Source organism: Myotis yumanensis, unplaced genomic scaffold (assembly GCF_028538775.1).
Source record: "Myotis yumanensis isolate MYYU_CA2020_CCGP unplaced genomic scaffold, mMyoYum1.0.hap1 SCAF_8, whole genome shotgun sequence".
NCBI classification, from domain to species: domain Eukaryota; kingdom Metazoa; phylum Chordata; class Mammalia; order Chiroptera; family Vespertilionidae; genus Myotis; species Myotis yumanensis.
Genome location: NW_027223759.1, coordinates 54,232,060 through 54,520,417, shown reverse-complemented (window position 1 = coordinate 54,520,417; position 288,358 = coordinate 54,232,060). Strand labels below are relative to the sequence as shown.

At 41.0% G+C, this 288,358-nt stretch overlaps 1 protein-coding gene and 1 non-coding gene across 9 annotated transcripts; one reads left to right on the top strand and one right to left on the bottom strand.

Annotated features, from left to right (window-relative positions):
• Positions 1–48,647: 48,647 nt before the first annotated feature.
• RBMS1 (RNA binding motif single stranded interacting protein 1) lies at positions 48,648–274,025 on the bottom strand. Of its 8 annotated transcripts, none has more exons than XM_070422885.1 (15): positions 273,524–274,025; positions 143,802–143,977; positions 95,423–95,481; positions 88,224–88,315; positions 78,144–78,301; positions 76,070–76,149; positions 62,761–62,867; positions 61,875–61,924; positions 61,655–61,748; positions 59,108–59,155; positions 58,143–58,193; positions 54,705–54,815; positions 53,485–53,565; positions 52,042–52,126; positions 48,648–51,306 (listed from the first exon to the last, which is right to left on the bottom strand). In XM_070422885.1, the coding sequence occupies exons 1-14, from the start codon at positions 273,596–273,598 to the stop codon at positions 52,049–52,051; spliced, it is 1,260 nt and encodes a 419-aa protein (XP_070278986.1). In that variant the 5' UTR covers positions 273,599–274,025; the 3' UTR covers positions 48,648–51,306; positions 52,042–52,048. The 8 variants fall into 8 exon arrangements, with proteins under 8 accessions (XP_070278986.1, XP_070278983.1, XP_070278984.1 ...); XM_070422882.1 differs by having other exon boundaries at positions 62,752–62,867; positions 273,524–273,991; XM_070422883.1 differs by having other exon boundaries at positions 62,752–62,867; positions 143,802–143,974; positions 273,524–273,991.
• On the top strand, positions 98,196–98,303 carry LOC139015875 (U6 spliceosomal RNA). Its single transcript, XR_011472525.1, has one exon. It is a non-coding gene; the product is annotated as a U6 spliceosomal RNA (small nuclear RNA).
• Positions 274,026–288,358: the final 14,333 nt, after the last annotated feature.

Below are 288,358 nucleotides of genomic sequence, written 5' to 3'. Positions count from 1 at the left end.
CATCCTGCCCACTGAAGAGCTTTTATTCTAATTGGTTGGCAGGGGCGTCTGCAGTGCTCACTGCGATGGCTGTGGCTGGGCACTGGGATGATCTCTGTCCTTTTGTTCACACAGCACACAACACACATGGGTGCACACACCGCCAGTCTGTGTCCATATGTACACACATAGGGCTTTCCAAACAACAGGACGAAACCAAATGTGTAGACTTTTTCTAGAGTGGGCGTGGCTAGACAGCCGTAAAAGGTAAGATTGTTTCATTAACTTCTTGTTTTGCCCTGCATGCAGCTCTGTTTAAGTGGAATTGTTTTATTTTTCCTGGGAGCATTCATGGGAAAAGACCTGGTTCTCTCCTGTCCGTACGGTATGCCTTCTTCACAACACACTTGAGTCTCACTGCGAAAGACAAGCTCCCAAGTCAGAAAGGACAGTTACCCCTTTGGAGTGTGACCCCTTCATGCAACAGATTTTGCACTAAGTACCTACTATGTGCAAAATCCCAGTGAAACTTCTGAGGATGTAAGAATGCATAAGATATGGTCTCTGCCCCTGATAAAAAAAGATAAATTTCTTTGTTAGTGATATGGAAGATAATGATAGATATTTATATTTCACTTCTTAATAGATAACTTCACAGACCCAATCTGAATGGGACCCCTTTCCATAGACCTTTTTATAATCTGGGGCTCCTTTCTGTTGGGGTTACGGTGCCATTGCAGAGCAGGAAACTCTTTTCCATATTTTGTAAACTTATGCAGAATATGGCCCTGGGGCAGAAGTGATTACAATTAGCTCCTATTAATTAATTAAGCCAATTGAAGTGCAGAAGCAGTGGGGCCGGCTGGCTTGGAACACCACCCAGAAGCCCACGAGGCCTGGGTGCCACAGCAGGGCCATTGTTCTGCCCAGTGTTGCCTTTGGCTCCCCCTTGGCATCGGTACTTAATTGCCTCCCAACTGAGTAGGTCTGAACCTGTTTACCGAGCCTCCTTGGCAGGGATGTAACCAAATGTCTCCAGGCCTCCCCAGCCTGTGGGGGCCAATTAGATCACGTTTTCACTCAAATTGTTTGCTAGCTGATTGCTCCACCTGCATAACTCTGGCCCTCCATGCCTCCCTTTTCTCAAAGCCTCTCTCCTTATTTGGGGTGAGTCCACAGGATGTCTCAAGTATGTTCAGAAACTGTTTGCAGCTCTCAGAGAGTGCTGGCTTGTTGGTCATTTGAAGCTGCCAGTCTGCTGATGCCCTGTGTGAGCACACCTCTGTGTCACTTGGGACTTTCCTTCTAGTGCTGCAAAGTTGTCCCTTTGCCCCTGCCCCACCTGCAAAGTGTCACAGAGCTCTGTGTTTCCTGCCATTCCTCCTCTACACCACATTCCTTGTACATGAAGGACAACACCCTCACCCCACCTTGTGCCGTTTTTCATATTCTGAGTTCCAAAGCTGTGTTTGAGGACCCAACATTCTCTTGTGCAAACAGCTCCTCAGCTTCTGGCTCTGGTTTCGCTCCCCTAGAGGATCAAGCCTTGCTAGGCCTATGTTCATGGTCTTGAACAACATCCTTCCTTTTCCCTTTTCCCTATGTCCCCACCCCCATTCATAAAACTCTTCCTAGCTCCTTCAGCTGAAAGACATGATTATGCAGATACACCATGTTAATAAACACTCAGAATCTGTGGGTGGGTCTCAGGTGTCTGACCTCTGCTTGGGCTCCTCTGGCCTTGCTACAAGAAAAGCATAGAACCTCTAACATGCATATTCATTTCTTTTTTTTATCCTGATCTGAGGATATGTTTGTTTGTTTGTTTGTTTTCATTGATTTTAGAGAGAGAGGAAGAGAGAGGGAGAGCAACATCAATGTGAGAGAGAAACCTCAATCACTTGCCTCCTGTATGCTCCATGGCTGGTGGGATCAAATCTGCAATCTAGGTATGTGCCCTGACTGGAATCGAACCTGTGGTCATACTAGCCAGGGCCCATGCATATTCTTTTTTTTCTGGCATCCAACAGAAAGCAGCTTATAGCTTCTTGGCAGCCAGATCCTTCAATTCCTTCTCCTTGATTTCCCCATAGTTTCCCACAAAGATCATATGAGATAGTGTGGAGCAAGTATACTTAAATTGAAACTGGTCATGTCAGTGTAATAAAAGGTTAAACCATTACTGAATGGCTATTGGCCATGACATTTACTAGCATTTATCTAGGCATCCATTCAAGCATATTTATTAAGCACCTACTCTTTGCCGGGCTCTGTTCTGGACACTGGAGAGAGAGTAAAAATAACAAGAAAATCTCAGACCTCAGACGGTGACAAGTGCTCTGCAGAGAGCTGAGTTAGGGTGATGAGGTAGAGGGTGGCTAGGAGTCAGCCTCCTTTGGGCTGGCACAGCAAGGAAGGGCTCCCTGAGGTGGTGATCTCAGATTTAGAATGAAGAAGGGATCAGCCCATGAAGATCAGAGGAAAGGGGATTCCTGGCAGAGGGACAACAAGGGCGAGGGGGTGGGGCACGGTCCATGAGCTGGGATGATGGAAAGAACGTAGGTCTCCTAGGGAAGGGGAGGTGGTGCCAGATGACGGAGGGCTGTGCAGGGCAGGAGAGGCATTAGTGCTTTGCTTTAAGCATAATGGGAAGCAATTAGAGTTTGAAGCAGGGGAGCCACATAATCTGATTTATGTTCTAAAAAGATAGCTTAGGCTGCTGTGGGAGGAACAGACTCTAGTGGAGCAAGAGAGGCAGCAGGAAGATCAGGCAAAAGCCTGATGCGGTAGGACGGGCGAGAGAGGATGGTGATCAGGTGACTGTGTCACACCTGGAGAGCACAGACGCAGAGACAGACTGGGGGTCTTCGGAAGCAGAGCTGAGGGGACTTGCTGATTGATTGCATGTGGAGAATGAGGAAGTGATGGGTGCCAGAAGGATTTACAGACTGGCAGCGGAAGAAACCAGAAGCCCCTCACCAGCTCAGAATGTGGGTGGCTCAACTAGGGTGGTTGTCAAAATGTCTGGAGGGTGGTTTATTCTACATGTGCAAGTACTGAAGAAACATGGAGAAAACCTGCTAGACTAGAGGAATCGACTGGTTTCAGTTAAACACACACACACACACACACACACACACACACACACACACCAGTTTTGAAAGCAAACCACAGCCAATTGCACGGCTTAGAAAGTCAAATAACTTTAAAATAAGCTAGGCCAGGTAGAGTGCATAAAAGTGGCCAGCATGTTTACCCAATAAAATACCCGCTGCAGTGGGAGGCAGAGTTCAGGAGCTGGGCTGGTCTTGGTGATTTCTGATAACAGTCTTCACGTTGGAATTCAATTTGTTTTACTTAAAGGTAAACCTGAGTGCCTGTTCTCATGAAGACTGCCTGCCCAGTCTATTCTCCAAGGACCTGAAAACCCAGACCCCAGAGGAACATTCTGCATTGCCAAATCCATTATGCCCGGTGTTTGCTGACTGCACGAACACACCTTGGTGGAAATATGCAAAACCTCGCAACATAAAGACCCTTTGGAGCTCAGGGAATTTACAGCTCCCTGGATTGTATCACTGTACTTACTCTTTTTTTAAAAAAAAATATTTTATTGATTTTTTTACAGAAAGGGAGAGGGATAGAGAGTTAGAAACATCGATCAGCTGCCCCCTGCACGCCCCCTACTGGGAATGTGCCCGCAACCCAGGTACATGTCCTTGATCAGAATCGAACCTGGGACCCTACAGTCCACAGGCCGACACTCTATCCACTGAGCCCAACAGGTCAGGGCAGTGTACTTATTCTTTAATTAAAGACAATAACTACTCCTTACAGGTTCTTATTGACAAATAAAACACAGATGTCGCTCAAGTCTATGAAGTGATCATCTTTTCCAGACTGGGAGTATCCAGCACTAGCTGGTTATGGGAACGTTTTCCCGAAGGTCTGAGCCATTCTTCTAATTCTGTCTTAGTCACACACAGTTACTCATTACCTGAAGGGCATGAAGAGTTTATCCCTGGCTATCGTACATTTTGTGTTGCTTTGTTAAACCAGGAAAAACGCAGACGGTTGAGTCATCGTTTTCAATTAGTTTTTCAATTTCACCTGGAGCAAAGTTTTATTATATCCATACTAATTTTATTGCTTCCCATGTTACTCTGATTATATACTTTGCAAGATAATTCAGTCTTTTGCTTGAGGATATCAATAGTACATATTGTAAGTGGGGAGTAGCATTATCAAAGTACTCTTAAACAGATGTGAAAATGGAAATACAGCAGGAGTTAGTCACTCACATTTGAGGTCTATAGAGATGTGACAGAGGAAAGGAGAATGAGACAATTAAGAACCTTGAAATAATGGCAGAGCTTTGTTGCCTCTGAAGAACTACTCTATACAATTTTCAAATCTAAGGTTTATTTAGTTCAACAAATATTACATATCTATTGTAAACCCAGCCCCATTAGACAGAATAAGTACATTCAAGCAGTGAGTAAAAGAAATATCTTAAGTACCGCTGAAGTGTAGAACACTGTAGATACCAGGGCCCTGTCTCCGAGGAACCTTTATCTCATTGGGTAAAAACAAACACACGAACTAGTTTCAGGACAAAACAAGGTGGAGTGTGAGGTGGGATAAAATGAGAAGCACAGACAATATGTGCTTGGAAGTCAAAGATGTAGAAAGAGTGCAGCTGAAGTCATCAGATTCCTGACCTCTGCTGATGATCCTTGTAGGGCAAGCATGCTTTGGATGGGAAAGACGGAGGGACAAGGCACTCCAGGCAGTAGGAGCAGCACATGCAAAGGGACTACCTTGGGAAGGATTAGGGTGTGCATGCCCAGAGAGGGGCTCACCTGATGAGAAGGTTTGGTGGGGACACATTGATAAAAATGGAGCCTGACACAAATCATGTCACTTGCTATGATATAAACGATATCCTTTCAGAGGCAGTAATGCTTCAGCTCACACTGAGTCCATGTGCAAGTGTGAAGGAACTTGGTAACAAATAATCTTTCTTATCTATACTGTATTGGCAAAAGTCAGGCTGGAGCTAGACAAGTTCATAATAAATCATCTCATTAAAGGAACTTGCTTCCCAGGAAGTAAGAAGAATTAGGTTGGACTAATACATATTGAAGTCATCTGAGCAGAGAAGAGGCAGAAACCATCAAATGGTAACAGATTTCCCTACCAGTCCTATACATTCATTTCCTGCATTGATGAGACCTGACCTCAAAGGGATTAGCTCTTCATTTTTGGAATTAAAAAAATAATCTCAATAATCAGGAAATTCCTTCGGCTCAGAGGGTTCAATTGGCTTAAAACCAGAAAAACATCTCTTGAGATTGTCGACTTCTAAAATTACCAGGGTCATTAATTTGCCATGTGTGAGATCTTGGACATAATTATAAAGCTCCAATTTCTTCATCTTTAAAACACTCAAGTGTCTCAGAAAGTGAAAGATAAGATTCATTCTCTCATTACTTGCTCTCTCCAACTAGAATAATGCAATGAATATAATCCAACATAGTTTCAAATCTGTGGTTGGCTCTGCCACTTGCTACCTGTGTGACTTTGCACAGATATTTAACTTCTATAAGCTTTGGTCCCTTCCTTTTAAAATCTTCATAATAATACCATTAGATGGATGTATTATAAAGATTAAGACAACACATGCAAAAACCTAGCACAGAGGCTAATATTCAATAAAATACAGCTATTTTTCTTAAAGTCATAGTTAATTTTGTGAAGCATTTTTATGAATTTTACACTAACCTTTTAAGGTAAATACAATCATTACCAGTTTTAGAGATGAGAAAACTTTAGAGATAAAGCTAAAATATACTAAATCTAGGGACATGCAATAGTAGAAGACATAGTTGAGGTGCCCGTTGAAGGACCATTTCAAGGGTATTTAACCTCTGCTCTAGCTGTCTTTGTTAGTGAGACACACAAACTAAAAAAAAAACAAATTATAATTGTATTTCATATAGTGCCTAGTGAGGCCTCAATAAATGTGGTTCCTTTCTGAATCTCGTTAGGTATCTGGCAAGAGCTCTAGGTAACACTGGAAAGGCGATTCTCTACCTCGGTGCCATCCCCTCTGGCAGCCACTACACGTGACTATTAAGCACTTGAAATGTGGTAAGCCTGATCAGAGAAGTGCTGCAAGTATAAAATACACACTGGATTTCAGCAACTTAGTGGAAAAATATGTAAAATAGCTCATTGATAATTTCAATTAATTACATGATGCAATGAAAATATTGTGGGTTGACCTAGCTGGTTTGGCTTAGTGGATAGAGCGTCAGCCTGCGGACTGAAGGGTCCCGTGTTCGATTCCAATCAAGGACACATGCCGAGGTTGTAGGCTCGATCTCCAGTGCCGGGGGGCGGGGAGGGGGCACGTTCAGAAGGCAGTGAATCAATGATTCTCTCTCAACATTGATGTTTCTATCTCTCCCTCTGCCTTCCTCTTTGAAATAAATAAATAAATATTTTTTTAAAAAAAATATTTTGGGTATGTTCAATTAAATATTTCATCTAGTTCTCATTACTTCTTTTTAATGTGGCTACTAAAAAATTTTCAGTTGAATATATGGCTCACATTTGTGGCTACAATATATTTCTACGGTACAGAGAAGCTCTACCTGATCCTTTGCCCTTCCTCTCCGCCCTCCTACCTCCTCACCAGGACTCTCAGATCCTCCTGTCTGATAAGCCGGGATCTGCTCAGTTATGTCAGGCCAGGGTGTTAATGATCTCTCTCTCCAAAACGTCTACTTTTAGAAAAGGTACTGGGAGTGGAAGTTCATGCTCTGGGTTAGGGAGAGATACTAGGGCAAGGGTCACAATTTTAAATACTTAACAGGGGTCAGGAGGGTACCATAAAGTAGACCAGAGAGTGGTGAGAACTGTGCCAAATCGAAGAGCATATGTCTGTCCAAAGGAATCAGCAACCATCCAGCTCTAGCTAATTGTTGCCATATTGGATTTGGGCCCAATGTGTCCAGATCTTTTGATTTTTCAAGAGCAGCCATAAATCTAGATTCTTATGTAATATCTCCCAATTTTTGAAGATTTGCAATGAAATAAAAACTTTTAACAAGCATTATAAAGGGCCTATAATACCTGTTTTAGGGCTCTGGCCGGTGTGGCTCAGGTTGCAGGCTCCATCCCTGGTAGGGGCCATGCAGGAGATAGCCAAAGGATGTTATGCCTCAATGTTTCTTTCTCTTTCTCCCTCTTTTTTCCTCTCTCTCTAAGAATTAATAAATTATTCTTTATAAAATAAATCTGCCTGAGGGCTCTATTTGGTCCATTTGGCCTCAGTTTTTTACCTCTTTGTTTACCTATATATAAGGCCCACCTGATGTGGTAAACTGGACAGATAGCGCTTATAACATTGGCTTTGCCTCTTGACATTTGTAGAGTTGGAAGAGTCTCTCCCTTTACAGATGAGATACTGAGGTCCAGAGAGTCTAAGTGGTTCACCTACAGTCACATTGTCACTTATTCAGGGCAAGAATGTGAGGTTCCTGATTCTCTGTCCACTGAACCCTCAAAACAGCAGACAATATCTTCTGTCTGCCCAAAGTTTGCCTTTGAGAAAGAATCTTGAACTGAAACATTCTACCAGGCATATAAGTGAATCATAGAGCAAAAGATGCTGTGCCCATACTAGCCTCTGACTGGCAAGGGGAATGGGACAAATGGTAGGTATCCTTTGTGAATCGCTCTCACACATCATAGCATTTATTCTACCCCAGGGTGAATTGAAATCCCCAAACAACCCAGGTGGAGAAAAACAATCACAATGCTGAATACTCCTGTGATTTATGAGCAAGTATACATTCTAGACACCTGAGTCAGGCCCCAGGGGGAGGAAGGTTCCTCATTCTGCCGTTGATATGGAAAGATTCCCATCTGGGACATTCTCTATAGTAAATGTGTGAGCCCTCTTTCCAGTTCTGAAGGGCGAATGGCCCAACTTAGGAGAAACAAATGCAGGAATAAAATCTAGCACTCACTCAACACAGCATTTGTTCTTTCTGGCTTTCATTGTGCAAATACATTTTATAGTACTTAAGACTAAACTTCCTGCTTATTGGTAATAGTTCCAAAACAAATATGAGATTATGAGTAATTTCAACCCTTCTTTCTTAAAACCTGGGACTTTCCTGGGTGAGATAAGAGGACCGAACTTTTCAAATTATCCAGGTTATAATACGAATGCAGAGATGACTGGAGTTAACTTTTTGATAAGTTTTAATACATAGCTTCCAGGGCTTTTAGGTCTTGAGAGCAATTTCATTTCTACTGTGCTCTTTATTTCTGTCTATAGTGTAATGATACTGGAAGAACAGATTTGGTGTCCATATGTTAAAGCTGAGGAAATGGAGTCCTGGGGGACTGACTCTGACTCACCTAGATACTGACAGGGCCAGGTGTCTCCTGGCCCCAGTTAGGTTTCTTTCTATTAGATCTGAAGCAATGAGGAGTGAAGCCATGTGTAGCTTTCCTTCCTGGCACTGTGAGAGTGAGTTGCAGATGTAGGGTAAGCATCTTAGAATTGCTTCAAGAAAGTGCAGAGGACACCTGGAATTCAGTGTTTTACCAAATTCACTCAACACCACACCCTGGTGCCCAGAACAATATGGGCTACTGCCAATTTCTATAGAAACATTTGTCAAACGAAGTCTCACATTCTCATGTGGACTAACATACCCCTTTTTAGCCTCTATTTTTTGTGTTTTTAATAAGGAATAAAGTACTTATTTTCACACCATCACATGAGCCACTATACATGTGCTTTGCTGCTTTAAAAAATAAATGTAACAAATCCTCTGTAATAAATTATTTAACTTTTACTAAACCCTGTGACAGTTGCTTATACCAGGGAAAATCCTTTCTGCATTCCATAAATCTCTACAGACCTCACATTATGCCAAGCACTATTGCAGGTCTTGGAGATATGAAGCAGTTAGAAGTCCCTACTCTCATAGAGCTTATGTACTGTAGGGGAGAAGAGAGGTAATAAGCAATATTTTAAAAGTACAATATATAGTACATTAGACAGAAAATAGAACTAAGAAGAAAAGAGAACAGCAGGGAGGGGAGCAAGTAGCATAGCTACAGAATCCTCATTTCGGTAGGATTTGAGTGGTAGCATTTGAGCAAAGACCTGAAGGCAGTGAAGAATCAGCCATGTGGCAGAAGGAACAACAGGTGCAAAGGGCCTGAGGCAGGAGCACTTTCAGCACAATCAAGGAAAATGGAGGAGACTAAAGAGGCTGGCAGAGTGAGGAGAAGATGGTGGTTATGAAGAGGTAACGTTTAATGTGGGCCTTTTGTGGAGAGAGGGAATAAAATCTATTCCAACCTCCTGATAATATTCTCCCATTGGGTAGAAATTACTCTTTAGCTTTCTTCATCTCTATACAGACTACACATCAGAAAAGACCACCCCCAAATCCCAAACGTGGTCATCTCTTTGGCACATTCCATGGCAAATTCTTACTTCTTAGTGGCTGTGCACAACATAGGCATACACTAGCTCAGAAGGATAAGCAGAACAGACTAGATTTGTTTAATCAATTCTGCTCCATTTGCACTCCCCGCTTACCACAGCCTAAGACCCCAGTATTCCCCTCTGGGTTACTGGGGAAGCCTTGATTGAGCTCTTGTCCTGCCTCCAATCTTTGTAGCTTGTAGCCATCCTACACACCTGGCCCAGACACCTTCCTAGTACCAGGAGTTCTGGGGGTCCCACAGGTTCCTGGGGAAGGCAAGAGAAGGAGGCAATGGTTGGGGCTCTGAACTCCCATCCCCACTTCAGCCAGAGCATCCCTTGTTTATCAGAATTAAGTATGATATTTCTATGTAAGACTTGGTTTGTGCTGTCAAAATTGCAACACCCCTGATCTAAAACGCAGCTTACATACTAGTAATACCACTCTGTCACCTTCTTGCTCCAAAACCTTCAACACCCCTTTGCCTCTGAAATAAAGCCCAAGCTCCCATTACATCTCGAAATAAAGTGCAAGGTTCTTACAGTGGCCCATAGGCGTGGCACAGTCTGGCCTCTCATGGCCTCTCTGACTTCTTTCCGTCCTCTGTCCCCCTCACACAGGACCCTCCAAGTACACTACCAGCTCAGCCTTTTGTGCTGACTGTTCCTTCTGCTAGGAACGTAATTCTTCTGCATATTTGCCTGGCTGAGCCCTTCACTTCATTCAGGAATTCAGTCTGTCCTGCTCAAGTGCCATCTCCTTTTAGCCAGCCCTGGCCTGCCCATCTAAAATAGCACCCGATTTACTCTCTATTTTCCAACCCCAATTCATTTTGCTTTATAGCACCTATTGTTACCTGACATTGTATTATATATTTATTTGTTTACTATTACTATAAGCGGATTATAAACTCTATGAAAACTGGAGCTTTGTTTTGTCACTATTCTATACCCAAGCATTTAGTATAGTGTCTGGTGCATAATAGGTACTCACTATTTTTTTTCCACAAAGCACCTACTAACACCCTCAAAAATGATAATTTCGCATAGCATAATTGTACAATGTTATTCTAGATGACATCGGTGTGAAAGAATATTTGTATAGTAAAGTAAGGAATGAACTAAGGATGACATTGCAACTCATACATATGCAGAAATAAAATAATAGTCAGAAGCATATGATATAATATAATAACAGCTAACATAAGTATATGTTTCTTACGTACCTTCTTTGCTATGCACTTAATCCTCACAAAAACTCCCATGAGAAAAGCACTATTACCATCAGTCCCATTTTACAGGTGGGGAACAAGACACAGAGAAGTTAAGAGACCTTATAAACTCACTCACAGAGCTATTAAGTAGTAAGTGATTCAAGCCCAGCTTCCTGTTCCAGGAGCCTGCTCTTAGCCACCCACTCTAGTGATGTATATCACATGGGCCTCTCTGTAACTCAGGTTTACATGAAACTTTTCTAAGAGCAGAAAACCAGTAGTCATTTTGTACCCACTGTGCACTAAGCTCTTTGTGTACATCATTTAAAGAACCCGTGGGACACTCAGAACTCTTTGTATTAGGAAGGTGTTTGGGCCAGGTGTGTAGGATGGCTACCCGCCCTAGCCGTTTGGCTCACTGGATAGTGTCTGCCAGTGCACTGAAGAGTACCTGGTCGGGGTGCTTGCAGGAGGCAACCGATTGATGCGTCTCTCTCACATGGATGTTTCTCTCTGTTTCTCCTCCTCCTTTCCTCTCTCTCTAAAGATCAAGAGAAAAATATCCTCGGGTGAGGATTAAGGGGGGAAAAAAGTTCTCAGTAACCTTATGAATCAGGAATTATGATCAATATCTCAAACCACTCAATTAGGGAGTGATTCACCTTCATGGTGCCTTTCCATTGGTGGCGCTGCTCAAAAACCGTGCTGAGACCCATTTTTGAGCACTCTCCCAAACACTTGTTGGCTTCCATCTGGCTATTTCTTTGCAGCCATTCTTTCCAGAGCCTGGGGAAGGGCTGAGGGAAAAGTGCATCCTGGGAACGGGTTGTAGGCACCGATAATGGCGTTGTTTACTTACATATTTTCAACAAAGACTTACAAACATCAGGATAACATATTCCTTTACAATTTAATTGAAAAGTTGCCACTTTCAGAGACTGCAAAGAGCCAAGGCTCCTTCTGCTCTTCCCATCAGCCCGTCTTCTGGGCCAAACTATTCAAGGTGCAATGACAGAGCTCAAGGCAGCCCTTCCCCGGAGCTTCTGGGCTGATAAGAAATCCCCAGGGCTCTTGGAAAGGGAGTGAGGTCATAATGAGGTCATCCCATCACGTTTGGAAGGGGAATTCTTAGGAACCGGTGCCTGCCAGGAGGAAAGTTTTTTTCATCCGGGGGGAAGGGGGCGGGGGGGACCATGCCACCTTGTCTCTCTCTACCCAAAGCTTTGTGTCCCTTTTTTTTTGGCACCAAGAAGCCTGGGTGTCCTGGACGTCTGAGCAAATGCGTTTTATTCCCTCTTGGCTCTGTGCCAGTCCTGGCTGCTCATTCTCCAACCAAGGCAGCTGCAGGTGACTCACCGTCTGAGTCTAGTTCCTGCAGATTCACTGCTCTGAACTTGCCTTAAATGAAATCACTCTTTGAGAGCAGGGACTGTCTCCTCCTATCATTATTTCTAGCACTAGCACAAAACCTGGCACATGGTAGACACTCAAAAATATTTGTTAAGCCCTGGCTGGTGTGGCTCAGTTTGTTGCGCAGCATCCATTGCACTGAGGAGTTGCTGGTTCGATTCTAGGTCAGGGCACATGCCTGGGTTGCAGGCTTGATCCCCGTAGGGTCGTGCAGGGGAAGCAGGTGGATGTTCTTCTCTCACATCAATGTTTCTCTCTCCCCTTCTTCTTTCTCTAAAATTCAATAAAAAATATTTAAATATAGAAATATATATGTTGAGTTAACCAACTGAATGAATGAATGAATGGTGTGTTTCACATGGATTTAAGTACATCAGTGTGGGTTTACCAGAGAAGCAGAACAAATAGAAGGATATGTGTGTGTGTATATATATATATATATATATATATATTTTTTAAGGAATTGGCTCATACAATTGTGGAGCTGGCAAATCCATACGGTTGGCTGGCAGCCTGGAAACAGGCAGGAGTTGATGCTGCAGTCTTAAGTCAGAGTTTCTTCTTCTCCAGAAAACCTCAGCTTTTATCTGAAGGCCTTCAACTAATTGGATGATAAACAATCACATCTTCAAAATATCTTCACAGAAACACCTACTGTTTGATTAAATAACTGGGTACTGCACATGACATAAAGCTAACCATCACATACTGTATCAGATTATGTTAATAGAAACAAACAACTACCCTACACACACACACACACACACACACACACACACACACACCCCTGCCACCAAACAAACCAATACTACATAATAAAAGCACAGTAAAACAGAGTTGGCCTAAGACCTGTTCCCAGTTCCATCCAGGTGCTGGCAGCACCAAGATACTAAACATTTTCACTTCCCTCAAAGAGATGGTAACTCTTTAGTAGGGAGATAGTCTGGTAGACAGATAATTACAAGTGGGTGTAAAAAACACATGCTATTGTCAAGATGTGGACAAAACTTGCTTACTGTTGTTTAGAGTTGGGTAACCTCTAAGTCAGCAGTTCTCAACCTGTAGATTGCCAACCTGAGGGTCACGACCCCTTTGGGGGTCAAATGACCCTTTCACAGGGGTCGCCTAAGACCATCGGAAAACACATATATAATTACATATTGTTTTTGTGATTAATCACTATGCTTTAATTATGTTCGATTTGTAACAATGAAAATACATCCTGCATATCAGATATTTACATTACGATTCATAACAGTAGCAAAATTGCAGTTGTGAAGTAGCAATGAAAATAATTTTATGGTTAGGGGTCACTACAACATGAGGAACTTTATTAAAGGGTCGCGGCATTAAGAAGGTTGAGAACCACTGCTCTAAGTGGTCAGAATGACCTTGGTAACCGGAGAGAGATCTGATGCCAGCCAGGCTAATATTACAACCTTAGCTGCTCTGTAGAGAGAGAGTTTCAAGTGCCTTAAATGCATGGACTGTGAAATGGCCAAAGGGTCTTAATGCCAGCAAATGTCTAAACACCCAAGGTAATGTGGGTATTTGGGGAAAGCTGGGCCAGGCAGCCATTCTCATCCCACTGCCAGCAGCTTTTCCTGAATGCCAATCAGGTGCCCTCAGCTCTAGATCTGAAGTCATCTGGAGAAATCTCCCAAGAAATAGATGCCTGGGGGAGAGGGGGCAGGTCAGAGATGGGACTCTGCCCACTGCCTTACCCATGGGAAATGAGGCCCTGGGCTCACTTGGGCAACATTGATATTTCTGGAAGACATGTGTCCTGTTCCCCTGTCCCTGGTAGATGAGAGCTGACCACAGGCATCTGTTTACTTCAACAGCCCCGATGGTTTTCATATTGTGCACGTTCGTCTCCTTTCCAACGTTATCTGTTGCCAAATTAAAGGACGGGGTTTAACGTGGTTAGTTGCAGATGCACTGCTAACACCACGACAGGGTTCTCAGAGTTACCTCTGGTCTCCTGCATGCAAACGTGAAGATTGTACAATTAGGTATCAGTGTCATCCTGTGTTCTCACGCCAGCCCTGCCATTAAGTCCAGGGTAATGGCAAGACACCCTGTGTTGAATCTGCCACCGAGGCTTGTGCAAGCAGAGAAGCGGGGAGTAGAGGACCTCGTGGGTACCGAATCAGCAGGGACGCTAAGCTGTCATGCTGAGCCATCAGGCTCCAGCTGGTCAGAGAAATGTTTGACGACTACAGTCTGAAGGCAGCTGCGGTCTGCAGGGAAAGGCTCAGACCTCATCATGGTTCTCTCAGGAGGGGGATGGGAAGGGGGCACGGAAGAGCCCTCATTTTTTACTTTATACATTTTTCCATGGCTTACAATTGATACAAAGGATGTGTATTACTTTTGTCATTAAAAGTTTAAAGCCCAGCTGGCGTAGCTCAGTGGTTGAGTGTTGACCTAAGCATCAGGAGATCCCAGTTCAATTCCTGGTCAAGGCAGATGCCCGGGGTGTGGGGCGTGCAAGGGGCAGCCAATCAATGATTCTCTCTCATCATTAATGTTTCTATCTCTCTCTCCCTCTCCCTTCCTCTCTGAAATAAGAAAAATATTCTTTAAAATTTTTAAAATAAAGTTGTTTTTAAGAGAGCTGATTACTTAACCCTGTGATAACAACAGCAGCAACAACACAAGAATACTGACTGTACCTTCGTGAAATACTCTGAACCCCTCCAAACTTATACTGTGTAAGGGTGGATTGTAGGTGACTTTGATCTTATGTTTCTTGATGTGGACTTTTAAAGCCCTGCCTATTCAGTGTAATCCATGGGGTCCCTGTGCAAGGAAGTCTCATGATCTTGCCCAAACCCAAGGGGTGGTGGGTGGCAGTGGCCATCTGAGTGTTTGTTTGCCAACCCAGATCGAGCTTAGGACTGACACACAGATTAATTATCATGCAGAGCTGCAGCTGGAGGGGGCTGGAGTGAGCTGGCAGCTGCTTTTGCAGAGCACAATTTCTGCAAATAATTAACCACCAGAACTCTTGATTCTCTCTAATTAATGAAGAGGAGGCCTGGAATCTTCTAAGTCCACGAATGTCATGCTGCCACTGTGTTGGGATTGATCTCCTTTGTTCTAAACCGAAGAGCATGCCTCTCCTGCCTCTCCTAATGCTTTATAAATTGAATTTTTCTATTACTAGTTGTGACAGCTAAGTAACATGACTTCAGAAATTCACCCGCCGTTCATGCCAGTAGTAGAAGCCTGAATAATAATAATTTTTTAAAAGAACCATAATGGAATGAGCTTTCTGTCTCTGCCCCAGAATTAATCATTGTGAAGAGACACCTTCTGAAAGGAGGGCTGTTAATTAGCTCTAATGGATCTTGCTAGGTGGAGTCAGAGTTATGGGGAAGTCTGCAAACAGAGGGAAACGCGAGATTCTTCCCTTTCTCGGTCCATCTCCACGTGGTGCTGGCGTGGAAGATGATGCGACTTTGGAGAGCGGGGAGGGAGGCATAATGGAGGCCACAGAAGAATTCAGTTCAATGGGGGACACTGATGTGCTAGCCTGGAAGCCCACCAACCCTGAATGTCTTGGAGGAAATAAGTGGCAGTAGGTATATGGCCTATCCCTGTGGCCTTATTTGAGCATATAGTGAAACCACCACACAGAAACCAGAGTGCAATCCAATTAAAACCCAAGTCAGATCATGTCGCTCGTCTGCTCCGATGGCTCCATCTCTCTAAAGGAAAGCAGTTTATACATTAGCCTACAGGGTCCTACCCATCAGGACACTGTTTCTTCTATGACCTCATTTCCTCTACTTTTCTCCTCACCACTGCATTCCAGATACATTGGCTTCCTGGATGTTTCACCAGCACTCTAGGCATGTTCCTACCTCAGGACATTTGCACTGGCTATTCTGTCTATAGCACCACTTTTCAGATATCCATTTGGTTCCTTTCTTATTTTCCTTCAGGACTTTGCTAAAATGTCACTTTCTTAATGAGGCTGACATTGATTATACCATCTAAAACGAGACACCGCCTCTACCCCATTCCTCTTACCCTATCATACCTTCTAACCTTCCATATACTTTCCTTATTTATTATGTTTATTTGTTATGTTTATTTTTAAATATTTGCCTCTTCTACCTCCCACTAGACTCTAACCTCCATAGGAACAGAGATTCTTGTCTGTTTGCTGGTATATTCCCTGCACCTACAACAGTGCCAGTTCAATAAATATTTGCAGAATAAATGAATCGGTCATTACACTCTGGAGTGTTTGCTAGTATGTGTGAAGAGTGAGTGTACCCATCCAAAATGATTGCTCAAACATCTTATGAAGGTTGGGGTGTGAGCTGTTCCAAGTATCTGGATGAAGTACCGTTGTTGCCTTTGGCTGCCAAATGTTAATAATTAAAGCAGTGTGATCAGAGTTAATATTACTTAAGGTGTTTCTTTCTTCCCAAATGACTTCTGATAGAAGAAGCTAGTGTGGGACTGTCCAAAAACGATGCTTTTAAGAGAGAAGGAGTGTGGGGTTTTATCTCCAGGGGTCTCTGTTCTTCCTCTTTAAGTCCACAGAGTGTGGGAGGTCTTCAGAGATATTGTGCAGCAGAAATCATGGCTGGGGAGAGAGGTACCCTTGCTGTAATCCAACAGTGACCCTACTGAGGGGAAGCATTCATAGGCACCGAAGGAAGAGGCACATCTGCTGAGGATGCAGGGCCAGGGACAGAGCAGAGAGCTTCAGGCAAGGACTGTAGCGAAGTCCACAGCTATGGATCGCTGCCATCTCTACGGATTGTTTCCAAAGTCTCGTGTCCTTCTCACTCATGCTTCCCAGCAATGGGGCCACAATAGATTCCTGCACTAGATTCTTTCCACCAAAGAATGCCAACTGAGTCCTGTTTGTGTCTGACTTGCTGGGGGTTAAGTAAATCTGGCAGGAGTTGCGGTGTAGATAGATCAGAGCCCTGGGAAGGGATAGATCCAACCTTTCACAGTCTACTTAATTTTATCTCATATCAGTGCAGTCCTAGCCCAGAGGTGCTGATCTCAGAGGAAAACGGGTATGCTTTTAGTTCACAAGCCAGCTGGTGCGGGACTAAGTGCTGAGTCATGAAACACAGGTTCTAGCTCTGATGGTGCAGTTGCTGATTGAGTCTCTTTGGCCATTTATCTCCCTGCCCCACGGTTTCTAACTCAACCTTCTTATTACTTTACAAAATTCTTTCTCATTTATTCCTCTGAATAACCTTGTCTCTTAGTTTTAGAGATGAAGAAGGAAAGGCCCAAGGAGGCCAAGGTACTTGCCTAAGGTCACACTGTCATTAAGAGGTAGGACCAAAAATACTTAAAAATAGAACTACTATATGATCCAGCAATCCCACTTCTGGGCATTTAGCCAAAGGAAATAAAAACAGGATATCAAAGAGATACATGCACCCCCATATTTATTGCAGCATTATTCACAATAGCCAAAATATGGAAACAACCTACATCTCTGTTGAAGAATGAATGGTAAAGAAGATGCAGCATATACATACAAAGGGATATTATTTAGCCATGAGAAGGAAGGACATCCTGTCATTGGCAACAACATGGATGGGACTGGAGGGCATTATGCTAAGTGAAATAAGCCAGACAGAGAAAAATAAATACTGCATGGTATCACTTATATGTGGAATCTTAAAAAAAAAAAAGTCAAACTTATACAAGCAGAATAAAAAAGTGGTTGCCAGGGGCTGAAAGGTGGGTATAATAGGGAGAAGTTGATAAAATATAAAAAATAGGACCAAGACCTGAACTTTCCCTGCAAATCCAGCTTCTGTCCATAATGTCCTTCTGGTCAGAACAACACCCTCCCTATTTACCTCTCGGAGCTACAAATAAAACTGCTCTTATGAGTAAAAAGGGATTTTACCAATCCAAAGTGGACTGTTAGTAAAGTGGTCTCCCCAGTTTAGAGGATGGTGAGAGGTCAGAGCCAAAAACCTGAACTAGGTCTCATGGGGGTCAAAGTATGAATTATTGCGTTTTTAGATATTTTAATTCAAATTCTAAGCCCGACATTTAGAACATCCCTTCAAAGCCCAGCCTGGCACAGTGTTGGGATTCTAAAGAGAAAAATTGACCTTCCCTCTCAGACTCATATTCTAAATTATTCTGAAGATTCTTCCCCCTAGACACTCCCGACAAGCAACCTGAAGCAGCCGCCAGGACACTCCGCTGATTTACAGCTGCAATCTTGCTAAAAGGAATGGAAAAAAGCCAGATGACTTTCTGTTAGACAGGATTACTGGCATGAAATACTAACATCGCTCTGACTTGGCATATAACTGACTGACTGACTGCATGATCGCCCTCCCGTTCTTATTTCACTGAAATAGGTCATTCGTTAGGAAACCGAGGAAGCCTTGTTCCTCCGCCCCCTCCCCCAAAGGAAGAAGGAAGAAGGCTGCTCACTGTGCTACTTGGTGTGTGCCTGCATGAGGCTCCCAAAAGCCAACGCTGGGCCCGCAAGCCTTTTCTGGTTAGGTTCCCATGTCAGCGGTTTGTCTTTGATGAGGTTTTGTGACTGCTGTGTGTGGAGCCCTTCTGTTTCCTGCCTGTATTGAAGGAATAAAGACTAGGCAGGATGCAAGCAGTGAACTCCAGCTGTCCCTGCTTAAAATACAATGATTAGATGTGAATCAACCATTTGGGTTTGGCAAAATATTAACTAAACGAGGAAGGAGGTCCCTTTCCCTCATATTTATTCTCTTCCAGGCACTTGACCCAGGCTACCCATTAGTCAATCAAATATTTGTTGACAACTCTCCCCACCCCATTTTTCACAAAGCACAGGGTGCAGAGAGAAGGGAAGCCTTAGTTTGAACAATGAGGTGAGTATTTGTACATCAAGAGCGGAAGACTCAAATGGCTACACAGACCAGGTGAGCAACATGAATGAATTGAGTGAATAAATGAAGCCATTTCATAACAGCATTTTGGGGTACACTTTTTTTTGACACTGATGCATTTTCCTTGTACAGGAAGTCCTCACTTAATGTCATCAATAGGTTTGTGGAACTTGGCAAAACGATATATAATGAAGCCAATTTTACTATAGGCTAATTGATGTAATCAAGAGTTAAGTAGCTACAGCATTTCATCAACATTATAACAGAAGGAAATGATGTTATTTGAGGACCTGCCATATAGTTAATATGCAGTAATATTCTTTTCTCTACAAAATCATAGCCCTGCTGGTCTATCTTCAGTTTTCACATTTTTAATAAAGACTAGGGTATCTTCTTAAACTATTCAAAAAGACAACAATAGGGTAAGTGTTGATTCAAACAGCAACTGACAGCAGGGTTCAGTGCTAAGAGACAGTGGAAATGTGACAAGGAAGTGGTGGGGACTGCCCTGTAAGAGAGCTTGTGGGTTGTCACAGGGAGCAGCTGCTTACTAATTGCCATGTTACCTTATTGCTGAGTGAAAATGGGGGCCCAGAATATATCTTTGAATTCTCCTAAAATACTATTCTTCCCCAAACATGCCATGGAGTTTGTTGCCATTTCTGTCCCTTATTTATCTTAGGTTTGTCTTGTCCTGTTTCCCCGAAGTGGATGGGAGGCTCCTCAGTGAAGGCTGAGAGTTTGTCCCTTTGTCTGCTCACAGAGATAGTCTGAGCACTTTGCACATGGCAGCTGGCCAGTGATTGCTTCACATCATCATTGGGCTCACCATGACACAGAGGATACTCTCACTGTGGTCTGGTCAAAATTATGCAGAGCAATGCTGGAGGGATCTTCAAAGTGACATCCAGGTGTAATTCAGGTAACTTTGAAAAAGTCTCTGTGGTAGTTTGCAAAATGGCCATAAATACCTTCCTTCCTTGTGTATTGGCCTTTGCCACTCTCCCCATTGAGAAGTCTATTTTTTTACTTCTTGATTCTGGGTTTGACTATGTAACTTGTTTTGACCATTGCAATATTAGCAAACATGATACAAGTAGAGACTTGAAAAGCACTGGCACATTGAGGTATACGTACCAACTCCTGCTGCACTGGATTCATGAGAATACCATGAAAAAAGCCCAAAACCAGACAACCTGTTAATCACCAGACATATGATTGAGGCTCATCCTAGACCAACCACCAGCCCAGATGAGACCTGGAGAAGAACCAACCAACTGAGCCCAGCCCAAATCTCTAACCACAGAAATGTGAACTTGTAAATGATCATGCCGTTCTGGCCAATAGAACTAAAGACTAGATTCTGCCCACTGCTATCAATTTCCTCCACTGGTGACTACTCAACCACACGGGAAAAGTGTGTGTGAGATAAGTTCACAGAAACTCTGTACAAAGCTACCATACCAGTTCCCTCCTCCTACACCTTAAGTCAGCCCTCTGACAGAGAGGCCTCTGATAATAAGAGTGGCCTCTGAAGTCAGCTGCTTTCATATGAGGTCAGCTTGACTCTTAGAACTGTCTTCTTTACATTGATCCAAAGTGTTTCCCCCATGACTTCAACCCATTGGTTCTGAATGCAGCACAAGAAAAGCAGAACAAGTCTATCTCTGTAAGTGAATATCCTTCACATTCTTGAAGATATTGGCCACAGCATCCCTAAGTCTTCTCTGACCTAAAAGTCTCTTTTTCCTTCAATAATCTTTTATGGGACATCATCGCAAATTTCTTGACCACCCTGTTTGCTGTCCTCTACATAGGCCCCAGTGTGTCCCTCCATGTGGTGTTCCAAACTGAATAAAGCTCTCTACTGTGGTCTGACCCTGACACAGAAAAACAGACATGACTCACTTCCTCATCCCAGATGACACCTGGTTCTTCATGTAGCATAGGATCATGTTGACTTTGGGAGCAGGCCCACCACATTGAACTCTGTTGACTGAAACTCCTAAGAATTTTTATTCAGACTGCTGCAAAATTAGATCTTTCACATCATGGATTGAGGACACAGCTCCAATTTTCAAGCAGCTTCAGTGGTTATATTAAAATATGTTCACAAAAATGTTTAAACTCCTCTCTTTAACAGATGAAGCCTAATTATCCTCTTTAAACTATAGACTGGAAACAAGTTAGTGACTTGTTTCTAACAAATAGAAAAAAGTAGAGACTAGGTCATATGAGGGACTGTGACCTTCTTCTCTATCTTGGATTACTCTTTCTGTGGAAAGGTTGCTGCCATGTCTTGATAGGCTCACATGGTGAGGAACTGAGCCCTTCTGCCCACAGAGTAGTGACTGAGCCAGGTGGGATGTGGATCCACCAGCCCCAGTCAAGCCTTCGAATGACTGCAGCCTTGACTCACATCCAAACTGCAACTACATGAGTCTCTGAGCCAGAAACACCCAACTAAGCTGCTTCTAAATTTATGAACCAGAGAAATGATGAGATAATAAGTGTTTGTTGTTTTAAGCCACTCAGTTTTGGTATGATTTGTTATGCAGCAAGAGATAACTAGCACATCTTCATTCTGTGGTTGGAGACCTTTCTTACACATCCAGCTTCATGTTGTTCACACAAGGAGTAAGCATGCCCTTTCTACTAGTATGTTTATTAAAGCCCCTAAATGATACAAATTATAGGATGACAGAGCCTTTGGAGATACTACCAGAAGTCTTCTTAAGATCAGCATTGGATCAATGCAGCACATTTAGGTATGATCCTTTAGCTGCTTCATAACCCAGCCTGCTATAAATGGGACACCACCAGACATAGGTAAGAAGACTTACATGAAGTATATGAATTCAGAAAGGCCCAGAGGAATAGCAGGTGGAAGCATATTTGACACGTACAGACAGATCCTTATATATTGGTAAGATTCAAGGGACAACTGAAAAACTAGACTGCCAGTTTTGGGTGGAAGGACTTCATTTGTCTTATTCACTGCCTCTATCCAATGTGTAGCACATAAACGCTCAGCAACTTCTTTTTCAAATAAGATAATGAAAAAAATGGAGAGTTTGTATAGATGAAGAGTAAGAGAAGTTTAGATATGGAGGCTAGCCAGACTTGAGAAGAGTTTTATGGTCAAAATATTTTCCTGGGAGTCAATTTTTCACAGCTGGTGAGTGATCCACATGTGTCCGAGCTTTGAGCAGAATTTAAGCAGGGTTGATACTTGGTTTGATAAGGAGATGCCAGAGAAGACTGTGTGTCATGAACTTTAGCTCCCAAATGTCACCAAGGGCAAGCATAGATTAGTTAAACCTCAGCAGCCTCTTAAAGAAGTATTTGTTTCAAGGGGAAACTCCATAGGGGAAATATCTAAACTGGAAAAAGGCCAATGTGGGGACTGTGCTGATAAATGAGTGTGAAGTCAAGTTTACTAAGTGAATCCTAGATCCAAGCTGGGAATTTACAAGGATGAGCAGAGAGTATCTATACTAATAATAGAGGAATATGCAAATTATCTGGGACTCTGTCACAGTAATGACCGAACAGCAGGCCGTGTGGGGCGACAAGGCCAGCAAGGGGGTTAGTGAGGGATAACCAAATGACTGAACAGCAGGCTGCAGTGACCAGGCCAGCAGGGGGGGGGGGGGGTAGTTGTGGGCAACCAGGCCAGCGGGGATGGGAGGGCAATTGGGAGCAGCTAGGCCAGCCAGGGGGGCGGGGGGAGGACAGGGGGGCTGCGGGCAGTTAGGGATGATCAGGCTGGCAGGCAGAGGCAGTTAGGAGCAATCAGGCAAGCAGGCAGGTAATCAGTTAGGAACCAGTAGTCTAGGATTGTGAGAGGGATGTCCCAGATTGGGGAAGGTGCAGGAGGCTGGGCTGAGGGGACACCCCCTCACACACATGCATGAATTTCGTGCACTGGGCCTCTAGTTGGGATATAATTGAGAGAAGAAATAGCCTAAAGGCATACAATGTATATGAGCCATGCATAATGTCTGTCTCAATTTTAACAGCCCCTTTTGTTCTAAGTATTCCAGAGTTGGACTCTGCTTATCGGTCAGCAAGCCCCAGCCCCACATGTACTTGCTCCTGACTCTTTTTCTCTGCCTGAATTCCCTGGTCGTCAAGACTTTTCTAGTTCATCTCTTGGCAGAAGCATCAGTTTTCCTGAAAACTGATTTTAAGTATGGCTTATGTGGGGAACACAAAATCAATAATATAAATTTCCTACATAAAGAGTCTCACACTGTGGGGAGAGGTGTCAATTTGGGAAAAAGGAGACACATGTAAAACTTTAGACAATAAAAAAAAAGTCTCACACTGAACAGGAGAGTCCAAAATGTGCTCTCTCTCTCTCTCTCTCTCTCTCTCTCTCTCTTTCTCTCTGTGTGTGTGTGTGTGTGTGTGCGTGTGTGCGTGTGTGCGCGCGCACAAGCTGCTTGTGGAGCCTCAGAAGAGTCCATTCAGATGCCTAAGAACCTGCTGTTGATCCTCTCCTCTTCTATGTCTACTGTCATTACATTTCACCCACTTTTGCCTGGACTGCTGCCATAACTTCCAAGCCAATCTCCCTGCCTCCAATTCACCAACATTGCAAAGACTGGAGGTTGGTGGATGGCAGTAATGAGGTAGGAAGCTAACTAAGCCTGAACTTTCCTGCTCAGGTATTAATTGAAGTAATTCGATGTAGTAGAGCCATGTATATGGGTGAGCTTTGTGTCGTTAAGTAAAAGGTCAGTTTTAATATTATAATTTGACATCTTTGAACCTCCTATAGGGCTCTCAAAAAGGTAAGATGTGGTAAAAAAGAGAAGTCAGAGTACAGAGAAAATTATAGTTCGGAATGGTTTCATGTAACACTGAATGCCAGCAGCATGAAGGACAGTCCCAGAGCCTTCTTGTGGGAACTCCAGCTGAAAATAGCTCTCTGGGCTGGGCTGGCTGGGCTGGCAGGCCCATGTGCTCTGGCAAGGTGTGGGTGCCATTTCTGTGAGCTGGCTGCACGGGTCCCCAGATGACCTTGGCCTATAGTTAGCTCTTACATTCAGCTGTGGCTGGTTTCCAAGGTAGCAGCAATGGCAGCTGACAACTCTAGAAGTATATTTTCTTCTCTATAAAGAAGTTTCCATAAGCAATGCATTTCCCAAGAAGCTACTCTTCCTGGTTTGACTAAGGAATTCTGTGGTGGAAAATAAGCCAGGAGTTTTTGTAAACCTATTAAAAAAATTAATTGCCTCTCTCTTGAGTCAAAATATCATGAACCTGTTGTGTAACTTAGAAGAATCAAAGTATACGTTTGAAACTATGTCAAAGAATTGTCTGCTTGCAGGCTTTAGTCATTAGAGAATCTTTGCTCCTGCTGCATATCACAATCAAAGCAAGTAGAATACAAGGGTTCAAGGGCAGAGGAGGAACCTATCCCTAACAGGGTAGAAGCCAATGACCCCTCTTGGGATCTGAAGTTGGAATACAAAAATCTAACTTTGAGACTCTCAGATAAAAGATGATTGTGGTCACTTAGAATTCATGTCAAAACATCCGGTGGTAAGTTTGCTTTTAGTACATGGTAACTGGGGAAAATATCGAGAAATTGTAATAATGGTTTTCATTTGTACATTGAGCTTTGGTTTCTGTGCTTTACCCAGTAAACACTAGAGGGAGTACGTCAGATAGAGGAAAAAGAACAGCAATGAAGGGAGAAAAGCATTTCTGCCTTTCGGTAAGACACAGCATTTTACTTAAGTAGACACTAATCTTTATACTATGACCAAGTGACTTGATGTCCGAAACCCAACAAACTTTAACTGTGACCTGCTGAGCCTGTTCAGAATCTGAAACCTTACTCGCTGACCATTTTTAGGCAGCTATATTCTGTCCATTTTAGGCAATTTGAGAGCCAATGCAATACATCTCTATATGTGGGTCTTTAATTTTAGAGGACACAGTATTTGAATTAGTAATCTTTTACAGATATTGGGTTGTTGTTTTTTTTTTTACAGCACTTATGGTCATACTTCCAGGGCTCAGAGTGAACAGTAATGATACCAAGCATTCTCAGACACTTGCAGGAATAAAATGTACTATTAGAAGAAATGTTAGATTGGAAGCCTTCCCCTCTCCACTTTCTCCATAGTTCTCATGAATTAGCGAGCTCTACATTAAAACACCGTTTTACAGTTCAGAAGCACTGAAGTTAACTGGCCCAATGTCATGCACATGTCCATGAGGACTGATATTTATTTTTCTTGTTTAAATTCCCAATTCCTTAGTTGCTTTATGCCTCTTGAAAATGCCCAAGGAGCTAGTGAAGGCTACAGTCAAATCACCTACCTAAAAAAAAATTAACAACTAATCACTATAATCAGAAACAAATATCTTAAAAAGCTTCCTCAGAGACTATCCAACTGAATGTTAAAATATTTCACTGAATGAGGGGAGGGGGTCGATTGGGGAAAAAGGAGACATATGTAAAACTTCAAACACTAAAAAAAATATTTCACTGAAAGATGAACTAATAATTCTCTGAAATAGTATCCTTAAACCATAGCAGACATTTAAAGTACAACTGTTAAAGCGTGTGTGAATTCAAATGTAAGAAAAGTCAGATTAAAACATGCTAAGTTAGTAAGGACCTGCCCTTTTACACACGGCGGGGTCAGCCTCACCTGCACGTTAATACCGAGAGAGTAGAAATAATATTAGGAACTTCCTAAAGCAGTGTCTGTCGGACACGATCAATTACACTGACAAGGAGAGCTTAGCTCCGAAATTTGGGTTTGCGTTTTGTTAGTCATGCATTATACCACTTACCTCTCAGGGCAGACCTTTAATTTCAGAGAGTGCTGAGATTCATTACTGTACCGGCTATCAAAAGTCTTTGGCAGAAATACCATTTATCCTTGTTGTGGTAATGAACAGATTTATAACATTCTGGTGTCACCATTCCTGAAAAAGCACGTTCATTGGGATAGTTCTTCCACAAACATAGTGAAATATTTCATGAAGGCACATGGGTGTAGAATACTATAGAGAGATATTGCTGGTGAATGACAGAACGTCTGGTTGATTTACACGAAACCCCAAGTGCTCATATGAGAATAGGTTAGGTTTAGATTGACGAGCAAATGTGTAACCAGACTTCTGGCTGACAAATGGCAGAACTATGCCAGCGCATTAGCTTCTCTGGAGAGAGACCAAAAGTAAGGCGGGAGGATCAAGTTCATTCCATAAAGGACATTCAAACCTAATGGATGGCAGAGTCGCTGGGATATTAAGCACGTATAGATTTTAATACCCTCAAAACCATACAGGGCCAGTTTAAAGTTGAGCTGGCATCCAAGTCAATAACCAAACTCCTATTAAATTTTCCTGTAACATGTGTGTTTATAGTTACATTCCTTCAGAAAGATCCTGGTGTTTTCAAGATAAGTCTATTTTATTGGCAGCTTTGGTCTAAAGTCATCAGCCTGTAAAAATGGTTTGTTTGGGTAACTAGAAAATGAAAATAAAAACTGATGAGATTAGTGTTAAAAATAGTGCCAAGCACAAAATGGTCCAGATCGGATTTGATTGGGCACAGCTGAGGAAGAGACATCCACACAGCTTCTGTGAAGAAGGATGACGTGTTTGGATCATACTCGTCTCTCCAGGCTGACAATGAAAGTTCAGGAATTTTGGCCTGCCATCAAGGAAGTGGCATGATAGTAACGGGAGATGCTATCCCTGGAATTTTCCGTGGTGCGCCAGGACCGCTGCTCAGCACGGAGGGGCATCGTCTCATTTAATTCTTCCCACCATGTTACGGGGTTTATTATCTTGCTTTATAGATGAGGGTGAGGTTCAGAGAGATTAGTTGACCTGTCCAACATCATGCTACACTGCTTCTTGAACGTCTGATGAACAGTACTGGGGGAGGTTAAAAGGCCTGTGACATTTGAGTAGTATAGAAGCAAGAACAAAAAGCCAGGAGGCCTGGGACTGAATCCTGTCTCAACCATTTACTGGCTGTGTGATATCAGAAAAATCCCTAACCTCTCTGAACTGTCTCCTTATCTATAAAGAATGTGTATGTGATCTGGCTGGTATGGCTCAGTTGGTTGGGCATTGTCCTGTGCACTTGAAAGGTTGCAGGTTTGATTCCTGGTCAGGGTACATGCCCATGGTTTGGGCTCAGTCGCCAAGAGGGGGTGTGCAAGAGGCAGCTGATCAATATTTCTCTCTCACACTGATGTTTCTCTCTTTCTCTCTCTCCATCTCCCTTCCTCTGTCTTTAAAAAAAAAATCAATAAAATATCTTTAAAAAAAAAAAGGAATGTGTGTCTTGTGTGTGGTGAAGTATTAGAAGATTTTAAAACCACCTTTCATTTCTAACCTGTAATTACATAAGCCCTCAAGGGGCTTTTAATTCCCTGCCATTGTGGTACATGGTTGGTCTTTTGCTCTTTAAGTGAACTCAGATGTGAGGAAACGCTTCTATTTGAAATTCAAAAACTGACTTAATTTCTGCCATAGAGATATTATTCCTTTCCTGCAAAATCCATTTCCTCTGCGGGTTACCATAACACAGACTATCTTCTATTTCCCTGGTGGACCACTCCATTGTGTGCTGAGAGTGGTGCTCTGCTCCTAAGTGAGCTGTAGCGAGCCCTGTAGGACATGCAAGGAACACAAAATGATATTTTCTATCATCACAAAAGGAGGCCAAGAAAGTCAGCTTTCGTCTGAAGGCAATACAAGTTACTTCTGGTGGGTGAGAGAAGCAAATATCCATGTACTTGCCTATTTTGGATGCTTTGTTCTATTTCTGTACATTAATGGGTTTCTATTCTTTGTATCCCCTTCCTTATGTACAATTCACTATGATATGCTGGCAAGTTTTCCCTCAAAACTGCTGTCTACACTTAAAACGTGCCACCCTCGCTGGTTTGGCTCGTACCTATTCTCCTGCTGATGGAAATGTATACATTGGCTCCCCTGCCATGGGCATTCACCTCCCTCCCCCGCTGCTGCTCACCCTTCAGCATTCTTGAGGATCAAATGACATGGGCCAGGCTGCATTCAGGGAGCAACATTGGAAAATTCCTTTGATGTTGGGCCTTATGACACTCAGTGGCTAAATCCAAGCTTTTGCTATTTGACCAAATGCCAAATGCACTAGTTCCTGAATGTTTATGATCTTACAGATAGTTGGATGGAACAATAAGAATAAACCACTGGAAAAAGTATCTCAGAACTATTTTGTAGGGCTAATTAAGGTAAAACTTTGATTAGTTGGAAAGTTAGTTGAAAAGAATGTTCTAGTTAATCAGGAACTAAGGTCTAACCCTTAAAAATATTCTTTTACTACATGCTAACTATCGTCTGCGTATAGCGTATTAGGAATGCAAAGAGGGGCAAAAGTTCATATAGTGCTTTTATCCAAAGTATCTTCCAGGTTTCTTCTACCCATTATTGTTGTAAATTTTGTTCTATTTTTTCCAATTCTTTTTAATGCTTATGGTTTGTGGGGTTGGTTTTTTTTTGGTTTGTTTTTGGGAGGGTGTACAAAGATGTGATCATATAGAATATGTATTTTGAACCCATTTTTATTTATTTAATATTATAAGAATGTTATCTAAGCATCACCTCAGCATGTAGTAATGTGCTTAAACATTCCCTTATTTGCTTAAAATTTAGGTTGTTTCACTTGTTTTTCCATGATAAAAAAATGCAATGAAGGAAATAGCTATTCAAAGAGATTTCCCCTTACTATTTTTTTAATTTCCTATGACAAATTCTCATATGTGGAATTATGAAATCAAAGAAGACATTTTAAATACTCATTGTTATCAATATGCATTGCAACTGCTTTCCAAAGGAGTTATACAATTTATACTCAAACTAACATTGTTCTCCATCTTTTTTTTTTTTTTTTTTTTTTTTTTTTTTTTTAAATATATTTTATTGATTTTTTACAGAGAGGAAGGGAGAGAGAGAGAGAGTTAGAAACATCGATGAGAGAGAAACATCGACCAGCTGCCTCCTGCACATCTCCCACTGGGGATGTGCCCGCAACCCAGGTACATGCCCTTGACCGGAATCGAACCTGGAACCTTTCAGTCCGCAGGCCGACGCTCTATCCACTGAGCCAAGCCGGTTTCGGCTGTTCTCCATCTTTATTGGGCTTTTGTTTGTTTAGATTTTTGGCTTGAATAACGGGTAAAAATACAAAATTAACACCTGTTATCTATTGAATTCACATAGTACCCTTGCCAAGTCGACCGTTTACAGATGAGTTGATATGGGGAAAAATTAAGTGACTTGCCCAAGTCAATACAACTATTATCAGAGCTGGAACGTGATCTTGCTTCTTGGGTCCAGGCCTGCTGTGGACTCCGCTCTACCACACCTGCCCCTTAAATAACCAGGTGGGACTCAGCTAATGAGGCCTCCAAGGTAGGCTTGGAGCAGCTCGGTTGGTATGAGCAGGACTGTCCAAATGGCTTTCTGCCCTTAAACATGAAACATCTCCTCAAACAGAGTGAATTTTGGATTAATTTACACATGCTGTTTCACCCTCCCACATGCACATTTAAAAGATTTTTAAAAAATGAATGTTACTTAATAGTGCCTGAGTATTGGGGTATTTTAACTCAACGCAGATATACATGAGTCATTCCAGTGGAAGCTGTTCATGTAAATCTGATGTAGCATGTGATGTGGCCTTTTGACTTTAGCCTGTTAAACACAAGGAGAGTCATAGTTAAAATTCCACTCTTAGCTCTCCAGCCAAGATGGAAATGGCCCCGACACAAAACATTAAGTACAAGGCTGCCACAATAATGTGCTGGCATGCGAGAGGAGGGTAGGCAAACCTCAGTAAATCAAGGCCTCACCTTCATTTTTCAAAAAGCCGAATGGATTAAAGTGTGTGCGTTAGTTTTACAGGGAGAAGTCGGGTTTTGCTGGAGTGTGGTGTGTGGTGTAAATGACAAATGCTGTGCTGTTCCCGGACCACAGCCTGTGCACCTGATGCTGTGAAAGGCCAAAACTCAAAACATCAGCGTTTGGAGTACAGCCAAGGGTTTTTAAAGGGCTAGAGCAGTGGTTCTCCACCTTGGCTGCACATTAGAATCACCTGGGAATCTTCTTAAAATCCTGATTTCTGGGCCTCATCCTCCGGAAATTCTGTTTCTTTGTTATGGGGTGGGGCCACAACATTAGTAACAAAGAAACAGAATTTCTGGAGGATGAGGCCCAGAAATCAGGATTTTAAAAAGATTCCCAGGTGATTCTAATGAGCAGCCAAGGTGGAGAACCACTGGGCTAGAGGGAACAGGTATTCGAAAGTGCTGGTGGGACAAGTTTTAATTGGAACTTGGCCATTTATGGTTGGATCTTCCTGAACAATGGGCCCTTGGCTTCTGAAAGGTTTCCAGCATTGAAGTTCCAGTATGTCCAGGTCCTTTGGTTTGGTTCCTCGGTGGTGGTGGTGGTGGTGAGGAGGCGAGACTTTGGTTCTGGGTGCAGCTGGAGGCCAAGATTCTCTCCTCTGCTCACACCCCAGCTGCATAACTTTCAGTCTTGGTCTGTTGTCTCTGCAAAACAACCCAGGATCTTATTAAACATTTGCCTGGCCAGCTGGCGTGGCTCAGTGGTTAAGCGGCAACCTATGAACCAGGAGGTCATGATTCGATTCCTGGTCAGGGCACATGTCCGGATTGCAGGCTCGATCCCCAGTGGGGGGCCTGCAGGAGGCAGCTAATCAATGATTCTCTCTCATCATTGATGTTTCTAATTCTCTCTCCCTCTCCCTTCCTCTCTGAAATCAATAAAAATATATTAAAAACAACAACAATACAGGACTGTTTTGACCTGTTTCTTCAGTTACAATTCCTCCCCGTTGGAGGGAGTTTGGATGCCCCAGGTATCCATTTGGAAGGTCACCTTGGGAACATGCTTTGGGAGCACGTGATCTTATTCTTTGTAGGAGTAAAGAGAAGGAAAACCCAGTTTGGAGGTCACAGTCCTGTGAGATGGCAGCATCTGCCAGCATTGGCTCTACTGAGTGTGGCTTGAGGCAGGGAAGTCATGCTTCCATTCAGCCGGATGTTCTTGGAGTTTAGAAGGTCCCCTATTATCTGAGCGGGAGGCTGAATGATGGGGTTCAGCAAAATTTAGGGATGGGCTTACCTTACCTAGATTACAAAATCCTGTTAATTTCTAATCAGACCACCATTTAATGGACAATACCCCTATGTTCATAGCAGCACAATTTACAATAGCTAAGATTTGGAATCAGTCTAAGTGCCCATCAGCAGATGAGTGGATTAAAAACCTTTGGCACATCTATGCAATGGAATACTATGCCGCAGTAAAAAGGAAGGAACTCCTACCATTTGCAACAGCATGGATGGAGCTGGAGAGCATTATGCAAAGTGAAATAAGTCAGTCAGAGAAAGATAAATATCACATGATCTCACTCATTTGTGGACTATAATGAACAACATAAACCCATGAACAAAAACAGATCTAGAGACAGAGAAGCATCGATCAGATGCTCAAATCTCAGAGGGAAGATAGGGGAGGGTGGGGGTAAGGGGAAGAGATCAACCAAAGGACTTGTATGCATGCATATAAGCATAAGCGATGGATGAGGGGGTGAGGGTGAGGGCAAGACTGGGGGGATGAGGGGACAATGGGGGGATAAAGACACATTTGTAATACCGTAATAAAAAAATTTAAAAATAAATAAATAAGTACATACATACATACATAAATAAAAATACATTAAACATTTTAAATTAAAAAAAAAGAACAAAGCAACAACAAATCACTGATATTTATTTCACAAAGAAAACGACTGTGAATGTGGGTAGCAGAAAGGATGTCTTGTTAACATCAGCCGATGATTCCTTTTAGATAATTGCAAGGGAGGTTGGCTTCTTAAGCCTTTCAGGGGATTTCCTCTGGAGACTTCTGTAGGGAGATGAGGCAGCTTTGGTGCTGAGAAGGCAGTTTCGATTCACCCTGCCTTTAAGGCATGAAAGAGAAAAACACAGACCCAAAATGGCACCACTTGTGCTAAAGCCCATACCAAATCTACTAGTAGACTTAATTCCTGACCTAATCGCAGTTTCAGCCTTCATCACCAGAAATGTAATCTTAATCAACCAGTCGGTGATTTTCTGGTTAACACCATGAGGCAATGTGTCACGTGGGCCCTATCCATCGCCCAGGTTACCACTACCACCAATGGGAAGGAGAGGCAACATGTATGACCCACCCCCACCCCCACCAAAAAAAGATGTCCTGGTGTGAAAATAATTATTTTTTCTTTTGCTAAACTCTCCCCTACCGCACACACCCTTCTTCCTATAAAAACCTTCCCTTTTGTATAACCCTCCGGAGTGCCCTTCTAGTTGCTAGATGGAATGCTGCCCGATTCACGAATCACTGAATACAGCCAATTAGATCTTCAGCTTTACTCGATTGAATTTTGTTTTCTTGACAAAGGAGAAAAGCTGGGAGCAGCAGGATGCATCTGTGGAGACGTAGAGGAGTGAATGTCTCACCGGGTCCCCTGTTTTGTGACCAGATTTTAATTTTAATCAGTGAGGCATCCTGAAAAAAACAACAACAATAACTGGAAACCGATTGGAAGAAGCAGCTTTGATTTCAAAATCCACCCTGCCGTCTGCACTCCACCAATGTATTTTTATAGCCTTTTGCCTGAAAGGCCAAGCAATAACTATCCATCCAGAGCTCTGCCTGGAGCAGGGTTCCGGCTTGGCTGGCGGCATTAGACAGAAGGCCTGCTGGGTTACGCTCCAGGGCATTTCCCCCTCGTCTATAGTCTAAATGGCTATTCTCTCTGACATGACTAGAGTGTTTTCTGTCACCTCCAATCATCACACACTGTGATAACATGATTTCCAAGGCTCATAACCTCTGTGACTCTCAGGAATGCATGTGAGATGCAGGCAGTTAGACAAGTTGGCTGACCCCCTTGCCCGGCCCTGGCCAGCTGGGGAGGAGTTGACCCTCATTTTGTCCCCTGTTGTTTTGGGGAGGTTTTCATTTGGGTTTTTACTACTGGGTGGTCCTTTGGGCCTCCCACTGCATTCCAAATATTTCCAAAACTTCCTAAGATGTGGCGGTTCAACCAAATGAGCCTGCCTACTCTCCTGGCTCATATGGGCAGGCTGTGAGGCGCAGGCCATCCCTCGGTCACGGCATTCCTTCATGTCTCACATTTTGTTTCCTTTAAAGCCACTTTGAAGGAGAAGGAATTGTGTGACTCTGAAGTTCTAAGAATCTGGATACAGTGTTTTTGGGGTTTTTTTGCAGCCCTTATGCTTTAATGCTCAGTGGTCTCCTGGCTTTTTGTATGTCTCACCAGAATCAGTAAAAGATTTTAAGCAGATGCTTTCCATACTTGTTATTTATTTATAAATATACACGAACTATTGAAGTATAAAGATAACATTTTAAAGATGAAAATATCAAGTTGTTTATTTTCTCAATGGTACAAAAAACCCTTTTTGCTTGTCTGTGCTATTAATGTTGTATGCTCATTTTATATTTTTACTAGAGGCCCGCCGGTGGGGTCCCTCAGTCTGGCCTGTGCCCTCTAGAAATCTGGGACCCCTCCTGGAATGTCGGACTGCTGGTTTCGGCCCAATCCCCGTGAGCCCAGTGTCTGGCACCTGTTGGTCAGCTGAGCAGCGCTCCCACTGTGAGAGCGCACTGATCACTAGGAGGCAGCTCCTGCATTGAGCATCTGCCTCCTGGTGGTCAGTGCATGTCATAGCGACCAGTTGAATGGTCGACCAGTCGCTTAGGGTTTTTTATATATAGATATATAAATAGATGTGACTGAACTAAAGATGCTTCACTTGAAAAGCTTGCTTTACCACTTTGTGATGGGATTCTAGAGTCTGATTCTGCAGGAGGTAGCCAAACCATGATTTTCTCTCATCATTTCTATCTCTCTCTCCCTCTCCCTTTCTCTCTGAAATCAATAAAATTATATTGATTTTATTTATCTGGAGTTCCAGATCCAGGGGCTTACAGGATTGGTTTCTTCTGAAGTCTCTCTAGAGCTCATTTTGATACCTGGTTTTAGTGATTATTGTGGTACAAAGATCATGCAAGAAGGGCATTGTTGTCTCTCATTACTCCATTGTGACTCATGTTTTTGGCCACATCCACCAGCTATGAAAAGATTCTGTTGAAAGTTTACTAATAAATTTCCATCTTTCTTATAATCAGTCAATTGTTCTTAGAATCAAATCGAAAAGTGCTTCCCTTTGGCTAAACCCAGAGAAAGCCAAAAGCTAGGAAGCCTGGTTGAGGCACCATTTTTACAGATAAGTGTATAGTATACAGGTAGATAAATAGATAGATGATAGATGTTCCTAGAAATTGCACACTTGAAAGATTTTTTAAAATAATTTAGAAAAATCCCACTTCTCAATTTAAAAATGTGTACATATCAGAATTTTTAACAGAGAAAACATTGTTTTCAGAAACAAATTTACACAATGGTGGAAACAACTCTAAATTTCCATTTTCCAAGTGTTTTCTCGATAGCCATGAAATTCTTTTCAAAGCAGTAATTTTCTCACTCATTAGCACAATGTCAGTGTGACTTTGGCTGGAGAGGCTCTGTGTCTTTATTTCTGCAGACCTCACTGCTATTGCATATTCCAATAGCTTCTTGTCACCATAAGGAATTTCAGAATTTTTTTCCCCCCAGTAAGATGATAGAAGGATTTATCTCACCCAATGAACCATTCTGGTTTGTTTCTGCTAAAGAGGATTACATTTGAGGAACAAGTCAGGCACATTGGGAGGGAAACCAGTGGATCAGTCCAAGTTACTGCAAGTAACTCCTGGTGCACTCAAAATGGGTAACTGAATAGAGTTTAATAAAGGCAGTTAGCAAACGGAAACCAGCCATAATAATGCAGCAATAGCAGGAAGCCCTTCCTTCTTTTCCTGAAGTCTGGGGTCAAGGGTGGGGGCGGGGGGAGCAGTGACCCAAGCCCAGGGTGAGAACATGGCTCTAGGAGAGGGCGCACGGTCAGCACCTGTGATTTTTGGTAGAGGGGCTGTGTTAAGTTTGCTCGGGATGCCCTAACAAAGTGCCACGACTGGGTGGCTTAAACAACAGAAATTTATTTTCTTGCAATTTTAGAGGCTAGAAGTTCCAGATCTAGGGGCTGACAGGATTGGTTTCTTCTGAAGTCTCTCTCCTTGGCTTGTGTCTTCACATGGTCTTTTTATGCATGTATCTTTGTCCAAATGTCCTCTTCTTTTAAAAAAAAAATGATTTTATTGATTTTATTTCAGAGAGAAAGGGAGAGGGAGAGAGAGATAGAAATGATGAGAGAAAATCATTGATTGGCTGCCTCCTGCAAGCCCCCTACTGGGGATGGAGCTCACTACCCAAGCATGTGCCCTGACCTGGAATCAAACCATGACCCACTGATTCATAGATTGATGTTCAACCACTGAGCCGCAGCAGCTGAGCCAAATTTCCTTTTCTTATGAGGACAACAGTCATGTTGGGCTAGGGTCCATTCTAATAACCTCATTTTAACTTAATTACCTCTTTAAAGGCTCTATTTCCAAACACAGTCACATGCTGAGGTACTGGGAATGAGTACTTTAACATATGGATACTATGGGGACACAATATTAAACTCATGACTGGGACACTGCCGTTCTGTAGCATGCATAGTAAGTCCTCTTTGCTCATCCCTCCAGCCTGCCAAGGTGCCTCACATTGGCCAAACCCAGGTGGAAACCAGAGCCAAGGAAGCCTGTTTGATGCCGTCCCCAAAGTTCAATCTCCTGGGACACTGAACAGAGCGCTAAAAAGAGCAATCTGGAGGAGCAACAGAAAATAGCCAGCTCACAAAGTCACTGAGCTGAGCTTGGGACACAGAGGTTTCATGGAGCTATGGGGGTTATAAATAATTTAACGTAGAAATAATGATCAGGTAAGTCAGGGTGTTTGTCCTTGCAGATTGTACATTAGATGCTACTTTCAGAGAAGTGCTGCTATGAGGTTCAGCTTTGGGGAAACAGTCTGAGTACCTTGCACAGGACTAGTTCTTATGAGAATTGGAACAAGACATGCTCCGTGGGAAGACAAATTAGAAAAAGGAGCCCTCCACTGGACCCAGCTGTCCTTTTGGTGCCTTGCTTTTGGTGCCCTCCTCAGCCCAACACACCCTGCATGACTCTTATCATGGTGTCAGGTCCATGGTCAACACACCGTCAGTACCCCCTTCCCAGCCCCTCACCATGAACAGCCAGAAGGATACATTTTGATGTTGTGTCTATTATTCTCTGCAAACTGGCAGCTTTCTAGTTCCACCAGGAAAAAATTATTAAGCTATGGCAAATTTCAAATCTATTTTTAAAAAATCAACGGGCTCTTTTATTAAATCAATCAAGATACATTTGCTGGCAGATTCGGGCTGACGTGAACTTAAATAACTATTTTGTGGCTCTTCCATTTAAAGGGAGTAATTAATGTTCATTTAGATATTTGTTCCTCCTTAGCACTTCTGGTAAACCCACTTATTGGCAAACATGACATTTGAGGATAAGCATCAGATTTTATTTATCCATCAGACAGATTACAGCTTACAGTGGGAAAGCTATGCTCTGCACAACTGCAGGGGTGTCATTGCAGATTTGTATGGTCATTCTGACCTTCTTGGCAGATGGCACTATAGAGTTCTAAGAACAGTAAGTGGCAGGTTAGGTACCCATGTTTGTGAGGAACTCTGCTGGGCACTGGCGTGGGGCTGGGAAAAGGGAAGGATCCAATAAAGACATGGTCCCAACTTCTCCATATGGTCAAGTGGAGGACACATAGGTAATCCCTCACCCTCAACTTCAGAATAATGCAGATATACTACCTTCACCTGCCCCACCCTCTCAGGTTATGAGGATGAATGAGGAATAAAAGACTCAGAAGGACAACATTCCACACTGCACACAGGTGGTGACAACATAAGGCTACTGTAGCTATTCTTTGGGAGGGTCAAGATTGTGCAAGATCCATGGTAACCACTGCCAGGCGAGGAGTGGAGGAGAATTGCTGAGTCTGAGGGATGGAAGCCAGGGGGGCCTGGGTTGGCCGGAAGGAAGGCTAGCCCAGGAGCAGCCTGGTCAGCTCCACAGCTGCCGTGGCTGTCCTCAGAAGCCATCAAACCAACATCCGAGACACCAGACACTCAATGATGAACTGCATTCTTGATTAGACAAGCTCAGTTCCTTCTTTTCAGGAGAAAAGAGGGGAGCTCTTTTTCAGTGTTCACAGTGGGAAGCCATACAAGTCTACATGGAAGCCATTTATAGTGGCACCTCTGGTAACCCCATTTATTGGCAAACATGAGATTTGAGGATAAGTATTAGTACCGTCTCCTTAAAATTAACACCCAGACATCAATGACATTTTTATTATTTTATTTGTTAATCCTTACCTGAGGATATTTTCCCATTGAAATGGGTCTGGGGAGGAGACTGCAACCAAGGTACATACCCTTGACCAGAATAAAACCTGGGACACTTTGGTCTGCAGGCCCACACTCTATCCACTGAGCAAAACCGGCTAGGGCAATGCAATCCCTATTACCAGTAAAATACCAATGACATATTTTACAGATCTAGATCAAATACTCCAAAAATTTATACGGAACCAAAAAAGACCCCAAATAGCCACAGCAATGTTGAGAAAGAAGAACAAACTTGGAGGGATCATAATACCAGATATCAAGTTATACTACGAAGCCACTGTAATCAAAGCACCCTGATACTGGCACAAGAACAGGCATATCAATCAATGAAACAGAACAGAGACCCCAGAAATCAGCCCAAGCTATTATGTTCAATTAATATTTGACAAAGAAGGCAAGAGCATACAATGGAGTCAAGACAGTCTCTTCAATAAATGGAATTGGAGAAATTAAACAGATGTAGGCAAAAAAAATGAAACCAGATCACCAACTTACAACACACACAAAAATAAACTCAAAATGGATAAAAGACTTAAATATAAGATGGGAAACCATAAAAATCCTAGCAGAAACCATAGACTTAAATGTAAGTTGTGAAACCATAAAAATCCTAGAAGAAACCATCAGATATCTCTCATAGCAATATGTTTGCAGATATATCTCCAAGAGCAAGGGAAACTAAGGAGAAAATAAACAATGGAACTACATCAAAATAAAAAGCTTCTGCACAGCAAAAACAAAGAAACAAAAAAACAACAACAAAAGCATCAACAAAATGAAAGGGAGCACCCTGTATGGGAGAACATATTGGCATTGATACATCCAATAAAGGGTTAATATCCAAGATATATAAGGAACTCAGACAACGTAAGGCAGAAAAACAATATAATTTAAAAATGAGCCAAGGACCTAAATAGACACTTCTCCAAAGTAGACATACAGATGGCCAAGAGACATATGAAAAAATGCTCAGTCACTAATCATCAGAGATATGCAAATTAAAAGGACAATGAGGTATTACCTCACACCTGTCAGAATGGCTACCATCAACATATCAACAAATGACAAGTTCTGGTGAGGATGTGGAGAAAAAGGAACCCTAGTACACTGCTGGTGGGAATACAGACTGGTGCAGCCACTATGGAAAACAGTATGGAGTTTCCTAAAAAAAAAATTAAATATGGAATTGCCATTTTACTCAGTGATCCCACCTCTAGGAATATATCCTAAGAGTCCAGAAACAGCAATCAGAAAGAATGTATGTACCCTTATGTTCATAGCAGTGCAATTTATAATAGCTAAGATCTGGAAACAGCCATGGTGCCCATCAGTATATGAGAGAATAAAAATGCTGTGGTACATTTATACCATGGAATACTATGCAGCAGTAAAAAAGAAGGATCTTTTACCCGTTGAGACAGCATGGAGGGACCTGGAGAATATTATGCTAAATGAAATAAGCCAGTCAGAGAAAGACAAGTATCACATGATATAACTCATGTATGGAATTTAATGAACAAAATAAACTGATGAACAAAATAGATTCAGGCACATAGAAGCATAGAACAGACCATGGAATCTCAGAGAGAAGGTGGGGGTGAGTGGATGGTTGGGAAAAGATCAACCAAAGAACTTGTATGCATATATGCATAACCCATGAACACAGACAATAGTGCGGTGAAGGCCTGAGGCATGGGGCAGGGATGGGCCAAAAGGGGTCAATGGGGAAAGAAAGGGGACATATGTAATACTTTCAACAATGAAGATTTTAAAAAAGAAAGAAAGAAGAAACCAATTGCCATGAAAAAGCTTTAGGCTACCATGGAAGAGATCACCTTGCAGTGAGTAACTGGGCACATGGAGAGGCCACATGGACCATACAGTTGAGTGAATCCTTGTAAACGGCCATAGTTAATCTCACACAAAGCAAAAGAACCACCTGGATGAACCTACCCAACTCACAGAATCAATAATAAATTGCTGTGGTTTTCAAAAAAGAAAAAGAAAAAGAAAAAGAAAATAAATACAGGCAAAAGTAAACTCTAGATTTTAGGAATGCATAGTTAGGTGGTAAAATCATAGAGAAAAGCAAGGAAGTGAACACTATAATGTCTGTGTAGTGTTACCTGCTGATCCTAAGAAGGGGTTTATGATTGTGAGGAGACTGTGCGGGGGGTCTCGCGAGGGAGCTCTGTTCTATTTCTCAGCTTGGGTAGAAAGCACAGCGTGCCCATTTTGCAACAATATTTTGAGCTGCACATTTATCTTTCATTCACTTTTCTAAGCTCATTTGACAGTTTTAAAGGGCTAAAAAGAAAGTAGTTATTTATTGCCTAAAATTCTCAGAAAGATGAGGTACTGAGTTGAATCTTCAAGAATAAATAGGAGTTATCAAGGGAGAGGAGGACATTCTAGGAATAATACAAGAAGGGGCAAAGGTGCAGAGTACAGAATTCTTCTGAGGTTTTAAAGTTTCAGATGGGGTGTGGCTGGACGTGAGGCCCCCAAAACAGTGGAAATGAGGCCATGGGGGAGACAGGCATTTAGTCTTGGAGGGCTTGTGAAAGGATTTTAAGCAGGGGAATGAAATTTCAAGATGAGGAGGGCTGTCAACCGCAGCAACAAATGCTGCAGAGAAGCCATTCAGTTAAGGATCAAGGGTTCCTTGACTTGGGAAGAGGAGGTCCCTGTCCCCGATGAGTTGAACCATGCAGTGGAGAGCTGTCAGCAGACACCAGCCTGCAGCAGAAGGAGGTGGGATGGGACGTAGGGGAGTGGAGACAAGCGCATTTGGCAGCACTGACCAATGCTGCAGAGAGGGCTAACCAGATGAAAGACAGATAAGATCATTTAGATTAGTGAATCCACTGTTTTCCCACAATCATAAAAGGTTATAGCTCCTTTCCTTCTCAAAAACTCAAAGGCCTTTATCTCAGAGACTTCAGAATTAACTGGGGTGGGGTGGGGCATTAAGATATGGTTTAACTGGTAAGGAAGCACCCCCCTCCTCTGCAAGGCTGGACTAGATCCACTTGGGAGGAGGCCCTGGAGAAATACCTGGGAATATCAGAAGGCTGTGCATGCAGTTGCTGCAGGATGTTGCATTTGTTGCCTCAGAGATGGCAATTCACTGCTGACACCTTAGAAACATCTCTGTTCCCTTAATTGAACACACATCAAAGTTGGTGCTGAGAGCTTGGAGACCAGCATGCTCAGCTGATGCTCAGGGGCCAGTGTTAGGAGGGTGATGCCAGTCAACAGAGTTCGTTTCATCTTCTTTTCCTCCTCTGCTCAATCTTTCTTATATTCATTTTCCTACCCGTCTTCATTTCAAAGTCTCTTTTCTACTTCCTTTCTCTTCTTCTTCCATACACTCATGTTCTTTCTTTACATCTCCTTTCTGGATTTCCTACTTCCACATCATTTCTGCTCTTCAGTTCTGTTTCGAATCTTTTACCTTGTTCCATCTGAAAGTGAGAGGTAACAGACATCATGGGGCAAATCTATGACGTCACAAAAGGCCCTTCCTTTGGAGAACACTTACCCTGTTATGGCAGAATCACTCCTGTTCCTTGATACATGGTTCCTGTGTCCTTGCGGGCAGAGTAGAAGGAGGATGAACTTCCTCACCACCCCTGACTCACACACATATGAGAGCCTGAGCAGGGGGAGCGAGGCGAAGGCATCTGTATGGCCAAGATGGCGATGTCAGAGATGGGAGGTTGGTTACATGCAAGGGAACTGATCAAAGGGCTAAGTTTATCAAGGATATTGGGAGCCAGGTTTCTTGCTGTTAGAAAAGAGAGTTACAGATGTGGAAAGGGAAAATGGACCCTGTGGTGATGGACTGGAATCGGAGGTATGGCTGTGCAAACATGTGTTTTTCAATATTTATAGAAAATGTAGAAAATAGAGATGTAAGTTTGTGTGCACACCTGCACCCTCCCCTTACCCCTCCCACACACACATTCCCTAACCCTGTTCACTAACAGGGCTTGGAAACAGTGACATGTCAATATAAAAAGTACACTTAGTGACCAAATATTACCTTCTACATGCCATTCTTCAGTAAAAGGAACCAGGACTCTGGTGAAATGGCTGAATCCAGGACTAGAAAGGGAAAGTACAAGATGAGCTTGGGGCATCTGGTGGTGCCAGAAAGCAAGGACGTGCTTAAAGAAGAATGGAAACATGTCTTAAAATTACACAGAAGTGCCCTGGCTGGGTGGCTCAATTGGTTAGAGTATCATCCCATACACCAAAAGGTCTCATGTTTGATTCCGGTCAGGACACATGCCTGGGTTGTGGGTTCAATCCCTGGCCAGGGCATGTATGGGAAGCAACTAATCAATGTTTCTCACATTGATGTTTCTTTTTCTCTCTCCCTTCCTCTCGCTCTAAAAATCAATAAAAACATATCCGCAGTGAGGATTAAAAAAGTACACAGAAGCTGTCTTGTAAGGGGCCCCCTGGCCAAATTGGGGGCAATTGGAACATCAACTAATAATTGTAACAGATTAGACCCCATTAACTAAAATAGGAAATCCTGAGCCCATTCTTATATAAAAAAGTAAATGAATCTATTCAAAGTGTGAGGAAGTTCACGGTACTTATGTGGTTACAAAGCCCCTCCCCACAAAATATTTAACTGCAAAGTGGGAAAGAGTGACTTTAGAGTGGAAATGCCAGGCAGGCACCACTTTAATTAAGTGATCAAAGGGAACCCCATCGGTGGGGAGACAAATAGAAACCCTTTGTCACAGGGTGGAATGCAGCAAGGAGAACAAGCCCCACTTTGGCGATATTCCTGCCAAAGGTGCAGGGCCAACGGAAACTTCCAACGAACTGATCTAAGCACTCTGCTAAATACCTGGCCAGGAATCTTCCATTGTGTCCAAGTAATGACCATCAAATAAAGACTGAGGAGCTATTTCAGAATGAGGGAAAGTAAAGACACACGACAAGTAAATGCAACGCATGATTTTGAACTAGAGCTTTTTACTACGAAGGACATTCCTGGAATAACTGATGAGAATTGACTGGTGTCTGAGGATTAGATGACAGTAATGCATCAGCATTTTCCTTTTCTGGTTTTGATGGTTGTGTTGTGGCCATGTAGGAGAAGGTCCTTGTTTGAAGGGGATAATGGAGCACTGGGGTCAATAATTTGCTCTCAAACATATCAGGATAAAAGTTCTTTCTATTGTCTTGTACTTGCAACTTTTGTTTGGATTTTTTTTTTTTTTAATATTAGGAAATAAATAAAATGGCACAAGCATCTTGGGGGAAAAAAGAGAAAGAGATGTTATAATGTTAAACATCAAATTGCCATTCACTGAGGAGAAAATAAGAGAAATTTTGTGTTTATGGTGAGCCTCAACATCCCTAGAGTTCCCTAAGACTTCTCCTCAGCTCTTAAGAATCCGTTGATGGAAAAGCAAAGATGCAATGGTAGGTAATGGAAAGTGCCATGATCCTCCCTTAACGCACAGACCTCGCCCGGGGGAGTGCATGCCTGCCCAGATCAGCCAGCCATGGACTTGACTGCACGCTGCTGCTTCCAGAGAGACGGGAGACTGGACAGTGTCTTCGGTGTCATCTGAAGTGCTCAGGAAGCAGCGGATGACTTGTGGGGTGCATTTCTCTTCTTATTCGGGGGGCTGGATGTGGAAGAGAAAGGAGCATCTAGAATGTTTGTAATGTGTCAAAACAGATCTTGTCCTTCAGAGTCAGAGCAATGGGCTTGGTGACAGGAGTAAAATACATCACGTAGGAACATTTGAGAAGAGACTTAACTGAAAGTGTCCATGATGAGCCTATCACCTCACAGAGTCACTGCGTGGGGGCTTTGGTGAGCTGTCCTTGGCTTTCATTGAAACGCCCATGGGAAAGCATCATTGTATTGGCAGGAAATGTGGTAGACACTGCCCGTGCCTCCTTTAGGGGTCCCTGTACAGAACTAGTAAATGCCATCTTTCTCCAGAGGATCTGGGAGGCTTTGCTCCCTTTTGGTGAGAAGAGCTATAGAAGAGCTATAGATGGATGTACCTGTCTCCCCTTTCACCTTGGCTGCCAGAAAACTCAAAATTATTGAGGTTCGACTAGAGAGATGGTGGAGGCCTTTTGGTTTGCAAACTATATTCTGTGCTCTTCTTACCTCTCTTTACTGTTAACCTCCCAAGCCCTCATTTTTAAATGTTTTATTGTGTTTCCTGTAAATTGCTTCAAAACATTGTAAAATAAAAGTTTGTGAAATAAATAGAAAGAGAAAGTTATTGGACGAGTGAAAGTTGAGAGAAACAGCACCTCCTCTATAAAACTAAACTAAATGTTAGGAAGAAGATCATGTATATAACAAGGATGTCAAGAAAGCTCCCTCAGTACATACAAGAAAATAAGAGACAAATCGGTAGGAACAATATTCATGGTCTTGAGCATGTGTCAAAGCATAACATGTAACGAAGAGAATATGATAGGATTCCTACTGAAGCTTTTGGGAAGAAAGTAGTAACTGTGGGTTTTTAAGATATAGTGGAGGGTGTCAGAAAACTACACAGGTGTTTACAAATCCACAACCTGGCATGTGGAGAACATCTGACCAAGGGTAAAATAAGTCAAAATGACATTATTTGGAAAGTATCCTACACCCCGCTGGACCGAAACAAAACATGATACATAATCCATTATTTTCAGAGCAGTAGTGACAAAGGAACATCAACTCCTTGGACATCTGGCCCAAGTCTCATCTGGCAAGACCAGACCTACCAGAGACTTCATGTGCCTGCCTGACAATTTCACCTCTCAGAAGGCAGAGCAACCAGTGAGCAAAAAGGGCTGCTTTGGAGTGATTTCTGATCAGTAAAAAGGAGCTGATTAGTAATGTGGAAATGAGGAGACCCTCAGGAGAGTGTCAACGTCGTCTCGGCCCCTTCACATAAGTTCCAAAGCTCTTTATTTAGATCATACTTCTGTTACTTTTCTTTACAATATTGTCACTTATATATTGTGTCTCCTCACAGAATCTTCCTTGAGGACTGGAACCACATTCTGTCATTTTTGTGTCTTCTGGTGCATGATGTTTTAAAAACAAACAAATAATCAAATATGCCAGATGAGAATATAATACACCAACTTGCATAATTCCAGGATGATCTGACAACAATTTTTGTTAAAACTTCCTTTTCCCAATTATAAAATGTCATTATAGAAAAATGAAAAAAATTGAAAAAGTATTAATGAGAAAACACAAACTTCCCACAATCTTCCCACCTATAAAGCTAAGCATTTTTTTAAAAAAAATCCTCACTTGAGGATATGTTTTTATTGATTTTGAGAGAGAGAGAGAGAGAAACATCGATGTGAGAGACAAACATTGATTGGTTGCCTTCCATACTTGTCCTGACTGGGAATCGAACCTGAAACCTTTTGGTATATGAGAGAATGCTCCAACTGAGCTGCACTGGCCAGGGCTACAGCCTAGCATTTTGAAGTACCATTCATATTTAAATATTGCTTCATAGTTATGAGCATACTGTATCTACTATTATGTACCTAACACTTTCCCTTCACTTTATATCCTGAGCATTTTTCATGCCATTAAGATGTCTTTATTTTTTTAAAATATATTTTTATTGATTTCAGAGAGGAAGAGAGAGACCTAGAAACATCAATAATGAGAGAGAATAATTGATTGGGTGCCTCCTGTACACCCCACACTGGGGACTGAGCCCACAACCTGAGCATGTGCCCTCACTGGAAATTGAACCTTCTGGTTCATAGGTCGACGCTCAACCACAGAGCCACACTGGCTGGGCAAGTCTTTATTTTAAATGACTACATATTTAATTGCGTGCTTGTTATAATTAATCATGACAAAAGATAAAACAACATAGAGATTTTAATTGGCTGCAAGTTTTAAGAATTGTGGTGTGCCTGAGAAGTCAAAAAGGAAACCACTGTGCCTGTAAGAGGATGGGCTGAGCTGCGAGGTAAGTGAAGGCTCGGGATCCCTTCTGCGAGTTCTGGGTTTTACCCCGAGCCACCTGTGGTGCACTTGGGGTGTGAGCTGGGGGAGTGTGGAGCCAGAGGAAGTTACAGCCATAAGCAATGTTCAACCCAGAGATCTGTGGAGCTTGCAGTTTTCCACATTTGAGGAATGACCTACTTATCTGATTTAAAAAAAATTATTTTATAAGTGGTCATACATTAAAATAGACTTTTGGTGTACAGGTCCATGGATTTTAGCACATAAATTGTGTAACCACAATTAGAATATAGAAGTTTCATATAGTTTCATGGCCACTCACCCCCCCCCCCCCCAAAAAAAACCAAAAACTAAAACCACACACACAAACCAACCAACAAAACCACCCTGTGCCATACCCCTATAGTCACATCCTCCCATCCCTTCCACTCCTGGCAATCACTGATATGTTTCTTGTTATTATACTTTTGTCTTTTAAAGAATGGGAATGACCGACTTACTCCACAGCATCTCAGTTGGCAAACGTAAGGATGCTAAGTAGAAATTACATAGACACAATTTTGACTCCTTCCTTAAGCAAGTTTGAGAGCTGTTCCAAAAAGAATGCCAGGTGAGGTGGGAAGTGCCCACTCACTAGAGGTATTCAAGCAGAGAAAGTGGCTTCAGGGATGCTGGAAGGTAGGAGATACCTGCAGCGTATGGTTTATGATCTGTATCATCTATAAATGAACAACTGAGTAACTAGATGAAATCTCAGTCTCTCAGAGTCACATTTTAAAAAGATGAGTAATAGCATTAAAGTCTGTTTAATGCCACCTGTTTTCAATTCTGAGCAACTCTAAAACCTGCCAGCGCTTTCATGGGTCTTCGAGTCACGAGGTCTGGTAAGGTTTTTTGGTGTCCTTGTGCCTTAAAATCACATTTAAGTTACTCCCCAGTATGGGCAACAATGGTCTTGATGAGAAAGCTGCCTGCATTGGGCAATGGTGATTATCTGTGCATCAGTTCTTACAACTAGCCCCCAATTCAAGAACCCTGTGATCCCAGGGGTAGATGGAAGAGCACTGGGACTGTGAGGCTGGGACAGAAGAGGAGGCACACTTCCCTCCTGCCCCATTTCTCTCCCTCGGAAGCTTGCAGATTGAATATCCACCAGCAGCCCCCGCTCCAAGGCCATAACCCAGGGCTGCCTGGGTGGCTGCCTTAGAGCTCACAGTTGAAGAAGAAAACAAAATCCTCCCTCTAGTGGCTCAAGTGAAAACACCCTCTGGCCCCACAAAGACCCAGGAGACACTCTGGAGCCATTTCACAGGGTTGAAATTCCATTGCCTGGTGGTTTATCCCACACAGAGGGATGGGCACAGGGCACTGCCATTCAGCTGTGCCAGGAATCCTCGCCGGGGCTCTGGGCACTCACCTTGCAGCCCCCACGCCCCGCTGCCATCTGGCATGGCCACCAGTGGGGGCATCAGCGTGCTCCTTGATGGCTGAGTAGTGGTGACCTCATCACATTGCTATTTGAAGGGAAGAAACTGCCAGGCTTTTCTTAAACCCTGAGCTCAGAGTTTTCCTCCCTCCTCCCTCGTTTTCCCTTTTCTGAAGCTTTTTGGTGGTTGGGGAAAGTGGTGCTGCTGACATGCCCATAACCTCTCCCCATGAGGGAGCGGGATCTCTTCCTTTTTGGCTGTTCTAGTGCAGTGACAATATCATCAATCAGACCTGAACCTATTTGGAGCCTCCCTCAGCCGGGGAGGCAATGCCTCTCTCCTAGTGGACATTTAATCAGTATTTGTGAAATTCAAAAGGGGGCACTCAGGCTCCAGTGGATTTACCTGGCGCCAATGCCCATGAAGGGTATGGATGGTGGGGGTGGGGGTGGGGGAGGTAACCTGGATGCCAGGGACCAACTGCCAGAGCTTCCTCCCTCCCTTCCAAGCTGACTCAATTGGAGGCTGATCCCAGCCCATCTTAGACAACGGGGAAATCCTGGCTCCTGACGATGACCAAGTAGCCATGGCCTTTTAGCAGGTGTTTATCCCCAAAGGCTCTGCACTGCCTCTTTCTATGGGAGGAGTAGCTCTTTCTGAACCATCATCACTTTGATTTGGTCCATCTCTTTGGCACAGAAAGGTGATCTTGAGAAAGTGCTACTAGTTTCTGTGTAAAGGCAGCCACTGGATGTCCCAGGACTCCAGCTACAGAAAGCCTTCTTAAAAAATATGAGAACAAAAATAAGGCCAATAAAATGGAAGGTGCTTCAGTTGTTGGTCATACAGAGGAGGCTGGAACAGAAAGTGAGGCAAACTTCCCTCCTGCCCGACATTCTCCCTCAGAAGCACTGGGTATCATCAGAGGACCCTGTGTCCTTTTCTGAGCCAGCCACTGAGTTCCAGGCTTTCTTGGCTCGAGCAAGGGAGGTGCTCTAAGCCCCACAATTCTAGTTCATATTCAACATCACCCACATTGCAGGGGGGTGTGTACAGGAATAGAGGGGATGGATATTTTTCTCGCTCACTCCTTTCACCACCAGGACAGAGAAAATGAATACTGTACAGCTCTGCTAAAACACTTAATCTGCCTTGGGTAGAAGGAATCAATTTCCTGTATTAAGTGCTTCCCATAAAACAAGGGTTATGGGAACGAGTTCTCTCTCCCCCATGAATGCTGCACCACAGACTCCTGCTGGGAACCACCAAGGTCACTCAGGAGGCCCACGGCCATCAAGGCAGGATAAGATCGTCTTAAAATCATCTTGAAATCCTTACCTGGGTGCTTGCTTGATGGGACTCAGTTTTTATTCTGTCCTCCTTTCTGGGCAATGCCAAGCAGTGCCACAGTCAGAGGGCAGCAGGAAGGAGGAGGGACAGAAGACCAAAGGTGCACTTTTGCTGAGATGAAATGTGGGGAGCTAATGGTTAATGTCTCTGGTCCCTGGACACAGATTTAAATAACCCCAAAGAGGGGCATGAGAAGGTTTTTATAATTCTTTGGGAGAAAATATATTTCAAGTACACATTGAATCTAAAATAATTTTCAAGTCACTTTCAAACCAACCTACTGAGCTCAAGGAAGGTCATCTAAAACTCTGACACACTTTCAATCTACTTAAAAAAAATTGACAGGAAAAAGAAAATTTCAGATGTTTTTTATTCAAAGGTTCTCAAAAGAAATAAAACAGAAAAAGCTAACAATCTGATCAAATGTACAGTTCAAAAATGTCTTTTGGCGTTTTTAACAACAAGTCCTAGGAAAGAAAACTACAGAGTTATCTTGAACCGGACAAATAAGTTACCACTGGCAAGTTTGTGGCACTAGTAAAACAAAATAAAAAATTAACTCTCTTGATCATATAGATATCTCTATGAAAATCTTTTTTTTTTCAATCTGTACAAAAGGTCTTTCTTCATAAATTAATTTTTTTTTATAATTTAATGGCTGTCTACTATGTGATGTTTAACTGACTTTTTTTTTTTTTTATGTACAGAGGTTATGTTTCCCAAATCTTACCCAGACGAGTATGGCACTTAGTTCAGACATTTCTAGCAGCAGATTTGCCCTCCCCTCTAACTGAACTATCAAATTTCTGTCTTAACTAATGCAAAAATATCAAGTAGTGAGAGACCCGGGTTTATAAATGTACTAGGTACATGGAGGGCACTGCGTTCAGTCTGGACTTTCACAAAGCAGGAATATTCCAGGGAGCATAGAACCAATAATACCACAACTTTAAAAAAGGAAACAAAAACAAAAACAAAAACACATTTCTCTTATGACTACGTAATTTTCAATAGAATCTACACTTCTCAGAGCAGCAAGGACTTTTGAAACTATGAAATGTCACTGACATCTAGAATCAAATACAAGCATAAAATTTAAGAACTAAAAAATACTCGAAAGAAAGAACTGCTTAGCCCTAGCTCCTGAGCTAGGAGGATTTGGTCTGTGGAAACAGGGAGGGCCAGCAACCTGTCCCAGCACAAAAGAAAATAGACTCTGAGGTAGATAACTGATCACACACAGTTGACCAGACAAGTACACAGTTTTGGAAGACAACTTAATTTACCGTTGCTTTTCAAACGTATGCAATTATCTTAATAAAAGAGCTTTAATAACAGTGAATCATCTTGTATCTACTAAAGTAGAAATAACTGTGTATTTATGAATCAGGAATTTCATAGTTTCAAAATTGGTTTTTCTTTACACTTAACACTTGTAGTGACGATGTAAAGTGTGGCACTGCTTGGATCCAAATCTTCCTTCATGCTTTTTTGTTTGTGTGTGTCCATACATCAATTAAAATTATAAAACCTAAATGCAAAGGTACAAAAAAGGCACATTCTCCTAACCGCAAACTGGTCCGGCAAAAATAAAGAGCACAGAAGATGTGATGCTGAGACAAGTTGGAGCTACTGGTTACTGGCTCTTCGGTCTTTGGTGAAGTTACCTTTAAAAGTGCCAAGTAATTTTTATTTCTCAAATTTACGTAATAGAGAGAGAGGAGAGAGAGAGAGAGAGCTAGTAGCCAATCGTTTTGCTTCTATCCATATCTCAGCTCATGTTTGAAGATAAATCCTTACTTTTAGCTTTTGCCATTTAGTTGCAATACCAACATCTTTCTATTTGCCAGATCTCAGGCCTAATTCGCATTCTAAAGCACTATCATTAGTATAAAGGAAGGACAAAACATTCGGGGACTCCCCGCCCCCACCCCCCACCCCCAGTCCCAACACTACCTACACTAAATCTAGAACATCAAGTTAGGTTTTTGTTTTTTTTTTTCCTGAAAAAAGGCAAAAAAGACTTTACATTGCATCATACAGCAGATATCCTAAATCAGTCAAACTATCAGAGGAAACTGTTGGCATACAGCCATACAAACAATTTACCCTATTAAAAGTTCCCCAGTCAGAAAATGTGTTTCACACAAATCGTTTTTCCCTTCTTGCATTTCACTACCTTACACATTATGTGAAAAATCATTAAAAACACCTACTACATATTTAAAAAAGCCAAAATTTCAGCAACTTTTATTGACTACCTTTTAAAAGCCCTATGCTGCTGTTTTACAAGGCATAATAGACCAGCTCATTTGGTCAAAGCATTCTACATCATTAGTTTGAACTAACTTTTACTGAAACAGCTACAGCATCAAAAGAGTTAAGGCAAATTGGAATTCATAGAAAAGGATAAGACACTTCACACTACATTGAAAGAAAAACGGAAAGCGAAGAAAAGAGACACAGACGGCAACACTGAATTACAGCAACACTCGCACTGCAAGCACAGAACACCGTGGGTGAAGTCGGACTAGTGAAACGTCAGAAAGCCCATTTCATACAGCGGGAAAAAACACAAATTAAACACAAAATGAACAAAACCACAAAAATCCGGTCATGCACTTGGATAAGTCTTCATGGTCTTTGTGCATACCCAGAAAATTGAAGTTTTCTTTTTCTTTTTTTTCCATTTTTTCTTTTCTTTTTTTTTTTTTTCCTTTTTTTGCATTGTAACATTTGATAAAAATCTTTTTGGGTTTTTTTTTTTTTTTGTATTTTTTTTTTTTACTAAAATAAACCTGTTCAGGGGAACAGCTACTAGATGAATTTAAGGGTTTTATGCACCTTATAGAACTTATAGCAAAAATAGTTTTAGTTGATTTCATTATAAATAACGTTTTCAAGAACCTGTGCAAAACTGTCAATAATTTCCTAAAGCACAATTGATCAGAAAAATCCATGATTGTTCAGCCTTCACACCCTTCTTCATGTAAGAACACCCTTCTGTACATCTGAAAGAGAAAAATAAAAGACAAAGGCTTTTGTACATTTGATAGACTACACCGCAGAGCTTTGTAATCTCTTTTTGGTTTTAAAGATAAAGGTGTTTAGAAAAGGCTGTGCTCATCCCTGGCAGTAGGCCAATAAATGCAAACTCTGGAACTGAGGGTCACTTTCTACGCTTCGAGTCCAACTCTGAAATCTGGGACCTGCAACATACTTGCGCCAGAACAAGAAACCCAAGTTCTGTCCAGTTATTTTACTGCAATCTGCATGGTAAAGTAAAAAGGTTTGAGATTTGTGGTCCAAGTGAGAGCTGGTAATGCAACTTCTCAATCTCCTAAGTCAAGATACTGCTAACCTTGCAATGCTAGATTATGCAAACTCTTGTGCTACATATGCTTGAGCTTGTGAACATTAAAGTAAGATCAATGTAAAAGAAATGTGCTGTAGGACAAATCTGATGCCTGCTGTTTTCTAATGTTACACATTTTGGGGGAGAGTTAAGAAGGGAGAGAGTAAATATATATTCGACTTCAACATAAGCGCCTTTTGGAAAGAATACTGAATTGCAAATCCACAAAAACCACTGCTTTGAACATTTTGATAACATTGGATTCCTTAGCCATGATCACAGCAGTGTGAGGAAATCTCAGTTATCCTAAGTTCCATCCACTTTGATAAAAGAACCATTAGATTTTTCTCTTGACCTGAGCCCTACAGTGATGGAGACCTCTCCCTCATACCTCACAGTTACTTATTGGGTTGAAAGGTATATGGAGAATGGTCATTAGACGTCTCTACAGCCACCTGCTGCTGACCACTCGCCTCCTACAACAAAGCAGAACAGATGAGACACGTGAGCAATGAGATCCAAACGCTGCTGCCCAGGTCTGACTGAGTCCAGCATCTTCAAAACAAGCACTCTTTAAAGTGATTTTTTTTTTAAAGTGATTTTCTTAAGGTCATGTAGAACTTTCAAGGTGAATTATTTCCCTAAGAAGTTCAAATACCTGGTGGGCCCAAAGAGCCTCCCACCCCACATTTATGAGTTGTCTTTTCACACCAAGCTATAACTTATCAAACAAATCTCTTATCCCTTGGGGCCAGATGTGACTTGAAATTCAGTGTTTTCAGATTTTAGGATCTGAAATATGGTATGCATAAGCAGCACGTCACTGAATATACACAGTGGGGTCCAGGGCTGTACCTCACAGTCAACCACATTAACAGGTCTGCACTGGAAGACATAACTATGCACAGTAAGTGGAGAAAAGATCTGTGTCTTGCATCAGTTTGGGTTGGGTATTGCTGGGGGTCAAGTTATTTGCTAAAGTAGTTACAAAGAGAATTTTTGTTTTAATGCTTTTTGTGTATTTCAGAATTGCAGGTAAAAGATTTTGGGTTTTGGGTTTTGGTAACTACGATTGTCAGTAACTGCACAAATTTAAATCGACCAGCTGCAAACAAAACAACAATCATCCCCCTCACTCCCTCCATCCCCCATATTCAGCCACAGTCCTAGGGCTGCTTCTGGAATTAGAACCTATGGGATCTGCTTGGAAGGTGGAATTGATTGAGTTGGTGAATTTCCTTGGAAGTTTAAGGGTACTTTGCTGGAAAACGCTATTTTTGTCCAAGCGTAATTCAAATCTTAATTTAAATGTCAGACTTATTTCATGTCAATATTGTATTAGTATCTTCCATAACAAGAACACGGAGTTATTTAGCTATACAAACAGCCTCTATGAAAACAGGTGTGGTTTGTTCCTCATCCCTCTAAAAGTTTTGAAGCATCAGCTTTTTTTCAAATATCTCAATTATAACTGATTTTGCAATTATTATGATTGATATACTAGTAATCTTTGGTACTAGGATTACTGACTCAGCTTTACCTTAATTTTCCTGTAAGCACCATTTTATAGGAGACAAGATAGAGCCTTGAAAGGGAAATGAAATGTGTTACAAGCTTAGAAAATGTTCTTGGGAGTCTTGGAGGTGTGGCCTGGATGTCACTACACTAATTTGCATGCAGAGAATGACGATTCATAGTTAAAAATAACTCTAGGTATATACTCCCTCTAAACTGAAATCTTCATGCAAACGTGTGACTTGATCGATTTTCCTTTGAATTTCATCTAATTTACCCATTTCTGAAACTATTCATTGCCAGAATGGTCTGTACCAACCTCAACAGGAACTGCCGTCGTCTGCACATGTGTGTACTGTGGCAAATAGGCTCCTTGCATAGCTGATGTTGCAGGCATGTACTGAAAAGAAGAGTATGGTCAAGATGGGCCAGGACAAGCCATGCAAAATTCTGAACACTTGGGGAATTTTGAGGTGGGATGACAAGTATTTGGAAGTCTCAAAGAAGAAATGTAAATGGGCTCAAAATTTAATTAGTATACTAACATCACTATATCATATGAAAGGCAAAGCGAATACTTTCTATTTTTTGAATTTGTCAAAGTAAAAATCCCATCTTTCTTGGAATTTCCTAACAAAGAAGCACATGGGTGAAGATCATTAAGGTTTTTTATCCTCAATGAACATCATTAATGTGCTATTTTAAAAGCTCTCTTCTCAAAGGGCCTCATTATTTCCCAGAAGCCCCCTGAGCTAGTATCCAGAACTGTCTCACTAAGTGGAGACCCAAGGGGTAAATGACTTACTAGATCTTTAACAGGTCACTGCAGAATACGAAGTGGACCCTTGCTGACAGGCATCCGTTTCCAAAGGCAGGAGAGCTTTCTAGCCAACCTCATTGGAGGTAAGTGGCCCGTATAAGCCTCCACAAGAAGCCGCTGCTAGCTTTGAGTGTAAATGGGGAAAACACCCTAATACCTTTTGTTCTTTTAAGCCACCATAGATATGGTCTGACTTAAAAGCTCTTGGTTGTTTTATCCAAACACTGCCCATATCAACCCTGGAAGTTAATTGGGTGTGATATCAGCTCAACTTCAGTGCCCAATTAAGTCTCCTGGACTCTGGGGAAATAATTCAGCATAGAGATCATGATTCAATGTCCCCAAATTCCATAAAAAAAATAAGTAAGGAGAAATCCCTTGTCTTTGCCACCATGTATCACCTTCATCTTTTGATTCAGGAGACCAGGTCTGCCAGAATGAATGAACAGGACTGATTATTGGGGCTGGGTAAAGTCAAGTACGGGTAATACATTCTGGTAAAGAAGAGATACTCGGGACCAACTTTTAGTTCATTAATTAATCAAGAAATATCTGAGTATTTACTATGAGGAAGGCAATGTGTATGTGTGGAGAGGAGGTGTCAGGAGGTCAAACATATCGTTGACATCACAGAGCATGTGACTGAGAGGGAAGACACAGGCTGCATTAATTTACACTCTTCTCTTTGCCGAGACAGATGATATTAATTTGCCACCTACTGTTCCGGTGTTGCCTAGTGACAGATGACTCATCTGCTGGGCCAGAGGGTTGATCATAGATGCGGGCTGTAGTGACATGGTGTGCTCCATTGAGGGAGTTAACACGGCACCCTGGGAAGTTGGAGACAAGAGCCATGTAAGATACATGTTAAGACAAGAGGAAGGGAGTTACAATTCTGTAATCACTTTTTTTCAAAGGAAATGCCTGTTTGTTGAGGAATGTGAAACAAAAATAACCTCCCCTCAAATTTGCAAATGGCATAAATTATCTCCTTAAACTCTTTTAGAGTGTATTTCCTGAGACTTTTTAAGGAGCACTCACTTTATGGAAATCCCTGTATTAACCACCTCTCCCTTTACCTTCACTTAACTGTGAAGCAAAACTAGTCCAGCAGGAGGAGCTGTAACAGAAAATTCAAACTATTTTTGGCCTGCTGGGTTACAAAAGGCTTAATTATTTTTTAAAATACATGGCAGTTGATGGTTTATGTGGCCAAAAAATAATATGCTATATTGAATATTATAAATACCATGTTTTTATAGTTCTATATAGAAAGTCATTGGATTCAAGATCAAGATCAAGATCACATTCTTCATTCACTCAGCGTTTCCCAGCACTTTCAACTACAATTTGGGGCCAGGACAGGGAAACTGGTTCAAATATAATGAATAAGCCAATTTCAGATTATTTGACTTCATATTTTAAAATTCTGATCATTAAAAGTAAAATATAATTAAAAAAAAAAACAGAGGTGGGAAGATCACCAGTCACCCACTCTCTCTCCCCCACATCACTGTGAGCACCGCCAGGCTCCCACTGCTGCCCAGATTCTAAACTGGGCATGTTTTTACAGAATTGCAATGAAGGTACATAAACAATTACATATCCTGGGTTTCTGCTTTTCACTTAACATTTCATTATAAATATTTACCTAAACTACTGCATAACTGTCATTATCACAATTTTCAAAGATTACATAATGATACACTGATTGCATAAACCAAAATTTAATTAATTCTATTTTTGAATTTTTACATTTTCTCTAATTTATCCTATATAATATTCTTATGGATTATATAATTCCTCCCACTTTTGCAATCATCCAATGGCCTGAGAATACAATTATTCTAACACTACAAAATTAATGTTAAGGTTTTGCCATCACTATACTGGACATATCCCCTAAATGCAGTTATTTATTGATATTAGATGCACAACTGTGGGCTGAGATCGATGTGCAGGCACTTTAATTCTGGCTGCAGGCAGTCCAGATCTGGTGGGAAAGGAAATGAATCCTCAGACAGGAACCTTCTGTACACTACGGTCTCCTTAAAGATGTTCAACTGAGCTATGTGCAGCTTTGGCTCTAAAAGTTGCCAAGAAAATATAGATGTGCCAGAAATAGTTTGTTGTTAATACATTTCATAAAAAAAATTATGAAGCAGGAGGGTCACGGTTCAATTCCTGGTCAGGGCACATGCCCCGGGTTGCAGGCTTGACCCCCAGTGTGGGGTGTGCAGGAGGCAGCCGATCAATGATATTCTCTTATCATTGATGTTTCTCTCTCTCTCTTTCTCTCTGAATTCAATAAAAATATAAATTTTTTTTTCTTTTTAAAGGTTTAATGTGCATCCTCAGAGTGAGTGTAACATAGAAATGACTCAGAACCCCAGAATATGCTGAAGGAGTTTCCTGCTCATTTTTCCCATTCATCTGTAGGAACTATTATACCAGGAAGCCCCCAAATGAAAAGTGAGTTCATTTCCAGCATTTTACAATAGGACAGCACAAAGGACCAGGGACATGGACTGCCATGAGCGTTTGTGTATGTGGGGGTGTAAATGTGCATACATGAGTTGGCATGTATGTATGTATGTGAATGCATGTGTGCATATAGAAACATATGTGTGTATGTAGACACAATAGCACAGAGCTTTTCTCCTGTGTTATTAACTGACCAAGTTTTATTTGCTTCTTCAGAGTCATCTCAGCAACTTTCTATTCAGAACTTATCCCTGGACTGCTGTTTCATACACATGATCTTACATTACATAGTGTCCTCTCTAGGTGTTAGGAGAGAAATTCCTGTCTCATCTTAAGGCCAAGAAGACTGTGCTCTTCCCAACCAACTGTCTGTTTTTATCTTATGAGTACTGTGAGCTGTACTGCTTATCAAGATCCCATTTTGTGCCTGGCTGGGGTGGCTCAAGGGTTGAGCATTAACCCATGAACCAGGAGATCATGGCTCAAATCCCGGTCAGGGCACATGTCTGGGTTTCGGGCTTGATCCCCAGTAGGGAGCCTGCAGGAGGCAGCCAATCAATGATTCTCTCTCATCGATGTTTCTATCCCTCTCTCCCTCTCCCTTCTTCTCTCCGAAATCAATAAAAACATATTTTTTAAAAAGATTCCTATTTTGCGTTAGTTATTAGAAAGCTTAGGGCCAAAGGTGTGGCCTTCTCATGGCAAGCATGTAGGTCCGAAATGGGCATTCTTAGCCTTTTTTGTGTGTGATTTTGTTCTCCACCTTTATTTTTTCAACATTAAAAAAGACATTTCTTTCTTTTAAAAATTGTTTTGTTACATTTCTTATTTTATTCATTTTTAGAGAAAGAGGAAAGGAGAAAGAGAGAGAGATAAACATCGATGTGAAAGCAGAACATCAATCTGGCTGGCTCTTGCACGTGACCCAGCCAAGGACTGAACCCACAACTCCAGCATGTGCCCTGACCGGGAATTGAACCTGTGACTTTTCAGTGCATGGGATGACGCCCAATCAACTGAGCCATACTGGCTATGGCTATTTTTTTTCAACTTTTTAAAACCATGTTTTAATTCAACAACCTAGATTTTATGTATTTTTGAAAAACACATTAAAATATACTAATAAAATGAAGGATAACTTACTCCACTAAAAGAAATATATTGCATACATAAGTGCAACAAATGATCATGTCACTAAAGAAATCCCATTTATTTACCAAAGAAGGTGTTACTACTTTTGTATTTATAGTTTCTGTGGAGAGGCTAAGAAACTCCAATAAAAATCTCTAGATTAATTTTGACACTGTATACTTGCAATTAAATAGAATGTTAAAAATGAGGGTTTCATCGCGAGTGCTGCTAAAAATTAGCAATTAAAAAAACTCTTACAATTTAAACAATTTAAAAAGTAAAAAACTCAATTTAATGATCTCCTACAGAACTGGTAGGAGGAAGAAAATGGTACCCGTTCTCCAATATGATATATTCTAAGTTCTGACAGACTGCAAATTTAACTTATTGTTAACTACCAACTTGTTTTAAGACAAAGGTGATGAGAGTTTTATAATGAGCTTATACATTCACATATTACATGCTTAAAATTTCCCAGAGAATGGTTTTAACATGTACATAGTTTACTTTCAAAGCACAAAGACATGATGATGACAACTTACAGGGTGCTGTAGGATATATGGTTGAGGTTGCATCCAAGAAGGACTTTGCACCTGGAAAAGGGAGGATTTTGAAAGAAACATTGATTTCCATTGGAATGCTACCTATTTCTCTAGAACTCTTTTAATCATGTTAAAATCGACAGAAGGAAATTAAGGAAACAATACTATCAATGATTAAAAAGATTATTAAGGCAGTTAGAGTTCTTGGCAAACTGGTCACTCTGAATAGGATGAAATGATTATTTAAAACAAAATTCCTTTACTGAGGTGTGTGAGTATCAGGCACCAAAAAGAAAAAAGGTGATAAGACATGGGCCCCACCCTCAAGAAATTTACTGTCTAAAGCAAGGGAGATAAACAAGTAAAGAACTCCAATCAATAGTGAAAAGTACTATCATCAAAGTATGGAACTAGATGCTTCAGAAATACAGATGAATGAGAATTAATTCCAGCACATCTTATTAGAAACTAACCCATAAAGTATGTGCTTATTTAAAAAGAATAATCAAATTCAATCCCTCTTGGATCCCAGGACATTTGTTAGGTTTTAGAAATCTTGTTTGGTGGTCAACAATTTCTAGCTAGTGTGGAAAATAAAAATCTGAAATTCAGATTTAGAAAATGAAACTTCAGCAACTAGATCTTGACATCGACAGTCACTAGGGCATCCACACAGCAGACCCTCTTGGATTGAGAAATAAGATGTGAGAGTCAGGTTTCGTGGCAGAAAAGAAAGCAGTCTGCCGTTCGAGAGAAAAAAAACAAAAAACAAAAACAAAAGCAAAAACAGTCCATTTCTTGATGCCCAGAGCTTTCCTGAGACTATGTAGTTTTTAGAATATGTTTCAGTCTGTAATTCTTAACAACAAAACCCTCCTGTGTCTTATCCCCTGCTGTTAACTTCAGAAGTTCTATAGAGAGGATACGAGGGGAGAGTCATGGGGGAAGAACGTATTAGGAATTACCTTGATAGCAGAGCCCCGATACTTGTTTTCTCTGGTTTCCTTTGCCACCTAAGGCAGATCAAAGTTAAGTGCTTCTGCCTTGTTAACATTTCAGTTATCTGGACTGCAGCCTTTCCCCGTCGGGGTATTGGTGGTTTCTTGCGGAGGCCAATTTCTCAAATCCAATTGTATAAGCATATGGTGGTTTAGTAGAGAAAGGCCCACTCCAACACGGGTACAAGGCCTTCACTGAATAAATCACGGGGAGGCGAGCAGCTCCAAAGAGACCCCAATTTGGGACAGATGCTCCCATTTTGTAAATATGCTTCAGTGGTCTTGATAATCTAATATAGCATTATGGGGTTAGGGAGCTATGACATCTAACCCAATTTTCTTTTTCAAGCAGCCAATCAGCTGCTGTCAATGACTAGTCCTCATTTTTCCCCTAACTATAAAATGGGAATAATAATCTATGTTCTATGATTTTTCTTTTCTTTTTACCATTGATTCTTTACATTGTTTAGGTCATGGAGCCCACTGAAAAACTGATGAAAGATACAGACCTCTTCTCCCCCCGCCCCCCCGGCCCCCCTTCCCCCAACTAACTGCACACACAAAAGCAACATTTTGCAAACAATTTAAGGGAATCACAGAAAGACCACTTAAAGCTCATCTGCTGACCCTACTAGGCCCCTGAATGGATGGGGTTAAGAATCAGTCTTTGAGGTTATGGCACTGAGTGTAAGGCAAATGAAAAAAATTCCACACGAATCTTAGGAAAACACAGAATGCCTAAGGAAAAAAAAAATCAGGCCTTTAAAATGAAATGTTGTTTCTAGTTAGGCCTATCAAATTTATTACAAACACTAGCCTTCCTGATTTCTTAATTCTATGAAACAGTTCTGTGGGCAAAATGTTCAATGCTTTTATAGAAAAGAGGTGGTAGGGAGATGCATTAAGAATTATATCTACAGCAGTACACATTCAAATTAATATGCACAATCTTTCATTCGCCTGAGAATAAGCTTACTTGTGCCTATTTTTAGTAATATCCATAAATGGCAGAGGGCTCCAAGTTCAGATAGTTAAGAGAAGACTACCTTTCAATATCGGAATTGTTAATTAGGGGATTGTTAATTAGGGAAAATGCAGTAGAGCAGATCTGAGTTTTACACAGGCAAAGAGAACACAGAAATCTTAAATTCAAAATAATTAGAGAGGCATTAAATGAGTGAATATTTTGTCCAGCAGATTGAAACACCAGCATAAGTAACATAACAACCCGGAGAGATAAAAGAAAAAATAAGAGACAATTCAGGGAAAGGAGGAAGAAAGAACCTAAAAGCTGAGGGAGGCTGTGAATGCGATTTAAAATTTCAGTTTTAGTGCATTTGATCACTACTCTTTGTTATTCAAAGCTACTTTTATGTTTTTAAACAAAACCACCTTTATGATATTGCTTATGCTGACCAATCCATTATTTTTTCAAAAAGTATAATGAATATATTCTCACCAGCCAGCTAATCCTGCACATTAATAATGACGATAATCATTGCTAACATTTATTGATTGCTAATGATATGCCAGGATAATGTGCCAAGCTCTATACATAGTCTCATCTAGTTCTTATGACAAGACTATGAGACAGAAACTATTATTATCCCCATTTTAAAGATGAGGAAACTGAGGCTTACAGAAGCAAAATAAACAGTTATTAGACACTACAACCCCCTAACCCCAGAAATCAAGACTACAACATCTCATTCCATTGTTTTAAAAACAAGAATACACAAGAGTTTAGTTTAGTCATACAGGTTCTCAACAGTCAACAAAAGAGAACTATATTCCTACATGTCTGTAATAGAATTCCATTATAATGTTCCTGTCTGGGCCAGTGCGGCAACCCTATTAGAGGCATTCTGCTAAAGAGAAATTGTATGCACACACTGGGGTGCTCGAAGAACAGAAGCTAAGCCAGAAATAAAACCAAATCAGTATTATAATAAGGTGCTTAATGAGATCTTGGTTCTAAGTTGGGAATTTATTTAATATATAAGCCTTCTCATAAAAATAATGTAAACAGGGAGTGACCTCCTTTTTTTTTTTTGCCTAAAATTTCACTGTATTACTCATTTAATGTTACCTAATAGAGACACATCTTTACTTATTAGCATATTTACTTGCTATTTTGTTAGCTCCTGCTGATGAAGGAACAAAGGCAAGTGTGCACACCTATTCTATATTTCGCCTGAAGGCAATTCTCTTCAAGCTTTAATTTCTGGGACATGTGGTGTCTAACAGCAGGGCTCATTGTGGAGGAAGTACTGGGGTCCATCCCAATTCTAAAATGCTAAGATTTCAAAGACTGACAACTGGAAACCATTTTCGCACTTTACATTCTCTTAGACATAAAAAGTAAATCACTCTGTCAAGTAAAAAGCAGCTTATTCTAAATTGGTATCCAAGCTACATAACATTTGACTTAAATTGCATTATAAATGTTCAAAATTTTAAGACACAAAAATGTAGCAAGTTCCTGTATTCTTGATGAATCCTAATGGTACAAACCTGGTAGGCAGATACAGGAGATGCAAGATAGGGTGCAATAGAAGTTTGAGTGATCATTCGGTTTGTAGCAATACTGTATGGTGAAGGGTAAAATCTAGAACAAACACAAAAGCCTTTATTAAGTAATCCTTTAAACAGAGTATTTCACGGAACAAACGTCTGATATTTTCCACCTTTACATTTTCCCTCAAGCCATTATGTATTTATCTTAATGACATACCCGTTCTGTATAGCAGCTGTGGTTGGGTCGTAAGTAAGTGTCATTCCAGCCTATGGGAATGAAAAGAAAGAGAAACATCTGAAAAGGCACAATTAAAAAATGCCATTTCTTAGAGTCAGGACAACATAAAACAGTGATGGTTTAATAGCATTTGATAAAAGTAGGAGTTTCTGTTAGACAAACACAGTTATAAACTCAACATGACAATCAAAGCTCTAGATCTGCACTATCCCACATAGAAACCAATAGTCACTCACAGTTATTTAAAATTAAATAAAAAATTGAGTCCCTCCAGCAGCCAAGCTACATTTCAAGTGTTCAAATAGCCACACATAGCTAGTGGTTATCGTTGGTTATATTCCAGAACATTTCTACTGGATGGCATTTCCCTAGACATCCTTGAATCTATGTTACATAAGACAAAACAAAACAATTCATTGAAAATAAACATGGAGAAATGAAGGTCCAACATTTTAACTAAGGAATTGAGCTTTCCTTTTTTTAAATAAAGAACATTATTCAAAAGAATTAGGAAAAAAAAAATCCCTCAATGACAAATATACTATTTATTTTAATAATGTTATTTAGAATGACTTCTGAATAGTTATAAATGTAAACCTCTCTCAGAATCCATGGCATTTGAAGTGCTCTTTTACTTGATGTGTAGTAAACACAGCTGTTTCTACCATCTATCTGTCCATCTGGAGAATCGTCCCTCTCTTAGCACCATTTCCACTGGGAAAGTTTTAATTCGACATCATGCAGATTATGGCACCTATTTCAGGAGTGTGGTGGCCAAGTTCAGATGATGCTTGAGTAACTAGTCACAGACTCTCACAATCATACACCCACACTAAAGTTTCAGGAAAGAACTTACAAGTCTCACCTCTCCTTCTCTATGCCATGGTCTTCCATTGGGGATGTATTTGTTGGGGTTCTGTCTCTTCTTCTGTCCTCCATCCGCAAACTTACACAATAAAGGTTCTGTCGGAGCTGAATACACAGGGAGAAACATTATGAAATCAAACTTATGTGTGTATACGCATGACAATGTGACTGAATTGCTTCTTTAACAGCAGCAGTGTGAAGTGCTGTAAGGGAATAGAACACTTTAAGGCAAAAGTTTGCTCAGACCCTTATAAGATTATCCACTGGTGAAAAATATATTAATTATTATTTTCAAACCAGAGTGTAATGAGAACGCTTAAACAGCAATGCTGAGGACGCATAAGAATGATTTGATTCACTTCTGCCATTTCTTTAAGTGTAGATACTCATTTTAAAAGTTTGGGCCCTCTCCAATTCCACCTCTATAGACCTCCAAATGTAAACACAAATCCTCTCCTCCCCACCTTAAAGGCTCCCATAATTCCTCAGAGAGGCCTTCACTTCCCCAGAAGAAACACGTTCCCCTTCTGACCCCTCACATGTATTTTTATTCATCCTGTTTATAACTGCTGGCGAGTGTGTGGATTTGTTTGGTGTCTATTTCCCCTCGAGAGTGTAAGCTCCACAGGGGTAGTGACATCTGTTCTGTTCATTGCTGTATCCCCAGAGCCTAAGGGTCTGGCATGTTATGGGTGCTTATTACATCTTGGTTCAGTCAATGAATTTGTTTGGTTTTGGGATACAGCATTGAAGACAGCTGTTGGGAGAAAGCCAAAAACCCGTGAACACCCTATGTCAAGGTTTTTCTGTGTCTGTAATCATCCCAGTCAGTGTTGCTTTACTCTACGTTCACATCATAAGATGACCCAAAGAACAACTCAAGAACACAGGAAAGCAAAGGATGCAGGGATACATACACATGAGCTAAAAAGACAGGAGAGAGAGAGAGAGAGAGAGAGAGAGAGAGAGAGAGAGAGAGAGAAGGGGTGACGGCAGAGCTGGCCACCGTGACTGTTCTCTGCCTTTCTAGAATAGAAACAGCAGTGTATTCCTGAAAACGGTGTATGTTTCTGTGTGTTTCTCGTTAAGGTAATAAAGGCAATCACACCTTCCTGTCTGGCTCTCACATTCCATCCTTTGTCTACTACAGAACTGTGATTACTACTTTCAAGTTCTGTCTCAAAGTTAAATAACCATGAAGAGAAAAATATTACTTGTGGAAAATTTACTCCTTTCTCCTTTGCCTCTTATTATCCTAATTCATCTCTCATTTTATATCACTATTACCCACCCACTAATGACAGGGTGGAAGCAATAGTGTCTCTCAACACTTCTCTGCCAAAATACAGAACATAACACAGAATCCAACTGTAATTCCTTCTCGGGGGCTGTCCAGGCTGTAGTTTGGCACGACCTCCTCCTCTCCCCCCATGAGGCCCACTCCACAGGATGTGCGGGAATGTGAGCTCACTTCCGAATGACAACTGTGCTGTGGGTACTAGGAGGTGAAAGCAAAACCATGAGGCATCTGGTGAGAATCCAGGAGCCTTGGCCCTACCTTTCACAAAGGGGTCCTTTGTTTTCCTTCTGACTCCAACCACACCCCAACTCCCCCAGGCTCACCTACCTGAACAAGGAACTTCCATGTAAGGCAACCTGGGTGTGATGGAAGGTGGACTGGGGCCAAATCCTAGACAGTAGATGAGCTACACTCTTTAGTCTTTTCAAAAAAAAAAAAAAGAAGAAAAATATTGGCTTTTGGAAATTTCTCCCCTTACCAACAATCACAGAAGGTAAAGTAAATGGTTGCAATGAAGCAAGAGAGCTTTCCCATCACTGATGGTGCTTTTAGTTCTACAACTGGGCCATAGAGGGGCAGAGGGAAACTGCTAGGGCCAAGAGAACACAGACATTCAAAGCAAAGGAGGGGATAAAAAGCAAACCCTGCTGAGATGAGAGTGTCTATGGCCTCAGATGTCTCACCTTTGACTTCTAAGGATAAATCAAGAACGTAAACAAAAGAAGCAAGATCTCACTCTCCCCAGATCTAGAAAGGTCCTCATGGCCCTAAATGTTTTCTCCAGGGACATCTGAGGTTTTAGGATTCTGCTTTCCCATAACCTTGGAGGGCAGGAGAGAGCTAATAAATTCTGTGGTTGTTGGCACTTTGTGCAACCTCATGTTAAGAGGATGCTTTTATCTAGAGGCATTATAAAGACTAGCTCCTGGACTGAAATTTAACTAAAAAAAAAAAAAAGTTTGCTTGGCATGGAGAATACAAATGAACCATTTTCTTCCATTAGCGTCATTTCTTCTAGAGAAAGAAGGGGACCAGTTGGACTCATTTGGAAGCTCACTACAGGCTGCTTAGCAGGTAGGCGTGAATGAAAACAGCTGGTAGCAATCCCTGGTGAGTGCTGAAATGCCACATTTGTTCAAAGGCCGAGTGTCCCTGAAATTTTTTTTAGTGCCCACTAAGTTTAAGGTATAGTGTTAAGAACTAGGGATACAGTGGTGGGTAAAATAGGCTTGCAGTCTAATGGGGATTAGAGTGTACCCAACCTTATGGAAACCCATTTACCATTTATGACACCGAGTGCTGTTTTCAGAGATTTTATTTTTAATAAAAATGCCACCCAGAAGCGATATACTTGATCCAGGAACAGCTCCAGTTCTTCTTCTTCTTCTTCTTTTTTAACTATGTTTTTATTGATTTTAGAGGGAGAGGAAGGGAGAAATAGGATAGAAATATCAGCCGCCTCCTGCACGCCCCCTACTGGGGATTGAGCCCTCAACCTGGGCATGCGTCCTGACCAGGAATCGAACCAGTGACCTCTTGGTGCATGGGACAACCCTCAACCAACTGAGCCATAACTGACGGGCGCTCCAGCTCTTTTACAGCTGTTGATCCAGGTGCTTGGATGACATTATGAGAAACAGCTTAACCCTATAAATCCTCGATGTCTTATTACAAAGATTGTACCAGGTGTTCCAGGAAAGCAACTATGTGGAAATTTCTTTAAGACACTAATGCTATCATTAGGCTGAGCAAGGGTTAGATGATTTCAGTTAGAGTTTTGAAATGAAAAACAGACACACACCCAGATCTATCATGATCCACTTGCTAAGTGTATGTAAGCCTGTTACAAAATGAGAGATTCTTATTTGTCCTGTGGCTAATTCCAAACCAGGGAATAGTCTTTATGTTGCTTGTTTTTTGGAGCCTAATACACAGGTTCCAGGTATAAGATGGGGAGACACTATGCCATGTCAGTTTGTTCTACAGACCAGTCCTTCAGGTGGCCTCTGATTGCTCTTTATAGAAGGGACATATCCAGGAGGGCTGACATGCAGAAAAGGAAGTGCCATGAATACCAGTGTATGACTGTGACCAATAGGTAAGTTTGGGTATGTTATGTTAAAAAAATTAGTATGAACTGTCAACCCGTAACTTCTTTATGGTCACCTTTCTAGATTAGCAACTCTTTACCTTGATGCCTAAAAAATAATTGCAGAAAGTTCTAACAAATGATTTATGATTTTAGATGTATTCCTGCGTTAAGGTGATATAAAAAAGATAAAAAGTTGCCCCTAGTCAATTTATTTTACCAATTATGCAGATTGTGTACCTTAGATTTTACCCCAATCAACAGTCTGTAAAATATAAACTGCCCTAGACAGCGTTTCCATCAGCATGGAAAACCAGCCCACTCTTCCTTTTTGATAAAGTGAACGACTTTCAAAATCTTCCTTTAAAGATTTCCACCTAAGCAACCATTTTTATTTTATTTTATTTTTTTGGTGAGATCTTTCAGGTCAGATTCTCTTCTTCGTTTCCAAGACAGAAAAGTTACTTGCTTGTTCATCAGAACCAACAGGAACACGTATCTCCAAAAGTTTAACTACTGTCGCATAACCTTCAGCAGCAATGCCACAGGCAAACACTGACCTGACCTTTTCTGGCCCCTCTCAAGAGCCTCCTGGGGTAACTGCATCACTGGGCTCTCCAACATGCCCTCAGCAGGGCTTTGCAAGCGGGATGATCTACAAATGTCTGACTGTGTGGCACTCCCATACCTCCCCTAAAGGACGATGAGCCATCTCGGTGATCCCCACGATGACTCACTGCACATCTCCACCAAGATAAGCTTCCTTATCTCTCTTTTGAAGCTCAAACTCTGCAACGATTTATGCTCAAATATCTTCCCTTGATACCCACACTAAAAACCGCTTCTAAATTGCCTGCTATGACTAAGCACCAAGCTTCTGATGTGCCCTCCTGGGAGTCCTCCTCACGTCTCTAAGTGCTCGGAGGACTCAGTCCTCTGTGGTTCGTAACAGAGTGGACCTTTTTCTCGCTGAGTTCTAACAGCTGGACAAATGGCTACTTCCAAACTCCCGTTTTTCTAGGTATGTAGTATTTTATCCCAATCAGCATTCTATAAAACACAAACAGCCCTCGATAGAAGCTTTTCCATCAGCCGACTCAGCAAGTGTAATTAGCTTTCTTCCTGATGCTGGTGCCTACTTTCAAAATTCCCCAACTAACAACATTCAAGAAACTATCTGGGACTTTTCTTTTAAAAACTCAACCTAAGGATCTAATAAAAATGACTATTCATTTTTTTCCCGGTGTGTGCACGCCGATGACATCCCTCCCAGTTTTAGCCCCTAGTTTCTAACCAAATCCTGCTGCCCCGCTCAACCACGACTCAGAGCTACAGATTCTCTCTACAGATGCCCATCCTTCCACACCTCTCGGTAGGTTTCCACCTGCCCTTTCCTGACTTTATAGAGTGCTTCCATCTCCCACTCAGCTTTACCTGGCAGTGAAATAACAATTTAACAACATTAAAGTCAGGTTAAGTAAAAAACAAAAATGTAATCCTTCCCCATCACTCTAACATTTTACTATTCTATGTTTACTACTTTTCTAAGTTTACATTCATTTTTTCATATTTGCAATGTTTAGATCCTTTTCTTCTACCATTTCCATTGTGGACCTTTCACTACCTTTTTATAGAATAATTAGTAAATGGTTACATAATGTGCTATTTGAAAAGGGACTGCATATAGTTTCTCTGTTATTGTAATGCTGTGTGAACATCTCTGTGTATAATTTATCTCCCCAATCTCAGTGCCAACAGCCACACAGGTGGTCAGATTGTACGGTGGTTGGAACACTAGCTCTGGATTAGTCTCCCTGGGGTTTGCATTGACTACCTGGTGACTCTGTGTAAGTTATTTAATATTCCTGGTTTCATAATCTGTGAAATGGGGATAGTAACAGTACTTATTTCAAAAGATTGTTGCCATTAACATATAAAGTGCTTTGGCCCTCAATGCACATCAGCTATTATTATTACTGCTACGATAACAGGAGGAGCTCAGATTTTAATAATGGTTCCCCCTCTTGCCTTTGAATTACTAAAATAACTTCTCAGGAGAGGGACTGGGTTCAGAAGTTATATGCTGATGTGTTTGCCATTGAGATTTCATTCTGTGGGATTTAACAAGCTGGCAAGGGTTGCTGCCTTGGCTCCACATAGAACAGAAAGAGTGTTCGAGCTGTAGTTAAGGATGAAGTTACTGGCAAATATTCTTTAGAAAACAGTTTCATAGTAACATCTATATCCTCCACCCAAGATCCTTATGTTTTAATAACATTTTTCTCCATTTCTTATTGTTCCTCCCTCGGACAACCTGATAGCAAAAGGGGGTAAAACTGATTCGAGCAATCTGTTGCAGGCTGGGTGTGATTGATGGTGACAATGAAGCCAGCCCCATCATAAGCCTGGCATAACAATCAATCAAACATTTCCAGCTAAAACACTGGCACCTTTCCCGCTGTGGTCCCTTGTCACTTTTTAAAAACTGGATTTTCCTTCCTTGGAATTTTAGATCTGCAAGAGGGCGCTCAGCCCATGGCCACCCAGCACGCTGGCTTTTGTGGCAGTGACTGCTCGTAAGAGTGCAGCTTGGAGAGCACATCTCACCAGTGCGTGCATTTACACTCTGCACTACTGTGCACACGGGGTGAGGGACATGTGAGCACACCCCAGTCTCAAAGGTACGATCACACTGTCCTCAAAGTACTAGGAGATCGTACATGTCTTTGTCCTACAACTGCCAAAACTTTGCGTGTTTTTTTTTTACAGAATAAAACAATGCTTAAGACAAACATTCAGAGAACAAAACGGGCAATAAAAACCCTTGAAGGATGTCCAGTCTTTTTACTAGAGTCGTAATTTTTCTTCCAAACATTACCTTTTCTGCTTCCTGGCTTAGGACAATGCCCTACTACTATCACCTATACATACAGTTATGAAATGTGGTCAGAGCAGTTTCTAAGCCCTGCTGGGCATACACCCAGTCAGAAAAGTCAGGGTAACATAGAAAGCAGACGTAAAACAATCTTTGGATGGAGTGGGCCAGCAGTCACACACGTAATTCCCTAGAGTTCCTCCATGATGCAGACAAAGCTTGGAGGACGTGGCGGAATGACCCAGCACAATACTGAGAACCTAGCCAGCACTCCCATACCCAGTGACTGCACACACTTTATTTTTAACTCTCTGCCCTTAGCACACAGGAACCTATTCAGACTCCATTAATGCCATGGAAAGGTCCAGAAAGAGAGATGGTGGTCACACTGCCTCCTGCAGCACTGAACTCGTGTGTGGCCTTTGTTCTTATGAACATGTGTCCCCCCCAGAGGCAAAAATAGTAGGTACAGGGCAGGCAGCTCGAGGAGAGCTCAGCCAACAGGCATGTGCATCAGCTTCTCAGAGACTGTACTTTCTGCTAGGAAGGTACTGGATTAGGAGTCTTTAGACACCTCCCTGAATCACGGCCACGAGTGACAGTGTTTTTGCCTTGGGAATGTCTCCTAATTTGGACATCAGTTCTATCCAATTAAAACTTCCACCCATTGTTTCTTTTTGTGAATCCTCAGCCGAGGATATTTTTTCCATTAATTTTTAGAGAGAGTAGAAGGGAGGCAGGAGGGGGAGAAACATCGATGTGAAAGAGACACATCCACTGCTTGCCTCCCACTCGTGCCCTGACAGGTGCCGAGGATTGAACCTGCAACCCAGGTACCTGCCCTTGACTGGGAATTGAACCAATGGCCCTTTGGTCTGAGGGCTGACATTCATAACCACTGACAAAACCGGCCAGGGCCCCACCCCTCGTTTCTGACGCTCACGTTGTGGGAAACCGCCACCATGTTAATGGTCTATAACGATAGAATATTTATCAAGTAAGTATTAAGTAGTTATTTCAAACCTCTACGGAATTTACCTAGATTTTCCCACAAAGAAGTCGTTGGTTCTTTCACCCTGGCTGGGGACCTTCTCAGCAAATCTGACTTCCTGGAAACCAGCTGCACTCAATACCACAGTAAATCCAAATACAGTGGGGCCTTGACTTAGGAGTGTCCCTACTAACGAGTTTTTTGAGATACCAGCTGTCTCTCGGTGGATTTTTTGCATTGAGTTGAGAGAGTAATTTGAGTTAACGAGCTCCTTAACGAGCTCGGTCTAGGAACGAATTCAACTCGTAAGTCAAGGCCCCACTGTAAAGCAATGGTTCTCAACTTTGGCTGCACATTAGAATCACCTGGGAATCTTTTTAAAATCCTGATTGCTGGGCCTCATGGAGGATTATTTCTATTGAAAATAATGTGGAGGATGAGGCCCAGCAATCAGGATTTTAAAAAGATTCCCAGGTGATTCTAATGTGCAGCCAAGGTTGAGAACCACTGAAATAAAGGATGAGGCTTCAACATTTTCAGGGGAAAATGAGAGACTGGGTGGGGAAGGATAGAAGAAAAGGCCTCACGAGCAATTATTTTTTGTAATGTAGATTTGAAGAAGAATGTGCTATAAAAAAATGATAAAGCCTCTTTGAAAATATGGTCACATCAGACACAAAAGCTCCAGATTTTTAAAAAACAATTTCAGAAGACAGATCGCATTAAATTTGTGACGTGAATTGCGAATTTTTACAGAACTGTACGCATGCACTGCGTTATGTAGCATGCCCTGGGCCAGGGAGGGGCATGTCTGGCATGGGGGAACCCAGCCACACCACTCCGGGATGAACAGTGTGTTGGCAGAAGGATGGGAAGCATAGGCGAGGTGACAACTCAGGTGTATAGTCAACCTCCTCCTGCTTAGCCATCTACAGGCTTTCTTAAGAACGTCACAGTCAAGATGAGTTCACTGTACAGTTTGCTAATTTTCATAAAGTGTCTTTTGGGGACTGTGTTGAACATGGGTTCCTTTTCTGTATTTGGCTGCAATGTCACAGGCCGCCTGCCAGTCGTGCAAGAACCTGGGTACTCTGACAGAAGCCATCCGGGGAATTCTGCTTCTTCGGGCTAAACACCTCCCATCACCAAATAAACCACCCTCTGACCATATTTATGAAATGTTATGTCTGCCTAGCAATGAGCCTACATTATTTAAAGATTAAAGTGAAGGCTCACTCAATGTACCCTGGCCTGACAATATGTTTGTTTTCGGCTGGTTCTACTGAAAATAATGTGCCCTCCATGGAGCAACCCATGTTTTGGAGTAGCCACTCAGGTAACCAGAGGGAGAGAACAGCACCTGAATGAACAGACTGGGCATTGAAGATAATCCTCATATTCTATACACACACAAAAAAAGAGGGCGGGGGGCGATACAGAGAAGTTGGAAAGAGTTTCAAATTCTGTTGTGGGTTCTCAAATCCACTGGGGACTTGTTTTTGGGAAAAGCTGAGTTCAGTGGGACAGTGTGCTTTCCAAGTTCCACAGTGTGCATTTCAAACCGCTGCCGAGTGTAGTTCAGCCTTGTTTATATGCAGAAGGGTATCCAAAAAGGCCCTCAAAAGAGACATGCCTATTGCGATGAGCTCCACAGGAAGAATGCTTAGACCCACTTGGTAACCTATACTGTTAGGGGTGATGCACAGGCGTCCTGTGCCTGGCACAGAAGGAAAACTAACACACAGCCCCTGCAGCCAAGGAACCTGTAATCTAGTTGGGAACCAAACCAACACAGAGAAAAGATCATTCAATGTTAGAAAATGGCACAACATTAAGTTCTAATTCAGAACAAAGAGAATGGATTTGACCTCACAGTTGCCCCCCACTAAAGTGATGATCTCGCTGTAAAAAGAATTGTCCGTTTCTTGTGCCTCATCTGACACTTGGCACACCTTGGAAGAAATGATTTTCTACTGGTTGTAAGGTACAGAGGCTCCCACAATCATTCACATGTGGTTTGGAAATCCAGGTCTTTTTTTCCTTGAATGGGTGTGACCCATGATCTTCAAACCCACTTCAAAGAAAACAGTTAAATGATACAACCATGGAGTCCTTCAGAGAAAAAGGAAACCGTCCAGCCTCCACCCAGGACACTCTGAAATCTGTTCCACTGGAGGGACTGGTAGATCTTATCTCAGACTGAAAACAACATCAAAAACAAATGTGGGCTGGGATGGTTCTGTTCTTAACCTTTCCTTGTCCCATGCAAGGATAAGCTGAGAAAGCAAAGAGGTCACAGGTGGGTGGGAAAGCAGCCCTTCAAAGAACGAATTCCACAAGGCTCTGTGCAAGGATGGCACGGAAGTGAGGAAAACACCAGGGGGCAGTGCCCACAGGGGTTAGTGAGGAGGCCCCGTAGGACAGGGTTTGCAGAAGATGCCCACCTATGAAATGTCTCCCTTGTCTCTACTTGGTTGAAGGGTAAACCATTCCTATTTATTTTATTTTCTTTCAATTCAAGTGTTGTTGATGGAAGAAGAAAACCAACTTAAAAATACAAAGGGAACCTCTTTCACAAGGCTGAGTTCATTGGAATAGTTTACTTCCAGGTCTTTTAAAATATATTTTTATTTATTTCAGAGGGGAACGAAGAGGGAGAGATAGAAACATCAATGATGAGAGAGTCATTGATTGGCTACCTGCTGCATGTCCCCCACTGGGGACTGAGCCTGTAACCCGGGCATGTGCCCCAACTGGGAATGGAACCATGACCCTTGGTTCATAAGTCAACGCTTAACCACTGAGCCACACAGGCTGGGCTACTTCCAGGTCTTATAGGTTATGCTCCAAACCTGTGCCTGTGGCCGTCCAAGCTCACATACAGCCACACAACCTGTGTGCTGTTAGGTTTTAGTACAACAAGATGAATGTAGTCTGCGGTATCACATGTACTTACAGACAAGTGTTCTATGAAGTGAGTGAGACTCAACTGGATATGGAAAATTAAAGTGAATCCCTCAGCACAATCAGCAGCCGTTCAGTTAAAGATGGAATGATAACAGAATAAATACTGATACCAGTTAAACTTCTGGTTTGTGGTCAGCCACTAGCATGCTAGCTTGTAAAACAGGTAGTATTATCTTAGTGAAGAGTCTAGTGAAATTTATACAAAGCCAACAAACATTTATTGTTGCTTAGTATGGTCTAAGTGCTATGCTGGGTATGAAAACAGAAAGATGAGAGAAGTTTCTGCCTTGAAAGACCTTCCAGTTTAATGGACTAACACATGTAGACATGTTAGATGCTATGATACAGGTGCGTGTTCTTGGGGTGCCAGGCAAACAGGTGGTGACCCTACTGGATCAGAGAAGGCCCTCCCAGGGGGACGCAAGCCTTGCACAGTCTTGAAGGGTGAGGGGGAACAGCCAGGTTAAAGGGAAGCAAAGGGACCTGAGAAAGTGGAAACCACGTACGAGAAATGAAGCAGCATGATGTGTTTGGAATACCATTTCCAGTTCAATGATGGAGGAGAAACAGTGAGGCTGGGGACAGAGGGAGGCAGGACTGAAGAATGAGGCAATGTCATCCTAGGAATCCTGACGTGCCTCTCGGAATCCTGATCTTCCTGCAAGGGGAACGTGTGGGGAGGACTTTTAGCAGTAAAGTGACACAAGGCCTCTATTTCATGTAAGTCTCTCTGGCCACGGGCAGGGATGACACCTGAGCAAAAGGGCTAGAAACAGGGCAGACAAGCAGGAGGCCACTGTAATGGCCTAGGGGAGAGGGGAGGGGTTATACTAGACAGTGGTAGGAGGGATGGAGGGGAGACAGTAGATTCTGGAAAAAATCAGGGTGAAAATGTAAGGACTTGAATGATTTTGTATGTGAGAGATGAAAAAAGGAGGGGTTGGGGGTGCCCAGGATAGTCAGTCCTGGGTTTCAGGTTCAGGTGCCTGGGTGGATACTGGTTACACTCCCGGAGGTAAGGAAAACAGGTAAGAGGACAGGATTAGACGGGAAGAGGGGCAAGTTAAATCTGAAGTAGATGAAAGCAAGGTGAGTGAGGCCAGCAGCCTGAAACTCAGGGGAAAAGCCAGGATGAGAGACAAATGTCGGAGAGTCACTGGAATGGAAATAATAGCTGAAAGCTTGAGTGGATGAAATCTAGCAAAATCATGAGCCAAAAATGGAATAGAGGGAAACACTCATAATTAAGGAGCAGAGGGAAGAAAACAAGCCCACAAAAGAGAATGAATTAACGTGAGATGGCAAGGAACTGGAGAGACAGCTAAAACATCAGGCAGAGGAGGACACATTTCAAGGATGAGTGAGGGACCAGCAGTACCAAACCCAGGAGGCAGAGCAACCACAGAGAAGACAGGGAAGCCTCCAGGTCAGACCCCTGGGGGTAAGTGTTAGGGTTGAGTTGTGTTTCCTCCATACAAAAGCACCCCAGAATGTGACCTATTTAGACATAGAGTCTTTTATAAAATGTGTTTTTGTTTTGTTTTTTTATTGAATTCATTGGGGTGACACTGGTTAATTATACAGGTCTCAGGTGTACAATTCTATAGTACATGATCTGTATATTGCACTGTGTGTTCAGCACCCCAAGTCAAGTCTCCTTTCATTTCCATTTATCCCTCCTATACCCTCTTCTACCTCCCCCATCCCCCTTAGACATAGAGTCTTTAAACTTAAAATGAGGTCCTTAGGGTAGACCTGGATCCAATGACTGGTGTCCTTATATAAAGGGGAAATTTGGACACAGAGACAGACACGCACATAGGGAAGATGGTGTGAAGAGGCAGAGGCAGAAGATAGCCATCCACAATCCAAGAAGCAAGGCTGGAACATATATTCCCTCCGAGTCCTCGGAAGGAGCCAGCCCTGCTGACACTCTGATCTTGGACTTCCAGCCTCCAGAACTCTGAGATAATGCATTTCTATTGTTTAAGCCAACCAGTCTGTGGTACTTTGTCACGGCAGCCCTGGAGACGAATACAGTAAGTCTACCACAAGGAATTTCAGTTGCACACTAGGGGAAGAAGTCAGATTGGAGAGAGTTGAAGTGGGCATGAGAAGTGACGAAGTGGACCATGGTGTTAGAAGGTTTTTGTGGGGAGGAGTTAGAGAGGGCTTACTTTATGATGGGTGATTTCAATTTTATTCATCAAATAGGAAGGGAAATCATCTGCTTAGCCTAGGGGTTGAGAGTGAGAAGGGGACTGAGCAGGATGAAGAGCTGCTTCTAGGGAAGGGTGAGGAAGCTGAGTGAGGACCAGTGACCCTGAGGGTCTGGTCAAGCTGGAGACAGCCATTCCCTGCCCGGAGATAACAGGAGCAGTCAAAGTGGACTGCTGTGAGATTAATCCAGTTCAGGATTCTGCCATGCCGGTGTGACCATGGTATGGAGTACAAGGAAAATGAGGATGCTGCTATAGAAACGGTTTTAGTGTTCAAAAAGTGGGGACCAGATGGGATGGGAAAGAAGGACTGATAAAAAGTGAAAATGGAAGAATCCCTTTGTATGGCAGATCCAGTTTAGTGGGAATGATAGTGTGATGTTGGGATGAAAAGCTACAGGCGTGCGGTATTCTTGGTCACGACACCACCAGGCAGGGCAATGGGAGGAAGTGGACAGGAAGGCCATAGGAGTTGAGGTCCAGACGCTAAGGGGGGGGCGGAGGTAACAAAAGCAGAAGCTGGGGTAGAAAGTGTCACAGTCCTCAGCCGTGTGACTGAAGGACAGGTTTGTTGAGGGTGGTGATAAGGTGGATTAGAGGATGGCTTATGCATCAAAAGAAGAGAGGCTTCTTAGGGCTTTACCAGTCAGACAGATCCTGAGTGCTGGGCCAAATTCCATTTCTATTTAAACAACCAATGTCTGCAGAGATGAACTTCTAAGTCCTATTTGTAGATCCAAAGAAATAAACTTTAAAGAGCTAAATGAGTGGGGGTTTTTTTGGTCCGTTGACATAAGTCATCATGTGTTGAAATTGTACATGTATTATATAAAAAAAGAACACTGATAACATTTTAGACAACATACCAGAAACTCCGGGGGGTGTCTTAATGAACTTCCCGTTAAAATGACCAATAACAGCTTCACACTTTTCTGTTGATTCCATCCTATTATTTACATAAAAATAAAACATAAATACTTAGTTTTCATGTTGTTCTGGGCATGTGAATACATTCTTACAGGTTCAGTGAATACAAATAAAATGGAGCAAACATGTGAATAAGAAGTGTGTTTATCCTATCTTTAACTGTGGCTTGTATACTTCTACAGTAAAATAACTGTTAATGAGTACACTCTGAATCACAAAAGAAAAAAACAAACTGTATCTAGACTGTTTAAGACCAAGCATACCAAATGTATAATTTTTATCTACTTGTTGGAAAACTAACATTCAATACACAATAGCTTTGTTAGTCATGATATTAAACTAAACACAAAAAATAGTTTAAAACATGAGTGTATTCACTGTTTGCTAAAATATTTTAAAGATGGCCTTTCCCTTGACAAGATCACAAAATGAAAGACTCAAAAGATTCTATAAGAACCAGTGTCAATCAGAGGAGGTAGAACCTTATATGGTTTTTGTATTTGCTTTAAGTTTAAAATTAAATTTAAGTCAATTATGTACCTTCCCTTTAATCTTGGCTTTGGAGGCGTAATTACAGGATGGAGCCTAACTTTACAACTTATTCTTCATCATCTGCAGGGGCTAAAAACACTTGAGAAACATTTCAGGGGAATTAAATGATCTTGACTTAGGGTTCTTTAATGGAAGAAACACTGAATTATCTATTCAAAAGGCGCTACTCTCCCAGACTACCCAAAGTTACACCCAGGTTTTAATGGGTAATAATAGTTTTAAAAAGCAGAAGAACTTAATTGGATTCCATCTTTGGGTACAGAAATAATAACTACTTGATCTGCTTTCAGAAGAACACCCACAGAGGTGACAAGTTTTAGATGGCACCGAGCTTTTCATTGCTTCACGTGGATCCTTTTAGCCAATCAAGTGCACACTAGAGAAGCTAGCCTTAGTGACTTTTGGCTTCAGAACATCTTATTTTTATTATAAAATTATCTGGCCTAACAGAAAAGGCAATGGATTAAAAGCCAGAAGACCTTGCTTCATTACTTGGCAGCCCAGTGACAATGAAAAAGTCCCTTCTTGGCATCAATTTTCTTATCTGTAAAATTGTAAACAATGCTTGCTTTGTTATCTCACAGGTCTGTAGGAGAACATGTGATTGACCTCAAATCAGATAATGTATTTAAAAGTAAAATGTCAGCAATTTTTCCTCCAGAATCCAAAGTAGTACTTTAAGACATACAGACATTATCTGTTAACTACACAGTATTAAGTTCTAAATAATGCACCATGTAAAATAAGTTTTTGTACATGGGCTTTCAGATTAGAACTACATAACAAATCAAACCTCCTTCTAATTAAGATTTTTCCTTTGGAAACCAAATTAACCAGTACACCGAAGTATCCTTCCTAGGGAGGAAGGGACAAAAGTTAAGATGAAAGGAGTGACCGCACTTTAGATCTATCTATAACATTTTACTTCTTCAGAAAATAATCCGAAGCAAAATTCTAAGATGTTACCATAGGTTGTAACAACTGGTGCTTACACAGATGTCATATCATTGATTTACTTTTTTGAAAGTTTGAAATATTTTATTTAAAAATCTAATAATGTCATTGATTTTATTGATGATGAGTCAAATTTCTATGGAATGAGAAAAATCATACCGATTTCTGTACAAAATTTAGGAGTCGGAGATTGCTATTTTGAAGAAGTTATAGACATCCTGATCTAATTAATAAAAATATTAAGGACATACACTTTCAGAACTATTGCTGTTATAATATTTCCTTGCCCTGAGTCACTAAATATTAGTGTCCTCAGGTTCAAAAATATGAATAAGCTTCCAAAAGATTTGGAAAAATGCAAACCAATATTTACACACAATTTAAGTTCATGGTGCAACTAGTTCCCATAATACTGGCTTAAATTCTCTTCTTGCTCAATATTTATTTCCCAGGAAACTTAGCAGAGCAATGGTTGTTAGCATAATAAAAATAGGAAATCGTGTTTACCTAGCAAAGCCAACGCCACGACTTGTACCACTGGAATCACGTAGTATCCTTGTAGAAATAACTTGTCCAAATGGTTTCAGCATGTTTTCGAGTTCCTGCTCATCCATGGACAGTGGCAAATTAGAAATATATAGGTTGGTAGGATCTTGTTCTTGTTGCTAAAATGGAACAGAGAATTGTCCATTACTTCCCAATAGAAGGTGAGATATGTTAACACACCTACTTTTATTGAGCCACTCTCTTTGCTCGGGTAAGATCATGGGAACTACAGAATACCCAAGTCGCCATGGACATTTGAGAATAGGATCTGAAGCCTGGAAAACCTGTGCAGGTCAGACATGATCTGACGGAGCCTTTCTTAGCAGATCTGGAAGTGGAACTGCTGGCAGGGATGCGGAGCTGGAGAGGATCCCCTCGTGGAACCACAAGTCTCAGCTGTTTGCGGTGTTCCCAAAAATAACCAGCCTCTGCTCTACTCCTATTTTTAGGAGTCCATTTCAGGCCACTATTGCACAGAAGGCGATTACTGCTAATCATTCAATCCAGAGGCACATGTGGGATTCTGGACCAAGTCATCCAAATCCCCTCCTCTGCTCCATGGCAGAGTCCTTACTACTTCTGAGCTGTGATCACCATCAGGAAAAGGAGAGCTCCGAAATGAATGACAACAAAAAGAAAATGCAAAGGCATACAAAATGATAAACTCTAGGCAGATCAGATTTTAGAATCTGGGTAAAATTAAACTCTAGAACAGATGGGGGGGAGGGGTTGCTAGGTCCTTGCTACTGAAAGAGGGACCCAGGGGCCAGCAGGGATGCAATTACCTGTGTGCATAATAGAAATGCAGAATCCCAGGCCCCACCCCAAATCCACAGAACCAAGCACTGCATTTTAACAAGATTTCCAGGTGATTCATTTGCATGTGCAAGTTTAAGAAGCAATGATTAGGTCATTTCCTATTCATCTTTCCTTTGTTGAGGTAGAATCAGCTAAAACCAAAGATATCCATACTAATAAAAGGGTAATATGCAAATTAACCATCACTCTACAACAAAAGATGGAGGTGCCCATAGCCACAAAGATGGAGGCGCCGCCAGAGCCAGCCAGAGCGGGCGGGACACCCTGGCTGGCCGCCCAGGGCCTGCGTCTGGGTGGCGGCCACGGAGCTGGCCGGAGTGGGCAGGACGCTTGGCTTCCTTCGGGTGGGATGCCCCAGCTGGCCGCCGACATGCAGTGGGCAGCGCGGGTGGAGAGCCGGTGGGCCACGGACAGCCTCTGGACGGGGGAGGCGGGCCGGCGGAGGGCGGCCTGTACTCCCCACATGGTGGCGGCGGCAGCCATGAGTGCACTAAGCGGAGCCTGTGGGCCAAGCTGAAGTAGCGCCTGCAGGCCATCAGCGCCGAGGAGTGGCTGCACAAGTCCCGCCTCCTGGCCCAGAAGGTGTGAGATCATAGGGACAGCCACTGTGGCGGGCCAGATTGACGTCCTCCTGGACATGCCACGGGGGTTTGTGGATCTGTGCAGCCGTAGACTTCTGGTGCGCGCACCCTCTCCTCCCCCCTGGCATGAGAATGTCCCCCAGTGCGCTGTCACCCACACGTGCCTGCAACAAATGATTAGGTCATTTCCTATTCATCTTTCCTTTGTTGAGGTAGAATCAGCTAAAACCAAAGATATCCATACTAATAAAAGGGTAATATGCAAATTAACCATCACTCTACAACAAAAGATGGAGGTGCCCACAGTCCTGGACCATGGCGTACCCGTGTCCAAGTTTCCCCCTCCCCTCACCCCTCTGCCACACTTCCATCAACTCCAGCATGCCTATGTCCCCCACAGAATGTGTGTGTGTCCCCTCCGGCATGCTCACATCCTTTGGAGAGTGTCTGGGTGTTCTGGGTGCTGGGGGTGGGCACCTGTGAGATGACAGTGAGAGGGCGGAGTGGTGATGCCCTGTTCCCGCAGAGGCCAGTGCAGTGAGATCACCTCTGTGGGGCTAATGCAGATGCTGAGGCGGGAACAGGTGCGGACAGACACACCTAGTGGGCGTGGGCGGCCCTCGCTGAGGTGCCTTTGGTCAGCTTTCAAGATTGGGAACCCAGAGGAGGCGAGGAGTTCCGTCCTCTCAGTGAAAAGGTGGGATATTTCGGGCGACTGCAGAGGAGGAATGTGCACTTTGGGTGCTGGCACCCATGAGCGAAGGCTGCCCTGACTGATCCTCGCTCGCGTGGGTCCTAGCGCACTCCTGCCGGGCAGCGGGTGACAGGATGTGCTTTTCCGAGTTAATGAGAGAAAACATTGATTCTCCCACTGCCTGCGAAGGTGGAAAGTGCAGCAGGGAAACATGTGGGGAGTGAGCGAGGTTCCCTGTCTAGGGGTTCCAAATCTGCTGTTGGTTCCTTTCACCGTTGATTAGAGATATACAGGGTGTCCCCCCCAAATGTATACACACTTTGAATACCTACTAATTCCAATGGGTTTAAGCATGGAAAGAAAGAAACAACAATGGAGCTGTCCTCTGTTAAAAGTGTGGCACAAACTGGCAGTCGGACATTCCCTGAGGGGTCCCGAATTGGAGAGGGTGCAGGCCGGACTGAGGGGACCCCTCCCTGCCCTGCATGAAGTTCGTGCACTGGGCCTCTAGTATAGTAGAATTTTCTGAGACCCAGTAACTGCTATGTAAATGTACTAAGAATATGAGGTTCAAATCATCTGGGGAAAAACCCATGTCTATGGGAATATTTTCCTACCAATTCATAATTCACATCTGCAATTGTGAAATTAGGGTAGCCTTAATTTTAATTTTAAATCAGGCTTAATTTTAAACCAGATTTCCTTTGACCTTATTAACCAACTAGAGGTCCCTCAGCCTGGCCTGCAAGGATCTGGCTGAAACCTACTTTCCGACATCCCCTGAGGGGTCCCAGATTGCGAGAGGGCGGTTCTCAGGTGACGCACCCTGGAATCGGGCTCCCTCCTCTGGTTCCGGATGCGTCATCCAAGAACCGCCGCTGCCAAGTGACCGCAGCTCAGCAGCTCTTGCATTGAGCGTCTGTCCCCTGGTGGTCAGTGAGTGTCATAGCTACTGGCTGGTTGGCCAGTCAGCTGGTCGCTTAGGCTTCTATATATATAGATTGTACCTTTGTACACTGAACTATGCAAACTTATGCTATTTCTTTAACACATTGCGGACCAGTAGTTTTATTGCTAGCTTTACCCAGTGGCCAGATAAGTTTCTACTGAGCGAGTACAAAAAACGTTTTACATAAATGTTAAAGGCACGCTTTAAAATTAAATACCCACTGCATTTTGAAGTTATTTATTACATGTTCTTACAAGCTAATACCTTTTTAAAGAATTCTCCCCACCAACTTCACCCAATTAATCACAAAGCTCCTTGATTAGCCATTTCATGTGGGTTCTGACCTCCCAAATCCTCCAATTTTCCTTCAGTGCTAAAGACAGTGTTTGTTCCTATGGAAGTCTGGTCTTTAATTGGCCAACATAGAAGGGGTCCGTCCTTTCTGTCTGAAGGTGGGTATTTAGGGGCCTTGTAGCCTAATACTGCTAATTCACACTGACAGTGCATCTCACACAACCCAGACTCATCATACACTCCGACTCCAGTCCTGCCTCCCAGCAGTTAAGTCGAGGGGATAAAAACACAGGTAATGAATACCACGATACAGATGTGTACAAATGACAGCGGAAGAGAGATGGGGACCTTGTCTTAGGAAGATGAGGGAAGACTTTTCAGAGGGCGTGACTCTGAGCTGAAATTTGAGAAACAGGCAGAAGTCACGAGGCCGAAACCCGATTGGGAAAGGCTACCTAAGGAGTGTGATTTTATTTCGTCAGGCTTTGCTACTTAAACGTGTCCACTGAAGCAATGCTATCAACAGGGAGAGTGACTATGTATCCTGAGGAGTACGCAGACAAGGGCCAAAGAAGCTTTGCAAGGACTGCACATTTTCTTTGAAGCCTTGTGCTTTATCTAAAAAAAAGGAGGGGGGCAGGGGGGAGCCAATTTTGCAATCTACCCCTTAACTATTCAAGTTTGTTTTAATATAGAAACAATATTTCTGTCCTAATACTTTTAAGTAATACTCATACTCCAGGGAGATAAGCCATGTTTATCCTGTGATTTCATGTACTTCAGTGGGTGAGGGGGGAGTAGGAGGAAGGAGGGACTGCCGAGCACATACTGCAGTTAGAAAGCCACACCCTGAAAATGTGGAGCATTTGGAGGCACAGATTAATACGATTAAGCCTATCTAATTAGAAAGATTTCTGAATCATGCTTAGTCAGATTTAGAATACAGCTGGGAACCCCATAATTAAAGAGCATTAAAACACGCCTTGGGCAAAGATATGGCATAAAAAAATGTTACATAAGAAATCTATATAATAAATATTGTGGGCTTTCATTTTAAGTTATAATCATAAAAACATAAATGACGAATATTTAAGAATTTCATAGAATTTGTCATATGTGAAGTTTGTTAAAAGGGCTGACAATGTAGGTACTATTTTCTACATCTGTTTTAGAGTTGCTTCGGTTATTAAAATATTTTTTAAAAAATATTTTTTAAGTCTTGATTCACCTTGAAAGTTTACCAATGAAGAAAGAAATAAGCACTAAAATCAGAATCCAGAAAGAAATTGAGTCCTTAGCCCATTCTTTGATAAACAGTGAGATAGAATAAACACAAATAAATATTTTCTATGATTTTAATGTATTTGTTTTCAATAGCAACAACTCAATTAGGTTTTTCACCTGGGATGACCCTTAGAACTAATGTCATTTAGGGACCACACTGTTGCAATAATTAAAAAACACACACGATATAAAATTCCCAGCTGGCAGCATTGGCCGCCGAAATATCTAACCCTCAAAGTGTCCATGCGTTCCAATTACCCTCCATTCACAGGAACAAAACATATAATATTTGTGTAGGAAGTGGGGGGTTGTTCTTGAATGAGGGTAATTTAGTTTCCTTAAAATCAGTGACAACCGTAACTGTTTTATTACATCAATGCTAGGTCTGAAAAAACAATTCTTCTATAAATTATGGGTGGCCAAACATAAAATGGGGCCAACAGGCCTCTTTATGCCCATGAAAAGGGTTCAGTGGCTTCTCTAACAAGTAGAAAACTGGATCCCACACTGGCCATGAGAGGGATAAATGGCTACCAATGTTCATCTGAGTAGAAAAGCAGGACTCGGACGTCCCGCGTGGTGTAAGGCACTCAGTCATCATCTGAAAGAAATTAACAAAAACCTCCCTGTGCGTGTGGAATGGTTCCTAAAATGCAAGAAGGGGACTTGGCAGGAAGACCAGACATCTGTTTTCTCTTGTACTGAATAGGTTCACCAACCAGCAGATTGCTGGCTGCTCACAGGCTTGTGAATGCAAACTGCCTGAAGCATGGTAGGCCTCAGTGAGGAAGGGGAATTCAACTCCTGCTCCTTTAACTGCCTATTTACTAGGGGGGGCAAGGGGGGTGGGGGCGGGGAGGAATGCAAGGTTACCACCAGCCATATTACATATGATGATCTGCTGACTCCAAGCCCGCCTTAAGAGGCACTGCTGAAAGGCCTGTACAAGTCATTCTACTAACAGATATCACTAATGCTGATTTGAGTTTTATGTCCTTTTAGCTCATTATCTGAGTTTTTCTCTTCTTTTCATAGACTTCAAGTGTTTTATTTTTAAAATGCATGCATTTAAAATAAACGCTGAGTGTAACACAAACAGGATTGGCCCTGAGACTTTGGGAAAACCTTTCGATAAGTATCATCAGGTACTTGATGGACAGTGATCATTTTATTATTTTTAAATGTCCCATTCTTAATTCTTGATATTTGCCCATCCTAAAAAGAAAATTTTCCTCTCACTTAATTGGCTTTTTTGATTAAGAACATAACAATCATTCAATAGTTACCATATGCCAGGTACCAAATAAGGCACTGGAAATTAAAACATGTAAAAATAGTCATTATTGTCTAATGTTTTCTTTTAAAAAAAGTATGTTCTCATTGATTTTTTTTTTTTTTTTAGAAAGAGAGGAAGAGGGAGAGATAGAAACACTGATCAGCTTCCTTCTGCATCCCCTACTGGGGCTCGAGCCCTCGAACTGGGCATGTGCCCTTGCTGGGAACTGAACCTGTGACCTCTTGATGCAAGGGTTGACGCTCAACCACTGAGCCACACAGGCCGGGCTGTCTAATGCTCTTTATCGGTAGTTTTGCAATTCAGTTTTGAGTGTGTGTAGAGTCCTTTTTCTACCCAGGAAGCCAATGTGTCAAACAACATATTCTCTCTTACCCCCTGGATGACTCTAGTACAGTGATGGCGAACCTTTTGAGCTCGGTGTGTCAGCATTTTGAAAACTCTAACTTAACTCTGGTGCCGTGTCACATATAGAAATTTTTTGATATTTGCAACCATAGTAAAACCAAGATTTATATTTTTGATATTTATTTTATATATTTAAATGCCATTTAACAAAGAAAAATCAACCAAAAAAATGAGTTTGTGTGTCACTTCTGACACGCGTGTCATAGGTTCTCCATCACTGCTCTAGTAGAATGCTTCTTAATTTTTTCCTGAGTAGGTAACAAAACAAACCTTTAAAATACATGGGAGTGGGAATTTTCAATACCTTATAGCATCCTGATCAATTCCATAAAGGAAAGTGGACAGTGATGGGCCCCTTATTACCCAACCCTAAACTTCTTTTAAAAAGTGTCTCCAAAAAAGTGTGTAGCAGGTGTTCCTTTACCCAGGCAACATGAAGGGGGCTAAGTTAACGCCAAATACTTAAATCCATGGTTCAACGGTATAGATCAATGGGCTCTGTAGCATTTAAAATAGCTTTTGTAACTTTGATGATATAATACCAGAGAAATCTGATCCAGGAAACTCAGTCATCCTACAAAGACCTGAAGAAATTCATAAGGTGCAAAATGTTGGCACACAGCCAGTGGCTCTGAACCTGTGTATGGTTCTTTCCCTACAGATGACGGGGGAAAGGATCATTTTTCTAGCCTATTAACAGTACCAAGCCTCCTAAGGAGGTCTTTGAACAGTGCCCATTACCAACTCACAGGAAAGCTGGCATTCAAAGTACACGGTTGATGTCCATTACATCCAGTCCAGTTTTGACTAACTGCACTGTAAAGACTTCCTCAAAACAGAGTATATTTAATAAACTATGGTGCTTAACAGCACAGACACTGAAAAGATGCATAGGTAAGTGTAGTCTAAATAAGGCCTCTACATTTGTAGCTGGTTGTTAAATAGGCCTCTGTGTTTCAGCAGAGGACACATCACAGTGGGTGTCGGGCACTCCCATATTCAGCGAGAAACCAGACCACCTAAAGAGAGTCTGCCTAGAGCTGGCTGAGAACTGGCTTGGGACTTTCGGCTGACCACCCACCTCCTGTCTGTCTCTGAGAGACTGGAGAGGCTGAGAATGAATACAGCTGTGGAGAGAAACACAGTAATGGCCTGAGTCTCACCCCGGGGGCTGCTTCCTATCACCACCATTCAAACAAGAGGGGCTTCAACAGACTATCAGGGGACTTGAACTGTGTTCTATGGGACATGGAGGGTCAATGTCCGACTTGAACTTGAGGGATCTAAGAGGCTGGTTAAAGGGCCCTAATAAATGTTGTTGGGAAGTAGCTACTCTCCTATGGATAGCTGGCAAAAATGTTGTTCAGATGTGGGCATGCAAGGTAGCGTTGGCCCAGCGTTGTGTTAGAACCTCCCAAGAAGGCTGCCATGAAGGGTGAGGAGGTCCCAGGAGAAAGGGGCTGAAGACAGACCCTTACAGTATTGGAGCTGAGGCCAGCAGCCTGAGGACATGTATTCTCTAGCTTCAAGGGACCAGAGAGAGAAGATCAATTGGGGTGGTGATGGTGGTGAAAGATCTCTGAAGAACTCCCACAGTTTTGAGGGTGGGATGCTCTGGAGAGGTTCTCTGTCTGGCCAGAGAATTCAACACCAGATAACATCACTGTGAGGTCAGGAAGCCTTCTCATCTGTTACTACCGTTCCACACTGGAGGGGGTATGGGACCCATCACTGCCCATGGCTCTCTAGCGAATTAATCAGGATACTGTAAGGTTTTTAAAAGTCACATTGCCATATATTAAACCACAGCTAGTGAGCTCATGGAAGAGTGGGAAAGCCACAGGTTTGGGAAATAGGAAAGAAACTGACCATATCCCATTCCACTATAGGCTTACTGCTTTGAGCAGACCTTAGCTGGGGGAAGGGAGAAGTGTCACCATTATACGATGCCCCAAATTTTGTCAAATAAACAGGACTGGACAGTAAGTTACAGGCAGCATACATTTAACATCAGTAATGTGTTCTTGAAAATCACACATTCACCATCAAAGGTTAACTAGAAACCCGTGATTTCAAATAGGAAAAAAAATTATAATGCATAATACATTAATTACAACCCCCAATTTCCTAAAATATAACTATTTACTTTTTTGTTTTCCTATTTCCTAAAATGGTAACTAATTACATTTGTAAATCTCTCTCTCTGAGTGTGTATACACACATAAAAAATGGTTATGTTGGGAGGTCAACCTTTAAAACATTGCTTCCTGAGCAGTCAATTGCTTTGTAAAATGTGATTTTTTTTAGAAACAGCAACATCCAAGACACACATACCTTCCGCTGACTCAGCAGTTTCAAAACACCTACAAATGATTTTGGCACTTTACAAACTGTGTTTGGAATGTAACTTGAGACTTTCTCCTTACAACATCTTATTTAAAATGTTGTATTGAGGTTGGTATAACTACATACAGAAACAGATGAAAATTTATTGAAAGTTCATTATGTTCCATGAAGTTTGTATATGAAAAAATCAAGAAGCATCCTACCAAAAAAATTAATCAGAAAGACCTGAAATGAATGAAACAACTGATGGGACTTGTTAAAATCATGACAGTGGCCAGCAAAGTCCTGGAACCTGCCCTGGATTTTATCCATGAAAGGAGGAAACAGGAGCGTTATGGTGTGAATTAAAATGACAAAGTAGAGGAAAAATTAAACATTCTACATTATTATACAGTACAGGTACTGCATCTTCACAATTAAATGATCCAAAGCCTCATAATCCCCACCTTTCAACAATGTCACAGGAAATTGCTCTATGTTATAAACAAATAATCTGAAAAACATGATGCTTACTATTTACAGTTTCTAACTACCTACTCTGGAGTTCAAGAAAACACAAAATAAGTCCAACTCAATCCCAAGTTTTACAAACATTAAGTGTCAAGGAGTACTTTAGAAAGGTGACACCTTTCACTAATTCCCAAAATCTTTATTTATGTTGCTCCCTTTAGTCAATGTAATGCTCTAGCCTGGTAGCTGTAGATATGTCCTTCAATATCTATGTTCTTCTCAGGTAACTTATCTCTTTACCAGAGTCCCTGAACATCCATAATTCCTCTTTCCTTATGGAAATGTGACTGCTCCTTGGGGAATGGTCACAGGCTACTATTCAGCAGCAGCAGAGGACAGCACACAGCTCCTCTCTGTACTTCAAGAAGCCAGATAATATAAAATTACTGACCTTTTAAAAAGAATGTACAAAATATCAAACTGCTGAGTTTCAGGCTTGAAAACATTTTCCAAAGCAAATCCAGGACCACAAATGGGGAGAAAATACATAATTATGTGAATGTCTTAATTAGTGCACTATAGGTGCCTGGTATGATATAACTGAAACTTACATGCAGGCGAGAAAGATGAGGGCATAAATATCACTTCAACAATAATAGTCACATAGATAAGAATAGATTTGTATCTCATAAATAACCAATGTCTAAAAATGACTGACTTTTGTACAGATCCAGAACAGCAACTAAAGCTTACACTGCATAAAACTACTATTGAAGATGTGGCGTTGTGGGACAAGTGTCCAGAAGTAACCATGGCTGGTGGGGATGGAGGGGAGAAATGTGAATGGTCATAGGAAAAGCAATGTGTCAGCTTCAGAACCAAAGTCAAGGACCAGAGAAGTGATCGCTGGCTCTCAACTCACCTTTGCCATTTGAGCTTGAACCCCACTAGCCTTCAGGGCCGACACAGCTTTCTGAGCAGCGGCTGGACTGTCAAAGTCAACAAAACCATAACCTGAAATGCAAAACATACTTCGTGTTTAAGCCGTTATTGTATGATTACAGGAAGAGGGACAGAATGACTCCATTTGGTTTCTGATGCAGGCAACAAAAAATGAAAGCCATGACGACCTGACGGGTTTCAAGAGCCGAAAGGCAGCAGGCATCCTCCTCAGGTGGCCTTCCCTGGTGTCTACCACGGTCAGGTAAGTTTCCTTTCAAAGTAAAGAACCAGCTTTTCTCCTTTCCAGATCTTTTTTTCAGGTGTCCTATATTTACTGACAAAAATGACATCTAAGTTACCAAGCAAAGTTAAAAGAAAAAAAAAATCAACTTCAGAGAAATAGCATTTTTAATGATTTGGTAAGAAAGATGACGCCATCTACGGAGCTTACAGAGGGCCGAAATAAAACTGTGTTTAATCTGTAGACTAAACTTTATTTTTCAAAGAAATTGAGTACACCCATTAAACACCGAAATATAAAATAATCTAATTTTTAGTACTTGGTTAAAAATGTCATGACTTGTTTATCTAAAATACAGCTCATCATGATCTCCCTTCAAAATAAAGAAAAGGAGGAAAACATGCCTCTGGATACCCCAAATTAGCTGTTTTCCTGGTTCATGTCCTAAAGCCTAAGAACAAAATAAACAAATAATCAAATACTCTCCTAAGAAAGGCCCTGGTTCAAAGCTCATTTATCCAAAGCTTTATAAACATTTTTAACAAGCTGGTCAGCTATGTTCCCTGGCCACAACAAATCAAAACCAGGAAATTAGAGAAAAAAGGGGTTGGGCTGAGGGTAGGACTACTATAAAGTAAACACACGGATGGTATTTACCAGTGAAATTTAGTAAAAAGCAATAAAAAAGGAAAATTATACAAAAACAGGATTTACGCTGCGTAAGGGCCATAGTTCCTGAATCAACCAATCCCGTGAGCATCACTGTATTAGAATAGGCAATCACTGATTTTTCACTGTGGGAACTCTTAAGTTATTGAGAAAAGGTTAAATTATATTTAACGTACTGTTTAAAAGATCAGGGTACCACGCAAAAATACCGACAGATTTTCTAGAAACTCGAACCTATTATTAAATCAATTTTATTTTAAAGAAGAGAGAGGAGAGAGAAACCTTGATTTGTCCCACTTATTTATGCCTTCATTGGTTGATTCTTATGTGTATCCTGACTGGGGATTGAACCCAAAAACCTTGGCATATTGGGATGATGCTCTAATCAACTGAGCTACCTGGTCAGGGCTTAAATTAATTTTAAATGATAAGAATATTTTGTAAAAGGAAAGCACTGTTTGGAGATTGCATAGAAGAGGGGCCAGTCCTATCATTTATTTATAGACTAGAGTCCCGGTGCATGAAATTTGTGCACTGGGGGGGGGGGGGGGGGGCGGAGGGAGAGTCCCCTTAGCCTGGCCTGCAACCTCTCGCAAACCGGGACTCCTTGGGGGATGTCCGACTTCTGGTTTAGGCCTGGTCCTAGCCTGGCCTTCGGGGATCAGGCCTAAACCAGTAGTTGGACATCCCCCAAGGGATGTAGCAATTTGTCAAGCGGCAGGCAGCCAGTGAGGAGCCCGAACTGGGCCAGGCACCGCGCTGCTCATGCTCATCCCCGCCCGCTGTGCCTGCTGCCACTGCTTGGTAGTGCTGCCGTGAGTAGGGAGAGGCTCCCGCTGCTGCAGTTACCCTCGCCAACTGTGAGTCCAGCTTCTGGCTGAGCGGCGCTCACCCTGTGGGAGCGCACTGACCACCAGGGGACAGCTCCTGCGTTGAGCATCTGCCCCCCAGTGGTCAGTATGCATCATAGCGATCAGTCGTTCTGGTCATTCCATTTTAACGGTTGCTTAGGCATATATATATATGGAGAGAGAGAGAGAGAGAGAGAGAGAGAGGCCCAGTGCACAAAATTTGTGCATGGGGAGGCGGGGAGGGGGGGATCCCTCAGCCTGGCCTGCACCCTCTCCAATCCAGGACATCCCTCTCGCAATCCAGGATCGCTGGCTCCTAACCGCTCGCCTGCCTGCCTGCCTGCCTGCCTGATTGCCCCTAACTGCCTCTGCCTGCCTGCCTGATCACCCCCTAACTGCTCCCCTGCCGACGTGATCGCCCCCTAATTGCTCCCCTGCTGGCCTGATCGCCCCCTAACTGCTCTACCCTGCCAGCTTGAACGCCCCAGGGTAAATATATATATATATATATATATATATATATATATATATATCTACCCTAATAAAAGAGAAACATGGTAATTGGCGTACGACCGCTACCCTTCCCATTGGCTAATCAGCATATCCTTATGCAAATTAACTGTCAGCCAAGATGGCGGCCGGCAGCCAGGCACTGAAGCGAGCAGGGAGGCTTGCTTCCTCCAGGAACTGCAGACTCCAACGTTCCCCGCCTCACTTGCCGGCCTCTCAACTGCAACTCTAAGCAACGATTACTATGTTGCAAATAAGAAGCTGAACAAAACCAGCTTTCAGTCAGCCCTGGACCGCAACATTGTATCCATGTTTTCAGCAGCGAGGCCTCAGAGCTAAAGCTGGCCCAGAATAAAAAAAACAAAAAAGAAACAAGGAGCGGTTGGGAGCTTCAGTCACTCGCCAGCCGGAAAACAGCCCTCAGCCCCTCAGCCAGCCTGGCCAGGCACCCCAGTGGGGACCCCCACCCTGATCCAGGACACCCTTCAGGGCAAACCAGCCAGCCCCGACCCATGCACCAAGCCTCTATCCTATATAGTAAAAGGGTAATATGCCTCCCGGCACCGGGATCAGCGGAGCAGCGAGGCTCCCGGCACTGGGATCAGCGTGACAGGGGGCAGCACCCAAACCCCCTGATCAGCCCTGCTCTGTGCCAGATACAGGGGAGCTTCCCAATCCCCCAATTGCCCTGCGGCTCTGTGTGTGACAGGGTGCAGCGCACCAACCCCCTGATCGGCCCTGCTCTGTGTGTGACGGGGTTCCGGCGCCCCAACCCCCTGCCCCCCCATTGGCCCTGCTCTGTGTGTGACAGGGTAGAACCATAACCTCTCCATCGGCCCTGCCCCGAGTGTGACAGTGGTGGTGCCCCAACCCCCTGATCGGCCCTGCTCTGTGGGTGATAGAGGGTGGCGCCCCAACCCCCCTCCACGGGCCTTGCTCTGTGTGTGACAGGGTAGAGCCATAACCTCCCCATTGGCCCTGCCCTGAGTGTGACAGGGTGCAGCGCCCCAACCCCTTGATCCGCACTGCTCTGTGTGTGACAGGGGGCGGTGCCCCAGCTCCCCTATCGGCCCTACTCTGTGAGTGACAGCGGGGAGCTCCTCAACCCCCTGATGGGCCCTGCTCTGTGAGTGACAGGGGGCAGTGCCCCAACCCCCTGATGGGCCCTGCTCTGTGAGTGACAGGGGGCAGCGCCCCAACCCCCTGATGGACCCTGCTCTGTGAGTGACAGGGGGCAGCGCCCCAACCCCCTGATTGGCCCTGCTCTGTGAGTGACAGGGGGCAGCGCCCCAACCCCCTGATCAGCCCTGCTCTGTGCGTGACAGGGGGTGGCGTTGCAATCTCCCCATTGACCCTGCCTTGAGTGTAACAGGGGGCGGTGCCCCAACCCCCCAATCAGTCTACCCTGAGCGTGACTGAGGGTGGCACTGCAACCTCCTGATCCGCCCTGCTCTGTGCATGACGGGGCGGCACCCCAACTCCCCAATCAGCCCTGCTCTGAGCCTGACCAGGGGCTGCACTTAGGGATTGGGCCTGCCCTCTGCCACCCGGGAGCAGGCCTAAGCCAGCAGGTCGTTATCTCCCGAGGGGTCCCAGACTGTGAGAGGGCACAGGCCGGGCTGGGGAACGCCTCCCCCCTCCCCCGCCCCGGCAGTGCACAAATTTTTGTGCACCGGGCCTCTAGTATATATATAAAACAAGACCAAACAGAAAGCTCGGAAATAGTTCGAAGGCCAGTGTGCAATATTAGTAACAAAAATATTGCCTGGTAACCAAGTAAGTTGTATTGAAATAAAGTAGACTACCTGTTATAGAAATAAATGTTTTAGGAGAGATGAGTGTTAAAGCTGAAATAAGCAGCAGCTTCTTTCTATTACTTGGAATGGAACTGAAATAAGGCTTAATTTGACTTAGAAGTGGAGAAACAGCCAGGTTGGAAATAAAAGGAGGCTGATCCCAGTAAAAGCAGAGAATGTTCCTCAACTGCCCAATTAGTAATCAGGTTAAAGGTATTTTGGGTGTTTTCTAGAAATCTGCTGTTAGTGCAACCCTCTCAGGAGACACACACACTCTCTCTAACTTGTGTACATATTTTATTACCAGACACAATGTAAGCAGGTCAAAATGAACACTCCACTTCACTGAAATGATGTAACTCCTGCTGATGGATATTTAAGTCCTCCTTTCCCCAATTTTGCTGTTGTCATTAAATTATGATAAATGAAAGATCTCAATTTTGATGTTATTGTAGTTAAAATTATTATCCTCTCAGCTACTATTAGTATTCCTTTATCTGTTATTTCCTTATCAGGAAAACCTATAATGGTTGCATTTTATTTAATTGTTTACATCCTTTTTTTTGGTCTTTCCAGCCACATTCCAATTGTTTCATAAATATGAGCTGAAAACATAGAAAAGGTAAGCATGCAACCTAATGCTTTCCATTTCTCTTTATGTCACTGTCAAGTAAACTACAGGCATGTAACTCTGATTTACGCAGATTCTGTGGGTCTCATTGACTGCGCCATGGGAATAGCTATGTTTTCTCTTTTTGCTTCAGCATCTAGGAAACACAGGACCATTTCTGTAGTTACTGTATGTTTCCTGCTCTTAGCTCTATTTTTCCTTTGGTATGAACCGTTTCTATGTGTGAGTGTGTATTCCGATCTTATATTCAACTCTGTAAGCATTAACAATCAATCAGTGTCCTGATCAATCAATCCTTTGGAAGATTTTTTAGGAGGCTCCTGAATGTGCCATATATATAGTAGGCCCCCTTTATCTGCGCTTTCGCTTTCTCTGCGTGTTTCGTTAAACATGGCCAACCATGGTCCATAAACATTAAATGTAAAATTCCAGAAATAAGCAATTCATAAGTTTTAAACTGTTCTGAGTAGCATGACAAAATCTCATGCTGTCCTGATCCATCTTGCCCAGGACATGAATTCTGGCTTACTCTCTCTCCTCTAGCTTACTCTCTCACTGACCCTCCAACCCAACAGGTACCTGTTGACATCTATTTGTGAAGCCTGTGTGAGACAGAGTCCTGAACGGTTTCTATCACCCCCCTCTCCATAGCCCCTGCCCCCCAAGGCAGTATCTCAAAGGTTTCAATACAGGCTGTATAAAAATCAGCTCTGAATTATTCTTACCCTTATTTCAAAGCCCCACAAATCTCTCCACTTGTCTTTCCAACTGTTATGGATTTGTATTATGACAATATGTTAGATTTAGCATTAGTATTTTTTTAGTCATACCTTTTCCAGGCTGTGTTGAGCATTTGGGGGAATTTTGGGTTCTATGGAAGAGGTTCTCATTGGAGAAGAGTGTATACAGTAGTCTTCAGTGTAGGGCTGTGCTGGAGAATTCAACCAGGGAGGCCTCTGGGTCCTGTCCCTCACTTATCTAGGGCAGCTCTGCTTTTAACACACTGTAAGACCCCTTCCTTCCTTCCTTCCTTCCTTCTTTCCTTCCTTCCTTCCTTCCTCCCTCCCTCCATTCCTTCCTTCCTTCCTTCCATGGGGTGAAAAGGTAGGGTAGACTATAAAAATCTCTAAAACCACGTGTCTACTATGATTTTTCTCTTGGTTTGAAACTCATTTTTGAGATCAGCTTCCTGTTTTACATACAACAGTCCACTTTTCTTTATAAAATGCAAAGATATTTTTCCGTGTCCCTGCTCTCCCAAATCATTGACAAATATGTTAAATAAGACTAATTTTGGCAATTCAATGTAAACATTTCAATTTAGAATTTAGCTCTCTAAATTAAAAAACTTATTGAGTACCACTCTACTTAAAGCAGCTCTATTCACTGTCCCAGGGCAAAACTGCCTTCATGGGCCATGTTGATTAAACATGGGCTTAGATACTTGCAACAATAGCTCCTTTAAATTTAAGAGCTTCGAAGAAGAGACGGAAATACAATGAACCACTTCAAGCCTAGATGAAAGGAAATGGCTGGCTTCTAAGGCCAGGCCCTGCCATAGGGTTCATTTACATTCTTTGCCTTTTTTCAAATTGTGCTAAGCCACAGCAGTCACCACTACTTGAAAAACTGGGGTCTAATTAACTTGAAGATTTGCCTTCTCTGCCTATTCCTGTCAACCTGCTTTCATTCATGGGGTCAGTAGTTAGACTCAAAGTCAGCTGACTCCATTCTTCCCCTTTCCTAGAAATCACATGCCTATTGTTAAGATGCTGGATCATTAAAAGTCAGAACCACGAAACATCAGGGATGCCTACTGTAGACGCCTCTTCCAGCTCATGAGGCTGGATGAGCTCATCCTAATTACACAGAAAACTGAAGGTCAGTGCATCAAATTAATGCAGCAGCATATTTCAAAGGGGCGTATGACCTCCCCTCCTTATTACAGTTTGGTCAGTGAAAATGGTTTTCTCCTCCCTGCTGCCAATATTGTCAACAGGCATTCAGCAGAGAACAATTGGGAGTATTGAAACATGTAATTAAGTACTGCTTAAAACTACTCTATTCTAATTAATGGAGCCAATTTCCACAATATGTAATCTTTTCAGTTCTTTAGTCCAGTCCAGTGGGCTTCAGTGAGCGGCTCTAATCTCCTCAGGCTCAGCAAAAGAAAGCTATTTTCTAACTCCACTCTCCTTTTAAGAGCAGGGGCTAAATGCCAACCAGTATTTTGCAAGTTAACTCCACTGGCGTCAAATCTGGGATTCTGGCAAACTGCTAGCTGCTGCTGGGTTTCCAGCCAAAACTCGACCAGGGACAAACGTAAGCAATATGCTGACATTGTGCAAGACGGAAACTGGGTGACATGTAAGATTTGGTTTTTAATAAAATGGAGGTAGTTTTGAAACCAAAGATCAGATTTACAAATCCATCATTTTTCTAAAGATACGGTTGAGCAAATCATCAGCCAAGGAGACACACCTTTGCATTTGTTCGTTGTCTTATCCAAAATTGCCTTCGTGGAGACTATTTTCCCATATCTAAAAGACAAAAAGGGGGGAAAAAGTTATAATCAAGGAACCCTTATTAATGTCCAGAGAACACACATACTTTTTAAACATCAGCAAATTTCAAAGTACAAAACGTTCTTTACTAGGGGACAAGAAATGAGAACCCTAAACTCAAAACTGAGTTAAAAAAGGGATTGGCAGGTCCTCCCACTGGAATCTTTGGATTATAGTTTGATGTTTCGCTTTGAGGAGTGAGGTACTTACCTAACAATCCTGAGATTTAAAAAAAAAAGTGGAATGTAAGCTCTATAAAAAATAATTTCTGTCCTGGCTAGGTGGCTCAGTTGGTTGGAGTGGCGTCCCACACACCAAAAAGTTGTGGGTTTGATACCCAGGTTGGAGGTTTAAGCTCCGGTCATGGTGCCTATAGGGGGCAACCAATCAATGTTTCTCTCACATCACATTGATGTTTTTAATTTTTTGTTAATCCTCACCTGAGGATACGTTTTCCATGCAATTTTTAGAGAAAATGGAAGGGAGGTGGGAAGACACACACACACACACACACACACACACTGTTGTGAGAGAGACACATCCATTGGTTGCCTCCCACATGCACCCAACCAAACTGGGGCCAGGGATTGAGCCTGCAACCCAGGTAGATACCCTTGACCAGAAACAAAACCAGGACCCTTCAGTCTACGGGCTGACACTCTAACTACTGAGCAAAACTGGCTAGGGCTCACATGGATGTTTTCTCTCTCTTTCTTTCTCCCCCCCTCTCTAAAATAAACAAATGAACAAACAAACAAACATACAAATTGTTCTAGTAACACTAGTATGTCTGTGGTCAAATACAAAGCCCAATGCAAGGCTACTGAATTATTAAAGGAAAATACTATGACCCACACAGCCTTTAAAACTGATCATGAGGGGAAAATGGCTGCACTGTACCCATTCATTTAGGTTTTGCAAACAGCACTACACAGCTCTAGATCATCACAGAAAGGTGCGTTTGCATGTGTTTAACACATTTGATGAATTTAACAGAGCTCTTTTTATACCTAAGATTTTGATAACTATTCATAAATAGTTTATTCACATTTCTCTTAACTCAGTAATAATAATATATCGCTAACATGCATTGTATGCATGCAAGAAATGGACAAGAATAGAAAACAATGGATGAGAAATTAAGCATTAATTGTATAAGATTTTTTATGAGAATGTGTTCAAATTCATTAATGTAAAAAGGAAGTTGGGAGAAAGAAGGAAAAAACTCAGAACATTAAAATTTAGTCCACTGCTACTGAAAATGAAATGGTAGTATTGTTGAAATGTATGTACTAATTCTACACCCTTTCAAAGTGACCAGACCACAATGTAAAGCATTGCTACTTATGTTTGTCTTCTAGAAACTGAGAAAAGAAAGCTTTAAAAATAGTTCTTAAAAGTTATTGGGACTTTGGGTAATGTACATAATTTACTTCATGTATCTGAGACTTACTTCCTCATTTATACAGGGTAAATTCCAAAATTTTTCTTCTCTTTATATAAACTTTAAGAGTTTCACATTTTCTCTAATATTGCTTTCTCATGATTGATTTTGAGGATTAAAAAGACTCCTAAAAGTTTTAGAAAATAAAAAGTATCTGTGTAAAGCATTTTAAAGCATTTTGAGTGTTGTAGGTTCCTATTTCATGCACCCTAGAAGCTGAAATTCATTTATCTAGACAAAACAAGTGGCTTGAGCCACCTCTTTCCCTCAGTTACATTTCACTCTGTGTAATCATGTAATCAAATGATTACTTAGTAGGCATGAAAGTAAAGGTAATTTAAGGTTCAAATGACAATTACATCTAAGGGGCATAATGCTGCACAAACACCTTTAATTCCCCATAGAGATTCTGAGTATTAATAACAACCTTAACACAGGTCACTGAGCTTACAAAAAAATAATTTTAAAAAATCTGCAAACCAGAAAAAAATCCCACATGATTTAAAGACCACCTTTTAGCAATCATTTATCTCCCTAGGTTACTTACATGCTTAATATTTACCTGCATCCTGTCACTTGTACAAGTTTTAGCTAAAATGTTCTCAGATTGTGTCCTTGCCTTTTACCTTTCCAGAAGTAAGGAAGAAGGTTTGTATAACTCCAATTTAGGATAAGGGGTTTGAGAATCACAGAGATTAAGAGACTTTACTTGAGGTTGCAGAGTACATGGTCTTTTGTGAACCAAAAAAGAAAAAAAAAGAAATTTAGAGAAGGTCAGAGGCTGGCCTTCTATCTTCTGGTTCTGCTCTACCCACTAACAATGGAAAAGATGAAGACATGGAAGAAGGGAATGTGGGAAGCAGAAGAGAAAGGACTCTTGGGAGCACTGATGCTCAATCCATGCCACTCCCTTCTGGTTAGGGTTCTCTGATCTCTTTGCTACATTTGACATTACTCTTCACTTCCACATCTAAGGGACCAGTACCTTTCTCTGCCTCTGTCTTCTCCTGGGACCTCACTCACCTCTGGGCCTTCTTTCAGTGGTTCTTGGTTCATTCAGCTTCCTCCTCTCCCTCCTTAACCAAATACTTTCATCATGTTTCCTATTTCAGTCCTCAACCCTTCCTAATCCTAGGAAATTCATACAATGACAAGATTGTAATGAACACATCTTTGTGGAAAATGTCAATTTTTCCTTACTAACCACCACCCCTCCTCCGATATTTTTCAAATACCATCAAAGTGCGTGCTCCCTTCGGCAGCACATATACTAAAACTGGAAGGAAACAGGTAAGGTTAGCATGGCCCCTGTGCAAGTGAAGCGTTCCATATTTGCAAAAAGAAAGAAAGTCCCATCAAAGTTTCAGTTTTCGTCTCTTCCTCTTTTAACTTAAATATCTGAATATCTTGTTAAGATAATTAAATATCCGGTTAAATATCACCTCGTGCCCACTATTTTCTAAATCCCATCCCAAAGAACCCCAAACATCTTTTCTTATCTCCCCTTTTCTCATTTGATAGCGAGACATCATCTATTAGACATTCCTGAATCCAGGCAGTCAACAACTCTTCTGGGTTTTGTCTCCGACATATATCTAATATTAGCTCCTTCCCTTCACTGTGCCTACATGTCTGCAAAGAGCACATGATAGTTTTTCTTGCCTCCAGCCTCTAGTCCTTCCAACCCTGTCTGCTGTATTCATTTACCTTAAACATGTCCCTCATTCCACCCATGCTTAAATTTGAAGGACCAGTTCAAACACTGTCCTTCTATGAATCCATCCCATATCTCCTCAACCACTTCATTGGCCATTTTATAGGAAACCAGAAAGAGGGTTATATTTACTCAGTTCTAAGTTGTAGGCACAGTGTATGTATGATCTTACTTAACGAACTTCACAGCAATCTTATGAGGTAGGTGCTATTATTCCCATTTTTGCAAATAGGAAAAGAAATGCTCATAAATGTTTTGAATCTAAGACCTAGCCTATAACCACAAAACTCAAAAACGAATTGTGTGTTAGTTCTCACTGTAACTTACCAATAACATAATTTTGAGAAACAACGTTTTCTTTACACAGAGTATGAAAGGAGAGGAACAAAATGGAAGATTTCTTCCACTGCAATACTGGAATAGATTTATTTTCCAAGTTGTTTTTGTTTTAAACATGAGAAATAAACATGAAGTAGATGGTTGAAAGAGGGATAAGTATGTGTGTGTGGGGGGAGGTAGGGGAGAGCATAGGAGGAGTTCAGAAATGTATCAGTTTTACTTCCTACTGTGGTTTTCATCACCATCTGTGGTTTAAGACTGAAAGACCGTAACTACCCAGAAAGTCAGAAGACAGTTTTCACTCTGAGGAACGTTTGCATACTGGCCTCCCTGCAATCTGATGGATCAGGAAGATGCTTCTCTGCAGTTACCAAAGGGTGTGCAGGGTTTCCCTCTCCTAAAATCTGTTCTGTTGGGGGGCCATCCACTCAGTTCTACCACTCACAGCACAATAGGCTCTCGTTAAAATACCTGGAAGACTTAAAACTTTCCATCACTCAGACTCTGCCTCAGTGGGAGATGCTGTCACCAGGTTGGGGGACAGAACAAGCAGTTCTGATGATAGGAGAAAGGAACCAGAATACAGAGAAGAGCTGTTTATCAAATGGCACCTCAAGGAACGGACAAGAGGTGGCAGGGTTCAGAGAGGCCACCATTTCCCCCTACCAATTTTAGTGCAGTAAGACTTAATACGGTGGGACAAAGGATGGGAAGGGGAGGAGAAGCATGACAGATGGCTAGCATTTAGTCTAATTCTACTGCTGATCATCATAGCCTGTGAGAGTAACAGATACCTGGGTAAAAACTAATAAAGCAACCGGATTTTCACCCCCCCCCTCTTTTCAGCTAATTTGTAAAAAATAAAAACAAGCAAAAGACATTAGGTAACAAGGACATACAATATATTTGGAGAAACAGGCCTCCTGATGTAAGAATTCACACTCTCAGAACACCAAGGAGATGTGTACCCAAGAAAGCAAGCTGCAGAATTTTATGGGGAAAATGTGAATATAAAGATTCTTTGGCCTTTATCCAGCTTCAAAGTAACAAGGCTCAGACCACAGGCCTGACTACCTGAATATAATATTCTTTGTTAAGAGTAGATAATCCACTCCAGAGAAAGCTTTGACAGTAAAAGGATAAAGAGTAACTAAGAGACTACTACAATAATTAGAATTTCAAAGGGAGAGGATAACAAGTAAAAACTCACATTTAAACCTACTGGCCCAAGTGAAGTTGGCTGATAAAACCTTTCGCTATGAATCTACCAAAATTTCTTTTGTTTGCACCAGAACTTAAGCCATCCTCCCCCTACCATTTCCATTTATAGCTCTTCTTTCATCTGCTGTAATATAAAATCTAAGTATACTTTAGTTTGCATTTAGTAAATAAAGCTTATTTTCTCCGCTACACCATCATTTAGTTCCTCCTAAATTCTACCTTCTTGTTAATGCACTTTAATTATAAAAGAAATGCATACTTATTGTAATTAGAAGACACAGAAAAGTAGGTTGAAACACTAAAATCACTTGAAGTCCTGGATATAAATATTAAAACATTTTGATGCAAATTGTTATAGATTTTATCCAATGTGATCACACATGTGTGCACACAGGCATGCGTACACATATGCTAGTACACATTCATTCCTCTACCAGGGAACTTTGCAGCTTTTGAACATTCCCAGTTACAAGCCAAGGCTCTTCAGAGTGGTGTCCACTCCACCTACCGCCGACAGATGGCGATAATGGTTGATAAGTTATTTTAACATTGGTCATTCCAGTGGTAAATTCATTTAAGGCACCATGGACTCATCTCTAGTGTTTGTGTTAGTTTTAGAATATTGTAGGAACATTATTAAACCTGAAAAAGCATACGTGTGTAGGAAACAACAGTAAGAAGTAGATACATATAATGTAAAACAAAAAAAGATTTTAAGACTCAAAGAGGGTAGGATAGTGCTCATGGTTTTGTTTGTTTTAATAGCTGAACTGTCTCTGAAGGACACAGAGGAACTCACCCATCCTGTGAGAGATGCTGTGCCCGTGCAAATGGACAACACAAGAAAGAGAGATGGGGGACAGAAATGAGAAAAATACACACAAAACTTCTGAGTGTGTGGCTCTCAAATGAGCATCAACATTGGAAAGCCCATGCATGACCTAGTGCAGTGGTCGGCAAACTGCGGCTCGGGAGCCACATGCAGCTCTTTGGCCCCTTGAGTGTGCCTCTTCCACAAAATACCGACTTCTGCGCATGGGCCACGAAGTTTCAATCTGTACCTGCGTGCCCGCACATGGTATTTTGTGGAAGAGCCACACTCAAGGGGCCAAAGAGCCGCATGTGGCTTGTGAGCCGCAGTTTGCCGACCACTGACCTAGTGAGTTAATTCAGGGGAATAGTAAGAGCAACAGCTTACACTTATACAGCTTTTATTTGATACCAAGCACTGCTCTAAGTGACTTAGATCATCTATTTAAAACTTCACAACAGTCTTTTGAGTAGGTACAGTATGACTCCCACTATGTAGATGTGAAACTGAGTGAATATGGACCCACTAAAGCAGCAAAGATGGGAGGCAGGAAGTCTGCTTTGGCCAAAATGTTGACTGACATTTGTAGAAACTTTTGTCACCAAACACAGATGCATCCAAAGGTTCAAAGTAATTCCCATCTTGAATTTGCTGCACATTTCCAAACCAGTGAAGGGATGAGGGCAGACTCGAGCTGCTACAGTCTCCAAGACAGATGGTGATACCATTCAGAAAGGAGTCACCTGACTTTCTGGGTAGACCATTGTTCTATGTGGAATAAGAAACCCACCAACAGAACATATCAACAGTACTGGGGAGGAGGCGGCACCAATGCCTTTAAAGCTTACAAGGAGTAATCCATGTACCTATTTGGTAGGAATGGATTTGGGAACTGAAAGCCAAAACTCTTCTTGTTATTTTAGACTTGTTGGGGGGAAACACACACACACACACACACACACACACACACACACACACACAAATGATACTGTATATGTAATTTTCTAACTTGCTTTCTCTGCTGCTTTATTTTTTAAATGGCCTCCCAGGAAAAGGGGATCTCCTAAAATTTGCTTTAGCTCTTCTAACAGTGGTTGAATTGGGGAAGGAAAGGAAATATAAATTACTTTTATTTGTTTTGCTGATAGAAAAGTTTGCTGGAGAAATAAAAATGGAAAAGTAGAAAAGTCATTTATCCTTGTATTCTGAAACCTCACTACCTTGACTAATTTTGCTGGATACATTTACTTCATTTACTTGGAATAGGAAGTGGTAAGCATTTGAAGATGAGATACAAGACATGTAGATTTTAAAATTAGGCAATCAATACCAAAAAGATTTTCTAAAGCTTTCTTTTTGACCCTGGAGATTTTTCAATGTTTCTAGAAGACTAAATATTAAAGATATCCCATTTTTCATTCCAGTAGTTTTGGCTTAACTCTCCCATTTGATAACTGCCCATCCCACTTGTGTTGAATAGCTGGGTGTGTCTGTGAATCAGTGATTCCTGGTCCCTGGGATGGAATAGGAAGTGACATCTTATGCAGCTGAAACTGGAGCCAGGATTTGAAGGAGGAAAATGCCTGGCAGGAAAAGCTGCCACAGCCCTGAAAGTCAAAAGCAAACCTGGTGCTGAAGGTCAATGAAACACAGGAAACACAAGTATAGTCAAGAAAGAGACCAGACCAAGAATTCAACCCACACATATTTATAGCACATTTCCAGTATGCCCTTCACCACACAGGCCTATGAAATATATATAAGATATCATTCCTGCCATCAAGGGGGACAATCTTTGGGAGAATGTAAGGCATTTTTAATATTAAAAAAATAACTAAGGCTATTGTGATCTTGTATGGTGAATGCCAAAGAAAGAGGGCAGAAACATAGGATGAAGGTCAAGTTCGGCAAGAAAGACTTTGGGGAAAGCAGAAATTCAGGTGAGCTATGGAGGACAATATTAGTAAACAGAAGAATCCAATGCCACCTGTGTGTGGGAGGCAGTGCAAGCTGAGACTGAAAAGGTCCTTAGAGGACTTGGGCTCCAAGAAAAGAAGTTAGGGAACAGAATGTGTCAGAGGTTTGCAACTGCAGAATGATATGATGAAAGCAAGATTTTAGTAAGATTAATGAAAATCTTATGGCTAGAATTAGCAGAGAGAGAGATGTCACATTTTAGGTTATTGTTATTTCTTTGATCTTTGACTCAAGCAATGACACTCAAGTTCAATAAATTATAATGAAGAAGAGCTAGAAGACGAATGGAAAAATTCTAAGGACAGAAATTTTTTTTTTTTTAAGACACAGGGCTTCTTTGAAGTAGCCATAAGGGCATAACTTGACTTCTGAGAAAAACCACCCATGGTATCTGTGCTATGAAAAGCCGGTGGCTTGTCTCTGTGAATGTAGAGAAGATAGAGAACAGGTACCACCACCACGGTTCACTTTTCTGAGATGCCCTAGAAAGGACAGTGAGTTTCAGCTGCAATTACAGACCTAAGAGCTGGCAGATAAGAGATGACTTAGCAGAAGCTCAGACCATCGCTAAGTAGTCCAACCCTCAGTTAGATTGGTGCCCTATAGCATGTGGGCTGATGAAGAATAGATTACAGAAGCTTTGGAACAAAATAGCCTATTTTTCAAGAGAAAAAATATATATGTCTACATATCTGATTTTTCATAACATTAAAATTTTAAGATAAAGATAACCTTTCAGAATACAAATAACATTGGTAGTTTGCACCCCGATTTGGGGGTTAATAACCTCTTCTGACTAAATTTAGAAACCATTCCTGCTAATCTGCCTCCTCAACGTTTCTGGGTGGCACAGCTAATCCATTATAAATGCTACACAAAACTAACAATTGATAATGTTTATTGAATATATGCCTTGAACTGAATAATTCATATGGAATATACATGAAAACTGCCCCATTAAAATGGCTAAGATGCGTTTTTGTCACATTATATGAAAACCATATACCTCTCCTCTAAATAAAAAGCACCCTGTAAAGTACTTGATTTATTACACAGACTTGCTATTATAGCTTAGTATCAGGTCTATTATGGTCTGCAATCAAAGTAAAGTAGCTTCACACTATTTTATGGTCTTTTAAGAGCACCTAGCACAAGGGGTCATTTACATCATCTTCTGACACTATTTTTGCCACAAGTCACTGTTCGGCAGCACTTCCAGATGCAGCCAGAGGGCCAGACCCAGATTACGGATCCTAAGTACTCATATGCCACAGGAAAATGACACACACTGAAAACGGGATCCAGAAGTTTACAAGTAAAATGTAGATTATCTATCACGGAAATGAATCCCTAAAAGTCTCAAACACTGGCTAATGTCTAACTTTTATAATGAAGGCAATTTGATGATAGAAAGTGGTCTTTTATTTCTAAATTGAATTTATGAACTGACAATGATTGAACATTTCTTACATTCCCTTCCCCTCCCACCAAAACCTGTAATATATTTTCTTTGCTTTGATAATCTCACCTTCATGTTTATATAGCACTTCACTCATGTTCATAAGGGAGACAATGTTATATTGGAAAGAAGACAGACTTGCAACCAAAGACCTATCATCAAGTTCTCATCTGGCCAATGACAAGCTCTGTGATTGTCAAGCCGGCGTAGCTGTCTGGCTTCAGTGACCCATTCTGTAAAGTGGCATAACAACATCTACCTCACAAGATTATTGTCAAGTGTCTGGCACAGTGCTGGACACATAATAGATATTCAATAATTAATAGATGTTATCCTTTCTGCCATGCCCCTCCAAGTAATGGTCCTTCTGATTCTAACCACATGAGAGCACTAAACTAGGCTACCTCTTTACCTTAATATGGATGTGGTCCTATTACAAAATGTTAAGAAAAGGTAGACCTATCTTTTTTTTTTCTTTTGTTAATCCTCACCCAAGAATATTTCTCCCCCCCCACTGATTTTCAAAGAGTGTGGAAGAGAGTGGCTGGGGGGTGGGGGGGTAGGAGGGGAGAGAAACACATCAATTGGTTGCCTCCGACACAAGTCCTGACCAGACCGGAGATTGAACCTACAACCCAGGTACGCCCTTGACCAGGAGTCGAACCCTCAGTGTGCAGGCTGACACTCTAACCATTGAGCAATGCCAGCCAGGGCTAGACCTATCATTTTATGTTATTTTTCAGCACATTTCTTTGTATATTGTATCCACTCAATATATTGAATGAATGAAACAAACATATAATATAGTTTCCCTCCTGAAAATGCTTGGTGTGGAGAATTAAGAGAGGTTGGCTGTGAGGGGGAGAAGATAAATATTACATTTTGCCTTAGAAAACTGACATGGCCTTGTACTTTATGCCAATTTAGTTATAAAAACACACAAGGGAACCAAGGTCATTTAGGAGTTTAACATGGGATTAAAAAATAGTATCAATAAGAAAACTATAGAACTTAGAAGAGTTTTTGTTCCTAGATTGTTTTTCAAGTATCTCTACATTTGTTGTTTCTTTTAAAAGAAATCAAAACTGGAAATCTTTTACACACACACACACACACACACACACACACAACCAACCAAAAGACTGTGTCAGAGTCTGTAGAAACGGAATGCATTTAACTCCCACACTGAAAACCATAAATGACGGCTTCATTCAAAACAAGAACAGCGTGACAGAGGGTAAGAGTAAACATGCTCTCTGAAGCAAAACAGAGTTATCTGAAACTATTAGACAAGAGTGTGCAAATTACCTAGAAAGGTCTCTTGATTCTAACACAAGCTGCAGAAGGCAGCAGTCAAATTGGACATTTCCTAGACTGAACACTCACGTTGGCTTTGATCCAAAGCACCGCACCAGGGTATTGATTTCCAAATGCAGTCAGTCTATCCCTTTCTAAAGTAATAAATCCTGACTGCCCGCGACCTTGAAAAGCCAGTCTGAAGCACAGACTGGAAAAGAAATATCTATTTTAGTCACTTCAGCTCTAAGAAATCTGGGGATATAATATTAATGCATCACTAGTTAAAAAAAATACACTTGGATGATATAAGCAAGGAAATGCTACTGTAGCCTGGCAGCACAGTTTATGTTTCTACACTTAGATTATTTTGTGCAAGGGTCACTCGTAACAATGGTCATGGCTCTTAGAATGGATCTGATGGAAATGGATAAATAGGATTCCCACATTGGTTTCCTACTGGTTTACCTCCAAATAAGGCGGTCCTTACACACTGTAGATAAAGAAAAACAACCCCTCCAAAAACAGAGTAGTGCAGCTCTAAAAATTTATAATCTTTACACTTAAGAAAATGAGAAGGGAATTATCTTTATACCAGAGGCCCGGTGTATGAATTCATGCACGGGTGGGGTCCTGCCAGCCTGCCTTGATGGGGGCCGACAGGGGGCTGCGCCATGGGGGGGCAGGGCCTGATCAGGGGTGAGACTGGCCAGGGGGAGGATCCGCGGGCAGTTGGGGGGGCGATTAGGGCTGGATTGGGCCGGTTGGCCGTCGCAGTGCGCGTCATAGTGACCGGCTGTTTTGATCATTCCGCCATGCGGTCGCTGGGCTTTTATATATATAGATATAAGAACAGAATGAAAGAGAACCAAATGCTGGAAGTTACTTTAGTATCAGTTTTGCAAAATTACCATATCCCAAATGGAGATAATATGCCTCACGCTCAAGCTAGCTAGAATTCACTGCATTTTCCAGATGTTCTGATTGCTCATGCGAATAAAGGGACTGTGAAGGGAGGTCAGGGCTAAAAGGACTTCTTATTGACATGACCCCGTCAGGTGGGAAGACAGGGCTGCTTGGGAATGCTGCACGATAGATTTTGATCTGAGTTAAGTACAAACCACCACTTGCTCCTGGAGGCTGTCTGGGAAGAGGACATTTGGTTTGGATGCAGGGGTAACTGGTTAAACCAGTGACTGAGTTGAAGTCTGCTGGTCAGTGTGGCCCCAGTCAGCACAGAGAAAAGCCTCGAGTGACGCGCCACAAGGCTCTGCTCTTGGCCAGCACTTTTAACATTTAAACAAGGACATAAATCTGGTAAATGATAGCACACTTATTCAATATATAAATGTCCAAAAGCTAGGGGGGATGGTGAATGTAAGACGTCAAAATAAATACTTCTCAATTATTTCAACAGGCTAGAATGAGTACTTGGCCACAGCCAACACTATAATATTTAATAGGAAAAACGTTAAGTCTTCCATATGTGTTCCAAGAGGGGAAAAATCAACTGTACAATTTTAGGGAAAGCCTTGGCTTATTCACATGAAAATATCTATTCTGATTGGGAACAAGCTCAAGTTCCCTGAAGGAAAAACAAAACAAAGCCAAAACCAAACAAACAGAACACCAGACTTAGGTCACACTGAGAAAAATACATGATCTCCATCATGGAAAGAACTTATGCTCTTGGGCCTTCATTCCCAACATCCACCATGATGGGCTCGTGTTCCCCAAAAGCCCATCCTGTGAATGTGATCTTATAAAATAGGGTCTTTGCAGATATAATCAAGTTAAGATGAGGTCATTTGAGTAGACCCTGATCCAAGGTAGACAGGTGTCCTTACAAGAGAGATATATGGACACAGACAGAGACGTGACAAGTGATGACTGAGGCAGAGGGACACAGCTACAAGCCAGCACACTAAGGATTGCCGGCACATCACCAGAAGCCAGGAAGAGGCAAGGAAGGAAGGATTCTCCCTTCCAAGTTTCGGAGGGAACATGGCTCTGCTGACACCTTAGTTTTGGACTTCTAGCCCCCAGAACTATAAGACAGTCCATTGCTGCTGTTTGAAGCCCTCCTCCTGCCCCCCATCTCCCCCATCTCCCACAGCAAACTCACAGAGAGCCAGCCTGCCGGTACGTCCTTATTCAAGTCCCCACGTTGGCCCTGTTCCACCTTAACTTCCTGACCTTTAAGCTGTTACATCACCTGGGAAACTCAGTGTCATTCTGCAAGCCGCTGTTTAACAGAGCTCTCCAGCGGCACCCTTTCCTGACCTTCCCTGGCAGAGCCAAGCCCTGCCTCCGCACTGTGCCCAAGGCAGCCTGTCTCCAAAGAACCAGGTGCGACACCCAGCAACTGCCGCACTACCTGCATGTCTGCGTCCCCGTAACACGGGTGCCCCTGGACTGCTTTCCTCTTTGTACATCAGGCTGCAGCACAGTGCCTGGCAAATAGGAAATTGTCAAAATTCAGAAGAAAGGGGTAGACGAAAAAATACACGAATGATGATAGCCTGCTTTCATCGAGTGCTTCCTACATGGAACACATCTGTCCTGGACACCTCTTTTTACCTCGTCTGAGCTCTCTCAGAAGACAGCGAGCACCACTGACAAAAATCTAGAAATAGCATCCTCTGAGGAAGGATGTGGAGTTTGCTGCCCTTGGTAGTGTCCAAGCGGAGCCAGGTGACCATCTGGGGTGGGCCATTTATGCTGCTGCAGAGAAGTGTCTCCCAAAACTAACCTGGGAAGACAAGACCAGCGGTCTGTTAGTGGTAAGCAGGAAAGTAAGTGTGGTGCATTTTTCAAAAAGTTAAATCTAAGATTATATACTTTTTCCATTTTTGCTATTAAAGTGTCCTTTTCATGAAATAGTGATGAAAGATGATGGTTGTTTCAGGTGTGTCCTTTTTGACAAAATAAAATCTTGATTCTAGATGAGATCTCTAACTGTAATCATTTTTGTTTAGTGTACTGGTCCTTAAAATCCAAAAATCTGGGACTTACTAAAAGATGACGGGTTGATGGGTTACAGGTTGGGATCCCTGCTTTGAGAAGGGGACTGGACTGGATGATCAATAAGATAAATGTCAATAAGAATAATGGTTATGTAGACAGAATGACTGAGTAAAAGAATAATGGCCAAAACACCTTAAAAAAACACACCACACCTCACAGCATTCTATTTATTTTAATTTCAAGTTATAAACTGAGACAAAACCAGCCCAATAAATTCTGTACAATTGTGTATGAATTGACCATACTCCCAATAAATATAAACATGAAAAAAAAATGAGAAGAGGGATAAGGCTTCTGACTAGCCTTTTTCCCTCTAGTTCTCTCGGGGATGCAGCTGAAGGAGGTATTGTTACCTGCAAGGACGCCTCCTCATACTTACAGCACCTGTCCTGCCGAGTCAGCAGAACACAACCCTTGGCTCCCCGGATGTCCAGCATTGTCTCTTAACCTTGCATGCATACACAGCCAACCTAAAACGGGCCCTGAACATACATGCAGCATTTTATAGATCCTTACTAAGGTCCTGTAGAACCTGCAAAAATAGGATCCTCAAAAGGGAGCCAAGATCCTAGTAATTCACTAATGACATAGTGTCAAAGGAAGTAACCAAAGAGCTTCATTACACAACATAGTCTATGTACATACATACATACATGCATACACACATAATTCTTTTCAGGTAAGTGTAAAGTGCTTCCTACTTTAAAGAGTAAATGTATCATCTCTGGGGTTAAGATGGGCTTCAAATAGTGGTAGAAGGTAACCTGGAAGGAAGTGAGTTAACTGTTCCTAGAGACCCAGCCCCTGGGTGGTGGGGATGGGAAGGATAGGTCGTTTGAGCTTGAGTTGAGAGTGAAAAGTAGAAATGTGACATGATTATCTCTCCTGTGCTTATTTGCTAAGTATATATTATATATAACCTATATTATGATCCTAATAATACTAACTCCCACTATCTTGTAAGGAACATGGTATCTATTTTAGAAGGTGGATCAAATAAAAGACCCAGTCCTAAATAAAAGTTAGGTACCCAGCTTACTACATGGAACCAAAATATCTGTTTTGCTTTTACCTGGGTGGGCCCCATCAGGCCAGTGTCTCTCCCAAACAGTGTCCAGAGGAAGGTGGTAATTGCCCCCTTAACACCCAGGCCTTCCCTGGGCGTACTAATTACCCCAGGCCCTGCTTGTTTCCTCTCACAAACACCTGAACTCAGAAAGAAAGCAGGGAATGGCCTTAAGCTGTAGCTCACTTCCTAGACCAGACTCCATGCCTTCCCAAAGCATGCACCTCAGAGGCAACAGGGCAGGGATGAAGGGCAAGTGAAGTAGGGGGCAGGGGATGGGCAGGAATAAGCACTTTTAGGTCCAGTAAACGACAAATTAAATTTCCTTCTAGTGACTGGGCACAAACCACAGTAATATTCAATCACAGAAGAATCAGAGAGATGCTGCAATGGAAATTAAGGAGATGATAACAAACCAGTCTCTTTAAAACCAAAACAATCTTTCAGAGAGATGAAACCATGCAACTCTTGAGCATGAATGGTGAACTATAAGGAAAATGGGGATATAAAGTGTCTTCATTTAAAACAGATGAAAACTTGAGGGGTACAGCACCTGTTCTAATACCATGTATAATGAGATGCTGACACTTGAAATTCCACTTTGAGCAATGATGGTAATTTTGAGCATGCAGTTTCATAAATACTTTCATCCTTTTCCATAAAGAATCCTCAATATACCTACAGTAGGGAAGATTCCCATTTCTCTAACAAGACAACACACAAGGAGATTTTGCAGAAATAAAGAAGACGATGTAGTAAAATGCTTTAGGACCTCTACCAAACATTTTTGCGTAAACAAATGACGTAACGAATGACGCATTGGTATGTCTAACAAGTGTACGACGAACATGTGGGCAGTTAAGTAAGAACCAGGAGAGAAGCTCTAACGAGTGTTTAGTTTTCATGATAAGCTTTTAAAGAACTGTCACATTTGACATTTTGTGAAGTCTTTCACACATGTATCTCATCCAAGCCCCACAACAACCTGGAAAAGGAGATCAGTCCTGTTCTACAGAGAAAGGAAGGAGGGACTCTGGGGATAGTGACTCCTCTACCCACTGCTCTGCAGGAGGAAGGGGGTCAGAAAGGAAACAAGGTGATCCTGTAGGTGCTCAGTGAAAAGAAGGATCCCGGTCCGGCTCCTCTTGAAGTTCACGGAGTAGCCACTTCCAGGGACAATGTGTGTTAAGGAAACTGTTGGCTGAAATGGGAAGAGACCGTTACTAGAGCCAAGATTGGACCTGTGCCCTGAAGAGTGTGCCGGGCCAAGGAAATAATGCAACACAATCCATCCACTTCAGGAAAATGAAACTAAAACATTTAAACCCCAAATTCATCCCTTTAGCCACCATGTCAGGCTAAGTTTAAAGCACACGTTTTAAGTTTATACAAATAAAAGTAGACACACAGGATAGACAATTCAAGGAGAAAAAAAAGCAAAACTATGGTCATAGGGCCAAATAAAAAAGCTAAAATGTATACCTAAGACTTTATTCTGAAATGAGGAGAAAAGGTATTTATCGCAGAAAGTAAAGGCCAAAGCCCTTCAGCTAATCACATAACAAAAAGCAAAGTAATGAGGATTAGAATCTATCACCCACAGGCAGGAGAGAAAAAAAGATGTCTAGAATCTAAAGAATATGGCTTATACACATTAAGCTCAGCAAAAAGAAAAACAAACAAAACAAAAACGGTCTCTCGAGAAATGGTATGTGATCTACCCATCGCCTGAAAGGGGGATAAGAGTATGCATACGCTATTATTATTTTTTTTTTTTTGGGGGGGGGATATTTTCAGAAATATTTATTTTATTATCAAACTAATCAACCGAGTGAAAAAATGCAAAGATATAAAGATTAGCAGTATCCTCAAGCTCTACTCCATGAATGGAGTAGCAGGAAGAGGGTAGCACAAATGTCCAGGAGCAAGCAATTCATCAACTGGCTGAGCCTCTCTTATTGTTACAACCGCGCAGCTAACCTGGAACATGACAATTACAGGGCAGCAACCTCCCAGGGAACTGTTCAAATTGTTGTGTGTGAAAGATGTTAATGTTCTGGAGACAACAGCAACGATCAATTTCTTGACACGCACCAGTTCCTACTCTTGCTAAATGAAAGAAGGGAAGCTAAGGTGTGTTCCCGGTTTCTTTCCATTTGTTCTCAAGTGCAGAAGGCACGGAACAGATTTTTGTGAACTCTTGGCTAATTGGCCTTGCAATGCTGATGTAACTGTATCCCAGGTAGCCATGCCAATTAAAAACTTCGAAGTCGAGAAGGGCTCTTTCCCCCAGGATCTTCATTATGTGCTTCTAAAACTCCACGTAATGTTAACTGTTTTTGGTTTCCTTTCACTTCCAGGGCACATCTATGGATTGGTTCCCACAAGACTAATCTGCCAGGTATTCCATGTATTTTAAATTATTTACTCATTAGGGACCCTCATGGCTGGCAAAGAGGACCAGACATTCATTAAAAAGATAATGTGGAGTGGTCACGGAGTCTACCGTATTTCTGCAAAGACTACCAATCAATTCATACCTGTGTCCAATGTGGGCTAGATTAAGCTATCCTTCATCATTTTCTGTTATTTTACACTGAGCAACTCATGTCAGAGTGTCAAATTTAGCTGTTTTTCTGATAGAGATAACACATGCTATCAAATTGGATATGATGATAACTCACATTGCAAAGAAAATGGCAAAAGAGGCATCAACCTTTGGTAATAGTAAGCTAGTCACACTTGAAGGGCAATTTGGAGCAGCAGCTTAAAACTATTTTTCCTATGGAAATTATTAAGATTGTGTACAAAGATCACTAGAAAATATATAGAAATATTGTAAGTAATCCAAATATTAAGTAAACTACAGAACAGCCATGGGATTGAAAGACCATGTAATCAATGATATTCGTGTCCTAAGTATAGTGGGGAGAAAGCCCAGGTCTCCAGCAACGAGGGAACAAATTATTGTATTTTATAAATTACAGGCTATGAAAAAAATCATATGCACATTCCAACCCCTCCTTTTCTCTTGAAATACCTAGACCAGCGCTGTCCAATAGAAAGAATGCAAACCACAAATGTGACCCACATATGTAATTTTACATTTTGTGGTAACCACATTAAAGAGTAAAAGGAAACATGAAATTAATTTTAATATTTTAACCCAATATATCCAACATATTATCATTTCAACATGCAATAAAAATAAAAATAATAATGAGATGTTGTACATTTTTTCTACTAAGTAACTGAGATCCAGCGTGGATTCTACACTGGCAGTGCATCTCAATTTGGACTTGTTGCATTTCATGTGCTCTACAGCCACACGTGGGTGATGGCTACCACGGTGTCTGCACAGATCTGGATGTATGTGGGCTGTTGCCTCTCCACAGTCCAACATTTCTCTTGCCAGTGGAAATAGAAGCCTGACACAGTTTAAATCATGGCTACACAGTTGGTCAATACTACTTTAGATTGCTTATGGCAGTTGCTTTAGAGTGGACACAAATTAGGACAAAATTCCAACTTTTGCACTTCTGAAGTAATTTTTCTAAACTCAGCTGTAAGGGGGAGAATGATCATTCATGTTTTGGGACTAATCTTTGAGAAGTCTGAATAGCAAGATATAATTGAAAAGTTCCAGTAGTATTTATTTGCCTTTTAACTTACTTGGTAAGAACTGATGGTTACTCTCACAGTATAAATTAAGTCTTGGGGCACACAGCAGAGCATTCTGTAAGTCTTCCCTCACCATCCTTACTCTTGGGGCTTTGAATGAGCTTTCATCATCTACTTTGGGTGGAAGGAATAGCACAGATAACTTAGGATCACATGTCAGAATGGTATGTATTTTTTTATGAGCCTTATGTCAAGGAAAAAATGGGGGTGGGGACAGCCACATATTTATTCACTGTCAAAAAGCAAGGAACTGACTAAATCTGAAACCAACTGGCCCTGCAAATCGGAGACCTCTGCTTGTCTCAGACATCCTATGTTAACCATATGAGACCACATGATATTCAGGGAGCAACCAGGGCCACTGCTAGCCTTTAAGGTACCTTCTTGTAGACCAGAAAAGGTACTCTCTATGAGAGGAGGAAATCCCTCGGGCATAGGACTTGGTGACTAAGTGTGAGATGGATTTCGGCCTCAAACACCTCCTGGGAGCTGGCATTTCTCGTGCAGGCGACAATGTCCCCAACTGTACATGGGGTCCTGGGAACAATTTCCCAGCTGGTATACAACAGCAGACATGGGCAGTAAGCTCTAGAGATAGTAATGAACAGGATATGTAGGTACCAAGACCGTGTTCCTTATTAAATATTGTAAAATGGTGACAGCTCCCCTTAGGGAGAGGTGAGGCAGAAAATAAGGTGCAGAAATCCAGAAAAGTAAAACTGTTGTTATAAGTTGGAAATTAAAGTTTCCAAAGTTAAGGCAGTTTTTAAAGGAATGAATACATGATGAATTCAATAAAAATGCTTTCTGTAAATCTTTATAAGATACATTACAAAAAATTCTGAGGAAGTCCATCTAATGATACAACTGGAAAAGCTGGAGCTAGTGGACAACAAACTTTTTCATTCTTCCTTTGCTATAATAGCTTGATTGTAACAGAATACAGAATAGAATACTCAATTTAATTTTATAGGTGTGCTGTAAAAAACATGACAGTACATTCCACGGTCCATCTAAATAGGGTCTTAATGAAAATACACAATAACTTCAAGCCAAACTCATGATCTCCCCCCCCCCCCTCCTTTCTCTCTTCCTCCCTCCCTTCCTTCCATCTGCCAATCTGTCTATCATCTTTTCCTCATCTATATATATAAAAGCCTAAGCGACCATTCGACCGTTCGACTGGTAGCTATGATGCGCACTGATTACCAGGGGGCAGAAGCTCAATGCAGGAGCTGCCGAGCTGCGATGACTTGGCAACTGTGGTTCTCAGGTGATGCACCCAGAACCAGAGAGGAGGTAGCCTGATTCAGGGGATTCATCACCCGAGAACCGCCCTCTCGTCATCCAGGACCCCTTGGGGGATGTCATAGAGCCAGTTTCGGCCCAATCTCCGCAGGCCAGGCTGAGGGACCCCACTGGTGCAAAATCCATGCACTGGGCCTCTAGTATATATATAATCTTGTTAAAGATAGGAACCACATCTTATCTATATATATAAAAGGCTAATATGCAAAGTGTTCCCGTGGGAGTTTGACCCTGTGACCTGGAGTTCTATCACTCGCTATGATGTGCGCTGACCACCAGGGGGCAGCGTGCAACGAAGGAAGGCCCCAGCTGGCAGCCAGCACTCGGGAAAGGGAGGCCCTGGCCAGCAGCCAGAAGGTCCCGATCGGTCCTGATCGCCAGCCAGGCTTAGGGATCCTACCCGTGCAAGAATTTCGTGCACCGGGCCTCTAGTTCATTTATATGTCTTATGCTTTCTACCACAATGCCTTTCACATAATAGATCCTCAATAAATGGTGGTTGAACTGACTGATTTAAAGAGTTAAACTGTGAAAGAAAAGGAAAGATGGTGGCCATAAGGCACAGACAACAGAATAAGCGCGGAGAAATATCCAATAACTACTCAACAGTAAGAGGACGGAAGGTGAGGGAAAGGAAAGAAAGAAACCATATTTGTTCCATGCCATTTGTGCCAAGCACTGGCGGAAGAATTTTACATACGTTGTCTTACTTAATCCCCCCACTTTATGACTGAGAACACTGAGGTCAGAAAAGAAAAGCAACTTGCCCAAGATCTTTCAGGGAGCCTGAACTAGGGCTGCCTGTGCCAAATCACATCCCTCCTCCTTGTGCCTTCAGCTCTGGGGGTGGGGGGGAAGCACTTAAAGAAAAAGTCAGGATGCCAGCTGCATCTACTCTGGAGGACAATTCTGTGCTATGTTAGCCAAATAGCTATCTTTCTTTTCCCTTTACCTGTCACAAATCTCATTTTGTTTTACTGAAACAAGTTTATTTTCATTATGAATAACATTACAATATGAGCATAAACTCTAAACTGATGATCAAGTTACTTTAATAATATTCAATATAAAATTCCAGGAAAACAAATTATTTTGAGCCCCTGAAGTTTATGATAACAATGGGTTTGACCCATTGTTTTTCCTGGTTTCTAATGCAGTTGGAAAGAAACAGATCACAAAGCTATGTTGATGCTCTAAAATCATTTGTGGTGACCTAAAAGTTCTGGGAACAGCAGTTGTAAATTAATATTTCCTAAAGTGCCAGGAACTGAAACACAAGGGTGTTTTCATTACTCACTGTGGACTGTTCCAAAATAAGGTTCTTAGTAGAGTGTACAAAATAGCAAAATGAATATATGTGTTTGTGTGTGTAAACAGGGTCTAAATGAAAATGCACAATAACTCCAATATGCCTGGTATATGCACACATCTTGACACACGTGTGTGATGCAATTAAAAAAAATATATATATATATATGAAGTAAACAGCAACAAGGTATAGTTAGTAAAAGACCAGTTCTTAGTTTGTAGGTTTTTTTTTCTTATTACAAAGAACTATATATAAAGGCATTTATTTTATTATCTTTGGATTGGTGATGTGTGAATCATCATTAGTGCTCATTAAATATTCACAATATTCAGAGAGCTACGGAACCATGTCCTTGTCTTTCAGAACCCTGTACTGCTTAGATTCTCATATCTCAATCAATCATTCTCTCTCTCCCCTTTCTTCCTCTCTTTCTCCTTCCCTTCTTTCCTCCCTCTCTTTCTCTCATGTAACTTTGATGCTGTGTTATCCTGACCTTATGAATCAGGTATGGTTAACTTAATACACATATTTTAAGTATTGACAAATAAACTATGGAGAGGGGTTCTTTAGCAATGGGATTAATTTTGATTCTTAGCACCTTCTTTAAACTACTTTATATATATTTTTTCATTTTTTATGAACATATATTATTTTGGAGAAAAAATATTAAAACATACCATTTTCCTTTCTGTAATGTATTAATGGATCAACTATTTAAAGAATGGTAGCCAAAATATCGAAATAGTCTCATAAGACAATCATCTAAAACATCTTTAATTCTGTTGAATCTCACTGACAGCTTTAAAAAGGGACATCTTTGGGCTATGTTGTTATGGCGAATATTAGTGGCCTAGTGCACGGATTCATGCACTGGGGCCTGCTGTGGGAGTGCCGCTTACCCTGGTCAGCCAAGTGGCTGTGGACCTGCCCTCTGAGCTGCTGCTCTCGCTGTGGGAGCACACTGACCACCATGGGGCAGCTCCTGCATCTGCCCCCTGGTGGTCAGTGAGCAACACAGCGACTGGTTGACCAGTCGTTCTGGTCATCTGCCCTTTGGTCACTGGGGTTTTATATTATAGGTGAGATTCTGGAAGACAGTAGAAGTAAGAATTTCTCAAAACATACTCCCAGAAGGCCCAACACTGGCTTCTGCTTCCTCAATGAGCAACCTAGTAACAGCAGAAACACACCAGATGACTTGGCACAGGGAAAAGAAGGAAAGAAAGATCTCTAAAGAAACAATGATAGAAATTATAGGAGGTTTGAGAGTATGAGAAATCAACAACATTTAGGAAAGATCTAAAGCAGGTGCAAATTCAACAATAAAGAGATGTAGACAACCGGAATTTTCTGATACGCAAGTTATAAAGATATACAAGCTACCACCATCCAGGAACTCCCCGCCCCGCCCCCCCATTCCAAACCAAACTTTAAAGGCAGAGCTAAATAAATTAGTAGTATATGTCGATCCCTTAATGAAAAGGTGAAACTAGTAATTTAATCTTTTAGAAAACTTGGACATTTGTAGGTATGTCAGTAAGGTATAGCATTACAAACAAACAAACCACTTGCTCTTCTAAAACACATATTAAGTCTTAGAAGAATGATATACCTTCAAGCCAACTTAAAAACCCAACTATTATAGAGTCATACCACAAATAATGACCTTTAATCTAATGTTTAGGAACAGTATCACATTTTACTATTTCTCTCCCTCTGTGAAATGTTCATTTTTAAAAAGATAATGCAATTGGAAAATTAATTTTCTTAGAGTTTTAAAACTGTTTGTATGTGAGTGGGTGAATAGACAACTAAAATTTTTAACAAAATTGGTATAAGGTTGAATATGTAAGTATTGAATCTTTTACTGTGAGATTTTTTTTGCATAGCCTCAAACATTCTTCAAAAACAAGATCTGTAATGATTATAACACAGTTTAATGGGCACATTATAAATACATGAATTATTTCTGAACATTTAGGTTGTTCCCAATTTTTTAATATTACAAATGGCACTGTCATAAACATCCTTTTACTGGTATCTTCACTCTGCCCAGCACCAACCCCTGAGTCCCATCACCGACAGTGAAGCTGACCACTTCGTACCACTGTCAAGGACAGAAAGTCTCCATTCTGACACCCCAAAAGGGACAAGGGAATCCCATGTTCACCAGGAAGTGGGGAGAGTTAAGGGTCCAGGGAGAAATCAAAACTGAAAAACCAACCATATATCTAATGACAGTACCACAAAAAAGAGACATATGAATTAAATAATACCTGAGAATATTTTTCCCAATTTTAGGGGCACCCAGAAATGGGTATCCCTAAATACAAAGAGAATAAGACAGTTGAGCTATACTACCATCTGTTTTCTATTTTAAATCAAACCAGTAAGGCACATTAAATGTCCAAATAATTTTATCACACATCTCAAATTCCCTTCCATTTCAAATCTCAAATATTTGAGTAGATGAATGTGCGCAAGATCTAAAGTTGAACTTTTACCGCCAATGTAGTTATATGTTTTCAACATTTACAAACTAAATTAAAATGCTTAATGTGGTCCACTAATAACACTGAGAAAACGCAATCCAAAACTTACTCTCTCAAAGAAAAGTGCAGTACACCTGGTGAGACCTTTTTAAACCACTTGTTTTATCTAGCAATGACATGTTTCATTTCACAATCTTAATGTTTGATCTTAAAACCTGGTAAAATTGCCTGTGAAATCCAATGACAGTAGCATGTTGCTCAAAGGGCTAATTAAGATGCCCTGAGTTCTGAGCAGCTGTTTTATTACTGTCATTTACAGAAATTTGTCTTACATATCTGACTCTTTCCCCTGGAAGAATATGGCTTCTATTAATGCTTGGCATGGCATCATGAAACTTTGAGGGGCAAAATCACCTTAGAGTGGTCAAAAGGAAGAAACTTCCAATTATAAAATAAGTAAGTCCTGAGGATGTAATGTACTGCATGGTGATTATAGCTAACACTACTGTATTATATATTTGAAAGTGGCTAAAAGAGGAGAACTTACAAGTTCTCATCACAAAAAAAATAAATTTGTAACTATGTGTGGTGATGAATATTAACTAAACTTATATGATTTCACAATATATACATATATCAAATCATTATGTTGTTCACCTAAAACTAATTGACAATGTTATATGTCAATTACATCTCAATTTTTGAAAAGTCACCTGAGTGATATGTTCCTATATATGTTTAAACATATAAATAGACATCACTAGTGTCTCTTACAGTTATTGAAAGATGCAAGATGTATAATGCAAAGAAAACCAAGATGAGATTATTATTGAAAGCCGTTACATTCATTTGTTAATAGTGCCAGCCACCTACTTATTTAAATCTCCTCTTGAGACTGTTCAAGCAGCATTATAGCAGAAATAGGACATGTTCTTAGGGGTCAGATAGTCTTTCTACCCTACAGCATCCACATCATTGCTCATATCAGAGTCTTTAAAAGGCATATGTCAAGTTAGCAGTAAAGAAGGAAAAAATATTTTTAGGAAGAAGTTTACATTGTCATCACTCCACTGCAATCCAAACTGGAGATCTTCAAGTGATAGATGAAAAAAGGATTATCTCCCAAGAACTGGAATAAGGGACCCAAGAAACCATCACACCTCATGGAAACTTACTGATGAAACCAAGCCCTGACTCCAGGCAATTCTGCCATGACAGGCCACGCTCAGAAGGCCACTGCTTGGGTTTAAAATGCTCACTTCAATCAAATGTACTATCCATGGAGGGGCAAAGCACAGTTCTCATAGGGCTAATAATTCCTCTTTTTGTGGAATCTTAAGACAAGACAGAACCCGATTTCCAGTGAATATTCCTAAAAGCAAAATCAACACTGTCTATTTCAGTATTTCACAAATTCTCTCTGGATGCCATAAATTAAAAAAAGGAAAAACCCCAAGTGGAAAATCCACATTAAAAGGACACACTGGTTTTAGGGAGCATTTTCGAATTCGCCACACACTGCCGTCTTCTTGTAGCCGAAGTACAGCAGTGGCTCTGTCCTAGGTCTGCACGTGGAAACTGAACAACTGCAACGGGGCCTCCTGTTTCGTTATTAAACCTATTGGGTTACTGGTTCTAATTAAGGGCTGTGTTACAGGCGACCACACAGTTATTAATGTGCATTACCGCCATTATAGGAAGTTGTGACCTCCACTGTGAGTCACCTGGAGTAAAATTTAATTATCAACCAGAGAAAACAGGAGTAGGGATGATATAAAATGGCTTCTTGTGCGGCATCTGAGATTGTAAAATACTGTTTTATGATTTTCGGTTTGACATTAAAATAATTACAACTAAAGCCCTTTATAAAACCTAAAAACAATTCATTCCTAAGGCGAGACACACAGTGTTTCTGTGCTAATTTTCATGTGTGCTATTAATTCTGTAAATCCTTTATACAGTACATATTTCATAGTACAAGAACACGAGCTATGAAAAACTGGATTTACTGGATGAAGTTGAAGTGATTTTAAAAGTGTTGTAGGGCCCTGGCTGGGTAGCTCAGTTGGTAAGAGTGTCATCCCAATACACCAAGGTGGCAGGTTCGATCCCCAATCAGGGCACATACAAGAATCAACCAATGTATGCATAAATAAGTGGAACAGCAAATCAAAGTCTCTCTCTCTCTCTCTCTCTCTCTCTCCTTTCCTCTCTCACTAAAATCATTTTTTTACAAAAATTAAAAATAAAAAGTGTTGTAGAACTTGACAATGTATGTTTCAAAACTATGTATTTATTTCCTATCCTATCCTTTGTTGCCAAATCCTCTGAATAACTTGGAATTAAGAAAATGGTTGCTACCATTTAATAGTTTTTTTTTGTTATTGTTAAACCTCATCCGAGGATATTTTTTTCCATTGATTTTTAGAGAGAGTGGAAAGAAGGGGGGGGGGGGGGGGGGAGAAAGAGAAACATCGATGTGAGAGAACATATAGGTTGGTTGCCTCCTGTACGTGCCCTTACTGGGGATGGGTATTGACCTGCAACTGAGGTACGTGCCCTTGACTGTACCCGCAACCCTTTGGTGCACGGGCTGATGCTAACCATTGAGCAACCCTGGCCAGGGCTGAACTTTTTTTTTAACCTTAAAGTTTTATTTTTTTAAAAAAGTCAACATGAAATCAATAAAACTGGTCTATTTCTGATATCTTAATCACTAATTATCTCACACAGTCTTCACAACAGCCAGTAAAGTAAAATAAATAACTTGTGAGCCAATGTTGGGTGGGGCAACAGATATTGCTACAAAGGCCAACAGTTCATCCCTCTTGAAAATTTAACCTAAGACCAAACACCTTCCCGAGATACTTCCAGTATAGCCTTACTCAAAGGCAGAACCTGGGTCGATACATTTTTGCATTCTGCCGGGGTCCAGCCCCAGCAGGCCAGGGGTTCCAAAAGGTGTGGATGGAGTCAGCGAAGAATGAAGGACACGGAGACAGCGTCCAGATGATCAGCATAGCTCTCTTTAGTCTCCGTCCCATATAAGATCTAAGGAGCGTCATAAGGTCAAGCCTAATTATGCTAAGAGGACTGTGCCCTCTACGCTGGGACTTGTTTGTGACTTTGCCAACAGATCAGTCTGAGGCTTAACCCTATAGCCGCGCCCCACAGCATTCCTTCCCATGTCTATGATGTTCTACCTGCCTTGATGAGCATTTTGATTTATAATTCTAACAATATATGGAAACACTAATGGGTTCTATGAAAATGCAAACAAGCTACTCAAAAGGAAGAGGTCAGATTTTAATTTTCAAGAGGCAAGTGTATGGGGATGGCAAAACATTTCACAGCTATGACACTTCACCACTATTTACTGAGTGCCTACTACATGCCAGCACTCAGCCCAGATGCTAAAGAGGACAGGTATATAACAGGTGGGTAAGTGTTAGGTACAATGGCTACAGGGGCCTCTTCTTGTTCAGCTTAGTATCATCTCAGTTTGCCATCATTTAGTACCGTGTCTGACACACAGTGGAGGCTCAAATAAAAGTTTATTAAATTGAACCTAGTATGCAATGACTCCCCAGACTAGATTGGCGAGGGAACATTAATCCTTCACTTAAAAAATGATGACAACAGAAACATCCATCTGTGAGTGCCCACGGCTTAGGTGGTCAAAATGACAGCTAAGATATGTCTCTCTCTTTTAAAAAACCTTAGAATGTTAGTATTCTACACCTATTTTACTAAAAAGGAGACTAAGTTTCAGGCAAATGTGTCCAAGATTACACAGTAATTTCAGTAGAATGACATAGCAAGTAGAACCCCTTTCCCTTCCCATTGTAAAACCCACAATGCCAAGCTCAGTAATCTATACAACGTTAGGTCCTAATGACTAGCAGACAAAAACATAAGACAGCGAGCAGCCCAGAAAAGAGGGTTATACCAGACATTTTCATCCCAGAAATAGATTAGAGTGAGCAACTGAAAAGATGGGAAAGGGAGGCAAGAGTGAGTTATCAACATTCAAGGCCAGGAAGAGCAGCCCATATGGAGAGGCTGGAAACCACCATCAGGGGACACAGTGAAGAGTTCTAAGGGGAAGGCAGGGGACCTGGAGCAGAGCTTAGAAATTCGCATTCCACATGACATCATTTCCAGTTTAAAGATTTAAAAAAACCCGAAGCTTAAATATTTGGTGTATGCCTGACGGGCAGCTTAGAACCAACTTTTGAAACAGGTAGGTAGATTCAAGGTCTGAAATCAGGTCTCTTCATCTAAACTGACACCGAATCATATGCATTGTCTTTTGCTTATTCTTTGAGAGGACAGCCCAGCTAAACTGTATGCCTTTAAATCCTTTGAGAAAATTAGGGGAGTTCCCCATGGGTGGGCAGAATGAGAATAAATAGTTTGCCCGTGTTTATGCTGACTGGTTAGAGCCTGTTCTGATTGTTAAATATTTTGACTGTCTCTCTGGAAGGGGATGGTAAGCGGTAGCAATAATCCTCCCTCATAATGCCCTGTGTAAAACTTTAACAGTCCAGGCTATGCCAAGCATGCTATCAAAATTAGTATCTTAAGCAGACAGTGATTGTTCAGAGTGAAGGACTGTTATTAACTTTACCTTGAATCTCCAGCACCTACTATAGTAGACACTCTCAAGAGATATCTGCTGAGTTAATAAATTTTCTCCAAATCTGGGAAGACTTCTCCAGTCTTCAGGTCTCCTCAACCTCGGGAAATCCGCCCATGCCTGCCCATTCATTCTAAAAAACATTTAGTTAGAGCTTCAGCTCTTGACCTCTTCTGGTGAGTCTTTACAGTTCTTACCAGAGAACTGTACAATACTATTCACCATCAGAATGTACTCTAACTCAGACATGCCAGCCCAGACAAAGTGCCAGGAATATTGAACTCCTGGTATGACAGGCACCGACCAATCAGAAGGCACAGCAGCCAGTGGGGGCTCCAGATGCTGAGTGCAGGACCTGAGCTAGCCTGGTCACTCCTTCCGAACAATGATCTGCTTTCATAAGATGCAAATTTTACTTATCAAAATTATATAAAATAATAACCAGATCATATCCTTAAAATACAAATCACAGAAAATATTCAAATCTCCTTTCTACCTGTTTTTACATTTAACCTAAGTTGACCTGAGTTACCATATTGTAAAACTGGCTTGGGCTTCTATTCTGTCCTTTCCTCCTAAAGACATATTAACCAACACAGGAATGGGGTTAGGGTAAAAACAGCAGCAAGCAAGAGATGGTACACATTAACTTTCTCAATGATTAACACTATGACTGAACCATTCTTTGTTTTAAGCCATTCATAAAAGACTTCAAAGGCAAAACAATGCAATGGAAGAACCAAAGAACAGAAATTAGTCATCTTGTGTCCAATAACAAAATCCTCTTAACACTATAGAGTTCTGAACAAAATTCCTTAAAGCTGCCGTCCAATAAAACACCAAAGAGAACTTTTATTTTTCATTTGGGTTTGTTATCATTTTTAACTAAATGTAATTATTACGCAGAATTCTTTTAAAAAAGCAAACTTTGCAATAGAAAATTCATAAAAATAGATCTTTTCTTATCACCAGTGAAAAATAAGTGTAACCCCATTGTCAGAGGCTGTTTGTGCTTTAACTTAAATCATGTAAGAAATAAATGTAAGAGAAAGAATGAGTGACTTTGAACTGAAGGAATAAAATTGCTTTTTATATTAATGCAGATGTGGAACCATAGATGTCTTTTCCTAAGGACCAGCAATTAATTACTTAGAATGGTAAAGCAATATTCTATTGGCTCTGTAGTTACAATAAATTCAAATGGTTTAAAGATTCAATGAAAAACCCAGAATATTGCTCACAAGACATTTCAAATCACACAAACAACGAAGTGAACACAACCTTGCACACACATAACATTCTCAAACAATAATTTTTCATGTAATGGTTATACTACCAGACTGTGTTTCTTTATTTAAAGAGCATTTTTAAACCTTATTTTTATTCCCAATGATAGCATCCATGTGATATCCAGTGGTAGAAGTGGATAGTTACAATAATGGATTTCACTGATGCAAGAGGCCAAGCAAGACCATAGAACTTGAAAATTACTTGGCGTGCGGGAAACCACTGCTTGCCGACACTGTCAGGAGAGTGCACCAAGGAACGTGGAAGGCAGATGGACCTTGGGCGTTAGCAGGGCTGACGCTTAGTTAGCACTGATTGTTCGATTGTTGTGTTGAGATAGTGGTGGCTCAACGCAATTCCCTAACCTGATAATTCTTTTTACCAAACTTTACCTTTGCTATGCCTGTATGCATTGCTAAAGGGCAAATGTATATTCAAGTAAATAAAAGGCGGACCAGGCCAGAATTCGGGGTGTCTTTTCAAGAAAGAGGCTCCACCTGGCCCCCAATGCCTCCTAAATTCATATTTCTTATATAGCATTTTCATTTGTGTCAGCCCCTCCTTCAGATCCTGAACCCCACTGTGCAGGTCGTGGCATGGAGTAGAATGGTAGTGAACACATGACAGTAGCAGGACTAATCAGTTTCCCCACTGGAGGTCATAAAGTACTGGCATAAATAACCAACCCTGAGTATTAGGGGTAAAAACATCTAGAAGGGCTGTCCACCATTTTCATCCATGTGGAATGTGCAATTTTGAGAGTTACATTTCTATTTATTCTAGCATCATATAAACACTTTCACATATACTATCACATGAATCATACCACTGCTAAACTAAGGGATTTGCTGCATTTCATGGGCAATATCTCAAATCTAGCACAACAGCACAGCAACCGAGGCCCCGATACCTCTGATCTTGTTTGTATTGACTGTTTCATCCTTTACAAAGTTCTTGCACATTCATTATCTCAGTCTTAATTTAGAGTTCATGACTGAGAAAGGAGCTAAAACAAACAGCAACAAATCAGACACTGTCCATTTCATGGAGAATGGTCAGGGGCACATTTCTGAGCTTTGATCCTAAGGACAGAACAATGGCCTACACAGTCATTATCTTTAACTGTATTACCTTAAACAAGTTTTCCTAATTGTGATCCAATTAAAGAATGCCATCAATTCTATTAAAAATGTTATGTGAAAGGAAATCATTATATAAATCCACCCAAAATCAATATTAGGTATGTTTTTGCTGTTGTTGTTTTGTTTAAAAAGCGTGCACATTTGACCCTCCAAATTTTCCCTATGAGGGAAATTTCGTATCTTACTGCTTTGAAAATTGACAATACATATAAAATATCCATATAAGGTAAAACTCTATAATCAGAAAAAGGAATTAATTAATATAAGCTATTTCTTGACTAAACTGAAAAAACGCCCCAGTTATTGGTTCCTTGGAGATATAAACCCCTGGTTTGTTCATATGCTTTATGCAGAGATATTAAATGTCTTATTTAAAATAGCCTCTTACCAAATGAATGAGAAGATTTCTAGTGCCTATTTTCCCATTATTTTACTCACATAAGTAAAAATGACATTTATCCACTGGTGTATGCATTCAAACATGTAAGCTTGTGCATGTGTGGATATATATATACACATATATGTACATATGCATGTATGCATATATACCTGTATGTTCTAGGGAAGACTTATTAAAAGGCATACCCCACAGATAAAATAAAGGTAAAAATCAATGGCAAGGAAGACAGGACAAAGGGAAAATGAGGCAGGAGAAAAGTGGCTTACTGACAAAGGTCAATTGTTTCAAGTGCCTGACTTCTCATCGGTGGCTGAGCCTGAAGAGCTTGTCTAAGACTATCAACCAGCACGGATCAAACAGAGCAAATGACCCAGAGATCCAGTATCTGATTGACAAGAAATCAATCATAAGCAGCCCTTCATCACAAGCACAGTTCAACGATAATTGGTCCTACTGATGACTCTAAAATGCAAGTGTTAAGTGAAGCCTAAATCAGATAGGAAAATGTATTCCATCGTATCTTACTGCTTTGAAAATTGACAATACATATAAAATATCCATATAAGGTAAAACTCTATAATCAGAAAAAGGAATCAATTAATATAAGCTATTTCTTGACTAAACTGAAAAAACGCCCCAGTTATTGGTTCCTTGGAGATACAAACCCCTGGTTTGTTCATATGCTTTATGCAGAGATATTAAATATCAAAAAAACTGAAACAAGCCAGGTTTCAGTTCCCTAGAAAAAGAGAGAGTAACCCTTTATTTCTCCCTTTCCTTGGATTACAGAGCTGGAAGAAATCTGCCAAGGGCTTCAAATAGCTCTCATGGTACATGCCAACTCGGTAGCACTGCCAGTGGTTGTGTTGTGTAGGGAAGGATTCTGAGGCCCAGGCCCAGCAGGGGAGAGTGTTCTCATTTATTTATCAGCAATTCTGCCAGGAAGGAGGAAATGAGGCAGCCTGTTGCTACTTCCATGTTTATTCCTCTTCTCAGTTCAGTTTGCTGATGTTATCAACGAGGACCTGAAGGCTGAAAGTGCTAATTTATTTATTTACCATTTCTTTTTAGATTTATTTATTTGCAACCTGACTTATTACCAAAATTACTTGATATTACAGAGTATGCATATACGATAATAAGCAGATTAAAAAAAACCAGGATTAGAGAGATATAAAGGAAGATAAGGAAGATGGAAGGAAGGAAGGAAGGAAGGAAGGAAGGAAGGAAGGAAGGAAGGAAGGAAGGAAGGAAGGAAGGGGAAAGATAAAGTTTGTCCCTGTGGCAAGTTCAAAAGCATCCACTGTCACCATGGCTTTCCCAGCACTGAGTAATCCACATTCACTGAGATTTTAGTTGCTCAGCTCAGTGAGTGTGAGTGTGTGTGACACACAAATATGCAGGAATAGCCCCCTGTTTAGCTACCAAGAAAACAATGCTTTTGCAATTAGACAGTCGGGCTAATATCTGGCTTTCCTTTGTACCATATCAAAAAGCATTTCATTCATTCCCTCAAAAATATTTATTGATATTTGCTTATAATAAATAAGCAAAAACAAGTAAATCACACAGTATGTCAGAGGGTGGCATTTAGGACACTTGATTAACCAGTTAACTGCCACGCGTCCAAAACCGGACAACTTGGAATTTCTTCCATATGCGCTGGAATATTTACAAATTTGTTACCATAATTTTCTTTACAAACCCAGAGATGTCACTAACAAGTCTGATTTTAAAACTGGGTGGCCAGAGTTGATATGCGAGGTTTGCAGCTGTAGACGCCTGTGTGGCGAATGGGGAAAGTCTGCCGCTTATGGCATACAAAGGGTTAAGCAGCTCCAGGAAAGGGGAGTTGAGATTAAGAATGCCCAGATGAAGTGGAGACAGATTAGAAGAACATTTGAGGAGGTGAGGGAGTGAGTCAGGAGGATCAAGAAGGAGCAATGCAGGTGAAGGAAGAAAACACACCCCAGAGCTGGCAAGCAGAAGCAGGCTTGGTGGGCTTGAGAACCACCCAGGAGAGGACCCCTCCCTGGCTGGAGTGAAGTGGTAGAGGAGAATAAAGGGACATAGGTCAGAAAAACAAAGGGGAGAAGCGGCAGATGACATAGGGTTTTGTGGTCATTGTCAAGACTTGTGAACAACATGTAAAATGAAAAGGCCACTTGGAGTCACTAAGCCAGGGCAACTGAGCTTACTTGGATTTGGAGACAGGGCCTCCTGTACATTTTGTGCAGATGTGGGCAGCAGCAGGGAACACAGATTTTAGGCACACACCCAAAGATGTTTATCTTTATGGCTCATATTAGTCCATAACATGAAAAGACCTGCTCAGATTGTGACATATCCTGGCAACCATGTCAGTGTGGCAGCAGCACTCCTTAAGATCATGCTGCAGGGGAGGTTCAGAAAGAAACAGCGATACAAATGGAGAGAGGAGGGGTGACCCAATTTGCTGCAGTCAGAGATTACTTATGAAGTGTCACCTCCTCATTTCTCACCAATGTGGCGTTAAAGTTCTTCTTGCCGGACATTGGTTAGTGGCAGACCCAAAGAGGAAACCAGGTCTAGCAGTCGCAGAAGCCAGAAAGCCATTAAAGCTATATAATAAGATTGGGGTAGGAATGAACCCTATAAAGAAACAGAAGCAATGCTGAAAAACTTAGAACCAATAAATCATTACTGTCTCTGTGCAAATCCAGTAAAGGCTGTGCTATTAGAATAGACATCCATGAGAGAAAAGCAGAGGAGAGGAGGAAAAGAATCTAACAACTTTGGAATGTTGACCTACTTGCAGACGAAGAATGTTCCTTCAAGTTCAAGCCTGGGAACTTATCAAGGAACAAGTGTCCTGGTGCACAGATTCGTGCACATTGAAAGGAAATTAATTAGAAGGTGGCTGGCCAGGGCGGGACTGGGCTGGGCGAGGTGGGCCTGACACGCCCTGGAGCCAACCTCCCTCGATCCGATCCCTCCCCCGGCCTGCCACACCTGGGGTGGCACTGCATCTGCAGTCACCGCAGTTTGGCAATAAACCGGTTTCAGGGCTGACATTCCTCCAGCAACAACATAACCCACGGCTGAAGGTGGAATTGTGCGGCCCTACGAGGAATTGGGCTCCCTCCCTGCCGAATCACCGCAGCTTGGCAGCTCCTACGTTGAGTGTCTGTCCCCTGGTGGTCAGTGTACATCATACCTGCTGGCTGGTCTGTCAGATGGTCGCATAGATATAGATATAGATTAGATGTAGATATAGATAGATATAGATATAGATATAGATATAGATATAGATATAGATATAGATTAGATATAGATATAAATTAGATATAGATATAGATGTCAGGAACTCAAAGGAGACAGATAATAATGTATAGCCCACGGAAGATTTAGAAGCTAGAAACAAATACTTTAAATTGTGATTTGTTAAGCCACCAAAACATAGGTGAAACAAACTTTTATAGCTAAAATAGATATTTAGGCAAGTCTTCAAACATTAAAAAGAGGGACAATTAGTTCAAGGCCAAAGTGAATTCCAAGTGAGAATGGGGTGGTCAAATAGAGAGCATGAGAAACTTATTGGTTCTAAGTTTTTAGTTTATTAGTATACCTCTTTCCAAGAAATTTTGAGACTAAAAAATATAAGCAACATTAGAAGACAGAAATATATATGGAGCTCAAAGTGAAGGGAAAATAAACCCATCAGAAGTGTCCATCAAGCTAAGAGTTGCTGAAAAATCATGATTTTGCATATTTGCTAATTTTAATGTTTACCTATAGTTGGGGACAGCTGTACATCCACTTATGTCTTTACAAAGCCATGAAGAGAAGGGGCCAGATTTTCCTTTGCAACGGAAATGCCAATAGATATTTGAAAACACCAGCATTCCCAATGAGCCCTTTGGATAAAATCCACACTTCAGTTAGGCTCTGAAGAGGTGCTTTAGCAATGCTACCAGTTTTTTGTTTGAATTTTATTTCTTAGCCTTCCAATACAAAAACAAATAGGGAATGCAAGCAAATACACTGTACAACAAATTTCAACACACCCCTAACCACCTTCATATTAAGTCGCTTCAAGTGCAGATGCTGGACAAATGGGGCCCTGCCATCTCTTCAGGTACATTTTTACTTCTTAAAAATGAGTCACTGATTAGGAAAGCTATAACTCTACATGGACATTCTGGAAACTCAAGCCCGCACATGTCCATTCATATAAAATTATACAAACAACCTATACACACTTCACACTCAAATCACAGGCTAAGAGCAGGTACAACTAACTAGTTGGCATGCACACTCACCGTGGCCTGATAGCCAGTTGTACAATCATAAGCTGCCTACAAGGTGAGTCAGGATGAAGTGACATCACTAAGACTGGTACTGACGATTTGCTTTAGGGGCTCCTGGTCTGAGTTTTATAGTTATCATGAAGCCTGTGAATAGCTGTATTATTTGGGATTCAATGTCAAAACAAAAAATTCCTGGTCCTTTCTAGCTTCTGAATCAAATTAATTCAAGAAGATACTAAGAAGATAAAGTGAGTTGTTAAAAAAGTGTTACCTTTGGTTACCTGCGGATGAGAATAAATATTTTTCCTAAAACTGTGCAACTAAAATGAAATACAGAAATACCTGGATATGCTAAGTTGTTGATACTATATTGCAACTGCCATCAAGGGGTTCTAATCGCAAGTGTTCAAGTTCATCAAAACTGCTTCACTGTTCTCACCAATGCATTTTATAAATGTTATAAATTTGTATTTATAAAACATATTAAAACTGCTACTTCAAAATATTTGTATGTGGAGTTCTTTTAAAGGTTTCTCTTGACTAAGGGCTTTTGTACTAAAACATTTCTGAAAGCCCCCAGCTAAAGTTGTCCTATTACAAATGTGAAGATACTGATCCCATGAACCCCTGGAGATTGGGTGGGGCCTGTCACTTCCAGTCCTGGGCAGCCTTGCTGATTGTTGACATACCAATCTAATCTAATCTAATGTAACCTAATGGAATCCCAGTATAATCTAACACAAACATTATCCTCTTCTATGTGTGCTTTGACAAGGTTGGGGAGCTCTGTGATGAACAAAGGCACTATAAATTCTTCAGGAAATTCTCCATAAATCTGATTTCGTCCCACCGCTTTGACAAGTCCTGGCAGTGGAGAGGACAAAGTTAAAATTCTTTGGCAGAAAACTGAAGTGCAGATATTTCACACTCACGGTGAAGGGCAGAACTGAGGGCAGAGTTTACATGCACACATGCAAAGTAAAGAGGCAAATCAAGATAGGTGGGTGTCTGAGGAGACAATGGGATCTATTCCCAGGCCTGCCACCTCCTAATTTTGACTCCAAGAAGGTCATTTAACCTTCTCTGAGCCTCAGCTTTCCCAATTAGAACAGGAAGGGACTAAATCAGAAGCTTTTAACTGGGATTGAACATCAGAAACTCCTGGAAGCTTTGAAAAATACATGATGTTAGCAGTAACACTAACCTGTGCCAGGAAATGTTCTGAGCATTTTTAACCCATGTATTAACCCATTTAGTCCACACCAAAATGCTGTGTTGTAGGTACTGTTATTATCCTGATTTTACAGGTGAAAAAACTAGGGCACAGAGAGGTTGAGAAATGTGCCCAAGCAAGTGGCAGAGCAAGATGGGAGGCTCCAGAGCCCCTGTGCTCTTTAGAAGAATTGCATGTTACTTTGCCTCTCTCCATTCATATCTCTAGGACTCTTCTGACTCAGAATCTACTGAAGGGCCCGGGCATGCATATTTTATTCTGGTGAGCACTCCTCGTGAACAGCCACTGGACTAGAAGAGATGTAAAGTTCTGCAATTCTAAGATGAAAAAAGCGCAATAAACTTTTAGCTAAATAAATGCTCAAATTCTTTTGCCTCAAAAGTCAAAACTAAATGAGTTTGGCTTTTAACAGCTAACTGCATGATATAAGCCAATAAAAAACATAGTGAATAAGGACATAATAGGAAAAATTTAAGAAACAAAGTGTTACCTAGCCAGCTAAGTAAAAGGATCACAATAAACAGATTAAGTATTGCCAGAACCGGTTTGGCTCAGTGGATGGAGCGTCGGCCTGCGGACTCGGGGGTCCCGGGTTCGGTTCCGGTCAAGGGCATGTGCCTTGGTTGCGGGCACATCCCCAGTGGGGGGTGTGCAGGAGGCAGCTGATCAGTGTTTCTCTCTCATCGATGTTTCTGGCTTTCTGTCCCTCTCCTTTCTTCTCTGTAGAAAATCAATAAAACATATTTAAAAAGAAATAAAAAAATAAAATAAAATAAACAGATTAAGTATTGGAGCAAAAGTTTTGCCTATAAAGGGGAAATACTATTTTCATAATTTATGGCTTAGGTTTGGGGGTGAAGATCAAGCATTTTGGAAAAACCCTTGGAAAGGATCCATGCTCCTGGCCAAATGGGCTAGCAGCCGAATTTGTTTCTGGGATCATAGATGACTGCCTCTTGTTTCAGCTTTAAAAATAACAGTCCTTATGCTGTCAGAAAGTGGCCTTTTTAGAGTTAGAAATCTAAAACTATGCATAAAAAATGCTGATACTCCAAAATATGTTGGTTTTCATGCAGGCTCCTTTATTGATATTTGACATTTAGTAGAGGCAGGAAGATGCTATGGCATAAGAGAAAATGAGAAGAGAAGTGATGCCCATCTCCTAGACAAGTTAGGCAAGTTTAAGTCTGGGGTGGCCAGAGGTCGGTGAGTGCACAGACGGCCAGGAGGAGAGGGGTCCATGTCCCCTGGTAGAGCGTGCACTTGGTCAGGTTTGTTTGTGTTATGAGTGTACTTCCTTGCTAATTCTAGACACCCCATTTAGGGAAACTCGTCCTCCTCTCCTCCCACTCAGTCCCATGGCTCTCTTACAAAATCTCTTCTCAAAAGTTTCCAGTCTGAAGCCAAATGATCCTACTGAGGGAGTTTCAAAGCAACCTATTCAACAAAAAGCAACTTTTTAAAAAGTTTGAGCCTCTAACACTGAACTATAAAAATTTAAGAAAAGAATGACATGTTGGAGGCATACACAGGTCTTATCATTGCTGACCAGAAGGACTATATCAACTGAAAGTTTCTCATACACAGTATTCCAGCTGACAAATAAACATGTTTAATTACTAGTCTCTTTTCCACGCTGAAGGTTCACCAGTGTGGAACTGATGCATTATTTCTTTCCATTTAATAACCATACCAAAAGCACATAAACTTGCAAAGCAAACAACCACTCATCTGCAAGGTTTCCTGAGAGTGGGCGAGAGTTTCCAGGCAAGAATAAAAATAAGCCCTTTCTCCTAATCCCCATATCTGTTCATGGTACCAAACTCCCAGTTTCCCAGACGCAAACCCTTACACTCATCTTTGAATCAGCTTCCTCCTTGGGTCCACCCTCTTTTTCACATTCCATCAAGGGCAAATCCTGAGGCAGTAAGTGTCACCTCCCTTCCCAGTGAAGGCCAAGCTTTCCTCTGGTGTTAAAATCCCCCCTGATATGGTCCTTGTGAGGACCAGACAGGACAGGCGGCCAGGCCCATCCTGGCTTCAAACCTGAGCTTGAGCTACTTACCCGCGTGAAGACTCATTCAAATGCCAAGCTTTCCCGGATGCCTCAATCAGATGCAATCACTCCCTATTTTGTAGCCTTTGTAGAACTTTCTTTCTCTCACATGACATACCCCACACTCTGGCCTATATGATGTGTGAACTTTGTTTTCGGTTATAAGATTAAGAACCAACCCTGAGGTCAGGAAATGTGTCTGGTGCAGTGTCTAGCCAAATCAGAGGCAAAATGCTTAATAAATAATAGAATTCACCACCCACTTCTACTTGTTTAATTTCTCCTCAAAAGCAGTCTTACGTTTTAATCAGATTTATACTTGTAATAAAACCATAATGCTAGTTTATGCCCATAAATTTCTAAAGTAATGTTGTCTGGATTTGTCAGACAGTGACTCCTAAAATAATGTTTCCTTTTGTGTTTGCACTAACCCCCTCAGGCTTTGAGCAAATGACAAATTACACACCTTCTCTATTCTGTATAATCTTGGGAGCTGCACACCAGACAGCTAACCAGGAGCTGCGTTTTGTATAACCAGCTACATTAAAGGGGATTACTTTGTTAGATGTCAGGAAAGACGAGTTCCTCCTTTATCCTCCTGCCTTTACTTTGAGCTTTTCATTCTATTGGCTATTCAAGGGTACTTAAGGAAAGCTGATTTTTCTAACAAAATCTTGTTCAATCTACCATGTCTGAATATCCCTTTTAGGGTCCAGGAGAAATGAGTCTTTTTGTAGCCTGTGGCCAAACGGAGGAACATGGGTACTGCTGAGGGGAGGACGAGGATAATGAACTGGCTTCCTGAGTATGTTTGGGAAGGTAGAAAGCACAGTGAGGTTCAGAGTACGGGCTCTGGTGTCCAACTGTCCTAGTTCAAGTCCTGGCTCCACCATTATCAGCTGTATTAGCCCAAGCAATAAGAAACCCATTTCACCTTCATTTTTAAAACGGAGATGATAATGCTGCTCATGAAGTTGTTCTTAGGATAAAATAATAAAACATTTGGAACTGAAACACAGAAAGGAGCTGACAAAGGCTATCTGCTAGCATTATTCAGGTATTTACACACATTATACAATATTTTTTCGTGTACACTAATTACTGAATGAGATGGGGAAAGATAAAGGGAGAGGTTGTACAACAGTAGGATTCATAGTAACCCAAAAAAGACATCCTGAGTCAAATCAAGCACAACTGCCAAATAAAAATTTTAGAGGCTTTTATTCCTGTCACTACCTTCCCCTCCATAGGACGGTTAAGCACCCCCATGCGGATGCTACAGAAATGTAAGGTTCATACAAAGGAACATGGAATGGCCATAAAAGAAATTTCATCTGCTCTCACAGAGAAGCAGAGGATGGTCCTTAAAAAATTCTTGTGGTTATGGCCATTATCTTCAGTGCCGGCTTCCCAGTAAACTTTTGCTAATACTATTATTAAGACTGGTCTGCCAGCAGCTTCTGCAGGATGTGGGCAATACCTAGGAGGAGAGGTCTTAATCATGCACAGGAACAAGAAGAAGAAGAAGAAGGTCAACAGACAAAAGGAGGGTTGGCTAACTCTCTAAATACCCATGCTAATCAGCATATTTTACCATGAGGAGAAACCAGAAGAGACATAACTGAGATCATCTGCCAAAATACCAAATGCACGCACACAGTTAGCACTGGAGACTGAAACTACTCATGGTAACGCTGAAAGTACTGGCCTAGTTATGTTAATTTTGCTGCAGCATGGATTTGAATCCTGAACATTCTTAGGCAGAAGGCAGAGAGTCAGGTAGCCAGGAAAGAAGCGCAGCCCGTCATCCAAGGTCCATATTTCAAGAAGGTTTTGCTCTAATTGTGCGCCAGTAACTCTCAAGAAGGATTAAATATTGTGTTGATTTCTGATAAATGCCCACCCCCTAATGAGAGCCAACGGATAGTTCTAAAAAAGTGATAAAAGTGAAGAAAGAGCAAAGAGAGGTCTAAGAAAGAGATGGTTCTCTATGGCAAAGTAGGTAATCGTGGGGAATATTTTTGATGCTAAAATTATTTTTGTAAAATTCTGGGACTTTCATGTCTTTGAACTATATCTTGGAATGTCAAAGATCTACTGTCCATAAAATTTCTATCGTGCCAGAATTCATTCATACCAAGAAGGGAAATGAAGCAATCAACATGAATAAGCAATTATTCTAGATGGCTTATCCAAAAGATGAATAGGAAGATTTAGTTAAATACACTGTTGCTCCTAAACTCTCAAATCTGTGCTGACTTCTACTTAAAAAAAAAAAATCACAAAGATGATGTATTATGCTCAGTCTCCAACGCATCATGTTTTACTCTTCGACTGTATAGAATCTCACAGGAATACTGTACACAAAGAGGGAACTAAATCACAATTAGTGACTCAACATTTTGACTCAGTAGATTGGGAACAGGGGTGTAAGAGAGAGAAAAACAGAGAGAAACATCAATGTGAGAGAGATGCATTGATCGGTTGCCTCCTATACATTCCTGCAACCTCTGCTGCACGGGATGACACTCCAACCAACTGAGCCACACTGGCCAGGCCTGGGATGCCTTTTTAAAAGTCTGATTATTTTCACATCTTAAATCACACTTTTCAGCAAAATGCCCACCTTTGTCTAAGCGCTCATTGAGTTATTTATTATGTGCCATTCTATTATGCTAACAATATCAGGAAAAGCCAAGTCCCAGAAACTGTTGCTATTAGTATATTGTGTATTGAGAATCTTCTAGATCAATGAAGAAAGTACTCCTGATGGGTAAAAATTAGCTGTTTTATAGAAGAAAAACAGTTGGAACTTAAAAGAAATCCCATTATTTATCATATAAATAAAATCTATATATGGGAATAAGCTATATAGTAGTAAAAGAAGAAAAAATGGTATGCATTTTCCATACTTAATAGTGGAAAATACATCCTCTTACCTAATTTCACTTCTGGGGAGGATTAAAAAAAGTATGGCAGTCAATAAAAAACAATATTTTATTTTTAATAAGAGAAGAATTATTTCCCATTACTCTGCATTTCTGATAACTTTTACTTCCCTATCTTTCAAAGGAATCTGAGAAAAATTCACCAGATATAGTTTTCGGAACTCCTATAAAATGCAATTTAAAAAATTCTAAAATCTTAACTGGCTCTGGAATACAATACAGCTCAATATATCAACATCTCAATGATCTGAGATACAGTTAATACCAAAGAAAAAATGATCTGTCTGTCTTTCATTGTTAAGTTAAATACACCACTACCACCATCACACTGAGACACTACTTCAACTTACTTGGAAGACAGTACTTGAAGGGTAAATTACACCTTTAAGAGAGATCATCTCCTTTTATCAGCTTTTAATTCAACCCTACATCAAGAGCTTAGGGCTTGTAAGACTCAGAGCCTGACTTCAGAATGATGCTGAATGTAGACAATAAAATCTTTGGCCTGCATCTTTCATGTCTGTATAGCTAGAATACTACAGTGTGGAATCCATGTTGGGTATGTATATGTGTGTTTCTTTTCTAAAATAAATGCAGTAACTCTGGATACATTCAGGCTTCTTGGACTGAGTCCTTACGGAACACCTGAATGACTTTGAGTCACCTAGTTCTAAATTAAATTCTGTCTTCAATTTGAAAGTAAGAAGCAGATCTCTTTGCGGGGAATGATTTTTCCTGCTTCATCACAGGATCATGGCTTTGTTTTGAATGTAATATCCTCTCATTTCATGTAGTCTATAAATTCCAAAGGACTTCATATTTACTCGGGATTTCAGGATATTGGGTCTGGCAAGTCCACTGTTACTTTCAGAATAAAACACTGAAATTACTTTCTTACTTGGGTAAAAGCTGATTAATATTCTTCTTACTAGGATGCCTTCACTTTCAAATTTTACCGTAAAAGTAGGCTAATCGTTCTGGAATAGAAGGGATGATCATTTTATTCCAGGGTAGAGGAAAACCAATTTCAACACATAGATTGCTTAAGAAAATTTAAAGTTACAGAGATAAATAGAGATGTATAGAGAAAAAATATAATCATTTCAAGCTGTCCACTTTCTTGATAGGTGCGCCCTACTTTTTTTCCTGTCTCTCTGTCTCATTTATTGCAACTCAAATTTTTCCTTTATTCAGAGATAAAACCTTATATATAGTCATTCTTAATCATGCTAGAGTCCGAATGCTTCTAACTCCAAGACACCCTCTCAGCCTTCCCTGTTCCCAGGACTCTCTCCCCTTCCCTTTTCAATCACTGCCCTGGGGCAGGGCCACATCATCTCTTCCACTCCAAGAGTTATCTCTTCTGTAACTGAAGAAAAAACTCCAAACCTTTTGCTTGTTACTCAATGTGCTAACAATATGGTCCCAACCTCCAGCCACATTTTCCGCTATGCCCACACTTTCCACTCTGGTCACCAGGCGCCCTGGATAACTAACAATTGCTGAAAGGCAGCTAGTGTAGCAAGTAGTGCTCCTTGTGCTTTGTAGACCCCCAATCACTCTCACACCACTTGGGCTCTTCCTGAGGCCTGGAGGACACCATTATTTCCACCCTGCATGGAATTCTCCCTGTCCTTTAAGGTCAAGGTGTCGTGTCCTCATTGAAAGTTACCCCAATCACCTGGCCTCGAGGTTAGCAAAGCCTTCCTCTAACTTCTCACTACTTATAACATTTACTTTATTCTGTCCTAAATTATGGTTGGTTTTTTTATGTCTACCTCTGTCAATCTGTCACTCTTTTCTATTTTGTCTTTTTAAGAGTTGTACTGTATTCAAAAGAATAAGGAAACTCACAGGGAATAGAAAGGAAAATAAAATAAAATTGCATCGGATAGTATAGCCAGGGTAACTGATTATATTTTTAAAAATATTTCCTTTTCATTAATAATAGGCTATAATGTTGTGAGCTAGATTTAATTTATTGCATTTAGAAATAAATTAGATCTATTAAATGAAAGGGGGAAAAATGGTTTACCAAGGTTGGTGTGGGAATGAGAGAAAGGCTGTATAAAGTGGAAAGAATGGAAATACCTCATTTTATTTTAATATCATAGACTCTTTTTCTTTTAGAATAAGTTGTTAATACATTCAGTTATCTAGACCTGCCACGTGATGTCAATTACACAAGAAGTGCTAAGCTTCCTAACCAATGCCAACTCACGCATTTGCTCCCACCGCAAACAGGAAGAACTATGAAGCAAACTGCATACAGATACTGGCTTTAAATCTTCAGAAAAGATCGTTTGAATACAATGAAAGATTTTATATGCAGTAGTCATTGTTATGACAAGAAATAAATCAGGGATGGGCCTCACACTGAAACTAGTCTTCTGCAAGTGCCCCAAAAAAGCAAAAAAAGCAAGCCTTCAGGAGGAGACGGTTATGTTAACATAACCTACTTCCCATCTTTCCCAGCTTTCAAGATCAGAATGTGTTTGGGTACTTTTCCTTTTCAGTTTTACATGTAGGATTACCTTCAAAGTAAGTTTATTCCAGTAGATAAGATTTTGAGGAGCAAAGGCACAGGCACAGGGGAAACTAATATTTGTTCATGATGACCGTTTCCAGGCAGTGGACCAGTTCCTTTCCTTGTATCACTTGATTTAATCCTAATCACAACCACAACCTCATGATATAAGCATTATTTCACCCATCTTACAGATTCTTGACTGAGAATTAGGTATGTGCCTAGCACTGCGGTAGCTCTGGGGTACCAAAAACTTACCACGCTGACCACCAGGACTGTATAATCTAGCTGAAAAAATCTGTGAAGACGACATAACAGCATTCCATACTGTCACAGACAAGCTGCTAAATAATGTGTAGGCACCAGGAGAACAGAATTACATGGAAATAAGCTGCTGATGGTGACACATAAAAAGAAATAAATAGTGTGGTTCAAGCAGGAAGGAGGCCAGGTGAGTTGGACTTGGCCTTGAAGAATCAAGAAAGGGACCTGGAGAGGCACTTGAAGTGAGGCAGCAGCAGGAGCGAATGGTGTCCACCTGTCACGCGGTAAGAAGGCAGGGAGGAACCCCCCGATTCTTCTGGCGGTGAGGAGGAAGATAGGCCCTAAGAGGAAGCTGAAGAACTGATGACTAAGAGGACAACCGGAAATAGTCAACGAATGCTCGAAAGTTTCAAGTTGAGGAGAGTGAATCTGGCAAAATGACAGTTCAGAGAGGAAGGAGGTAATGTTGAGTTTGAGGTGCGAACAGGAGAGATAACCCTATGAGCAGGTGAGGCCACAGAGGAACAAGCCAAGACAGTATCAAAAGAGCCAAGAGCTGAGGAGGAAAAGTGGAGGAGAATGAAAAGCCAGAGCAGAGAAGAGAGACGGAAGGTTGGGAACTTGACGGCAAAAAGCAAAGGGTTAAATTAAGGTGGCAAGAAAATGGTAGCAATGAGAGCCCTCAATTCATTTTCCAGAAAATTCACCTGAGAAGTTTGAATGAGAGAAACAAAATGGTAACAGAGTCAACTAAAGTATTTATATGCTTTTTCAGAAGGGAGTTAAGAATGTCTGAAGATCAAGGGGCAATAGATAATCCTTCTGTTTCCAAGATTATTTCTTTTCCTAAACTTGCTGATTCATTGTACTGATGTACTCTTTTTGAGTTGGTAACTTTTTAGAAACAGGAAGCGAAGCTGCAGCTGCCTGGAGTAGTCACGAGGTCCCAACAAGATTTCTCATACACATTTCACAATTGAGAAGTTAACTAGAGCTGGTCGGCTTCTTTCAATAACTGTTCCTCCTTTCCCCCTACCCAGGTGGCTCAGGTGGTTGGAACATTGTCCCATGCACCAAAAGTCACAGGTTTGATTCCCACTCAGGGCACATACCTAGGTTGCAGGTTTGATTCTATGGGAGGAAACTGATCGATGTTTCTTATCTCTCTTTCTCTCTCTCTCTCTTTCTCTCTCTCTCTCTCTCTCTCCCCCTCCCTCCCTCCCTTCCTTCCTCTCTCTTTCTCTCTCCCCTTTCTTCTAGCTCTCAAATTATTAAAAACAAACAAAAAACATATCCTCGGGTGAGGATTTAAAAAAGTAGTATGCCGTAACCGGTTTGGCTCAGTGGATAGAGCGTCGGCCTGCGGACTGAAAGGTCCCAGGTTCGATTCCGGTCAAGGGCATGTACCTTGGTTGCGGGCACATCCCCAGAAGGGGGTGTGCAGGAGGCAGCTGATCGATGTTTCTCTCTCATCAATGTTTCTAACTCTCTATCCCTCTTCTTTCCTCTCTGTAAAAAATCAATAAAATATATTTTTTAAAAAAATATTTCTCCTTTGAACCCACATCACCTTAGCACCATAACCACTGTCACGTCCCTGTTGGTCCTTGATGCTACCTCCTTCCACAACCTAACACTGAAGCCCTGCCCTCTTAACTTAACAAAGTTGATCTACATTTTCCAGCATCCCGAATCTCTCTCTGACTTGGGGTGTGGCTGCTTTTCCACCGTCATCTCCTCTGACTTGTCATTTCTTATCACTTTATATCAGCTTTTTCACTGCCATTTCTTCTAAGACTGTAACATCTGTACATTCTACTCCCAACAAAGCTTTTTAAAAATATTTTTTGTTTTCCTCTCCAGTTTTCACAATCTTCATGCCATTCTTGCCTTTAGACTTCATGCATTATTTGCACGGAACCAGGTCACTATTACACACATTCTTAGGTATCTAGTCCCATCTTTCTGCTAGGTAACCCTCTAAAATATCCAACCCCTTAGAGACCCAAATTACTTATTCCAATTATCCTGCAATCCCCACTCAGGTTAATTTGAAATTACTAAATTTTTATTTCTAAAATGTCTTTCTTTTTTTAGAGCTATGAATTTACACCTATCTTTTCTGAAAAGTTTCGGATACTCACTTTTCTAAAATCTCTAATTATGTCCACTGGGTTTTTGAAGCTCTAGGATGAGTCACTTTCCCATAAGATTCTTGTCATTTCCATGTCACCAACTAGTTATTCTTTATTGGAAACAATTAAGTCCGAAACAGGAATACCATTGCGCACACGTTCTCCCTCTTCATTCTAAGACACAAAACTGTCACCAAGTCAAATCTGGTATTTATGAGATGCTCTGTGTCCAATGGAATGAAGCTCTTGGCAGATACTGACACAGAGTCCTCTCTTACTGTATGTCTTGACTCTGTATAATACATATCAAGAAAACTCTCACTGGAGTTAACCATCAAACCTGGGGTTTTGCAAATGATAGGAGAGAATGAGAGTGCTACTGATAACAGCAGAGAGTGATGTTTCCCCACATTAAGAAAATCCACATACATCAAAGAGACCAACAAACAAGGAATGAATTTTCTAGGAAAAATTCTAAAATGCTCTTCTACTGCATTTGGAATACGATTTGATTCAATGAAAAAAAAATTGCTGGTTCAATTTTTCCAAAGACATATTTACTATATACAAAACATGGCGTTACTCTATCATTTAATGGTGATCGAACTCTATCTCCTTGATGTGAAAACTCAGTTTACATGATTCAAAACTAGGTGAGGCACAATGTGTCATCTGAAATTCTTTTCCCTTCTCTTAAACCTCAAGAATTTGAGGGGTAGCTTCATTCTGTTTCCTACGAAGTTGTATTTTTAGCACCTTAGACTTTATGGCGCTCTATCTACCTGTAATTATGCTGCAAAAGGAGATGATGCTGCCAGTAAAGGCCAGCAGCAGACAAGACAGCAGAAGGCCTATTTGTGGTCTTGAACAGCTGCAGTAGGGCAGGGCGTGCCCGGCAAAGTTCCCTCTGACGCCGGGGCCAGGCATGACCAACCCTAAGAGCCAGACTTGCTTTCAGAATAGTCCCCAGCACAGGCCATGATTTCACTGCCCTAGAAGCAAAGGGCGGCAGTCAAGTCCAAGAGGGATGATCAAAAGCGTAACACAAGCGAAGCACAGGGAGGGTGCTGAGATGAGGTTCGCCAAGCTCTTCAGATCCTAAAGAAACACCAGCCGCTGACCCACCCTCCTCTCCAAAACAACACAAAGGAAAACCACCACCACCACCGTATGGAAGGCCAGAAGTTTCGTTTAGTTCCAACTTGGAAATACTAACCAAGTAAGTTCTGAAAATGTTTTTTCTTAAAATAAGAATAAGTCTAATTATTTCACCCAGGACAACAGAAAAATTGATGCTATTGATCGGACGTTGAGACCTGGGAATATTTTTCCAGGGAACAGGAAACATTTATTAGTGATGTCTCCTTTCCCGGGTCTTTAAAATCCCTTTTGTAAGGGACCCTTACTTTCTTTGGATAAATAAAAGACGCTGTTATATGTGTAGGCTTTTACAGCTCAAAGTGATCAAAGGCCTTTACGTCTTACACCACAGTCCTTGCACTGCACAGTGCTTCTGGCTCCTTGCTTTAAATGAGTGCTTCCTTACTTAGTGAGTTCATGGAACTGCAGCGAAGCAGCATATTTATATCCTATCGACAACGTTAGCGTAGAATGCAAACTTACTGTGGAACTTTACACAGGTGTGCCCATCTCTCTTCACAAGACTCAGAAAGGGTGGCAGGGAGAACAGAAACAGGAAGATGGGGAATAGAATTCCCAAGGAGAGGAGGGTGAACAACCGGGCCACAAAAGTACAGGTGGCTAACGAACACAGACGACGGTTTCCTGGCTGGAATTACGAGTTTTACACAAATTTAGGATAAAGGTCGGCAGTAACTACCTTTCTGACAAACAGTGACAACTAGAGTTTCTGTTATTACGTGACAGATTGGCCCCCTCGATGTACTCCCACCAAAAATGAGCACTCCTCCAAAGGACTGAGCTACACGTTTTTAAGTAATTCAGATTGTACTTCTCATATGCCAATGAAGCCAAATTCTACTGAGAAACTGCTCCAACTTATTTTGTTACATGGGCATATTCTGGTGATGTCAATGCTGACCGGAGAAGCGCCCAAGGAGTTAAAATCCGGAAACTATCACTGTGTCAATAATGAGGATTCACAGATCCATCTTGTGCTGAACCTCTCCTAGAACACAATTTATATCACTCTATAATCAGATCAAAGAAATATTTAGCAGCTAAAAACAGTAAGAGCCACTGCTACTTACGGCTGACACAGCTTCACCAGGTCCTGGTCTGTGGTGTTGGGAGGCAATCCTCGGATATAGAGATTCGTTTTGCTTAGCTGATCCCATCCTGAGTTGCTACTGCTGCTGCTGTTGTTATTACTGCTGGTGGTGCTGGGGCTGGGAGGGGCCATGGGGTGGGCTGGGACCAGAGACTGCTGAAAAACAAAGAGGGGTGTTAGAAAGACTAGACTAGATGGAAGGTATTGAGCACCGTTCAGAAGCTGTTTGATCGGCAACATGAAATGAGGTTACCAAGATATCAAAACAGATTTTCTTAAGCTACTTTAATATATAAACTTTAATTTATACCTTAAAAAAACATGCTTGTCCTAAAAAAACAAACAACAAAAACCAACCAAACAAAAAAAAACCTTCTCCCTTTCAACATGAAATTAACAATAGAATATTCTGATGGGCACCTTAAGTATGACTAAATTTATGTAAGATTAATTTAGTCACACATTTTAAGGAACATACCTACTGAGGCTTACAATTAACTTGCATGCAGTTATGTGGTAATATTTTTAAATACAGTAATTTAGAGATCATTAGACTTTTGAAAAGGTTTTCACATTCTGAAGAACATTTGATTGAAAGTTGCTAATAATTTTATTAAGATGAGTTGGGCAGAAAAGACACACAATTACTCTTCAAGTGTAAGAAAGTTAAGAGTCCAATCAAGATGCTCAAATAAGGAAAACTTCACCTAGGCATACAGCTTCATTGAGACATCTGGGTAAGACTGACAGGAACTCTGCATTTTGCTCTGGCTAACCTTGTGGAATTTAACCCCTGTGAGAATGGTGAAGTATCTGGAAACCTCCTCAGGCCTCACAGCAAGCAACATCTTTTGTAAAGCTTGCAAGCAGGGCTCGGTGTGGTTTCACAGTCAGCAGCCACTTAGGAAGAATGACTGAAACTGTGCTCACACCAGATAATTCTCTGTTAACCAATCGAAAGCAACCACAGCCTCCGCCCCTACGCCACACACATGACTTTTGAGGAAGTGAGTTAGTTCAGTCTGAGATGGAAGTGAGCACACCCCTAGGTGTCCTCACAGCAAATGCTCAGCAGCTTCACAGCAGGACAGAAATGTTTTCATCTCACACCTTCTAAATAACAAATATACTAATCCAAGGACAGCAGGAAAACCACCACCACCACCGTATGGAAGGCCAGAAGTTACGTTTAGTTCCAACTTGGAAATACTAACCAAGTAAGTTCTGAAAATGTTTTTTCTTAAAATAAGAATAAGTCTAATTATTTCACCTGCCAGTCCGAGGGACTCCACCCGTGCACGAATTCATGCGCCAGGCCTCTAGTAAAGAAGCGAAAGCTTTCGTATCAGATTAATGGGGATCCCAGTAACAGCTTGAAGAAATACAATTAAACAGACATTCAACCAAAATGTAAAATCTTACAGCTTGATCTTTACTACCACAAACAAGAAAATTAGGCATCTCTAAGACACAAGTAAATTTCACTTTGGTTCAAAAAGCAGACCCCTTGCAATAAATGTAACCTTGCATAATCTCAACTATCCATGATGGACAGCTGGCTCTGCACCCAGTTTCTGCCATGACCATCCTAGTTCGCAAGTAGCCCAACTCACTGGGATCCCCATTAATCTGATATGAAAGCTTTCGCTTCTTTATGTCCTACTAGAGGCCTGGCGCATGAATTCGTGCACGGGTGGAGTCCCTCGGACTGGCCGGTGATCGAGGCCTATCAGGGGGCCTGCCAGCCAACAGGAGGGACCATGGGAGGTTGGTCTGCCAGCTGTGTATCCCCCACCCCCCATCGGGGCCCGGGGGGGGGGGGGGGGGTGGGAACACGGGAGGTTGGCCAGTGGCCGGGTGGGGGGAGGAGCTGCGGGAGGTTGGCTGTGGGATCACACTGACCACCAGGGGGCAGCTCCTGCATTGAGCATCTGCCCCCTGGTGGTCAGTGTGTATCATAGTGACTGGTCGACCAGTTGTTCGGTCATAATGGTCGCTTAGGCTTTTATATAGAGAGAGATACTATGCAGATGCTACTTCTCACTGTCCAGGGTCCTTAAGTCCAAACACCACTTTACCTCATGAGATTCACTTTTATAAAAAAAGTAGCAAGGAGAGTTAACAACAGTCAATGTAAAAATAAAGGAAGAACCTGAACTGGGAACATCAGTATTACTTAATCCAAGACAAAACCTGCCTGAGATCAAATCCCATCAAGTGTCTTTGATTTATTAATAAGTCATTGAGCTCCAATCCTTTCCTCTCATCCCTGGCTTTCTCTAAGGGACAGCGAAGCTGGGTTTCTAGATGTAGAACTAAGAATAAGCCCTGTCCCTTGTTCTGCCACAGGTGGGACCTCAGACCCTCAGCCATGCCACATGCAGAGGCCTGTGTTTCTTCTCCAAAGTCACTCAATCCTCTGCTAGCTGCTACCTGAAAGTAGTCAGGCATGCCCTATTTCTCACTTCAGCTAACAGAGATGCTGGGAAGTAACACACAGCAGCCTCTCTGTCCCAAGCCTTTGATTTACACAAGAACCTGTAGCTGTGGACAACCTAGGCAAGACTGAATTTTTTTCTTAAATCATCTTTGATGAACATCTGAGAAACTGTCCTTGCCACAAACCTCCCTGTTCTTCACTGCAGGACCCAGTATGTGCAGAGCAGCTCATAGGCAGATGAAACATGGTCACCATGGGTAAGACCTGGAGAAGTCTGAAGGAAGCTGTGGACCAGGGCTCCCCTCCCCGCTCAGAGGGATTATACCAACACAAAGCAAATGGACCATCATACATTTCGGAGATGGCATTCCTAGACTACATCAGCTCTAACCTCTGCTTTGCTTTGGGATGAAAAGTGGAGGGCCGGGTTGCTGGGGTCCAACCCCAACAGGTCCAGGGGTCCCCAAAGGTGTGGACGGAGTCGGTGAAGGAGGAATGACACGGAGACAGCCTTCAGTTGATCAGTAGCCTAGTCAGGACCTCTAGCCAGGATCTCGAGCCAAAGCTCTGGTCAGGATCTCCAGCGAAGTTCTGGTTAGGAGCTCCAGCCAAGTTCTGTCTAGGATCTTCTCCAGCCAGGTTCTGGTGTTTATTGTCTTATTACATCTGTATTTATACCAGTTGATTTTAATCCTGTCAATTTCTATTGCAAAGGTTAGGGCATTTCTTATCTCCATTCCAGGGAGTAAAGATTATGTAGCTTAAGCGTGATTGTTTGTAGTTAAAGTGATTAACTACCCACCTGGCACTTAGTTAAGGGGTTGTATCCCCTCCCTAACTTCAGGGGAAAATCCCTACCTGGGGAAACAACCTTTCTCAGAGAGGTGATCTTGGTTAAAACACAAAGCGCTAAGGGAGCAAACATAGTAAGAAGAGTATGCTATATACGCCAGGTCCCTTGAAACATATGCTGTGCAGATGTTTCTTTCCTGCAGTGACTGTGTCAAGCAGCAAGGATGGACCGGCTTCTGGCACTGGGTGTGGACCGTATGTGGAGTTTATTTGGACATGAAAGTAGTAGGTTTTTATTTATGTATTTACTTTTGGCAGAAGTAGAAGCATGATTTACATCTCAGAATTTGCACAGCTGATTTCATATATCTTTGACAGGCCTCCATATTTATTACAGTAATATTTTCCAACTCTGGAAAGTAGGTGGGGAGCATGTAGTCTGTCCCTTCCTGCTTCCCCTCTGGTCTGCCCTAAGGGAAAAGAGTTCTCCTAGTACCCCATCCCAGGTGAGAGAAGGGGTTTCCTTAATGTACCCAGAGGGGAACCGACTGACATCTGGTGAATTCTATATACACTAAGTGGCCAGATTATTATGACCAGCCAGATTATTATGACCACCCCATCAGTACTTTGTTGGGCCACCTTTTGCCTTCAATACTGCAGCGATTCTTCTTGGCATTGATATTGACTCCACGAGATGTCGAAAGGTGATGCGAGGAATCTGACACCATGCCTGATGAATAGCACTGTCCAGTTCTGTGAGATTTGATGGTTGTGGAACCAGCTGCCTGATGGTTTCGTCCCACAAATGCTCAATTTTTAACTTTGTCCCACAAATGCTCAATTGGATTGAGACCTGATGATTGTGGGGGCCACCTAAGCAAGGTAAAGTCTCCCTCATGTTCTTGAAACCACTCCTGCACAATACGAGCACCGTGGCATGGCGCATTGTCTTGTTGGAAGAAGCCATCTCCATTGGGATACACCATCAACATGATAGGATGACCTTGATCAGCAAAGATACTTAGGTATGTTGTGCTATTCAGATGTTTATAATGATCTGGCCCTCTAGCAACTTCAGCAGGAAATTATAGCTAATTTGCTTACAAACATCAGGTGGTCATAATAATCTGGCCACTCAGTAAAGAACAAGTTCAAATTCACATGTTATCCTAATGTCAACTATTTCTCAGAATTCGCTGAACACAGAGAAAGATATTTGAAAGAGAGAAGCACTGAATTATTCTAGGTTGTCAACTTTTTATTTCCTGGTGCAGAAAATTTTTCATCAAAGATTAAGTTTTTAGAACTTGCAGAAAATAAAAATTTAAGTCCATATTCAAAGAAGAAAATTCATACACAATAAAGTTAAATACTCCTAAATATTCAGAATGGGTTAATGATAATTCTAAACCTGTGAGTAATAACTTGTCATGTATTGCCTGCTTAGTATGTGCCAGACATGGTGCCAGTTGCTCTATGTGCATTACTTTACTTAATCCAATGAGGCAGGTACATGATTGTTCTCCCATTTGCAGATTAGGAAATGGAGTCTCAAAGGTGGGGGGGGGGGGGGAGGGTTAAGTAATGTGCCAAGACCACACATTTAGTAGGAGGCAGGGTTGGAATTTGAACCCAGGTCAGTTGGACAACAAAGCCGGAACCCTGAAACAGTTCTCTAAATGGCATCCCAAACACTGTCTACTATCTCCTTAAAGCCCTATTTGTAGTCTTTGATTTTCCTTTGCCCAGCCTTCCTGCAACCTTACTATATTCAAATTTCTCTAACATATGACAATACCATAGGTGGCTATGTTTTCCTAAGAAAAGCAGTCAAAGGTGCCTTTAAATTAATTTAATGAGCAAAAAGCCTGTGTGTGTGTTTGTGTGTGTGTGTGTGTGTGTGTGTGTGTGTGTGTACAACAAAGTTAGCTTTAAATAGATTGGTTTTTTTAAATTTTACCTTATTTATCTTTTCATTAACAAAAAATCCGGGGTATTGAGGCTGAACAGAGAGCACTTTAGGAAAGCTCAAGGTAACCAGTGAAGAACTAGACCCTCCCCTCCCAGGCTGAAAAGCACTGACAAGTCTTCAACTGCAACTTCAGAACCTGATCACCTCAAAGCAATGACATTTTGTAGTTATGCCTCAATAGCACAAATGTTAAACTTAAAAAAAAAAAAAAAGCTTACAAAGAGAGGACCTTTTACCAACCTCCATTTTCATCACTGGTTGTCCTTTTACATTTTGCCTCTCAAAGCCCCCAAGCTGTCCTGTAATTTGAGAGACACCCTCCCTTTCCCCTGGCCCTTGGATGAAGTCTGTAACTGATTTACTGGTACATAAATTCACCTAATTAAAGAACTGTGTGTGTGTATTGGGGGGGGGGGGGGGGGTGGAGGGGAGAGAAGGGGGAATACTACAGCTAAGTGCTGACTCATCCTAGTACTAGTAGTCTATCTCAGAGCATAGTAGTCTATTCCAGCCTCCTCTGGCCCAATTTCACTGCTTCAGGTCATATAAACAAGCTACCTACCAAAGCTGCCTATCCAAAGGCAGGGGAAACGAGCTAATTCCCTGTTCATAACATTTATCAGGGCTTAATTTGCATGCCAAAGTTGATAAAAAAACAAAGTCAGTGGTAAATGGGGTGGCTCCATTAGCATTCCCTGCACAAGTGGGTGTGGGCACCAGCAGGAAGAGAGCTTGTCAGCAATCAGGAGGACTTCCTGTGTGGAAAGCACTCAGGGAGGACTTCCTGTGTGGACAGCTCTGAGGCCTCCATCCCGGCAGGAAGGCCCACGCGCCTCCTCCATTAAAAGACAGGATGATGAACAACAGGCACATGACAACTATACCCACAGCAAATCTTTCCCTCTCCATCACATCACACCTCACTAAGCAGTCTTCTCTTCTATATGGAAGCCTAAAAGTCTTTTACAAAAAAGGCAAAAATTAATCATGTGTGAACTAAAATGTATTAGTAACCGTGTGCATTACTGTAGATGTCTATTCAGCAAAGACAATAAAAAAATAAAGACCTATCATAAATTCTATTGTCTCATTTCCTTCCTATTTCTAATAAACTCAAGAATAGTGCTCTGGCCAATATTATAGCTGAAGCTGCCCTCTCCCCTCCCCCTTACTTAGTAACTTCCCTAAGAATTGTAATACATTTTGAAGAGAAAGGAAACCTACAATCTGCCTTTTCATTACCCTCACGTCTTCCTTAAGGTCATCATCCTTATAGTTTAGGAGGGTTATAATCCATAATTGCAACCCCACCCTGCCACCTCCCCTAGAGAGAGAGAGAGAGAGAGAGAGAGAGAGAGAGAGAGAGGGAGAAAGAGAGAGACCACCTTATCCACAAGCAAAATAATCACTACAGTTGCTCCTGAGAACTGGCAAAAGTTATGGAACATTATCATTTACACCGGGATATAGGATAATATCAAGCCTGGCATGAACTGAGTACTATGTGAAGATACAATATACTGTACTAATTGCACACATTGTCCCTCTCCATAAGCTTTTAAGATGTGAAAGAAATTGAACAATTTAAGGGAATTATCAAGCAGGAAGAAGCGAAAAGCATCCAAATGAGGATATTTTCTTTGTTTCCTTTTAGAAACCTGAGTGGCTCAAAGAGGGCTAGGAATAGTAGCTGAGAAAGATAAAGGCACAGGGAGCTGGGAAAGTACACAAGCTCAGCATGTGGGGGGGCGGGGGGCGGGACTTAATGAGAGATGAGAAACTGGTCAGGAAGCAGATGTTCTTCCGGGTAGGTCAAACTGAAGAGACAGCACCTATATTAATGAAACAACAGTGCCCCTTCACACATATAGGCCCTTACTTTTCCATAATGTGGGGGAAGGGCAAATGGGCATACATCATTTAATCCCATTTGATGTTAGGATAGCAAAGCTTAAAATCACATGGTCAACTATTTAATAAAACTGGTTCTCATAGCTATGTAAGGGTGGGGGAGGGGGGTGTACTTAAAATATTAGAGGGACCATTCTATAAAGTATATGATTGTCTAACCACTATCTTGTGCACCTGAAACTAATACAGAATAATACTAAATGTGAACTATGATGGAAAAAAAAGATGGAAAATTGTATGTTATACATTTTTCATCATTATAATAAAAAAAATGGTTCTCATATCATCACTGTCCCGTTTGGTGACAAATTTTGCAGCCTCTGAGACTGTGAAATGGAGAAACAGGTTATTCAGTATTTGTGGTTGGATTACACCTGTCAGAGGAGAGGGGTCCATATTGTTGGGTTGGCTGTTCAAATATAATCTAAAAACAAAAATTCCCAATAGATTTCACACTTCATATTCTCAAAGATGCCTACCAAAGCTGATCCCTGCATGTAAAGCTATAATCTCTTCAGGTAAAAAATTTTTTTAAAAAGGGGCGGGGGCTTATATTAAATAGCCTGTCGATACAACATGGCTGACTCAATGGATGGAGACCATGTTGAAGAAATGAAAATCAATTTTAACCAAAGGGAAAAGATCTTAATTAAAACAACTTGGACAAGCTCTTTGTGGTGGAGGTAGTAGTTGTGAAGGAGTAAGAAGAAAGGGCAAGCAGGTGTTGAAAATCCATGGTAGAAAACACACCATAGATACAACATGTGATTCCTGAGGTCAAATTTCCCTTCAAGGTTCCACCAAGAAACTACATTCCTTATCATTCAAATGCCTTTTAAAGATCTGATTCTGTGCTCCCGCATGAAAATCAGCTCAATTGTTCCATTCCCTCCAAAGGTCTTCCCAAGAACCCCACTGATGTCCCAGGTTGCCTACTGAGAACTCTGGGCCAAGAAACACACCCGAGTTCTTTTCCTATTTGTTCCTTCTAGTTTCTGTAAAAGCATTTATAAGAGGGGAGATGGATAAAAACCAACATGCAACCTCCATAAATATATCAACTCATCTTTGACAAAGGAGCAAAAGCAATACAATGGAACAAAGATAGTCTCTTCAGCAAATGGTGCAGGAACAACTGGACATCCATACGCAAAAAAATGAATCTATACACCAACCTTACACCCTTTGCCAAAATTAGCTCAAAACTGATCATAGACCTAAATGTAAAACACAAAAACTCCTGGAAGATAAGAGAGAAAATCTAGATGATCTTGGGTATGATGCCTTTTCAGATACAACACCAAAGACAAAATCCATGGGGGGGAATGATAAGCTCGAGTTCATTAAAATGAAAAACTCTGCAAAAGACAATATTAAGAGAATTAGAAGATAAGCCAGAGACTGCCAGAAAATATTTGCAAAAGACATATCTTATCAGGACTGCTATCCAAAATATATTTTTAAAAATCTTAAAATTCAAAATAAGAAAACAAACAGCCCAATTTTTAAAATGGGCCAAAAACCTTAATAGACACTTCATTAAAAAAGATATACAGTTCTAGCCGGGTTGGCTCAGTGGATAGAATGTCGGCCTGCGGACTGAAGGGTCCCAGGTTCGAGTCCAGTCCAAGGCACATGCCTGGGTTTCAGGCTCAATCCCCAGTAGGGGGCATGCAGGAGGCAGCCAATTAATGATTCTCATCATTGATGTTTCAATCCCTTTCCCTCTCTCTTCCTCTCTGAAATCAATAAAAATATTATTTTTTTTAAAAAAGATATACAGATGACAAATAATCACATGAAAAGCCGCTTCACATATGTCATCAGGAAATAAGAATTCAATAAAATTTTATTTTAATAAAAACTAAAACAACAATATACTACTTACTATACACCTATTAGAATGGCCAAACGGTGCAACACTAACACCACCAAATGCTGTGGAGAACACAGAGCAACAGAAACTTGCACTCATTGCTGATGGGAACGCAAAATGGTACAGCTGCTTTGGAAGAGAGTCTAGTCTGGAGGCTTTTACAAAACTAAGCGTACTTTTACCAAACGATCCAGCAATCACACTCCTTGGTATCTACCTAAAAGAGTTGAAAACTTATGCCCATCCAGGGGCTCTGGGGAGGGAGGAATGAATATCTAGAGCACAGAGGATTTTTAGGGCAGTGAAAACACTTTGTATGACATTGTAATGGTGAATACTGTCATTAAACATTTCTCCAAACCTATAGAATATAAAACACCAAGAGTGAACCCTAAGGTAAACTATGACACTTTGAGTGATTATGATGTGTTCACCTTTGGTAAAAAATGTACAATTCTGGTGAGTGATGTTGATAATGGAGACTATATGTGTGAGGGCAGGGGTATATGGGAAATCTCTGTACCTTCCTCTCAATTTTGTGGTAACCTAAAACTGCTAAAAAAAAAAAAAAAAATGAGTCTTATTTAAAAAACCAAAACCCAACATATAAATACCAGACTGAAGGAGTTAAATCCAAGTCATTCACCAGAAAACTGGAGGGCCAAGAAAGGAAGTGAGGGGATTAAGCAATAGGTTCAAAACTTCCTTACCAGAAAACACATGCATTAGGAAGGAAAAGCTTTTAACAGTGGGCTCCTGGCCTTATCTACCCTTAATTGCAGCACATATAATAGGGTAATATGGTACAGTTTCTAAAAATAGTGAGAGTTCAACCAAGGGAAGATCAGGGACGAAGGAGCCTGAGACAGAAAGGTTGCAGAAGGCTTCACAGAGGGCTAGACAGCTGGGTGAGCTGAATATTAACGACAAGCCATTACCAATAAGAGGAATGGCAGTCCTGAAAGGGGTGGGTGTGAGAGGAGAGAAGGAGACGACAAAGACACAGACAGGAAGAGTCATTCTTCATGAAAGTCAGTGGGGAAAAACACAGTCTTGGTTGGTTCAGAAGATATGCTAGAACAACTTGATTTTGGGGTGGGGGATGGGTATTGGGAAGGTAGTAGGATAACCTAGAAACTGAAGACAGAAAATGGATAGGATGTCGTCAGGTATTACTGTAGAGAGTCTCTGAGGGAGAAAAGAGAATTTAAAGATGATAAACAATCCTAGCTGGCATGGCTCAGTGGTTGAGAGGTCAACCTATGAACCAGGAGATCATGGTTCGATTCCCAGTCCAGGCTGGTGGGGGATGTGCAGGAGGCAACAGATCAATGATTCCCTCTCATGATTGATGTTTCCATCTCTCTCTCCTTCTCTTTTCCTCTCTAAAATCAATAAAAAAAATATATATATTTTTAAAAAGATTATAAACAAAAAGGACAACTGGTGGGGAACATAAAACTAGGGAAATTCTTTCCCCTCCTCTCTATGAAAAGGTACATAGAAAAGAATTATTACTGGATGGAAAAATCTGGATACCTGGATTCAAATCCTGCCTTGGCCAGGGATTGGAAGGTCACATCTGGGAAGCTCAGTTCCGCACCTGGAAATGCACAGGTTGAAAGGGCGAAGGCTACGCCCTCCACCTTCCCCCAGGGTAAGGGCTACGTCCTCTGCTAGCCACACCCAGGAACGGGACATCGACTTGTGCCTGGCCAATCGGCAAAGCACAGTCCTTTCTCCTCCCTTACTCCAACCCCCCCCCTATATAACCGGTCTCGGGGAGGGGTTCTCTCTCTCTTGGCCACTTGGCTAGCCGATGTGTCGGTGAGTCTGGTGGATGGAGAGCTCAAGTTAACTTGAATACAGATTCTTATGCTTTTACATCGAATTGGCTCCCTGATGTGGTTTCTTGGGAATCTTGTAATCTGGGCACAACATTTGGGGGCTCGTCCGAGATTCCCAAGACCATGTAGGGACTCCCCCAATTCGTAGAATCTGCATGGCCGCGGTAAGTGTCTGTGTATTATGTTTGTCTGTTCTGTGTGCTTTATCTGTTCTGTGTGAGCTCACTTCTGAAATCTGTATTCGCCCACATTGACCGTGGACGCACATGGGGGTCAAAGGGCGGGAGGAGTCGAGGGACGCCTCGATCCTCCATCTGTATCTGTAGGGGTGTAATTTTGCTTCCGAAAAGTCGGGAGGTCTGTAGAAACCCCAATCTGAGACGAGGTGGGTAGTTCCCGCCGGTTTGGCGTAAGCCATCGTCTGTCTCTTCCATGGAAGTGGAAGGCTGTTTTGGGCCCTGTTTGTGCCTGTTTCTCTGTTTTATGTGGACTTACTGGACGGATGTTATGGGAAGTTGTTGAACTCTGAATGAATGTCTGGTGGAAGTGTGTGAATGTAAAGGCAGGGAAGGTGAGCTGGGAATCACTGGGCCTTGGGCCGCAGGAGAGGAAAGATGCGCCTGGATGCGGAGGCTGAAGCCGGCGCGCGGCTGCCCCGGAGCCCGGCCGCGCCGCGAGCCCAGGCGGCTAGGCTGCGGCAGCGGCCCTGGGGGCTCGGCCTCCGGCCCGGTCGGTGGCGGGTGCTGGGAGAGACCCGAGGCCACGGTTTTTCCCATTTGGGAGCTTCCTCGCCCTGCACGCGGCCAACGGTCGAAAGGGTTGGGGTCGCGGGGCCCGTCGCAGCGATGGGGTCCCCTTCCCCGCCCCGGTCCTGCCGGGGTTGTGGCTCGCGCCGAGGCCGAGTCGTGCGCGGGGTCGCGCCCCGGGGATGAGACGGGAGAGGCGGCGGAGGCCTGCGTTGGCCTGCGCTGGCCGGCGTTGGCCCCGGGCTTGTGGCGAATGAGTGGAGCCAGGTGGAGAGCGGGGGGGCGTGGCCGGCGCGTCGCTCACGGGAGGCGGGAGCAGCGAGGCCCCAGTCGGCATCGGGTCGGGGGAAGGTCCCCCGCGGAGCCTGAGGGCCGGACACCCGGGAGGCCGGGGGCGGCGGCAGCTCTGGATGCGAGCTGGCCTCTTCCCATGGAGATCGCCCCAGCTAGAAATGTAAAAGTTTTAAAATGCATGTGGGATTTCTGTGCACGTGTAAAGAGAAAGTACAGAATAAAAACCCGAGACTGTTTTGGCCTTAAAAATGGCAGAGATGAACCTGACAAAGAAATGTTTGGATTGAATTGGGAAAAATTGTGTTATTGTAGTAACTAAATGCCTTTGCTTATTGGTACAGCCACCATTTTGGGCTCCAAGCCTTGGCAGCCGTGGCCGCATGGTTTGCTGCTCCCCTGGGGGCCGCCATCTTGAAACAGCAAAGGCCCCGCCCTCTGATTTACTCAGGGGTGGAGCTTTAAGGCGGAGTTTTATGGGGCTGCAAGCGTGCTTGCTTCGAGGATTTATTTTTAAACTAATCTCTTAAATCTAAAAAACCCTGCTTTCCTTAAACTAAGAACAATCAAAGGTTATGTCAAAGTCTTTAAGAGGGACTGATAGCAGTAATCTAATTTCTAAAGTACGATTATTTCAGGTAAAAACTGGTTTCTGTAAATTGATCTATCCTTATTGCTTAAATATGTATCCTTGTTATTAAATTTGAATGTATTGTTAATCTGAGGAATGTTAATTATTTACATGTCACCTAAAAATTAAGGCTAAAAGTTTTAACTGGAAAGCATGGCTTTGGTATGATGGAAGGAAAGGAATGTTAAATGAATAATAGACCAGTAAGCTGGAACTGGTCGCTGGTGGTGGATTGTGAAAAGGGCTGGACACTGCCTAACTTCTCCTTCCTTGGTACCCCTAAAACATCAGAGGGTACTTCTGGCCTTGATTTTCTTGGTTTTGGATTTATTTGTTTGTTTGTGATAAAAACCGTTTCTATCTAAATAAGACATAGATCAAGAATCCTGTCCTGGGATGTGGGAAAGGCCCCCACATCTGTTCCTGTCAGGCCCCCATCAGGGGACTTGGATGATGTTCCTGTTATCTGCTCAAAAGCCCAAGGCTGTAAAAATACTTGTTCACTAAAAAGGTGTAAGTGTAAATGTTTATTTGATATTTATAAGCATCTCTGTTGTTTACTGGGAACTTTGATTTTCTATGTGATATTCTGTGCTGGGTTGGGATTTTGGAATTAATCAGATAAAGAAAGCTCTTTTAGCTACTCCAGCCCTGGGCCTACCAGACATTACAAAACCCTTTTGCCTCTTTGTAGATGAGCGCAAAGGAGTGGCAAAAGGGGTTTTAACCCAGGCTTTAGGCCCCTGAAGTCGCCCAGTAGCATATTTGTCTAAAAAGCTGGATCCTGTAGCCGCCGGCTGGCCACCGTGCCTAAGAATCATTGCAGCAAAAAAAAAAAAAAAAAGACCCTTACCAAATTAACCATGGAGACTGGCGGGGACTGGGTGGCTCTCCTACCGTATGCCCTTTACCGGGTAAGGAACTCCCCTTACACCCTGGGCTTTACTCCCTATGAAATCATGTTTAGCAGGCCTTAAGAGGGCTCCAGAGGGCACACGAGGACATTTGGCCACGCCTTCGCGCCATCTATGAGACCAGCCCAATTCCAACTCCTCATCGACACAGACCAGGAGATTGGGTACGTCAAAAGGCCTCATCAAGAAACTCTTGAGCCACATTGGAAGGGTCCCTACACTGTGGTGCTAACGACCCCCACTGCTAGACGGCGTTGCGACCTGGATCCATCACACTCACGTCTGGTCAGCGGACCCATCCACGGTCCAAAAAGACTTCATCACCAAATGGAGCGTCAAAAAAGATCAACGCAACCCACTGAAGCTCAAGCTACGGCGTGCTCCACCTGCCTGATGCTGGTGACATAACTCGCGATCACTCCTGTCGCCAGGAGCCCCCACAATAGACTTAGATGATGTCTGCATCTTCATGGACATGGCTCCAAAGAGACAAGGACAATTTATAGGATCACATGTTTAGTAGCAGAAGATGTGGCTGCCTGAAGCGGCCATGATGCCAATATTATGTTTCATTGTATTGATGTATTATATTGACCTTTAGTTCTCTTGCAGGTTTGAATGTATATTGGCTGTCCTGGAAGGAAACTATATGGGGTGAACCCCAAAAAGTAAAGGGTGCCTAGCTGCCAAGAGGGCAGGTGCCCACCTGGGCAGGGAACGGTGCCCATCAGGTTTTGGTCTCTGTTGAGAGACAGCTAACAGTTGGCAGCCTGTGTACTGCTTGCAGGCCTTTGTGACCATGCCCATGTCAGGGGTAATCTGAAAAAAGCCTGTTTAGAGTAGAAGGTCTGAGGCATGGTTATGCATAAAAAGAAAGTTTAATGCCAACAATTAAAAGAAATTAGCAAGGAAAGTCAGAAAATCTTAGAGTAGAGCAGTATGTCTTTCTTCTTATGTAATTCCTCCGAAATTTGGCAATGCTAACATGGCAATACATTTCTTTGCATAGATTCAATAAAACCGGTTCCTAATAGTGGTTTTATTAACGGAAAACTTTGACTGGAGTATCATGTTTTAAAGAGCCCTGTCTGAGCTCTAAAGACTTGAAGCCAGTAAAAATGCCACGAAGAAAACCTGGTATCCTGCTTGGAAGCCCTGAAGATGGCTGACGCTGGAGCGTCAGGCCCATGCCCTACCATCACTGGCGGTTGGTAAGAGTAAAAGGGGAGCAGTAGGGATGCCTCTGCATTCCTGCGGAGCCCCCACATGCTCTGGGCCGCAACAAGTAGGAGGGCTACTGAGATGGGCTTAAAGCCTGGAGCGTGGGCTCAGGTGGAATTGCTACAGGTGAAGAATTCACCTAACTCAGCAGATACTGCAGACGGGCCTGATGGCAGCTGGGTGGCGTGGCTTCCTGGCCCTACGGGGCACATTAAGATTCAACCATGAGATTCCAGCAAAGGTAATCAGTTACCATTCTTGTTATATTTATGCAAACATCAGGACAGTAGATAAATTAATCTTAATTTGGCTTTTTTTGATAGCCATGGAGGAATTTTAAGAAGAAAAATCCTATTTCAATAGAAGTTGCTAAAGCTAAAATAGTTTCTTTCCCCTCCACCAGACCATTTGTTAAGGTATGTCCAATATGAGCCTCTAGCAACGGTGGAATGGAAAAGCAGTCCGTCTCATGATTGAGCCGGAAGTTCCAAGACAAAGGGGGGAATGAAAGGGCGAAGGCTACGCCCTCCACCTTCCCCCAGGGTAAGGGCTACGTCCTCTGCTAGCCACACCCAGGAACGGGACATCGACTTGTGCCTGGCCAATCGGCAAAGCACAGTCCTTTCTCCTCCCTTACTCCAAACCCCCCCCTATATAACCGGTCTTGGGGAGGGGTTCTCTCTCTCTTGGCCACTTGGCTAGCCGATGTGTCGGTGAGTCTGGTGGATGGAGAGCTCAAGTTAACTTGAATACAGATTCTTATGCTTTTACATCGAATTGGCTCCCTGATGTGGTTTCTTGGGAATCTTGTAATCTGGGCACAACAAGGTGAGGCTGGGTGATTCTGAAGCTCCCTTCCAACTCTCACTGCTAACACTGGAATAAAGGCTTCTTGCCACCGCCAGCTAAGGCACATCAAGACGCATACAGCCAGGACCTGTGTTCTCCTATCTGCCTGCCAACAGCCAGAGAAATGGAGCAAGAGGTTAAACCGGCAGACCAGGCCAACCACGGATTCCCTACCTAGTCACCGATCACTACGAGGAAATATTATAAATACATGTGCTATACTAAAATCACAGCTAAAGCTTAAAGGAGCAAAACAGATTTTATTGATGTAATATTCAGAGTTCCTGAAGCCAGAGTGTTCTTAAGGTGAAAATATTATAGCTGAAATTACCTTAATAACTCAGATCTATCCAGACTCTATGCTGGTGAATAGCCTGGCTGGCATCTTTTTGTTTCAACGCGTAATCAGTGTAGAAAGGAGCCCTGAACATTCTGTTTAATCTTATATGTATAAGGACCATGCAGTAGTTCTAAAACCGCCTTAAAGCTCAAAACAATAAGCCAATTACATCCTAAGCAGCCAGCTATTAGAACAGGGGAAACACAAAGCCCTGCCCAACTCCAGGTGCAAAGCACTCTTCTGGATTCCAAACGCAGGTGTGTGGAAAGCACCTTTCTCCTCCTCCTGAGCCCCACGTGGAGGGCGGGGGGGGGGGGGGGGGGCGGGCGGTGTGTGTTCAGATCCACACCAGTTTTCTTCCTCAACACAAAGTCTTGTGAAGGGGACAAGAATGAACTCTTCTTTTCCTTTTTGCTCAAAATAAGTTGAAAGAAGAAAACTTCCTACGGGAAGTGCAGGATCACCTTTATCAGGACAGTTCAGAACACCTCTGTGGGGCTCTGCATTTCCTGCCTCATCCAGGCGGAGGTAGGCTCCCAGCGTCCCCAGCTTCCTCCCAGCTGTTTTGTTAAAGGCCATGCACAGTACAGTTCGTATCTTCTCCCAGTATTTCTGGTAAGTAAAGAACAACCGCTGAGGCTGCAGAAGCTCCATGGTGGAAACACTCTATTTTTAAATATCCTTTCTTCACATCAAACAACATTTATTGAAAGTATTGTAAGCTGATTAACTTAACATTAAAGACAGAAAGATTATGAGTCAGCTTATCCAAAAATAAAACTCCAAATGAATTTATTCAAGTTAATTTTTTTTTTTTTACAGGCAAAGGGACATGTGAATGAGCTTACAGTATTGCGGGTTTCACAAATTAGCTCCTAGAGAAAAAAAAGCATTATCTGTACTTTCAGGAAACTGAATGAGTGTATGAAATCTCCTCATAAAAATTTTAAAAATGAAGTCTTATCAGAGTGTTGTGATATGTCTACAACCAAAGTAAAGCATCAACAGAAAGAAGTTTTCAGTCATAAAAAATGAACGATTATATGTCTGACTCATGATAAAATCCAGCAGCTTAAATCTGATACAGTGTGGGAAATCAGTACAGAAAAGCTCTTTATTTCATATCTCTGTGTCTGTGTAAATGTCTCCGTGTGTGGCTGTGTGTGAGTAAATAGAAGGGAGTAAGTAGATGGTTGTCTCTGAGAGACAAAACACAGTGTTGTTGTTTTTTAAACCTTGTTTTTTTTTTTTTTTTTTTTGCCAGAAACCCACCTAAAAAATTAACTTTTTGCCTAAGATTTCAATCCTGTATACACACATACTGGCACAGACATACAGAAGTGAAACAAAAATTTTGTGTTCTTTTCCTTTACCATATGATATGCAATGTACCCTAATATTATCTTTTCTTGCCGACAGCAACCTATTAGATTGATTAGAGAGCCCACTAATATTGCCACTTGCAGGTTAAAGCACAGTGGTCTGCTGCCTTTCTCAAACTTTGATGAGCACAGAAATCACTTGCTTTGGAAAAATGCAGCTTTCGACTCAACATTCAGGTGAGGCCAAGCTTCTGCTGCTCTTGCAAGCTTGTAGATGATGTCCACGCACAAAGCAAGACTCAAGGCAGTGAGGATGTGTGAGGATGAATTTCAGAAATGTCCCTTTCCAGCTTTAAAAAGGAGAAAGCTGCATCTACTCACAAAATGAGATAAAAATCTTGTTCATCTGATTTCCAATCGAGTATCTGCTCAGAATCATAAAATGTTAGATCTGAGAGAGACATCAGAGATCACACAATTCAATAACTCTCCACTGGCGATATAACGGAACAGAATCTTCAGATAGGTCTGAGGAGTGGAGGTGGGGGCAGTATTTTTTTTTTTTTTTATCAGAGGGCTTGGCTTTTAAAATGTTGAGAAACACTGATCTTATCCAACTCCTCACTTTTCAGGAAACCTGAGGCCCAGAGAAGTCAAATACATATATCCCCAAGGTCATACAGCTAATTCAAGGCAGAACTAGGTCTCCATTCCCACCGCTACTGTCAAAAAGCACTAGCCCTTGTTTGGCACAAACATTGTAGCAAGGATGAAGGTACATGCCATGTTTTCTAAGAGTCTTAAAAAGGAAACTTATATGCTAGTCCTGTTCAGTCATCACAGAAAAGAAGGTACCTATTCTGTACAGCCTCTTTTATACCTTGTATTCCCCATCCACCCTGTGTTTTTATTTATTTTTTTTAGCTTTTTAAAATATATATATATATATATATATATATATATATATATATATATTACTGATTTTTTTTCAGAGAGGAAGGGAGAGGGATAGAGAGTTAGAAACATCGATGAGAGAGAAGCAGCGATCAGCTGCCTCCTGCACACTCCCCACTGGGGATGTGCCTGCAACCAAGGTACATGCCCTTGACCGGAATCGAACCTGGGACCCTTGAGTCCGCAGGCCGACGCTCCATCCGCTGAGCCAAACCGGTTAGGGCCCACCTTGTGTTTTTAGATGCCTTACTTGGATGTTCATGTCTAGTCTATGCTAGACAAATAGTTTCTTGCTTACCTAAAAAAAGGAGGGGGAGGCTTATACCATCTATTAAATATATAATTCTTTAAAAATTCTTGTGAATGTTACCATGTCTATTTTTGTGTTTATAATAAAAAATTGTGAATAGCACCCACAGTCACTACCTGTACCATCTACAAGAAGATACAAAAGTCAAACAGATTATTATAGCACATAGTAGCCTTTCTGTCAGAAATGTACATTCAAGGGCAACTGACAATTTAATGGGCTTAGATTAGAAAGCTTTGAAGAATCACTAGAATTGCCCAGCCACCATCTCCAATCCTGTTTCCTTAAAAAAAAAAAAAAAAAGTTGTAAGAATTTCCTTTCCTGTGTAACAGTGCTGGCTATTTTCCTGAAGCATCACAATGACTATACTCATACGAACTGGCATGTGGGCCCTGCTCCCAGCAGCTGGCCAGTGGATTTGGGGAACTGCTTCTCCTTTGACCTGATCAGCATTTCCCCATTTTTGCAGGGGCAAGTTCTCTGACATGTCAGACTTCTCTTGATGGATACTACACACTTAGACGGAGTACGTGCTGGTGCCAACAGTCCTCAGGTTCCTCCCTGTAGGGAGCCAGGCCCTGCACTACTGCCCAGTCACTCGGGAGTGATGCTATCATCCTTGGAACACCTAGTGCCCTGGAAGCTAGCCAATCCACACGCTGGCCCGGGCCGCTGCTCTCTTCATCCTTTCTGAGAGAGAAACTGAAGAACTTCAGTTCGGCGGTACGCAGAATCTGGGAAACAGTTTCAATATTTACGTAAACCAGACATGGCTTTATTTTTTCCCTTTTAGTTTTTAAATTATTTCGTAATACTCTTGATTTAGAGTAGGGAGTTGCTGCTCAAAAAGAAAAGAAGCAAAGCTATTAATCTCCCTGGATATCTTTTTATTTTCCTTTTGTAAAGTACATCAGAAAGCATCTGTTTCACTGCTATACCAAAATGAGCCAGTTGTACGCATTGCTGGTTATTGAAAATTTCAGAGGGAGCTTCTTTTCCAAGGGAGCCTGGACAGAGACCCAGAACCTCTGTGTGCCTGAGGGGTTTGGTGTGGGGGTCACACCACCACAGCAATACGGCACTGTTACTACACTTGGGTTTTACCCACCCTTCTTTCTTCTCATTTTATTTAGCTTCATTGTAATATAAAATAAAATATATTTTATCTTTTCTTCACATAATCAAAATATGCCATCTTTCACTCTCAACCCCAATCCCAGATTACCCTAACTTACTAAGTGACAAGTACCCAAAGAGGGTTTCATCAGTCTCTGCCCTTCTAAATGCATAAAACAAGAAAACAAAACCATCCTTTCCCACCCCACACGGACAAGTTTATGAAGAAAATTGTGCCGAAATGGAAACTGGCTTTGGGCGACTCCACACTCAGTGACCAGTGAGGAGGGACCAGCTCTCTGCCTCCACCCCACCTAATCCAAAGCAGCGAGTAAGCATTTCCAGTGCAGAAACGGGAACAGGCCGGAGCCCAAACACTGCCGTGGCCCCCAGCCCGTGCAGACAGGAGCCAAGCCCCAGCCGGCCTGCAGCCACGCTCAGATCACCGAGTTCAGCGGACATAAAGCAGGAGAATCGAAACTTCAGAGCAACCCCAACACTGTCAAATCAGTTTGCTAAAGAAGAAACGCAGGATGGGAATACAGTTTTTAAATTTCTATTTCTCCAGGCAGAAAACACACCTCCTAAAAACTTAAGTCTTTCAATACTTCTTTTACATTTTGTACTAGATTTTATCTCAAAACAGTACTCTCTGCCCAATTTAAAAACCAGAGCATAGAACAAAGAAATGAACGAAAAAGAATGGGGGCGGGGGGAGCGGGAGGAGGGCGGTCAGAACCAGGCACCGTAATTTCTAGTATGGGAAAAATTTAGGAATGAAAAGGCCCTCTTGCTGCCTTTTCTACACGGTGATCAGTCAGGACGCCTGAGGAGTGGGTCCACACCTCACCACAGAGAGGACACTGGCTGCTATTCTGCTCTGCTCTGCAGCCCAGGGGTTGCTCCAGTTACCTAAGAATGGTTCAAACTAAAACATCACCCTGCTTTTTTAGAAGAACCAAGCAAATTAAAAGAAGATACAAATCTAAAGGATCGTTTAATCCTGCCTGGATACATTTTTTGAAAGGTCATATATAAATCGTAAATATTGAAGCCAGATTTCCCCTAAAATCATGAATAGGTTATCTTACTCTGCTGTCCCCAGAAATACACGCAGAAACTTTGCCTGTATTATAGACTCTAACTTCATCTTTGTTTTCTTATTGCAAAATCCAATCTTACCTTGCATAATAGCTAATGTGCAAATCCTTGCTAGCTGTTATCCTTCTAGAAATAGACCAAATGCCAAGAACAGTATTTTTTCTCTTAATTGAAAGGGGTAGGTTCAGCTATCTGTCTACCCATTTTAGATGGGGCTATCTACAATACTTTTTCTTACTACCGAAGTAATCTAGGCATTCTTTTAAAATACCCAAATAAACAAAAATCAGAGGGAAAAACATTTTAAATCATGGCAACTTATTGAACACATGATTTTTCCTGGAGATCTGAGTGTCATTCATGGTACTAATCGCTAACACTATTGAGCAGTTACTATATTTGAAGCAAGCTATGTACTTTCTGTGCATTCTTTCACTTAATCACAACAAGGTAGGTATGGTTATCACCATAACACAGATAAGAAAACAGAAGTGAAGAGATTTTCTCCAGATCACCAAAGAGGTGGTAGTCTGGTGGTGACATAGGTCTTTCTGACAACCTCTTTAGGAGCTAAGTAGAAGACAAAATGGGGAGTAGGGAGGAGTTTGCCATTCAGTTTCATTGAATTGGGGGCCTTATTTGATACACAATTGCACTAATTAAGGCTTTTAGAAAAAATTAACTTTTGCCATCAACCGTCTACCTATGTCATAGTTTCGAAAATCTTCCTAACGCCCATCAATAAAACATTACCAAAAGGTTTGGCTCAAGACACCGGTTGCAAAACAGTGAAACTTAGTGACGTGTCCTTCCAATACCAACAGTGCAGGTTTATTATGAAGGAATATGGCTAGAGAACAGTAAGGCCACTTGCTTTCCTTTAGATCTTCTCAACATACGATATTTTAATCTCAAGAAAACTTTAACATTTTCTACTATAATATTTCCACATTTGAATTAAAGACCAAATCTCACCCAGGACCCTATTAGCCCCTCGAGGACACATGACCACATCCTTCCCTGTTAGAGCAAGGCACCTGGTCCAAGAGTTTTTATGTGTCTGGTGAGGGAACAAACGTAGACCGGCATTTGTTACAAAGCATGTCATTGAGGCAGTTGTTAAAATGCTGTATGCTGAACAGCTCTGGGGCATACGGCGGTAAAAGAAGTTAGCGAGAGCTAGCTGGTTGTAGAGCCTAAGTATTTTAGGAGTTTGACATCTAGAGAGAAATGCATCAATTATCTTGTTTTCCTAGCTGGAACAAGATCTCTACTTTCACAGAAAATCTACTACGTTTCCTCTCTAGACTAAAGCATCTCTGGAACCATTTCCCAACTCTCTGACAAGTAGACTTTTAAATTCCTAGTTTAAACTCTGAAACACTGGGGACACTAAACAAATTATGATTGATAGTGAGAATTACAAGTCAGAGAAAAGTACGAGTTCTAACAATCTTAATCTTACTGCCTTTGGATACCTGAGATATGTGGGTATCTGTCTTTTCAAAACAGATTAATCAGAATTACTATAAGCCTTCAAGCAGATGTAATCACTTTGGGATCCTCTTGCCCTTGGTGATGGCCACATCTGGTCAGGCAGTTGTTATTCATTCTACCCGGGACACACTTTATTAAACTCTCACAGGGAAAATGACACCTTCACTGCTAATCTTTTAATTGATTTCTGAGCTCAGAAGAGTAAAACAGAGTTATTTGGGACTAACTTCTTAAAGGAGTCATCTGAGTGGTTTGATAAAATTCTTTCACATGAATCACAAACCCACCCACTTCCAATACCAGCATGGCTTAAAAAAAAAAAAAAAGGCAACTCCTTGAAATACACCTCATCTCTTTCAAAACTTAAACGTTAAGTATAGCATCCTAATACAATTTAACTGTGCTCGTCTTTGGCAAGAAATTTAAAACTTACAGTTTGTGCAAGTACAATGATACATGTGCATCAAGCTATGCCAAAGTTAAAATATAAACGGGGACCAAGTGGAAAATGGCTGTGTTCGTTTCCTGGGGCTGCTGCAACAAATCACTGCACACTGGGTGGCTTACAACAACAGAAATTTATTCCCTGAGCTCAGGAGGCCAGAAGCCTGAAATCAAGGTGTCAGCAGGGCAATGCTCCCTCTGAAGGCTAGGGAGAACCTTCCCTGCCTCTTCTAGTTTCTGGTGGCGTAAGTCCAATCTCTGCCTCTATCTTCACATGGCCATCTCTCTCTGTGTCTCTGTGTCCTATCTTCTTATTAGGGCACAGTCATTGAATTTAAGGCCCACCCTGAATCCACTTGAATTTAGTCTCAAGACCCTTAACTACATATATCTGCAAAGATCTTAAGTCACATTCTCAAGTTTTAGTTAGATATGAATTGTTGACAGACACCATGCTTTCTGTAAAGGCTTGATGTTTAAGAAATGTTTTAATTTGCAGAGAGAGAGAGAGAGAGAGCTATCAATTTGTTGTTTAACTTGGTGCATTCATTGGTTGCTTCTTGTATGTACCCTGGCTTGAGATTGAACCTGAAACTTTTGCATACCAGGACGATGCTTTAACCAACTGAGCTACCAGGCCAGGGCTAACGGCTGATTTTTTTTACTTTCCGAATCTTACTTTTAAAAATCTGAGCATGTAATCAAAACATGTATATAAAGTTACTGTACATAAGCACCCACCAAGTTTTAATAGCCATTAATTCTTTAACCATAACTCAATCCAGAAAAAACTTATGGGGCATCCTGTCCCACCTCATACCCAAAGGTTTTTCTCTATGCCATGGAGATTGGGGGTGAGGTGGGGAATCATGACAATACAGCCGATGACATAATTTATTTCTAAAACATTTTTAATTGCTACAACATATAACAAGTCTAGTCTCCCCTTCTTTGATTCACATTTAAATCTTTAATGATACCTGTTGCCCCCATCCCCCAAATGGTATTCCTTTAAACCTCCAAACAAATGTCAGTATCTGAGCAATTTCTTTCACCTAGACAACTTCTAGGGATAAGTAGGGCTGAAAGGATGCTTCTGAAATCACATGCCTGCGTTCAGACCACAATGCCGCTCACTCACTGTGACCTTGGGCAAATTACTTAACATCTCCAAGCTTCAGCTCTTCATCTGTAAAGTGAGGAGGCTACCCTCTATTCCAGCTCACAGAGTTGTTGTGAAGATTGCACAAGCTAATTACTGTTGAGCCCTCAGCCAAATGCCAGCCTCGTAAGCAGCACTCAGTAAATGTCAGCTGCACTTGAGTTCACCTTGCTCAGGGTCCCTCTCTAAACTTGGTATCCAGTTGGCCACGAGGGCTGTGCCCAGGACAGGCACTACCAGTTCTAATCTTGAAACTGACTCATACAGGTAAGTAGCTTCTCAGTTCCCCTCCTCCTACTCGAGACTCCTGTGCATAGCCACAGTTAACGAAAAAAATAGAGCAAAATGGAAATGACCCTGTGGGTTCAAAAGTGGAAAATGCTGCAAAAGGCAGAAAAAAAAACTGGGGGCGTGGATTCTCCAGGAAAGGCTCCCTGGAACGGCTGGCCTGATGAAGCCTTTCACAGTCCCTGGACTTTTTCACTTGGGTTCGTTTCACAACTTACAACTCCAATTAGAGATGCATTTGGGTTAGGGTCCCTCTTTAAAAATTCCCAAACTTCCAGGATATGAGGTGATAAAACAGTCATCACCTAAGACTAAGCAATGAATTTTATACGTGATAGACTTTTATGTGTGATGTACGAGGTGCTGTCTTTGACAAATCTTATCACAGGACATGCACTGTCTGGCTTATCAAATCCCAAGACTAACCTACCTCTCAACTTCCTGGGACAAGCAGCAGCAAGGGAATTTAAAGATGAGGCTACGTTTCCTTACAGGTGCCTAACTTTTATTATTCTCAACCTCCAGAGAGGAGGGAGGGTGCAAAAGGCCACCCAATTTCCATTTTTTACTATGATTATTAGGAGAGCGAAAGATGTTTTCTTCCTCCATCTCCTGTACCATGAGACAGCGTTTGCTCACAAGAGACTCAGAACGGAAGCTGGCACGACCAGCTCTAAAATTCCCTTAGAAGACTATGGTCTTGTGGGCTAACCTGGGAATCTAATCACTGCTAACAGCACTGCAATGAGCAAACCTGGGAACCAACCTAGCAGCAGGATGATTTTATTTCTTAATCTAAGTATTATAATTTTATTAAATGTCGGCAAAATTACACTAATGGTCTAAAGCACCTAAATCAGTTTGTTGGCTGATCTTCATTTCTGGCCAAACCAACCACACATGTCATTTCACCCATCTGGTTATATTAGATTTTGCTCAGCATTTTTCATGGAATTGCAAGATTTTATAATGACTTATTCCTATTAACCCTTCTTTTGTTAAAACTTGGGCCTGCCTTCCATTGTGCTGGTATCTCTTTGCTAATTGTCATTCTATCTGGATCACCATTCCTCCCAGCTGGCTGTCATCTCAAAAATTAAGAAGCATGTTTTATATGTGATGTACAAGTGGCTGTTTTCCACAAATCTTATCACAAGACATTCACTCATTGTCTGGCTTATCAAATCCTAAGACTAACCCACCTCTCGTCTTCCTGGCTGTTTTCCCCCTCTGGCCATTCAATAGACTACAGATGGTTGTTAGTACAGAAATTAAATATTTCAAAATGTTGTCATTTAGCTGCAGTAAATGGGGTTGGGGAGGTGGTAATGATGGGGAAAAGGCTGAGGCGAGTGAGATTATATTACAGTAACTATTCTTTTTATCCTAATGATTCTTTTTCGCACTATTCCCTTAGGATGGGTGAATAAGAATTGGGTAAATCTCTACAACTTAGCAAGAGCTTTTAATAATTAAATGTTGTTTCCTAAAATTAACAGTAACTGGCAAGTGTGGACCACAGTAAGCAAGCACTGCCCGTGTAAGGAGCTGGGGGCCACTGTCTGATGGACTGTCCTTCCCTTGCCTCTGACTGCACAGCCGTGCAGCTGGTGAGGAGTCTGCAATGGGTGAACCCCGGAAAGTTCCCGTCTCTGCTGCAATGGCAGTCTCGCCCACTCCGTGTGTGCAGCAGAGACAGGGAAGAAAAGGGTCAGCGAAAGAAAGAAAATGGAAACCTACTCTATCACACAGTTTTGGGACTCTGGGATGCTCAGGAATATCTCCTGACTGCTATGTCCTCCCCCAACAAGACACACAGAGCATGTCCTGGACCCACCTCCCCCCCGCCACACACACACACACACACACACACACACACACACACACACACAGAGGCAGTTACTTGGAAAACATGCATGGGAAAACCTCAACAGGAAAAAAAATTAGAAGCTTTCTGTACCCTGGATTCTAAAGAGTTTCATCTGGCCCCTGAGGTTTATGGCTGGCCGTGGCATCTTAGCTGGCTCAGCACATTTACAAACTGACCTTTGAAACTGTTTCCAGTTTTCTACAGGAAGTCAGAATGGCTCCAACACATCAGGCCAGCTAGTCCAGTGCTCTGGCCAACCATGCTTCCAAGGGACGTGTGCTATTAGCTTTCCCGTCAGCCTTCAGAGATGTGTCCCAGTTTTTCTTTGGACCCAATTTTGACTCAGTTACTCCTAAATTTGTCATTTTCTACTTGGCACCTGATACATTTCCTGCCGGCATCACCACTGGACTTTAGAAAATAGCTTATTCCGCATCACTGAGAAATTCCCACAGGCAGAGCTTCCCTGAGGAACATTTCGCCCAGTGGTCCTCAAACTGCAGCGAGCTCCTCCCTCACGTAGGAGCCTGAAGGTGCCCTTGTGTTTGAGGACTCCCGAGGCAGTGGAACTCAATAACTACCATCTTTAATGCACATCCCAGGAAATTCTGAGGCAGACGTCCTGGGAGTGTACTTTAGGAAATGCCCATGTAGAGGTAGAACCAAGATCTTTGAAATTCAGAGGCCCTGGTGTCCCTCTGACCCTGGAAAGTGTACTCTATGGTCTCTAAGCCGATCGGAGTCTTTAGGGCATTGATTGGGCTTCCCCACCCACTTATACTCCAGCACTCGGCTATGACTGTGCCACTCGAAAAGCAGTTGCCATCTTGCCCCTTGCTCCCCACGGGGTCTATCTTTTAATTCTCCAAATGACAGCTGATTCTTTGACTTACCAGCAGGAAAGGCGTCTCCTGGTTCTAAGACAGGGCACTCCCTGGCCACACCCTCCAGATCCTCTTTTGTATCAGCTGATCCAAGCAAACTCTGTTCCCCTGATTTGATACTTTTTAAAAAATATATTATTTTTTATTGATTTCAGAGAGGAAAGGAGAGGGAGAGAGGGATAGAAACATCAATGATGAAAGAGAATCATTGGTCGGCTGCCTCCTGCACGCCCAACACTGGGGATCAAGCCCTGACCAGGAATTGAACCATGGACTCCTGGTTCATAGGTAGATGCTCAACCACTGAGCCACACCAGTTGGGCTGATCTGACACTTCTTACCAATCCTTCTCCAGATGTGAGAGATTTTCATGGCTTCTCACTAACTGACACAAAAAAAGTGCAATGGCCAGCTCTAGGTTAAGAACTCCACATATCTCACTGGGTACAGGCGAATATAAAACGAATTGCTTGATGATTCCTGGGAGGAGGGGAGGAGACCTTCTACTGAGCCCCTCCCTACGCAGGGATAGGGAAGATCTTTCTGTTCCAGTTCAGTCATGAAGTCAGTTCCACACGTGTTCAATCCCTACTTTAGTTTATGTGACTACCTGTAGCCAAAAATAAATACATAAATAGAACTCGGAAAGTAGTTGCTTTTGTAAACTCAAGGACCTCATTAGGGGCAGAAAGGTACATTCCCTGACACACAGCACTGCCAGTCGCCCAGAATTTTTTGCTGAAATGATAACTTATAACTATTCACACCCTGGATGCATTTCTGAAAAATTCTACATGAGCAAATCCATGTTTTACATGTAGTAAGGAAATAGGACTTAAAAAAACAACAACCTGAAAATAAAACCAGCAAATATTGTCCTCCTAATATACATGTAAATCACTATGCTACATAAGCACTATGCTGCAAAGAAATACAGGTTCCAGTGCTTGAAGGCATTAAACAGTCTAGTTGGTAATAACAAACACAACCCCCTCCAAAATGTTCAATAACAACTCAGCAATTAAGCAACAGTTATATACAATGAGGACTCCTTCTGTAAAGAGAAATAATAAATAATTTAGCTGTTTAAAAAAATAAAACTGGTGCCATCTGAGATACGTCCTCAGTATTTAAAAAAAAAAAAAAAGGAAAAATTGAGAATTGAAGTTCCACCTCTAATGGAATATATGAACATTTTAAAATTTTTGTTTAAGACTCGAGATGCTTTGATACCGCTTCACATTCCTACTGACCTACAGCTCTCTAATAGCTTTCAAAACAAACTTAAAAATGGCAAGAATATTTCCCTGTACTGAAGGACTTACCCAATAACTACAGGAACTCACTCTCATTCCAAGTCCCCAGAGGTAACCTGATGCCTTAATGGATAGTGGCACAACTCATCCCCTTCTCAATAAGAAGGGCATTATTGCTTCCCACTCCATACACACACACACACACACACACACACACACACACACACACCCACAACCGAGATGTGGTCGATGGAAAACCATCACATCAGAATTCTGCTCTAATGTAATAGCAGAACAGCGGAAAAGGGAGATCACCTTCCTGGAAGAGGTAGACCTTGAACCTTAACTTAAGATGAGAGGAATATGAACTTGACAAGGAGATCGAATTCTGTGTCCCTTTGTGATAGGATAACAAAAAGTTTCAAGGAGAGAAAGGGGGAAAAACAGACTTCAAGAAGCAAGGAAAGGATGATGAAAGATTATTTGACTTTGGATGGTGGGCACACAGTGCAATATACAGATCTTGTAACACACAAATCCACACCTGAAACCTGTATGATCCTGTTAATCAATTTAGTCTATATACATACTAGTAAAAGGCAGTCTATATACATACTAGTAAAAGGCTAATATGCTAAGTGTCCCTCGGACCGTCCGACTGGTCGCTATGATGCGCACTGACCACCGGGGGGCAGACACTCAAGGCAAGAGCTGCTGTGACGCGCACTGGCCATTTATAGAGAAATGGAACCGTGGAGCTGGCTCCGACAAAGCAACACTCGGCTTCCCCCAAGTGGGACACAGGCCCCGCCACCACCCCAGAGCGACAGCCCACCAAATCGCAGTTGACACTGCCGAGACCCCACAGTGCACAATGCAGCCCACAGCCCAGCCCAGAAAGGGTGGCTGTGGGCGCCGGGCAATGATGTCACGTAGCAACACCCAGCTTCCTCTCCCCTAGCCTCCTTGCAGTTTCTTCAGCCCAGGAACATGACTTGCTTTTAGCCACGTGCAAACATTTTACACTTCAACCAAATGTCTGGGAAGCATTTTCCCAAATGCCTCATCTCATTTGATCCTCACAGAAGTCCTGGAGTAGGTAGATAAGGGACTCGGTGGAATCCTATTTTCTTTTCATTAGCCAGAAAACGGAGATTTAGAAAGTTTAGAAACTTGACCCGACTGAAAAGAAGAAATGGTGCACCTTGAAAAATGACTTCAGGTTTTCTTACTGAGCAGAATATAGTCAAACACTGCGGCCGTTAAATATTTTACCCTTTGTTCTCCCTGCATGATCTACAATAATAATCTGCTTTGTGTTGATATTTACTGCTGTGTTGCTGACAATTACCTGAAAGAGAAGTTGCGGTGCTTCACTGGGCTGGAAAAAGTTTAGCTAAATCAGAAAGCAGGTCTAATTAAGCAAGTTTATTATATATACACACACACACTAGGTTGGTATATGTGTAAAATTATGCCCTCCCCCCCAAAAAAGATACCCCACTATCTTGGAATGTGACCTTATTTGGAGATAGGGTTTTTACAGAGGTAATCAAGTTGAGATCATCAGGATGAGCCCTAACCCAATATGACTGGTATCCTCATAAAAAGAGAAAGTCTGCATACAGAGACAGACACGGAAAGAGACTGTCAGGTGAAGACTGAAGCTAGGAGACAGGCTGGAACAGATTCTTCCCTACCACCCTCAGAGGGAGCATGGCCCTGCCAACCCCTTCAACTTGGACGTCTATCTCCCAGAAGTGTGAAAAAATTAATTTCTATTAACTCAGTTTGTGGAACTTTGTTATGGCAGTCCTTGCAAACTAATATACAGGTGCATGAGTAGTTTGTTTGGGCCATGTTGTTTTGATAATTAGTAAAACAAATTTAGCCACAAAAATTCTTTTTAAAGAAAAAAATTAAGATTTCACCCCCGGGATGCTGCTTCTATTTTTACCATGGCTCTTTGTTTCACCACTTCAGAATTACGGCCAAGTCTTAGGGATTGAAAATATAAAAAGTGACCAAAATATATAAAACAACCAATGATTACATAGATACATGAAGGATGCCTCCCCAAATAAAACTAAACAAAGTATCTTGTCAAGACTGAGCCTTTAATCCAAAACCTTGTGATCCAAACTATAAATTAGCCCTACATTCACTTGGTTTTATTCTTTGTCTACTTTATGTTGACAGTGCTAATAAGTACCATTATAATCCAGTTAGAGTTTCATTTTCTTTCATTCTTTCTGTGCACCTTCTGGTAAAAGAACCATCAGACAAAGGACTCTACACAACCGGGGTCTGCAAACTACCGTCCACAGGCCAAATCCCATCTGCCACTTGCTTTTCAAAATAAAGTTTTTGGAAAACAGCCCTGTCCATTCATTTATGAGTTACCTATGGCTGCTTTTAAGCTACAAAGGCAGTGAATTGTGACAGAGACCTTATGGCCTGCAAAGCTTACCATAAGACGCCTTCACAGAAAAACATTTGCCGAGCCCGGTCTATGAAATGTACGAGTAATTCCCATGTAAACCTTGACTGATTGCTTCCTTTGTCAGAAATCCCAATGCCACAGGTACTATTTTCCAATCCAACTCCACACACTGGACTAGCGAACAATGAAAACAGCAAGGGGCTCTTAGAAACTGAAATAGTACCTTTTTTGCTTGAATTTCTCTTGATACTCTCTAGTTTTTCCACATTCCTTTTAAAGAACGAATGAAACCAAAATTGGCAATAAATTGATGCCAATAACGTGGAAGTTATACTTCCTTTTCTTCTCTACTCTGCTTTAGCACCCTAATAAGTAGCTGAATACAGTCAATTAAATGGTACAATAACTCTAAGGTGACAACCAACACAATGACAAAATTGATCAGCCAACTCAAAATCTTGTTTCTATTCTGGAATCAAATTAAATACACCTGGAAATAAAAGAGTCTAAATTCGCGTGAATTGGAGCATGAGAGCTACAGGTTAGACACGTTCTTACTATGTACTTCTTAAATATCAGCACCGCTTAGAGCACTGATTAATTTCTACATTACATAGTTATGCACATAATTGTTCCATTGCCCCTTTTAGACTACAAGGTTAAGAATAAGATCATTATGGCTTAACACAGTGCTTGGCCCATAATGGGTTCTAAAATATTGATTGATTGAATGATAATTGAAGCTGGATTTGTTTGAAAAGGTCCGATCTCTAGTCAGGATAGACTATGAGCTCTAGTCCTGGCTTTATTACAAATAAGCTGTGTGATGTTGAAATAGCCTAAAATTCATGGAAAACCTCATCTCTTGAGGCCCTTTCTGCCCTAATATTTTATGCTTCTTCTGTGATACACACAATATAACAGACATTATTTCCTATCACTTCATTCAAAACACTATGTCACGTCAAAGAACTCATTCAGGGTAAATTTTCGTGAAGTAATCAGTGAGGGTCTCTGACAGACACCCACCCACTTTTCTTCAGACTCAGCAACTAAGAACCTTAAAATACATAAAAATAGAAATGCTCCAAGTGAACTATTAGTGTCTGAAATAAATCTTAATTATCACAAAGGGCAATAAACTGGTCATTCAGCCTTTTCAGGAACACACAGCAGCATGTCCCAGACAGGCATTCATCACAGAAGTGTTGTGAAGTCTTCCCCATCGTTTCTCTGCACCGGAACTTAACCTAGAAACCACAGAGCAATTTTTACCTGCTGTAATAAGTCAGGCAGGAAGGGGTTAAAATATGCAAATTCATCTACCCACAGCCAATTACATGAAAAAGACAACAATTTAGAGGGCAAAAGTACATTCATTAATAATTAGAAGGTATGGGTTTTCTAGATCACCGATATTTTAACCTAGATTGATTTCCCAAGTCAGTAATCTTGGTTTCATAAAGGCTTTAAGAAGCAATAAAATAGGTGGGAAAATTAACCTTAAGAGAGGAAAAATGAAAAATGAAGGAGATGATGATAGTTGGCAGATACTAGTTTGTTGTGTCTGAAAATAACACACAGCATACCATCCCTAAGGGCCTACTTGTTCAGAGAATGATAGAAAAAAACAACAACCCTCATATGAAAACAATTCTGAAAACACTGGTGCAAGGGCGTGCCACACTGGGAAAGCCAAGACTTGTAAGGTAGGATGGTGGAGCACTAAGACGCAGAAGACCTAGGCTGTTCAACCTGTGAGATTTTGGACAATTCATTCAGTGTCTCTGGATTTTAATTTCCTTAATGAAAAGGGTTGGGATAACTAATCTCTAAGATCATTTCCAACTCTAAAATGCAAAATGCCCCTTTAAATAAGTGTTTCCCAAACTGTTCCATAAAATGCATTTAGTAAATATTCTAGGTCTAAATAGTTCCAGAATCAAGTAATTCTAGGAAACAATGACATACATAAAAAGTGGGACAAATGTTTTTACTGCACACTTCTCAGAGACTTTTTAATGCTAATTTATACTGTTATGCTCTGAAACAATACTACATAGTATGTAGTGTTTCCCAAGTTTCTTTGAACACTGCATACTTTAATTCCTGGAACATTTTCAACACTTAATAAAAGCCGAGGATTTTAGTGAACACAATTTGGGGAAAGCAGCTTTAAACAATAAACTTCATGAATTTAAAATCAGACGCTGAAAGAAGCAAAATGCTCGCAGAAGACGTTAAGGCATCCATTTCAGAAACCATAATAACGTCACTACAGTGTCTACGTGTCACAAAGCACTTTATCTTACATAAACTCATTGACCCTTCACTCTTGGAAGCCAAGGGCGGATATAAGGATCATTTCCATTTTACCAATGATAATAACTGAGTTTCCCTTCAAGATCTTTCTCATCACGAAGTACTTTCTACTAATGAACAGAATGATCACAATCTTCTACCACTATTATCATTTCAGGCTTTCCCTGACTCGCCCTCCAAGATCCTCTTGTGTAAACTGACTTGTTAGGCGACACCCCAAGGAAGGAGGGGTGCAGAAACAGCACCTGTGCCGGGTAATGTGGTAAGTGCTGTCACACACGACATATGAGTTCATCTAATCATCGCAGTAACATTAAGTAACAATGAGATCTACTGTTGTCACTGAGGCAATTAATTATGACCCAGAAAGTTTAGGAAATGTGTCCGCAGTGATGGAACCAATAAATGGCGAAGTTGGCATCAACATCCGTGTCTACCTTTTTTCTTCAAAAGCAACTTATGAGCTCGCTCTTGCTGGTCCAGTGGAGAGAGAGGCCCTAGAGGCTGGGTAAAAATCCTGGCTCTATACCTATTTGCTCTGGGATTTGGGGTGAACAACTTACACCGTCCTGATCTGTGCAACAGGGATAAGAGGAATTATCTCAGGGAGGCGTTGTCAACGAGAAAATGGGTGTAAAAGTCCCCAGACCTATGCCTGGTCTATAGAGATTACTCAATAAATAGCAGCCCCTTCCTTTCAGACAGTTTACAAATTTTATGAGGAATAATAATTTTAAAAGATAGTCCAGATGCTACAATGGTAAATATAACCAAGGGCAGAGCAAGAAATAGGTGTATCTGGGATGGTGAGGGAAGGCTGCAAAGTAAAGTGGTGGTGATGATAAAGGCATCTCCGGTAAATGCAGAAATCCATCCAATTTTCTGCACTTACGTGAAGGAGGGGCCCAAGTTCAGGAACTATTACTTCCTTCCTAAAGAGCATTAAAAAAAAAGTTCTCATCGTCACAAAACTGATATGCGATGAAGTTGAGATCCACACCCTTATCCACCTTTTTTTTTCTTTAAAGGCAAGTTAAGAGGTTTTGAAATAGTTTGATGGTATATTTTAAAACAAGTTGGGCTTGTGGTTCAGTTTAAAAAAATAATATTTTATTTTGGTTTGTGGTTCATGGCTGGTTGAAGTCTGAAATATGATTTTATTTACACAAATAATATAACAGTAGTTATAAGGGAAGTATAAATTATACAAGAGCCACATCTTAATAAATTTAACCACTGGAGCATTTAGGGCATGCCAGCTAGACACTCACGTATTATCTCATTTGATCCTCCCAACAAACCACAAGGTAAGATCCTACAACTACTTTGCCTTCCAGATCTTTTTTTTTTTTTTAATTTAATCTTTATTTCTGAAAGTATTACAGATGTCCCCTTTTCTCCCCCATTGACTCCTTCTAGCCCGCACCCCCACCGGCCCCTAGGCCTTCACCACATTGTTGTCTGTTTTGATGAGGGTGTTTCCTCTCTGAACTCTCCCCTCACTCCCAGGGACTTCCCCTATGTTCCCACCTGTTCTCGAAGTTTCTTCTCTCTTGATTTCACCGGTCTCCTTAACTTTTATAACGCTCTCATTCATCACACCTTTCCACCTCGCCAATGCCAAACCTCACATGAGCTCATTCCCCAGTCTTCCCCTCTCTTTACTGCTGGAGAAGGGTCCAAATCTCTTGCAGACTCAAGAGCAATGAACTCCCAGGGGACATCATAGAGCTTAGTCATCCCTTTACTCCTCTACTAGTATTTGAATGCTCACCGAATTCCCTGGAGCAGTTATTCCAAATCTTTTGTCACACTCTTCAAGCCTAGGATCCCATCTTCCTTTTCCCTTTTTAGAAATCTTAACAAATGACCTAGCCTCTTTACTGAAATGTAAGCTTTTAGAGTTTGAGCTTCTCCCTCTTCCTCCTCCTCCACATATTGAACACAACCGATCTGCTCCTTCCTGTATCCTTAATGGGAAACTCTCAAATCCTGTTCCCAGAAGACCAACCCTGCCTCAGTCTTTCTTAAAAGGAAAACCTATTTCTAACTATTCCCTCTGTTTTCTATTATCTTGCTCTAATTCCAACCACAGTAAAATACTAAAATAATCTGGCCTCAAGGCTATCTGAAAGGACTACCTTTCCTTTTAGATTCCTGATTTTTCCAAAAACACACCCTCTTCACTCATTCATTCCTTAAAGCTTTTGGACTGTGCTTTTACCACCCTTTCCCCCAACCTTGCCCCACTACCCACATACTACTCTACTGAAACCTTTGTTTCAAACGTTTTCAAGACACCCCACTGAATATATTAGTGCCCCCTTATTCACGGGGGACACATTCTAAGACCACCAGTGGGTGCTCAAAACCATGGGTAAGTAATAGGTTTCTCTTATATATACACAGCTATGATAAAGTTTAATTTGTATAGCAGGCACAGTAAGAGATTAACCATAAATAATGATAAAATAGAACAATTAGAATAATACTAGAGGCCGGGTCCATGAAATTTGTGCACGGGTACGGTTCCTAGGCCTGGCCGGCAATCAGGGCAGATCAGGTTCCCCGCCTCCCCACCTCCTCCTTCCCTCGCTGCCACCGCAGTTCCCCCACCTCCTCCTTCCTCACTTCCTCAGCACCCCACTGCCACCGCTGGTTGCCCGCTATGTTCCACACCACCCCCCTGGTGGTTAACGCAGGTCACAGCAAGAGATCAAACTCCCGTTCTCTCAGTCAAACTCCCAAGGGGGCACTTTGCATATTAGCCTTTTACACATATAGATTGTAGGTTATGTAAAAGTGGTCTCTCTCTCTCTCTCAAAATATCTTATTGTACTGTACTCACCCTTCTTGTGATGATGGGAAATAAATTATCTACGTGCTAGGTGATGAGATGACGTGAGGTGAATGACAGGCATTGTGGAGTACGTTAGGCTACTACTGACCTTCTGATAATATGTAACAAGCACTTCATGGCTTCTCTTTGGCATATCGGAATTGCCAGCATCACTACTCTTGCTCTGTGGGGCCATTATTAAGGAACACAAGGGTGACTTGAACACAAGCACTGTGATACTTTGACAATGGATCTGATAACCAAGAGGGTTACTAAGTGACTAAAGGGCGAGGAGTGTACACAGGATGGAAACACGGGATAAATGGATGATTCACATCCAGGGCAGGAGGGAGAGGGCCAGCCATGTCATTAATCTGCTCACAGCGGATTGCATTATTTATTTCTGGAATTTTCCATTTAACATTTTTGGACTGCAGTTAAAACCGTGGGTAACGGGGGACTCTTGTATTTCCAATAGCCTATTCTTTGGCCTTTGTCTCCCTTTACCTCAAGGCAACATTTCACAGAGCTGACCATCTAGGAACTCTGTTCTTCTTGGGTTTCTATGACACTCTCTGGATTCTCCCAAATATTTTGCCATTTCTTTCCCTTCCTTTTGCCAAATGCTCATCGTCCTCCTTCCCACTACAGAAGCTGTGTTTCCCGAGGTCTGCCCAAACTCTTCTACGCCCATTCTCTCCTGGAATGCTTTCATCTACTCCCATAATACACCACTGTGCCGGAGGAGGTTCTGAGCTCCTTGCCCAGAAGTTTTGTACTTTTCACTGCTTGGTAGAAATTTCTGCCTGGGATGGAAGGGAAGGGGGGGTGTGGTAAGGCATGACTCTTGTGGCCAAATTAAAATGGCCATACCAAGCTCATCACTTTCCTCAGAAACTACTTTATTGTAGTAGGATGGCTATGCTAGCCTTCACCACCCTACCCAGCCATCTTCCACACTGCTGTGGAAGTGGGAGATCTTTTATCATAACCAATACACTAGCTATACTCTAGCTGTTAAAGACACCTATACAGTTACAGATGGCGAGCATTATCAAGAGAAAGACTTACTGCATAAGTGCTACTCTCAAAAGAATGCGAGCATTCAGGCCAAAAGGGAAAATCTATGCACCCAAGTGGCACCGCCTCTACAATGACGTTAAGGCAATCCCGAAGGAGCAGTAGGAAATGTTTACAACCATCTCCTGGACCCAAAATGAGTTCTTAATGCAGTTCACACTGTGGCACTACTAGCATTTCAGGCTGCACAATTCTGCCTTATAAGACTGACTTAGACACAGAAAGGCCTCATGTGTGGACACCTCAGTATCGAAAGAATTTAGCACTCGGCAAACACAATCCCCTTCCCATTTATTTTACCACCTAAAAAAAATGTAGAAAATCCCTGTAAAAGAATAGCTGGGTTCTTCATCCTCACAGCCCAGAGCAAGCAGGTTTACAGTAATTTTTTTCCCCCCCAATCATTTAGGACTAGAAACCTAGGGCCATTTTACCAAGACCCCCCCTTCCCCATCCAGTCAGTCACCAGCCAAAAATCTTGTCAATTCTTGCTGTATATTATTTTGAGTCCACTCCATCTAAAACCTTCCCACCACCACTACTCCATTTTATAGCTTTATTTCAATAGTGGCTACACCTTCTAAACTCAGGCTCTCTAATGCACTTTAGCAAGCTTGACCCTATCCCCCCTGCCCACCACACACCCTAGTTAACTGGAATTATTCACATTCCCCTAATAACGCTCATGTTTTCTATGTTCAAATCTTCGCTGTGATGTTCCTTCCCCCTGAAATGTCACCTTCCATGATGCAAGTGACGATCCTGTCTGCTGAGTGAGAAATTTTGGCATCGCCTTTAAGTCCTCCTTCGACACACAGTTACAAAATCTTTTAGAGGGCACCGGTCTCTCTAGAATACTGACAAATTCTCAGAACCTCTTCCCAGGAAAGAGCTAACGTTTGCCACATTTTAATACAATTTTAGGGGCTTTCATAGACTCAAATGTCTATAAAACTTGGTTGTTCCTCATGCCCACAATGTAACTGCCTTTTCTGGGGTCTTTACCATCTCTAGCTGTTTTAACAGCTAGCTAACTGGTTTCCCTGACCAGCAACAGTGTGATCCCTGCAAGCCACCAGAAGGAAGTCTGCTCCAAAAACCACTTAACTTAGGTTACACATTCAATAATTATTTATCACAATGTTTCCGAGTCTCTGTTAAACTTTCAGTTAAACAAAAGAACATGTCCACTCCCTGGGAGTTGGTCTGATACATCTGACCTACAGAGTTAAGAATGCAGAGGAAGTAGAGGCAACGTAGTTTCTGGAATATTTGACTAGGTAGGGTTGGGTTGATCATAATTGATCTGCCAAAAGAAGATAATTGATCTTCCCAAAGGGTGATTTTTAGATAGTGCCCTGAAGTGGAGAGACAGAGGTCTTGTCTTAGAACAGAGCTGAAAGGAAATTCTAGGTAATGGGAATGGTGTGAAGATAAAAATGCGGATGTAAGAACCTGAGGGAATACAGAACAATGGGGCTGCCCATTTGCACCCAACCTACACAGCATCAAAACAATGAGACTTTAACAGATTTCTTAAGGTAGCATATCAACTGATAAAGTAAGGACCTAACAAGGCAACACAACTTTCCTTCTCTTTCTTTCACTCAACCCCCACCCCCAACTCTCCCTTCCTCCCTCCTCTCTCCTTTCACCAAAGTCTTGCAGCCTCTCTGGGGCACACCTAAAACTCCCCAGAGGCTGACAATCCCCCTGGTTACACAGTAACAACAGCTTGCAACGTGCTGACATTATCTGTACAGTACATGTCTTACAGAAACCTGCACTGCTCCAATATAAATTACAGAAGCCTGTGAGGAAGTCACCCCTCCCACGGCACTGCCCTTTCACAAAGCTGAAACTAAAAAGGAAGTATGTGATAGAGACAGTCATGAGCCTTCATATAAAATAAATCCAAAAGATTCCGACACAGGTAATAGAACGGTCTCGATTTTTTCCCCAATTTAATACAGATATTAAATGTGGGGGAATTTGTCCACAAAACAGCTACATTAAAAGAAAACAGAGACAAACATGGTAATTCCTCAATATTTTGAAGTTACTTTCCTAAAAAGTAACCGAGAATATGAAATTTCATATACTAGTATATAGCTACATTTTCCCCTCACTGGCTCATATAGATAAGCTGGTGTTCTAAAAATGTTTTTTAAAAAGCACAGGCCTGTTTAAAGTACATATAAAATAGGAAAATACTAAGTTCATAAACACAGAAACGATCCAAAATAGGTGATTTCCAAAACGGTGGCTTAGGGGTTTGCAGTAAAATAAGAACAGAAATTCCTAAGAGTAGAAGACCGCATCTCAAAGCTCAGGAAGAGAAGCAAGGGTTACCTACCTGCTACTCGCTGAGGTTCTCTATGACAGGAATCCCTTGGGTTTTCACCACAATTTTTAGACATTAAAATAATAAAATGTTCTAGATTTGTTTTTCACTACCTTTTCCTTGATAACCAAAGTACTGTGTGTTCGTTGTCTGAAGCAAGGGGTACTAGAAGGTTGAGAAAAAAATGTAAAGAATCATGAAAATAAGGCCCTTATGATTCTTCCTACCAACAGAGGGAAACATTAAAAGTTTGACATGTTTTCTTCCCATCTATTTATAATGCATTTTGAGACTATATTATTGTATTTACAATTAATAAGTACAAATAGAGGGTGGGGCAAAAGTAGATTTACAAAATCTACTTTTTTGTGAGTTTGCAAAACAGTTTACTCTTGATTATTATTAATTATTATATTATTTTCCATACAAATAACTATAAACCTACTTTTGCTTTATCCTGTATAACCATCCCTAGTTTACATTACATTACTTTGAAACTCCATATGCTTGTTTAAATGAATAAAATTAGGATGCCAATCTGTATAACACCATTCAATAAATGTTAAATAACAAGAGCTGCATTGATTCATTATTTTAATGCAGAATTTAGTTTGTTCCATTTAATTTTTCACCTTGTCCTAACTCCAGGAAAAGCTTGCTTCCGTCCTCAAGGTATATCTATCCTATTTAAAAATTTACAGTCTTTAGAATGTATTAAACAAAGCATTCTTTACAGATGCAAGTTTAAAAACAAACACCTACCGATATCCAAGGACCAAAAAGAATGTTTATTTTTCTGAGTAATGCAAACAGGGCATTCTTTGGAAACCAAATATACAAACAAGACAAAGAAAAGAATTCAGGAAGTCATTGTGCATACACTAATAATCAAATTTTCAAGCAAATTAAAAGACAGCATTTTTCACAATAAGAGTGAGCAATGCTCTTTTTTATCCTTCTCCAGTCTTGGATGGGCATAAGATAAAGAATAGAGGATTGAAAGGTGTGTGTTTTTTCCCCCTCAAAGAGAAGGCATGCTCTGCTAAGACATAAACACAGGAACTGCTGTTTTAAAATATAGTGGGATTCACTGTTATACTTCTTTTGGTTCAAATGTGGTTGAGACTCTTGTTTTCAAGCTCCAGGTCTTTGTCCTTTCGGATGCTGCCCCACTTTCTAAACATAGTCCATTCTGAGAGGCTGTCAAGGTCTCCCAGGAACACACAGAGCCTCCCAGGACCACCCGCTGCTGCCTGCTCTGTGGGGACATTAATAATAATAACACCTTAGGAGGATTAACAACAACCCTGTGGAGTGGGCACTATTATCTTTACTTAACAGAAGCTGAGGCTTAGCCAGGCCAAGTGAAAGAGCATGCAAGTGGTGGAGCCAGAACTTAAGCCAGGCGTCTTTCAATTAGATTGAGTGATAGTTTACAAAGTTAAAATGTGAAATCTGCATCACCAGCAGGGCTCAAGGGATATGCGAAGAGGCAAACTTTTAAGTGGAAAAAGTAGGAATGAAAAGGGTGACAATTATGATTTTTTTCAAAATTTTAAAAATATTTTTATTGTTTTCAGAGAGGAAGAGAGAGAGGGAGAGATAGAAACATCAATGATGAGAGAGAGAATCATTGATCAGCTGCCTCCTGCATGCCTCCCACTGGGGATAGAGCCAGAAACCTGGGCATGTGCCCTGACTGGGAATTAAACCCTGACCTCCAGTGCATAGATACATAGCATGACACTCAACCACTGAGGCACACCGGCTGGGCGATAATTATGATTTTTATAACTAGTTTTAAAAAGTAAAGTGAGTTCCCCAGACTTAGGGTTGCTGGATTATATATATATATAGTACCACATGATATTTGTGACATTAATACTAAAACACTGTTTATCTGAAATTCAATTGAAATTGGCTTTCTGTATGTTATCTGACAACCCTAAAGTAAGGGCCTTTATGAAACAAACAAAACATTAATAAATTACAGAGCTACAATTCCCAGAGCTGAAATCTGGGACGCTCTGTGTGCCACATGTCTCTGGGAGGCCAAGTCCAGGGAAGTGTAGTGAGTGGGGCTACAGCTGTTCTGGACCGAGCTTCCTTCTCTTTTTCCTGGTAGCAGACACAGCCCTTCACGCCAGAGACCTAACTTTCACCAACCAAGCCATTTAAAGTCACTGACGCAAAAACTCCTCACCCTTCTCTACTTTATGTGGATGTTATTAAGATTAAATACAACTGAGGTTTCGAGGGGATATCATATGTATCTTTAAATATTTATTGGCCAAGTGCTTTGGAAATATAGTCTCAGAAACTTGGACCAGACAGACTCTTCCCCCACTACCAAGAAAGGGCTTGAAAAGTATTACAGAATATGGTGCACCCAGTTGACAGCAGTCTCTATAACGAAGAAAATAACAAAATCAAGAACTGTGATCAAAACCTGAAGTGAAATGTAGTCAGATGCCAAAAGGGGTGCCTAGCAGAAAACCTGGATTATCACCGCTGGAGAATCCAGTACCTTTCAAATGGCTATAGACACGTATTTAAAACAGAGTTACATGAGCTCATAAACTGAATCACAAACACATGGAGATAGCCTAAGACAAAAACGGGACCTTTCTTATGCATACCAATTTAATTTTCTGCTAATTTCCACTAAACCTCCAATTTCTGTGGCTTGAGTATATTTACCTTCTTTTAAAAAAACAACAAATTGGGACTAGATCAAACAGTGTTCATTTAAATATTTCTATGCCCAACTTTAATCTTCAAACTGTAACAAACCCAATATACTACACATAAATCACTGTGAACAGAAACTGCTTGAAGAGGATTAATCAACAGCTTTGTATGTCATCCTCTTAACTGAATCACTTGAATTCTTCATGTGCAGCTACACCCAGTTAATCTTCCAGAAAGCAGCAAACTATGTAAATCTACTTAAACTGGGGAGATAAGAACTTCACTTGTCAAAAATTAGCAACATTGAACAAGTACACAAGAAAAATATACACATCCATGAAAATTCTTGCACTCACTCCTCTACCCCAAACCCTATGGTAAACCACCAGAACACATTACTTAGCAAAAAAAGGGCTTGTGACATGCCATGATTGGTTTCAATTTAGCAATAATCGTGCCTCGGATAAATTTCATTGGCTACGATACTGTGTGCCATGATTTATTATAAAAACCAAAGTATCTATACATATAAAAGCCTAAGCGACCAGACGACCGAACAACCGGTCGCTATGATGTGCACTGACCACCAGGGGGCAGGCATTCGACGCAGTAGCTGCCCCCTGGTGGTCAGTGTGCTCCCACACCCAACCTCCCGTGGCCGGCCAACCTCCTGCAGTCCCTTCTCCCTGGCTGGCCGGCCATGATTGACCCCGATAGCCAGCCAGGCTGAGGGACCCCACCCGCACACAAATTCATGCACCGGGCCTCTAGTATGACATAAACTGAGTCAACTACCTCAAAAAAGCAGTTTCAAAATGGAAGTAGGGAAACATGAAGACAGACATAACTAATAAAATAATTTTAATGGAAATTCATTTTCTATATTTAAAGGCTTTTCAGCATAAAGGCTTTTTCTTTCGAAACACATGAAAATATTTTCACAACTACGAAAGTCCTGGCAAATGGTTTTGTTTGGGTTATGGGGGTGCTGTTTTCATAGAATCAGGCTGGATTTGCTTAAGGAATTTCCTATACCTGAAAGTCACAGTCAACAAAAATAGGACATTTCTCCACTAAGACCTGAACCAACAATCTTTATCTAGATCAGGGGTCCTCAAACTTTTTAAACAGGGGGCCAGTTCACTGTCCCTCAGACCGTTGGAGGGCCGGACTGTAGTTTAAAAAAAAACTATGAACTAATTCCTATGCACACTGCACATATCTTATTTTGAAGTAAAAAAAAACAAAATGGGAACAAATACAATATTTGTATTTGCACGTGGCCCGCGGGCCGTAGCTTGAGGACCCCTGGTCTAGATACTGCTTACTGGGTTATCACTCCACTCCAAAGCTTCTCACTTTGACCTGAGACGACCAGGTTTATTTCTAATGTGTGCTGAGGCCTGTGATGCAGGAAAATCCTGTTTATCCTGGATGAGGCCAGATATCAGTGCCCCTGGATGCCCTGGATACACTACCTGGGCAGAAAGGGGATGAGCACCACCCACCTCTGCTTTAACCGAAACTGGTTGACTCCTATACATGGAAAATGTCAAGTTTTAGGAAGAAATTGTACAATCATTCAGTAGTGGCATATTCTGGCTTCAGTGCTGCTTCCAAACATCACAAACCCACTATCCATATCATCATTCATTTACATCATCCTTCACCTCCAACCTCACAGCCTCCGCCCGCGCCCCAAAAAAGGTGGGAGGAATCCCTGGACTTCGGAGACTAGAAGGGCAATGGGCAGCCCGTCTGGGCTCTGCCCGGGTTTCTACTGAGGTGTGCCCGAAAGCAGGCATTAACAGTATGGTGGTTTTAAGAGCTTGACTGCCAGGGTCCAAATCCTGGCTCTGTACTTTGGATTGTACAGACTGAGGAAGTTACTTAATCGATGCCCCAGTTTTCTAAACTGTAAAAGGGAAATATTATTATTACCTGCCTCATAGGACTGATAACTAAGTGGGTTAACCCACCAAAAGCAATGAACATAGTAACCAGCAGGCAGGAAAGTGAGTGCTCAATGATGGTTAACGACTACTATCATATATATATATATATGTATATGTATATATATATATATATATATATATATATATATATATATATATATATATATTTCAAGTGCAATTCTGAATCAGAACATTTTTCCAAAGGTAATTTTTAAGTATTCCTCACATTCAACTTTTTTCCCTCAGGTTACTTATCTGTAATCAGCTCTGAAAGCTATTTTCTGGATTAAAATTCAACTGCATTATACACCTAAAAGTTACCTATTCTTTCATCAAAATGAACACACTAACATGAATCGAAAGATGCAAGCTGAACATCACAAAACCCCTTTAAAAGGCGCTCATCAGACTTCCCATTTAGGCTAAGCGGGGTGAGATCACAAAGTCACTCCTGGTCACCAGGTCCCCGTGCGGGAAGTGTGCTTTTCCAGTGAATGGCTCAACACCAACAAAAGAAACCTTTGAGTCAAATACCACTGGTACCCGGGGTCTTGTGTCTGTATAATGCCTACACATTCATTTCTTTCTTTGCCTACAGAAAAAGAAAGTCTGTTTGTTTTCCTGATTCAGTCAGCCCTTTTAGTCTCTGAATCTGAGGAGAGCCCCATGAAAAGAAGAGCATCTTATCAGCGTGCTCCAGGCCAGCAGGCTGTCCCCCTCCACACACAAAACCTCCAGCCCCTCACAGTCCATCGCCTCACCCTCAGAGCCTTTTCCCCATTTCAGAGCCAACACCCCACCGGGTTTTGACAACAAATAAATGAACACACAAGGCCTTTACATAATTAGCCCGTCTTTTCAGGGAGAGTGAGGTGGGTGGGGGAGGAGGGTTCAGTGTAAGAATATTTACTGTAAATTGGCTCCCTTTATGAAGTTGATGTGAGTGTGCTGGACCTGAAGGCATTTATTTTAAATGAGGCCACATGAAGTTAAGAGATGCCAGTTTCTGAGTCTTGACAATTTTAGCATAGACTTCAGCCAGCTCATAATGCAGATCTTTCTTTCTTTCCTTTTTTTTGGAGAGGACTTTTCTTAAGCCAGGTAAAAGTTCCACTTACTTGGACAGCAGGGGCATACAGATCAGGGTGTGTTAACTGCCTTTTTAAGAGAAAATTAGCAAGTAAAAGAACCTAAGAACAGAAAACAATACTTTTTCTTTGACACTGTCACTATGTAACAAAATGAGCCGTACTTTCAGATATACTTATGCTAGAACATACCCCCCCCTTCCCCCCAAAAATGACTATGAGAATAAAAAGGACTAAACATGATCAACAACCCAGAGAATGCCTTCAGAAAAGCCACCAGGCATCACTGTCATCTGTCATGATCTTAACAGAGCCACGGTCTGCATGGAAAGATGCAGTTTGCTTGTATCATTATTGGGGTAATAACTTAATTGATTTGTCTCAGTGGCTAAGGATGTAGACAAGATATTTATTCTGGAAGAAAAATATCTGCAATCCTCTTTTTGTTTCCTCAACAAGCATCTTGCCCGCTGACCTCTAAATCAGTTTAACCTTTTTTTTTCTAAGCAGACCTGCACATTTTTTACATAATTTAGAGGTAGGTTTTGTTACTGCTGCTGCTGAAAGGCTCCGTGAGATCTATCACAACATGGCTTCAGTACCCTTCTTTTTAAAAACAAAGATGAAAAAAAAAGAACAAAACAAAACAAAAGGCTGTAGCTATAAGCTCCCAGCCCCACTCCCTTTTCCCAGCAGGGGATTCTGATCTAACCACTGAAGTGCCTTTGGAGTTCAATCTGTTAAAAAATGTATGAAACTGCATTAAAATAAGAAAAGGCATGTGTATGACTCAGGCTTATCCAAGTATCTCTGCAACTAGATGTCACAGGATTCCCCTGTGCTTCTGAAAACTGAAAACCTTGAGAAAGTGACAGTAGAAGTTCCTGTTTCTTTTTTAAATATACTTGGGAGGGGGGCGCGCGCGAACACACACACACACACACACACACACACACACACACACAGGTCTTCCGGGTTTCCTACGAATCAGGCAGCTTCTTTGAGGTTTCAAGGGAAGATTGTTGCAAATCCACGTTACGACTTATTACTCTACTACACACAAAGGTTTCAGAAAAGAAAAAAAAAAAACCAAACTTGTTGCAGAGCTGGGCGAAGCCCCCGGCCCGGCGCGCCCGGCTCCCGCCCCTCTCGGCCCCTTCCCCTTCCTCCCCGTCCCTCCCGGCCGGCCGACGGGGTCGAGGGCATCTCCCCGGCTAAGGTCACCGGCCCGAGCCGTCCCCGCCGGCCGCCTCCTTCGGCAACAAGGTCACCGCCCAGCCCGGTCCCTCCGAGGAGGGGAGCCGTGTCCGGCCGGGCGCTGCCGCCCTTTGTAAAGCGGAGCCGCCGGCCCCCGCGCGGCATCCCCGCCGCCTCACCTGCTTGCGGTAGGGCGTCCTGCAGTGGCTGCTGCCCCCGGGGTGGCCGCTGCTGCTGGGGAAGATCATCGCGGCGGGCGCGGGCGCGGGGCAGCCGGGCCGGGCGGGGGAGGGCGCAGGGAGGGGGCCGGCCGGGGCCGCGGCCGCTCCGGGAACTCCCTCTCGCCGCGCGGCGGCGGCCGGCGGGGGCTGCAGCTCGGCGCGCACTTCTCCGCCCTCGACCTCCCGACTCGTCTAAAAGTGCGGCGCGGCGGCGGCGGGGGACGCTCGGACGGCTCGGGCGGCCGCCGCCCTGCGTGCCATGGACGGGAGTTCGCGCGCGGAGCTGGGGCGCCGGGGACTCTCCGGGCGGCAGCGGAGGAGCAGCGCCGCCGCGTCCCCACCTCCCGTGGCCTCAACCACCGCCCCGAGAGCGCGCCGGCCGGGGGCGGGGAGGCGGCCGCGCACCGCCCCGCGCCGCGCCCGGCCCACCCGCGCCTCCCCGCTCCCGGGCCGGGCGCCGCGCCCGCAGCCCCGCCGGCCCGCCGGCCCCCGCGCGCTCCCTCCCGGGCTGGGGGCCGGGGCCCGGGCCGCGCGGGCCGGGGAGCCGCCGGCGCCCCCGCTCTGGTGCAATGGTTGGGTCTGGCTCCCCGCATGCCGCACATTCCTTGGAGGAGCCACCCCCTGCTTTTCTTTTTCCCCCCTTCTTCTCTTCGCCCGAGCACCCGAGGCAGCTCTGCACCCCTGCTCGGAGCCCCTTTTAAGGGCCTCGCTTCGGGGGTCACTCTGACACATGGGTTAGAAGCGAACTGGTCCCCGGTCTCCTCTCTTTTCTTTCGTCCTTCCAAACTGTCCTCCCACCGTCCACTCCCCCAGAAAAGGTGCGGGCAATCACTCCTACTTCGAGGAACCAACCAGCCCTCCATCAGTCCCCTGCAGATCCCCTTTCCCCCCATTCACACACTCAAATTTTAGCAGCGAAAACAGGTCTCTACTCCACAAGCCCTCAGCGCAGATACCCAGTAAAGTTCCATACTTCGTTTCTATGCTGGCGTTTGCAAGTTACCTTCAAGATGACAATATCAAAGGATGAAAATCATTTAAGGCCATTGGTTTGGTAAGCCTTCCGGAAGACTGAAACAGTATAATCCTATGTGTTAATTATTAGATGACACACAGAAACTGCAAGAAAAGAAGAAGAAAGAAGAAAGAGGAAAGAAGGAAGAAGACGACGACGACAAAAGGAGGTAGTTCCCTTTGTTTCCCAGTTGAAATCATCTCAGGTGGCTCAAGATGCCACTTCTCTGGATCACCTTTGCATTCGTGTGTCAAGCCTAGAACCTACAATGAAGAAGGCCTCTAAGACAAGTCCCCCAGGCAGAGCCCGCCTTCTCTGGAAAGGCCACTGGGACAGACTTGACACTTTCGAGTTGGCCCTTTCAAATGTATCACAGGGAAATATCGCCTCGCTAAGTTTCGCAGAGTTCTTCCTTGAATCTGGTCTCTAACACTTTCCTGGAAAGGGCCATCTGCCCTGATAATGAAAAATCCTAACTCGACTGACTGAGAAGTAAAGGCACTCAACTTCTGGCTGCCAGAAGGAAAAAAAATTAAAGTGTCCCTATGGAAACCGAGTCTTCTAGCAAAGCTGTGGCCATTCAAGGTTTTATCCAGGAGCAAGAAACTGATACTTATCCACCCTACATACCCTGCAGTGGCCTGCACACTCCCAGTTGCTCCTAATATTCTCCCACAAAAGTGATGAGAACTAGCAGGTCTCACCTAATCAAAAACAACCATAGGTATGCATATAATTCCCAATTCTTCCATAAGAAAAGGAAGCAGCGCAAAAAAAAACAACAAAGAAAAACTTATTCTGGGCACAGTACGAGGCACACAATGGTCAAGTAAGAACTTGGTAAAATTCACAGAAACGTACCTATCCTTTAAAGTGCTTTAATAAACACAGCACAGCTAACATTCCATATATATAAGCGAGAACTATTTCTTACTATTCCATGCATTTTTTAAAATATATTTTTATTGATTTCAGAGAGGAAGGGAGAGGGAAAGATAGAAACATCAATGATGAGAGAAAATCATGGATACGCTGCCTCCTGCACGCCCTACACTGGGGATCGAGCCCACAACCCGGGCATGTGCCCTTGACTGGAATCGAACCGGGGACCTTTCAGTCCGCAGGCTGACTACTCTATCCACTGAGCCAAACCAGCTAGGGCTACTCCATGCATTTATTTTTATTTTCATTTTTTTTATTGTTTAAAGTATTACAGATAGTAGAACATATGTCTCCTTTTTTCCCCCCATTGACCTTCCCCCGCCTCCCCTACCCACCCCCCCGCACATGCCCTCACACCACCCCCGCCCCCAGTGTCTTGTGTCCATTGGTTACTTGTATGCATGCATATAAGCATACTCCATGCATTTAGAGTTGTTTTGGCTGTCCCTTTGCTGTCTCCTCTCACTAGGATCCTTTATGGCACGTTATCAACCACAAGTATAAAACAAGGTTTTAGGTAGAAGTGTTCAACTCCTAGGTGCCTTTTTCTGAGAACTTCATGCCCAAGATCCCCACAGTTCAGACCTGTCATTTTTGGAGGAAATTCCACATACAACTTCAGTTGTTATTACTGGTCTCTTAGAAAACCACAACGTAAACCACAAAAGAACAGTGTAGAGTAATTTTTCTATGGCTGTGCTCTCACGTCATGATACTTTGGATACTGTGCTATTCTAGGCTGCTAAGACTTGATGCCCTCCAATAGCCTTACAACATAAGACAAAATTTAAAGTGATTAATTTTAAATTAGAATATGAAAAGAATTTAATACTAGATAATAAAATATACCAAGGATATTAAATGAATAAAGGACACTATTTTTAAGATTTAAAAAAAAAGGTATCTATCAACAAAATGTAGTGTTCTATAATGGTGAATGACATAATAGGAGAGAATACAAGCATACATTAAAAAACAAACAAAACAAAACCTAAAAACACAATGTCTACCAGCCAGGGTTCAAAAGCTTCTGACTTGCATAGGTGCTGCACTCTTAACTAAGCAAAGCAACACAAAGAAAGGGAAAGGCAGGTTTTCCACCCTCAAAGATTATAAATGTAATGAAGCAACAAAAGTTCAAATAATTCCAACATTAAGAGAAAAAGACAAATATGAAGCCATGTGTGTCTATATTATCAGTTATAGATAATCCACAAGTGCATAGTTGTAAGTAATTTCAGGGTTGGATCCCGGTGAGATTCATCTGGAAAAGTTTATTAAGCTTTGGAACAAGTCAGTTTTAAGATAAACAATGTTAGGAAACATTCTAGAGAAACTGCAAATTATGGTAAGAACTGGGGTTTTGGAGTCTCTTATACATGCTCATCCTCCTGAAAGGGAAACTGAGACTTTGCTGCCGGCGGTCCTATTTCACACTCCTCCCCCAACTCAGCTGATGGATAAAATTGTGGGAATATGACCCAAGGGCAGCGGAGCCACAGACAAGCCAGTGACCTATGACATGCCTGGGACTGAAAAAATGAGCAGAGCCAATCAGATTCTCACCCTGGGAATTTGATTCAGAAAACTCCAAGAGCTGAACCAGTTAAGAAAGGGACAGAAACAGCAAGAGTGCCGGGGGTAGAGCTGAGGTCACAAAAGCCAAAAGCATATGCAAGCCAAGGTTATGAGGAAGCAGAAACTATGAGTAAACAGGAAGCTGACTGGCAGCAAGCAGAGAGTCAAACAGATGCCAGGAGTGGTGAGCTCCTGGCCATTAGATGATGGAGGGAGCCAGAGTCCCGGGAGCTGCTTTGGCTCTTGAGACTTACAACAGCCCCTCCATGTGTATACTTAGCTCTCCCCACACCACCCGCTTCAGATAACTTCAATGAATCTGGACTCTGCAATCCAAGGAACAAAATTAAAACAGCCAAACAGATCTAGCTCCATTTTTCAGCTTCTCACTTACTAGCCATGTGGCTTTGGGCAAGCTAGTTAACCTCTCTGAGTCCCAGACTCCTCACAGATTGTCATAAGTATATACACAATCCACCAACAAAAGTGCTACACTCAACTGGCAGCTGTGATTATTGTTTTTCCAGGTTTCACTGCGGTGGTTTGTAGATTTCAGTGGGAGTACTGTGCAAATAACTGACGCTCAGTAAGTCTGGCCGACCGTCAAAGAGCAGAAGCAAGGGTGTAGCTCAAACTGACAAAAAGCAAAAAGAGCAGATTTAGGTAGGGGGAGGCCATCTGTTATTAAAAAATAAAAAAAAAGATCTGGTAAAATGTTTCAATAGCCTGGGTGCACTGAAGTTTTTCTTCTGCATTTGTTTTTGGCCCATTTCCTTTAATGAAGTTATGTGTTGGACTAGGGCCATACCTTTATGGATGTGCGAGAGTAGACGAATGAGGACAATAAGGTTGGAGCCACCAGCACCTGCAGAAGCCTGCAATCAGGTAGAGATGAGCCCTGCGACTTGCACGCGTTTGTATAGCTGGAATTTGAGAATCTGAATGTAGGAGACACTTGCTTCATAGAAACAATTTGAAAATGGGACTTTCATTTATAAACTTTCATATCTCATTTCACTTTCACAACAACCCTGTCATGTCAGAAGGGTGATTAGGCTCCATTTACAGATGAGAGGAAGTTAAGTAAGACCGACTGACCTACCCATAGAGCTAGTAAGTGGCAAGCATTAAAATCTAGACCTAGATAGGGTTAAAAGACGGCTGTCCTGTGCTCCTCCAACTCTATAATGCTGTGTCTTCAAAAAGCCTTATAAATAATGCTCTAATTCCCTGTGAGTACTTGTAACCCCTGTGGCACCCGAGTTGCTGTACACTAATAATGCAAAGACATTAAGTGCCAGCCAAGTGGTCTAGACAATTATGTGCTACGGAGTCCACAGGAGGGAGAGATCAATACAGGATATGGGCGTGGGAAGCTCAGCTGTATAAATGTTTTGTCGGAGGGACATTCAGAAAGAAGCACTGAAAACATGAACTTGAGATAGAGGGCCGGGATGAGAGAGGATGTAGATTTGGGGTGGCCACTGCTGAAATCATGGCTAATTGATATACTCCCAGAAAGAAGCAGATGATGATAAGTCAAAAGGCTAGAAGACTCCCCTTCCCCAATTCTCACACACACATTACTGAGCCCCATAGAAGAGAGAAGCCTTTGAATGAAATTACAAAGAAAATATGATGGGAAAGCTAAGCTTGGAAAGAAGAAAAAAACAAGATGGAGGCAGAGAAGATGCCCAATGAGATAATAATGGAACACCTCTATCCACAAAAAAACACCTACAGCAGGCTCTATCCTTCTGTCATTGCTACTACATTCCAGGCACCTTTTTTCATTTGGGTCACATTAAAAACAGAAAGGAATTAAGAGGAAAATTCATCCAACATTATTTCAAGTTATAATCTTTAATGAATAAAACATAACCACATAGTATTGGTTAGTGTAAGCAGTTCACACCAAAAAATCATTTACATTTGGAGTCTCTATTGCTCACCAGGCCTCTGGCTCCTAGCAAAATAGGGAGGGGGGGGGGGGGAGGAGAGAGAGAGAGAGAGAGAGAGGGAGAGAGAGGAGATGTTTTAAATTTCCCTTCTTTCCCAGTACAAAACAGAGTTGATAAAGAACTCTATTTCTAAAGTAGCAGAAATATTTTGTTATTTACTATTTTCTTTTTTTAAAAATTTATGATTCTTATTCTAGACTCAAAGGCTCCCTAGACACGTGTAAAATGAAACCACTATAATAAAACCATAGTTCTGTAGCTATAATCCTAGAAGGTATATAGAAAACATAACATAGACATATACTGATGACTTTTACCAGAAGCAATATTCTAGTAATTCCTAAATCGACCCTGATGAACAAAAAAGAAGAAATGGGCTTTACCCTACTGTACTTCTCTGCAAGAACTAATACATAATAGCTCTCATTTATTAACTACTATATTCCAGGCACTTTCTCAGCATCTCTCTCTCTCTCTCTCACACACACACACACACACACACACACACACACGAGAGAGAGAGAGAGAGAGAGAGAGAGAGAGAGAGAGAAGAATGGTTATCGCATTTTACTGAAGAGAAAACTGAGACTCAGAGGTTTAAGTAATTTTCCCAAAGCCACATAAATCCAATTCATAATGAAGCTGAAATTTGAACTTAACTCCAAAGTCTCCTCCCTCTAATAATAATAATAATAATAATAGTTATTATTACTATTACCCATAGATCAAGTCCAAACCCCACCCATAGGGGAAAACTTAAGAACCCAACCCCAGGTGTGCATTACAATCTGTCCTTGGGCAAGTCACTAAGGATATGGACTTATATAGAATTTCCATTCAGTTGTATATGAAGGCAAATTCTCCAATATAAGGATGTATAATAATAGTACAGATATATATTCTGGTCCAAATTAGCTCCTAATCTCACTTAACTGATAAGTTGTTTAAGGTGTAATCTATCTCTTGCAACCAGTTTTATTTTCTGAGATCATTGGTGGGATGGAGTTGGGAGAGAGGCAGAAACACAATCTTCTAGAAGCCAGGATGGTGATAGGTGAGAGGTATTTCCTGAATTTTGAACTGGAACTGAGAACATATTTTCCCTCAAAAATAACGGGAGACCATATTAGCAATCAGCTTCATTATTTAACCCATAGATGCTTATAGGTCAATTAAAATCCTATTCACCATTTAGGACATTTCTCCCTATGGCAAAACATCCTCCAAATTTGAAACAAATAATTTACAATCAAATTTTTTGGATATAATCTGCTCGTTAATTTTACTCTTGCATAACAGTTAATAAAATTCAATGCTTTCTCAAATTCCTGGCAGAAGGGGACTCTAAGTTCAATTTATTTTTCTATTTTTGTATAAAAACAGGTGCATGGGTTTTTATTCTTTAAAAAAATAAAACAGCCCTGGCTGGTTTTGCTCATTGGATAGAGCATTGGCCTGCTGACTGAAGGGCCTGGGGTTCGATTCTGGTCAAGGGCACATGCCCAGGTTGTGGGCTACATCCCCTGTGTGGGGAATGCAGGAAGTAACTGATCAATGATTCTCTCTCATCATTGATGTTTCTATCTCTTTCTCCCTCTCTCTTCCTCTCTAAAATCAATAAAACTATATTTTAAAAAATAAAACAAAAATAATTGGGGGAGAGGCTATATGAATTAAAAATTCAAGATGTTTGTTTTGGTTTGGTTTATATAATACTGAATTTGTATCTACAGATCAAATTCTATAGGAGAATAAAGGAGGATCAACTAGGGATAGGTGCCTCAATTCTCTATATTCTATGTGCAAATCTAATATTGGAGTTTTTATTCTCCACTTCTGTAGCAAGCCTATAAGAAAATAAGTGCTGACTTTCGGAATACATAATGATAATTCAACAAGTTTTCCATGAATTATAGTAAAATTTACAGAGTATAAAAAAGATATTATTAGGTGATTTTTGAAAGTGCAGCTTACCTAAGGAGACGGGAGTAACAAAATCATCTACTGGGTGTGAGCAAACTATGGGTAAAGAATCAGAACTGAGGTGAGGAAGGTAGGGGCTGATGTGCTGTGGAAATAGCTAATCACATCTACCTCTTGCTATATGACCTGGGAAGAGAAAGAAAGTACTTAGGAAAGCGATGGAATTTGTGGAAAACTAGAACCAAAAAAAAAAAATTATCTAAACATGAAAAGAAAAATTCAAACATATAATGACTATCTCCTTGCCATGAGTAAAAATAACTATTGGAATGATTACTTTGACAGTACAGGGTGAATAAGTGTACCTGAGACAAACAAAACCATTTTAAAAGTTAAGAATGACGAAAGGTTATCAGAAGTCACTCCTAAATGCTTGGGGGACATAAGCATTGTCTATCTATCCAAAACCTGGATCCTTAGCACAGGTTAAGTTTTAATGCAAAGGAGAAGGAGAACAATAAGACAAAGAAGAAGGAAGTTCCCTTTCTCTTCAGTTGTCACACTTACCATTAAATTAGGTCTCTTTCACCTGAAGAGGAGGGTAATATAATAATTAATAATATCCTTTAAGTGGGATGCTTCAAAGCTTTTTCTTCTCCACTGAATTATAAATATCAAAGTTAAAATATGAAAATATAGAATCAGAAATGAATTTCCATTCACCTGTATATGTATGAAGGCAAACTTTTCAACATTAGAATATTTAGTTAAGAGTTCTGAAATGGGCTACATAAGGAGGCTACAAGAATTCCCCACCCTAGGTGTCTTTAAGAATGACTAGTTCTGGGTTATTTAATACACTTAACACATGGGGCCAACTGATGACAGACCTGTGGCAAATTGATACTCCCCAAGCGAAGAGAGGGCGAATGAGGAAATTCCGATGTTGTCATGACAATATGACTGATCATGACATCAGCAATTCCTAATTCCAAACTATAGCGAACACTCCCAGAATGCTGACAACACATTACACAGATCCTCCCATAATCACCCTCTTTCCCCTCCCATCACAAGTATGATGGTGTTTCAACCAAAGGATTATTAAGCATTAAAATCCTGTTAAGCTGTTTATAGTTAGAAAAGGTGCCAAGAGGAAGTAGATAACCTCTGAAGCTATTTTTCAGAAAATAAATATGAGAGACCTATTAAGAAAATATATGTATTCTAAATATTTTATATGTGCATGTATATTAATGCATAGAAGCAGAATGAATGTCTAAAATGCTATAATTTTCAAAAGGCTTTATTATACATGATCTCATTCAAGTCTCAGAGAAGGAAGCAGGCATTCTCCACTTCTTTTTTGAACAGGTGAGATAGCCTCAGGTAGGTTAAACAACTTGTCGTAGGTCAATGAATATTACAATAATGGAATGAATGCCACTGTCTCTCCGTGGACACTGTGACCAATAATAAATTCCTTCCATCGATCCATATTTAGCCATATCCCTAGAAAGTTCTCTGTTAAACGGCCTCCAAATCTGAACCCATCATCACAGTCCTACCCCAGGACTACAGTCTGTGTCTTCTGTAATTGAAGAGTGCTTCTATGCTGCCGCACCCATAAAAATGAGGGTGGAGTCTTATTTTGAGGCTTAACAAGCTTATAAAGATTACTTAAACCGTCTTTAAATCCCTAATGAGTTATTTAACCTATTGTTCTACATAGTAGTTTTGTTGGAGGCATGAATGGATGAGGGAAGCTAGTTTTCATATTCACACACGCACAAATGGCAAAAATGATCATCTTCACCCTCTTTTCAAAGCAATGATTTTATCTGAAGCTAGAAAGAGCTGAATGTAAGCTATGGAGTCATCAAATTTTAGAGAGTATACTTTACAGATTATATTAAACATAGTGAATTTGAATCCTAATCTTTGCATCACTTGGGATTATAAGAAGGGCTGTAATGAAATGGTGCATTTTGTATCTGTATGTGACTTATTAAGGAAATGGGGTTCCATGACCAAATGGTTTCTTTAACCTCAACTATTACTGTCAGAATAAATCTTCTTGCTTTACTTTTTAGGGAAAAGGGAACTGTCCTATTCATCTTTCTGAAATCAGACTTCTATAAATATTTGGATATGAACTGTACACCATGCACTCTCAGATGCTACTGATTATAAGATACTTGACAATTACTGAGATATTAACATTTGAAAAAATGGACAACAGTAATTATAAGGATTCATAAATCATAAGATGCAGCCTGATCTCAGATATGTTGAAATGAGAAAAAGGTCTTAGAATCTGTGCAGTATGGTATACAGGTGCATGAAACATGCGTGCAAACACACCCACATGTTTTTCTTACTCATAGCCTCCGCTCAAGAAATATATTTTTTTCAAGCACTCATTTTTAACCTTCTAAAGAACAAAGAGCTACTAAGTGGTTACAAGTAAATGCCTCACACACTCAATTTTTCCAAGGAGATCTGACGGTGTCTTACAACTAGTGGGCACAGTCTCTTCGAGTTCGAATGAGAACTTTACCCTAAACTCACTAGTTTGCAAGGCACCCCTTTGCAAAGGAACAAGTTGGGCTGTCTGCTTTCCTCCCCATCCACCCTCCCTCATACTATCACATCAAGTTACACCCACAGTATTTTAGATATACAATGCATTCAGATAATAAGAAAGGTTAAAGGGATATGAATAGAAATCTGTAGATATTTATCAAACTTCACTCCACACGTCTTGATATTGCTGCTTTAAAGTTGTCAGTTGCAAGCATAATTTGATAACATTCATCCTAGACTGTTATTTTTTAGTGAGTCTCAGTCACACATACACATGCAATACATACGGACATACACTCAAATGATCAGTCACCATTGTTGCTCTGGCACATAGCACCAATTCCAGCCTACGAGTCTTACAGATTTCCATCTTTTGGCAGGCACTGGAGTGCCAGTTCTCAGCCTTCCTAAGGCTTCAGACAGGAAAAGTAATTTTTACGTCAATCAGATATATCAGATAAAAAGACAAATATCTAAAATGGCTATCACAATACTTAAATTTGATATGGAACTACAAAGTGAATCAAAAGCAGTCACTTAGCAGGTAAGATGACCCAGTTGTAGAAAGCATTGTAAATGGTTCACACTTGAAGCAGTGACTATTAGCAGACGTTAGTATCTGCTACTTCTTATGTGTTCAGGAATGACTAGTTCCTTTGCATTTCCTCCTTTCTTCCTTATGTAACTTCTCTTTTAGTCATCTCACTGCTGGTGTGAAGATAAAGCTGATATGAAAAAGTGAAACAAACTAGTCAAACTGAAGCTTCAACATTATATATGAATTTCATTTAGCTGTTATGTGTTCTTTTGCTATAAAATAATATTATAATTGATTTCACATGGAAAACTATTTTATAGAAAATATTAACACATCAAACCATTAACAGAACCCAATTCCCTACCTCAGAGCCTGTCACACATTAGGCTTCCAAATATTGGTTCAAGTGAATGGATGAATGAATGAATGAATAAATAATATCTTTGAAATGCATGCAAGTCCTATTCAAACAGATATTACTTCCTAAAAGTAAAACAAATGTTTGATTTTGAGATGTTAATTAAATGACAAATTATAAATTACAATTTATTAAGCAAATTTCTTTGCATAATTTAGCACATGGCTAAGAGTTTTTCCTAGGTGATATCATTTCATCTAAAACCCCAAACTTACAGTTCCTTAAAATCCACTTCAAGAAAACCAGCATATCCACGTTGCTTCAATGACTAACATCATTGCACGCCATCAAGTCCTGAAATTCCATTCTTCCATCTCTTTTGCACTCTGATTACTAATAACTAGAGACCTGGTGCACAAAATTCATGCACAGGGAGAAGTGGGGAGAGGGGGTCCCTCAGCCCAGCCTGCACCCTCTCCAATCCGGGACTCCTCGGGGGATGTCTGACTGCCGGTTTAGGATTGGGCCTAAACCAGCAGTCAGACATCCCTCTCGCAATCTGGGACCGCTGGCTCCTAACTGCTTGCCTGCCTGCCTGCCTGCCTGCCTGATCACCCCTAACCACCTCTGCTTGCCAGCCTGATTGCCCCCTAACTGCCCTCCCCTGACAGCCTGATTGCTCCCTAACTGCTCCCCTCCCGGCGTGATCACCCCTAACCGCCTCTGCCTCAGCCCCCGCCACCGTGGCTTTGCCGGAAGGACGTCTGGAAGATGTTTGGTCTAATTAACGTATTTCCCTTTTATTAGTATAGATAATAGTATTATATAACAGCTGAGTGTGTAATATGTGCCAGGTATTGTGTTAAGTATTTTACAGGCATTGTTTCATTAATCTTCATACTACCATTATTCCTCCCATTGCAGATGTGGAAATTTCAGCGTCCCTTCATTCTCTTTATACTAAGTCCACTCCTCTGTCTGTCAGGTCACCACGGTCACCAACACAACACCTCCACACATTTCACTTACATCCAACCAATTTAAATCCCCAAATCAGGCCACACCATATTTCCAGTACCCATATTCCTTTCATTCTTTCAGATGAGCACTTTAAAAAGAAGGGGAAAAAGGGCTTTTTAAAAATTGATTTTTCTTTAGAGAGAAAGGGAGAGAAAGGGAGAGTGTAGGGAAGCATGGGACTTAGTTGGAAAGTCTGTAAGGAGGAAACTCCATCAATGCATGATTGGCTGCTTCTTGCATGCCCCCTACCAGGGATCAAGCCTGAAATCCTGGCATGAGCCCTGACTTGGAATCCAACGAGTAACCTTTTGGTTCAAGGGATCATGCCCAACTAACTGAGCCACACAGGCCAGAGCTCAGACGAGCACTTTTGACCACTAGGTTTTTCTATCCCTCCTCCTGAGTGCTGACAACTGCAAATCATAACAATGCTCATTGGCTTCACAAGAAGTTACTTAAGCCTAGCATTCATTTTACTCATTTCCAAGTGGCTCCCTACCCCATCCCACACATTAATTCCAAACCTTTTATTTTTCCCCTCAAACTCTCAATCTCACTCCTCACTGTCAAATAACAAGGCAGACATCATTTGACATTATTTGCATGAAGACTCAACTATGTGTGTATGTGTATGTGTGTGTGGGGGGGAGGGCGTATTTTTTCCTTGGTCTTCTTCTCTACTTAGTAGTAGAAATGTTCCCAGTTTTTTTTCAAGATGGAGGTTTCTATTTGTATCTTTGATTTCAAATGAATTTCCCTATTACTTCCGCTCCCTATCTGTCTTTCCAACCCAATCTCTCTCTCTCTCTCTCTCTATCTCTCTCTCTCTCTCTCCTTTCACTCTCCCTCTCCCTCTCTCTTCCTCCCTCCCTCCCTTCCTCTTTTCTTTCTTCTTGTTTACTTAACATTTTTTACTTTAAAATATATAAATATATCTTCCTTTGGGAAATTAGAACAACAGATGCAATGGCGGTTTTTTCCCTCTAAACCAACTTACTCAAGTCTTTCCTGTCCTAACAAAATGAAATGCTTCTTTGAATCTTAAGCTATTTTATTCCTTCTATCTTTCATTGCCAGAGTTCTGAAAAGACCACTTATCAGTGGGAGTTTGTAGGTCTTCACTTCTCATTCTAGTTCAGACCATTCTAATCTGGCCTTGGCCCCTACCATTCACCCACAACTGCCTCTTAGCTAGCATCCATCCAACATTACTTAGCTCTGTAACTCACCTTCATGGGATCCCAATATGTCTACTCTTTTGGTTGTCCTCCTTTGCCCCCTTTTCCATATATGAGTTCACCCACGATTAGCACTTTAGTCATCCCCCGGAACAAAAAGTCCACATCTGGAGAGCCAATCTTGGCTTTTCTCTGGAGGGATCCAGACTCATGGTTCAAACTTCCTTGAGCCTCCATTTCCCCTGGTCAGCATTCACTGCTCTCTCTATCTCCCTCTCTCTCTCTCCCTCCCTCCCTCTCTGATGCCACCAGTGAAATCTATACTTTGCCTACTATGACAACTTGTAGTGTACTTTGCTTACATTTATCTGTGTGTTTCATTGGAATCTAAGTCTGTTAAGAGCTAGAGTTCTAGCTCACTTCCAGGCACACAGTCTCAACTCTATAAGCAAAAAATTATTTTAAATTTATTGACTTAGGAGACTAAGAAAAAATTTTCAATTTTCATAAAATCTAAGAAAAAATTATCCTCATGCTCATGTAGCATTTTTACTATCTATTTTGTTCACATGGAAGGTATTCAGAATCTGAGAAGCACTTTTTCTCTAATGAGGGAAAAATACTCTCTAATGCATCTGGGAATGCTGATTATTTCCAAAGTGCAGGAGGAATAAAAGGAATAAAAGCCCATTAACTGAGGACATTCATGCTGTAAGAGGAAAATGAATATTGGACATTCATACTCTAAGAGGGAAAGCTCTGCAACTGAGTTTAAACTGCTTTTCAGGTTCTTCTTCAACCCAATTTTTAGTGAAGATTTTTTAAAGGAAAGAATAATTGCACATTTGGGTCTAATTATGTTTACCATTTATTCATAAACTATTATAGACATGACAGAATCTAGGAAAGATATTACAGAATGAACTTCAAAACATCTCTTTTGTGTTAAAAACAAAAACAAAAACACACACACACACAAAAAAAAAGCTAGGAAAGGAATGAAGAATTGAGACATCTTTCCTGGTGTTTATTTTTATATCCTGAGCAACCAAAAAACCAAAAGCTAAAGATGAGCAGTAGGGATTTAAAAAATGAACATAAAAGGAATAGTTGCCTTAAGATAATCAGAAACTGGCCCAGCCAGCATGGCTCAGTGGTTGAGCATCGACCTATGAACCAGGAGGTCATGGTTCAATTCCCAGTCAGGGCATATGCAGGGTTGTGGGCTCAATCCCCATTGTGGGGCATGCAGGAGGCAGCTGATCAATGATTCTCTCTCATCATTGATATTTCTATCTCTCTCTCCCTTTACCTTCCTCTCTGAAATAAAAAACAAATTTTTAAAGATAATCAGAAATTGATAATCTATTCACAGACATGTAATTAAGATATGACAGCCAAAAAAAAAAAGAGTAGTCTTCAGACCCATATTAAAGATCTTAATCTTGGTTCCTGAGTACAATATGGTTAACAGAATGACTACTTCACTTCTTGGCACCTCAAGTTTAATTATCTTCATCCCAATAGTACCTATAGCTGCTTAAATGGGGCAGCATGAAGTGGAAGGATTTAAAGGCAGTTCTATCTTTTAATGGCATAGTCCAGACTCTCAATTTTAAATATATATACTTCAGTGCCTATGTAAGCAAAAAAATTTCTTACTGTTATTACCGTGAATTCTTTTTAACCCAAAAAGAGGTAATCAGGTCCCTTAAAATTTTCAAATATATATTCTGTTACAGCTGCCTTTTAGTTATTGTCTATCTTATTAGCTCTATTAAAGTTTGATTGAAGGAGAAGATAACTTACTCTTAAAATTCCCTAACCATGTTCCTCATCTACTCATTCAACCAGTATTTACAAGGAGCATACTATAGTCAAACCGTTGGTTGCTGTGCTTAGATAGGGAGGCCATGAGGTCGCTGAGGGGCTGTGACTAAGCTGGAGTTGGGAGGAAACAGAAACAATGAGAGAGGAATCATCACTTGTAATAGTGACTCACAGGGCAGGGATTTTTAACAAGTATGAGACTCACAGGAGTGCAGGAATGAAGATACCTGCAGATAGCAAAAAGCAAAGTAGCCAGACTCAGAAATCTGCTCATCAAAGAGCAACTGGGTGATAGAAATGAAGGAAGTTCAAGAGTCAAAATTCAAAATTACAGATTTGAGAACAATAAGCCAGTTGGTCTCCATGAGGCCCACGGCCACTATGGTTCCTGCCAATCCTGAGGCCTGGAAAGACAGCTTCCCTGGTTTCCCTGAGGTCTGGTCTCATAGCTGAGTTTCTGATGCTTATATTTTCTTAGAACAATCCCACCCTCATGACTTAACACAAAGAGTAGTGTGTCTCTATTACTTGCAATCAAAAGCATCTTGCTAAACAAACGTTAACACAGTTGTACCAGAAACTACTCTTGGAAGTTAGCACTTGGCAACATCAAGTCTTTGCAAGAGGAAAATAATTTTACGTCAGATAGCACCACCTGCTTATCTAAGACAAGTTACTAAATTATTTCTTTCAAATCATTTATTATTTAAAAAAATCACCCTAACTGCATGAAATGATCAGCAGGTACTACATTCATCTTTCTTATCATACCATTTAAAGTGTTGCCTGATATCCAAAAAGAATCACAAGTTTCTCATGTACAATCTGAGCTGTCTCAAATTCTTTAAAAGGAATGACAAGATATGGGCAGCCCCCCCACAATAAAAAACAACAAACCCCAACATACAAATTAGACTCTCCTTCATCAAACTTAAAATGTCTTTAGTGTTGATAGATTTCAACGTCTCTAAAATAGACTATCATTTGATATATGAGATAATCTTATTTATTGCAAATTCTCCTAAAAAGTATATATATGGTGCATTGTTTAAGTCTTAGGGATTCTGTTTTGGTCTTAAGTGTGCATGTTTTAAATGAAAGGGGGCACTTTTCTGCTATTAGAAACCAATAGATAGTTGGTAGGATTGTCTCAAGGGTTGTATTATATTTAGGAATAAGACCTTCCTTCCTATCCAGATTGGTGCCGCTGCCTCCTCATTCCTGGTGACCTCTAAACAACCCAAGGTCACCGTGGCTTCTCTTTAATTAGTATTTCACTAGAGCAGTTGTTCTCAACCTTCCTAATGCCGAGACCCTTTAATACAGTTCCTCATGTTGTGGTGACCCCCAACCATAAAATTATTTTTGTTGCTACTTCATAACTGTAATTTTGCTACTGTTATGAATCGTAATGTAAATATCTGATACGCAGGATGTATTTTCAGTGTTACAAACTGAACATAATTAAAGCATAGTGATTAATCACAAAAACAATATGTAATTATATATGTGTTTTCCAATAGTCTTAGACGACCCCTGTGAAAGGGTCGTTCGACCCCCAAAGGGGTTGCAACCCACAGGTTGAGAACCCCTGCTATATACATAAAAGCCCAGCGACCAGAATGGGGGAATGACTAGAATGACCGGTGGCTATGACGCGCACTGCAGCAGCCAACTGGCCTGATCCAGGTCCCAATCGCCCCCGCCCCTCCAGCGGCCCGGCCCCCAATCAGCCCCCAAAGCCCGACTGGGGACGGGTCTAGCCGGCCAACCTCCCACGGCCCCTCCCCCCTGCCAGCTGGACCCAATGGGCTCCCATTGGGGTGGGCCAGCCAGACCCCACCCTCGCACAAATTCGTGCACCAGGCCTCTAGTGTGTGTATATATATATATACACTATATATATATATATATATATATATATATATATATATATATATATTCAACTATCTTATGAGGCCAGAAACAAAAATTATATTTAAACTAGAAGCCCAGTGCACGAAATATGTGCACGGTGATCAGGGCCGATCCAGTTCCCCATCTCCTCCCCTCTTCCTTCCCTTGCTCCCTCAGCACCCCGCCACCGCCGCTGGTCACCAGCAATGTTCCACGCCGGTCCCTGGTGGTCAGCGCACATCATAGCAAGTGATCGAACTGCTGGTCTCCTGATCGCACTCCCAAGGGGTCATTTTGCATATTAGCCTTTTATATAGAGAGATTAAGCTCACTACAATAAATGAATAAATTAATGAGTGAATAAAACTGAATCAAAAATAAATTTTGCCTAAAGCTCAGGAATAACAATTTAAAAATTCTAAAAAGTCCTAAATACATATAAATATATATCTATGTATATCTCTATCAATCCATTTAACTATATTTTAGTATTTGTACATAAATATAGATATATGTACTATAGATTACATATACATCTTCCATATAAATATAACTCCCAAGGAAATCATATTCTCAAAATAACAGAGTAAAATTCTTGAAAATTAAGAGTTATGTGTATGAATAAGCCATGTTTTTAGATTATTAAATCTTCAATTGAAAACACTGACACTGATTAATGGTTTCTATTGGGTGCTATTTACAAGAAATCACCTCTGCAGGGTGCCCGTGTCCAGTTTCATAATCACATAGTACACTCGCCCTACGGAGTTACGTTCCAGGCAAGTGTGCACGCTAAGTTGAATTTCATTCTCTTCAGGAAGTGACTTTTAGTCAAGATTGAATACAGCTGTTAGCACAGACCACTGTTCCAAAAACATTTCTATGAGAACTAGATTGAAAAATGAAAGAAAACACCATTTAAGAATTGCAAATACACTTTCATTATTCAAATCTAAGCAACTAAACAGGAGAGGAATCTTTGGTCTCAGTTAGCTAAAACAGGTTTTTAGAAATATTCAAAAGAAAACATGCAGTGTGGTTAAAAGACGGCTGTAAGACTTTCCATGTACTTTTGTAGCCTCTATATTCTAATAACCAGATCCCCAGTTTGTTTATAACAAATTTAGTGCCTCGTTTTTTGGTTTCAAAAAAATCAGTGTTATACTAACAATTATTTTCTTAAACTTCATTGTCTAGTACAACTTGTTTTTCTCTTTTTATATTCACAGAAATAAAGCCTGGCAAATAAAGCAGGGCCTCACCAGAGGAAATGCTGCCAGCTAAAAACACCGGATGCAATCGAGACCACAGGAGACACATACTTGGTTATACATGTCGGACTAAAAAGAGGTATTGGAAAGAAACAAAGCCTAACTTTTCATTGGATGGCTTCACTCTTTTTGTGAAATCTTACTAGTTCATAGTTTATTCCCAAACAAAACAAAATCTGTGGGAATTATTCTGATAATCCTAGGTTCTGCTTTCTGGAGTTTTAAAAGGGAAAAAAAAAAAATCTATGGATTCTTACCACCATCCTAGGCCATTCTTATCTCTGAAAGAAGAGAAGGCAGAGGCCCAGCGAGCCAGATAAGACAACGCAATACAAGGAACTTGGATCAGCTTCAGCAAATAGTTGAGAAAATAGCATTTTGTAAGAATGTCATTTCTGATGTCTTTCCCTTTTTAAAGAATCGGAATATATCTGCCGGGAAAGGGACAGATGACAGAGTAAGTTAATAAGCATTATTCACTCTCTTTGGTGGTGAGGTGGGGATAGGAAAACTCCATTTACAAAGTCCATAGTAGCTGTTTTTCTATTCCCAGCCTTTGACATTGTACTTCCTTTTGTCCAGAGTGAGGATGATAGCGACAATGAATATTGTTTCCCCACTGGCCATGGGAAGCCAAATGTGAACTTTTTTTTTAAAGAGGAAAGCATAATGCTTTGGCACCTTTATTTATTTATTCATTTATTTACTGGCTATCAGTACTTTCTAAGCTTCACATTTCAATAGCTGTCAATTGATCTCTTTCTAAAGATTTTTGTCTTCACACAAAAATTAAAAACTGAATTTACTTTTTGATCAGAGATCAGGATATTTTTCTTGTCAAAATATAATGCTTTTTCTACTTAAGAGCTTGACTGATGGAAGCAGTTAGCAGTTCTTAGACTTTAAAAATTAACAGGAAGTCTTTCCAATTTTCTTCATGTAATATGATCAGTGTTCCTTAGGAAGGCAAACAGTTCTCATAAGGGATGAGAGAATCCTACCATAACTCACACAGGAGAAAGCACAGATCTCAGTAAGAGCAAGTCATTTTTGAAACTGTCTTATTATTATGTCAGCCATCTTATTATTTCAAGCAAGCTCTTTGAAAAAAAGAAAAGAAAACCTTTTGCCACTAGAGGGAGTTCAAATTTTAACTTCTGAGACAATAAGAAGTATGTTTGTAGTCCATTTCTTTTTTTATTAAACAACTAAAGGCCCGGTGCATGAAATTTGTGCACTAGGGGCAGGCGAGTGTCCCTCAGCCCAGCCTGCACCCTCATGCAATCTGGGAGCCTGTGGGGAGCGGGCCTAAGCTGTCAGTTGGACATCCTTAGTGCTGCCACAGAGGCAGGAGAGGTTCCCGCCACTGCCACTGCGCTCGCCAACTCTGAGCCCAGCTCAGGGCTTCTGGCTGAGCGATGCTCCCTCTGTGGGAGCACACTGACCACCAGGGGGAAGCTCCTGCATTAAGCATCTGCCCCCTGGTGGTCAGTGCACGCCATAGTGACCAGTCATTCCAACCTTCAGTCAATTTGCATATTAACCTTTTATTATATAGGATAAGGCTGAATCAGGAATTTGATTTTTGAGGGATATAGTTTTCCCTTCAACTAGAGTAACTACTCTGATTATATTTGATTAGGGGCCCGGTGCACAAAAATTTGTGCACTGGGGAGGGGGTTTCCTCAGCCCAGCTTGCCCCCTATCACATACTGGGAGCCCTAGGGGATGTCCTACTACCTGCTCCCTGCTCCCCTTGGGGAGCGGGCCTAAGCCACAGTCTGGCCTCCCTTTGTGGAAGGCGACCGGGCTGATCAGGGGAAGGCAACAGCCCCATCACCCCGCTGCTGCAGCCACTGCCAGTCACCGCAGCCACCAAGGTGTTTTCATCAACACGGACTCCAGTCCCTTTACCATGAAAAAATGACAACTTTCTTTAGGCATTTTCAAGAAGTGTCTTTCATAGGATATGACATTTCTTTCTTTCTTTATCCTCACCTGGGGATATGTTTCCATTGATTTTTAGAGAATGTGGAAAAGAAAGGGAAAGACAGAGAGAAACATCAAAGTGAGAGGAACACTTTGATTGGTTGCCTCCTGCATGAGCCCTGACCTGGGCCGGAGCCAGGGAGGAACGTGCAACCTAGGTACATGCCCTTGGTCAGAATTGAACCCAGAATCTGCGTTGGGCAGGCCGAGGCATTATCCACTGAGCCAAACTGGCTAGGACAGGATATGACATTTCTTAACCCTCCAGCAGCAGACCTTCATTTTTTTCTCCAGGAGTGTGGTAAAAAAAACCCTAGATCACTTTTTGGACTCTTATTACCCAAGTTACTAAGAATATTACCAGTGGCATACAGAGAGCTTAACCAATCAGAGGTCAGAAAAGGTGTTTGTAGTTCACACCAATTGCTGGTTTGGCCCCTGCCCAGGCCTAACGCCTCTGGCGAGTCATTAGCCCTGGGCCAGGGCACCCTCAGCTCCAAGCCACCGTGGCCATCAAGGATCGCTGGCTGGCTGTGCCCGAGTTCGGGCCGCCACCACCATCAAGGATCACTGGCTGGCTCCTCCCCGGCCCAGGCCTAAAGCCTCTGGCCCAGGCATTAGGCCTGGGCCGGGGCATCCCCAGGTCCCCGCCACCACAGCCATCAACGATCCCTAGCTGGCTCCTCCCTGACACAGGCCTAAAGCCTCAGGCCGAGGTTTTAGGCCTGGGCATCTCGCAGCCGCCGAAGATCGCTGCTGGCTGGCTCCTCCCCGGCCCAGGCCTAAAGCCTCTGCTCGAGGCTTTAGGCCTGGGCCGGGGCACCCCCAGCTCCCGCCGCAGCCGATCGCTGGCTGGCTGCTCCCTGACCCAGGCCTAAAGCCTCAGGCCGAGGTTTTAGGCCTGGGCCAGGGCACCCCCAGCTCGCCGCCGCCGCAGCCGCCGCGGAAGATCGCTGGCTGGCTCCTCCCCGGCCCAAGCCTAAAGCCTCTGCTCGAGGCTTTAGGCCTGGGCCGGGGCACCCCCAGCTCCCGCCGCAGCTGATCGCTGGCTGGCTCCTCACCGCCCCAAGCCTAAAGCCGCCGCCGCCATCTTGGCTGACAGTTAATTTGCATAAGGATATGCTGATTAGCCAATGGGAAGGGTAGCGGTCGTACGCTAATTACCATGTTTCTCTTTTATTAGTGTAGATGGTTATCATGCACAGCACATTGATACTTAAAATGTTAATCTCTGGTAGCAGTGCAGGTCAAGAGTTTGGTTCTAATTGTTTATTGATCAAGAACAGAATCCGTCATCATCAAGCTTTACTTAGTCATAATTGTGGTAGAAGGTTCCATAGGTGCTACCACAGGCCCTCTGCATATGCTTCCCCAATGCGACTTTGCCCTCCTCAGACGAAAACTGAAACCTATTTTTCCTACCCCTGAATGCGATGGCCCAGAAGAAGGCAAACGTGCTGCTGAGTGATTTGCTGGTCTAGGTCTTAAGAGGCCTTCAGCCAACTACCATGTAAAGAATTCTGGGTTGGTGTTCTTATCCAGGAAGAAAGCCCACATGGAGAGAGAGGTCCTGCAGAATAAGAAGCCAGGTAGAGCGAACAGAGGCACTCCAGCCAGGGGCCTGGCAACTGCAAAGCATGTGACTGACCATCAGAGACATTCCAGCTGCAGCAAAGCTCCCATAAGAAAATGCTGCATCTCTATTTTTAAATTTTGTATCTAGTATTGTAGTGATTATCAAATAATCAAGCACTGACTAAAACTATTCTTTCTAGGCTGGCTGGTGTGGCTCAGTGGTTGAGCTTCAACCCATGAACCAGGAGGTTGTAGTTCGATTCCTAGTCAGGGCACAAGCCTGGGTTGGGAGCTCGATCCCTAGTAGGGAGCATGCCGAAGGCAGACAATTGATGATTCTCTCTCATCATTGATGTTTCATCTCTCTCTCTCCCTCTCCCTTCCTCTCTCTGAAGTCAATAATAAAAAAACATATTTATAAAAAAATGTATTCTTTCCAGTGTTTATTTTCAGTAAGAACTGATTAAACAACTTATCCATTTCTATCAGTCTAAGGATTCAAAAAAGCAAAAAATAATCTTTCTGGACCTGTGCCCCTTAATGTATGTAACACCTTAGTTTTGTGTTGATGCTTAAGAAAAAGCACTGGCATCTTTAATCAATATTATAAACGGGATTTTTAAATGTGAAAAGATCCTTGAAAAACTCTTGCCTTCCTTGTTCTAATTGCATAATTGCATTCACAAATTTTACAACTCTCCTTATCTGTTTGAGTTCCAGCTCAACATGATAATGATTAGACATCTAGCACCAGGTCCTTTGCATTTTGGTCCTCCCACCCCACCCCACTTTCCCTCCTCCAGGCTTACTGGTAAGACTGCTTATGACTGATATGGACACACAGCTCCAGCAAATGAAAAATGTTGAGATTTTTCCCTTTGACAGCTAAGTGTTTAGGGCAGGGGCCGGTGTTGGGTGTGTCAGGGGAATGGTTTCAGAATTCAAGAATGACCCAGGTCACCTAGGCAACAGTCCAATATTAACTTCAGAGGATGCTGATTATTAGAAGTCCATTTTTCAGAATAAACTGAGTGGTCCCTGTCCAAGATAGAATAACATTCAAATATTGACAGCCTGGGATCCAGACTGGATCAACTTCCTCATCACTTTCTTTTCTGAGCAGGCATCTCATTACCTTTTGGTAAAGAGGTTCCAATTACCTGTATAAGCCATGCCACTTCCTCTTTCCCCGGAAACAATCACAGTACAAATGAGGATGAGTGTAAATATAAGTTACAGAAGCTGGAGGCTGTTAGGTTTTAATTAAGTAAATATGTAAATTAAGCATCTTCTATTTTATACTTTGCATAGACTGTTTCTTGATCTTAGGCTAAAAACCAAACCCTTCACATGGGCCACAAATCCCTGCAACAGTTCATGCCTATCTACGCCCCCACCACCATCTTCCACCATCTCTTCAGCCTCTAAGTTCAAGGTATTCTGGGTTTCAGCTCTTGGTGTCTGCAAGGCCATCTATTCATCAACATCTTTCATATATGTGGTTCCCTCAGCATGAAACCCTCTTCCTCTGCCTTTGCCTGGTTCACTCCTAGCACATTTACATCTGCTTTTCTGGATTCATCAGGTTGTAATTTATATGATTATTTCATGTCCATCCTCTGATGAAAGCTCCTTGTGAAAAGAGGGGTCATATCTGTTTTGTTCGTGGTTTTTTCACCAGTGTCTTGAGGTATTCAGTACTATTTATTGGATATGAATCTATTATATTGAAGGAACTTAAATATATGTGTGTGTGTGTGTGTGTGTGTGTATGTGTGTGTGTGTATATTTACATACATACACATACACACACACACACTGAGTAGCCAGGTTATTATGACCACCTGATGCTTGTAGGCAAATTAGCTATAATTTCACGTTGAAGCTGCTAGAGGGCCAGACCATTATAAATAGGGAAGCAGGTTGTTTACCACGACAGTAGAAGTGATTTTTTCCTGAAGATATGGGTAAACAACACAATTTAACAGCCTTTGAACGTGGGATGATTGTTGTCGCTCGGAGCCATGGAGCGAGTATCAGCAAAACAGCCGAAGGCCTGTTCAAACACCTTTGCTGTCTGCAGTTACCAAGCTAAAACGTCTCCAATTCGCACAAGAACACAAGGATTGGACAGTCGAGCATTGGAAAAAAGTCATGTGGTCCAATGCATCACGTTTCCAGTTGCATCATGCAGATGGCTTCTTCCAACAAGACAATGCGCCATGCCACGGTGCTCATATTGTGCAGGAGTGGTTTCAAGAACATGAGGGAGACTTTACCTTGCTTAGGTGGCCCCGACAATCACCAGATCTCAATCCAATTGAGCATTTGTGGGACGAAGTTAAAAGAGCCATCAGGCAGCTGGTTCCACAACCATCAAATCTCACAGAACTGGACACTGCTATTCATCAGGCATGGTGTCAGATTCCTTGTATCACCTTTCAACATCTCGTGGAGGGAATGCCAAGAAGAATCGCCGCAGTATTAAAGGCAAAAGGTGGCCCAACGAAGTACTGATGGGGTGGTCATAATAATCTGGCCACTCAGTGTATATATAAAAATCACTTCTACTGTCATGGTAAACAACCTGCTTCCCTATTTATAATGGTCTGGTCCTCTAGCAACTTCAGAGCGAAATTATAGATAATTTGCCTAAAAACATCAGGTGGTCATAATAATCTGGCCACTCAGTGTGTGTGTGTGTGTGTGTATGTATTTGTATATACACACACACACACACACACACACACATATTGTTAGGTTATATTATGAGAACTTATGAAGGCAAAAAGAAGAATTTGGCAGTTTCAATAAGAAAGAGACATGAACAAATGACCAAGTGGTAAAGCAGAACCTGATCAGTAGCAACAGGATAGAGACCTAACATACAGTGAGAGAACAGGGAAAAGGAGACTTACCAAGAAAAGTCCTTAAGTCAATCCAGATATAAGGAATGCAAAATGCTTGGGGTGGGGGAGAGAGCATGCAGGCCATGCAGGTAGCTTGGGTGGCTATGTGTCCAAGAAGGAGCCAAAGTTTTGGGGAAAGCTAGGCTTGCTGCAACCCTGCAGGAAAATCTTTGTGACATGTGATGTGTCCTGACAGTGACTGGGAAACACTGACAACAATCACTTCATTTAATGGTCTGGAATTCTGGACAGATATGCTAAGTATCCTGTTCAACTACCCAGAACAAAACAGATTAGGCCTGAGGCATGACCCTTATTGTGCAGTCCTCAAGCAATTCACATCATGTGGAAGTCCAGTGAGATGAGCTATGGGAGCTCCTTTCTGAGGTTCATGGCTTCTGGCTAATTGGCCAGATCTCATGGGTGAGTACCTACTCTCAATGCTTTTGATATGAAGATGGGGAAATATGCTTAAAATAAGTCTGTTCACAGAATTCAAGTTTTCAGCAATAAAACTTCATTTTTAGTTTCACAATTAAAATTACTGAAATTGGGCTCATGTAGCGAATACTAAGTGACATTAAGGTGTATTTCTGTTCCTGGATTTGCATAAATTATGTCAATGTTAAGGTGATATACAGGCTTCCATTATGGTAGACACACATTTGGTAAACCCACACTGCTTACACAACTGTCCCTGGTTCTGATCCGAAGAAATGGCTTGGTTTTGAAGACTATTCTGTTTTATAACACATCTCCGTAGAGCTATCTTAAAGTCTTTTTAGTAACTGTATGTCGTAAATGAATTTTAATCCCCTAGAATATTTAAATATCAATCTCTCAACATGGAACACTATCATTTAAAGCAGTTTGGAATATCCAGGAACGTGCCTGTGCCACTAGACTGTGCTTCTTAACTACAGAATTGTGCAATCCTCATTTACTTTGGGTTACATGATAAGAACTCAGCTCCTACTCATTTTAATCTCACATTTTTATAACCCCTTTGTTTAAAGTCAATATTTTAATTGGCATGTATAAAGATCCGAACATATCTTGAACCAGAAATTCTGTTTAAATTGAGGAAAGGGCACATACCTATTACTTCAAATGACCTAGATATGAGCATAGTGGCCTAATTTTCATGTAGAAAAGCAGTTTGTAATAAAGTGAAATTTTCAGAAGTAATGAAACATCCCTCCATAGAACAAGTGTAGTCACTAGCTCATGATAAGTATTTTAGTTACCACATGATTCTAGTCCACTTAAAAAACAGATGCAGCTACCTCTACAAGCACTCTTTTGGGCAATTGGTATACATTAAACTCAAAGGCATTACAAAAGTCTTACTCTAGTCAATAGTTCCAGGCCATCCAGTTACCAACTATTTCATCAAAACTCTTAAAAACACTGCACATTGCCCTGACCGGTTTGGCTCAGTGGATAGAGCGTCGGCCTGCGAACTGAAAGGTCCCAGGTTCGATTCTGGTCAAGGGCATGTACTGTGGTTGCGGGCACATCCCCAGTGGAGGGTGTGCAGGAGGCAGCTGATCGATGTTTCTCTCTCATCGATGTTTCTGACTCTTTGTCCCACTCCCTTCCTCTCTGTAAAAAATCAAAAAAATATATTTTAAAGAAACAAAACAAAACACTGCACATTGGACATGAGTTTGACCTCTTCCTTTCCCATTGCTCAACCAAAACAAACAAGCATGAAAGGAAGAGCCTTTGAGGAAGACAACAAAAGAAAACAACAACAACATGAGTTAGAAAACAGCCTATAATAGTGCTATCCATTAGAATTTCCTATAATGGCAAAAATGTTCTACATGTATACTGTTCAATATAGTATCCACTAGCCACATATGGCTAGTATACACTTAAAATATGGCAAGTGTTGACCAAGAAACTGAAATTTTTTTCCGGCCGGCGTGGCTCAATGGTTGAGCATCAACCTATGAACTAGGAGGCCACGGTTGGATTTCTAGTCAGGGCATATGCCTGGGTGCGGACTCAATCCCCAGTGTGGGGTGTACAGGAGGCAGCCAATCAATGATTCTCTCTCATCATTGATGTTTCTATTTCTCTCTCCCTCTCGCTTCCTCTCTGAAATCAATAAAAATATACTTTAAAACAAAGAAACAAATTTTTATTTTAATTAAAATTTTAATAGTCACACATAGCTGGCAACTACTATATTAGACAGCAAAGTCCTATATTTTACTGAATTCCTGAAAAATGAAGAAGCAAACTATTGAATACCATCAGTTAAGTGTGGCAATTATTTTATGGCTTACAGGAGTCTAGAATTATTTTACCTAAGGATCTTTTAACATTCCTATTAAATTGATCATGAAAAGGATCTTTAACCACAAATAACTAAAAGTACTGTCTAGAAAGGTCGGAAATGACAGAATCAGGGAGAAGGGACAAGACCAATCCTGAGTTCTGTGGTTACTGTTCTGCCATGTTACCCAGCTTTTCCAGGGAATGAAACACTTAAAGGAAACTGGCCAAAGCAGTTAAGCCTGACCCAAACTCTCCACAAAACCTGCAGAACCAGGCAGAACTAAAAAGAAAGTTAGGTCTTGCTAACTCTCTCTGGAAGTGATTGGCATTATTTTAAACTATCTCTATGCCTTAATTAGATATCCTACTGAAAATACCCTCTGAGACTCGAGCCTCTTGAGAGAAATACATATTTATATATACATATTTAATTTAGTTCTTTCTCACTTGTTTTGGTATCAACACTTCTTTTTTCACCCAGTTATTATAACTTACGTATGGCCCTGATTACTTTTATTCATTGAAATGTCACAAACATTCCCTGAGGTAGGTGGAATAAGAATTATTTTCTATTATTTTCCTCATTTTATAGATTACAAGAAAGGCTGGATGTTAAGTAACTTGCAAAAGGACTCGAACTTCAGACCTTTTGTGCCTATTCCATGCCTCTTTCTTCAGAATATTTATTTATTTATTTATTTATTTATTTATTTATATTTTTTTAAATATATTTTATTGATTTTTTACAGAGAGGGAGAGAGATAGAGAGAAACACCAATGAGAGAGAAACATCGGTCAGCTGCCTCCTGCACATCTCCTACTGGGAATGTGCCTGCAACCCAGGTACATGCCCTTGACCGGAATCAAACCTGGGACCTTTCAGTCCGCAGGCCAACGCTCTATCCACTGAGCCAAACCGGTTTCGGCTCTTCAGAATATTTAATACACAAATCATGCAATAAATTTAATGATCTAATAACTGGAATGCAATTATTGAACAGATTTTTATATTTACCAAATCATAGACTAGTCTTTATATTAGGGGGAATTTTTAAAAACATATTTTTATTGATTTCAGAGAGGAAGGGAGAGGGAGAAAGAGATAGAAACATCAATAATGAGAGAGAATCATTGATAGGCTGCCTCCTGCATGCTCCCTATTGGTGATCAAGCCCGCAACCTAGGCATGTGCCCTTGATTGGAACCAAACCCAGAACCCTTCGGACTGTATACAAACACTCTATCCACTGAGCCAAACCACCTAGGGCTATTAGGGGGAATTTTACATTAGAATTCCAGCCTTATTTTTTCTTCTAAAAAAATCACCTATTTTCAGTATCATCTCTGGCTGTGAAAAAATGGGCATTCACCACTCCTCCATGACGTAACAGAAGGTCAGTTGAAGTATAATAATGGGAAATCTAGATTTACTAGTACTTTCAGAACTCAACTAAATTTTCTAAGAATCAAGAATGCAGTCATAGCAGTATCCCAAGGATTTAGTTACAATGTGTAAATAAATGTTCCATCAGATAGTCAAGTTATTACTTGATAAGCATTGATAAACTGAGAGGGAGGTGTAGTGGGGAAGAAATTTCAGTCAACATTATTGGATTTATAAAGTCATGTCCATGTAACAATCCATCAAGAAAGTTTTATAATCTTCGTTGTAGCAGTCCACCTCATTGGTACAAATGAAAACTGGCAATTTTTCTAAAATTGTCCCTTCCGATTCAGGTTACATATATAAGTAACTGTGATAGATATTCTTTAATAGCCAGCTTCAATTCCTTCCCTTCCTGTACTCACATGCCACCCCACCCATCAAAAGGTGGAGCCTATCTCACTTCATTAAATCGGGGCTGGCGTGGTGACTTGCTTTGACCAATAGAAACGTGGTGCAAGTGGTGCTGTGCTTAGCAGCCTCTACTCTTCTCCTTGGAAGCCAGCCACCACGTAAGAAGTCCCACATCGTAAGACTACAGCCCTGTGAGAACGGCCAAGTTACGTGGGTGGAGAGAGAAAGAATAAGTGCAAAGCAAGAGGCACTGGCTATTAAAAGCGAAACCTTCACAAGCTTCCAGCCCCTTTAAGCTGCCAGTTGAGTGCAGCTGAGTGAATGAGCCCAGCTGAGTACAGCCCAGTGCCCCACCCCAGCTGATGGCATGCAGAATAGCCAAACCCTCTCCCGATTTCCTGAACCATGAATCCTGAGAAAGAATCCATTATTACTCTTTTAAGCTATAAAGTTTTGGGGTGATTTGTTATGATGTCTATCCCATGCTTTATTACCAAACTTGCTACTTCTGCTTTTTATTCTGAGTATAAAGAAATGACTTAGAAGTGTCTGCTGCCCATTTTCACTCCAGATTAAACAGGGCTGCGCACAAATGTCTCTGAGGGTGTTACTGGCATGGAGAAGGCCCACCCTGAGCTCACCTTTGAGGTTTCCTGCTACACTGGCCTCACTCTGAATGCCACCACCAAGGGGGAAGAAAAGAAAAGGAAGAGGGAGCTTTGTCACAGAGGAATGGGTCCCTGGAACTGTAGCATCCATTTTCACTCTGTTCAGAAAGAATGTGTTTAGCAAAAGAATCTTTAGCTAAGGCTTATAAATTGACATTTGAAGGCTGATGAAGAAAAATAGGCAGATAACATTGAAATCAAGCAGCCAGGCTGGCCATCTCTGGAGTACGTCCTAGAATCGTGCCCCTGCCCCACTCTATTTGTTGGCTTTACTCTTTTCCCATGAAAATTTAATTCAGCAATGGGATAAGAACTTGAAATCACTGCAATACATAAGTAGGTAAGTGCTAAGTTTGCACATTAATCTTCTTTGCTTTTGAAGGAGAGAGATTGCTTTGTTTACCTACAATGAAATGATACTGGGAAAATATTTTAATATGAATGGCATGAAAAGAAAACAATAGCTAGAGAAGTCTAAAATGCTCAAAGGGGATGCCCTCCAAGGTAAAGCCTGCTGTAGAGTTCCTAATCCACTTAGCTCGAACCCTAAAGAGTGATGCTAAAGGGAAGAAAAAAAACTTACATAAAAATAAAATAGGAAATTGGCAACTACTACCCGAAAAGCTGTCATCTGAGACCTTCATGGTTACCCTTAGTGACACCTCATTTAGCTCCGTCACTGCCACCTCCTTAGTTCTTGTCTAGTTTGTGGCTTCCACCTGATCCTTCTAAAGGTACTCTGGGGAGAGAGAAGTGCAAAGCACAGACTGCTCTCATTTCTCTTGCAGTCTCTTCCAGCACAATTAGCAAGAATGGTATATAATCCATAATAAAGTGAGATATAATCCATAAAGCAAAGTCCATGCCTCCCTCAACTTGAAAAATTGCCAGTTCTGTCAAAAATGCCAACACTATAATCCAATATTCACTATACAGAATCTTTATCTTTCCATCAGTATGTGCAGGAGTCACAGATGTTGAAATATGAACAATTTTTGTGGCTGACAAATGAATGCTGAAATGTCTACAACTATATGAACAAAAGCAGTTAAAAAATATGACACTTCCTTCTGGGACAACCTCCCAAAAGTTTGGTGGACATTGTCTCACAACATTTTTGCATCTTTGGAGCATCTAATAGGAAATGTTCCAACTGTGAGGACTATAGGATTAAAAGAACAGCCCCCATCACATGCATACACATTGCTGTCATTCAGGAAAAATCAGAAGCACTGATTACTAAAGGGACCCAAGTGATACTTTCTAGTTTCTCTAAAACCAAGTTCTGATTATAGCCACATTAGATACTTCTCCATTTCAGAGATGAAGGATAACAAGAAAATTTCTCTGAAACAACTGTCAAGAGTCTGACTTCAGAAATGCAGGAGAATCGCCCTGTTCCTACCACTTTCACGCCTGTGATCAGCTGAGATTTCTGTCAGGACCTGAACAGGCAATAAGAAATGCCTTAGGGTCCTGCTCCTCCCACCGCTGCAGGAAGGGCTAAGTTACTTTGATGTTGCTTCCCATCAAGTCCTTTTTGCTTTTCAGAAGCATTGAAAGCACTCGGAAGTCAAGAATACGCTTTGAGACCGTTACAAGGGACTTAGAGAAATCAAGTTATGTAAAGTCCACTGTGCATGCAGACGAAAGCCATCTTTGGAGGATCAATGCTTTCCGGTAACTGGGAACATAAAGGAACGCTCCTCCTGCCTGAGGTGGAATCCAACACCTCTGGCTTCAAGAATCCGGGTCCAAGGAACAATTCTGACACCTAAAAGCAAAACAGCATCCCTGACTTCAGGATGCTTCCACCTCAGCTCTCCCTTCAACACTCACCCACTAACTAATCCTTCCGGCCAGAAGGAACTCCAGGAACCACCTTCTCCACTTGGGTGAAGTCTGAGAGTCCGAATCTTTGAGACTGGCCAAGACTGCCCCCACCCTTCCCCCTCGCCCCCCAAATCTGTTCACTCTAAAATGGCCTGCTCGGTGATGTTCCTAGATCTCCTTGTACAGAAACTGCACTTCCCATTTCCATTTCCTTATGATGACTCCAGGTCTTCCTCTCTAGTAAGATTCCTTTGAGAGGTTCTCATAGTTCAGGCATATTTGTACACATTGGAGGCAGCCAATTTCTTCTTCTTCCAAGAAATCTCCCACATACTAGTAACATTTTCTCACATCCTCTAGACTCCCATCATGGATTCATCAGTCTGCAATCATTTTGGTGCAGGAATACAGATTCTTGTCTTTTTAAAAAACAAAACAAAACAAAAACAAGCTATAATTAATGTAGGATAAAATACACAGATCTTAAAGTGTTTAGTTCATAACACTTGTACACAGTTGTACAACCACCACTCAAACAAGATGTAGGTCATTTGCATCCCTAAGAGAATTCCATCGTGTCCCTCTCCTGTCAAACCCCCTCCCTCTTCAACCACTATCTGATGTCTACCGCCAAGTCAGTTTTACCTGTATTTGAATTTCATGAAAATAAATGATAGAATAAGGCCTTTTTTTTTTTTTTTTTTTTTTTTTTGTGACAGGCTTCCAGAATTCGCTCAGCATGTTTTTGAGATTCACCAATGCCATTTTTCTGTTAATGAACATTTGGGTTGTTTCCAGTTTGGGGCTTTATGAATAACACTGCTATAAACATTCTTATGCAAGTCTTTTATAGGCTTATATCTTTATTTCTTATTGGTAAATACCTAAGAGTGAAACTGCTGGTCCTATGACAGATGTATGATTGACTTGACAGGGCTGTCCAACAGGTTCCCCAATGTGGCAAGACAATTTTACACTCCCCCTTATGACTGAGAATTCCAGGTGCTTCTACATTTGGCACTGGCAGTGTTTTTATTTAATTCCAGGTGCTTCTACATTTGGCATTGGCAGTGTTTTTATTTTTTTTTATTTTAGCTCTTCTAGTGGATGTGAAGTAGCATCTCATTGTGGCTATAATTTGCACTGCCCTGATAGGTAATGATGTCGAGCACCTTTTCTGAGCTTATTGGCTCTTCTTATATCTTCTTTTGTTACAGTACCTGTTCAAGTCTTTAATTGGGGTGTTTGTTTCTTATAGATTTGCAGAAATTCTTTAAGTATTTTTGACTCAAGTATTTTGTCAGTTGGTACCTGTCTATTAATTTTCCGACAGGTATATTTTGGAGAGCAGAAATGTTTAATTTTAAGGATGGCCAATTAATCAATTTTTTAAGTTTATGATTTGAGCTTTTTGTGAGGTGTCCTAGAAATCTTTGCCTACTCTGAGGTCACAAAGACATCTTTCTAGGTCTTCTGGAACATTTATGATCCTGAGTTTACATTTGGGTCTATAATCCAGTTTAAATTAATTTTTTAGTATGGAGATAGGTGTCAAAGTTCATTTTTTTCCAGAGAGATTGTTTCTTTTTTTAATTTTCATTGGCTGATTTTTTTTATTTTTTATTAAAATTATTGAGGTGACATTGGTTTAAAAATCATACAGGTTTCAGGTGTACAATTCTACAATACATCACCAATCACTCTATTATGTGTTTACCACCCCCAGTCAAAGTCTCTGTCCATCACCATTTGCCCACCTTTACCATCCTCTACTCCCCCAAAAAAGGTAGTTTCTTGATACTATATTTCCCTATAGTTTTAAAAATATAATTTATAAACACCTTAGTATTCATGTAAGCTGTACATGCCCATACTATGCTGGTTTTATTTCCTACTGTATTCAGTATTCTAGCAAAACTGGCCATGTTAACACTGAAAAGTATTACAAGGATAGATCACTTAAACTGCACATCCTACAGTAGCTAAAGACTGTGCTACTTAAATATTTCACTTTAATTTTTTTAAAGCAGGATTTCAGATATCAAAAGACTCTTAGGTTCCTAATTATAGGTACAAAGTCTTATTATTTGACTCAGAAATACAGGTATTTAGAATGAAATGTTTGTAAATGTAAAATATCCTGACTTGTTCATGTCCTAAAAATGGAACAGGGAGGTAAGCAATGGACTCCAATCTTGCATCAAGAATTCAGAAGGCAGGAGAAGAGAAATGCTTCTTAAGTTAGAAGAACTCATGGACATTTCTTTCTTGCTTTTTTCCTTCCTTTCTTTTTTTAACCCTGCCTGCCAAATAAAAATAACCTTGATCGATGCTGACAGAAAATATAGTTCCTCTTCTAGACTAAGAAAGAGAAAGGAAAGATTGGAGACACTCTGATAGTGTGTGTTGCAAATGTTGACAAATAATTTATTATTTGAAAATCTTTAAGTGCACTTTCTGCATACTCTTAATTCAATTTAAATTCCAGGCAGTGTTCACTTTAACACAGGAAATAGAATATTGGCCAATGAATTAGGCAACCACACCTTATCTGTAGAGCTACTGGTAAGTTGTCAAATGTTTTCTACTTAGCTTTACAAGACACTAAATGGAATATCTTTGACCCCAAACTCCTTACAGGGAGAGTCCAAAGATTATTTAATTTCTTATTATAGATAAAGTCTCTTGATTTCTAAAGTAATAAGGTATCCAACTATGTGTTCTATTTTTTACTGTACAAGTAAGAAACTCTGTGTTTGCAGGGGAGAGGGGGATAAGGAGGAATATGGGATAAGAGAACTCCTTTTTCTATGGCTAGGAAAATTACTCTGCTCTTGCTTCTTGGTAGAATGTGCACAATGTCACCCTGAAATCTTTAAGTGGTAGAGAAGGTCCTGAGTCTGTTTGGAGAGCAGACTTTCTTCAGTCCTGGGGGATGGGACAGGATGGGGAGGAGGTGGAAAGACCAAATCAGCAATGATTGGAACAACTTATTTATAAGAATTTTATAAAATAAAATATACTTTATTCTCTTACACTTAAGCACCTATCAAGAGTCATGGGGGAAAATTTCAAGGCATGCTGTGAATTCTCAATGATAGTTATCATTTGACATGTAAACGTGAAGTACTTGGAGACCACATATCAGATCACAATAGTCTTAGGTCAGGCATAAATATCTAGATATATCTAATAATAAGAATTAACATCTATTTAACGCTTAGTAGGTGCTATGTACTAAGTACTTTGCACGTGTTAACTTATTTATTCAACATAACAAATCACAAAATAATTACTATTTTTATTCTCTGTATGCATGCACAAAATTAAGAAACAGAGAAGGTGGTCAATGTGCCCCAGGTCACATTCAAACTCAAGCAGCCCGACTCTAGAACTCACTGATTATGTGCTATGGACTGAATTGTGTCGTGTCTCCCCGCCCCCCCACCCCGCAATTGGTATGTTGGAGTCCTAACTCCTCGTGTGAGGTTATAAGGATGGGGTGCTAATCCAATAAGATTGGTGGCTTCTCTCTCCTGTGGGCAGCAAGGATAGACCATATGAGCACATAGCAAGAAGGCAGCCACCTGCAAGCCAGGGAAAGAGTTCGCCCCAAAACCCAGCCAGGGTGGCACCCTGACCTCAGACATGCAGCCTCCAAGAACTGTGAGAAAACGAACTTGTTTTTTAAGCCACCTAGTCTATGGCATTTTGGTACAGTGGCCAGAACAGACTAAAACACTGTGGAAATCATCTCTGCAGAAATTACCAAACAAAGGGAGATTCAAAAAGGACACAAGACCTACTTAGTGCTTCGCCTATCATTTCTTCTCATGCTAGCAAACTTGCCCTTGTCCCTCTTGTATCAGGTACTAAAAGCATCCGAGAAACTGAAATCTTATTGGATTTTTATCACTATAAATATTCATAGATTTTTAAAAAATATATGCATCAATACATGCAAGCTAAGACATGTTAACTATATCGATCTTTGCAAAAGAAACATAAAAGCTTCTACTCAATATAAATGTAAAAGTTTTTGGTAGGATTTTTAACATAACTAGATTTTCAGGCAATGACTCTAAGAATGAAATGGAATAAGAATTAAGACCTTAAATGGCTACTGATATGGTGTTTCTGATTTATTAAAAATAATTACAAAGCATTATTAGCAATGCTAAATCTCTAGCATTTCCATCTAGTGAAGGAAATTATCAGTGTCTAAAAGTCTTTGTCAACTCTAACATCTATAAACATTTAAGTGGTATTGAGCAGATTTTATAATCTGATCTGCTTTTAACTGTGGAAATCAATGCAATTATTAAGAAGCTAGTTGAATAATTCATGTTGTAAGAAAAGGCCTTCAGATTAGCCATAATGTGTTTGCATCTTAATGGTATTTTAAATAAAGTTGTGTCTTGCTACAATGCACATTTGGTAAGCAAGACCAATCAATCCCCATCCATCAGTTCAGTGGCCGCGATGAGAAAAATTCTGACAGTTTCAGAGGAACAGCTGAGCCATTGGCTTTGATAGATCAGGGAGTTAAGGGGAAGTTGCTTCCCCCAATATCTCAGAGGAAGATAGTATCTGCCTTTTCATTCACCCCACCGCCTTGTTGTTGGGGGCTGACATTGGAGATACAATTCAGTGATATCACTGCAAGATCTTTTAGCCATGTTAACCGGACTAAATGCCTATTCATCAGCCCCAACAAAAAGTGTGTATTATGTTTCAAAAGGTTAGCTCTAGGTAAAGACATTTGTGCAAGCACAGTTTTCTCTCTTTAGAAGTTTTGTTTTTATCTTATACCATACATTTCCTTGACTTTGAAATCAGGGTGAATGTAAGTAAAGTCAGCCTTCAAAGGATACCATACTAGTAGCAAAGACCCTGAAAGTCCCAGCCTCATCCAATACTTGACAGCCACCTCCATGACAATACCTCCAAGCTGTAAAGCCAGTCTACTTCAACCCCTCCTGTTCATAAAACGCATTGCCATCTTCTCCAGGACTGAATGATTGTTCTTCAGAATTATGACAGAAAGTTCTTCCTGATGCTGAACTCAAATCTGTCCCCTTCCCTTCTACCTATTTGTCGTAACTAGCCCTTGGAAGGCACTCAGTCAAGTATGTCCCTCTTCCACCTGCTATCCATTCTTGAAGGTAAAGATTATGGTCTTTCCAAGTTCCCTCTCCTCAAGCTAAACAGTCCCAGCTCCTTCACGTTTCTCATGTTCTATCAATGCCCATGGCCACATTAGCCTCAATGGAAGGGTCTACATTCACAAACTTTTGGAGACCACAAACTCACTAAGCATGCCCATTATTTTTTTTTTTTTTTTACTTTTATTTTTTATTTTATTTTTTTCGCTTAAAGTATTACAAAGGGTATTACATAAGTGTCCTTTTTTCCCCCCCACCCTTGACAAACCCCTACCCTCCCTTACCCCCCAGTGTCTTATGTCCATTAGTTATGCTTATATGCATGCATACAAGTCCTTCGGTTGATCTCTTACTCCCCTCCCTCCTGCCCCCCAACTCTCTCTGGCCTTCCCACTGCAGTTTGACAATCAGTTTGAGGCAGCTCTGCCTCTGTATCTATTATTGTTCAAAAGTTTGTAATGGTCTTTATTATCCATGAATGAGTGAGATCATGTGGTATTTTTCCTTCATTGACTAGCATGCCCATTATTGAAAAATTTCTCTATCATGACAAATTGCTTCTATCATTAAACCTTCTACCAAATCTGGGTAAGCTCCTTCTCTTTATTGCTTGAACGTCATCATTTTACACTCTATCCTTAGGCTGCTTTTCCCTCAGGTCGAGATGGTTCTCCTCCCTTAGCTTGGCCCACAAAGCTTTGCATGATCTGTCCCTGACTTTTCTCTCCAGTCCCATCCATAAGTACTACCCTCCACTCCTGCTACACCCTGGACACACCACACTGCTGTTCCCTGAAAGTCCCCGGTTTCTCCCTCATCAATGCTGCTCTCCACCTGGAACTCTTCCTTCCCCTCATCACATAACACTTTCGAGGGGCAAGTATCCTGACAGTGGACAGACAGTGTATTAATCGATATAGATTAACTGCTATAAAATTAGCCTTCAAAATTCAGGGACTTACTACAACAAAAGTTTATTTCTCATTTATATGACAGTCCAATATTGTTTGGGAGGGGCACTGTTTATAGGGGAGTGAGTGATCTGCACACAATCCTCCAAGGACCCAAGATCCTCCTCTCTGGGCAATGCTGACCTCTTCCACACCTGGTCTCCAAGGTCATCTCAGAAAGGGAAGGAAGAACGTGAAGAATTTTATGTTCAAGTCATGATGTGATGTACATCACTTCTGCCCCTGTTCCATTCACCACAACTCGGTCACAGGCCTCCTCCCCGTTACTGCAAAAGAAGCTGGGGAGTGTAGCTGGCAGAGGGAACTTGAAACAGGGCTACTGAATCCATAGCACTACCTCCAGATGCCTCTACCATATTCTCCATGAAAGTCTTGGGTTACTGATCTCATTGCACTTACTGCACTGCATGGGGAAATTAAGTAAATTGACTTGTTTGTTTCCAAAATTGAACTGTAAGCTCCTTGAGTACAACAACGGGTTTTTGTCACCTTTGCATTGCTAGCATGGAGCACAGAGCATTCCTGCTACAAATGTCAGTTTATACGTGTGAGTGAATGGATTAATGAAGGAGTCTTGGCCCACTCTTCCTACTATGCCTGACTAGCTTGCTGAAATCTCAAAGACCCAGAGATGCAGATATACTAGAGCATGCCTCCTCTATGCACAAGGGGTCAAGAGATGCTACAGTGGCTCTTACCATGGACTGGATGATGCCCTTGATAATTAAGCCTGTGAGCTCTCCAAAAGCACAAGCTAGGTCTTACTTATCTCTGGATCCTTAGCACTCAGCACTCTCAGAAAGTGTCTGCTAAATGAAGGAATATAAAATACTGTTATAAATAGGATAATCAGATCATAGGCTCCATTAACCTTAATTTCTTGCCAACAGTAACAAAATTTGATATCAGGACCAGCCATGAAATGCCAAAAAAGGGTTATTAGCTTTACTATGGCTTGTAGCAATTATCTTTATATCCTTTTATAACACTGATTTTTATTATATTCTTTTTATAACACCACCTCTAATACATTTAAAGCTAAGAATTTTTTTGAAAAGTTGCATTAATTTTTTAATGAAGAGAAATAGTGGAAATCACATAAGCATTTGAATTTGACAACCCTGACCCCAGCTTTTAATAGTGGTGGTTCCTTCTGCAGATGTAGAAAGAATGCCTTCTTCCTTTGAATCAGTTCATTATAAACTGAGATATCATCATTGGGAAACTGAAAAAGCAGGAAAGGCTGTCTTCCCTTTCCAGTCTATAAATAAACAGAAGGACAAAGATAAGGACCGAAGCAGCTCCCAAGCCAATATTTTTAAACTCATGTTGACCTGCTTTAAATGCCTTACTTACTGTGACCAATTTTTAAGGGGGAAGGACCTCAATTATGTCTAAAGCTAGAAAATAATTGATAACGTGTGCTTCTTTGCTCGACACTTGGTATTAACTGTTAAAAAAAAAAAAAAGCCAGAATCTTTATACCTATTGGTTTTTATCAAAGCTAATATAAACATCTACTCTCTGGATGTTGGTTGTTGTGCTCAATATACCCCAGATTAACCTGCCGAAATGAGAGTGTTCATTCTCCCATGCCCTCACAGTTCTTATCTCTTGGTGAATAAAATAAAAGAGCAACAGGTCCAAAACTAACACAAAAATATATTTACCTTAGAATATACAGTGCAACCTACATTTGAATTAAAACATAAACATCAATTATTCATCTTTTTTTGCATTAAAGAAAACTCCGTTTCTTTACTGGTAATTTTCAGATCGATTTAATCTAATCCATCAGACATAATATAAAAATGAAACTTTAATGCAGCATTATCTTGAAAAATCACCTTCTAGGATCTCCATTTAAATTTTTTTTCAAATTATAAAGCCTTAAAAGCTCAATGAAAATCAGACCCATAACATCCAAATAAAAGTAAACATGGACCCTTAAAGGAAACTGCTCAGAGAATCTGAACATCAACCTCAGGAGGCCTGGAGTCCCTGCGGTCTAGACCGGCATGAGGAGGCGATCTAGTTCAAGGCCTAGAAAACCAGATCCGTTAGATGGAAGATGGCTCCATGGAACAAAGGAAACTGAGAAGAGATGGAAAAGAGATGTGTACAGTTTGATCTAGAGGCCTCTAGGCTTCAGGAATTCCCAAAGTCCTCATCTCTCTTAAGGCCCCAGGCTGTCTTGGAGCCCAGCTAACAAGTCCATCCTTCCAGCCTGGGTGCCTTCATCAAGACAGTGCACCAGGGGCTTAGACTGACTTCACTACAAGGGTAGCAAGTGTCGTCCCTGCCAAGAGGTTGGCTACCTGAGCACCCTGCTGTGTGTCATGTACGTAATCACAAAGCTAAGCATTGGAGACACAGCCAGGAATAAGACAGACATGCCATGTGCCCTCGTGGGGTGTACAGTCTAACAGGGAGGTCCCCACTTACCAAACGAGCACTAACATGATCCAAGTCTCCTGGGAGAAACGAGGAGCTATGAGGTCAGATTTCAGGGGTCCTTCCTTAACTGAGGCTTGTGGAAGGCCTCCCTGAGGAAATGGTGAGTAGTGATATGTGCACTTGCTCAAGTCACGTAACCTGGCAATGCTTTAATATCTTCAACTATAGAATGGGATAATAATGGTATGTAGCATACATAACTCTTGTGAGGATTAAGTCAGATAACAAATGAAAGAACTAACCACAGTGACGAGCATCTGGAAATTATTGTTATTATTAGGATGCTTATTATTACTATTATTATTGGCCTGAAGGAGTAAGTAAGACAGGTAAAAGGAAGGAAGGAGGGACATAAGAGGAACCATTCCAGACAGAGGCAGAAATATATGCAAAAGGCTGGACACACCCAAAAGGTGTGTCCTCACCCCCGCCCCCCATCCCCCACCCCCACTCCCAAAGATAGAATTAGAACCCACGAAGAAAAAAGGAAAGAAACTAAAGTATCTCTATAAGAAAAGATCCTTCTGGATCCTTTTCAAAAGTTTCTCCTCCCCCTGATCATCCTAAGAGCATTCTCCCCTGACTCTGCTTTCCCTTCCATATCCCATAGTGTAATCTTTATTCTTTTTTTTCTGCATTTTCCAAATTCTCTCAATTAAGCACATATTACTTCCACAATATAAAAAAATTAAAAAAAGGAAAGATACTTTTAAAAGAGATCCGGTCATTGTTTCCCTTCCCGTAACAACCTTATAACTTCTGCAAAGTTTGGCCATTATTCATTGCCCTTTTCGTCCCTTCCCACTCACTCAGCAGCTAACTGTCACCACTCCGTTGAAACGGCTCCCTTGGATAGAATTCTGGCATTATGCTTCTAAAACACAGATCTGCTCTCTCACTCACCTGCTTAAAACATTGAATGGCCTCTTTGGCCCTTTATAACATCTAAACTTCTTAGCAAAATTACCCTAATGATCCAAGACCTAAGCCTAATCTATCTTTCCAGTGTCATTTCCTGCCACTCTTCATTACTCACCCTCCCTCCACCCACTCCCAGCCACACAGAACTCCTCACCCAATTTCCTGAACACAGCATGGACTTTGAGGTACCTCTGTCTTAGCCCATTTGAGTTTTGCTGCCAAGAACAGCCTTCCAACCTTTTCTCCATCTCCCAAAATTCTAGTCCTCCCAAATTCAATGAGTGTCAACGTCATCTCGTTTATGAAAGTTCCTCCTATCCTGTCCACCTCTCCCCAAAACACAAGCCCTTGGGAACTATCCCCACATTGCCCTCCCAGGAGTTTATCTCTCTGCTCATGTTCCAAGTTACATTAAAGAAGTTAATCTAATTTACCTTTGTGTATAGAAGTACTCAGGTCAAACTGAATAAATGGTGTGGGTTATTTTCGCTCAAATTAAAATAATATAATGATATATTGATGAAATCCCATGAAAGGTAGAATGCTTAGAGCATACCGGAGATAGGAAAGAAGCGAAGACAACATATGCAGACCATTTCAGTTCTTTATCCTTCTCTTCCCCTCTTACCTGAGTACTAACCAGCACAGTATGGAGCAGGCACTACCTGCATGGAACTGTGCTGGCAACTACAGGTACAGCTGTAAATAAAACAGAATCTTTGTCTCCATAGGCTCACGATCTGCTTATGAGATGGATGCTAAAGACGCATGCAAACACACAGACAATTACAGATTGTGGGAAGAGCCACAAGGAAAAAGAACAGGAGACCAGGAAAAGAGGGCAACGACGGTGAGGCTCCAAATTAAATCCGGAACCAGGGAAGGCCTCTCTAAGAAAGGAACTGTGGCAACGAGAAGTGAAGGCTAAGGAGGGATTAACCATGTGAAAAATGGGAGAAAGAGCATTCCAAAAGAGGGACAATGTCCTGGAAGGTCCCGAGGCAGGAGGGAGCATGGAGCCTTTAGAGTGAAGGATGACCCGTTTGCCAACGCCTGGTGGAAAAGCAGGGGTGCGGCTGGCCCGAGGCTCCTCTAAGGTGTGCTGGTTCTGTGAAACAGGCTGACCAGGAAAAGAGGGCAAGGAAGGTGAGGCTCCTGTTCTTTTTCCTTGTGGCACTTCCCACAATCTGTAATTGTCTTCTAAGGCAGCGGTTCTCAACCTGTGGGTCACGACCCCTTTGGGGGTCGAACGACCCTTTCACAGGGGTCGCCTAAGACCATCCTGCATATCAGATATTTACATTACGATTCATAACAGTAGCAAAATTACAGTTATGAAGTAGAAACGAAAATAATTTTATGGTTGGGGGTCACAACATGAGGAACTGTATTTAAAGGGCCAGAAGGTTGAAAACCACTGTAAGGGGACCCATAAGCCACTGAAGATTTTAGGCAGTTTTGGGGTGGGAGTGGGGGCGGGGGCGATGGGGTCAGATTTACATATTTAAAATATTACTCTGAAGTGAGGAATTAAAATTCCTTTTAGGTAGAATTACTAGTCAGATGGAAAAGTTCTTCATTTATTTGATTTTCCAGTACATTTAAGATAATAATTATTTGAACATCCATCATTCAAATATTATACTCATCAGTCAAATATTTGTCTCTGCTCATTCTCAAAAGTGAAACCCAAACCACCCCTGTAGCTCTTGTTTCTCTGAATAATACACTTCAGGTGTACAAAGTTACAGTACAGACCCTGGTGCCCAGAACGACACACTGTCCGTGCCAACAAGTCTGAGCGATCATTCCGAAGTGTTTAAAGCCTCTTGTCAAGACAAAGACTAATATCTGAGGTTGCCTGAAACTCGAATTTTTCATTTTAACTGCAGTGGAAGACTTGGCCTTTTCTACCTAAGCCCATGCTTTATGAATGGCATATAAGAGATGGTGAAGGCTGTAGTGTTTGTTTGTTTAGAAATGTTACAATCCTCTCTGCTGAGAACAAAATCACTCAAGTGACAATTATGTCAAAAAAAAGTAGATAAAGCGCAGTATCATTTTTAGAATGCTCTTGTGACATTTTATTAAACCAAAATAAATGTTACAACAAGAAAGAGGGAGAGGAGGAGAGAAGAGAAATATAGTTGCAAATTGAATAAGAACTACGGGAACGGGAACGCACTTGCACACTCAGTGTATGGACTGTGGCCAGCAAGCAGCAATGTGGCAGGGGTGCTGCGTAGAGCCTGGGAAAGAAAACGGTGACCATGCCTGGGAAGGACACCAAAGAAATAGCCGGCCCGGCCGGTGTGGCTCAGTGGTTGAGCACTGACCTATGAACCAGAAGGTCACAGTTCGATTCCCAGTCGGGGCACATGCCCAAGTTGTGGGCTCAATCCCCAGTGTGGGGTGTGTAGGAGGCAGCCAATCAATGATTCTCTCTCATCATTGATATTTTTATCTCTCTCTGCCTCTCCCTTCCTCTCTGAAATCAATAAAAATATTTTTAAAAGAGAATGAAAGAAATATCCAACATCCAGCCAAAATGAGAAAGAGAACAGAGGGAAAAGTATAACCTGCACACACAGCATAATATAAACTCCTTGTCCAAGCTTTTCATATTATTCGATATAAAAACAATGTTTGGAAAAATCAATGAAATAAAAGGAAATCCAGACCAAAGAAGGGAGTAGAAACAAGGACCTCCAGGTAATGTACAAGGAGTGGGACTTAATGGCTTTAGAAAAATAATCTTAAAAAGGTAAAATAGTAGTTGTACATTAATATAAGACCACCAATAATAAAAGCTAACTTTTATTTAGCACATACTTTGTATTAGATCCTGTGATCTCCACAGGTTATCTGATTTAAACCTCTTACCAACTCTATGGTGGGTAGGAACTTTAATTCCAATTGAAAGATGAGAAAATTGGTGCTAAATCTAATATCATAAAACTAAAATGTAAATGTGAGGTCAGCTCAGTCTGACCAGAGGTTTTGCAATTAAATTCCAGGTAAGTTTTATTGTTGTTATTTTTTAATCTAGATAATTAAGGCTTACATAAAATACAGTATGGATTTTCACCTTAACTCTTTTAAGAGAAAGTTTTCTAAGTCATACTTTAGATTTTCCTTCTTTCTTAAACACAATATCCTGAGCATAATTTAATAATAATTCACAATATACCGAGCAGAATTGAAACAGTAGCTATCATGTTCTGCCTTAATAGCAACCTCAAGAGGTACTGAGATATGAAGGACTATTTGCTCATACACAAAATGAGAACCAAATGCTCTTTGAGCTGTTCCTCTTCTTTTATAATTCTGTCGATTCCTTCCTGTCAGGTTATCAACTCCAACTTCTAGCTGCTGTCGGGGTACTGAACCCTAGCAGCAATCTACCCTCCCCTGCCTCCAATTCAGCTACTGCTCCACCTTCTCTTGCTCCATCCACTGCCTTCTGAGTTCCAATCAGTTCAATTCAACACACCTTTATATAGTCAACTATGACCTGTATTTGTTCTCTGTGGGGTATTTTATCAACATTAATAGCAAAGATACCATGTCAAACCAAGAAAAAGTACACTTCCTTTCCAGCAAACTTCAGCTGGCCAGTTCTGAGGGACACTGCACCTCAACGAAGGCTGAGAAGACGGACAATCCTGGGAATTAGCAGTGGTATCCTCATTTTACGGAGCGGTAAACTGAGGCTCGGACATTAATCAGCTCGGGCTTTCACACTCATAAGTAGCAGAGCTAGAATTTGAACGTGATCATTCTGCTTTAATGTTCACTGCCACAAAGGGGAGGGAAAAACACAATTTCATGCTGTGCTCATGGCCTCAAGAAGTAGTCCCAAAGTTCTTTGTCTTTAATGCAGAGTAATTGAATGATATCACAAATCTACACTGACATTATAAGACAGGATTCACAGCATAGACCAGAAGTTGCTAACAAGGCAATACGCCATATATGATGAGCTGGGCAGTGCTGCCTATGCATTAATCCCTGCCAGCCTGGATGCCACACTTTCACACATCATGTGACTTCCTCAGTGATTTCCTGGCACTCTTGGGTGCAACCCACCACTTTAAAGGCAGTTTATTGCATAAGAATAAAACCACTGTGCAAAGTCATACAGGTTTCTTTAATATGTACTAAGTATCCTTTCGAATAAATATATTGCTAGCATCCATGCTTGCACATCATCACACTCAAGTTTTACCGATCACCTTATTCAGACATCTGATGCAGAAGCCCATTTATCTCTTCTAGTAGAGCCAATCCTATTTCAGCCTGGTCGTCCAAATTCATTTATTTATTTAACAAATATATATTAAGTAGGTACTGGGCTACTGACGCGCTGTGCTACATATTATGCTACACGGCAGGATAGAAGAGACGTTTTAGAGTATATAATTCTGGGTACTTAGGCACAGTGATTGTAATTGGATTAACGTATATTTTCATTTATTCACAATGATCATTAAAATTTTAAGTATTTTAAAAGTAGATCAAGAAACTTTCCATACAAGTTGTTTCACACATGAAATTACATTAAACGCATTTTCTTCCAATTTACTAATAGAGTTACTGAAGTTAACACCGAGTGGGGAGGTCTTCATGCAGCAGCCAAGCCCTCCCTGAAGGACTTCTTGAGACCTATAGTAAGAACTATTGGTCACATCTTGGTGTCCTGGATCTCAAAATACATAGGCAGAAAGAAAAGCTTTTAAACACAAAGGCCAATAATATACACGGACAGGCACAGAGCTGCGGAGAAATGGCTCTTGGATGGGGCAAGCCCTTTGTTTCATTCACGTCAGAGTCAGACTGTCTTGACTCTTTTTAACACAAATCAGAGGCACCCTGGCAAAATCTGCATCAGCTAACAAAGCTCCTTAGAAGTTCAGGCAGCACCTTACTGATGTAGCTTCGGAGATCACATCTAATACCTACCATGTGGTTTAATGTTTTGGGGATGCAATTACCTTCTGAGATTGTTCGGCCTACGATTGATCTGTGTTTATGCTCCAAACAATCCTGTTACTAGAGTGTCTTTATCTACCACACTCTAGTTTCCATTCATGTAGATTCAAGCTTTCTTTGCCTCCTTTCTCACACTGGCATATTTATTCCTATTTCCCATAAGTGCCGACTCTCTTAGGGTTACTAAGTTGTTGTCTCCCTAGGAAAACTCTAGCTAGTAGGCTTCCCAAATACGTGACATTTAATTTCATCTTAGAAAAATAAACTAGACACCACACGAAACACTGCCGTTCTTCTTGCGTATGAGGTTTACATTTAAAATGCTTTTTCTTGATCCTCTGTGATCTTTTTAATAGCACAAAAGCTTAAAAGATTAAATGTACTTTTGGAAAACTTTAAGTCCATAGTTCTTAATAGCAGATTTCAAATAACTGAAAAGGATACATATGTTGATCTTTAAAAATTTCAAACAGAAGCAGGAACCAACATTAGCATTACATTTCTGGTTTATTTTAAAACATTTTTCTCTTTCTTCATTCATTTATCATTATTAACTGTTGACCAAAGTTGTATATTATTTCACATGTTATATAGTTATTTTTATTGTCTCAAGTGATCAGAGGGCATTTTATGACCAATGTCCTCCTCAAGAAATAATTTATTCCACTTTTCCATTACTTGGAAAATAAAGTTTCAGAATACTGCCTGATACTAACACTCAAAGCACAGCAGCTGACTTACTGGATAGATGAGACAAAGTCTAATAAACTTATCTCCTTTCTAAGAGATCAGTTCGTCAATATTAATCGAACCCAATGTGCACAAAGGCATATATTAGGAGAGAGGAACTTCCTCTAAACACCACTCTACTTCAAGCCTAAGCTTGCTGAGCCATGGGAGAATTTATGGCTTTTCCTACACCAGCATCACTAATTGGGAAGAATCCTTAATTATAATCCAACACACAATTAAATCCATTAACCTTGCAGATAAGTCAAAACAAATCTCTGGGCCCATTGAAGGTAGAGTCTCACTGAAGCAGGTGATGACCCCACTCTACCTCCAACTGTTCGTTCCATCCTTAACCTGAAGCAAGGAATCAAGGTGAATGTCCTTCTTCTGGTCATACATTTTGGGGGTGCATCCGCTTATCTATGGGGAGTAGAAAGTTGAGGCCATGTGATGACTCTGAGAGGCACCAAGTGAGAGAAGCAGGAAAAGGAAGAGGTTGTGACCACGTCTGGTGTCTTTACAGCTCAGCATGTCACCACAAGGTAAGGAGATCATCGCTGGGGCTCCACCATGGACAACGTACTGATAAGGACACAGTGATTAGCGGCTGCATCTCTATTAGGGTTATCAAACAACTGCTGGGTTTGGCCACAGGTCCCGTCAGCTGGCTAGTGACCTAGGGCAAGAAGCTCAGGAGTGGTGGCTGCAGCAGTGCTCACTCCCGGTTCTGCCACAGGCCATCAGGCAGCCTGTTGCTTTTTTGCATTTTTCTCTTTGGCTGTTTGCTCCCCTTTAAAGCTGCCCCTGACTCAGCTTATTCTGGTTTTACTAATGTTACACCCACTTTGAGTGGTTATGTGAGGTGGGGAGGAAGGAGGTTTGTTTTCTCTCTGGTCCCTACACTCCTTGGTCAATGACCATCGCCACCCCCACTTCCCCTTCTGGTGACCTTGTTGGAATTCTTCTAAAGGCATATAGCATCCTCTCGTTCTCTTTGTTCTTCATCCAGCCGACTACAATGAGTTAAATGAGCAGTGATGCTTACTATCATCATCTTAGAACATGTGCTTTTGCTTTTTGAGCCAGGGATCATGCTCTGATGGGAGGAAACAAGTGCAAATGGTGGCATTACAAATGTCAGAGAGAGGCAGGGTGGGCGTGGCCTGGCCCGCAGCTCTAGAACTCACTGCTCTCCCAGTCAATGGAGGCAGAGAGTGTGACTTCCCCTTCCTTTCCTTTAACTTCTGTAAAGTCAGCACAATAGCACGGTAGGGCCAGAGCCTACACCTTTGTCACCTCTGGAAGCAGAGCCCCTGTGGCTGGTCTGGCTTCGAGAGAGCTCTGGGGCTGAGTGAGTGCACAGGGCCACCAAGGCTGTGGAAGACGCCCAGCCCCGGCTCCCATCCATCACTGCCACTCACGCCTTCCTCCCTGAGTTATAACCTCCGTTTTCACTGCTCCATACTCCATTAGGCCCACACGAGTATTTGCCTACAGCAAATGACTCAGAAATTCTTCCCAAATATAAATTTTCAGTAGAATCTAATAGGAAGGGGTCAGAGAAAGGAGAGTTTAATTTCCCTTGGACATGCTGCTCATTTTCTTTGAGGCATTGGTCACGTGGCCATTTGCTTAGCTGTGAAAGAATCCCCCTGGCTTGTGGGCAGCTAAATGGAATCACCATTGTTATCTTCTCGATTTAATAATTTCAATCAATATTCGGTTTTCTATGACAACAGAAGGGAAGCAGCAGAGCAGATGATCCACAACAATAGATCATGGAAGTTATTATTATTGTTTTAGCTATTATTGTTTTACATGCTCTGCCCCCACCAATTTTATTCCCGAGCTCTCCTCTGCTTAACCCACTGGGCCCCATACTTGGATGTGCACCAAATTCATCTGAGGGAGGATATTCAAGTGACCTGAAAGCATAATGTGTTGTGAGGAAAAATCAATCTGTTTTGTGCCATTTATCACAGGTAACTGGCAAGTGGACACTCAAGAGTTTGTGCTTAATATTTACTGAGTTCACAAATGTGCTAAGTGCTCTATTGAAATAACAAGGTCATGATCCCTGCTCTCTGCACCTACATATGTCCTTTGTCCAGAGGTTTCAAGGTAGCAACCCCTAGAGGACCTTCTGTAGACCTATAATTTAACATATTACACTGGTCAGATTAAGGCAGAAAAGGAAGGAACTGACAAAAGGTACTTTTTTTTCTAACAAGGGCAATGAATGGTACCCATGAAAAAGATTTTACAACCAGGTGGTTTTTGAGATTCTAGTACCAGGTAAGTAGAAATGATACTCTCAACAATAAAAAATATTTGGCAAGAAAAATAGAGTATTTGGGCAACAGAGAAAGAACATCATATTAGCCATGGTCATTTGCTAGCTTTAGATGGACATTCCCGTTGAAGGATGAAAATCTGAGATGAATGGAACAGATTTAAGGTGAAAAAGGCAGTCTCATTCTTGCTATTTTACATATTAAAGGAAAAGCGAAGCAAGTTCTTCCTGCAGAACTGAGAAAACAGAACCCACTGTCAGGAGAAGAGAGAATAAAACATGATCCATAAAACTAGTCATACTTTTTTTGTCTTCTGACAAAACCAGGGTTTCATTTCTGATAACAATAGTTTCCACATAAAAGAGATGATATCTTTTCTTTAAAAGAGAAAGAAAGAGAGAGAGAGAGAGAGAGAGAGAGAGAGAGAGAGAGAGAGGTTGAAAAGGTATTCTAAGCGGTCAGGATGAGTAAGGTGATTCTTACTCCAACTATTTAATCCAGAGCCTTTCATTAGATATCTACTTTTGTTTTAAAATATGCCTTTCAAAAAGCACCAGTTCAGGCTACTCAGAGACTAAGTTATTGGGCTGAAAAATGATTACTATATAGGTTTTTTTCAGCCAGGACGGTTTTTTAAGAAATTTTATTGATTGGTTTTAAGAGAGAGAGGAAGGGTGAGAGAGAGAAACATGGATTGATTCTTGCATGTGATTGGTTTTCAGAGAGAGAGGGAGAGAGAAACATCGATTGATTCTTTCATGTGCCCTGACTAGTGATCAAACCTTGGTGTATAAGGACGATGCTCTAACCAACTGAGATAACCTAACCGGCCAAGGCTTCAGCCAGGATCGTTATGGGGGTTTAGTGACCAGATGCACTTCAGTGTAGCTCAACTGCAACCCTGGACAGTGGGCAACATAAGGGGTTTTAACCCAACGTCTCCTATTTGATTCCATGGCTATCTCCTTTTTTTCATTCACAAGTGTTTTGTTTCATGTGCTGTCTTCTTTTCTCTTCTGAGGTTACAAAAAAGAATTTGAATTTCACAAAATCAAATAGCAGTTAAGCCATCCACCATGGACTCAAAAAGAAAACTCCCACTGTGCATATGTTGCTAACTAAATACTGGAGCCTTTTTGAAAGAACATGGAGGAAAGATATTCTGCATGCTGGCGGCAGCGTGAGCAAAGACAGACCTTTAGGGGAGCACCCAGCACACCAAGACCTCCCACTCCCTCCCGGAAGCACTCCTCAGAGAAGCTGGCTCATGAGCAGAGGGTTGTACTACACAGGTAATCACAGGAACCTTTCTAAAACAGTGACAAGGCCTGTAACAACCTAAATAGGCATCAAAAAGTAAATGGATATATTGTGGTATAAGACAGAAAACTACAAAGCAATAAAATGAATGAAACAGATATATATGTAATCAACATGGACATTTCTCAAAAACATAACTTAGAATTAACAGAACTGCAGAATGATACTCCAGAATACATAGAGAATGAAGTCATGAGTGCAAATTCAAAAACATAATAATCCAGAGCTGTTCTATTGATGCATACAAATGTAAAAAAAAAAAAAAGGAAAAGGAGCCCTGGCCGTTGTGCTCAGTGGTTAGAGCGCCATCCTGTGCACCATAGGGTCGTGGGTTTGATTACCAGCCAGGGCACATACCCAGGTATCTGGTTTGATCACCAGGTCAGGGTGCACACTGAAGGCAACTGATCAGTGTTTCCCTCTCTCACTTTCTTTTCTCTTCCTCTCTCTCTCTTATCAATGAAAAGCACATCCTCAGGTGAGGATTATAAAAAAAGTTTAAGGACATGACCATGAAGAATAGTTTTGAAATTCACAATGAGAGGTGCCCTGAGGAAGGAGGGAAGGCAATATTTTATTTCTTGAATTAAAAGGGGAAAAAAGAAGGTAAAGCAATGATTGATACTTTAGGTAGAAATATGGGTTCTTAAGTTATTCTCTGCAGCTTTCTGGATGTGAAATTGACTTTTTAAAATAGTGCAGCTTTGAATACCTTTTATTTAAAAGCCATACATTCTCTTAAAGTCATTCCATTGCCCATTTACTCATGAATTCAATAAATATTTGTTAAACGTGTCATTAAACCTTGGATATAAAGAAAAAGATCCTTGCCTTTGTAAGGCCCACACAAATGGACTAATTCCCATTTAGGAATCCTGTCACATTCCACAATGTATGCAGTAAGGAAGGGCTTCCATTAAGTTTAAAATTGCTCAAGAGTAACTGCAATGTGCTTATTTACAGAATAGCATGCTACTATAGGTCCAGAAATATAATTGTCAATATTTATCTTTAACTATCTTCTTGCCAAGAGTTTTTGAAAGGGCACTAAAGCAAGTGAGTTTTGAAGATGTTCCAAAGTGAGTTATTATCAAACAGACAATCAAAATGACAAAAAGTCAAATATGTTGATCTTTCCTTGAACGTTTTCCAAAGAGACAGATTAATTGGCCAACCTGTCGCTACTAATGACAACATATGTGATAGAGTGAAACTTGAATTTGGCATAATCACTACAACACTTCAATGGCATTTTCAACATCTTATAACTCAATTCTGTAGAAATTCAAGACTAAAAGTCCTGTGTATCTTGTTTTTCTCTGAGGGAGCTGTATATAGTTTTTGCACAACAAGCATATATTGCCAGCTATATTGGAAAAAAAAAACAAGCCCCAATATTATTGGCTACCTCCAACATTATTGCCCCTGTCCAACTCAACCCTACATTTTTCATTCAACTTTTTTATTTGATAAAGATAAGAAAGGCGCCACTTTTCAGTCATCATCTGTCAGCCCTCAGGCCTGCAGTCAGGCTATGCTGACTGTTACTTACTTTCAAAGAGGGAACAGGTCTACGGGTGAGGAAAAGCCAGATACTAACCAGAGCAGAGCCAGTGTCAGGAGTAAGGAATCCCAGCGTGAAATCATTACAGCAGGGCTGGCTCAGGAGCCAAGTGAGAGGACTGTGGAACAGAACTCTCTCTTCTCTCTAATGCTTTCTCCTAAGAGCACTCATCAATCATCAGAGTTCACAGCAGAACCCATCAGATTGGAAGGCAGGTTCAGATTACCCAAACCTGAGTGTGGGTCTGATCAGGCAGTAAGCAACAGGACCCAGGTAAAGAAATTAGGCCTTGGTAGGGCTACAGGTATGTGCACACACACATACACACACACTCTCTCTTTTGAATTTCAATCTTTACTTAATAATTTTGAATGTCATATAGCTCTCACAAAGCCTCTCTCTCTCTAGGTAATTCTAACACTTATAAGAAAATTTTTTGTTAGCTTAAAGTGTATTTGTGTGTTATCATGTGGTATATATATATTCTAAGTGAATTATTATAATTTTATTGCAATTTGTTGTAATCCCAAAGAGTCAGATTATGTCTGTCAATCATGCCTATAAAAACAAATTTCTAAAATCATTTTCTTTTATGACATTAAATGTACTCGATTATATTAATTTCTAGAGATTTTCAGAATACAACTATGCATACATATGAAATATTGTTTGCTTTCAATTGATGCTTTGTCAGATACTAGTTAAAGACAAAAAGATTCTAAATTGGACATCCATTTGAAAATGAGACAGCAAAGCAGATGCACGGCTAATTTTAAGATGTTTAAACTTGAGAATTAGATTAGCGAGGCCTTAGCTTTTGTTTTTATCTGAGGTAAAAGTACTCATTTCTCAAATGTTAGCATAGTAGCCAAAACCAGCATGTATACCCCAACACACACACACACACACACACACACACACACACACACGCAGAAAGCCCAAATTTCAAGCTATGATGTAGTCAGAAGCAGCATCTGCTTTGAGTTGAATTCTATTATGTGTTCTCTATTGTGAATAAATCACTTAAACGAGTCTTATTTAAAAAAAAAAAAAAAAACAACTAGGTAAAGCTCTGCCCTCAAGTGAAATAATGAGGTAGAGTGAAATAGTTTGGCTTTGAAGTCTGACACAGGTTTTAAATCCTGGCTCAACTCCTCCCCTGTTGTTTGGCACTGTGGGCAGGTGCTTCACCTCTATGAACCTCAGTCTCCTCTTAAATAAATTGGGATAATAATAACGATCTGCCACAGGTTGCTGTGAGAACTAAATAAAATAATTTCATAAAATAGCTGACAAAAGTAGGCAACAAGGAACTGTTCATCCTCTTCCTCCTGTCTCTTTTTCCAATGAAGAAGAGAATCACCCGGGGACAGAAGCAGTAAGTCTTGGTGACACTCGCAAAGGGGAGAAGGATTCTCTGTTAACAAGTGGAGATTGTAACTTGGGAGAGCGTTCTAGTCTGCACATGTGATAGCAAAAAGATAGGCTAACTGCTATGACAAATGCAAAAGGGATGCAGCTGACCAGTAAATGTGTAAAGTAGAAGCTTGGCCATAAAGGAACAGAAAAGGTATTTCATGAGAGCTAATGAGAAGAAAGGACTTCTGATCAAATACCACTCAGATTCCTGATCGTATCACTCGAGTATCATCTCAAAGTCAACTTCAGGAGTAGCAAGGAACTGTGATGAAGTAACTACAGTGGGACTCTGTTTCCCAAACCCCAAGAGGCTTAGCAGAAATAACCCTGCTAAGACATTCACTGTCATCCAGATTGACATCATACCTTTGGGTCCACAGGGTATCGTAACCATCTTCTTCTTTTTTTTTTTTTAATATATTTTATTGATTTTAGAGAGGAAAGGAGAGGGGGGCAGAGAAACATCAATGATGAGAGAGAATCATTGATTGGCTGCCTCCTGCACGCCCCCCACTGGGGATCGAGCCCGCAACCCAGGCATGGGCCCTTGGCCGGAATCGAACCCGGGACCCCTAAGTCCGCAGGCCGATGCTCTATCCATTGAGCCAAACCAGCTAGGGCCGTAACCATCTTCCACAGAACAAGATTTCTGGACCCACAGGTGGCCAATCAGCAGAACCTCTGGGCTTTCAAATGTCATGGATCAGCTGGATAATGGCAACCTGAACAAGAACTGCATTTCAACAAACCTAAGATGCCATCCACAACGGCTACACCTCTACTCAATGTACCCCTTAGAAATACAACATGGTCCCACATGAGGAATCTAATGGAACAATGTTATAGGAAACTGAGACACCAAAGGGGTCTCATTCTCTGGGGAAAGGCAAACAAGAAATAAACTTACCACGCTGAAAGAGACAACAAGGAAATGTGCATTTCTCAAGCTTGTGATTGGGTGAAGTGAAGAAAACAACTCCCCTGAGAATTTGAACTACCAACTGCCACTGCATCCACACAACCAGTGCAGCACAACAAAACCTCAAGCAGAGAATTTAATTTCAAGTGGTCTCAGACTGGTAGTGTCCCCTGGCGGCTATCACAAATAAACACAAATCCACAACCCCCTCTGGAAGAACTGGACTTTAATCCAGCCTGCTGGCCCCTCAAACACTATATATATTTCAGGGGTGTTGAAGTGTGCATTTGGAATTAAAGAAATGGCCGTCGCTGTGTTCTTAAAAAGAACAAGATGACATTATATATAGATCTGGGTCATTGGACAAGTATTTATTAGTATGTGCATACCAGAGGTTTCAAAACAATTGAAGGCATGACCCCTGCTTACAAGCAGCTTACTAACAATCTGTTTGGGAACACTGATTCCTGTTTCTATCTCATTAACTTCTAGATTGTTTTGCCAGCTTGGTTATAGTACTGTCACTAAATGATTACAGGGGGGAATGCACACACACTCCCCCATCTTGGCTCTGCTTTTATGGTCTAGCATTAAAGAGTGCTTATATACAGTCAGCTTAATAAAAGTAAACTTATTTTAATTCCTCCAATTCCAATAACAACAACAACAAAAAAAAAAAAAACGCAAACTACTTTCTGGTTACTTTGATTAGTTTTCATTCAAAAAAACAGCATGTGGGATATCCAATCTTGATCGTTTGATCAAGCTAAAATGAATAGCATAAGTACATATGATTAACTTCTATGTTGGGCAGGAAAATCTGCAGAAATGTTATCCTTAAGGATTTTTTTAAAATACTATAATGCAAGGCATCATAAATGCAACTTTTATTCATTAATTCGGCTTTGAAAAGGAAACATCTAATTTACTGGTCAAGACAGATTTGCACTTTTGTATGAAAAGAGGTATGGGGATAGGTTAATAACAGCTCATTGAAAAAATAATTTGTTAACATTAGTTCTGCCCTTGCCCACGATAGAGTTAGTATTACCCGTGCTGGGAATGTTACATGTACATATGCCAAGACCCAGCCCCAGGGGACCCTTACCCAAAAAGTCTCTGATGCTACTTCTTGGAAAATGTTCTGTTACCATCACCCAAGGGAACACAGGTTTCTCCTCCAAACACAGACACTTGGTTTCATGTGGTTGTACTTTTCTTACAATGCCCTCTCCCCACTCTTGGTCCTTCAGCCCTGCATGTTCAGAAAGTCATTTAAAATAGGGGAAAACATGATTAACTGGTAACTGTTTACAAGCAAACATAAAAGAATCTCGAGGAATAAACTACATACAAATTAGACTTATTATAGGTATACACACTCAAATTCCACATGGGCTGGCTCATGTTTACACACTAGATCATTCTTTCATGGTGTTTTCAGTCTCTTTTCCAAGTTTCTCAACCTTAATTCAAACCAGAGTCTGCTTCCTTGCACATGAAGGACCCAGAGGTTCTAGCCTGGGTCTGTTTCTCAACCCCTGGGTCTTTGTTGCCACCAAAGCCCTGACTCTAGGCTTCCTGGGATTCTACCCTTACAAGTTATGTGGCCCCTGATGGCAACTGGGGTCTGCAGGACCTTGAGAGCTTCCAGCTGTTTTCCAAACTCTGGTAGGTTCAGCTTCTTCCCAGTTGGACAACCCTCCACCAGAATCACTACCCAAAGGTTTCTAATTGCCCATCTTGGTCCCCACTACCCCACAGACCATTTATCTTCAGGGAGTCGCTAATTTGACCATTTATATCTGGATCCTCAGTTTTCTCTCAGAACCTTATTGGTATCCCTGTAACCCTCCCTGAAGCCACAGGCTTATGTAAACAACTCAGAAAGTATTCTGGGGAAGCATGGAGAGAGTTGTCAGGAGACAGCATGTATACTTACGGGAAATACACATCTGGATTGTAACTCCACAGGTAAGTACAAAAGACATTTCAAAAATAAATGAAAATAAAGTTAAGGAGATAAAAGCTGACCTCATGGTGAATAGATAAAACAATGAAAGGTGGGTGATGGCAAGGCTATACATTTCTGAATGAAGGAATGAGAAAAAAGGTGTGTGTGTGTGTGTGTGTGTGTGTGTGTGTGTGTGTTCGAATATATTTTTATTGACTTCAGAGATGAAGGGGAAGGGAGAGAGAGAGAGAAACATCAATGATGACAGAGAACCATTGATCAGCTGCCTCCTGCATGCCCCATATTGGGGATCAAGCCCGCAACCTGGGCATGTGCCCTGACCAGGAATTGAACTGTGACCTCCTAGTGCATGGGAAGGGGCTCAACCAACTGAGACATAACGGCAGGGCCAGAAAGAAGATTCTTAATAAAAGATAATTGGCCTGTACTGGCAGCATCTGAAGCCTAATGTAGATAACTATGACGTTCACTGAGTGGGGGCTCCAGAGCCAAGGAGATAAAATGGCACAGATAATATTTTTAAATCCATGAGGCTGTAGTCGGGTGTAGGTGTAAAAGAAACACAAAGCCAAGCTGGTGTTCTGCTTGGAATAGCTCCACATCACACTCCCCAAATATTATGTTGTACACCCAATTTATTTTTACTTTCAAGCATATGTTAATGAACTATGTTATAGACTTGTCAGTATAAAACAGTGGCATTATTCATTTCCCACAGTGCCTAGTACATAAGTATTTTCTTCATTATATAAAAAGAGATAATATTTATAGATTAAATTTGTGCTATTTCTCAAGCACATCAATTTGTTGTTCTCTTCCCTTTTACTATTGTTTACTCTAACTTAAGCTACATTCATACTTAAAACTATGTGTGTTTTAACTATAGTGATTGGGAAATGTTCCAAGGAGTTTATATGTATATAAACTCCTTGGAACAATGCCTTCCTGGAACATAGTAAATATTCAATAAATGTTAGCTGTAATCATTATTATTTTTGTCATTAATGTTAATAACAATTTACCTTGCGATTATGAATTCTAATTATATCATAGCTATATCTGGCAGGAAACTCCTACAGCTTGCTAGATGGACTTACATAGTGCTTGAGTTTTACAATGCAGGGTCCCAAATTCAAACAATTAATGAAAAAAAAGTAGAATACCTGTGATTAGATCTCTTTAATACACATCGCAGGCACATCTGATTTTGTACTTAGAACATTTTTATAATCACTAGTGAAAGAGTTGTTTAACACTAATTTTGTTTAAAAGAATATAGACCAGTGATGGCGAACCTATGACACACGTGTCAGAGGTGACACGCGAACTCATTTTTTTTGGTTGATTTTTCTTTGTTAAATGGCATTTAAATATATAAAATAAATATCAAAAATATAAATCTTTGTTTTACTATGGTTGCAAATATCAAAAAATTTCTATATGTGACACGGCACCAGAGTTAAGTTAGGGTTTTTCAAAATGCTGACACGCCAAGCTCAAAAGGTTCGCCATCACTGATATAGACAGTATCTCAGCTTGGGGAGAGAGGTGTTCAAGAAATCTGGGACAAGGTTCCCACAGAATCCACTTTAAAGTACATACAAGAAAAGTCTACTATGTTCAGAGTTCCCTCTCACCTCATTCTTCATGTGCATTCTGGATTAATCTCTCTGAAATGTTGACATTCCTCAGCTTAAAACTGTTAAAGGCGCCCCATTGCCCAAAGGATAAGGTAAGAGCTTTCCTCTTGCCTGGTCTTGCTTCATGGCTTTGCCAGGATGTATCCCTACTGCTCCTGTCATCCACCCCAAACACAATAAGGCTATTCTGCCACCAACACCGCCCATCAAGATCATTATCTTTCTTTCAAGGCTGAGCATAAATGTTGTCCCATCCAGAGCTCTTCTGATCTCCCCTGGATAGAAGTGAGGTCTGTTTCTCCAGTTTTCTGTAGACCATTCCCTTCATACCATTCGTGGCCCTCATCTTAGGTTGCCAATGGCTATTAATTGTACACTGTTTCCCCTTGTTGTACTGTACTCTCTCCAATAGTGGGAATATGTTGTCTTCTGACCTCTGAATCCTCCATACGCCTAATTAAGAATATTTGTACCAAGAACATTATTATGGAAGGAAATTTAACAAGAAACCCACATAGGAATCATGACATAATTCTTTTAAGTTCCAAGAATGGTGTCTCTTGGACTCATGTCTGGCTTAGTTTAACATTTTTATATATAGCATTTGAAAGAAGAGGTGCACATTAAAACACCCACATCTATGTGTAACACTCTACTCTTTAATCACACTGAGCTGATAAGGTTGAGCTATGGGGAAATGGATCCAAAGGTGACAAATTATCCTCTACATCCATAAAAGCAAGCCTAACATAGCCCACTAAACTCTCAGTTATAAACCGGAACAATGTCTAAGAGTCACTTTGGACTATCTGAAAGGCAGCAGCCCAGCAGGAACCAGAGCCCAACAGAACAATAAATAGTGAGCATAGAGAGTTATTTAATGGAAATAAAGTAAAAAAACAAAAACAAAAAACTAATCTTGCCCTAACGGTTTTGGCTCAGTGGATAGAGCATCGGCCTATGGACTGAAAGGTCCCAGGTTCAATTCCAGTCAAGGGCATGTACCTGGGTTGCGGGCACATCCCCAGTAGGAGGTGTGCAGGAGGCAGCTGATGGATGTTTCTCTCTCATCAGTGTTTCTAACTCTCTATCCCTCTCCCTTCCTCGCTGTAAAAAATCAAAAAAATATATTTAACAAACAAAAAAAAGCTAATCTTACTATATACAAAATTCAAATTCAAATGCGTCTAGGTTTTTCTAGGAAGATGTCATTATTGCCCTTCCAAACCAGCAAAACGGAGAACTAAACTGATTCAAAGAGCAGAGATATTTCCATGAGAGTATAATTTTAAAATCAGGATTCTTTGGTCTGGAAAAATATTAATTTGAAGGAGATATATTTAAAGTTTATAAAATGGTTAACAAACTTATTCCTCAAATTATGGAAACCTAAGAACAGAGAAAACATTTGAAATATGTATTTTTTGAAACAAACAAAAAGCCAGTAGCACTTCACAAATATGTGTAGATCGCATTACTCTCAAGTCTTAAAGACAGAAATAGGTCCAAAAATGGCCAAAGCACACTCACAGATAATTGATTCATTGGTTAGTTAAGAGATATTTGGAGCATTTAGTTGACCTCAGCCAATTGACTAATGCTCTGAAAAGTCCTTCCCTTATTTCCAAATGTAGGGACAAAACCATGTTTAGAAAATCCTTTGGTCTAACTTAATATAAACTTTCATATATTCTGATTATAAGTGGAAGCCCACTAGGTATTTCTCTTTATAAGAGAAAGGAGAGGAGGAAAATGTATCTGTATTAAAGACTTTAAACTACAAGTTTCAGGCCAGAGTTAGGGGGAAGCAAACATTTCATCTTGTAAATCATATTTCAGATAACCTTTAATTTTTTGAGGTACTCTAACAGTCATTCAAATATCATGCTGCAAATCCTTCATAAGTCATGTCGACAGTCTTTTTTGTTGTTGTTACATAACAGGTCAACTTTCTGTCAAGCAGCTCAAACTTCTCCAGAAACGTGCTTAACAAATTCCCAAATTTTAGACAACAGACTAGAAAACAGAGGCAAAAACAGCTGGAGTCATTGGCTCCAGAGACCTAAATTGAGCTCAAATCTTCCTTTCGGTATTGTCATGCAATATAGCTATGCTTTATTTTGGTGTCGCTGTACAGTAGTTTTCAAAATTATAAAGTCAAAGATCTCTGGGAAACTTACAGGTAAAAATTACTGTGGGAAAACCCAAAATATGTATTAAAATATATGTTTATATTACTTAAGGATAGCACTATAAATCAATCTCTTAAATATTTTCACTTAGCATAAAGAAGTAATTGCTTCAGTTGTGTATCATTCCCTCTTCTTGTTGCCGTCAAGGCCAAAGTTTCAACCCTTCTGGCCTATTACTATTAAATTGGCCTAATCTACCTTCAACAAAACATGGATGTGGACTTAAAACATGGTCTGTGTTTGGTTTCATTTTAATCTATGACATTCTGTTGTCTCTTTGCATTTGTTCTTTTAAGTAAATGTCTGAAATAGGAAACCAGGAAGCGCATTTTGTGTTAATTTCTTGTGTAAAGTTAATTTCCAAACAAATGAAATTCACTTTGTAAAAAATTTAAACATAATCTCCCTTATTTACATAAGCTTACATAAAAGTCCAAAGAGCTGAGTGCTTAGGCTCAGTTGCAAACAAAATATAAGTATTACATTCTTTGACAGTCAAAGAAATAATTCTAATTCAGTGATCTCTTTATTATTGTTATCTTTAGTTTCCATGGGGGTTTATGTGAATAGAATAAAATAAAATTTAAGAAAACCCTGCATGCACTTAGATAGAATTACAAATGAATGTTCTCTATTCCTGTTTATGCTAAGAGTTCCAAGAATGACTATCATGTGAGTATAATGGCCGTCTTTTAGCAGTGCTGACATAAAAGGGCCGTTCAACTGTGTTGTTTAATTGTATATATTCCAATGCTAGGCAACTCTCCAAATCTTATTGTAAACATTGTATAAGGCCTGTAAGTTCAGCAAAATAATGGAGTTCAGGCTTTTTATAGTTAACGCCAAGTGACAGTTGACTTCTCTTTCGGAGTTCCTATGTTGTTTGTCATGAGTAGTGCAGACTGCTTTGTCACATAAAACAAGTTGACATTTGGAAACTCAGTCTAATGCTGTGTTCCAAGGGTGTCATTTTCCCCCCATGAACACTGACTTGGAGCAGTGTTTTGTTTCCAGGTCTACAGATAAAGGTAATCTGGTGTGTTAAGGTTGGAAATACATAAAATATAATCAATAACTCTACTGAACAAGTAGTAGGAATACTGATTATAATGTGAGAGCAACAGAGAGATTTTGTTAATTTGATGGGAATAATTATTTAAAAGTATTTCTAGGCAAAAATGTATGTGTTTGTACACTTGAAGTAGACATGGTCTCTGTGCGATGATGGAGGAGGAAGGAAAGGCAGAGAAACACCGAATAAAATGTAGTACATTCCGACCATGAGTTCTATAAGTATGAGGCTCATTTACTGTTCAATGGACATTGTTTATACATTCCAGACTTCCATCTTATAATTGCTCCAGGATTTGTAAAAAGGAAATCTCAGCAGGATGGCAAAATTTATTCAAAGCAATCGCTACACATAATTGGTATAAAATACCAGAACAGTCTGCTTTGAAAATGCTTTTCTCAGCAATACAGACTCCCACCCCTTCAACTCTCTTTCTATATTCAAATAAAGTCTGGCTTCTCTCTTCCATTACTTGAATCTTTCCTTCCCCTACCCAGATAAGATTATGTTTTAAAAGATCCTATGAATTTTCAACACAAATTATGTGAGAAACTTTTTTGATGCCCATTTGGTTTTATTGGTGTTTACCTGGTTACTACGGCAACAGGTAAGCAGAAGGAACTCATGTTGTGGAAGAAAGCTGGTTTTATCTTATTATTTTCACAAAACTATGAGTTAATTATATGTTTTAGCACACATAAAAGTAAGTTAAAATTCCATTGTTGTGTTAGTATCTCAAGAACTCAATTAAATGAACAAAAGAAAGAAAGCTTAAGTCTGGATAAAATATACAAACTTGAAAAATACATTAAAGGAAAATGAGTCACAAAGTGTGGCATATCCCACACACTATAACCACAACCTTCCTTCATCAGACCATATCACTGTCCTATAGTTTTGGTTGGGCTTTGACAAAATTCCTTCAAAAGTGAAATGCAAAGAAGAAAAATAACTGCATCTTTCTATTTAAAAATAGCTGCATTTTTCATTTAAAGAGTTATTTTAACAAGTCCTGTTTGTGTATTGATGAACAAGCTTACAATAGCTTGTTTAATACCACTTTAAAATGCCATTTATAGGATTTTAGTAGATGTTGCTTTACTGATACGAATAAGAATTTATGGATGATTTTACTGTTCTTGGAAGAGAAAAAAAAATTCCACAAAACTGGAAACATCACTTCTCAATATAAAAAAATTAATAAATGTTCATGAATGGTTCAACAATATGAATGGACTAATGCCACAAAATTGTACACTTAAAAATATTTCAAATAGTACATTCTAAGTTTTGTATATGTTACCACAATATACAAAACAAAAGCATTCTTGAGTTTGTACAAGAGCCATTTAAAAAATTTGTCAAAATGAACTTATAACTTGTTCCTTTTAAAAGGCACAGTCTCATATGTAATTTTTATGTCCTATTACATACAGATCAAACAAAGCACAATGTGAAAAGGGTAGGCAAAAAGTACACTAGAGTAGAATAAGAATAATCAGAAAACAAATATGAACTTACTGCCCCGACAAGTATTTTCAGTTGCATTACAAGTAATATGTCATATTTATGATGTGATAATCTGTCTGTCCTTATGGAATAATTATGAATTCCAAGTGAGTGTTTTTTTCTGTTTCTGAACTTAACAAAGATTTCTGAAGACAGCTAATAGGAAGAAAAAGCATTATGAAAAGGGCCAAGAGAAGTCTCAGATTTTTTCATAAAACTGAATAAATATAATTCATACATATACAATAAAGCTAAGAAAATAAAAAATATAAAATGAAGTCTCTAAATATCAGTCTTGAAGAGAAAATATATATGCCTTTAATATATCGCCAGATATATATTTTTGTCTAGCTGTGTACATTAGATTTCCTATCTTCATTCTTTTAATAACTTCTTTGTAACCAACTGATTATGCATAAAACAACTAGTGTGGTAATTAAGGATCAAATATCCAGAATAACTACAACAAAGAAATAAATGTATTTTTTTCTTAATTGAAGTAGACTTTTTAATGATGAGAAACCACAATGCTCTACTTTTAAATATAACTCAGTCTAAACAAATACAACCTACATTTGTAAAGCATATATATATACACATATATATGTATATATATGTATATATATGTATATATGTATATATGTGTGTATATATGTATAGTAGTATATATATATATATATATATATATATATATATGTACACATACATACATAGTAGCCTAAGCAACTGTTATGGCAGAACAACCAGAACGACCGATCGCTATGATGCGCACTGACCACCGGGGGCAGACGTTCACTGCAGGAGCTGCCTCCTGGTGGTCAGTGTGCTCCCACAAGGGGAGCAGTTGCTCAGCCAGAAGCCGGGCTCATGGCTGGCGAGTGCAGCGGCAGTGGCAGGAGCCTCTCCCACCTCTGCAGCAGGGCTAAGGAGCAGCAAGCAGAGCAGTAAGGAGCGAGCAGGTGGACATCCCCCTGAAGGGTCCTGGACTGTGAGAGGGCGCAGGCCGGGCTGAGCGACACCCCCCCCCCCACACCAGTGCATGAATTTCATGCACCGGGCCTCTAGTATAACATAAAAGGGTTCCTGTTTCTTTTGCTTTGCTTTCATTAGCCTAGCCTTAAGACGTGGTTCATCTGAGCTGCTTTTGATTTCTCTTTATATTCTGGTCACCAGTATTTGCCCCATACCTATATATAAAGGCTAGCAATCTGAAAATACAAAATCCAAATTCTTACTCCAGAAAAGATTTCATACAAAAATTAAATCACGGAGCATATATTTACTGAACAATTAACCATAGCTGCACTGTCCAATATGACAGCCACTGGCCACATGTAGGTAAAATTTTTAAATTCAATTCCTCAGTTGCAATAGCCAAATTTCAAATGCTTAATAGCCCCCATGGGGCCAGTGGCCACCACACCCCTAACTGCCCTCCCTTGAAGACCATTTCCATCATCACAGAAAGTTCTGCTGGACAGAGCTGCACTATAGGATTGCTCTATAGAGAGAGCATGCTTCCGACATTTACTTGAAATGAGGTGCTGCTTTGGATTACTTTATGCCACCTCAAAGTATTTAAGGTCAACATTTGATTGGTTGCTTTCAGTATCTAGGTATTATGTAAAGGGAGATACAACTCCAGTACCAGCTAATTTTCTTACAAAGTTATCTAATATCTATAGCAACAGGCCTGGCAAAACACTTTAGCAGGTCCTCACTAAATACTATTTAGTTCATTCAAGTAATAATGCAAAATTTTAAGAAGGCAGTAAGTAGCGCTGTTAATTAAATGAAGCAAAACCATCCATTAAGATAAGTAGTAAGCAGCTCTAAATTTTTTCAACCAATATTTACTGAGCCCCATACCTGTCTGCCTGTCCCCCGCTCCCCACCCTATTCTGTGCCCTGAGAAGCTGACCCATAATGCCTTGCATCAAAGGCATCCTCCTCCCTCTAGCTTCCTATAGGTTCCAATTGGAGGCACTGGCAGGAGATTCCAAGGTACTAGGAAAGTCAGGAATGTCTGCTCAACATGGGTTGACCTTGGTCCTCAGCTGAAGGTCAAGCTCCTCTCAGGCAGCCCTCTTTACAAAGCAGGTTACACCCCTATAGGTTCTTGTCACTGTCCCCACCCCTAACCCTAGACCCTACTTTAGTGAAGGTGCCCATCTTTTACTGGCCTCAGAATATGTCATTATCCCTTCTTGGTTTCCTAAGTCCTGCCAACATATTTGTAAATATTCTTATTTATTAAACATTCCCTAAATACCAAGTTTAAGTATGCCATGTTTCCTGTCCGAACTCAGACAAATATAATCACATATGCTTTCAGACACAAGTCTAGGCCCTTAGAGAACGCCAGCTAATCCAAGAAATATAGCCCTTTTAAAAAAGTTAATTGCTTTTCAATAATAATGCCCCCTCCAGATGATATTCAAAAAGTTACACTAATAGAGTAGAAATGTTCATTTTAATGGGCCCCCATTTCTGCACAATTCTATTTACTGTATCTAACTTAAGACAGTCATCAAATATTTTGGTTTTGTACATCATAAAATGCTTATATGAAAATGATAAATTAGCCTAACAGCACTAATAGCCTGCCAGACGTGAACTCGGAGTCTAATTGTAAAGCCAGAGTAAATAAGAAAATTATTTAGGTAGTTTAGCCCATTTTTATCCTAATCATGTATATATTTTTCAATAATATGTTTTTATTCATTTCAGACAGAGGAAGGGAGAGGGAAAGAGAGATAGAAACATCAATGATGATAGAGAATAATGGATGGGCTGCCTCCTGCACACCCCCTACTGGGGATTGAGCCCACAACCCAGGCATGTTCCCAGACCAGGAGTGGAACTGTGACCTCCTGGTTCAAGGGTTGACACTCAACCACTGAGCCACACCAGCTGGGCTCATGTGTGTATTTTAAGCAGAAGCATTCATTTCTAAAAAAAATTCTGGCTTCATATTTCTCTTTATCATGTTAGAATACAAAAGATATTAATGCAGTTTAATAAACATGTGTTAAGTACCTACAATATGCAAAGCATTATAATAGGCACAAAAGTGAACAAGATACATTTCTTGAGAATCTTATATTCTTATAAAGGGGGCCACAGGAATACAAATTACAGTTAACAAAATACTAATTAAACTGTTACTGAATATACTTAAAATTTCAAGGGTGCTTTTTTCCCCTGATATCTTTTTTTTTTTTCAGTCTTTTCCCCCAACAGGTAAATTATATTAGATTATAATGTAAATTTGTTATACAGTTTAGTCTAAATGAAATGTCACTTAGTGAAAGTTTAAGTATAATAAGAAAATGAAAAATCAAATTAGTAAACGCTCGTGTCTCCATTTCTTAAACATCCTAAAAATGGAATTTTATAAGCTGCCTAACCGTGAGCATATAACCAACACAGAATTTGATACAGCTCCCTCAATTTGCCTATATATTCTTAAAAATGTGGGTAAACTGTGCTCAACAGCTTCATAATATGTTGAGGAGGTTAGATTAAAGTTTCTAAAGCCAGAGACTTATAGTTTAGGACAGGGGTCCTCAAACTACGGCCGGCGGGCCACATGCAAATACAAATATTGTATTTGTTTCCGTTTTTTCACTTCCAAATAAGATATGTGCAGTGTGCTTAGGAATTTGTTCATAGTTTTTTTTAAAACTATAATCCGGCCCTCCAACAGTCTGAGGGACAGTGAACTGGCCCCCTGTTTAAAAAGTTTGAGGACCCCTGGTTTAGGAAGTCAGCTTGGATCAGAAATTCCATTTCTTGGGATAATAATTATTCATGTGCTTATTTAAACCCTAGCTTCCTTTTAGACTTTATGTCACCCTGAATACATACCTTTTTAAATTAGACTAATAATGCACATGACTTCTAAGGTGTCAAGTATGCCCATCTTTCACTGTTAAATCTTAAATAAATACAGGAAATCCTAATACAAGGCTGCTGCTGTGTTTTAGGAGAGTAATTTACCCACAAACATTAATAGCTAAATGTTTTGGATCATCAGTTGTTTAAGATGATTCACTGGATCCCACCTGAGAGAACTTTCTAGCCCAAGTAATCAAATGCTCTGTAAAAAGGCACCCTAAAATGTCTAAAAAGGCATGCCTCTCTCCCGTCTTTAAACATAGCACCACACTGGAAACGTTGCCTATAGCATGTGTCAACTAATAATGGCGACAAAGAACTCAGTTTCCTTGCAGATCACATAGGGGCCCTAACATGATCTTCAATCACTCACAGCCCTTTCTATCACTTCCTTCTATGCAGCCCACAACTTCCAAAGTTCACAGTTATGGTTACACACACTTCCAGGAGGAAAAACTAAAGTTTTGAACCAATCAGTGCAGAGAATTCTTGAGACAGTGAGGGAAACACACACACAAACACAAAGTCAGCTACCATTGTACCTTTATTCAATCATGCATTCCTAAGAAGCTGGGTTTAAATCAATATAACAAAATAAACTAATCCTTTCCAACTGACTTAAGAAATCATTTCACAAACTATTTTCCTTAATATCTAATTAACCTTTAATAAGCCATGGTTCCCGATGACTTAACTTTAAATTATATTTTCTGTCAAAGGCTTAGTGACCTGTAATAATAATCTTTGAAACATGTAAATGAATTAAGGAGGCATTTTCACTGACGAATCTCTTTATAAACTGTGAGAAATCATTCTGTTTCATTTGCTTGATATATCCCAGTTTCTCCTGTATTTGATCTCCATAGTGTGTAATATATAGCCAGGCATGCTATTTTCAGTGCACTTAATGAGTGTATGATCCCTAACAGCATGAGAGAAAAGCTATGTGCAAGTGACAACTGGGCTCGTTGAGACCACCTACCGTGTGTTTTGTTTTTCCAAGGCTCTCCAAAAACCTGATTAAACAAAGGTCCTGATGCATGATCATATGGTGAGATGATGAGTACCGAAGACTGTCGACTGTGTTTAAATGTCTCATGAAAAAAACAAGAGATACTAGAGACTAGCATGGAGTGCTTGGCACTAGAAGAAGATGGTTCCCATCTGAGTGGTGAGCAAGAGGATGGCTTCAACAAACAAAAAGGTGTTTAATCAGAGAGTCTCTAACAGGTTTCAGCAGGTGGTGATGGCAGGATAAAGTTAGCAGGAATGAAGTAGTCTGGAGTCTATCCAGCCAGTGTGGGAAAGCTCCAGGCATGCTAAAAAATGTGAGAGGGTTTTGGTCCCAGACCCAGAGCTATAAAAACAAGACCCTTAAGAATGTGGTAAAGGAAGGATCCAGAAGAACAAGACCATGGACAGATTGGAAGCCATGGAGGATGAGCAGGGCCCAACTATAATCTGAAAAGTTAGGAACATTAGAACAAATCAGACTCAGCTCTGAACACTATTCTGGCAAACCAGAAGTGCTTAGTAGCGGAAGGAAATGCAGCTGTCTGGCCAGCCCTACCTGCTGGGGTGAGCTCACACAGAGTGACCACTACTGATTCCTGACTGGACACCAGCTGGTGACGCTGGCCCCATTTCCACCCCAGTCCAACCTCTGAGATAAATTTCCTGGAATGACTGCTAAAGCTGTGTGTGGCCTCCCTTCTTTCTTCCTCTTCAGGTCACTGCGCTGACTAGCTGTGTGAGGTCAGGCCTCCACCCTTCCAATTTCTGGCCCTCCTGCCACTCCTCCCAGCTCTCTGCCTCTCTAGAGCTCGACTCTGGTTTCTTCACTTTGGATAGCTTTCCTCATCTGTAAAATGAGTAGCTTGAACCAGATTATCTTAAAGTTCCTTCAAGTTCTAACATTCTGTGATTCTTGGATGTTATAAATTCCCAGAATCCTAAAATGTAGAGTTGAAAGGAACTTCAGAAGTCGTCTATTCAACCTCCTGCTCAACCTAAGCTAACCCAGCCAGAACTAATAAGCTTTGAAAGTTCTATGTAGTTGTGTTTGGCTGGCTGAATACAGCAATAATCAAAGCTTTGAAACCTTAAAGCATGAAATATATATATATACACACACACACACACACACACACACACACACTGTATATATACGATTTTTAGAACATCTAAGAAAAAGTTTGAAGGAGCTGAAGCCAATAGAGCAGCATGTTCTATTGCTTAGAAGTCTGTATCTACGCAGCATTCCCAGGCTTTGTTTTTTCACAATACCCAGGGCATATTGAAAAAATCACAAGGGATGCCAGAAAGTTCCCCAAATACAACTAATTTTCAAATTATTAGTATGTCTGTAAATATATAAGACAGGGTGATGAGATGTCACAACATCAAATAAAGCCTCAAAAGGAGAATAAAGAGTATAAAGGAGAATCAGTCATATTTCGAGATGCATTCAAGTAAAACCAAAAAGAATGCCATCTGTTCTAAAAGGGTAAATTTTAGTTTGTAAGCTATTTTTCAAAAAAAATTTTTTATCTCTGATAATAAATAGTCTCTTTTCCTCCTCTAAAGAATTATTTTCTTAACAGAGTCTATGCCAATTATCACACTACAGATCTTGAAGCAATTATTGGATATATTTAAGAAATGAGCACTTAGAACAATAATAATTATCCGTGTGTTTTATGATGAACTAGTAGCCCGGTGCACGAAATTTGTGCACATTAAAAGGGAATTAATTAGTGGAGATATTTTAATATTGCTATTTGCCCTTTCTCTGTAATAGAAGTGTAAGAGATGAAAGGAAATTAGTAAAATGTATATGAAAATAATATATAAATTTATTAATAAATAAACAGTAACAAAAGGATATAACAACAACAGAGGCATGATATAAAAACGACAAAAACATGATTTAAAAACAACAAAAACATGACATAAAAACAACAGTGATGCAAACAATGACTGATAATGTGATTAAACTTATTCTAATATCTCCCTGTACACCACATTAAGAGTGAAAGCACTTTCAGAGTGCTTGACTAATTTCCCTTGTGATGAAATATTTAGAACTTTAACTGTAACTTTAACTGTAATGTGTTCCTCAAACTCGAGAGAAAGCAACATAAAACTGACCATGTGCTAAAACGGGTTCAGGTAGGAATATGCCTACTTTGTCTAGAGTTTGTCCTTGTGATTTATTAATAGTCATCACAAAGGCTGGCATCATGGGAAACTGTCGTCGAATCAATTTAAATGGCAGACCAGTGTCAGAGGGGACAAATTAATTCTTGGAATCAGAACAACCTCTCCCTCTGCAGATCCTGTTTAATACTTCAGCTTCGATAATGTTAGGTCGTAATCTTTTGATAATAAATCTGGTACTATTACAAAGATCCCATTTACTATTGAGATTTCTCAATAGCGTGATGATTGCACCCACTTTCAATTTTAATTTATGACATGGCATTCCCGAAGGAGTAATACTATTAAAAAATTCAATGGGAAAATTTTCCTTTTCAGCATCATCTGTGGAATCAATGGAATCATCACTCAAATATGTGTGAAAATCTCCATCGAGTATATCCAAAATTTCTTCATTTAATTTTTGAACATGCTCATTTTTTGAACAAAAAATTGCACGTTTAGATATATTATCTATAGATATAGTATTTCCAAAGGTAGCTTCAATAATAGATCCATTACAAATCATTTCACAGGGGATTTCAATAATATCCATTCCTAAATTAAAACTGCTATCAAGTTTGCCATCTCCAAGTTTTACTAACCATCCACTATAAGCAGAATCCTCTGATCTCATATTTGTTGTAAGAGACAACTTTCTGAAACATCCCCACATTGCAGTACTTTAAACTCGTTTGTACTATGGCTGATCGCATCGCATACAGTACAATACTGAGACATTGTCAAAAATCCCCTCCAAGAAGGAGAACTTTTCCACCAAATACAACATTCAGATTCATAATTTCTCTTAGTAATCTGTCTATGGCGTTTATAGCATGACTGGATGCCATGGTGCATTCATCAATAATGAGAAGTTGGGCCTTTTTAATAGTTTTAGCAACTTCACTCTTTATATCGAGTCTAGAAATTGAAGTTTCATTTAATGGAATTGGTAATTTATACTGGGAATGAAAGGTGCTTCCACCGAGAAGTAAATTTGCAGCAATTCCTGTAGACGCTGTGGGTAAAACAGTACCACCACGACCTCTAATATAATGTATTAAAACTTTATACAGGTATGCAGGTGAATAGGATTCCTAGCTGGCAGGCCCCTGACAGCAAGCTGACCACCTGTCGATTCCGTGAGGAATGGGGCTCTCTCCTCCCTCCTGTCAGGGTCTGGGGTGCAGGTGAATGGGGTTCCTGGCTGGCAGGCCACTGACAGCAAGCTATACAACGGCAGATTCTGTGAGGAATGGGGCTGCCTCCTCCCTACTGTCAGGGTCTGGTTTGAAGGCCGGACTCAGTACTTCCATGCTCCGCTCCGGGGGCGGGTTCCTGCCTGAAACCTCGCCCTCCGGGGAAACAGCTGGGGGAGGGCGCAGCCGTTTCCAAGATGACCCCTGCAGGACTGACTTCCTTCCGGTTGGTCGAGCTTCTGGATGTGATGTAACCCTGTTACAGGCAAGGTTTTTATATAAGTAGATTACTTAAGAGTGGTAAATTCATAAATAAATAAGAGATATATACTTAGTTTGGATAATATTGATTCTCCCAAAATTGATGTATGGATTTAATGCCATTCCAATAATAATTCTATCAGTTTCTTAATGGAAATTGATAAACTGATTTTAAGATTTACAAAGAAATGCAAAGGACCTAGAATAGTGAAGACTACTTGGAAGAATATACACTTAATTTACTGCTATAAAAATTCAGACCATGTAGTGTTGACACAAAGATACTACATACAGAACAAAACAAAGAGTCCAGGAAAAGAAAGACCTAAATGTTGTCGCCTGATTTACAACAAAGATGACACTGAAATTCAAAGGAGAAAATGAAAATGTCTTTTCAATAAATGGTGCTGGATCAATTAGATATTCATATTGGGGGAGGGGAGGACAAACCATGACTCTATCCACACCAAACACAAAAATTAATTAGAAATGGATGGCAGACCTAAATGTAAAAGATAAGGAAAAAAATAAGGATATATCTTCATGACCTTAAAGTAAGTAAAGGTTTCTTAAAACAGATACAAAAAGCAATGGTCATAAAAGATGGGTATACTGTATTTCAGTAAAACTAAGAACTTCTATTTATTAAAAGACACTAATCAGACAGTGAAGAGAAAAGTTGAAAATTGGAAGAAGATATTCTGATACATGTATCTGATGAAGAATTTGTATCCAGACTATATTTGAAAACCTATAAACCAATAAAAAAAATCTAATATAAAAAGTGAACAAAAGGTTAACCTGTAAGTTATGTGAATTATAGTCAAAAAAGCTGTTATTTAGGCACTTCACAACAGAGAATAGCCATTTGGCCAATAAATATATGAAAAAGTGCTCAGCATCACTAGTCATTAGGGAAATACATTAAGAGCTACTACCCACCAGAAGGCCTACACTTAAAAGGACTGACAATACCAAGTGTGAGTGACTTGTAGAACAACTAGATTCCTCATGCTCTGCCTGGTAATATCTACCAAAGCTGAACATACACATATCATACCAGGTCCATGACCTACCAGTTCCTCTATTATGAGTAAGTGCACATACCAAATGATATAAACACAAATAATTATAGCAATTTTACACATTATAGTCAAAATTTTTAAAAATCCAAATACCCATTAATAGAGAAGTAAATTGTGGTCTATTCTGTGATAGAATACTACATAGCATTTAAAAAAAGAACCAACATCTGCTGCACGTAACAACACAAATGAATCAAACCAATAATGATGCACTAAAGAAGCCAGACACAAAAGGAGGTATATTATAGGATATCCTTTTTATGAATAGGCGAAATCAATCTACAAAGCTAAAAGTAAGACTGATGGTTATTTTCAGGGATTACAAACTGAGAAGGGGCATGATGGTGTTTTCTGGTTGCTGGAAATGTTATAGAAGGACCTGGACGGCCATTATATGAGTATACCCACTTATTTAAAATGTGTGCACTGTACTGTGTGTTCCAACTTTAAACAAAGAAACAAGTCAATAAAAATATTCCATTGTGCTCCATGATGGCACAAATCATGTCTTATTTACATATTGCACTTTCCAGGGCGTAATACAATGCCTGCTCAGTTTGTTGAATTTAAATAATTGGCCAGGAAGTTCCAACTACATGACCTTAACTAGATGATTTTAGTATAATGTCTGAGTTATCAATAGTAGAACTATAGCTGTGGGCTTGCTTCCTGTAGACTCCTTTTAAATTCCCAACCCATTCCTATTTTAAATATCTGGCTCCCCGCCCCCCCCCCCCCAAAAAAAAAGGGAGATAGGATCATTTGCATATCGAAAAGCAGCCTTATTTGCAGGGTTTAAACAAGATTTAAATTAAAAAGGCAAAGGAAAAAGAAACAAAGAAAGGTACTGCAGTGGCGCCCTAGAAAGCAGATGTTCATTAGGGCCCAGACACAGATTACTATCACAATGTACTTATCTGAACAAGCTCTCCTCAGACCACACAGTCAAATCAAATTTTGAAGGCTCAAAGGATGTGCACTGAAGAACATCCTGTCCTGCTGAAACATGAATCTGAATTTTGTGGTAGAGACGGAGGGGTAGAAAAGAACACTGGATAATAACCCACTATCATTTTAAATCCTGTTTATATATTAAGTTATAATCTATTCTTTAACAAACAATCAACATTTAATATTTCTGCTATTAAAATTTAAATCTAAGGAACATGACCAAGAAACATTTTTTTAGTCTTTTAGAAATTAAAAACACACAATACTTTTGTGATTATTTTTAGATAAAAAAGAGTTTTGTGAAATATTCAAGAAACAGAAAAAGTGGTTATAATACTGTTAAAGTATGGGTGAAGAAAAAATGGAACTGTCTTACCATTTCACTATGCCCTATTTACATTCCAATCTCATTAGATGCATACATTTGTCATCAAAATACTTTCTATTATGCCAATTATGTTCTCTTTTATTCAAAGTATTACATCATGCCTGCGCTTCTTTAACACACTTGTACATTAATCAATAATATTTTTATTTAAAGTTTCCACATAATATTGGATAAAGAATCAGAAAGAAAATCAAATTCAAAGAGGCAACTATTATTAAGAAATTCTTAATCATAAACTGTAGCATTAAGAGGTAGAAAGACTGCACATCAAGAGGTCCCTGGTTCATATCCAGGTGCCCCCTCCAAAAAAAAAAAAAAGAAAAAAAAAAAAACAAAACAAAGAGGTAGAAAGAGTTCTTTAGCAAAGTAAGTCAGGCACACTTGGTCCCTAATGCAGGCTAATTGCAGTATGAGGAGTTTATATGTGACAATTGTCCTGACAGATCCATCATTGGCACCTACACCTGTGGGTGTAAGCCCAGAGTGGCACTATTCTTAGTGTGCAGAAAGAGTAATTGAGAGTATGAGTTGGGGAGAAGGGAAAAGGAAGGAGTGAGGGGAGAGAGGAAAAGGGAGAGAGGAAAGAAACACTTTGCAGGCTCTTATAAATGAAATATAGGAAATGAATTTCAAGTTCTAAATAATTGACAGATGAGCTTTTTGGAATCAAACCTGTTGGAAACACAACTCACTTGTAAAATAAGGTATGCCTGACCCTTATATAGAGCCCCAGAAAAATACCATCTGTCCAGCTTTAGTAATTTTGCTCTAATACTTTCTCTGGTAGCCAAATCTTTCTGTGTTGTTATTGTTGTTTAATAAAAGTATTCAAGTGATCAAGTGGAATGAAACCTACAAAGAGACTGAGATTAGGAACCTTTTTCCTAAGATTTCCATTTTTTAAACAATGAAATTAATCAAAGCTATGCTTTGGGGGGGGGGGGGGGGAGAGATAGAGGCAGAGAGGCTCTTGGGAGTATTTCAGTTAATGACCTGAAAATAAAAACTGGCAATTTTTTCTTTTTATAAATGTTTGCATTAGTCAAAAGACTGCTGGTGATAAATCCAAATTGCTATTGAGAAGACAAAGGTATTACAAATTTCTAGGAAGATTTACTTTTTCTTATAAACAAATATTTTCTCTGAGACTTTATTTTATAAACTATGAAAATATGTCCTTGTTATTATACAGGTAAAAAAAGGTTTAGAGGTTCTCTGGTAGTAGAAACAGACTTCCAATTGCAATTCTCAAAATCACCATGTTTAGCCCTAGCTGGTTTGGCTCAGTGGATAGAGCTTTGGCCTGAGGACCAAAGGGTCCCGGGATCGAATTCCAATCAAGGGCCCGTACCTTGGTTGCAGGCTCCTCCCTGGCCTGGGTCCTGGTCAGAGCGCATGCAGGAGGCAACCAATGGATGTGTTTCTCTCATATTCACATTTCTCTCTGTCCTTCCCTCTCTCTTCCACTCTCTCTAAAAGATCAATGAAAAATATCCTCGAGTGAAGATTAATATAAATATAAAAATAAAAACATAAAAAAATAAAATGTGTTAAACAGGGAAAATAGTATAGTGTCATTTGAAGAGTTAAAGATAAATGTAAATTTAATCTAAAATTCATTATGGCAACTTTGGTTTTCCCTAAGACTCTCAAGTTAAGAGCATAATATTCCATGATATATCCAAATCTCCCATTCTAATGGTTACATTTTTAATGTATTAAATAAACAAAACTGGTATCATGTAAAATGGGCCCACACACTTGCAGAGATGGAATATGATGCATTTTTCCTTCAAGAGCAGTAAAAAATATTTTTGAGACCTCCGAAATGATCTAATTTTGTTACACAAAACCTTTCCCTGAACCCACTCTTTACCTGGGACCTGGCAGCCCAATAACATGCGTTCAATGAGCAGCCATGAGGGACGGGTTCCATGTCCCACACTGAGGCCAGACAGAGGCCAGATGACTCCTGAAGGACTGCGTTCCACTTGCAGCGGGGAACAGCAGCTCAGTTTAAAACAATTAAAGCTAGACGATAACCAAATAAAGAGAATGAATAGCTCCTAGCGTGTCCACGAAACATGAGGAATAATAAAAAATCTTTTATTTTCTAATGAAACCCCAGCTCACGTTAGACACATTATCAATGTGTACAACATAACAAAAACTCTAAACTTACTTTTTCCCCTTTGCCATGAACACGGCTAACAAATTAAGAGAAAAAAAACAACATCATTTCAAAATGGTTTTAAAAAAAACAAAAGTAACATTTCTGGATAACCATTATGTCATCATTTAAGATTACATTTTCAGACTGTCACAACCCTAATAAGTTGGCCTATGCGTATTTATAAGCATAAAACTGGAAAAATAGCCCTGGCTGGTTTGGCTCAGTGGATAGAGCATCGGCCTGCGGACTGAAGGGTCCCCTATTTGATTCCGGTCAGGGGTACGTGCCCAGGTTGCAGGCTCCATCCCCAGTAGGGGCGTACAGGAGGCAGCCAATCAATAATTCTCTCCCATCATTGATGTTTCTATCTCTCCCTCTCTAAAATCAATAAAGATATATTAAATTTAAAAAATGGAAAAATAATCATGTAAAATAAGGCAATTAAGTATGAAAATCTGAAGGGAAGAAGTTAACATAAAGTACTAAAAATGTTATTCTTTAAAATTCTAAATACTCATAAAGAGGATTATGAAGCAGAATAAATACAAAACAATGCTGACTATCAATTCAAAAATTTTTCATTCATTAATCTAAAGCACAACCTCTTTCTAAAAGTCACAGGTTTACTGAAGCTTTAATTAGCACTTTATTTTTCTCTCACAAAATGCATGCCACTATTTTTAATCCCACATATGAATCTCAGTGTCTTCCCTGTCACTAAGACCCTTGGGTGAACTATTTTGTAAATATTCTTTGCTTATTTCTGACTGTGCCTATTCTGTCTTCCCTGGCAGATGGTGGGATGCTGGAGAGCAGGGGCCAGATACTATACTCCCTCCCCTTTCCCAACGGCAAGGGCAGAGAATTGTGCTCTGGGGTCGCTCAGGAAATATGATCGATTAGTATTTTAGCTCTCCATGAACCTCAGCCATTTTCCAACAAGCTATCAGCTTACAACTTAACCTAATTCCAGAATACAAATGTTACAGCCAATGTAGAAAAGCATCCACCGGACATGGAATTCTGTGCTTACAGTACCAGATATATAAGCAAGTTAACTCTTCATATTAGCATCTAAACTCTCTTTTAGAATCTGGGTTTCATATTCGTCATCCAGAAGACTGTTCTCCATCCTCTAAAATGACAAATGCATTCATTTAAGAATTAGCCAAAAGACAATGTATGGAGAAGGACAATGTTCACTTTTATACATTTTCTCCCCTAGGAGGTCTAGGATGTTTATCTTCACCCTCTCTCCTTTTTGTCTCTCTTTTTCTCATCATCTGTGACACACTTATTTTCCAGTGCTTGTCTGGAAAATTAAAATACTCATATAATTATGTTAAGGAGACTAGATGCACCAAGCAAAAATAAGGAATTTGGTTATGGGAGACAAGTTCAGTTTGTTCTTGGCTTAGCTGTCATCATCTGCTTTACACTTTTCCCCGCATGTCGACCTGATTAAGAAATGTTTAGTTTTGTTATCGAATTTGTGTATGCACTCAAATTTTTTTTTTTAAATATATTTTATTGATTTTTTACAGAGAGGAAGGGAGAGAGATAGAGAGTTAGAAACATCGATCAGCTGCCTCCTGCACATCTCCCACTGGGGATGTGCCCGCAACCCAGGTACATGCCTTTGACCAGAATCGAACCTGGGACCTTTCAGTCCGCAGGCCAACGCTCCATCCACTGAGCCAAACCGGTTTCGGCATATGCGCTCAAATTTGCATGTGTTCACACATGGCTTCTAAGACGTTTTGCTGTGCATCATCTGAGCAAACTAGTGGTAAACATCTGTTATCGTCCAAGTGCTGCCTCTTAAGTGCCACCAGGTTTATTATTTATTCAATAAAATGAACAGCAGAAGCCAGAACATTTAAATTTATTCCATGAAATCCCCAAGCCCAAAGTTCAATCTTGAATACTATGTGGATTGATTTTTTTATTTTTTATGTTTTTCTTTTTTTGTTAATCCTCACCTGAGGACATTCTTCCCAGTGATTTTTAGAGGGAATGGAATGGACAGGGTCATGAGAGAGAAACATAGATGTGTGAGAGACAATGTGTGAGAGACACATCGATTGGTTGCCTCTCACAAGGGCCCTACCAGGGCGGGGATAGAACCTGCAACCCAGGTACATGCCCTTGACCTTGTGGTCTGCGGGGGGGGGGGGGGGGGGGGGGGGGGGACGACGGGACTCTCTAACCACTGAGAGAGACTGGCCCGGGCTATATGGTTTGATTTTTTTTTTTTAATATATTTTATTGATTTTTTAAAGAGAGGAAGAGAGAGAGATAGAGAGCTAGAAACATCGATGAGAGAGAAACATCGATCAGCTGCCTCCTGCACATCTCCTACTGGGGATGTGCCCGCAACCCAGGTACATGCCCTTGACCGGAATCGAACCTGGGACCCTTCAGTCCACAGGCCGACGCTCTATCCACTGAGCCAAACCGGTTTTGGCTATATGGTTTGATTTTATACCAAATACTATGACACTGCATTTAAACCACTGGAATATCACACTACGTTTTCTTTAAAATAGGCTATGTTACACTGAATAAAAGAGCACCTTGACATGTTCCCACTAGTCCTATCTTAAAAAGCTAGGAGGCTGAATGTCACGTTTAGGCTTATGCAACTCAGTGACTGAGAGATAACTATAATTCTGAGCACCTCAAGGATAGTTTATAGTTTCGTTATTATCCATTAAATGAATAAACGTTTGTTTTGTTTTGTTTTGACCAAGTCTGAAATATCCTGGGAAAAGGGGGCTTTTCTTGAAAATTAAGCAGGAAAAAGTTTGGGTTGTGTTGGTTGGGGCCAGTGAGAGAAGGCAAAGATAGGCTGTCACCAGTTCGTCATATGTAACATTTCCCACACTCAATATAACACTATGAGATTTTTCTCTGACACCTTACTTTTTAATAAAGATTGAATAAAAAGGCACTTTTGATTCCATAAATGAAGCATTGACCAATTGCTATGTGATTCATTTTAGGGATCTTACTCAATTCATAAAACATTTGAAAGTTTTATTATAGGAACAAAATAAAACACAAATCTAACCATATTGAGATTTCATTAAAAAAATTAGGATGGATTTATTATACTTGTAGATTTTGGACTATGATTATTTTGCTAGTCTAGAAAAATTTTGCAGGTACTTATTCTGAATAATAATAGTTGCTAACAAGCATTTATTTAGACCTACTGTTCTGTGAATGAAGCAAGCAACTACGGAGGTGTAGATACCTTTTGAAGAGAGACTAACAAAGGAATTGCAAGACCATGCTTGGGAAAAATAAACTTTTGTGAACTGAGCATCCAATATCAAACAAACTAGACAAGAAATTTCTCATCTTTAAAAAAAATGAACGATATTTAAGTGTCCATGTCATTTTTACTAAGCCCTTATCCTTTCATTCTAGATATTCCTCACAAGATTTTTAGTCGTTAAGCAGATATAGAGAGGGGAAAAATTTTTTTCTTTCCTGGCAACTCCCTCCTGAGTCAAAGGAAAAGAAAAAAAAAAATCCCTTTGTCTTTAGTTAAAAGACCCATAACTTAAAATTTCTGTACTCATTAAGTATGCTGGGGTAATTTTACAGTTCCAATAAATCAGTAAGCAAAATACAAAGGCTGAGCAATAAATCAGTAAAGTTTTAATTTTTTTTCTTCAAAGTGTAATACATGGAAATTGCCCATATCTGAATTTAAATTCAAAGCCAAGATTGCCAAATATGTAAGGTATATTTAGTTATACTGGTACTACGTGATTGAATACTTTCCTACTTCTCTTCACTTATCTTTTCCTGTTCCCTTCTAGTAGCTTACAATTTGGCTCCCAAAATATAAAGAAATGATATGCATTATGGGAAATTCAAAAGCAATAGCTATCCAAGGGGAAGGGTGCTATAATACTGCATCACAATGCATCTTCATTTTAACATTTCCATGACCTTGATTCTTCCAATACCACTTCCAGACAGCCACAATGCCCCACTCACCTAAGGAGATAAGGTGTATTCATTGGGTAAAATATGACATTACTGTATTGATACATTTAAGCAAACTTTATTCACCTCAGAAATGTGGTTACTTCCTAAGACACAAAGCCCTCCAATTCTTAAGATTCTACTTCTCTACCTCCAACCCACCTTAAAATGCTCAGCAGTTCTATGTATCAAATTATGACCCCAAATTCCTGGAGAAACAAATTGATAAAATATTCATTTGGCTATAACCACGTAGAAGTTAAGGAATTCAGCAAAATGTTAATTCACTCAGAAATTCAACTCAGAAAAACTGTTTTGTTCTAGTAGCCATCATTAATAGAATCCCAAATTATATTACTTATTATTTTCCAGATTTCAAATCTCAGTTCAGGTATGTTCTTTAGCATACAATTACACCAAATGGCTCTAAAACAAACTTTGTTTTAGAAACAAACATTTCTTTAGCATAGAAAAACAATACTGTTGTATACATAAAACTTAAAAACCAAGCTTTCATTATGATATACTTTATAGAAACATTTTGATAACTATAAATAAAGATCACAAAATTTGTCAAATTGCTTTTAGCGGGCACAAAAAGTAGCTAATCAAATAAATAACATTTTGTACTTCCCTTTCTTCAAAAGACAGAATAAGTGCATCAATTCCCATAAATATTTGCATGCATGCATGGCAATAAGGTTAAGTTGTAATATATTTGAAATAAGCAGACTGTGACTGAAGGGTTGCTTTTACAGTAAGTGAAATTAATACATCCATTGTATAAAAATGTGTAATACACATCTTTAGAAAAATACATTGAATTACCTATATAGCTTCAAAGTGGATACCAAATTTAATTTTTCATAACCTAGCATACGTCATTTAATATAATCCAGAAAATCCTTTAGAACAAGATGTGCTTATATAAGGAGGTATATCAAACTACATCTTAGAATGAATGTGTCAGGTGACAAAGAGCACCTGCTGTGATAAGACCATCCTGACAGAGAGGCAAAAAACACAACAAGCATGTAAAATCAGGTTGTTTGAAATCTATGTTGCTCTACCCTAAGGTATTATGAAAATTTCACAATCTCATTTCCACCCATGTCCTGCCCTTCCAAAGCCTCCTCAAATGTACTTAATGTTTAATGCAGCTGTATTATTTTCTAATGATTTCCTCTTTCTGTCAAAGAGCAAAGTATACCAATATGGTCACACACTGTCATACAGCTCCATAGATTTTTTTGCTTGTTGCTAATAAAATGTACAAGTAACCAATAGGTTTTTCTATGGGGAAAAATTACTAAGTAAATTTTCCAAAATAGACTCTGATTGAATGATTAACACAAGAAACATAATTTGACATATGTGAACCTTTAAAAGGATGATAACAAAACTCTTTTTCAAGGGCCATGTTAATTGGCATCTATTTCTTCGGATGAAAAGAAATCCCATCCATTTATTCTTCCTCAGTTTGAAACAATCACATCCATCTCTTAATCAATGTTTTTGTTAAATACCACTGTGTAAATGACCATGCTATTCCTCAGTTTTTGATATAGCTTCCAAACAGAAGTTTCAAAACAACTCTGACTAGTAAACATATCACTGTACTTTAAACAGTGATGTTTTCTATCCCATACTTCAGGAAGGTTAAAACGCACACACAGGCAAGGATCATCACTGTAGACAACAGATTCCAAGTGAGTTTATTAACTCTTTAGGTAGATTAGGCAACACTTGTTTTAAAACTAAAAATCAAAAGAAATCTCTCTCTCTTTTTTAAATGACTTATACTACCATGTTACCAGCAGATATGTAAGGGAGAAAAAAGAGGACTATGTACCCCGAAATGTGATTATCTAAAATCTGCAACTAGTCACTTTACGTTTTAGGAGATGCCCCTTTCTGAGATAACCAAGATACTTTACAATAGGGAAGTTATATTTAATTATCAAATTTTAATACCATGTTATATAGGTCAAGTGAGTATATATGTCCTTCCCCGGAAACAAAGAGACTCAGAGTAATAGGATTTCAGATTTCATAGTAGCAACCACAAGATATGTTTTGAGAATGTCATTTACTGTAACACAAATCAATATTAAATGCTTTATGCAGGAAGCACACTTTCAGAAAATGGGCCCTAAAGCTTTCTGGGATCCGACCCTAATTACCAGAGCAGGCTCTTGCCGTTTGTCTCTCTCTTCAATTATTTACGGGGCAAAAAGAGCCAAATGGTATTGCATTAGCTATATTAAATGCTATGCACTTGGTTTCTAACTTACTAATGGTACATAAAAATTACTAAGGTGAATGTGCCTGTAGAAACAAGGCCTTTTTTCTTTACCTGAGTGTATGTATTTATTATTCATATAGTTAAGTGTTGACTGGGCTGTCCTTTAGCCACCCAATGCTGCATAATTTAAACAAGTGCATTAAACATATATGCTATCTAAAAGGTAGTGCATTGATTACACTTCAACATTTCTTTGAGCAACTTATCTTTACAATGTAGCTCACAAAAAAACATGCATCTCCCTCCGGCCCCTGAAAACAAATTTATGGGGACCAGACAGAAATGAATAATGGATATCCTTGCTGCTACCATCTCGCTGCTTTCTGGTGACCCAAAGTAAAATAAGAATTGGGGGGAGTGAGAATGAGGCCCTTGAGGGCTAGGAAATGTCGGGTCTCTATGTTGACAAGTGTCCTTTTGGACAAATACTGTTGTAAGTGCACAACATGGACCACCCGCACTGTAAGAAAGAAAAGCTTATCGAGGTTGAATCAGGGATTCTTTGCACCAGGCCAGAAATGCCCTCTGCAGCAAGCAGGTCGTGATTACAAGCTCCCAAAGAAAGTTCAGCCACTGCATCCACATCTGATTCTTTTGTGATCTAGAGGGCTCCTGGAGTCCTGACAGGAGATGCTAATTGCTGTAGAAGGCTGGTGCATCCAACTTCCACCTTCCCAAACTATGGGAGAAGCTTCCAAAGCAGTGAAATCTCACTCCTCATGGAATATATATATATATAAAATAAGTTCAGGGGGCATCCAATTATTATAAAATTAAGATAAGGTTATTAACCAAGTACCCAGGGTCCCTAGAAAGCCAGTAGCAATGTGCAGGGCTACACATCATCAGTTGTGTTACCTAAGAATATGCGAAGGCCACTTTTGAGAAAGCACCATTGGAAATCGATCTGTGGTAAACACACAAGGTAGTATTTTTCTAAACTAAATACAAAGTCACTTCTTTCTCCGCCCTGAAATCTGCCCATTGTCCCTCCTAAGCAAAAGCTACAGGGAAGATTAAAAGGGACATCAATGAACGCTGTGTGGACTTTGGCCACTTTCCTACCCAAAACACCAGCGTAAAAGTGGAAATCAGTAACCAGGTGAAGTGCCACACCGCACAAAGATCAAGGCGAGGGGCGGGCGCTCAGGGCCGGAGACGGGAGGTAAACGTCCCGTCGCGCCCCCTCCCGTCCCCCACCCGCCCCCGGCCCCCCCCCGCGCGCGAGGCTCGAGCCCCAGAAATCGCTCGCGCGCGGGAGACTAAGGGGCGTCTCCGGGAAGTGGGGGGCTCCGTGGCACTCCAAGGGAAGCCAAGAGTTACTGATCGCAGGGCGGGGCCGAGGAGAGGGGGTCGAAAAGCCGCGCAGCCGGCGGGTCCCGCCGCGGGCTCTAGGCGTCGGCAGCGCCGCAGCCAAGCTCGGCGAGAGGCTCGGCAAGGGGCTCGGCTAGGGGCGCCGCTCGGCCCCGCGACCCTCCCTCCTCCGGGGCCAGGAAGGAGCTGGCGGCTCTTTCCTGTCTAGTCTCTCCCCCCGCGGCTTTCTGTAACTCGATCCCGCACTCCGCTCCCCCGGAGCCGCCGCCCAGCGCGCCGCCCGGCTCTGCCCAGGCCGGCGCTATAGTTAGCAACCTTCCATCAACTCCGCCGCCGGCGGGGCCGAGCGCGCGCCCCTCCCGGGCCCGAGCCGCGCGCCCCCGGCACCCCCACCCCGGCGCTCCTTTACCTTCGCCTGGAGATACTGGGGGTAGTAGTAGGTGGCGTACTGAGGGTACATCTGCTGTTTCCACACTTTGCCCATGAAGCTGGAAGGGAGCCTGCCGTGCAGGGTCGCGGGCACTTTGGGGTTTCCAAGTCTCGATCTCTCCTGCCTCTCCCTTTCCGGCGGCGGCGGCGGCCGCTGCTCCACCTCCCAGCCCGGACAAGAGGTCCTCCTCTTTCTCTCCTCTCCTCCTCCTGCTCCTCTTTCTCTTCCTCCTCCTTCTCCTCCTCCCAGGTAGAAAGACACCGCAGGACGCAGAGGGCACCCCGGACCGGGCGCTCCCAAGGAGTTGCCTCCGGGAGCCCGACTGCTCCGGAGCTGCCAAGGGCTGGCGCGCTGGCCGCTCGGCACGGGCGAGCCGGCTGAGAGGGCTGGGAGGTGATCAATACAAGTGGAAAGTGCGGCGGCGGTGGCTGCGATCCGTGCCAGGCGGCATCTGGGGTGGGTGCGCCCGATTAGGAGAGGGGAGAGGGGCTGGCGTGCGGAGGCCGTGGGGGAAGGGCGGGCGGGGGCGGGGCTTGGGCGCCTGGAAGCCGGGACCCGCGGGAGGTGAGGGCTGAGTTTAAACCACTCCTCACCTCCCAGACCCTCCCAGGCTCGGCGATTGGGCGCGCAGAAACCCCGGGAGCCCAGATGGCTTTGTGTCGGGGTGGAGGTGGAATTGGGGGACCCTGCTTAAGAACTGTAGAGTGGACACCTCGTTTGCTCTCACGAGTTTTTAGCTTCGTAAGGGGGAAGGGAGGTAAGAGGAAAGAGCAGGAAATCTGATTTATCTCTCACTTCCCTCCGCCCAATGATTTCTTTATTTTCACAAGGGAAGGAAAAATGATTTCGTGCCCAACCACAAGGCTGGAGTCGGGACACCTGGGTTCTGTTCACCCCTTCCCCCCGCCCCAGGCCACAACACTGCTTTTCTAGGTGACCTTGGGAAGGTTAGTGTCCTTCGGTTTGGTTTTCCCAGATGTGAGAGGTGATGTTATGCCCTCTGCGCAAGGGGAGGCAAAGCTTGGACACACACACACACACACACACACACACACACACACACACTCACAACAAATAGACGGATCCTTCTAAAGGGGAGATACCGCTAAGAGGCAGAATGTTACTATTAGAGGACACAATATAGACATCAGCTTTTCTCTGCCTCTTTCTAATGCTGCCAGTCTGTCAACTCCCACGCAGGAGCCAGGAAACTCCCTGAGTTTGGAATATTTTAAGGCCATTTTGAAAGTCACACTGGCATATTGTTGCAGTGTGTTTCGGTGACATACAAAATCAATCTCTCTCTTTCTGCCTCTCTCCATCTCCTAGTTGTCACAGCTCCAGACAGCCCCAGACAGCATTGGTTCAGTTCACTACATAGCTGGATATAATTTTATGGAGTTAATTGGTCCCCGAAGCTGCCGGTAGAAGACTTTGTATATTCTAGCTCAAAAAGAGGGAATACCAAAATGTACAACTAGGATAAGCAAGAAAGCCTCCAAATTGGCGTTCTTGCACATCTAATAAGATGAAATAAAAATTCATTTGTTGTTAAATAGAGCTTGATTACTTTGTTTTGTCATTTTGGTTTTCCTGAGAGTCTGTTTTCTTAACAGCACAAAGGTAAATCAAAGTGAAATGGCATGTATGATTTTGCTAAACAGTGACAGTTTTATATGATTACATTTCAAAACAGGTTTACTTTAAAACAATGAAACAGTGAACTGAAACCTTTGTAATCTTTATATGATTTAGACACATTTCTAGGTTATATATTTTGACAAGACAAAATAAATCTGAGTTCATATGAGAACATTTTAGATATTCCAGGAGGCAAATCATGTTATCTTAAAATAATAATAATGATAATAATAACAGTTAATTTTTGTGAAATCTTATAGGGACATTAGTATTTACTGAGCTTCTGCAACATTGTGGGCACTATTGAGGTTCATGTTAATCTGAAGGTTGCAGTAGATAGCTGTATAACTTTAAGAACTTAAAATGGTTCTCTATATTGTTTCATTGTGGGGTGACCCTTTAATGTTTTTGAGCAGAGAGCTGATATGAACTAACCCGTGCATGGACTAGGAATGATGACTTGGAGAAATGACTGAGGAAGGGAACAAGTTAAGAACAATCTCAAAAGTTCTAGGCTTGAGGTGATAAGGGAAATTACCAAACTTAGACTGTTCTACTTTATTCTGGCTGACGAAATTCAGCCTGTTTTAGAGAGCCTAGAAGCACGCCCACAATTATGTAGACACTTGATTTATGACAGAGTTGGTATTGCAGAGCAGTGGAGAAAGAATGAGCTTTTCAATAAAAGATTCTGGGTCAATTGGCTATTCATATGGAAAAAATGAAATTGGAGCCTTTTCAAAAGGGGAAGAAAAAAGTTCAAGTGAATGAAAGACCTAGATGTAAAAAACAGAACTATAAAGTTGTTAGGAAAACATATAGGGAAATATCTTTACAGCCTTGAGGTAGGAAAAGATTTCTTTAATAAGGTGACCAAGAGTGCAAAACTGATCAATTTGACTGTATTAAAATTCAGAACACTGATTCATCAAAGGACTCCATCAAGAAAATGAAAAGGCAGGCCACAAAATAGTTATTTGTCATCTATATAATTACAAATGCTTAATGTACAAAATATATAAAGGACTCCTTGAAATCAATAAGGAAAAGGAAAACAACTTGTTAGAATATGTGCAAAAGCATGAACATGTGTATTTCACGGAGGAAGAAGCACCAGTGTCCCTATAATAGGAAAAGATGCTCACACTTGGTATTAAAGGAAATGCAAACTGGAATGATAAGATACCATTTCACACTCAGCAGACTGGCAAAAATTATGCACTCTGAAAATATTAAGAGTGAGGATGTAGAAAGGGGGGGAAATCTCAAAAATACTGCTTACTGGTTAAAGTGTAAATTGGTACACCCATCACTTGAGAAAAAACAGTTTGGCATTACCCAAGTTCATTTGCATGTGTGCCATGACACAGTAATTCCACTTGCAGGTACTAGTATATACCTCAAAGAATTTCTTCTATACATATGTGCACCATGAGAAATATACAGGATTATTCATAATATACTAAAAATAAATCAACTATAGAATGGATTAAAAGGCTGTGGAATGTGCATATAGTAGAACATTTGCAGTGGTGAAAATAAATAAACTAGAGCGAAAATCGTCAACATGGATTGTTTCAAAATTGATGTTGAAGATGCAAGTCAACATAAAGTGCCGGAAGCCAGTCCATCCTTGCTGCTTGACACAGTCGCTGCAGGGAAGAAACATCTGCAGGGCATATGTTTCAAGGGACCTGGCATACTGTTCTTAATATGTTTGTTCCCTTTCTTAGCGCTATGTATTCTAGCCAGGGCCACCTCCCCGAGAAAGGACTTATGAAGAACTGGGACTAAGACTGTTGGCAATAAATTTGGGACTTGTTGGGCCCACATCCCCAGGGGTCTGCCCACCAGGGAAAGCACCAAAGCCTATACCTCTGGAGACCCACCGACACAGGGCAGTCCCAGGGAAGGCAAGCAGCGAGGCTGGGAGGACATAACCTTTACTGGGTAGGATAATCTCCTTCAGTCACTTCCTTGTAGCTTATCAGTAGAGCAGTGACCTTGGAATAGCCCTTATAATGGAACACAGAGATTAACCTAGACAAGATTAAAATCAACAGAACTAGATGGAGACAGGATTTTTGGCAAAGGTCAGATAAGAAACTATGGAAATGAAACAAGGAACTGTAGAAGGTTACTCAAAACATACCATGATGTGATTATAGAGGCATGCTTATAGGATCAAATGGTATAAATACAGATGTAACAGAACAATAAAGAGAAAACTTGGCTATGCTGATCAACGGAACGCTGCCTCCGTGTCATTCCTTCTTCACCGACTCTGTCCATACCTTTGGGAACCCCTGGACCTGATGGGGTTGGACCCCAACAATAAAGCATGATTCCATTTGTTTAAAGTTGTGTAAAAAGAGGTAGCAAAAGAAACTATAAAGAAAAATAAGGGGATTATAACACAAAATTCAGAATAGAAGTTCTCTCTGAGGAAGAAGAAAGGGCAGATGTTCAGGGAGAGAACAGAGAGGACTTATAGAGATGGTAATGCTTCTTGGTTTGCACTGGGTTGTGGATCCATAGAAACATATTTCAACATTTTTCTTTAAGTGATTCATAGACTTTTGTATGTCGCTGTATTTTATACTAACACATTTTAAAAACTAAACTCAGTTTTTCATTTTCAAACAAATACAAGAGCAGAGAGAATAAAATAATGACTGCTCTGTTCTTAACATCCAACTTCAACAGTTATTAGCATATTGTCATTTGTATTTCACACACACATTTTTATTTTTCTGGGGTGTTTTGAAGCAAATCCCAAACATAGTATCATTTCACTTGCAACTATTTTAATATCTACCCCTAAAAAATGAGAACTTTTAAAAGACACAATGTCATAATCACATCTAACAAAATTGACAATAATTTGTTAAGATCAACTAATATCCAGTTCTTGTTCATTTTTCTCCAATTATCTGAAAATCACTTTTCTGTAGTTCATTTGTTTAAATCAGGATGAAACCATGTCCACATATTAAATTTGGTTGATATATCTCTTAAGTCTCATCTATATAATAAAGAGCTAATATGCAAACGGTCATCATGCCCTCACGCTGTCACGCTGTAATGGCTCAGACACTCAACACTGGGGAGAGAGGAATAGGGACCAGCCAGGCACAAATGAGCTCATGAGAGAGGAATGGGGAACAGCCAGGCACAAGTGAGCTCACAAGAATGGGGACCAGCCAGGCTGTGGCCCAGGAGACGGACAAGCTGCATGCCCCGTGGCCCCAGGCACCAGTGGCTGTGCCTGCGACCCAGGAGAAGGACAAGCCACCCGCCCATGGTCCCCTGTGGCTGCGGCCAGCCCGGGCGAAGCTGGCCCAGGTCTTGGGTGCCTGCAGCCAGCCAGAGGGAGGGAATCCTGGGTCCTGGGTGAAGAGCGAGGCAAAGGCAGTTAGGGGTGATCAGGCTGGTAGGGGAGCAGTTAAGAGCCAGCAGTCCTGGATTGCAAGAGGCAATCAGACATCCCTCGAGAGGTCCCAGATTGGAGAGGGTGCAGGCCGGGCAGAGGGACCCCTCGCCCATGCAAGAATTTCATGCACCGGGCCTCTAGATTAGTATATAAAAGTTCATCCCCCTATACACACACTCACTTTTTAATTTGCTATTTATTTGTTAAAGAAATTGGGTCACTTGTGCTATAGAATTTCCCATGTGGCTGATTGCAACCTTGTGGTGTCATTTAAAGTGATGGTTAGGTCCAGAGGTTTAATTACGTGTGGCTTCATTTTTATTTATTTGGCAAAAAATACTTCATAGCCCTAGCTGGGTTGGCTCAGTGGGTAGAGAGTCAGCCTGAGGACTGAAAGGTCCCAGGTTCAATTCTGGTCAAAGGTACAAGCTGTAGGAGGCAGCCAATCAACGATTCTCTCTCATCGCTGATATTTCTATCTTTCTCTCTCCCTTCCTCTCTGAAATCAATAAAAAAATATTTTTAAAAACTACTTCATAGATGGCACTAAACACACATAAGTAATATGATATGCATCACATCAGGAGACACATAATGTTTGGTTGTCTCACTTTTAATGATGTTAAGATTGATCAAATATTCAGATTATATCAGTCTGACTTATCCATTAAAATTGTCCCTGGTTTTAATATTCATGAGTGTTACTTCAATTTATTATTTCATTGGAAATTACAAAATTGTGTTTTTTATAATCTTGTCATTCCTTCTGTACTTATTAGTTGGATATTGTCAATGATGAAGAACTTTTCCCCTTCAACTCTGGTTAACTTGAAATACAATTAGCACAGCAAAACAGGATAAATTTCCCCCCATTTGCCTATTTTCAGAGTAATGAGTTGATGCCACAGGAAACTCCAAAGCCAACCAATTTTAAGTAACATTCTGAACTTGTGAATTTTTATACATTTGATTTGTTTTAATCCATCCCAATCATTATTCTTGTCGATGCTCAAGTTGTTCCATCTTCAGCCAATGGTAGATCCTTTGAATTGGTTCTTATGTTCTTTTTACCAGATCTCAATAGTCTTTAATAGATTTTTTGCTTCTCAGCATCATAAGATCGTCCCAGGTTCTTGTGCAGCTCATGCTCAAGCCTGGATCAAGTATTTCTCTGAGAAACCTTAGCTTGCTCTTAAAACATTAAAATGATAATAATAATAGCAAATTATTTAAAACTAGAGGCCCAGTGCACGAATACCTGCACTGGTGGAGTCCCTTGTCCTGGCCTGTGGTGATTGGGCTGAATCCATGCGCTGGGCCTCTGACATCCCCCAAGGGGTCCCAGATTGTGAGAGGGTGCAGGCCAGGCCCTGGGACCCCACTGGTGCAAGATCTGTGCACACGGGCCTCTAGTATGTAAATAAGATCTTTGGTTAATCTTTTCCTGCCCTCCCCTCTCCGCCCTTCCCTCTGAGATTCATCAGTCTGTTCCATGTTTCCATGCCTATGCGTTGAGCGTCTTCCCCCTGATGGTCAGTGTGCATCATAGCTTCCTGTTAGAAGGGTCAAATGGTCAAATGGTCGAATGGTCAAACGGTCACTTAGGCTTTTATATATATAAATGTGTTCTTCATACTTATCACATTTAGAGGGAGAAGTTCATGAAAGATTTTTTTAAAATATGTTTTTATTGGTATCAGAGAGAGGAAGGAAGAGGGAGAGAGGGTTAGTAACATCAGTCAGCTGCCTCCTGCATGTCCTCAACTGGAGATCCAGCCCACAACCCGGGTATGTGCCCTGACCAGGACTTGAACAGCAATGTCCTAGTTCATGGGTCAACACTCAACCACTGAGCAACACCATTAGGGCTCACGAAAGATTCTTAATGAAACGTGTACAAAGATGACCCTTAGGAGAGCATGAACTATTGAGTGATTTTCTGCAAGAGAAGGTATACATCTATACTTTCACCAATGTTTAAGAAGCATCCTGTATGTGTAGCACATTGGGGATACAGTTGACTTGGTATTTGCTTGCACAGAGCTTATAATCTAGTTGAGAGAGACAATGATAAACTCTATGAAGAAAACAACTGGATAATGGGAGAAGAGAAACTTTGTGGGAGTTGGGTTAGAAATTTTTAGTAGAGTAGTCAGGGTAAACCACTTTGGAGGAGACATGATGAATAAGAATGAGTCAGCCATAAGAACCTGGTATGAGGTTAAAGGTGGGGCATTGTGTCCCTGAAGAAGCAGCAGAAGTTAAAGACTTTGAGGCACAAATTGTCCCATCCAAGATCTCCAGTCTGGTTTCAATTATAACCAAAGGTAAACTTTTTTTATTACAGTTAATCAGAAGTGGACTAAACAAATTAGCACTGATTAATGCCTTTGTTCTATTGCCATCTGCCTGGGAGTACTGAAATAATTGAAGGATAAAATTAGAAATTTTGCTACCAAAAAAGCCCTGTGCTAGAGCATCAGTGAATTGGAAATGGGATTTAGGTTCATCAGGATGACTGCATACAAAACTTGGAGAGTTATTGCCCTGCCAGCATGGCTCAGTGGTTGAGCATCGACCTGTGAACCAGGAGGTCACCGTTTGATTCCCAGTCAAGGCACATGCCCGGGGTTGCAGGCTTGATCCCCAGTGTGGAGCACGCAGGAAGCAGCCAATCAAGGATTCTCTCTCATCATGGATGTTTCTATCTCTTTCTCCCTCTCCCTTCCTCTCTGAAATCAATAAAAACATATTTAAAAAAAAAAAAAACTTGGGGAATTATTGATCTGTGAGTACTCTTACTTCCACACTGGGTAACTAGGTGATATCTGCAATACATTTACTGAACACTTAAACCAGAAAGACTGCATACTATTAGTAAAGTGTAATTATAATTGACATATATGGTAGAGTTCTTAGAGGGTTAAACAAATGAGAATGTAGATAGAAGGGAACCAGTGGTTATAATTTACAATGAAGTTTTGTCATGAATAGGGAGTTGTTTTATAGTCTTCAGGGAAGGTTATGTACAAATCTTCTAGCCTGACGTTTCTCAAATATTTAGCCTCAGGTCATATTTTGTGGAGCCCTGTCAAAGGAAACTAAAATCTTGTTATCTTTTTTTTTTATTCTCATCGGAGGATATGTTTTTATTGATTTTTAGAGGAAGGGAGAGAGAGAGAGAAACATCGATGTAAAAGAGAAACATCGATCAGTTGCATCCCATATGTGCCCTGACCGGGAATCAACTTGCCACCTTTTGGTGTATAGGACAATGCTCCAACCAATTGAGCTACCAGGCCAGGACATTATTATCTTTTTCAGTAGTAATATACTTAAAGAATTTTGTCACCCAAATTAAACACAAATATGAAAAAATTTCAGAATGTGTCCTTATCCCCCAGCAGAGTTTGAGAAGCACTCTTTAATTCACTCTTTTTAAAATCACAGCTCATAAATTCCTTTCTGACTAGACCCTTCCCATTATTCAGATTTATTTACTCCCACTTCCTTACCTCTTGGCTTGTAATTCTTTCCTCTTCCATGCCTGCTCCTTCCAACCCTCACCATATTATTGTATAACTCCAACTAGCTTCAGCTTTTTCTGACCCACGTGCCTAGAACATCTTCCACCCTTTTTTCACCTTGTCCACTCTTAAACTCTTTCCTTTATCAGCGGTTCTCAACCTGTGGGTCGCGACCCCTTTGGCGATCGAACGAACCTTTCACCTAAGAACATCCTGCATATCAGATATTTACATTACGATTCATAACAGTAGCAACATTACAGTTATGAAGTAGCAACGAAAATAATTTTATGGTTGGGTCACAACATGAGGAACTGTATTTAAAGGGCCAGAAGGTTGAGGACCACTGCTTTAGATGCAGCTCTATCAAGACTTTTTTCAGCTACCAGGTTGGATTGAATGCCCCTCCCCTGGCCCCCAGGCTGAATCTCTTTCTGAACACCAATTATCCAATTATGCAAATTCGTTGGAGGCACATAGAAAAGTGTCAAGACAGGCATACTCCAGAATTTGTGGTAAGAAATTGTGTTTAAATGCTCAAAGGTCCCGTCCAAATTAGAATTCAGTGATTTTGTCATTTGTAAGAGTGACTGTATAATGAGCACCCACTCATCCCCTCCTTGCCCCAGGGAATTTTAGACCCCCCCAAAAAGGAACACAAATTTCAAACAGTAGGTATTAAACTTTAGAAAACATTCCACCAAGAAGTGAAATAGACAAAAAATACACATAAGTTTAAAAATGTTTTGATACATTTATTAATGAGAGCTAAAATTGGTCATAGTTGAGGAACTCAGTTATAGTGAATATTTAATAAAGTTTATGAATGTAGACTACTATGTCCTAAATTTAGCAAGTAAGACATGGAGTTAAGATGCTGCTCTCCAAGAATGTGGTGGAACTAAGGAATCAGTTGACCATCAAGTATGTATATTTCTCCCATCAGTTCTGCTTGGGATGAGTGGTCCATACAGAAGCTTTCATCTCTATCACCACACCCTATCTGACTTAGCTGAGCTGACTAACTCCACAAAGGGACAGATGAAATAATTTAGTAACTAATTAGCTTATCCTGTAAGCATTTAGTAAGCAATAGCAAGGGATCATTTGTTGATGGCCTCTAGAGGCAAGTAAAGACCTTAATGAACCATGGTTCCATTATTTGTACTCATTAGCTGATCGTATAAATGTATTTGTAAACAGATTGCTGAAAAGTATTATTATACCCTTTGATGATATCAAACCCCAAAATAACAAGAATTTCAAAAGTTAAGGGAATAAGCAGTTGAATGAGAAGGGGAAACATGTCTTTCACTTTACTGTTTGATTTCTTTCCTATACAGACCAGCTACTTTTTGTTAAAAATTTGGGCTTTGTAGAGGCCAGTATTTTCTAAAGATAGATTTTAATGTTTTTTCCATTGCTTTCTAGGTTTTTCAAGTGCTTTGATAAAAATCATTTAATGGGATAATTTTTACATGTTTTAAGCGGACCAACACAATCATATTATTAAACATGTATCTAACAAGGATTAGTTTTGAACTGTAATTTCACTTTTAAAAATAGCCTGATGTCTTCAGCAATATGTATAGATGCCTATGAGAAGTAGGCTGTGATTTCATAGTCAGAAGAAGTCAAGAAGAGGTGCCTTGGCTATGAACATTTTAAGGTTCTCTTTTAATCAGAGATGTTTCCAGTGTACTTGCCAATACAAGAATTTCTAAAGTGGTATCAGAAGGGACAGAAAAAACAGAGTGTTTGTCTTTCCTCACTTCTTTCAAAAAACCAATTTTAAAGGTAACTATCTAGCAGTTTCAAACCTCAGATGTTAGAGACTTTTATAAAAAAAAAGTATTTAAAAGTGAAATAGAATAATATTCTAAAAGCTGAGATTTAACCAAACAGTTTGTGTGCATATATCATATATGTATATGCACATACGTACTCTTCAATGCAGTACTGAAATTAACAGATGTGGCATGTATTTCTAGATCAATGGAAATACTTAATAAAAATAAAACCTCAAGACTTCATATTTTTTTCATTTTTTACACACCAGGATATGGGTTCTTTGGTAATACAGACTATTATACAAATCACGGTGGAAGACATTGGTAATTCTATTAATTGATGCTGCTGTGGAATTAGAAAACTTGGGGAAGAAAGAAAGAACACATACGGAAAGCATCATCTTTAGCTTCTTTAGCACTCATAAATTTTTCATATCTAAATTACAGGGAAATTCTCAGGAATACTTTGTTTTTAAGACTTGCTATTGTCTTATCTGGACTCTATCACCATCATTGCCATCACGAGTACTTAGAAAATTCTTTTAACATATAATTATATTTTAGTTGACAAAACCCTCTCCCATAAGTTACTTCATCTGATCCTCACTGAAATCCTTCTAGGTAAATATTGTTATTCAGGCCACAGACTGTGGAGTCAGACTGCCTTAGTTTAAAGCTGGCTGTTCCTTTGCTGGGAAAGTATAAAATAAAGTTGTTGAGAGGATTAAATGGGTTACTATAGGTAAGGCATTTAAAATAGTGCCTGGCTCAGAGTAAGCTCTATAAACATATTAATTATTATTAATTATTTTATATATTTAATAAGACTCAGAGACAGTCAATATTTGGCCTGAGGTAGTTCTTTATGATAAGTTAAAAATTTAAAGTAAGACCTCAAGACTTCTGATACTAAAGGCCTTATTTTTAATATGCTCAGTACTACTCTCCCACCTAGACTGAGTTTCCTTTAAGATTTTTTTCCTCTTCTTTCTTCTCCCTCCCATCCCTTTCTTCCTTTCATTTCTTTCTTGGCCTTCATCTTCTCCTTTCTTTCCTCTTGCTCTTCCTTTTCCTAGCTCTACAATCACCCTCATCACCTCTTCCACCACTGTTGCCACTAACTTCACCACTAGGAACATTAGCATAATGAACAAAGTTGCCAGCAAACTTGAAAAGAACTTAGGTTAGATAAATTTGTTTTTAATGGGATGATGAGGTAGAAAGGAAGGAAGGAAAGAAGGAAGGAAGGAAATATATATTATAGCATGAACAGGGCACATTTTAGCTGACAACCACACTATGCTGTATGTTTAATTTGCAGTTATGTTCTCTACTTATTTATAAAAAAACAATGCCTGAGATGAAAATTGTACTTGGAATGATTAACAGCAGCTTAGACATTGCCGAAGAAAAGATTAGTGAACTTGAGCAGAGAGCAAGGAAACTATCCAAAGTGAAAAATAAATGCAGAATACTGAACTGTGCAAATTTTATGAATTGAAATTAATAATTTATGTAAAATTATTATCTATAAATATATGAAAATACTTGTGTAAAAATTATAATAGTGTGTGGTAGAATGTTGTGATAGTGGATAGTTTTATTGATGTTATTGCTTTAATTTTCAATATTTATTCATGGCATTATTTAGTACATGCCTACTATGTGGCCTGACACTGTGTTAATTAACAGGGCACCAAAGATGTATTGACTACATTTCCTGTCCTTGAGTGGTTCTCAGTATTATAGGGGGAAAAAAAGACTTGCAAACACATAATTATATAGAGTACAGAGAGCTGGAGAAGAAAGAAGCACTTTATTTGGACTGAAGAAGTCCAATGAAGGTTCTCTAAGAAGATATTTTTTTAAAGCTCTAATTTGTGTGTGTGTGTGTTGGGGGGGGGGTGGGATTCACTAAGTAAATAGGGATACAATTGGGATGGAATTGGGTAAGAGTTGTGTTGGGGTCCAACCCCAACAGGTCCAGGGGTCCCCAAAGGTGTGGACGGAGACGGCGAAGAAGGAATGACACGGAGACAGCGTTCAGTTGATCAGCAGCCTAGCCAGGATCTCTAGCCAGGAACTCCAGCCAAGTTCTGGTCAGGATCTCCAGCGAAGTTCTGGTTTGGAACTCCAGCGGAAGTTCTGGCCAAGTTCTGGTTTGGATCTCCAGCCAGGTTCTGTTGCCATGTTCTCTTGCTAGGTTCTCCAGCCAGGTTCTCCAGGTTCTCCAGCCAGGTTCGGTCGCCAGGTTCTCCTGCCATGTTCTGTCTAGGTTCTCCAGCCAAGATCTGTAGCCAGGTTCTGTCCAGGATCTTTTGCCATGTTCTCTCGCTAGGTTCTGTCTCTAGGTTCTGTCTAGGTTCTTCAGCCAGGTTCTCTTGCTAGGTTCTGTTTCTAGTTCTGTTGTCTTGTTACATCTGTATTTATACCAGTTGATTCCAATCCTATCAATCTCTATTCCAAAGGTTAGGGCGTTTCTTATCTCCATTCCAGGGAGTAAAGATTATGTAGCTTAAGCGTGATTGTTCATAGTTAAAGTGATTAACTACCCACCTGGCACTTAGTTAAGGAGTTTTATTCCCTCCCTAACTTCAGGGGAAAATTCCTACCTGGGGAAACAGCCTTTCTCAGAGAGGTGACCTTGGTTAAAACACATAGCGCCAAGAAGGTGAGCAAACATATTAAGAACAGTATGCCATATACACCAGGTCCCTTGAAACATATGCTGTGCAGATGTTTCTTCCCTGCAGCGACTGTGTCAAGCAGCAAGGATGGACCGGCTCCCGGCAGAGTTGGAAGAGAATTAGAGAATTTTAAGCAAAATATCAGAATATGAAAAAAAGTATGAGTATGTTTGAAGAAGTACAAAACTTTCAGGAAGGCTTACAAATCCAAATACATGCAGAGGTGAGTAGAGATTGAGGCTGGAAAAGCCTAAGTGAGAGCCGGATCATGACAACCTTATTAGAATACTACTATACAAGTGAAAATTTCCTATATTTTCCTCAAAAGCAACATGTAGAGCCTTGAAAATCACCTGGCTTAGTACTGGCACACGAACAGACATATAGATCAATGGAATAGAATAGAGAACCCAGAAATTGACCCAAACCACTATGCTCAATAATATTTGACAAAGGAGGCAAGAACCTACAATGGAGTCAAGACATTCTCTTCAATAAACGGTGTTGGGAAGATTGGACAGATACATGCAAAAAAATGAAACTAGACCACCAACTTACACCATACACAAGAATAAACTCAAAATGGATAAAGGACTTAAACATAAGATGGGAAACCATAAAAATACTAGAGGAATCCAAAGGCAACAAAATCTCAGACATATGCTGAAGCAATTTCTTCACTGATACTGCTCCTAGGGCAATGGAAACTAAAGAGAAAATAAACAAATGGGACTACATCAAAATAAAAAGCTTTTGTACAACAAAAGAAACCATCAACAAAACAACAAGAGAGCCCACTGCATGCGAGAACATACTTGCCAATGTTATCACCGATAAGGGTTTAATCTCCAACATTTACAGGGAACTCATACAACTTAACAAAAGGAAGATAAACAACTCAATCAAAAAATGGGCAACAGACCTAAATAGACACTTTTTGAAAGAAGACAGAAAGAAGGCCAAGAGACATATGAAAACATGCTCAATGTCACTAGTCTTCCAAGATATGCAAATCAAAACGACAATGCCATACCATCTCACACCTGTCAGAATGGCTATCATCAACAAATCAACAAATGACAAGTGCTGGTGAGGATGTGGAGAAAAAGGAACCCTCCTGCACTGCTGGTAGGAATGCAGACTGGTGCAGCCACTGTGGAGAACAGTATGGAGTTTCCTCAAAAAACTAAAAATGGAACTCCCATTTGACCCAATGATCCCACTTCTGGGAATATATCTCAAGAAACTAGAAACACCAATTAGAAAGGATATATGCACCTCTATGTTCATAGCAGCACAATTTACCATAGGTAAGATTTGGAAACAGCCTAAGTGCCTATCAGCAGATGAGTGGATTAAAAAACATCTACACAATGGAATACTATGCTGCTACAAAAAAGAAGGAACTTTTACCATTTGCAACAGCATGCATGGAACTGGAAAGCATTATGCTAAGCGAAATAAGCCAGTCAGAAAAAGATAAATATCACATGATCTCACTCATTTATGGAATATAATTAACAACATAAACTGATGAACAAAAACAGACCAGAGACAGAGAAGCATCAATCAGACCGTCAAACCTCAGAGGGAAGGTAAGGGAGGGTGGGGGTAAGGGGGAGAGGTCAACCAAAGGACTTGTATGCATGCATATAAGCCTAACCAATGGACACAGACAACAGGGGGATGAGGGCATGAGTAGGGGGGTGGGGGGGCAATGGGGAAATAAGGACACA

Coding starts and splice junctions, on each gene's coding strand:
- RBMS1 (XM_070422882.1), bottom strand. CDS start 273,598: ATGGGCAAAGTGTGGAAACAGCAGATGTACCCTCAGTACGCCACCTAC. Junction 76,150..78,143: donor CGTGGCGTTGGCTTTGCTAG/GTAAACACGATT, acceptor TGTAAATAATAG/GATGGAATCAACAGAAAAGT. Junction 58,194..59,107: donor ATCGGGGCTCTGCTATCAAG/GTAATTCCTAAT, acceptor TCCCTTTTCCAG/GTGCAAAGTCCTTCTTGGAT.